This window comes from Crinia signifera, chromosome 19, assembly GCF_055691185.1.
Source record: "Crinia signifera chromosome 19, ASM5569118v1, whole genome shotgun sequence".
Taxonomy (NCBI): Eukaryota; Metazoa; Chordata; class Amphibia; order Anura; family Myobatrachidae; genus Crinia; species Crinia signifera.
The window spans coordinates 37,213,394-37,501,751 of record NC_139226.1 but is presented as its reverse complement, the minus strand read 5'-3'; the positions used below and the strand labels follow the sequence as shown (position 1 = coordinate 37,501,751).

At 46.3% G+C, this 288,358-nt stretch overlaps 2 protein-coding genes and 1 long non-coding RNA gene across 3 annotated transcripts; 2 read left to right on the top strand and 1 right to left on the bottom strand.

Moving 5' to 3' along the window:
* Positions 1–57,791: 57,791 nt before the first annotated feature.
* Positions 57,792–64,667, bottom strand: LOC146041521 (hyaluronan synthase 1-like). Its single transcript, XM_083161484.1, has 4 exons — positions 63,762–64,667; positions 60,907–61,132; positions 59,231–59,363; positions 57,792–58,464 (listed from the first exon to the last, which is right to left on the bottom strand). The coding sequence occupies exons 1-4, from the start codon at positions 64,665–64,667 to the stop codon at positions 57,792–57,794; spliced, it is 1,938 nt and encodes a 645-aa protein (XP_083017610.1).
* A 72,529-nt stretch (positions 64,668–137,196) lies between these two features.
* Positions 137,197–252,440, top strand: LOC146042388 (uncharacterized). The gene is made up of 7 exons (XR_014463855.1): positions 137,197–137,409; positions 158,369–158,437; positions 210,778–210,851; positions 220,109–220,172; positions 240,095–240,301; positions 246,316–246,378; positions 251,078–252,440. It is a non-coding gene; the product is annotated as an uncharacterized LOC146042388 (long non-coding RNA).
* A 9,617-nt stretch (positions 252,441–262,057) lies between these two features.
* LOC146042385 (maternal B9.10 protein-like) lies at positions 262,058–270,185 on the top strand. Its single transcript, XM_083162363.1, has 4 exons — positions 262,058–262,474; positions 267,451–267,639; positions 269,102–269,239; positions 269,423–270,185. Exons 2-4 carry the CDS (start codon positions 267,467–267,469, stop codon positions 269,715–269,717), a joined length of 606 nt encoding a protein of 201 aa, XP_083018489.1. The 5' UTR covers positions 262,058–262,474; positions 267,451–267,466; the 3' UTR covers positions 269,718–270,185.
* The last annotated feature ends 18,173 nt before the right edge of the window (positions 270,186–288,358 follow it).

The window sequence follows — 288,358 nt, the reverse complement described above, 5'->3', positions numbered from 1 at the left end:
TTGAGCAGCGGTGATCTCCGCCCCCCCCCCCCAACTGCTCCCTGTCCGCGGAACACTGCCACCCATGGAAGGGATAGCGGGACAGTCTCCAAATAGTGGGACTGTCCCACTGCGATCGGGACAGTTGGGAGGTATGTAGGTCGACCCTTTTTTATGTGTCGGCATATGGCCTGTTGAATAACAGTGGCCTATAGACTGTCGACCTAATTACTGTCGGTCTTATTTCCCATGCCCGGACTGGCTGACTGACTGAATTAATTCATCGATGAGTCACATGTATAATAATAATACTAATAATAGTGATAACAATAGCAATGACTTTAGCACAGATGACATGCGGAGTGTGACAGTTTTACCCGGCATCAGTGATAGTGTAGCTGGAAGGGGTTATGACTGGTGACTGGTGTTATCTTTAAATACTACCCCTACTAACTGCACCTAAATTATACACATTATTACAAGCATTAGGTCGACATGCATGAAGGTCAACAGAAGTGGAGGTCGACACGAGTTAGGGATCCATTGTTATTAGCTCCACACAAGCATTAGGTCGACATGGGGAAGGTTGACAGTCAAAAGGTCAAGATGGGATTTTTTTTTAGTCCCGAATGTCGACACAATTGACATGGACACCAAAAAGGTTCCCCCGCGTCTCCTCGCATGGCTCGCTACGCTCGGCACACTATTTTATTCTTCCACCACGCCCTAGGTGATGTAGGGCATGAAATACCGCCTGTCAGCACATGTCGGCTGCAAAAAAGTGAAAAAACCCATGTCGACCTTCCCCATGTCAACCTAATGCTTGTGTCGACCTAATGACCCTGTTGTCCTAACTCATGTCGACCTTTATGCATGTCCACCTTCAGTCATGTCCATAAAAGTACACTTACCACATTCAGGGGCAGATTTATTAAGCTTGGTGAAGTGATAAACTGTCTGGTTTTTATCACCAGCCAATCAGCTCCTACCTGTGAAGTTACAGGCTTGGTTTGAAAAATGACAGGTAGGAGTTGATTGGCCGGTGAGAAAAACCAGACAGTTTATCACTTCACCGAGCTTAATAAATCTACCCCACAGTGCACACGGGGGGGGGGACATGGATTGTTCCTCGCAGCCGTAGGAAGGATCCTATATCCAGGAAACCACAGGTTCAACCAACAACCAAAAATAGATCCCTGAGCTTTTTTGCTTATGTTTCCGCTGGCTTTGGCTCTCAGTTTTTGGTACGAGGAATCCAAGCCAGGCAAAACACTACAGGGGCGATGCATCAAGCTCTGGTGAGACATAAAGTGGAGGGGTCCTGCAACCCCCCAACTTTTATCATATCGAAAGACTGTGCTACATACTGTAAGTGGCAAAAGCTGATAGATTAAAATGGAGAAGTTGCCAAAAGTAACTTAACATTCACCCCCCCCCCCCCCCATTGTTGTTAGATTAATAAAACAAGAAAAACAACACACACGTCTATGTTTCAATTTTCAGTTATTGGGGGAAATTTACTAAGGCAAATACGCTTTAAAAAAATCATATTTGCATGAGTAAATACAAATTTTTTAGGTGTATTTGTATTTTTGCCATTTACTATGCCAAAAATGCACCAATTCGTCTTCGTATTCATGGCACCTTCGTATTTGTATTTACAAATACTGTACGAATTTATACGCCATTGGAAAATACGAATCAGTCAAATACAACTGATTAGTCAATTTTCCTCCAGAATACGAATTCGGAAATGCAAAACGACGGTGATGCCAGTTGTATGCATTCGTAATAAGAATACGTATACGATTTTTCGTATTCATATTATTAGTCAATTTCCCCCATTGTCTCAGAATTTTGAGGAGAGCAAGATATGATTCTAAAACTATTATGAGGGAAACGTGATAAAACGTAAAGGACTTGTGGGAAATAGGAAGCGCGTATGATAAGGTGTAAATACACCTCGATATTAATGTGTTGGTGGATTTCTTACCTGTTGTGTAAGAGGACTTGTCTCCTTCTCCCTGGATGTAATGCTCCTGCTCGGAGAGACAGCTGGAATATGCAGAGCCAGTGACTTTGTGAGTCAGAGCCGCACTGTCTTTTCCCTCTGTAACCCATTCTCTCCTGTTAGGAGGCAGGAAATCCACAAGTGCTGGAGTCCAGAGCGCTCTTTCATGTGGGAAATGGTGGAGGAAAGACATTGCAGAGAAGCTAAGGCTCAGATAAGGGGAAAGGGGAAGCGGTCATCTATTAGAATGAACTTAGGTCTACAGTCATTAGGTCGACCCCACTAGGTCGACTGGCAGGAAGGTCGACCTGACTTAAGGTCGACATGGGCCAAGGTCGACATGACTTAAGGTCGAATTTGCATAAAGGTCGACATGAGGAAGGTCCACTGGTCATAAGGTCGACATGGGTTTTTCACTGTTTTTTGAGCCGACATGTGCCGACAGGCGGTATTTCATGTCCTACCATCCACTAGGGCATGGTGGGAGAATAAAATAGTGTGCCGAGCGCAGCGAGGCACCGTGCCCGAAGCATCGCGAGCGAAGCGAGCGATGCGAGGGTCCGATTCTCATTGCCAACTGTGTCCATGTCGACTGTGTCGACATTCGGATAAAAAAAAACAGTGAAAAACCCATGTCGACCTTATGACCAGTCGACCTTCCTCATGTCGACCTTTATGCAAATTCGACCTTAAGTCATGTCGACCTTGGCCCATGTCGACCTTAAGTCAGGTCGACCTTCCTGCCAGTCAACCTAGTGGGGTCGACCTAATGACTGTAGACCTAAGTTCATTCTAATAGATGTACCGATTCCGGGAAAAGATACCAGAGTAAGAACCAGCTATGTTACACACATACTGCACGGCACCCCTTACAGAGGGGATACATCACTAACTCGACCACTGAAGGTCAACACCTGAAATAGGTCGACATGGCTAAAGTCGACAGGGTCATTTAGGTCGCTAATGGGAAGGTCGACAGCCAAGAGGTCAACATGAGTTTTTCACAGATTTTTTCAGCTGACATGTGCCGACAGGCGGTATTTTATACCCTATCATCCACTACCGTGTGATGGGAGAATAAAATGGTGTGGGGGGGACGCGGTATACTGTGACCGTGTCCATGTCGATTACGTCAATATTCGGGACAAAAAAAAAGTGAAAAAGACCTTTTGATTGTCGACCTTGCCATTGTCGACCTAATGCTTGTGTTGACCTTCCATCCCTGTCGACCTTAGCTATGTCAATGTACAGTATTTAAGATGTCAACCTAAGGTGGTCGGCCTAAATACGGTCGACACAACGACCCATACCCAGTTGGACGTAAATGCAGTCTGTTATGGTGTAAAGGGATGATAGTGTAAAGGACGACAGTCAATAGTTAACACCAGCAACAGATCAATATGGAAATGGTTGACACATGAAAAGGTCAACATGGTTTTTCTAGTTTTTTGGTGTTAATTTGTAGACTTCATAATTATTGTATTAGGCCCTTAATGTGTTAGACCCCCTTGAGTGGTCCTAATTCAGATGTGCGATCCATGTTGCGTCTTCAACTTCGACACCACCGGCCGACTGCATGACCCATGTGTCGACATAGATACTGGCTGAGCCCTCCTCCATTGGCACCTGGATCAGGCTTATTATGTGGCAGCAGAATATCACTAGTTTTATAGTGCTGCTGGACCCCCCAGAAGAATGAGCAAGTTTCAAGCATCATTCTGACCCCCCACCAGGGCCGGCCTTAGGCATAGGCACACTAGGCATTTGCCTAGGGCATTTGGAATTCCTAGGGGCATCAGCAGCTTCTGCTGATTAAAATGATATGCAGCATGCCTATATTCTGTGTGTGAGGCAGTGAGGCTGTATCTGCATATGAAATAGTGTATTCATGGAAATCACTGTAACATAGCATTCCGTATGCAGGTACAGCCACAGTCGCACACAAAATATAGGCATGCAACATATCATTTTAATCACTGGAAGCTCCTTGTGTGTGCTGGTCATAACAATGCAAATAAGACGAATTTTCAGCAAAAAAGGCACCCAACATTAGCAGAACTGGCCAGGAGCTGCATGGCCTATTGAGACAAGATGTATGAGGAAACATCTGAATCCAAGCAGAGGCAGAGGTCACAGTATTAGCGGCTGTGCGAGTGCTGTCTGCGGGTGGGTTGGTTATGCAACAGTGTTCGGCATATGTGTGTCATGTATAAATGCATTAATAATGTGCGACATGTGTAACAAGCATTATGTGTGTCATGTGTATAAGGGCATTAATAATGTGCAACATATGTGTAAGGGGCATTATGTGTGTCATGTGTATGAAGGGCATTAGTAAAGGTTGGCATAATGTGTAAGGGGCATTATGGTTATAAGGACATAAATAATGTGTGTCATGTGTAAGGGGCATTACTGTGTGGTATTATCAGGGGTGCCGAGAGAAAGGGGTAGGGGGTACAAATTACCCAGGCCAAAGTCTGATGGGAGGGCCCACTGGGGGCCCTGGGCCCCCTCCCCTTAAGTGACAGCAGCAGCTCTTCTCCTCTGCCCAGCACACACTGCTTTGTGCTGGGTTGCAGTCAGTGCTTAAAGTGGTCCAAGGGAGGTGGTGGAACTCAACCCTCTACACCCACCCTTTCGGGCCACACCCATAGCACCTCCCACCTGGAATAAGCCACGCCCCTAATGCCACCCTTACATGGTAGCAAGGGTATTCAGTGGTGGGTGGGGGGCAGGTATTCAGCAGGGGGCATCATAAAAACATAAAGGCCCACACAGTTACCTAGTACGCCTCACAAATCAAGCCCAAACAATGAAATACTGAAATCATTATATACTATCTATCTGTAATGCCAATTACAAATTATGCCGCACATTGTGATGCCAATAACACATTACACCCCACACCGTAATGCCCATTCCACATTACTACAAACACCATGATGCCCATTATGCCGCACAACATGATGCCCATTACACATATGACCCCACAGTGCCAGATACATATGTCCCCACAGTGGCAGGCAGGCCCCCACAGTGCCAGTCATACCCCCACAGTGCCAGATATGCCTCCACAGTGCCAGATATGCCCCCATAGTGCCAGAAACATACATGCCCCCAGAGTACCAGACACATTTATGCCCCCAGAGTGCCAGACACATTTATGCCCCCACAGTGCCAGAAACAGATCTGCACCCACAGTGCCAGATATGCCACCACAGTGTCAGATATGCCACCACAGTGCCAGATATGCCACCACAGTGTCAGATATGCCACCACAGTGTCAGATATGCCACCACAGTGTCAGATATGCCACCACAGTGTCAGATATGCCACCACAGTGCCAGATATGCCACCACAATGCCAGATACATACATGCCCCCAGAGTGCCAGGCACATTTATGCCCCCACAGTGCGGGTAGCGGGTACAGGGCTGCTGCCTCCACAGTAAAATCTGCCACCACAATGAGCCAGTCTGTGCACTGGCTTTAATGGCTGTGGATTCCTATTGGTAGCATTTTTGCTAATCACACACAGGAAAGGCAGCTCACAGGGAGGTAACATGGGGGGGGGATTCAGATTTGATGGTACGGGGCCCGAATTGGGTCCAATGGTGGAGGAGGTCTGAGCATGCACATGCACGTATTTCTACATGTGCAGACCCCAGGGAACTCGCTGAGGGGGCAGGTCAGAGCAGGGAGAAGCAGACTGAGTGCGCACTGCGCAGTAAAATGGAAAATGGCGCCGAGGCCAGAGAAAAGGCCCGCCAACGCCAGCCCCCCCTACCTAACTCAATCCCTCCGCGTCCCCCACCCAGCCACCTCCCCACAGAAGCACAGACTTACTTGTTGGGGGTAATATAGTTGAACTTGTCGTCCAACTTGTCTGATGTGAGAATGGGCTCCTGGCGGGGGCTACTGCAATTAGCTTCCGCCGTCCAGCGAAGGCAGCGTGTGGTAAGCGCAGCGCTGGACTCGAGGCTGCACAGCGTCCACTCCGCTCTAGCTTGCTGCCGTGACAGCCTGCGCATAAGCGCAGGTCCCTCCTCTGTCCCCCCTTGGTGGCCAATCCCAACAGCAGGAGGGGGAGGCAGTCAGGTCAGTCCCTGCCCGGCGCTGTGTACCGCTCGGCGCTCATAGTCACAGCCGCCTGTCACTCAATAGAGTCTCTATTGTGACAGGCGGCTGTGACTGTGAGCGCCAAGCGGGGCACATAGACACAGAGTCACGGCAGCCGCAGCAGTAGCACCCACATCGGCGTGTCCCCGACTACCCGCGCATTGAGAGATCCATATGGATTCTCGGCAGGGCGGCAGCAGCAGCAGGCTGGGTGGGCGAAGGAGGCGGAACTGAGTTCCGGCTTCAATTTGAACTGCCGGAACTCAGTTCCGGTGCGTTCCGGCCCACTTTAACCCCTGGTTGCAGTGTGGCCATGAAGGTGGTTAAAATACAATATTTTCTCAGGATTTTTTTCTAAGGGTATAATGTGATGAGTAATGTAGGTAAAGTGGTACTACAATGTGATGTAACATGAATAAGGGACACTATCACATGATATAATGTGAATAAAGTTGCACTACTGTGTGGCATAATTTGAATTTGGGGTAAAATTGTGTGGCCATGCCCCTTCCCAGCAAGAACGCACCCCTATTTGGGCTCCGCACCAAATGTGTGCACTGTTTCTATTTAAAATATTGCAGGTAGGAGCACCAAAATGATGACTGCTATGATGAGGGTTGATGGTGCTGGGAAAGGGGAGCAGTGTCAGAGGCAGAACTAGTGGCGGTGCTAGGGGGCACCAGCCAAAATCTTGCCTTGGGCATCATTTAGGCTAGGGCCGGCTCTGCCCCCCACCCAGACCCCCATTCACCCTCACTCAAGGAGGCAGAGCAATGGTGCTATTCAGGCTAAATCAAGTCATCAAATCCCCATCCAGCACAATGTAGGTAATGTAGGCATTTTAAAGAGGGGGAGGGGCCACAATGACACGTGATTGTGTCTCCACTCACCCAGGACACCCCTATTACAGGACCGCACCCCTTTAGTGTGATCTGGGTGCTCCCTCCCAGAGGTAAGTACTGCAGGTCAGTATGCTTCAAAATTCAGAAAGTAGTAGACTTACATCCTGATTCAGCAATGGATGCTGTTGCAGCACAGCTGCTGTGCTTCTGCTGTGCAGAAATATGATAATGCTGCAAGAGGCAAGAAAAAAGACACCTCTCGGCTCTGACGCCTGCATCTGAACATGCAAGATTTAGCCTGGCTTTATACACAAAGCAGGTCCGCCACTGTCCGCGGCTATTTTGAATGCTACTGCTGGCTTGCGGACCGGTAGCCAATAACGAGCGGCAGTGATGGCTCCTTATTGGCTGCCGGGTTGCGAGCTCCTACTGACTCGCAGTCCAGCTGGAGAATTCAAGATCGCTGCAGACCTGCTTTCAGTATACAACCGGACAGCACGCAGCTTCTGCCCGGCTGTCACAGCTGCTTACAGTACCTTGTGAGAGTCCGCGGCAGTTGTACTTATACAATGCGTTTCACTCCCCCTTGACAACGAGCAATTTACTCCCCCTTGGCATCCAGCATGAAGCCCCTGGCATCGAGCAAAACCCCCTAGCAATGAGCATGTAGGTAAGTGGCACTTATGTTTCAAATATGTAATGGGCATCATGGTGTGCGGCATAATGTGTAACTGGCATCATGGTGTGTAGCATAATGTGTAATGGGCATTACGGTGTGTGGCCGTTACATGCTCCAGGGGGTTGCTGCTCTGAGTGCACCACAGCGCTCCCAGAATCCATACTTTCGGGTTGCGCTGCGCACGCTGCCTTCCCCTGTCGGACGCTAGCAGTCTAGTAGAGGTCTAGAAGGTGGCGGCCATTTTTTGGGTGCCTGTTTTTTCCAGATTCCATCTGCAGAGACCCGGCTCCCTCCCGCCATGGCTTCCAGTAGCAGGTACAGCAGCAGCTTCTATTGTGTCAGTGCTGTTCTCCTTAGCCCCTCCCTCAGGACCAAGCACTCTAGGCTTCAGGACAATACCGCTTAAAGCATGTAACCTCTATTGAACACATGATTTCCATAAAGCTCTTCTTTCAAACAGAACGGTGTCCTCACGTTACTCCTTGCAAGGAATGTTAAGAACTTGGCTTAAATGTTCTATACATACACTATACATAATCTTCTGTATTTTATATAGTAATACTCGCTGCAAGTATTTGGATGGGATGCAGTTTAAAATCCCGGCGGTCGGGATCCCGGCGATCAGAATCCCGGCGCCGGAATCCCGACCGCCGAAATCCCGACTGCCGAAATCCCGAGAGTTTCTCTCTCCGTGGGTGTCCACGACACCCCTGGAGGGAGAATAAATTAGCGTGCCGAGTGTAGCGAGGCACCGGGCCCGCTGCGTGGCGAGTGCAGCGAACCACGTCCCCCCCTTGTCGGGATTTTGGCGGTCAGGATTCCGGCGTCGGGATTTTGAACGCCAGGATCCCGACCGCCGGGATTTCATACTGAATCCATTTGGATGGCTGCTACTATACGTTTTGGGGATTTCAGAGTTTATATTGGAACCAAACCTTTATTATATGTTGGAGGAGCAAGAACCTTATCTGTCCTGTGTGTGAAGAGGGCTGTAACCTTCTAGCTTCCGTTGTTAAAGTATGATGATGATATGTCAACAGTCATTGGATCAACCACATATGGTCGACATGCAATCGGTCAACATTGACAAAGAGTCAACATACACTAGGTCGATAATGACAAAAGGTAGACTCTGTGAACCCCAAATTGATCCCAGGGTCCGCGGACTCATTTATAGATCAGTATACAACGAAAGATAGAGTTTTTAATACAGTATTAGTTTGTGTATAAATAGGTTAATGATGTTAAGTATCAGTATTAAGATGTCAACATAGTCCAAAAAAAGTCAACACAAGCAAAAGATCTACATGAAAATGGTCAACGCATGAAATGTTCTACTTGAGATTTTCATGTTTCTTTGTGTAAATCTCATCATCTGGACCCCAAATTAGTGTACGTGTCCCCTCCCATGGCTCCCCTCCCTGGCTTTACCTCTCTGTATCGGAATCCGCATGGATTTCAAAAAGGAAATAATTCTAAATATCTCATGTCGACCTTTTAATTATGTGGCCCTATTGTCTATGACAGTCTTGTCAATGTCGACTATATGGTGTTGATCTATTGATTGTTGACCTTGAATTGTTGACCTATTGACCGGGTACACTTAATTCACTGATCCAATGGAGCCATGAGGCTCACATGTGAATTGAGTCTGCAACATACTTGCCTACTTTTGAAAACTAGTTTCAGGGAGATTAATAGTTGGTAATAGTTGGTAATAGAATCAAAAGCTGGTAAATGGAAAAGTTGGCAGTCATCATTATTATCCACATCATTAATTATATTAGGAAATCAAAATAGAAATTTACTGGATATGGGGCTTACTTAGTCTGAGAAATGTGGATTATGTTTGCTAGATGCAGGTAAGGGCGTGATTGCGGAGAATCTGCCCATGTTTATTGTTTATAAACAATGGATATTTAGTCTTTCATAGCTCAAGGTTCAACTTGACAAAAAGATTGTACTATTTCTTCTATTTGTTTCAAGTTTATCCCTCAGCCATACCTCCTAATATGATTGACTTACCAAATGCATTGATCTCAGCTTCCCCACTTAGTTACGCCTTAAACCAAAATGCCCTAATTTAGGTTTTTCAGTGTACGGTAGCTGCACACAGAACAACCAGGACAAACTTTGTCGGACAACCCAGGCTAATAAAGTAGTGAAATCCCTGCTCCCATCTATTTACTGTATATAAAGTTCTAATGACTCCTCACCTATCTGCCAGTGACCGCTTGAGGCCACTCGACAGACTAAATGGGTGCTAAAATTTGTCATAAAATAAACTGATCTGGATAAAGAGAGAGGGAGCTGTGTATACAGAGATTGGAAGTAGGAGCAGATAGGGACTGGAGGTTGGGTGGAGTGTTTGTGTGCTATAGAACTGTCACAGCTCAAAGTGAAAGGAAAAACTGTCACTGTCCAAAGTGAAAGTACATTGCAGAAGCCAGGGGTGTTTTAACCCTTTGCGTGCCAACGTTGCTGTGAGCAATCCTCAAAATATCCACTAAAAATGCCGGCGTTGCTCACAACGACTGTTCTTTTTGTATAAATAAATATAAATATGGGCAAATTCATTAATTGTTTAGTTAAATATTGCATCCAAAAAGAGAACTGTCGCTGGGAGCGGCGCTGGTATTTTTTGGATATTTTGAGGCTCTCCTACTTTGGAACTCAAAAAGTTAATAAAAAAGGTTTGCTTGCCAATTTTCACACCTGTTTTGACAAATACTCAGTCTCAGTCCCTACTGTGCATTCGCGAATATCTGGAAAAATGCTGCTTTTTGCTGCTGCTGCATTGTGGAGCCTGAGCACTAGATTGTTTAGACTCCACTGCACACACGCAGATTGCCAGAAAATTGCCACCACGCCACACATTTTGACATACCTCCCAACTTTTCATGTGAAGAAATAGGGACACTCGCGTGGCGAAGCCGCGCGAGCGGCCGAAAAGGGGGCGTGGCGTATGCAAATGAGGGCGCGGCTTATGCTAATTAGCCGCGACCTCATTTTCATACGAGAATAGACGCTGTGCGCATGCGCACAGCGTTTATTCTACTACATTGGGGGGTCTCCCAACTGCCACCCCCCCGCAGCGGGACAATGCCTGCCGCGGGTGGGACGTCGGGACAGGACCCGAAAATCGGGACTGTCCCGACGGAATCGTGACAGTTGGGAGGTATGTTTTGACGGGCTTTTAACTAGTAAACAAATAATTGTCCCACAAGGACTGCAGGAGCAGTAACGGGCCACGATGTCACAAAAAGGGTAGTTAAGCCAGAACCAGTGGCGTAGCTATAAATTTTGCTCCCCCCTGACAAAAAGTTTGTGGTGCCCCCCCATAGCATTTTATACATACATACACGTATACACACACACAGGCACCCCTCTCCCATCATACTCACACATACCCCCTGCACACATAATCATACAAACACACACACACAAAGGCACTCTTCTCCCATCATAAACACACAGGCTACCTCCTCCATCCACACACACACACACACACACACACACACACACACACACACACACACACACACACACACACATGCACATGTGAGATTGCTGCTATATCAGGGAATATCCTGCAGAATGCAGGAGGTTAGGCAACTATACAAGCATACTTGCCTACTTTCAATTTCACCTCTCCGGGAGAAGCCTGGAGAGGCAACACATCAGGGGGGCGGGAGCAAGGCAGACATCACTTGGCCCCGCCCCCATGGCGGAAAACTCAGTGATTTGCGTGCCGCGGAGAGGGGGCGGAGCTTAAATGTCGCAAAATGCGGCATTTTAGCCCCGCCCCCTCTCCACAGACCCGCTATTTTAGGTAATTAAACCAATGGGCAAGGGGGGAGCGGGGGCAATTACCAGAATGCGGGAGACTTGCCCACCTTCCGGGGGGCTGGGAGGTGGTCCCGATTTCCGGAAGGCGGACCCAATTTCCGGGAGGATCCCGGCCATTCCGGGAGGGTAGGCAAGCCTGTATACAAGGCTCTTATCGGGTCATCAGTGTATACCTAATTCCAGCAGCCAGAGGGTTAATGCTGAATGATTCACTTTTCCCGAATGTTGAATGAGCACAGCATAAAATTTGCTTTGCAACTGAGAGGGGCCCACTGGGCTTTGTGGTTAACCTCCGGGACAATGCGAGACCCAACAGCCACAGAGTACAAATGAAACCACAGGCACGGCACACAAACACAGCAATGATGTAGACACTTTGTCTAGTATTTTCACAGAGTAATGTGTTTAATTGATGTTTACAAAGTGGACACACTTCAGGAACTCCTTAGAATTACTTTATTATATTATTTATGTCCAGCTAAGAAAACAGACTGTTTATTTTTAGCACCAAATAAATCTATGCCGCTATCAATGCCAGGTATAATTTAGCAATGTGGTTCTTGCCCTGAAGGCCGTGTATGCATCATGGGGTCAACAGGTCAACAGTAATTAGGATGACAGTGTCTAGTGTCGACATACACAAGGTCAAAACAAGCAAAATGTCGACACATGAAATGGTTGACTTGCATTTTTTCACAAATATTTTGCTGTCAATTTGAGCATGTGGACTCCATGTGTGTACCGTGAATCCTCGCATGGTTTGCTGCATTCGCTATGCTTTGAAGGATTCCCTATCGGAGTTCAAACACATGATAAAGTTTGAAAAAGTTTAAAAAAATTGTTGTGAAAAACTAATGTTGACCTTTTCACATGTTGAGCATTACTGGGTTGAACTTTTACTTGTGTCAACCTATTGTCCAGATCTATGTAATGCATATTGGCCAACAGTGGTTACCTATTGATTGTAGATCTACTGTAATGCGTAATGCATGTCAATTCAAAGTGTGTATCCCTGGAGACCATACTGTACATATACAATAAACGATACTAACCTACTCCCAGAAGAGTGAGCCAGCCTCTCAGATCCGCCCACTTAATGAGCCAGATGTACTAAGCTTGAAAAGTGATAAAATGAAGAGTGATAAACCACCAGCCAATCATCTCCTACCTGCCATGTCACAGGCTGGATTTGAAAATTGACAGGGAGGAGCTGATTGGTTGACAGTTTCCTGAATTCAATATTTCCTGAAATAGCAGGATCTTATTGGTTAATACAGTACAAGCTTTAGCAAAATAGCATGGCCAATTGTCATTTGCAGTTATCCATTACCAGATTCTTATTCAGGCTTACCGACATTTAGGCTGCCCTCTCCTGGAGGGTCAAGGAAGTAGGGGATGGGGCCAGCAGCCATGCTGCTAAAGGGGTGGGACTGACAAATGAGACAAACAAGGTGAATTGGTGCATGTTAAAACAGCACATATGTCATATCCATGTGTACCATATATCCCTTTATTATTTGAATTCAGCATCTTTTAATAGTACTGCCTGTGTAATATTGTCCCAATGCCACTGTTGGTGTGGTTAAGTGATTTTACAGGTTCCTGTGTCACAATTAATACTTAATCTCTTTTCACACAGAATTGTATCCTTATCATACTAAAAGGCTATTTCCAGGACAATGTATCAATTGTAATCTGTTGATACAAATTACAACAAAGGGGGATGATGCATGTATTATTAATCCCTTTTAGGGAACACTCTGTATGCCACTTGGGAACTGATATAACACAGATGCTAATTGCAATATAAGGTTAGCAGGGACCCATTGAATAAGTCTGATGCAGGTGACTGCTGTATATAGTATATGGATGTTTGCAGGGATCCGCTAAATTAGATTAACATATGTGACTGGATAACTCTTTTGCAATTTATATAAATACTAGGTGATTCATGGCGCCCTACGGGCGCTCTTCACACCGTCGTAAGGGGCTGCGCCCCCTTAATTTGTGAACATTTGTATTGTGAGAAATATGGTTAGAATTGTATGAAAAATGCCCTGTATTGCAGCTCCTGCCAGAGGGTGAGGGTCCAGCGTGGCAGCACAGGAGTACAGGACGGTGGCCCTAAATCAGTGTCTCCTCCTACTGGGTGGGAGTTAGGGTGCATGAGAGCAGGAGGCTGGGCTATGAGGCATGTTAGGGGTATGTGGGCAACACAGCGTCAGCGACTCCCCAGTGGTGGAAGTTACGGTTCAGGACTGCAGGAAGCTGGCTAGTGATAGGGGTGTGTGGGCATATGGGGGACTAAAGAGGAGGGTGGGGGACACTGGGCAGCTTCTGCCAGTGGGTGAGGGTCCAGCGTGGCAGCACAGGAGTACAGGACGGTGCCCCTGAGTCAGTGTCTTGTCCTACTGGGTGGGAGTTAGGGTGCATGAGAGCAGGAGGCTGGGTGGTAAAGCATGATAGGGGAATGTGGGCAACACAGGGTGAGCGGGTCCCCACTGGTGGAAGTTATGGGGCAGGAGAAGAGGAGGCAGGGCAGTGATAGAGGTGTGTGGGCATTAGGGGTAGTAAAGGTTTTTGCCTGTTGCAGAGTAGGGATGAGCATTGGTGCAGACGCCATCAATGGTTGGCATTGATGGCAATTTTGCCTCCTGCCATCGATAATAGTAAAATATTACTTGGATAACCACCGATTGTTGTAGCTATCGATGTTCATCCATTATATCTGACTGAATAGGCTGTGGGACAATCAGAATTCAGTGGCGGGACTGTCGGGTGGGGGGGGGGGGGAGCTATGCTCTGTGTCCCGGCACTATACATTTTTTTTTAAACTTGATCGGTTCTCCTTTGCCATCGATGTAGGGAAAACAATTGGGCCTCCCACATCGATGGCAAAAGTATTCAACATTGGCCATAAACCATCGATGATTTGAAATCATCGATGGTCGATGGGCATCCCTAGAACTGGAGGAGGGTGGGGGACAGTATGCAGCTCCCAGCAGTGGGTGAGCGTCTCCTCCCACTGGGAGGGAGTAAGGGGGTGCATGAGAGCAGGAGGCTGTATAATAGTGGTATGTGGGCAAGACATTGATAAAAGTTGTGGCGCTGGTGCAGAGGACCGTGGGGACACTTCTGGCAGTGGGGGAACCTGCAGCGCGGCAGCCAGGGCCGGATTTCCCACCCAGGGGCGGCACCTGCTTGTGGCGGTACAGGATCCCCCATTCTCACAGGGGTACGTGAAATGCGGGAGTGGGGTCGCGGGGGTCCGCTGGGGGGTGGAATTGGCGGAAGGGGGTGAGGGGGGTCTGCAAATTGTGGGAGGGGGGGGGCGCAGAGGTCCGCGAATTGCGGGAGGGTGCAGGGGTCCGCAAATCGCGAGAGGGGGGGCATAAATTCCGGGAAGGGGGGTCCGCAAATTGTGGGAGGGGGGTTGTGGGGGTCAGTGAATTGCGGGAGGGGGGGTTGCGGGGGTCCGTGAATCGTGGGAAATCTCCAGTTTTTTTAAAGCGGCAATCATTTACACTGCAAAACCAGTTTGATTTTGCCGTGTAAACGATTGCCGCTTTAAAAAACTGGAGATTTCTTTCCAAATCTCTCACTTCATATGTGCACATTACTGTATGTGTACAAAACACATATGACCAAATTGTTTTGTCTTTCTATATGGGTGAGTTAGTTACCCTTTAAAAGTTTTCTCAATATAAAGATCAAGAATAAAACGCCCAATTCCTTTTTGTTAATATCAAAGCAACAAACTTATTCTCCTACATAAACTGCGGACAAATTATAATTACAGGAGTGGGTTTTGGTGGCGCCGTGTAACCACGTTTCTATAAATACAGTATTTTACAAAGAACAAGGCTAGACCAGAATCTGGGCCAGGCGGAGAAGAAATAACAGCTCCGGTATATTGTCCATTACATGCACATCTAGTGCCGGGAACCAGCAGATGAGGCCTGAGACCACTTTTATTAAGCAGAAGGCGACTTTAATAGCTGCCTTGGCTACTTGCTTGTGTTCGCCCCCAAAGCCACTCCTGGGCAATGATTGCCAGCCAGACCCCGCCAGTGGTCACTGTAGCCAGTTATTAGGAAGTACAAACATATAATCTTACAGGGTTATTCATTGGCTAAAACAAACAGCCAAAAGCCATAATTTGTAACAGCATTATACATTTGTTAACTAATATGCAGATGACAGGAGGATTTATTACATATTGCGGTGCTAGATGGATGTGAGGTTGCTGATTAAGGCTCCGTGTGTTCTGCAATTAGTGACTCAGACCAATAAAAATCCAACCCTTTTGCTTCTTCTGCTGGAGGACCAGAGGCCAGAAGAATAGGTTATTGTACGCTGTATGACGCATTGTACGTCGCACTAGACCCTGACATTGGAGGAGGACAACAACTGACCACATTATTGTGTGTAATAATGAATTTCCTTCACAAAGATCTCTGTGGTTAAGTCACCAAAGTGATTCAAAATTGAAGTGAAATTCCATTTATTGATATTTTGTGGTCACACTGAATCACTAGACCCCTTTACCAAAGGCGTAACTCTGGAAGACAATGGAATCATCTGCCGCTGGGCTCCTGCTCCCAAGGGGGCACCTTTTTTCCACTGCAAGTTTGAATCAGTTCATTGAAAGCTGCCAATATCGTTCCCCCTCCTAGAAGGACCATAGACATCACAATCTCTTTATTTTAAACATAATATACATAACATACATACACACACATGCATACATATATTTATATTGGAACAAACTTATGCCACTGCCCTTTACTGCTGCAGTATCTGCATTTAGAGCACTTTCTTTCTTATAATTATTAATATTTATTTTTGTAGAGCAATACTATTAAGTACAAAGCGTGAATGGAATGGTTGCTTATTTAATTCCATTTTTCCCTTTAAATCCAGCATCCAAAACTGCCAAAGACAAAGCAGCTATGAAAAATGCTCCGTACTAGGGGGGTGATTCAGGTTTCTCGCTTAATAGTGAGTTTGGTCCGGGGACCAATGTTTTAGTTCTGCGCACGTGTATCAGTGAATATATGTATGTACAGACCCGATGTGCGAACGCCTTCAGTGACTATCACAGTCGCTGAGGCGTTTGCACAAAGGGGGGCGGGTAGTGGGCTGGCACATGGAAATGCCCAGCATTTCCTTGTCATGCCCACAAAAACGGTGGGTGCGTCCAGAAAAACGGGAGTCCCCATACAAACACAGGAGTGGCGAGGCCTGCACGGGATATGGGATCAGCACCCACCCCCTTTTCGACCATCTCAGGCCCAGATAAAATTCAGATCAGAATTACTTTTGTCTGCAAGCGAACTAAAAATCACTTGATGGTCGTGCGAATGGATATGCCAGCGTACACATTCATTCGCATGCCGACACGGGCACTCAGTCAGGGAAGGGGGAGGGTGGCGTTTTCCCACTCGTTTTGCCTCGGCTGCAGCCCATAGAAGTTGGTTAGGGTATTGATCTGGTATGACCACAATTGAATACACCTCAGTGCATGTTAGTCCCAAACAAGGTGCTCTTTTTTGAGGTTATCCTTCCACCTTCATTAGTTGTAAACGCTGTCGTACCAAAACTCACATGGGTGAGAACAGATAGACCACATATAAAGGTATCTTTTTAAGAGGTGTCGTACCCTCACTCACAGCATGCTATGTAGATCTTCCTTAATAAAGGTATCTTTAATGGATCCCCGTACCCCAACTCACTGTGGATAATATGGTGCTGCTCCTATAAAGGTATCTTTGTGACACAAGGATTTATGTCATAACATCAATTTATTCGGATAAACTCCAAAGCACACATAAAAAATACATTAAAAAAAACAATCAAGGAGGATCCTATTCACAATCAGAAGAGAGAAACTGGATACATGAAAAAAGATGGAATAGCGACCTGAGTGTAGTTGGATCCGGTGTCCATACAGATGGAAAGGGTCTGTAAATGTTCCAGTCTCCTGAGGAATGTAGAATGGGTCCTCCTTGCCGCCCAACGTGTTTCGATCCTAGCCATCTTTTTCAATTAAATGTTACATTTCTCGCTGCACGGTATCATTCAGAATATATTGGCGGTTCAGGCAGAATGAGCATATCAATCTTTAAATATTGAAAGCAGAGGGGCACACACGGATCCCCCTCTTTAGAAGTGGTGGAGACGGTTTGCAATCTTGCACAATGCTGCCTGAACCGCCAATATATTTTAAATGATACCGTGCAGGGAGAAATGTAACATTTAATATCCCACAAACGCATCTTCACTATTATTAGTGACAGGGATCGATTTGCACCATTCTGTCTATAATAATTGGAGACTGACAGACACACCCCATATATGGGAAATGAAACAGACTGCCTACTTATAAAGGCTTGACCAATGATAGCATTCAGAAACTTCTGAAACAATTGTTTCCTGATTAGAGGAATTCACATATTATCTGACATATACAGAGACTGTTGTTACCTACAGTACAAATAACATTTTTGCACAACATCAGACAATGTATCACTGCACAGATATAACTGTTACCTATAACTCTGCTGAATTTCTATTGAAGGTTAATTATATATTACAATAGGGGAACCTATAAATCCTTCCGGATGATTGTGTATTTCTGAACAGAGAAATAGTTTTAAAGAACCAATTGTTATGTAAAAAATGCCATTGCATGCACTAAACATCACTTTCACACTATTTGTCTTATCGGGATGCTGTCAATATGCCGGCGGTCGGAATCCCAGCGGTCGAAATACCGACGCCGGAATCCCGACCACCGCAATTCCGGCACTTTGTCCCTCTATGGGTGCCCACGACACCCTTAGAGGGAAAATAAAATAGTGTGCCGAGCGTAGCGAGGCACCGGGCCTGCTGCGTGGTGAGTGCAGTGTGCCCGCAAGGGGGGGAGATCCACGCCCCCCCCCCCCCCCTTGCTGGCATTGGGGCAGTCGGGATTCCGGTGTCGGTATTTCGACCGCCGGGATTCCGACCTCCGGCATTTCATACCGGACCCGTCTTATCTATGTGTTTGTTTTTAATATTTCGCTTTTCTTTTTTGAATAAACTTATTAAAGGTTATATTTTACTTGAGATAAATCTCATCTCTTTGGTGCACTACAACCAGACAAATTCTTCCTGACCACCCAAATTGACTGCTGAATGATTTCTCCTATAGGGAATGTTAATCATGTTAAAAAATTGGGGCTTGGTCATGTGTAGGTGTGGCCATGTTATTTTGGGATATTCAGGTGCCATTATCAGCATACAAATGGCCATCGATGGCTACCAAAATAAATGGTTTCCCTGTGTGTTGATTGACTGGCCCATGGGCGGTTTTTGCAGGGGGGAGGGGTTCCCCTAGCACAGAGCAAGGCTACCCCATGTTACAATCATATCTCAGGGAGGGACCAGGGTCATATGTGTACATTTTGATGAACAGCGAAGTGCCCGTATAACTAGGTTAGCCCTCTGTCTGCACAGACTAGCTGAAACGGCAGGTGCTGGGCCGCCATGTTTTAAGTTGCAGCGGCGGTGTGTGAGTCCCGCTCCTAATGCCATGTCACTGCCCCCCACTGGCACTTAGACTGTAGTCACATTTTCCTGAATGTGACTGCTGTTTAAGTTCTTCCGCTTGTAGTGTGCACGCATGCGCAGAAGTGCTAACATCACAGAATAGCCATTTCAGCATTTTTGCAGGGGGAGGCTGAATTAGGCACGATGTCCGCTGCTGAGGAAAGTATATCGGCATCAGGAGACACAGAGACTGTACTAGCCTCGGTACTTCCACAAAATGCAGTCAACACGACTCCATTTAGGGAAACTGCCTTGGTTCATGGCCTGATTAAGGGTTACCAACGTTCGTTGCGTAGGAAGGAGACTTTGGCTTTAGGCTGCCCAGCTGGCACTGTAGCACAATGTACATAAAGTAATGGTTACATCAGTAAGTTACATTGGTACATTCACCGACAGTCACCTTAGGAACTTTACCCCCCCCCCCCCCCCCCCACACACAGTACATCAGGACGGGTGATAGTTAAGAAGCATGGGACAAATTAGCATTTCATTTTATTCCACGGCTTTATTCCTGCTAGTCGTCTCCTCAAGGCCTGGCGCCCTAGGCTGCAGCCTAACCAGCCTATTGAAAGGTTTGATACACCTCACCCACAAATTTCCAAATGTCATTTGAAAGGAGTAGAGGCTGCCAGCTCTTAGCACACAGCCTGTTGCAAGTCTTTCCGGGAAAAGAGTATAACAAATATACAGTATAACGGAGCATAATAAGTACAGGGCATGGGAATTGCAGATGTCCTCGTAACTACTAAAGTAGCTGGATTTGTTATTATATAGTTCCTCAGTGACCACAACAGATGACTTGGCTCATTGCTATTTCTTAGCTTAAACCACGATCAGTGTTGGATCCTCAGTGCCGCCTAACTCGGAGCAGGTGTGTTACAACAGCTGCCCACACACTACTCACGCTGGTTTTATTCTGCATTTCTATAGGTGTGGAATATAAACAGAAAAGTGTAATAAAGCCTCAAATGTTGTGATGTCTTCCCCGGAGACTTCATTCTACCGGGTGTCAGCAACAAGCTTTAGTTTAGAGCAGCAGAATCTGTGAGATTAATGTGTCAGGGGAAAATTAGTGGTGTTTTAAAACAAAACAGAAAGACAGATATAGCCCAGCTGCAGGGAAGGGTAGGCACTTATATTACCAGGCAATTTACCAGTGGCTAGAAAGTTCATGCAAGACAAGGAATACCAAAGACTCGGGCCCACCGCGTGCCCTGTGCTAGTCCCGCCCCCTGGACATGTGATGTTACACGAAGGAGCAAGGCCGTAGGGAGGGCCATCAATGCTATCGCCATCGATGGTTAGCGTCCAGAGCATAATTACAAATATTTCTGTAAAACTGCAATGGGGAGTGATAAGTACAGGGGAAGGGCATAATCACTCATCATAGCTAGTTGCACAAGGCAGTGAAGGGGAAGGGCAGGGTAACTAACTGTAGCTAGTGTAAATAGACTGTACTGGGGAAGGGCAGAGTAACTAACTGTACATAGTGTAAACAGACTGTACAGGGGAAGGGCAGGGTAACTAACTGTAGCTAGTGTAAATAGACTGTACTGGGGAAGGGCAGAGTAACTAACTGTAGCTATTGTAAATAGATTGTACAGGGAAAGGGCAGAGTAACTAACTTTATATAGTGTAAACAGACTGTACAGGGGAAGGGCAGGGTAACTAACTGTAGCTAGTGTAAATAGATTGTACGGGGGAAGCAGTGGCGTAACTATAGTCCCGCAGCCCCCGCGGTGGCGGGGAGGCGCTAGGCAGGTGTGGCGCCTGGGGGGTCTGCGGGACTATAGTTACCACCTGGTCCCGGCTCCCGACTCCTGCCCTCCCCCTCCTTACCCCATTGCCGCCGGCGCCGCTGCCTCTAACCCGACACGCAGATCTGTGTCGGGTGACGGGCGGTCCCCGGCTCCGGATGCAGTGCTAATATAATAAGAGACACTCGGAAAATGGCTGCCCCCATAATGCTGTATGGGGGCAGCCATTTTCCGAGTGTCTCTTATTATATTAGCACTGCAGCCGGAGCCGTGTGTGTCAGTGTCTGCAGTGTCACCCGACACAGATCTGCGTGTCGGGTTAGAGGCAGAAGCGCCGGCGGCAATGGGGATGGGTAAGGAGGGGGTTACTATTTCGGGGGGGGGGGGGGGGGGGCGCCCGAAATGTCCGGCGGGGGGGGCGCAATAAAAGTAGTTACGCCTTTGAGGGGAAGGGCAGAGTAACTAACTGTATATAGTGTAAGAAGACAGTACAGAAGAAGGGCAGGGTAACTCATCAAATCTAGTTGCACAAGGCAGTACAAGGGAAGGGCAGGGTAACTAACTGTAGCTAGTGTAAACAGACCGTACAGGGGAAGGGCCGAGTAACTAACTGTAGCTAGTGTAAACAGACTGTACAGGGGAAGGGCAGAGTAACTAACTGTATATAGTGTAAACAGACAGTACAGGGGAAGAGCAAGTTACAGTAACTCATCAGAGCTAGTTGCACAAGACAGTGCAGGAGAAGGACAGGTGTAAACAGACTATACTGGGGAAGGGCAGGGTAACTAAATGTTAGTGTCAGCAGACAATACAGGGGAAGGATAGGGCAATTAGCAGTACATAATAGGTCATTGGTACGGCCTCATCTGGAATACTGTGTCCAGTTTGGGAGACCATATCTTCAGAAGGATATAAATACATTAGAGACTGTACAAAGAAGGGCAACTAAAATGGTGCATGGCCTACATCTCAAAACTTACCTGGAAAGACTAAAATATCTTAACATGTATAGTTTGGAGCAGACATGATAGAAATCTTCAAATACATCAAGGGTTTTAACATAGTACAGGAGGGGAATTTTCTTCAAAGGAAAAGAAGTAGTAGAACACGAGGACATGCACTGAAACTGGAGGGAGGTAGGTTCAGGGGAAATGTTAGAAAGAATTACTTCACAGAAAGGGTAGTGGATAAGTGGAATAGCCTCCCATCAGAGGTGGTAGAGGCTAAGACAGTAGAACAATTTAAACATGCTTGGGATAGGCATATGAATATCCTTACAGAGAAATAAGGATCAAAAAGGGTTGAGATTACCTGAAGGATAAAAAAGGGGCAGATTAAATGGGCCAAATGGTTCTTATCTGCCGTCAAATTCCGTTTCTATGTTTCCACATAGTGTCAGCAGACAGTACAGGAGAAGGGCTGGGTAACTCGAGATAACTAGTGTCAAAACCAACGTTTCGAGGCTAGATGCCTCTTTCTCAACACATTGTTAATCAAAGTCCAATGTACTGGTCACACAATCAAACTTAAAAACTGACGTTTTGAGGCTAGACACTTTTTCAAGATGTAGCAGATTTAGACAACTGCACCCAACTCAGGCCTTATAAAGTGGGGCCCCGTCCCCCTTAATAAACCCTGCCCTCTCAAAAGACCCCACCTTTTTTTAAGGGCTGCATCCATACATTTCCCAGGCTGGTTTTCCATCCCAATTCGCCCCTGATCTAGGGTTCTAAAGAGAGCAACATTCACCCCATATGCTCTAAGGGGAAAGTTTACTAAGATGGCAGTTCTATATCACATGGGATGTTGCTATGGGCAACCAATAAAAATCTAATTAATTTAGCACATTCTAAAAGATAATAGATAGCATCTGATTGGTTACCCATAGCAACATCCCATCTGAAATAGTAGATTTAATAATATTAGTAGGAAATTTACTAAGATGAGATTCCCACTGCAGACTACTTGGGTCAAAGTTTCAGGACAGAATATCCAGGCAGAACCTATAACACCAATCCAGAACCCGGGTTGCCACGGCAATATCCCTGGTCAGAAGTTTAGTGTGAAAGGGGTATTAGAAGTGTCAAAATCTCAGATGTACAGACTGTGGCACATTGCATATCCGGAGACCGATCATAAATGTAACTTCTCTGTTCCCTGAACATTGCTGAGCTTGTACATAGTGTGTGATGTAATGTGATGTAGTTTATGTACAATAGGTAAAAAAGACAGATTTGGCAATACAAAGGAAATTAGTTGTTGCAGAGTAATATAACTAAGGCTACTGAATCATAGACAATAAAAAGGAAGTATCAAGACAGAGGAAGAACCACCTGGCTGTAGTGCCATGTAGTGCCTACATTATAGCCTATGTTGCTCCCTTTTGCACAACAAGACATGCGCTTCCAGACCATCTTTGGTGCAGGAGATCCAAGAGATATCAACAGGATCTCTGCATCATGCACTGACCAATAAACAGCCAAACTCTGTCTACGTCTCCATAAGGGGTGCAACTGCTATGGGGCCCAGAGCTGAAGGGGGCCCATCTTTACTGTCCAAGTAATATGCTTTACATACATTTATCACCATGCTAAATAGGGGGCCCTTAAAAACTTTTGCTATGACGCCTATAAATATCTAGTTACACTCCTGCAACGAATGGCCACCATGTTGCCACCCAGAATGCCCAATCAGCTGTACATGAGAAGCTACTGAGATGCCTACATTGCCTGCAACTAGGAATCGGGAACAAAGGGCCCAATTCAGATCTGATCGCGAATTTGCAGCGGCCAGCATTCAGTTGATAAACTCATGTCGATATTTTCCATGTTGACCTAATGACTTGCTTGTTTCGACCTAAAGACCATGTTGACCTATTTGATGTGTTGACGTATTGACCGTTGACCTAATGCGTGTAGGCCAGCAACCCATTCTGCTGATCTCCGCATACAGCAGGGTTGCCGACATTTAAAGTGTCCTCTCTGGGAGAAGCCTAGAGAGGAGACTGTCAGCAGCACTTCTGGGGGCGGGGCCTGTTGTAGACACCATCAAGGGTTAAATGACACGATTTGCACATTTAACCCTACCACTAAAAAACGCGAATCGCAGTCATTTACCACTACGGCCAGGGAGATTCGGGGGGTGCCGCCGGTATCTGGGAGGGTTTCCCACCTTTCTGGGGTTCCCGGGAGGGGGACCCAATTTTTGGGAGACTCCCGGCCATTCCGGGAGGGTAGGCAACCCTGGCATACAGACTCATGCAATATACAGTTGTCACATTGTCGCTGTGACTAAGACACATATCTGCCATAAAGTGCGTATCACGCTGCGTGGTGTATTGAGGCCTGATGCATTGGGACACATCTGTAGTCATGTAACAGGCTAGGAGCTGCTGTTGTCCTGTTTTATACCCTAATGCACACAAAGGAGGTCATTCTGGTTGGGAACGCCCATGAAACGAAGCCCCTCGTTACCTCCCCACGCCCCCAGCCAGCACTACTAGATGCGAATGGGATGGCAAACAAGCAGTTTGCCGTACTCGCTCGCACCGTGACTTTGTTACATAAATAATAAGAAATGGCGAACAGTATTCTCAGTGACACATATACATTGTGGAACACAGCTAATGAAGGACAGACACCATAAAACAAATGTTAGTGTAAATACAGTCTGTATGTCCTTTATGACAGGGTTTGTATTGTGTGCGGTACAGAGATTATTTTAGACACATTTAGTACAAGGGATATTTTAGTGGGATAGGATTTCTGTGGCAAAGCCGAGGGATACGCCTCAACCACGAGCATCCGCCCTCACATCGCTCTCCGTGAGCCATAAACATCCAGAGAAACACACCCAGCCTTCCCCTGCAGCCTGGTGCTGGCTCCTGACTGCTGAGAAATCAACGGCCATTAGCGAACCAAGGACCTGATTCAGGTTCATTCGCAAAAGCACATTTGGGGCATGATTCTGGTTCCATCTGCCCCCCCGTGTGTTCGCATGGGGGACTGATGGTAAGCCTCTATGCATGTGCATATTCTCATATGTGTATGTGCAGAGCTTCTATGCAGATGCCTTCGCTGACCTGCACAGTGTGTGTGCCACTTGCACAGGAGGGGCGGACAGGGGCATGAAGGGGCAAGATGGGGGCGGTGGTGGCAAAGAAGCATGTCATAGTCCTGCTCTGCTTTGTCACCGACCACAGAATGATTTCTCCTGCATGGTTAGGGGGGATAGGGCAGTGGGGGGGGCAGAATCAGTCTCTTGGTTTGCTAATGTAAAAAACCATGCGCTGCACTGCAGGTGGGGTGTGTTCAAACTAAAATCTATCATGCAGTGCTAGAATGAAGCAGCCAGTATTTAGCCTGCTCAGAAACAAAATAACTCACCCAAATCTGCACATGTTACATCTGCCCCACCCAGTGGCGGATTAAGGGGGGGGGCACCTGGGCACGTGCCCCCCTGTCATTTCATTTTGTAGCTGAGGACCAGGCCCGTGTCTCTAGCCCCCCGGGAACCAGAGATATCGCCTGGCAAAGCTGTAAGGTTTTTTCCCCATAGGATAATATGGGACCCGTCAATTCTGACCCCCACCCAGTTCCGAGGGCTGCCAGTTCCCCTTCTGGCATCACAGAAGCTTGTGGTTGATCTCGTTCAATTCCAAATCGCTGGGCCTTCAATATGATACCAGGATGGTCCATATCCGTCAATCAGTTCCAGAGATATTGCATATAAACCAATTTTTTTTTATTTTTGAAATGTAATTTCATGGCTGTTCATGTTATTTGAGGGCAGATTACTCTGGAACCAAACGTTCCAGTTTCACTGGACCAAAATCATTCAAAGCCCACTCAAAAGTTCTTCAATATGATACTTATCTCATGTAAATGGGTCAGTTGGTTCCGAAGATATAGCCGGTTAAATGAGATAACTGGTTAAAGGGGGGGGGAGGGGTGGTTTTCTCTCCCCCTCACACCAGAAAATGCAGGGACTAGGCTGGTGTAAAAGGGGCCAACCCGGGAATGCATTTTCTGGTGGGAAAGGGGTTTTATTTCAAATAGCAGGGACCTGCAGTGCTCTGAATACAGCCAGGCTCTGCCACTGTCAGTGGCTGTCACTTCTGCCTGGCGGCTGCTGTCCCCCATTTACCGCGAGCATGTATTACCCCTTGGCAATGAGCATGTAATCCCATATGGCAACGAGCATGGAACCTCTGGCAATAAGCATGGAACCCTTGGCAATGAGAATGTAGATAAGCAGCACTTATGTAGCATAATTTTTAATAGGCATTATGGTGTTTGGCATAATACATAATGGACATAATGGCGTGTAACTTAACGTGTATTGGATATTATGGTGTTGTTGGCGTGTAACTTAACGTGTATTGGATATTATGGTAAATGTTTAATGCGCACCTTTGGTGGACAATGTCCCTGTTTATGAAGCGTATTGTGAATTTTGGCTCAATCCATGTGGCATTATGTGAATTCTGGCTCAATCCATGTGGCTTGATGTGAATTTCGACACAATCCGTGTGGCATTATGTGAATTTTGGCTCATTCCATTTGGCATCATGTGTAAGGGGCAAATATAATGGGGTCTAGTATTTTGTTGCATAATGTGTAGAAGTTGTATATGGTGTTGTACACTACACTCAAGGACACGAGCCCCTGTTGAGTGGCCACACCCCCTTTCCCGGAGCGCACCTTCAGCGCGCGCACAACTGTGTCCTTCACTTTTGTCGCCATGGTGGGCCTGTGTATTTTAAATGCCAGGGCCTATTTTTAATCCCATTCCCACCCTCTCTCTGCCGCTCTCTTAGCATGTACACTGGCACCACTAACACCGCCCCTCCCCCACCTAAACCCTCTTTTATCATGGTGCCCCCCCCCTGTCATTTTATCCTGGATCCGCCCCTGGCCCCACCTGCAATGCAGCATGGTTTTGTCTACTAGCAAACCCAATGTGCTTTGCAAATGAACCTGAACCAGGCCCCAAATGTGCTTTGTTGGTGAACCTGAATCACCACCTAAATGCTAATGCACATGCTATAGAGGGTTATTCAGACCTGATCACTGGGCTGTTCATTTGTAGAGCCCGGTAATAAGGTCATCGTCACCCAGCTAGAGTGACATCCCGTCCTGTCCAGACCTGCTATCCCGGGATTCCACGTGCGCACATTCGCATATGTGTAAACTCCGACCATCGGGATGGGGACGGATTTGGCCTACTATGAGCGGATCTGAATTGGCACCTTAGTACCTTAGTGTGCATTACATTTTATCATGTACACTTTATAGTACTAAGGGGCCGATCCAACGTTGGTACATCAGGGTGACCAGCATCTGATCCAGATCATGTCACGATTTCCCCGGAAGCTTCCTAGACACAGGATAGATATTATGTGTGTCATTTCAAATAAGATCTACCCTAAGATCGGAAACTCCCAGCATACTTGTCATAGCGGCACATAACACACACTCTTTGGGGGTTATTCTAATGTATTCGCATATCCCGTGCATTTGCACGAGGTACTGATGGTGTGTGTCTGCACAGATGCATTTCTGCACATGTGCAGATGCAGGGTGCCTGCGGCCACGGCAAACAGGGTGTTCACTGGGCACAGGCACCCAAGATTGTGGGCCAGGGGTCGTGGGGTGGCGAATTCGCAGCCTTGCAAGTGAACCAGCATAAGGACCTTTATTCTAATCATTAATTTTGCAAGTGACACACCCTGTATTAGAACCCATGACGCATTCCACTAGAAGCAGACACCTTACTGATAGGAAGTAAGGGAATTCTACCTATATGAAGTTACTACACTACATACTAACGGGACCGGGACCGAAGGGACGGAGCCGGACCGGACCCCGGTGCCCCGGCGCGGCCTCCGACGCACGGAGGGGACAGCCGCGCCGCGGGCGACGGGACTCCGGGACGTCCGCCCCGAAGTAGGGCCCGCCCCGCGCCCCCGGACGCTCCCGACGTGCGGGGGCCTCGGCGCCCCTTCCCGCAACCAGGGGGCGGCCCGGGACGGATGGAGACGGGGAGGCGGCCGCGGGGCCCGACTTGCCGCTCTCCCCCGGCCCGGCCGCCCCGCCGCGGGCGCCACTCACGGTCCCCTCCAGGCCGATCCGGGTACCGCTCGCGTCCTCCCCGCCCCGGAGAGGGGGGAGGCGCGGTAGGTCGAGAAGACCCGAGACGCGGGGCTTCCCGCCGGGAGCGTCGCGGGGGCCCGAGGCGGGCGAGGCGCGGGTTCGCGACCCGACCCTCGCCCTGCCCTCGGGCCGCCCGTCCCCCGGCGGGGCCCCGCGTCCGGGCGTCCGGACACCAGGGCCCCGGCGGAGCCTTTTCCAGGGCTCCCCGGCCTTTTCCCGTTTCAACGCAGAGTCCCCCCTGCCGACCCCGAGCAGAAAAACTGAACAAAAGAGAGCCACGACTCTCAGAGGTGGATCACTCGGCTATCTGCCTGATAGTAATGGTTATGACAATTATACAGAGTCACAATCTGCACACTTATGGTGCAGGAGTAAATTGCTCTATCAGTAAGGCGTCTGTCTCCAGTGAGACAGGTCACAGGTTCTTATCCTGGGTGCGACTTCTAAGCAAGTTATTTGTTTAAAATAAATGATTGATAATGTGGATAAAGGTGATGCAATGTAACAAGATGTATAGAAATATGTACAGGCTAGAACACTGGAAATGTTTGACCAGCCTTGTACTACAGCTTTACTCCACAAGGTGGCAGTCACCTACTGGTTTTCAGACAGACCTCCGTGGACGAGATATAATAGTTGTGATTTTTTTAGACAGCTAAAAAAATTGCACCATATGATATCGCATATGTGAAATTTGCACAAGTAATTGGGTGCAAATTTTTAGACAATGTCAGACAATGTCAGAAATCGCATGCGATTTCCGGCGATTTTTAGTCACGGAAATGTGCTGTTTTTAGTAATGAGATTGTGCAATCTTCTTGAAACGTGCGATTTCGACTGTTTTTTCACGAAAAATCGCAAATTACCACATTCTCTTACATCTCGCCCAATATGTGCAATGCTGAGTAAAGGGAGGGCAGCATTTTTCCATTTATTACTGATGGAAAAAAGGGATAAATTAAGTTTTACAGACTATGGGGGTTATTCTGGTTTACTTCTTCTGGCAAATTCCTTCTTAGATGGACAAAACCATGTGCACTGCAGGTGGGGCAGATGTAACTTGTGCAGAGAGAATTAGATTTGTGTGAGTTATTTTGTTTCTGTGCAGGGAAAATACTGAATGCTTTATTTTTACACTGCAATATAGATCTCACTTTGAAGTAAAACCCCACCCAAATCTAATTCTCTCTGCACAAGTTACATCTGCCCCAACTGCAGGGCACATGGTTTTGTCCATCTAATGCTGCGTTCTAATTGCCGCCACTGCAAAATCCCGGGTTTTAGTTCCCGTGTTTTTGGCGGGGCACAGAGCATCTCAGCTCTACAGACCCCATTCATACTGCACCTTAGACCCGGGAAATTCCCGTGTCCGTTCACACTGCTTCCCCTGGTATGCCTGCCATCAAGTGTGTGGTATCTAAGAGCAGCTTTGATTGGATCTTTAAAAAGCAGCTTTGAGCAATGCAATGAACTTGCTTTTTTGCATTTTGTGAGAAAATCCCGGGTCCAGAATGTTCACACTGCCATACACCCCTGTATTACCCAGGAAAAACCCTGCAAAAAAACCAGTGTGTAATTCCTGGGGCATAACACCCGGAAATTTCACAAAGACCCTTTCACACTGAGACAGGACACAGGAAATGACTGCTTGCCCTGGCAAAAACCCAGGATTTTACAGCATTGAGAATGGGGTTTAAGAAGGAATTTGCCATTAAGGATTGAACCAAAATAACCCCATGTCTGCAGAGTATAGTATAGTCAAGGGATAGTTTGAGATGTTAAAGAATTTTACCTATGGGGCCCATTTATCATGACAACATCTGTAATGCGACCTGGGTGCAATATTAAGGCTCATGATCACATGAGCGGTCACATCAGCGGGAGATCCTGTTTTCTACTCGCAGGGAACGACCCTCTGATAGAGTGCAGCACTGCAATGGGCCAAGTGTGGTTCCAGGGCTGCTGCACATGCATGGTTCCACTGAGCTTACATGCACAGTGGCTATTCCGGTAAACGTATGTCCAAACTGTGGCCCTGCAGCTGTTGTGAAACTACACGTCCCATCATGCCTTACCACAGTCTTGTTATTGTAGAATTCTAAAACTATGGCAAGGCATGTGGGATGTGTAGTTTCACAGCAGCTGGAGGGCCACAGTTTGGAAATGTTAACACCATAGGCGAATCTAAGGGGTGGTCCGGGGGTGTACCGGACCACCCATTACACATACCACCTATCTAGAAAGCGCTGACAGCTGTGCAGAGAGCTGTGCGCAGCCCAGCTGTCAGACTCAGAGCAGGACACTCCGACAGGTCCGCGCTGCAGCTATTTTTAAATTTCACATTGCCTTGCTTGCCATTCAAAGCTTGCGGTCCGAACACCTTTGCCACTCCTGATTGGCTGGCAGATCGCAAGCTTTTACTGGCTCATGAGGTAGTGCAAAATATCCGCGGCACCTTTGGAAACAAGCATTTCAGTCCCCCTTGGCAATGAGCATTTCAGTCCCCATTGGCAACAAACATTTTACTCCCCCTTGGCAACAAGCATTTTACTCCCCTGTGGTCAGTGGCATAACTACCTATTTGTTGCGCCCCCCCCCCCCCCCCGCCGCATATTTTTCGGCGGCCTCCTCTCGACGTACCTGCCCGGCCGCATCTGCCTGTCACGGTCTCGTCTCTCCCGGCGCCGGCTCCTGCTGCTATAATGAAAACGTACTCTTAGAAAATGGCTGCCCCCCTACTGCAGACAGAAAACTGTCTTCAGTATGGGGGCAGCTATTTTCTAAGAGTCCGTTTTCATTATAGCAGCAGGAGCCGGCGCCGGGAGATACGGGACCGTGACGGCAGGACACCAGACAGCAGCAGGTAAGTGGTAGCTATAGCCCCGCAGACCCCCGGCGCCCACAGCTCTCTGCGCCTACCCGCCACCGCAGGGGCTGCGGAGCTATAGCTACGCCACTGCCTGTGGTAACAAACATGCAATCCCCCTTGGCAATGAGCATGAAACACCTTGGCAACGTGCATGAAACCCCTTGGCATCAATTATTAACCCTCTGGCATCGATCATCAAGCATGAAGCCCCTGGCATCGAGCATGTAACCCCTGGCATTGATCATGTAGGTAAGCAGCACTTATGTGACATAATATTTAATGGACATCACGGTGTGTAGCATCACAGTGTAAGGCACAATGTGTAATGGGCATCACGGTGTGTGGCCTTATGTGTAATGGCATTTCAATGTGTGGCTTTATGTGTAATGGGCTTTACAATGCGTGACATAATATGTAGTAGGCATTACAGCTTGCGGAATAATGTGTAACTAGCATTACGACATAATAATGTGTAACGGCCAGGGGTTAAAGTGAGGAGGAACGGGGTGGATCTGAGTTCCACCACCTCTAACAGTGAGGTGGAACATTTTAACCTCCACATTGGCCCTCCACAGTAATTCTCACATAAAAGCAGGGGGATGCCAAAAACCCTATTTCTGGTCCTGTCTGTACCTAATGGGAGGAGAGGAGTGGGGTGTAATTAAGTGACATAGAGAAATGAGTTCCCCCACCTCTGCATGACCACTTTATGCCCTGGTAACGGGCATTATGGAGAGCAATATTATGTGTATTACATATAATACATTTGCTATAGAGTGTAATGGGCATTACGGTGTGTGGTATAATGTGTAATGCCACACCCCTTTTGTGAGACCACACCCCTTTTTCTCTGCGCATATCCATGCAACATTGTTAGTTGGATCTGGGACCACCAAATGTAATATATATTACCAGGTAAAGGTATCGGGGGAACCTTCTGGGTTCGCATACCAGATATTGGTTAATCTTGCAACATCATATCCCCCATAAAAACCTATTGGGATTATGCCCACCAGTGGGAACAGAAGGATCACTGCGGGTGTCGGAGATATCTGCTGTGGTCTCTCCTACAAACAATCAGGGGATACTTAATGTATACAGTTACCCATACCTGCCAACATTTGAGGGATGAGAAGTGGGACCCTGCGCATCAGAAATTTTGGAGGGCGTATAATTGTATAACAGTATATAATTATATCATTCTGAGTCATCCTGTCTGCTTCTTCATCATCCTCATTTTTCCTGTCAGATTGAGCAACCACTGATTTCACCAACCACTGTTTACTGTTTATGTAGCGTGACTAAGGCCATATCATTACATCACACTGTACACAATGACACGGATAGTTCTGGGATCAGTTATTTTTGCTATTAAAAATAGTGATTTTGACACTCACTGACCTGACCATATTCAAAATTGACATATCTTCCTGTATCTCTCCCATGTTCAGGTTTACACATTTAACAGTACAGTCAGAGGCATTACATAGGGTGTGCAGGCCGCACCCTGTGTCACCCTTCCAAGGAGTGACACCAAAACACTGGCTCCTCCGCAGTGACAGAAGCTGGGTGCTGACGTGCAGCACTCTGCTCCTATCACTGAGCAGGAGCCGGCATTGAAGCCAGAATTTCAAGGGCATTACAGCATTTCTGAGGATGCTGGGCACACCCCTGGAGTGACGTAATTGGGAGTTTCCTGTGAGGCCATGCTCCCTGTAGTGATGTCAGCAGGGGCACATCTGAGATGTCACACCCCTTACCTGAGAGGCCCTGGCCGATTTCAGACTGGGTGTTTCTGCACTGCCACTCCAGATTATACTGTACCACACAGCTGCTATCCTATGCCATAGTCATACACATAGGGGTAGGTAAACCCCTTCAGTGGTGGTTTTTAGAGAGCGCTCCCTCCTGGGCAAGATTTTTTTCTGGAGCGCTCCCTAAAAAAACCCCACACCTTTAACTCCTGGGTCCAGCCAGCTCTGCTGAACACTCCATCAGTCGCTGCCCGGCCCTGCCCCTGGCAACACGGCTGTGTGCGATGTGATGGTACAAGGGCACGCCGCACACAGCCAAGGGAAGGAGGCAGGGCCTGGTAGCTGCTGAAGCCTAGCACATCGCTGACCTCAGCGCTCAGCTAAGCAGCTCTGCCCAGCAAGGGAGCGCAGACAGTGGCACTCCCGAGGATTTTCCGGGTTTGCCAGTCTGTGCACTGGAGCATAACCCTTAAAATTCTCAGGAGTGCCACTGAAGGGGTTAATAAAGTTGTTGTGTTGCCCATAGCAACCAATTTTTCTATCTTTTTTTAGGATGCTATAGGGACATGATAGCTAGAATCTTACTCACTTTTAGAAGCTTTAGTATATTTACACCTTTTACTTGGCGGCTTTGCAATTTGATGTGGCTGCATATAAAGGCGCAACATCGGTCGTAGACCAATCGATTATCGAAGCTCTCAGTAGCACTATGGCCGCAGTAAGGGCGGGATGTACTAAGGGGAAAATGCGGTAAAACCCCTGTTTTACCGCATTTTCCTATGTATTTAAACCCCACCGCCTCATTACCGCAGGGAAGGTAAAGGCGGCGATACCCTATAGAAGCCTATGGGCTTCTTTTCGCCGCCCGACGCCTCCGCCGCAAACCCGCCGACCCCCCTCTCCCTCTGGGTTACCTGGTCCAGGTCCTCCTGGACCCGGAAGGTAAGCCCTGCCTACCCCTAGTAATGCAGCCGGACGTCCTTCCGGCTGCAGGGGGGGAGGAGGAGGTGCCGGGGACAGCTAAGCAGGCTGAGGGGAGAGCCAGGCGGCAGGGAGGTGACGGAGACCACCAGAGTACAGGTACAGGTATCGCGGGGGGGGGGGGCTCCATCACTGCATCGCGATGCCAGCCGCATATGTTACTACATATGCGCTGGCATCGCGGCGGACAGCCGGCGAAGGGCGGCGATGTATATTAATACATCCCACCCTAAGTAAGACTCGAGAGACATTGCAGCTGCATATGGGTTCCCATTCGCAGGCTGCGACATGTCCATAAAAGAAAAAGGAATGTTTCATCCGACCTTTAGCTCGGCCTTGGATGGCTGAACAGTGGGTGGGCGCTGACGTCAGCCTCCCCCATAAGCAGCATTGGCCCGCCCACGTTTTCATGGGGACGCCCATAAAATGCTGAGCGTTCCCCTGGCCTGGCCAGCTCTCCACCCCCCTCCCTCTCCTGCCCGTACGAACTAGTGTAATACTTGCCAAAAAGGCTTTTGCAAATCAGGTCTGCACATGTGTATTTTCCCCCATATGCATGTGCAGACCTGCGACATCGGTCCCTGGTGTGAATACACTGGGGACCAAGTCAACGTGAATAAGTGAAAGTTACAGCAGACATAGGGCCAGGTTCTCGAAGCTTCAAAAGGGATAAAATAGAGAGTGATAAACAGCCAGCCAATCAGCTCCTGCCTGACATTTTTCAAACACAACCTGTGACATGGCAGGTAGGAGCTGATTGGCTGGCTGTTTATCACTCTGGATTTTATCACTTTTGAAGCTTAGAGATCTGGTCCTCTGAGAGGTTAATAGACTACAGCTTCTCAAAATGAAAAAAAAAAAAAAAAAGGTGATGTTGCCCATAGCAACCAATCAGATTCTGTCTATCATTTTGTAGGCTGCAATAATGAAAGGTTAGACAGAATCTGATTGGCAACATCACCTTTTTTATTTTTAGAAGCTTTAGTAAATGTATCCCTTATAGCAGTGGTTCCCAAACTGAGTGCCGTGGCTCCCAGGGGTGCCATGGAGCACTTGCAGGGGTGCCCTGGGTTGGTGGTCCAGGACAAATTCAAATTATATATGGTCAATGTAATAAGGAAAATCAATGCTTGTGACTTCCAGTTATAAAATATGTGGATAAACAGAAGTGAATCATGTTCCTCACCATGTAATTGGACCTAAGGATTTAATTTAATATTTTTTCCTGAAGTTCTTGGTATCTAACTCAGGGTTGCCGACTTTAAGATTCTCCTCTCCGGGAGAAGCCCGGAGAGGAGAGATTCAGCAGCCGCTCAGGGGGCGGGGCTTACGAGTGACATCACTAAGCCCCGCCCCCATGCTGGTAAAGCAGGGAATTCACTGATCTCCGTGGAGGGGGCGGGGCTAAAATGACGCGATTGTGCCGTTTTAGCTCCGCCCCCTTCCCCTGAGACCCGAGGATTGCGGCATTTTAATGCCGCGATCCGGGGGTCAGCGGGGGTCCCCCCTGAATCCTGAATCCCCTGAATCTACTCGATTTTCGGGAGACTCCCGGAAATTCCGGGAGGGTCGGCAACCCTGATCTAACTTTTGGCGTATGGATGCCGTGAAAAAAATTCTGATACTCTAGGGTGCCGTGATTCAAAAAAGTTTAGGAACCACTGCCTTATTGTGTAAGTTACGGTAGACCAGTTGCTAGAAATAGTTCAAAAAATGTGGTGAAGACTATTATGAAACACTTTCCTGATTTGCAACCATGACAACATCTTACTGTTACTGTCTAGAAGCCACAAAATTATGCAAGTACAACACCTCGATATACGGTAAACAGCAACTTTGTATGGTGAGATTTATGATACTAAACATATTTAAAAAGTAAATTTTGCTGATTCAGAGGTAGACACATGCCTCCGTGGCTGCAGGGCCAGATTAAGCCTTGGGAGGCCAGTGTCACTTTAGACAGGGGGCCCTCTCCCTCTTGTCATTACTGGCCGCAAACTGCATGGGATAATATTACACTGTCACAACACAGAGTAAAGGCAATATAAACTTACAGACCATAGGGTCGCTAAAATAGCAGATAAAAGCAAGTGGCTACATTAGCATAATATGTAGATCATACATATGTGTAATGTCACTGAGTCGTTCAAATAAACTAGGAGGCAAGTTCAAATCTAAGGACATGGAATAAAGCAAAGGTAGGAACATTGCGATAAGAGAGTACATGTAAACCCTAACGTTGCTGGGAGAGTACATGTAAAGTACATGTTTAACCATGCCAGTCAGGGCATCTGGATTATCAGAGAGTTGTACCCATAATCAGGGCTTGCGACAGGGGGGGGTCAAGGGGGACAAGTGTGACAGGCCCCGGCAATCTGAAGGGCCCCAGAGCTTCTGTGCCCAGCCCGGCCGCCGCCTGTACTAGCTTGCCTGTCAGTGAACCCTGCGGCATGGCCGTCTACTGTGTGTGCGCCCCACCATCTGCGGCCGCTCGGCACTCGGAGCCGTCTACTCTATGTGTGCGCACAGCCCGGGGCTGCGTCCGCTCGGTGCTCAGAGTCTTTATTGCGCACAGGTGCACGGCCATACCCACCGCTGGTGCTGTGGCCTCAGTCTCTGCTCCTGTACTTTTTAATGCGCAAGCGCGGGTCGTCTGTTCCGCGCTCTGAAAATGGCCTGCCCTGCCTGCTCACAGTGCTCTGCATTATTTTGTGTAAGTGACAAGTCAAGGCAGGCAGCAGGCCAGCAGCAGCCAGGAGCCAGCAGGAAGCAGCAGCCATAGCAACAAATCAGATACAAGCTAATTTCCTAGAAGGTGCTAGATAAATAATAAGAAGAACGTGATTGGTCTTTAGAAGTGAGGCAACATCTCTCACTTCTAAAAACTCACACTTTAGTAAATTACCTCAAAGGGTCTGATAATAAATCCCACGCAATAACGCGCACAACTGCTTCTACTGGCAGTCACCAGTCTGCAAAATGTACATTATACAGTAGGTTGTGTGGTGCGCTATCATACAGCAGCTGGCACAAGGGTTTGTCAGGCCCAATGAAAGATATAAAGAAAAAAGAGGATATGTGCCAGCGCTGGCTGTAATAATTGAATAGTACACGGTTCTCAAAAAAGTATAACAATTTGTTATAACATAAAAACAATAAATAAAATGATGAATCACTTTAAAAGCAATAGTCCAAAGCAGTGAGATAAGGATACCTCAATAGATAATTATCTTGATGATTGTAGCTGCTTGGATGATGTATAAAATAAAATATTGCTGTATATTACCATCCCATTTGTGCCTGGTCGTTTGTGGAAGCCAGGATCTGTGACGAAGTGTCCAAGGAGTATGTCCTATATTTTCAAGGACTCAGGATGTCCCAGTGTAGTGTCCTCTTAGGTAGTAGCTGGATGATTAGGAATAAGGCTGTATCCCATAAGAATTCTGAATCCAGAAGATTTGAAGAGGTACAACTGTGGGAGAGTGGACTTGTCACTTGATAATGGTGGATGGAGGTTTTCACAGCAGCATAAATAGCTTGTGCTCGTGCTCAACGCGTTTCCCCGGATATCCCGGCTTCATCAGGAGCAGATATGTGTGTTTGCAAGCTGTCAGGCATGGTTTTTATACCTGATGGTTAATTGCTTAGGTGATTCACCTGTGCTGCAAAATGTACATATGCGCAGTTGCAAAAAAAATCATATAGTATAAGTCCGTAAACATGGGCATTGTGTGCCGATAGGGTGCAATCTATAGATTGTAAGCATGCGAGCAGGGCCCTCCTACCTCTATGTCAGTTTGTTACTACCCAGTTTGTTTTATCACTGTTGTTTCCAATTGTAAAGCGCAACGGTGTATGCTGCGCTATATAAGAAACTGTAACGGAATCTGCTGCGCTATATAAGAAACTGTAACGGAATCTGCTGCGCTATATAAGAAACTGTAACGGAATCTGCTGCGCTATATAAGAAACTGTAACGGAATCTGCTGCGCTATATAACAAACTGTAACGGAATCTGCTGCGCTATATAAGAAACTGTAACGGAGTATGCGGCACTATATAAGAAACTGTAACGGAATCTGCTGCACTATATAAGAAACTGTAACGGAATATGCTGCGCCATATAAGAAACTGTAACGGAATCTGCTGCGCTATATAAGAAACTGTAACGGAGTATGCGGCACTATATAAGAAACTGTAAATAAATAAACTCTGAATCAGGCCCACAAAAGCAACAATTGAGTATTACAGCTAATTACTATAAATGTCTATGTGTTCAATGATTGCTTTGAGTTTAATGTATTTTTTTATGTACATAGAGTTGAACAAAAACACACAAAAAACCACTGTTTCCTGTTTTCCATTCATCCCACGTTTGCTCACGGAAATTTCTCACAGTCACTCAGTGGAACTTGTTCCTAAATGTTCCGTGAGTAAATCCCCTATCATTTTTTGTTCCTCCCTGACTTCTCCCCTGCTCACATCACAGGGCAGAAACAATTGACATTATCATCGTCCCAGTGCTATTTATAGATTACAAATTCCACACGAATTCAATTACTGTGAAATTATACATATATATATATATATTGTCCTGAAGACGAGCCACAGGCTCGAAACGCCGTTGGCAACACAGATAAAATCTTGTTTTTGCACCTTTTAAGAGCCGGGAGTGACGCTCTTTTATATCTTTGACATATATACATATACGCAAATCTGGTATGGCGGCACTCGTGGGTCCTGATAGAGCAATAATTCAACTCCAAACTGTGGGTTCGTTTCGACGTTTCAGTCGTGATGACTTGTATCAAGAACAAAATTGCATAAAAGTCATCATGACTGAAACGTCAAAACGAACCCACAGTTTGGAGTTGAATTATTGCTCTACAAGGACCCACGAGTGCCTCCATACCAGATTTGCGTTTGTATCCACGGTATTTCCATACTCAGGAAGGTACCGGGGGAAGTATTCTCATGCAAAACAAGTGGAGTGCCGGCCTCATTTGCCTGGATCCTATATAAATATCCCAATATATGGGCTGCACTCAACGGTCTTTAATTCACGGTGGTATTATATTAAGGCATAAATACAGGTATGTGCGACGACGTTTCAAGACCAGAAAGCGGTCTATTCATCAGGTCTCTGTAAACTATTACACAGTGCAAAAGTGACAACTTTGTGACTGGTTGTCACTTTTGCACTATGGGTTTTGTAACCCATTAACCGCTCACTACCACCAACGGGTATTGTTATGACTACTGTACTTTATTATTAAACTTGATAATTAATGGAATTACAACCATTAAACACGCTGGACGTGTCATCTGCTGTCCTATTTAAGGACACAAATCAATCATACACCAACAGTGTATGTGTGAATTAATAACACCACCAACTGCCACTGTTCAGATATAAATATTTTGATTATTCAGTGGCAACAATCTTTTGATCACAATTCCGGAAGAATATATTGTCTATTAACTTCTTATGACAAATTGTTTATTATGCAAAAACTTTTTTTGAGCCTTTATTTTAAATAATTGGAATTAAAAGCTAAGTTTTATTTCACTCATCATCTCAGACTATACAAAAGTGTGCCAACCACAAGGAATCCCTTCTGTGAACGGCTGCCCACTCTCTGTTGTCGGCCGTTTCTCCCTTTCTGAGTATATCACTGAAACACTGCCATCTAGTTAGTCAAACTAGATTAAGCGAGGGCTACCTAAGCCAGAGCGTACTTAAGAGGATTACATTTTTTGGGTTGGCAGGAAAGAGTTAATGACTGCTAGTTGGCTAAAGTTGGTGTCAGTTTAGTGGTTAGCCTATGGGTGAGCTTAGGGGCGTGAGCTTAGGAGAGGGGTATATAAGCAGGTCCTTACAGGAAATACTTCCTCTTTCAGAATTTTCTTCAGCCCCACCCACCCTCCCCTGCCTTTGGCATTTAAATTTATAGTCAATTCATTGGTACATTTACCATTATCAGAACTGGGGCGGTAGGGCGTCACGGTCCAGCGGTCACTTGTGGCATAAGAGGGCGCTGGGAGGCACTGCCCCCTGGAAAGACGGCAGGGTGTCCTGCCTTTGCGGGGAGTGCTGTGGGCTCTTTGTAAGCGGAGTGTTCACACCGGCCAGAAAAGGGGTGGTGAGACTTCCCAGCGTTAGGTTGTGCCTTAGTCGGATGGGGCCGTCTCAGTCGTCCCCAGGTTAATATCAGTCAGTTGGGGCGTTTAAGTCGCCACCATTTGTGATGTGACTAGAGCTGGGCAGCCGTGACGCCTTATTGCCAGCCCTTTACGAAGAAGGGTCATACCACTTAATAAATATCCTATGTCTTTGGTGTCCGTGTCTTTATTGTGTCAGCGTGATTTATTTTTAGTTAAGCTAGCTTAAAGAGAGTGTTAAGGTTCAAGCCAAATAAATGTATAGACGCCTTATATCTCTTTCTCTCACATAAGTTACCTTAGTAGCTTTTGAAGCATTTGCTTGAGTGGGCTTACTAGTTTCCAAATACATTGGCTCATGCGAGTTGATGCTTTTCTCCAGCAGATGGCAGTGGTTTCCCAGGAAATACCGGTAACATGAATTACATGTACAGCATAGTTACCTACCCTCCTGCATTCTGCAGGAGACTCCCTGAAATAGCAGCAATCTCCCTCTCTCCCTCATTAGTCTAGCAATCTCTCTCATTTCACCTAGCCCACATTACACTGCTATATTTTTGATGGGAAAAGGAATGAAAGATAGATAAATTTACATAGAATCATCTGCACCATTTCCCAGCACTTTACCAAGTATAGTATCTCTTACTAGCTGCTTTGGGGCTCATCTACATTTGGATATAAGTTAATTATATTTACACACCAACGCTTCTAGGTGCCACATTCACAATCTCTTTTCACAATCTCTCCATATATGGAACTAGCAATGTCCTTTGGGTGGAGCATGACACGCCCCCTCAATAGGGCACTGTGCAAAATTCTATTACCAACTATAATCTCCCTGAAACTAGTTTTCAAAAGTAGGCAACTATGATGTACAAGCACCCTAAATATATTCTAGTTATTATAATACAGGTATTTAAAATAACAGTTAAAAACAAACATAGACTTTACCCTTTGAGTGCCGGCGCTGCTGTGAAAGATCTTCAAAATATCCGCTTAAAATGCCGGCGTCGCTCACAGCGACTGTTCTTGTTTTGGGTGCAATATTTAACTCAATTTGAATGAATTGACTCAGCTGTATTTGGATTTATTTCCATTAAAATAACAGTCGCTGCGTGCATATTTAGAGGATCTCTCTGAAAGGGTTAAGCAATTATCGCATAAAGAACGATGGAGACCAGCGATATTATTCATCTATTTTTTCTTCTTACTTCAATAATTTTACATGGTGCCGCAATACTGATATTTTATTTATTTATTAACAGTTTCTTATATAGCGCACACATATTCCGCAGCGCTGTACAGAGAATATTTGAACATTCACATCAGTCCCTGCCCCAGTGGAGCTTACAATCTATATTTCCTACCACATGTACACGCACACAGACATTCTAGGGTTAATTTTTTTTGTTGGAAGCCAATTTTTTTGTTGGAAGCCAATTAACCTATATGTATATTTTTGGATTGTGGGAGGAAACCGGAGTACCTGGAGTAAACCCACGCAAGCACAGGGAGAATATACAAACTCCTCACAGTTAGAGCCATGGTGGGGATCGAACCCATGACCTCAGCGCTGTGAGGCAGTAGTGCTGCCCTGATATTATATACAGTACAAACAGTTCAAAATAAGGGGCCCATTTATTTTAAGGTGATTTCATTTTAGCCCTTTGAGTGAATATGTCAAAAATAGGTGTAAAAATGTGCCCAGCAAACATGTGTATTCACCATAATGACCTGCAATGTTACCTTATATAGGAAATATAATCTTTCTTTATACCACACTTTTTATTTGAATTTATATAACAAATGTGAGTGACGCAGGTATTTTTAGTGGATATTTTAAAAATCTCTCACAGAGATGTTAGCACTCAAAGGGTTAATGATATTTAGTGTAACTGCTTGCCAGGGTTTTTTTATCGGGTGAGCGGATTTTAAAAAAAGACGGTTTGATTTTGTCAGCAGTGCCGACCAACAAAGTCGGCTAGTAAGACCAGGAGTGGGCGAGTTGAAAATACTGCCGGTCATTTTATATGGTAATGTGGAAACAGAATAGTGCTGCTGTACAGAAGTAGGTGTCAGCAGCGGGTCGATGCACACACTCCAGGAGGTAGTACTCAGGTGTCAGCGTTTGGGCCTGAGGAGACCTAATGGTGGTCCCAGGCGCCACCCAGTAGGAGCCTGGTGGTGGCAGCGATATCCCTCCCCACTGCATAGTGAGCGGAGACAGGTGGTTACTGATGGTAACAGGGAATCCCCTATTGGCCAGGTCCCGTGAGATCAGGAACCGCCATCTGTGGACCCGAAGGGCATAGCCAGAGCGTAATGTCAGGCGTCCGGTCACAGCTTAATTTTAGCCCCGCCCCCGCAGTGAAATACCGGCATCGCACGATGGAGGCGTGGCTAAAATGATGCGATCACTCTAGGCGCCCCCCCCCAATAGGTCAGCCTGTCTGTGACTCCGCCACCAAACCAACCTTTTTGCTCCCAGCGAACGCCTGCCCCCCTTCCCTGAAGAGGGCAGCCAAAAAGTCGGCAAGCATGAGTTATCAGTAGAAATGTGCATTCATATACAGTAAAGCTGATTATAATTATAATTATTCCAAGACTAAAAGGCGCACATCTTCACCAAAGACTTCTCTTAAGATCCCGTGTGCGTTCCTATGAATCTTTTGTTAAATCTTCTGATCTTTCATTCAGCACGTAAAAGCAAAAGATCCGAGGGAGCCCGCATCCGAACGAGATTGGCCGATTAGCAGCTGATTTTGTGGTAAAAAACGGGGATCGATCGGAAATCGGCTGATCGGAAAAAAAATCGTTCTAGTGTGTGGGCACCTTTAGTGGTCAGTCTGCTAAATCTAAAGTCCTCGTAGACCATTTACTGGAGCTTGTCTCGAGTGAATTACCATAAATGCTGGCAACCTGCCAAGTCCCACCTACCACTACCTAAAGTGACTTGAAGATCGCATAATAACTAAAAAGGGGCGCTTTGTGAATAAATTGCGCAATTTAGGGGACTGAACTACTTATTCTGTTGAAGACTACTGAACTCATATAATTGCATTGTATTATGCCATTTATTGCATTACCTTCTTTATCGTGCTATTTATTGCTTAACCTATGTCATCGAGCCATTTATCGCACAATATTCCATGTTGAATCATTCCCTTTTTTTCTGTTATTCGGTGATGATGTCATACACTGCCTGTTACTGTATGTTGAGTATTGTTATACCTTTTTATGCCATATTATCTTGCTTAACCAAAGTTGCCTCTGGCGGTGAATTATGACTATCCAGTGTAACAACATCCAGAAATTGTAGCTTTTATAGTGTCTACACGTATTCAAATGCCTTGTGATTAGGAAACATTTCTTGGGTGTGTATTTTTCTACGTATGGGCCTGTAATGTGTATTATAATAATACAAAGTTGGCTGTAAGCCTAAATAATGTTGCTTATCATTTGCACATAAAATAGGGTACGTGCAAGTCCACATTTATAATGATGATGATGATGATGATAATAACGCAGGGTTGTCTACCCTACCGGAATGGCCGGGAGGGTCCCGGAAATTGGTTCAACCTCCCGGCCCCCAATAAAGGTAAGCAAGCCTCCCGAAATTGGGAAGCCTCCCACGACCCCCCCCCCCCCCCCCCCCGTGTGAGCAAATGACGGGAATCGCGTCTTTGTAGCCACGCATGGTGGGGGCGTGGCCATGAGGGCGCAATCGCATTGACCACGCCCCCACATTGACCATCCACCGGGCGCCCTGCCCCCCTCCCGCCCTGTCAATGCGGGACTAAACTGGCAGCCAGGTAGTAGTCAGCCCTGTAATAACAACCAAGCACACATAGGGACAGGTCCTTGCAGGTCCTCAAACTGTGGGAAGCTCTACAAACAGGAGTACAGGTGCAAAAAACCAACTCTGCAACTCAGCGAAGGATCACTTACTGTAACTAGTTCACTTACCCACACCAGCCTGTAAACAGAGATACAGTAAGGTCTGCCTATTGCAGCACAGCCCTGAGGAAGTCACTGACAGTCTGACGAAACACATTGTGACAGGCCGATATGTGAAAGAGGCTATGTAACATTATATGAAAGAGTGCTCCTTGCACCATGCAGATTCCTCATACATACCTTTCTCTTATTTTAATTGCATTCCATTTTTTATTTTATCTCTCTCTCTTTATATATAGCTTCGGCTTCCTATCGCTAATTATTAACACAGTATCTCACTGGTGTGCCGCACTGGGCCTCCTAGCTTATGATAGTTTTTGGGGTGCCACACCCTGCATCTAGATATAGCGCTAGGGACCCTCAATATACAGAGAAGCCTTGATGCGGCTTGGGGGCATAGCATACACCTGTGCAGGTATATGTAACCACTATCTCTGAATTCTATTATCATATAGTGTTCAAGATTGGTTACTAATACCATTCAGTGTGCTGGGGGAACCAATGTCTTGTTACTTACTCAGTATTAACCCCTCCCTTGCATGCACCTGAATAGTATTACTAAACTAATTTGAGCATCTACCACTATCTGTATGTAGATTCCTCATACAACAAGACAGCTAGTGAGCAGGCATGTACAGGGAGGCGGGGGAGGGGGGAGGGGGGTGGTCCTGGGGTGCACTGGCCCACCCATTAGACCACCTGACCCACACAATTTAAAGCAATGACAGCTGGGTAAAGAGAACCGTGCACTGTATAATCAAGGGTCTGCCGCTATTGTCAACTCTCCCACTGAACCTGGAACCAATAGGAGCCAATCAGGAGAGGAATTGGTGGCTCCCAGACCGCAAGCTCCTATTGGCTCACGTTCCAGCATAGAAGAGCCGCTGACAGGATGGGCTGACAACACACAGCAGCAGCTGGGAGGTGAGTGGTGCAGGGCGGCATTAAAGAGGCAGCACACCTGACCTGTACCGCTTTGCACGGTGATCCAGCAGAGCAGGAAAAAAGAGGAGGACCAGCCGCAGGAGAGCACCCGCACTTGGTGGTGCCTGGAACCGCTGTTGGTGGTGCCTGGCCCAGCATAAGGTGCGGCAGCACACAGGCAGCAAGGGGACACGGGAGCTGGCCACACCAACAGCTGAGACGACCATACCTGGCGAACATACCTCTCTGCCTGGCTGTGTCATTGCTTTAAATTGTGTGCAGCTTTCAGCCTCACTCCCTTTGGCAACAAGCAATTCACTCCGCCTTGGCAACAAGCATATCCTTTCCCTTTGGTAACAAGCAATTCACTCCCCCTGGGCAACGAGCATTTCCTTCCCCTTTGCCGACAAGCAAATCACTCCTCCTTGGCAACGAGGAGTAGTATATCTGGGTCTAATTCAGACCGGGTTGCATTGCTGTGAATTTGCAGGCTGAGCGATTATCGATAGACTGCGAATACATACAGTACGCAGCAAACCCAACTCTGCAACTGGCAGGGAAGTCCAGGAACAGAGCATTGTGTACCAAATGGAATGGGCCATGTTGGAGGGTATGCCATAGTACGCATGCACGAGGCCATCCTGCAATAAAATCCTGCTACTTTATCACTGGCCGCAAGTTGATTGACAGGAAGCCATTTGTGGGTCCTAACTGGCCATTTTATGGGAGTGTTCCTCTGGGAATGCAGGCATGGTGTTGCTTGCTTGGTGTGGGCAGCTGGTGTCAAGTGATGTCAGAATCCGCCCTGTAGTCAGCGACTACACGGTGGACTTTTATCACCGAAGGGGAGAAAAATCATTAGATGGTCAGTGACCATTGAATTATTTCTCTCCCCTTCGGCTGCAAGCGAAGGGAAGTGTTCTAGTACACATCCCGTCACATGCGCTAGTGAGGGGATTCGGGGATATGGGGGGAGGCGGGTGGACGTTTGCCAGTATATGCAGCCTAGCGAAAAGGTCTGAATTCGGCACTTTATCTCTCTCCAGTTATTACTATAGTAACTTACACCAATAAAACCTGTTACTGGAACGGTTTTCTGGTTTTATCAGTCACACGTCTTGCTGCGCCCAGCGCCTATACTGCACCTACAGTATAGCCACCATTTCCTCCATTATAGCCTCCATTATAGCCACCATTTCCTTGTAAGCCCCTCTGAAGATGACATTTTCCTGCATGCAATGTTGTCTTGTAGCACAATAAGCTGTTGCAGTTACCTTTTGACCTAGCTCATAAAGAATCATTATGATTCATAGGGGGAACCAGCAGGGCTGCCGAGAGGGGGAAGGAGCGGGTACTAATTACCGGGGCCCGGGCTTGCTGGAGGGGCCCGACTTTTCCCCCTCTGTCCCTCCTTTAGAGTGTTCTCACTCCCCTCTAAACATTTTGGGGGCATGGCATAAATGCGGGAGGTGACCACGCCTCCTGTGATTAGGCCACGCCCCCAACATTTTAACAGGGCCCTACATGCCTCCCGGCTGAACCAGTGCTATTTTTTAGCCGGAACGAGCAGGAACTCTGAACCTCTAATTAAATATGACATCATCAGGTTCCTGAACCTGTTCTGGACCAAAATGTACTTTCTATAATCTCTCTCTCTCTCTCTCTCTCTCTCTCTCTCTCTCTCTCTCTCTCTCTCTCATCAGCTCCTACCTGTCATTTCACAGACTGTGTTTGAAAAATGTCAGCTAGGAGCTGATTGGTTGGTTGTTTTTCACTTTTGAAGCTTAGTGCATCTGGCCCAGTATCTATTATCTTCTAGAACAGGGGCGGCCAAACCTGTCCTCAAGATCTACCAACAGTTCATGTTTTTCAGGCAGCCTGTGGACATACCTCCCAACTTTTCATTGGAAGAAATAGGGACACTTGCGCGGCGAAGCCGCGCGAGCGCCCGAAAAGGGGGCGTGGCGTATGCAAATGAGGGCGCGGCTTATGCTAATTAGCCGCGACCTCATTTTCATACGAGAATAGACGCTGTGCGCATGTGCACAGCGTCTATTCTACTACATTGGGGGGTCTCCCAACTGCCACCCCCCCGCAGCGGGACAATGCCTGCCGCGGGTGGGACGTCGGGACAGGACCCGAAAATCGGGACTGTCCCGACGGAATCGTGACAGTTGGGAGGTATGCTGTGGATCTATAGTGGGAATGAATGCAGCAGGTTTGAAAATGTGACAGTTAGTAATGACTACAGCTGTGCACCAGCTAGGTGATCTGGAAAACACGGACTGTTGGTAGATCTCGAGGACTGGTTTGGCCACCCCTGTTCTAGAAGGTGCTAAATAAATAACAAGTTGATTCGGATTGGTTCCCTAAGCCAGTGGTTTCCAAACTGTGTGCCTAGGCTCCCTGGGGTGCCTCGGACCACATGCAGGGGAGCCTCGGTTTGGTGGGCCAGAACAGATTCAAATTATTTATGGTTAATGTAATAGGCAAAATCAGTGCTTGTGGCTTCCAGTTTTTAAATATGTGGATAAACAGAAGTGAATTCTGACCCTCACCACATAACTGGACCCAAGGATGACATATAAGCACAACTTATTTAATTTAATATTGTTTTCTGAAATTCTCGGTAGCAAACTTTGCACCTAGGGGTGCCTTGACAAATATTCTGATAATCTAGTGTGCCGTGATGCAAAAAAGTTTGGGAACCACTGCCATAAGCAACAAACTATGACATCTCCCCGTTAGTCTAGAACTAACATCTCACTAGTCCTTTCCCGGTAACTGTATTATTCTGTGTTCTGCTCAGACATTCAAATCATCATTTTACGGGTTAACAGCGGAACCCACCCAATGTTTTAGGATATATTTGGCTACATGCAAAGTGATTTCATGTCTGTGGAGGAAGTGATTAGGCCGATGAATTGTGACCAGCCCAATGTTTTACTAGAAAACTCAGCCCATGACCCATGCACTGGCCTCTGTCCACCGCAGGCACGATACGGTTATTAGTTCTTTATTGCAGGAGTGTTCCCCCGTCTGGGTTGCATTGGCTGGAATACTGGGCACATTTACAGAACAGCGAAAGTGTGTGTTTTATTATTATTATAATCCAAGTTAGTTCGGAGTTACTAGTAAGGACATTTTGTAGCAGCTGGCTTGGGAGGCAGATGATTCATTGTATGACTGTGGGGCAGCCCAGACACTTATTCTGCTGAGCACTTCACTCGCTATCGGAGGAATGTTCTGTATTTTTACCATTCAGTTTTATTTAAAGAGAAAAATCAGTGTGTGGCCTAGGAGGGCATAACCACCCTGGGCTCATTGAGCCGATCCTGCTTCCCCAAATACAAGGTGGGGGGGGGGGGGTAAAATTGTGGGGTTCCCCCATATTTAGGAAACCAGCACCGGCCTCTCGGACCAGTCCTGGTTCCAAAAATACAGTAGACAAAAGACCTGGAGGTCCCCCATATTTTGGAACCAGCACCGGTCTCCAACATCCAGCGATGTAATGCCACAGCCGGGGAGACTTTTTACACAAGGTCCCCCAGCAAAAACATGATGACTGTTGCTGGTCAGCCCTGGATGGGTGAAGTCTGGGGGGACCTCTTTATTGGGGAGTACATTGGGTATATACACTGGTCTATGTAGCTTTTTGTGCTTTTCAGTACGATCATTCATCAGTCAGACTAAGAAATGTAAGAAGTATACAAAACATTAAATTTAGAGATTAATTCAGATACCAAAGCACATTTTTTTCTCTAATGGACAAAACCATGTGCACTGCAGGTGGGGCAGATGTAAAATGTGCAGAGAGAGTAATGCAGTGTTCTCACTGCGAGTGAGCAATACACGGCTTTTATCCGGCATTAAAATGCCGGAGACTGCCGCGCTGGACCCCCGTTTTCACTGCAAGGCAAATTCCCGGGTGAAGAAGTTCTACCCCGGAATTTGCCTTTAAACACAGGTTTTTCGGCAGCGTGAACGGGTCAACCCGCGTCTGCATACCCGGATCTCAGACACGGGTAAAAAGAAGGGTATTACCCGTGTATGAGATCCACGTATGCGACCCGTTCACACTGCCAAAAATCCTGTGTTAAAGAGCAAATTCCCGGGTCGACGTGCTAGACCCGGGAATTTGGCTGCAGTGAGAACGGGGTATTAGATTTGGATGAGGTGTGTTCCAGCTAAAATTTTAATTGCAGTTTAAATATAAAGCAGCCAGCATTTACCCTGGACAGAAACAAAATAACTCCCCCAAATGTAACTATCTCTGCACCTGTTACATCTGCCTCACCTGCAGTGCAGCATGGTTTCCTCCAATAGAGAAAGAATGTGCTTTGTGATCCATTCTGATATACCTTTAACGTGTAACACACATGCACACAATTACCAGAACCCCCCCCCCCCCCAATTACATTATGTAGTCACTATGTGTGATCAGGGCTGAATTAGATGGATGAGTAATCCCTTTCCTTACAGTTAATGAAAACTTTTTGCCATCTATCACATAAGGGCAGAAACTTTCCTAATTTTAGCCCATAAATTGGTCCAAAATCAACTTAATCACTCAGCAGTTTGTTGCTGGGGAGATGCAGCAAAGTAACAGAATGTCATTTAGGTCTCATCAAAATATTCTGTAAACAAATTAAAATCATAATTAGCTTCCTTCATTAAACATAATTATTGCAAAGCTTAACTTGTTGAAGTGTTTCTGTTGTTGTTTCGTTGGAAACTATGGGAATCCAAATCACCCAGTGTGGAAACAGTAGAGGGGTGTCAATGAGCTGTGAGATAAGTGTGTGGCTGTAATTGGCTTTAATAGATTAAGGGCCAGATGCACCAAGCTTCAAAAGTGATAAAATGGAGAGTGGCAGGTAGGAGCTGATTGGCTGGCTGTTTATCACATTTGAAGCTTAGTGCACACAAGCAACCTTACGGGCGGGGATGGAGAGGGGCGTGGGGCGGCAGGCTGACCCATTACCATATGGGAACGCCCAGCGTTTTATGGGCGTTCCCATGAGAACGCTGGGTGTTCTCATGCTAAGGAGGCATGACAGACAGACGGCGGGCAGCAGCTGATATCCCCCCTGAGCAGTCACGCATCTGTAAGGATGCTCTGAGGCATCCTTACAGATGCGTGAGCCTTTGCCATCATTCTATAGTCGGCGACCATCAAATGATGTGGGTGCATCCCACCAGGCTACGAATGGATGTTACTGTGTAGCATTCATTCGCATGCCCTGTGTGCGAATTTGCCTTGCAAATGAGTGGCGACCAGCTACCATTAGCAAGGCGGGGTTGGTGGACTCGCAAGGATGCAAAATCAACCAGAATAACCCCCAAAATGTATGTGTTATGCATTATGCCGCACACTCTATTGCCTATTACACATTCAACCACCATAATGTCCATTACACATTCACACTAATGCGTTACACACCGTAATGCAAAGTGCCCATTACAAATTATGTCACAAACCATAATTCCCATGACATATTATGCCACACACCATAATGCCCATTACGCCGTACACTGTAGTGCCCATTACATATTATGCCGCACACCATACGGCCCATGAGATTTTATGCCACACACCGTAATGCCCATTCCATATTATGCCACACTCTGTAATGCCCATTACACATTATGCAACATGTAATGCCCCACAGTACTCCTGCTTATACAGTTAATGCCCCCATTAGTACCCCTTACACAATGCCCCCAGTAGTGTCCATTAAACATAATGCCCCCAGAAGTGACCCATACAGTAATGCTCACTTTTTTTGCAGCCTGGTATCAGGCATCCGTCCTCTGCCACTGTTGGAGATGGGAGGGAAGAAGAGGGGTGTGGAGCTGCCACTGTTCTGCTGGCGCCAGGGAGCTTCCAGTTGCTGCTGTGCAGAGGGGGAGCAGAGAAGCTGCTTTCCTGCTCAGAGCTGCTGCTGGCTAGAGGGTTGTTCCATGGCTTGGTGGGGACGGGGGAGAGGAGCCGCAGCTTTATGAGGGGGCGAGGGGAGAGGAACCGCAGCTTCATTAGGGGGTGAGGGCGGGGGGGGGGAGCCGCATGAAGTGAGGGGCTGTAGCTTCATGAGAGGACGAGGACAGGGGAGGGGGAAAGGAGCCACAGCTAGGGATGGCCATCGACAATCGATGATTCAAAATCCTTGATGGATTATGGTCGATATTGAATACTTTTGCCATCAATGCTGGAAAACCAGATGGTTTACCGCCATCGATGGCACAGCAAAACTGATTTTTTGCCATTGCTTTTTTTCAAAGTACCAGGACATAGAGCATAGCTCTGCCCCGGCACCTGCGAAGCGCCGCCCCCATGTTTTGACCCGTCCATAGGCCAATCAGTCAAACAAAATGGATGGCCATACAGTAGATAGGTAAAAATATTGATGGTAATCCATTGCATATTTTAACACCATCAATGGCCAGTTGCACTATTGCCATTGATGGAAATGGCAACAATGGCCATCCCTAGCCGCAGCTTCATGGGTAGATGGGGCCTGGGAAGAGGTAGCTTCCAGGCTGAGGTGCGACGGAGGCACCGGGTGGAGTTTCCATGCCAGACAAAGGGAGGATGGTGCTGCTAAGCAGGGGGGACAGCGCTTCTGCTGCTGGGAACCAGTCAGAGGTAGGGATGGAGGTGCTGATAGAGAAGAGCGGCAAGACCAGTCGGGCCCCCCTCGTGCTGTTTGAGTGGTCGACCCAGTACTCCAGGCCTGGCAGTATTCCCCTTGATGCCGGCCCACAGCTGCCGCACTGCACCGGCTGCACCGCCAGTAGTTATGCCCCTGATATTTACAGTAGCTCTCTTGTCCCTGAGGGTTGGCTTTTCTACACACAGACCAGCCTTATATATCACTTGTAACCTCCAGGATTCCTTAATGTGTGTTAATAAATCACCTGGTTGAAAGATGCACACTTTTCTTATATTAAACACACAGTACCAAAACAATAGCCTGACACCCCTGGAATTTGAGGCTTGGGGATGTACGGCGCTGATTTTCACTATACATGAATGGATGCTTTACAACTATGAAAAGCCGCTTCACCAGTGGAATGGCTTTATTGTAGATACAGCCGTACAGCCGTACTCACTGTTATACACCCTGGTAGATGGGGCGGAGCTGGGTGTCATACAGCCGGTGAGTGTACATAGGCGCAGAATGGTGGAACAACATCTAAAACAGCAGCTAATCTCAGGTCTCACTGGATCTAAGCACTCTCATGGAGTTTCAAGATGCCTTGGCACATGCTCACTAGTAGCCTTGGCAGCCATCTTGGTACAGGGAATGAAGCTTCCCTGGAGAAGTGGCAACATGTAAATTTTCGACAGGATTGCAGGGTTTTTTTTTTTTTTTTGCTTTTTATTTATAAACTGTAGTGAGGCAACAAAAATAAAAACTGTATTTCGGGTATTAAGCACTGTGCATCACAATGTAGGTATTGTTGTTGATGTCATAAACTAAATATAGTCAAAGTTTTTTGCTTTTTCAGATAAATAAGAAATCCGAGTTCCCCCGGCATGCCGCACTGCCGCCGGACTTGGGAGTCATTACATCCGGCCCAGTATATTAATAACCAATCAGTTTGTGTTACTTATGTATGCATTATGCAAAGAAATTGCTATGTTTCCAATAGCTGTTATTTTTTTGTGTGGGCCGGGCAGGTGTCCCAGGTCCTAGGTGCAGAGCAGGGAGTCACAGTCACTCAGCCTTTGTCAGTCACAGTGTTATTCTATGATCTCAGACGGGGCAGATCTGCCATGGGGATATTTCTGCATTAGAATGGAATGGTGTGTAGGAGTAACCACATACTGTCCAGCATAGGCAGAATTATTCTCCCTCCCATCCTACTCGTCTTCATCCCATACTCATGGGACAAGAGGCTGCAACCAAGACAGGAGCAGCCTCACTATCAGCTCAGCTGCCAGCCTCGGGCCCTTATTCTGGTTGACTTGCAAGGCATGGCATGCTTCGGGCTACCGTTTCCTCAATCGGAGTCCATGTGAATGGAAAAGTATGATTTTTTTTTTAAAAAGCCCCCAAAACTCATGTCGACCTTTCCACAAGTCGACCATAGTCATATTGATCTTTTGATTGTGTTGACATTTTGACCATGTCAAACAACTGTATGTGGACTATAAGAAGGTCAACCCAGACATTGGAGGTGAATCACGTTGGCTGGTAAAGAGCTGAATTCGGTCCGGGGACCGATGTTGCGGGTCTGCGTATGCTTATTGGCAAAAATACTCATGCCTCTTGTCTGGATCATCACTTTTCCGGATCAGTCTATTAATCATAGCTCACAAGGAGAACAGCATTATGCCCCTTTCCCACTGCAGCTAAAAAACGGTAAATTGCCGATTTTCAGTGCAATTTACCGTTTAAGGCTGCAGTGGGAAAGTGCCAGAGTTGAAATACCGTTTAAAGCTAAAGTATTTCAACCCTTTTTTAAAGCAGAGTCCTACACGTTAAAATAACGTTTAAGAGGCAGTGGGAATGCCTCTTAAACGTTATTTAGCCTCCAGGCAGTCCCAGTGCCTGATGAGACCTAGTAGTTCTCACTTTGTGCATGTGTAATGAGTGCACGTGCATAATAAAGAGCCGCTCATTACATATGCGCATATGTAATGAGCGGCTCATTAGTATGCACGTGCACTCATTACATATGCGCAAAGTGAGAACTACTAGTTCTCATCAGGCACTGGGACTGCCTGTACCCCGCATGGACCCCCGCTGCCTCCCCACTGCCCTGCATCCCCGTGCAGGTAAGTACAAGGGGAGGGGAGGTGGGGGCACAGGGCAGGTACAGGGGGGGGGGGGGTTAGGCACTCTCTACACTTGGGGGGGGGGGGGGGTAGGCACTCTACATTTTACACGGTTCACTGCAATGGGAACGGTACTTAAATGGTATTTAAAACGGTAATCTGCTGCAGTGGGAATGCTAATACCGTTTTAAATACCATTTAAGATTACCAGTACTTTAAACTGGTCTGCAGTGGGAAAGCAGCATTACTCTACAGCAAAGTGAAAGGAACAAAAATAACACAATACATAATAAAGAGATCACAAAAGCCATCAATACTAAAAATAAACTTGTCATTTTTAATGATAACACTCAAATAAATAACGTTACATTTAAATTATCTATATAATAGTCATTATGTGCAAATATCTAAAGTGAACTAAGATCTTATGACACAGATGCTCACACCGATAGGTCATGATTTGGGGCATTATATATAGGTATACCAATAACTGCATGTGACCTGCCTCCACATATAATTCAAAGGCAGGATTTTTAGAGGGTGGGGGGTCTTAAATGTAATCCAAAATCTCCCACTCTGCAGCACATTGGAGTAAGGCCATTATTCTGGTTCACTCGCAAAGGCAAATTCTTTCTCAAATGGACAAAACCATATGCACTGCAGATGGGGCAGATGTAACTTGTGCATAGAGAATTAGATTTGGGTGAGTTATTTTGTTTCTGTGCTGGAAAAATACTGGCTGCTTTATTTTTCACTGCAAGATCTCACTTTGAAGTAAAACCCCACCCAAATCTAATTCTCTGCCTCACCGGCAGTGCACATGGTTTTGTCCATTTGAAAAGAAATTTGTCTTTCGAGTGAACCAGAATAAAGGCCTAAGTCCAGGAGTCTGGGGTAGTGGTAACAGCCCTGAAAATTGGTCTTTTTATACACTGGATACTGTATGGCAGGCATGTCCAAACTATGGTCCTCCAGCTGTTGTGAAATTACAAGTCCCATCATGCCTTGCCACAGTTTTGCTATTAGGGAATGCTAGAACTAAGGCAAGGCATGCTCTGATGTGTAGTTTCACAACAGCTGGAGGGCCACCGTTTGGACACGGCTGCTGTATGGAATACAGTATTAATATTTAGCAGTACAGATGGTCTATAGCAGGCATGTCCAACGTTGGCCCCCCAGATGTTGTGAAACACATCCCAGCATGCTTTGCCACAGTTTTGCTATTAGAGAATGCTAAGACTATTGCAAAGCATGCTGGGATGCGTAGTTTCACAGCATTTGGGGGGCCAACGTTGGACATGGCTGGTCTATAGTATAGGCTGTTTCAAACAAAAGTGGTGAGGAAATGATTAAACATTTCATTATAAATAAATACACAAACATAATAGAACCAGTACTGCAATGTATAAGCTAACAATCTCCCACTTCATGGTAAGGCTCCTGTCTCTTCCTCTTGGCAGCTACTCTCTGGTCCAGTGTGATGTTTGAGGGCTCAGATCCACATCTACAGTAAATGTGGTATAAGAAGCTGGTACACTGGGCATGTGGAGTAGCTCTGCTCTGTCCCTTACACTGCATGTGTTTGCCTATGTAATTAACACTGTTCAAAATTGACGTTAGCTAATTGAAAGCCTTATACTGGGAAGCACAACGTACGTGAAATAATTGCAGAATAAGATCACTGCCTGAAATATCCTGTTTAAGACCCTGCCGAAAATATAGAACTGCTACAGTTTTGACAGGCTTTAGGGTCTGATTCAGGACTGCTCGCTAAGCAGCGGTCATTCACTACTTAACGAGCAGCTTACTGCCACCCCCCCTGCCTGGCTGCACACCCCCCCCCCCCCTCCATCCCTCCTCTCGCCAAATCCCCTTGGCACCACACATCCTCTCGTATGCAGCTGAAGAGGACAAAATCATTCGATGGTCACCCACCATCAAATGGATTCTCCCCTTTGGAAATAAGATTCTAAACTGACTTTTAGGTGCTGAAGTCATGATGTCAGCCGCCTGTCCCTGGCATGCATCATCCCGCCTGCGCTCCCAGGGAAACATCCAGTGTTTTCATGGGGGCACCCATAAAACGCTAAGCGTTGCCCTGCTCCAGCCCCGGCCCGCCCCTCTCCCTCCCCTACCCAAACAGATAGGTTTAGGACCTGAAAGTCCATCTGCACATGTGCACTGTGAAGGGTTCTGGGAGGGATCTGTTTGGATTCCTCTAGGAGGAAAGATGAAAGGAAGCTCAAGGCTACTCTACAGATGGTCTTGCCCTACAGATCTATGGAAGGTCTTGCCCTACAGATCTACAGATGGTCTTGCCCTACAGATCTATGGAAGGTCTTGCCCTACAGATCTACAGATGGTCTTGCCCTATAGATTTACGGATGGTCTTGCCCTGTAGATCTATGGAAGGTCTTGCCCTAAAGATCTACAGATCTACAGATGGTCTTGCCCTATAGATCTACGGATGGTCTTGCCCTACAGATCTAAGGATGATCTTGCCCACCACATTCAAGCTCTGAAATATATTGCATTCTGGACCTTAGTGCATGAGCTGTAAATAGCCAAACCTCCGAAAACGGCATTTCCAGAGGTGTGGCTGCATCCCGCCCTGTGAGTGGAGTTCACCTGTGGCTCAACGCTAAGAAAACAAAAAAATGAATAAATGGAGAGAAACTGGGGCAAAATACTCCTTTCGAGGTGTCTCAAAAGTGTTGGGTGTTTCGTGCTTTATGGCGTATTGAGGCTACTCAGTAACTATGGAAACATGCTATGGGCTGTACTGATTGGTTCAATTGTTATTGGCGTAACTAAGAACAGAGTCAACTATGCACCATTAAGTCAAATGGCAATTACAGTGTGTTTCTGGGCTTTCAATGTAATGCTTAAGGTAAGAAAATGCAGATAATCAATTTATTTCTTATCTGTGCCAAAATATGTAACTAGTAAGGGCTGTGGGGCCAGATATACTAAGAAAAGTGATCCAATGGAGAGTGATGAACCATCAACCAATCAACTCCTATCTGTCATTTTTTTTAAACACAGCCTGTAACATGACATATAGGAGCTGATTGGCTGGTGGTTTATCACTCTCCATTTTATCATTTTTCAAAGCTTAGTACATCTGGCCCTTAGAGAGTGAAAATTGCGTGAAATGCATCCTGTAAACCAGTGTTTTTCAACCACTGTGCCGTGGCACACTAGTGTGCCTTGAGCTGTTCTCAAGTGTGCCCCCAGATCTAGAGATGCCCAAACTAGTTTACAGCCACCACCAGTTCAAGTATTATTTACTGGTCTCTTCTTTTCATTTAAAGGGCCAATGTATTTTATTTGGGTTACCTGTGGGGACCAGTGTGATTGTTTTTTATATGGTGGGGCAATAGGTTTGTTTTTTTCCTGTGGGGGCCAATGTGTTTTACCCTGTGGGGATCTCATGGTGTGCCTTGGCAATTTTAAAATCTTATTTAGTGTGCCGCAAGGTAAAAAGGTTGAAAATCACTGCTGTAAACCATATCAGCCAATAAAGGCATTTGCTTCCGTTTTTCTAAACTGTAATAGAAAAAATGTCATGCTTTCATTGGTTGCCATAGGTTACATCAGCGTTTTTCAACCACTGTGCCGTGGCACACCAGTACCAGATCGAGAGATGTCCACTCCACCCCAGTTTACAGCCACCACCAATTATCAACTGTTATCCACTGGTCTCTTGTTTTTATTTAATTTTTTTACCAGTGGGGACCAGTGTGTGTTTTTTCCTGTGGGGACAATAAGGGAAATTTACTAAGATGTGTATTCTACTTCACATGTCATGTTGCTATGGGCAACCAATCAGAATCTACTTATTTATTTAGCACCCTCTAGAAGATAGTAGACAGAATCTTATTGGTTGCCCACAGCAACATCACATGTGAAGTAGAATACACATCTTAGTAAATTTCCCCCAATGTGTTTTTTCCCTGTGGGGGTCTGTTCGTGTGCCTTGGCAATCTAAAAATCTTGTTTGGTGCGCTGCAAGTTGAACAAGGTTAAAGTTAACAGGGTTACATCATGGCTCTGTGCAGTTTCAAGGGCCCCAAGTTTCATAAAGTGGTTTCTTAATATTTCTTCATTGCATTGTGGCACCAACACACTACAGTAATGAATGCAGTAGCTCAGTGGTTCTCAACCTCAGTCCGCAAGTACCACCAACAGTTCATGTTTTCCAGCTCTCCACACAGAATCACAAGTGAAATAATTAGCTTCACCTGAGGATCTTTTCAAATGTGTCTGTGAATAATGAGTCAGGTGCAAGGTGATCGGTAAAACATGAACTGTTGGGGGTCCTTGAGGACCGAGGTTGAGAACCACTGTAGTAGCTGATTCATCTGGCATGCCTGTTCAATTCTCAATGTCATAGTAGTTACTCCTTTTCCTGCAGCAGCGTCTGATCCACAACCAGTAGAGGGCGATCATTAGTAACCAGTACCCAGCGTAGGAAGAAGAACCATAAATCAAATAATGCTTCTCCGCATCGATAAGTCTGCAGTCGGGGCTTAGTGACATCATGATGATAGTATAGAGAAGGCCGGCCAATAGAATCCCCCACCAGATGGACAGCGGCAGAAGGGGCATATAGTTGCCCACCATTTTCTTGCGCCCGGATGTGCCCCAGTTGCTCTTGTTCATTGTAAGAATGGCAAAGTATTTTGTAGGAAGGAGACCAGCCATGTAGAGCACGGCGTACAGCGACATGAATATCATGACCATATTGCGCCGAAGGAAACAAGCGTACAAGGCCTTGACGGTGGCAATGAGCTGGATGGTGAGCAATACCCACATAATGTCCCAGATATGGCAGCTGAAGAATAGTTTTATCACCGTCGCTGTAACGAAGAACGGGAAGATACCAGCGATGACCGACTCGTAGGTCATCCAGAGGTGGTGCTTGTGCCACCAGAGCGCGTTGTAGAGCCATTCACGGAAGTAAGACTTGGTCCAACGAGTCTGCTGGTTCAGCCAACGCAGGAACTGGGCAGGAGTCTCCGAATAGCACTTCGATCGGGCTGTGTATCTGAAAGGGTCAGGAATTTAGGCATGTTACATTTCTCAGGATCACCTCGGAATACACGCATGTAACAGTAATTGCACGGTAATATATTCAATCCTGGATGAGATGGGTACACGCTGAGCAATATGTTGGTCTGATCCACCCGATCAAATTACATATCACTCAATTAGGGAATAACGGGCAGGGTGTACACAAGATATGCTCGTTCCCATGGTTACTAATGACATTGTCCGGTTGGATGTGCTGCACATCATACCTGACAATTGCTCTGGCCCTGCTGTGAGTGATCAAACCGGATCCCAGCATCCCCTGCGGCGCACCTGTCACTCCATGCATGTGCAGATACTGTAGGACTCCAGGTCCTAAAGCTGGAAGTCCTATGATCGCAAAGGTCAGCTCTTACCGCAAGAGCCGTCCATTGCTAAAATCTTCGAGCATACGACATTACGATGCCGGTAGGCATGCGGAGAGGGGAGGGATGCAAGTTGCTTGCGATGCTTGCTCCATCTCGCCCTTGGTGTTTGCAAACACATACTGTAACTTTTATTATAGTTACATAGGGGCAGATTTATCATAGCTTGGAAAGAAATAAAGGACCTTATTCTAGTCCATGTGCTGCTCTGCGGATTTCGCAGCTCTGCGTGTGGTTTTACCGCCACTCGTGCAGCCGCCCCCACCCCTCCGTGCTCGGCAAGGTCCCGCACGGCTGCGTATGGATGTTTTCTGTGCAGGTCTGAATTAGGACCCTCAGTCTTTAACTTTAACTTACTTTGTGGCATAACCGATACTCAGCATTCGGTTAGTAAGGTGCCGATCATCCCCAAAGGTACAGTGACTTCCCAGGAACTTCTGATTGTACCAAGACTCAAGGAAAGTCTGAAGAAGGTCGTTTCGATAAAGACCTGAATTATCAGGAAACATATTGATTATTAATGCGATAAAAAACAGGGACTTTATTCAAGTATATACAGTATTTAACAACCAGGCATGTTTTGTTACAGAGCAAACAGAAATGCTGATCTTGTACAGCAAAGTGACTAAGGGGGCATTTATCATGCAATATTTTCGGGGATTTAGCCGCAAATATTGAATGATATTTAGCTGCAAATATTAAGTATCACTAGAATGTACCATAGGGGGACTGCAGCAGGAATCTCCCATCCCTGCTGCGATCCCCCCTGCACCACCGCCGGCCGCATCCCCATATATTTCTATGGGGATGCGAAGCTCCTGATGTATCAACATTGGGCAGCAGCGCTTGACATCCCATAGGCCAATCAGAACATGGGGTGGGGCTTCTGGTTTATCTGGGGACGATCTATGCTCTGTGTCCCGGCATCTTGAAAAAAAAGTAGAAAGAAACACTGTTACTGATGTGCCATCGATGTAGGGAAACCATCTGTTTCTCCCCCATCGATAGCAAAAGTATAAAACATCGGTCATAAACCATCGATGATTTTAAATCATCGATGGTCGATGGCCATCCCTAGTCTGGTGCCAGGAGTAAAGAAGGGGACATCAACTGTCCTCCACAGTGAGATACTGTAAGTAATGTTGAAGACAAATGGCATATTCATTAGAATCATTGCAACACTAAATGAAATATGGTGCAAGTATTAAGTCTGTTTATTAAATGGGGGCTTTTGTTTATCTTGCTGTTTCTTTAATAGAGGTTTTAATAGAGTCCGTCACTCTGTCGGCAGGTAGACAACATTTGGTGCTGTCCACAGTGCATACTTGCCTACCCTGCCGGAAGCACAGCTGGTCCCCAAGGACACCAAGGGGGATTGGGGAGAGGGGGCTGTGTGGATTTCTGGGGACTCAGACTTTCCCACTATTCTGGGGGGCCAGGAGGGGCATTTTTTTTTTTGCCTCTTGGCTCCCGAGGAAAGTGAGAAAACCCCAGCAATCCCTACAGCCCGCCACAATCCCCCTTTGGTGTGCTCAGGGACCAGATGACACAATTCATGCCTCATTGTGGCCAGCCCTCCCCCGCTGTGCAATGTCTGTAATACTGGATGTGTGAGGCAGGGGCATTGCCACGATGATGTGATCACATGTGCCTCGTCCCCTGTACAGCCTCCACATGTGAGTCCTGCTCCCTATTCACATAATGCCTACCAGACCCTCCCCCTTTTTTACAGAGCTGGCTTCCCTTTAGCAGAGAGGGCAGCCAGGAAGTTGGCAACCCTGCCACAGAGGAGTCACAAGGAGGGTACGGGCAGCACCTAGTTGTCACCCTTCCAAGGGGTGACACCAGATGCCGTCTCCTCCACAGTGACACGAAGTGGGTGCTGCAATAAGACATAAACCTGCAGCATCCGACTCCCGTCACTCAGAAGGAGCCTGCAGCGCTGCATCTCTTTCAAAGTTATGATACATCTCCCTTATGATATGTAAAACTTCTTTATAAATTAAGTTTGATAATTATTTATGTAACCTTACCCAGGGGGCCGCTGATGCAGGAGACACAGTCAAAGTAGGACTGACAGGCCCTCTCCACATTGAATGCGATCCAGTACCTCAGGCTGCTCATGAAGCTTATATAGGAGTCAGAGAGATTTAAAATCCGCACGTCTCCTCCCACTGCGCCATACTGATCATTGGACTCCAGAACTTTCACAAGTTCAACAGTGGCCACTGGCTCCAACTTTGTGTCTGAGTCACAAACCTGTGTGTGAATATAAAAAATAGTATTGAAGATACTTTTCCACTTGCAGTGATCACTCATCCAGGTTGGGTTATGCTGCCTAATATTAGAGCCTGCCCGGGCAAATGTGTCTAATTTTGCACCTATTTCAATGTGAATGAGGGGACAGGGACCAGGCATTTTTACTGAGCATGTTCCCAGTTTTTTTAACTGCAAAACAGGTGTAAATCAGGCCTCATCTTATCTTCTGATGGGGCGCATTTTACATCTTCATCTGACCTTTACATAAATGTTCTTTTCAGCCGGGGCTCTTACCTCTGCGGAGGAGGGGGTCTGCTGTGATGCGTCCCTCCGCCTCCGCCGCCACGCTTGTGGTCCCCCCACCTGCTACTGCGTAGACTAGGCCCCGGCTGCCGTTCCCCATCCATGTCGCGGGGCCGGCTCATGTGCAGTAGCTATTTCAGTACTGCGCATGTGCTAGCCCCCAGCCTTTATTGGCTGCTTTTGCAGCGTCCCCCAGAGGAATGTTCCGGGTCCGGTGTATGCGCAGTATTGTCCTCGTACAGCGCATGCGCGGAACCCAGTTTTTATGGGCTGCCACTCAGCAGCCCATATAGATGCGTTCCATGAGGGAGGCAACACCTCACAATGGGATTGCCTTGGGTGACTGGCAGGTCGAACTTCCAATTGGAAGTCCCTGCCAGTCACAGTGAAGCCAGAGCAGTCTCACAGACGGCATCTGGCTTCACTTAGGCAGAGAACAGTGGCGGATTTTACCTGGAGGGGCTGCAGCCCATAGGTATAAACCACCACTGGTGCTTTTCTTTGTGCACTTACTGCCTGATTCAGGTTTGCTCATAAAGAGCTAAATTCAGCCCTGTTCCGATGGTGGCGGGGCTGCATGTGCGTATTTGCACATGTGTAGACACCCTGTGCAAATGCTTTTGGCGAGTATCACAGTTGCCGAGACATTCGCATGGGTAGAGAAGGGAGGGGGTGTGCAGGGGTCGGCGTTTTATGGGCACCTGGGAACGCAGGTGGGCCGATGCCTGTTTGGGGCGTGCATCTGCATACGAGGGGATGTGTTAGCGGATACATCCCCTCGCATGCTAGCAAAGGGATTCGGGTGCCAGGAGGGGGGTGGCGAGGCGGCATGTGCTAAAATGCAAACTGCATCAGGCCACACAGCAAAATGATAAAATACAGTATTTACCTAAGCAGAGGTATAACTGATATACAGTATGGACTACAGCCGTGATTGTTTGGGAATGTTATTCGTTTTGTGCCATTCTATTTAATGTCGTTCAACTGTCGCTCTCGTTGGCTGATAACAGAGAAGAACAGCGTGCTTCCAGCTACTGTGGGAACGCCAAATCAGTAGCTGCAAATCCATTGCAAGCCTATCACCATCTAATGATATTTCCAGTGTGTGCAGTCTGTTTGGGGGCCGGAGCTGACATCACACGCCCTCTCTCCCAACACCTGGCCACGCCTGCATTTTCCCTGACACTCCCAGAAAGTGGCCAGTTACCACCCCCTAACGCCTGTTTCCTGTCAATCCCTTTGCAAATGGCAAGCCATAAAAAAAGTGGCAGGATTTTATTGCAGGATGGCCTCGCGCATGCGTCCTACGGGCTGAACGCATGCACAGCCCGTAGGCTATCGTTAATCCCCCGGCCTGCTAATTCGCAGCTGTGTGATCAGGTATGAATTAGGCCGTCCCGAGTGAATGGATACAATAGTGTCCATTCACAACTACTGTGCACGGCACGGCTTCGTGGCCGTGCGGGGTTTCGCCGGAGTGTGTGAAACCACCCTAGTGGTGCAGTAGTGATCCCATCTGCATCCTAGGATGCAACATCGGATCAAAACACCCATTATACTTGTGGTACCCAACCACAGGGAATCCCTCACCCAGAGGCTCCCTGGGGTGCCCCGGACACTTGTAGAGGTGCCACAGGTTGGTGGTCCGGGACCAATTCCAATTACTTATGGTTAATTATTTATGAACAAAACCAGTGCAAGTGGAAGCCAATCATAAAATGTGTGTACAAATAGAAGAAAATCCTGCCCTTTACCACATAACTGAACCAAATAATCACATATAAACACAATCTATTTAATTTTATACATTAAACACATTATTTATATTTTTTACCCATTTTGGCCTATGGGTGCCGCAAAAAAAATCTTACTCTAGGGCACCATGAATCCAAAAAGTTTGGGAACCCCTGCCCTAGACAGTGGTGACACACCTCCATTTTGGGAAACAGAGACTGACGCTACCCTCTCTCTGCTCCCCAGACAGCTGGAGACTCAATCTCTGACAGTCTTCTGCTGCCATCCTGCATCTTGTGTCGCAGTACCCATTTGCTCACGTTCAAAACAAGTCCTGCGCATGGGAATAGTATTGATAATTGGTACTTTGCGCACCAGGACCTAGCTCCGTCTAAATATGAATAACCCCCACGTTGCCACTGGCCTGATTCTTCTTGAAACTGTGATAACTTTGAGAAATAAATTGTGCGCAACACATTGTACAGTGTAGCATATCTCACAGTCAAGGAACACCAAAAACAGATCATGGGCCCATACTCCTTACTGATTTAGTTGCTTGTTTAGAAATGATTAGCCTAGGCATGCATCGTACCTGGACATAATCCACGCTGTCCCCAAGGGCTTTGAAGGCTGTGTACATGACTTCTCTCTTTCCCCCCCATTTTTGCATGATGCACACACATCTTTTCGTCCTGATCAAATTCTCGACCTCCATAGTGGTGGGATCTTCCATCTCAATCTCTGAGTATATGGGCAATGGTTCCTCCTGTAAGTGGTCACCGGATGGATGCCTTTTACGATTGTGCATCTCAGTTCCAGTGGCTGGGGGCCTATCATTTGCCCTGTTGTCATAGACAGGAGCCCCTTGGTACCTCAGGTCATCGATGCTATCATACGTCTCATTATTCCCTTGTACCTCAGTGTTTATACAGTAAATGGCAAGATGTTTATCATCAAGGTCTTCAGGCACATCGGCACTCTCATTACTATCATGGACCTTTCGTGTGTGCTGGTCCCCATGGTGGTAGTTGTTTTCCCAGATATACGTCCCAACATCTTCATTGGCAAAAACTTCTTGAAACATATCCATCATGTACTGATCTTCTGGGCTGTTGCCATCGATGACCATGATGATTTTTAATTTGCTGGGAGGGTAGTCTGTATTTTTTACAGACTCTAGGCACTCACGTAGGTAGACTGGATCTTCCTGGTAGGCTGATATAGTCAAGGCCACTGATTTGGTGTAAGTGCAGGGGAGTCCAACTCTTCTCATCTTTCTGTGCTCCAGGTAGGCAAAGAAGCTCTGGATGACCAAATGAGCAGAGAGAAAGGCCCCATAGATGCCAAAGGCCATGATTCGAAATTCATCGGTTGCTAAGGGAATGCTGTCGATAAACGCCCACATCACCCCCACCAGTAACAGGAGGGCAAAGGAGAAAGTGGCTATCCTGCGGAGAACACCGACACAACACCGCTGGTCACCCGCTATAATGGCCATTTCCGTTGAGCGAGCTCCCGAAGGCGAGAGAGCAAGGTGTCTGCAAGGAAAGAAAACACGCAATTAGTTTGCATTGAAAACATAACAAGTGTTATTCAGGAAATAAACATTACAGCTAATCAAAATGACTGCATACAGATGGAGTAGACTTTATTTTTGCAATGTACAGTTGGGCCAAAAACTACACCCATTCATTTCCATGGTTGAATTGGGATTAAGATCTGTAATTGCTGATAAGTGTAGGGTTAACAAATTGATGCAACAAATTCTGTTCCAGTCGTTATCCAGATGAAAGGTTGACAGTGTCTTGGAAAAGGTCAACATAAGTTTTTTTTTTATTTGACATTTTTTAATTTTTTTTAAGTTTATCATATTTTATCGTCCGCGTGGACACAGATTGGGGATGCTAAAAGGTCTGAAAGCATGGTGAGCCATTTGAGGGGAAGTGGTACACTAATTGGAGGTCCACGTGATGAAATCTACATATTGACACAAAAAAAACAAGAAAAACTCAAGTCGACCTGTTTCTGTGTTGACCAGTTCCATGTTGACATTTTGCTTGTGTCGACTTTTTGACTATGCTGTGTGCATGTTGACCATTTGGCATTGACCTAGACAATGTCAACCTATTTTAACGTAACCATTCCAGTCTGGGGTTTTTAACAAACACTTTCAGCCGGTTATGGTATAAATGGAAGACAATGTCTAAGTCATCAGTCTCCAGGTTGACCACTAATGGTTGACAGTGACTAGGTCGACACCCAAAAATGGTCGACATACCCTACATCGACAGAAGGTCGACACAAACTTTAGGTCGACATGTACATGGTCATTATAAATAAGGATGAAATTAGTTTTTCACGATTTTTGGTGTCTATGTTGGACTATGTTGACATGGACACCTCATAAGTGTACCGCGTCCCCTCACATGGCTTGCTGCGCTCGCCATGATTCGAGCACGGTGCCTCGCTGCCCTCAGCACACTAATATATTCCCACTTTATTCCAATCTTGGATAGTAAAAAAATTAAAAACCACCTTTTAAAAAAAAAAGTGAAAAACTCATGTCGACCTTATTCATGTTGACGAAGTCCATGTTGACCTCAAGCTTGTGTTGACCTTCTGTCAGTGTCGACCTAGGGTATATGGATCATTCTTAGGTGCCAACCTAGTCACAATTGACCATTAGTGGTCTCCTTAGACATAGTTGACTCAGGCACAGCATACCTTTCAGCTGTAATACTCTATTGATTAATTTATAAATATATATATATATATATATAATTGTATTGTCTAATGAGTAACTACAATTTATATATATTATTTCTATATACTATATATATATATATATATATATATATATATATAGAGCGAGAGAGAGAGAGAGAGAGAGAGAGAGTGAGAGAGAGGGGGGGGGGGGGGGCGGGGGAGGCATGAGAGAGATATCCAGTAAAATCTTCTGATCAAAATTATTCATGCAGAATTTTTCTTACAGTATCTAATTTAAATAAATGAATAATTATTTTTTTCAAATTAGTGTAAAGCAATTGAATGGGCATACCTGTCATTCTGTGGTAGCTGCAACACAATCTTGTAACAGATTTTAAAGAATAAAGTAAATTGAAATGTGATGTATCAATTCGTTAATCATTACATTTGAGCTGATCAGCGATTGGCACACTTTTGCTACTCCCAGGTAAGCTTTGTAATAATATTACTATTTGGATTTTTTTTTTTTTTTTTTTATTTTACACTAATGATGCTGAATTGTCTTTTGTAATTTTGAAAGTGTCAAAACCTTGGAGAGCACCTTATTTAAATGTACCTTTAAAAAAATGTATTACTGCAGATATAAGTTCAGTGGCCATAAAGGGGTCAGTAGGAAACCAGATTTCACACGGGAGGTTTTGAGAGCTCATTTTCTCATAATGAATTTTGAAAATAATAACCTGACAATCTGTATTATGCATACCCTAAAATAGAAACTCCAGAATCTGTGCTAAATACCCTGTCAAAAGACACCTTGATATGAATTGTTTATATGGAGGTGCTGGTTTTTATTGGGAATGGAATAGCGTTGAAAAAAAAAAAGGGTCCAAAAGTATTCAACAAGAAGTCAACAAGAAGACAACAAGAAAGGGCAACAAAAACAGTCAACAAAAAGGCAACAAGAACGGTTAACAGAAAAGAAACTAGAATACCACAAGAATGGCCAACAAGAAGACCACAAGAATGGCCAACAAGAAGACCACAAGAATAGTCAACAAGAAGACAACAAGAACAACCAACAAGAAGACAATGAGAACAACCAACAAGAAGACAATGAGAACAACCAACAAGAAGACAACAAGAACAGTCAACATGTTTTATTTAAGTTAGTATCAAATTATTGTAAACTGTGTTGCATTGTTGACTTAGGGGCCGATTTATCAATGACCATTAGCCACTATACGTAAATACTTTAGTAAATAAAAAAAAAAAGGGTCCAAAAGCATTCAACAAGAAGTCAACAAGAAGACAACAAGAATACAACAAGAAAGGGCAACAAAAACAGTCAACAAAAAGGCAACAAGAACGGTTAACAGAAAAGAAACTAGAATACCACAAGAATGGCCAACAAGAAGACCACAAGAATGGCCAACAAGAAGACAACAAGAATAGTCAACAAGAAGACAACAAGAACAACCAACAAGAAGACAATGAGAACAACCAACAAGAAGACAACAAGAACAGTCAACATGTTTTATTTAAGTTAGTATCAAATTATTGTAAACTGTGTTGCATTGCTGACTTAGGGGCAGATTTATCAATGACCATTAGCCACTGTACGTAAATACTTTAGTAAATTAAATCCTTTGTTATCAGTAAGGTGCATAAAATGGTCTACAATAAATACAAGTAAATATCTAAAACACGGTATACAATCATTTCATTAAACAGGAAAAAGGTCAACATGGAAAAGGGTTGACATGAGTTTTTCATGATTTTTTTTTTAAACCAACTTGTTCATTCTTTACCATCCAAGTGGGCATATGGTGTCCATGTTGACCTATGCCGACAGACACTAAAAAAAAACCACGAAAAACTCCTGTCAACCTTTTTTCCATGTTGACCTTTTTCACGTCAACCTTTTTGCTTATGTCAACATTTTGACCATATTGACCGAATGCATGTCAACCTTTTTGGGTCGACCTAGATGCTGTTGACCCTTTGATCCACCCCCCGATAACCATTATCATTACTACAATCTCTTTGCCTTTTCTCATTTGTTAACCCTTTGCAGTAAAAAATTTTTTACAATTCAAACAGTCTGGTTTAAATGTTTAAATTAATTTTATTCAAAAATGGTCTACATTGAATGTTGAACGATGTTAATGTTCTTATTTTAAAGTGGCGCACCACTGGATCTGCTACTAGCGCTAGGGCTGTTGAGCCTGATCAGACGTTGGACATGAAAGGGTTAAGGGAAATATTAGTGTACGTTTGTGCTATCTACTGGCATAAATATTACTTACTTAACTTTTAACTTTATAGTTTAATGTCAGTATTCCACTGATCGATGTCTTTCATTAAATATATTCTCTTTATAAGAGGACATGCTTGCAGTGATTAACCTTTGGTATGCCAGACAGTTAGCAGTGACTCTGCTAAATAATAACATGATTATCAGCTAAGTCTAGCGCTTATAATATTCAACAGACGATTTCACTTACCGAATGAGACAAGCAGTCCTTGCGGTGACTGTGATTGCAGATTGCTGTCAGCTTCCAGTAGGTCTGTTCTGTTATATAGTGGGACACACCTCGCCAGTGACATAATGATTATGTGGTACTGTAGTCAATGTCTGCTACACAAGTTTGGAAACTGTTTGGCCTCGCAAGATGAGGATACCCCTGACCTGAGGACTGTATATGAGGTATAAGGAAGGGACTAAATCAAGTGTAAGAAAATTCTTAACCCTTTGAGTGCCAAGTGAATTTGTCAAAATAGGTGTGAAAATTGCCAAGCAAACATTTCTATTCATCATAATGACCTTATATACCTTATATAGGAAATATCATCTTTTTTTACCCGATATTTTTTTATTTGAATTGATATGACAGATGTGAGAGCAGCTGGACTTTTAGCGGATATTTTCTCTCGCAGTGATGTTGGGTTAATGCTCACTGTGGAACTCCTGCTGTTGTGGGACTACAAGTCCCAGTAGGGTGAAATCTGTAGTTTTATAACAAAAAAAAAAGTTTGGTCGACAAGTCATATTTCAACTGTAAAAATGTAGATGGAAGAATGGCGTCTACCTACTGTGTCGGCATGCTTCTTATACTAGTTAAAACTTCTCACCATACAGTTTAACTTTAAGATAAAGCATCATTTTTAAAGTTACAATGCCGACACAATTAAATGAAAATGATTTAACTAATATCACAACCATGTCAGCACAATATTGAACTGAATTTAGGGTCAGATAAACCCGATGTCCAGGGCAGGCGATGGACGGACGGGGAGGGGTGTCAAAGCGGACACTAGTACCGGGCCCCAACCTTGTGAGGGGCCACCAAGGCTCTGAGGGGCTGTAAACATGGCTGTGGCAGTGCAGCCCTAGCAATGATTTATAAAGGTGCTGCCTTAACACCTAGGTTCCAGGAAGAAAATACACAGACCCCAATCCATTAACCCCCCTCAGTATGGTCACCTGTCCGGCTACTAGTTCTTATGCATTAAATTACATCAGGCAACACCAGAGGCAGAACTCTGGGAGGCAATGGAGTCATCTGCCACCAGGCTCCTGCTCCAAAGGGGGCACCTCTCCTCCACTGCAAGCTTAAATCAGTTAATTGAAAGCCAACAATATCACTTCTGTGGCTGAGTTCTGAGAAATATGTGTGTTCTCTCTCTATATAGATAGATAGATAGATAGATAGATAGATAGATAGATAGATAGATAGATAGATAGATAGATAGAAAGAAAGAAAGAAAGATACAGACATATATAGAGAGCAATATAGATACATATTGAACACATATATTTTAGAACAGACATATATTAGGCTGTGGGGGAGGGGGGGGCGGGCACAATATATATCTTGCCTCCAGGCAACTGGAGCGAACTTACGCCACTGCGCAACACAGCAAACCATACGATGCACAATGCTGCTCCCTCCCATCTGACGTGCCCTATGATATTGCATAGTGAATATTAATTCTTAATATTTATCTAATAATAAAATAAATAAAAACACATTCAATGTAATCAAAGTCTGGGTGTGCGGTTGGGGGGGCCCCCCCAGAGATATCAGTGTACCGGGCCCCAAGATTTCTGTTGACTACGATTTCCGATGACTAATGTACACCTCCAATGTTTGTGGGTCTGTACATGTTCCTGGTCACTCACAGTCGTCGCGCCCCCCCCCCCCCCCCCCTTACCTGCAGCATGTCATTGGGGAGCGGCGTACGGGACTTCACCCCCACAGAGGAGCTCCCACAGCCAATCTAAAAAAGGGATGCAGTTATAATCCCGGCGGTCGGAATCCCTGCAGTCAAAATCCAGACGCCGGAATCCCGACCGCCGAAATACCAACACTTTCTCCCTCTATGGGTGTCCACGACACCCATAGAGGGAGAATAAATTAGTGTGCCGAGCACAGCGAGCCCATAAGGGGGGGGGGGCGATCCACGACCCCCCCTTGTCGGGATTTTGTATCAAACCCCTAAAAGGCTGAGGCTTGCTACGATGGTTGAGGGCTGCTACCATAGAGACTGATGGGCAGGATGGTGATTTGATGGTGCATCTGCAAATGAAGGACTACGACTAGGGTTTCTTGCAGGTGTCGTTCTTTTCCTATAGACGCCTCCTGCTACATTACAATATATATAGATTGCAGCTGCATCCAAGACAACAAAGCAATGCTCACTGCGTCCATCTATGAATCCCTTAGTCTACAATGTGTAGTAAATCTTGTATTCATTTCATTATTATAATCAGAACGTGGAACTACCATTGGTGCAGCAGATGCACCTCACTGGGGGACCAGAGGGCTCTCCCTGTCACCCTCTTCCTGACACCCACTGTTAATCCCTGTCACACTCTGCCTGCTCCTGCCTCTCCCTGTTACCCTCCTTCTGTCACTCACTGTTTTTTTCCTGTAACACTCTGCCTCCCCCTGTCTCCCCCTGCCTCTCCCTGTCACCCTCTTCCTCTCCCTGTCACCCTCTGCCTCTCCCTCTCACACTCTGCCTCCCCCTGCCTCTCCCATTCACCCTCTGCCTCTCCCTGTCCCCCTCTGCCTCCCCCTGCCTCTCCCTGTCCCCGTCTGCCTCTCCCTGTCCCCCTCTGACTCTCCCTGTCACCCACTTCCATTTAGCATATTATTTTTGCACCTGGGTTTACCACCCACAAGTTCCGCCACTGATCATAACGTTCTCTACATTTATGTTTGTCAGCAGCAGGATTTCATTATGTGTAAAATTCAATATATCGTACACATCCTAGATCTGAGAGAACTGAAATTTGTAAATCCAAAACCTTCTTGAGATCTCCTGAGAAGTTCATTCCGAACCGAGTCCCAGATCTTCAAGAAGTTCGGAATCTTCAATCTGAATTTTAGGTTTTTTTAGGTAGTACTTTCTCAGACATATCGGTTTAACTCACAAACTGGTTGCCTCAATTTTGGACGTACTCACTGGCCCTGACACACCCACATCTGACTAGCCATCCCCTATTAATTCACAGGAATAGATAGAATCTGATTGGTTGCTATGGGCAACATCCCATCTTCAATAGAAATCACATCAGTAAATGTACGCCTCTGCATCCTCCGGTTGCTAAGCATCTGGGGGCATGCACAGTGTGATGCAATAACATTGGCAGCTCAGGCCTGACATCGACACTGCATACACCGCTAAATGAGGCCCAGTATGTGTGTGCGGAATTGTAATGCTCATAGTAAGGGTACTAAGGGAGGGATGTATTAATAAACATCGCCGCCCTTCGCCGCCCGCCCGCTGCGATGCCAGTGCATATGTACTAACATATGCGGCTGGCCTCATGGTGAGGTAACGGAGACCCCCCGCGATACCTGTACTGTGATGTGCGGGGGGTCTGCGTCTCCTCCCTGCCGCCTCCTGCTGCCGGAACGCCGGTGACAGCTAAGCAGGCTGTCCCCGGCGCCTCCTCCTCCCCCTGCAGCCGGAAGGACGTCTGGATGCGTTGCTAGGGGGAGGAAGGGCTTTCCTTCCGGGGTCCAGAAGGACCTGTAAGAAGGTAAGCCCAAGGGAGGGGGGGAGGGGGGGAGGGGGGAGGGGGTTCGGCGGGGTTGCGGCGGGCGGCAAAAAGAAGCCCATACGCTTTGGGTGGCGATAACCTGGTCGGCGAAATCGGTGCGGCCGATATGAAACATATGAAAATGCAGAAAAACGGGGGTTCCCCTTAGTACATCCGCCCTGAAGGTGAAAGTGTACTTATAAACATCTGGCGACGGAGACTAAAGGCCCATACACACTGGGTGACTTTGAGCTGAAAGCTGTCAAAACAACAAGTTTGAGCGGCTTTCAGCTCAAAGCCGCCCAGTGTGTATACACATTCCCACATTATCGCCAGGAAAGCTGCTAATCTGCTTGTATTACCACCAGATGAGCGGCTTTGTAGACGGCTTTGCATAGCGCTACGCTATGCAAAGCCGTCGTCCCCTGCGCTGATGGCACTGGGCAGGGGCAAAGCCGCTCAGTGTGTATGCACTGAGCGGCTTTCTCCTCAGCGATGAATGCGATCATCGCTGTCCATACACGCTGGGCTTAGTCGCCCAGTGTGTATGGACCTTTAATTTTTTATTTATTTTTCTAAAGATGAATGTTTCTTATCCAGTTTATATAAATATCGTCAATTCCCCAATGCTATGAAGGAGGCCATGAGTTCCGGAGCAGTGACACGTAGGTGACATCAGCGATTTCTCCATACTTCTCACTGCACTTAAATATGTAGAAATCGTATTTTCCACTTTTTATGCCGGAAAAATGAGATAATTACGTTTAATAAAATATCCCTCTATGGGTTTGGGTCACTGTGTCGACTCATAACAGGTTGACGTGCATTGGTCGACCACTAAAGGTCGTCATGGTTGGAAAGTCGACACAAGCATTAGGTCGAAAATGGCTAGGTCGACTTGACAGTCAAAAGGTCGACGTGAGTTTTTCAAATTTTTTGGTTCTGAATGTCATCAAATAGACACTCACAAAGTATACCGCGTCCCCTTGCATGGCTTGCCCTGCAGCCCCCCTGCCCTAACCATCCCTTCCCACGGACCTATCCTTCCCTGTTAGTGCATAACTCTAACCTTCCTACCCCTCCCCCTACCTCTCCCGCCATAGCCTAACCCTAACCATCCCTCCCCGCAGCTTAAACCTAACCTTCCCACCTCCCTACCCGCAGCATAACCCTAACACCCCCCGTATCCCTTGTAGCTAACTCCATATGTAGTGTGTGGCTGGGAAAAACAGTGGGTGACAGGAAGATGGTTACAGGGGCAGCACTGGGCCCCTCAGGCTTATGGGACCCAGTGCACTGCCCCTGCTGCACCAATGGTAGCTCTGCCTCTAGTCTCTCCCCAGTAGTTTGTGATTTGCACCTGTGGGGGGGACCCCACGCCGTTTTTTTTTTTAGTCAAAGCTGGAACGCCCACATGGGCGTTCCAGCTTTGGCAGTATAGTCGCAATGACGGCATCGGTCGAACGTGCGTACACACTGCACTTTTGTACCGATATGAGGCTGTCCTGTCGGATGAAAATTAAACAGCAAAGAACCGTCGACCGACCGAGTATGGACGGTCAAGACAGTTTTTTGCCGTTTATCGCTCGTACAGGACAGCGTACACACATATACAATTGAACTGCTGTCCGACCCAGAACGGAAGAACAGCCCGACAATTGTATATATGTGTACCCAGCTTTAGACCCAGGATTTCTCCTGCATTTTGAATGGTATGCAGCTGCAGAGAAACATCACCCCTCATGTTCTCTCTCGCTTTATGGCTCCGTCTGAGTTGTAAATTGCGAAATGGAAACTTTGATTAAAGAAAAAAAAATTGCCAAGAAAATGGTGCCTATTAAGAAATGATGCCAGTGACGTCTGTGGCAACACGTCTTCCACCTCACCCACAGTCCTAGCCTCAGCAGCTGGCATAGCAGGGTCCCTGTGAGACTTACAGCAGGGCTAACCCTTCCTCTCTGTGGGTGTACTGTGACATTTAAGTGATTGCTGATGAATGTTTACGTGGGCTGCTTATTTATCTTGACCTATGGAAGGGAGGAGACTTCTTTGATATTTGCCTTAAAGCGTACTTGGTATTGCCAGATTTTAATATATTTCCCAGAGACACTTGGCAGGAAATCCACACAGCTTACAGAGGGAATTGTACGGGCAGGCGGTGAAGCACTACAATCCCCAGCATCTTCATTATCAGTTACTCAGAATGACAATCGTGCATCCTTTTGTTTAGGTCAACAATCAATTGGTCAGCACATGGTCGACATAGAGAAAGGTCGACAGAATTTTTTTTCAACATAACAATGGTTTATATGTGAAAAAGTTAACTTGAGTTCTTCTCAATTTTACTTTTTATTTTGTGAACTTTTCCATAATCTATGATTACCACCCACGAGTCCTACAATTCGGAACGGTGTGTCGGAAGCTGCAGTAGTGAGACATTTGGCCAAAAGCATGGGGAGCCATGCAAAGGGACCTGGTACATTTATTGGGGATCCACGTCCTCAGGTGTCGACACCAAAAAGTATGGACCTTGTGCATGTCCAACTTTTGGGGCGAAATATAATGTGATTATAGTGCGATTTTCTATAAGAGTGCGATTTTTGGTAAAAAAATGTCAGAATTCACACGTTTCCCAAAAATCGCGCATGTAATAGGGTGCAAATTGCAGTAAAATCTAACTGTTTTGCCGTGAAAATCGCACATATTGACCTGCCAATTTTTGGTCACACATCAATTTGCATCCAGATGTTTTGACATTATAAAGTATACAACTCGCAAATGTAATAGGGTGCAATCTTTGGTAAACATTACCAAAATCGCCAAAAAAATAGAAAATAGACCAGGTTCTGACAGGCGAATTTGACAGAACCATGCACAGATCATTGAAATGTGTAAAAGTAAAGAAAAATATATATATAGCGTGGGGTCCCCCCTTTTGAGCATAACCAGCCTCGGGATCATTGAGCCGGACCTGGTTCCAAAAATACGGGGGCTGATACATATAAAATGGTTAAAAAAACCTGTTTTATACAGGTGAACTACAAGTCCGCATGCTGGGACTTGGAGGACCAGATGTCCCAGCATGCGGGGCATTAATGGGCCCCCTTGGACTAAAAAAAACACACGCAGAAAACAGTAAAACTTCATTATGTACACACTAATTTTACACCTATTTTTACAATCCAGGCTTCAGCATTGTCTCTGTCTTTCCCCTGCAACAGCTCACCCCGCACTGACTGCAAGGTGAGCTGGCTGGCTGGAGAATCGAGCTGTCAGAGTGGTACAGAAGCTCTCAGCCCTGATTGGCTGTAGGCATCTCCATGGTGATGCCTACAGCCAATCAGGGTGGAGAGCATCTATACCGCTGTGACAGCACAATTTTTTAAAATAAATACTGCACACATTCAGGTCTAAAAAATCGCACATTTTCATTACTAAAAACCACACTTTTTCCTTACTAAAAAATCGCACTAAATTGCATGCGAATTCTGACCTTGTCTAAAAAAAACACACCCTCTTACATTTGCTAATTTTTCACAAAATGTGAGATTTTTTTAGCATGCAATTTAGTGTGATTTTAAAACATCGCACCCTATTACGCCCTATTACATTTCGACCTTGGTGTCAACCTACAGTATTTGACTATTGATCTTGACACTGCTAACCCTGTTGTCTATAAAGCTTGTGGCTAGCACTGTAACTAGTGCTCCTAGCACCCTGAGCTAGCCCCACCTCCTTTACATGTGACATCACGCACAAGGGGGCAGGTCGTTGGCACCCAGTAACTACAGTGGTCTCCAGTGTAGGGGACACTACTGCTGTTCCATGCACCCTGCAATCCAGAAGCACAGGCAATGGGGCAGGCGGCAGTATACCCACAGCGCCTCTGCGCTTGATACGCCGTACCGCTCCCCCAACACTTAGTTATGGCCCTGCTTGTGACCCAACAAAATTAAGGCAGCCCATTTGTGAGTTAAACCAATATGTCTGAGAATGCAGCATTTCTACCAATACTGACATCACTGAGTGTCACGATCTGATCACGTGATGGATCGAGTAAATCATGCCTCCTGTTATTATTATGTGTGAAATGAAGGAATTTCTTACATTCTGTTTGTGAAATCATGTCTTCTACTATTATTATGTGTGAGATCAGGGCATGTCTTGTATTATGCGTGTAAACTTAATGTGACCAAAAGGGGGGCTGTCTGCCATTTCCCCCTGCAGAGTGTAAGCACTATGGACATTCCCTTAGAGAAACTATGGGGGTTATTTTGGTTCACTCTTTCTGACAAATTCCTTCTTAGATGGACCAAACCATGTGCACTGCAGGTGGGGCAGATGTTACTTGTGACGAGAGAATTAAATTTGGGTGGGGTTTTACGTTAAAGTGAGATCTATGTTGCAGTGTAAAAATAAAGCAGTCCGTATTTTCCCTGCACAGAAACAAAATAACTCACCCAAATCTAATTCTCGCTGCACCTTTTATATCTGCCCCCCTGCAGTGCACATGGTTTTGTCCATCTAAGAAGGAATTTGTCAGAAAGAGTGAACCAAAATAACCCCCTATCTGTGGAGTTCTCTGAAGAAGTTAGTTAATCAGATTGGGGGTTAGATCAACAAGGTGAAACCCCCCCCCCCCTCCAGTACAGATTTCTTATCAGTCTTGGTGCTTGTCTGTGATGTCCCACTGGATAAGGAATGTGTACAAATCACTTCAAAGCAGTGGACCAATTATTCATGTAGAGGATCAATTATCTAGGGAGCTTCATTAATGTCCAGCAGAGAAATGGTCAAGATCCCAAGGGTAGGAGGGATGAGGGAGTCTGCAGTCCCCCCCCCCCCTTTAACTCCCTTTTATTTTGTGGAGTTGTATTATTGTGTGTAATTTTAAAAATGTTGTAATCATCTTTGTAACCATTTTTATCACTAAAGCTCTGAAGTATTTTCTTGGAATAAATCATTAATTTCAGTTCTGAATTTGTGTTCTTAGGACTTAATCCGGAAGGATGGTTAGTGCTAAAACATTTTTATATAGATTGTATTGTGTGGTCAGGTGCAGCAGCCTCCTCTAGCAACCTTAAAAATGGTCTGCAGTATGGGGGCAGCCATTTTCCGAATGTCACTTTTCTTTATAAGCAGCAGGACCCGGGAGAGCCGGGACCCACAACACAGATGCGGGAGGAGGTACCGGCAGCACGGGGTGGTAACCCTATAAGGGGGGGGTGTTAACACTACTGGGGGGTTTGTTAACCCTATGGGGGGGTTGTTAAGCCTACCGGGGGGGCTGGCAAATTTTTTGGCAGGGGGGCGCATAATTAATAGTTACGCCACTGATCGCCACCATTGTTCCAATGTCCAGTTTCAGTTGTGCGGGGGTTTCCAATAATGTTTTTCTACACAGTGTATGTTAATATCAAAACAAAAGTAATACATATTGGGCCCCATTCAGTAGAAATTGTAGAAGTGCGAACAAACGCAAACAGACGATTTTCACACTTCTGCACGTACATGAAGTGTCAAATTGTGATTGAATCGAAGGACGGGATTGTAGTTTGATTGACAGTAGTGGGCAGCAATGCTGCATTTAGGGGGAGTGGTCCGGACAACACACGTATGTCCAGACCATTTTTGCGGAGGATGCATGATGTCACGTGCAGCCACTGCGTAAGAGAAATCAGTGGCGAACAATGTGCAGAACTATTGACATTCTAGCAATGTCGAAATGATGTCTATATCAATATTCTGAATGTTTATATTAAGACCTTTTCAACATTCTGGTGAGACATTCCAAATGTCAATATTACCAAATGTCTATATTGTTGTACCACACCCCATTATTAGTAATGTATCTGTGTACATAATGATTTTTTATTGTTTTTAAATCATTAAATATGCCATTTTGGAATTCAGTCAAATAGTGATATTTATCTGATGTTACTAGAGGCAGAATGAACATTGTGGTCTAAGGTACAATTAAATGTGCTAAACAGTTCTTATTTTCACATAAAATTAAATGACTTTTAGCATTACATGACAAGTGTCAAGTTAATAACTGTTGTTGTTTTTCTTTTACAGACCTGTGAAATGGACAGGATGACAGATTTAAAAAACAATGGACGTAACTGTTTATCATCATCCACTAAAGAGTTTAACGCCTACAGAGGTCCCTGAGGACATGGTTATGACACTAGGATAGACTGCTCCTTCTTACAGCATGGTATAGAAATGGGCAGCAGCATTCAAACAAGGAAGGGAGAACGTTGAAGATGATCCCATCCCAGGAGGCCCATCACCATTACTATACAGGAAGCCATTGACAACATCCATGACATGATATTGGAAGACCGAAGAATAAGAGGGCGTTACATTGCCAACATCTGTGTATCTCCCAGGAACGTCCTCATGTTCTTATTCACAACCAACTCCAAATGACAAAGGTCTTAGCTCAATGGGTCTTAAAACATCTTAAAGTTGTTCTCAAAGTAGAAACATCTCACCATGACCAATCGGGCTCTGCTTAATGCAGATCCAGATGGGTTTCTTCAGCAATTTGTAACCATGGATGAGACGTGGGTGATACAACCTGAGAGAAAAGAACAATCAAAACAGTGGAAGCACCAGTGATCTTCTGCTCCAATTAAGGTGAAGTCAGTGCTGTCTGCTGGAAAGGTGGTGGCCTCCATCTTGTGGGATGCAGAAGGGATACTGCTGTCGGATTACCTTGAAAAGGGAAAAATATCACCATGACATACTACGCTGATCTTCTGAAGCAACTATGATAAAAATCAAGATGAATCTACACGGGAAGTTGACAAGAGGGGTGCTCTTCCCCAAAGACAAGGCTGGTGGCCATGACTGCTGTCCAGAATTGTGGATTCCAGCTGCCTTATGCCTCTCTGACTACTACCTCCTTCCCAAACTGAAGACGGTGGTCGCCATTTTGCCATGGTCGATGATGTTATTGAAACCATTAATTTTTTTTGAGGGTACAAGATGCTGACTTCCACAATACAGAGATATGTTTCCTCCACGAATGTTGGTCTAAAGTGGATTATATTGAAAAATAATGCGGTTAAATGGCATACAAATAAATCCTTACATCTTAGGCCACAAATAAATGTTACTTACTGTATTTAAATAGCTACAGTGTTGTTAGTAATCGTCTTGCATATCTCAATACTATGCTAGGCAGTACAGGCCAGACAAAATAAGGTTTAAGGTCGCAGAGTGGGTGAGATTTTGCGGTTTCAGCAAAGAGAACATGTAATGACTACAGAGTGGATTTTTTGGGGGGCAGGGGGGGGGAGCAAAATTTCTGGTTAAGCCACTGTGCCAGAGTCTACTGTGCATTCCCAGGACTCCATTTTACTAGTGAATTCTACTACAGCGCTGTCAATACAGCATAGTTGCTGACTATGTGGCTGCCCTCTCCGGGATAGGGCAGAAAGCTCAGTGATCCAGAAGGGCGGGGCCATTGCCAGAAGGAAATGGCCTATTGGGCATGTCTAGAGTGATCGCGTCATTTAAGCCCTGCCCCTGCTGTACAATGCCGGTATTTCAGGCATTGCACGGCGGGGGCAATGCTAAAATGACGCATTCTTGGGAGATGGAGGGCAATGCGGGAGGGTTGCCGGGAGGGGACTTGATTTCCAGGACCCTCCCGGGCCATTCCGGGAGGGTAGGCAACATTGCAATACAGGAGCAGTGTGTATAATTATATGGGTGCAGGATGTCAGGTGTGGGCCGCCCTGGACATAGCACACCCTGCCCCCAAAATATATATAGTACAGTATTGCTGAGGTCCCACCATACAGATCCTATTGGCGCACCAGGTCTTGCGCGACTGGTACTTTCTGCATCTTAGTTGCAATGCGAGACTGCATGATTTAATATACCACACTTGTATATCTGTGAGCAACTGAGTCTGAATCTGCATACAAAGGGCTAGAATGCAGTAGCCGCAGATTTTTTTTTCTGCGCCATTTTCCATTGTGCTACGTATACAGACTCAGTCGTACACAAATATACAAGTGTCACCTATCAAATGAATCCACACAGTCTTCTGGTGCATCTAAGTCACATCGCATTGCCACTAAACACATCTCTATATACTGTATGTATGAGATTCTGCTGTATGCCTGTGTTCACAGTGAGCTGGATTTTTAATGTAAATGCGCCAGTGACATTTTGGCCATTTGTTCACAATTGCTTTGGTTTTGTGTATTCATTATTGAAATATTATAAACGTCATTTAAACTTGCTAGGAATAAGTGCAGAAGCATTTATGTGTCTTACAGATATAGGACCTGATTCACGATCAATCGGTCCCCAACCCATTGTGTGACTTGGCGCATGCGCGTATTTTGAGCATGTGCAGGGCTGCTGCATGAAAGCTTTTGGAAACTATCACAGTTGCCGAGTAGGGGGCGTCTGGAGGGGAACAATTTCTCTCCCCTGCAGCCGCATTTGAGGGGACGTGTTCACGTGGGATGCAGTTAAAATCCCGGCGGTCGGGATCCCGGCGTTCAGAATCCTGACACCGGAATCCCGACCGCCGAAATCCCGACAAATTCTCCCTCCGTGGGTGTCCACGACACCCCTGGAGGGAGAATAAATTAGTGTGCCGAGCGTAGCGAGGCACCAGGCCCGCAAGGGGGGGCGATCCACGTCCCCCCCTTGTCGGCATTTCGGCTGTCGGGATTCCGGCGTCGGGATTCTGAACGCCGGGATCCCGACCGCCGGGATTCAATACTGAATCCGTTCATGTACATCCCCTCGCATGTTACTGAAGAGATTTGGCATTGGGGAGTTGGGCTTTCAGCTGGGCCGTCAGTGGCATTTAGCGGCTTGCTCAGCAGTGAACGACCGCTGCTTAGCGAGCTGTGTTGAATCACCCCCATAGAACGGTACAGGGTCCAGCATTCAAAATGTAAGTAATGCTGGGTACACACCAGCACGATGCTGCATGTGAGCACATGTGTCACAGGAACGTACGACCCGCTCACGAGCTGATGGAGCCGCCGACCCGCACAGAAAAGGCACCTGATGTGATCGCGATCTGATTGTGACCCGCACCCACTGCAATGGTCATTTCTCAGATCCTACCTGCTGCAGGTAGGATCTCAGAAAAGACCTAATGACCCACGTGGCCGCGCATCGGATCGGAATCGCATCAAAACGTCAGCAAAATGGCCCAAAGCATGGCCGATTTACATACAATAGGTCGAGATTGTATCTAAATTGGCTCATCTTGGGCCAAATCGTCCTGGTGTGTACCCCACATAAGAATCACTTAGTCTGTCACTCGCTCACTGGGATATGACAGAGAAACGGTTTAGTACTGTACGCAAAGTGATGCGTACCAGATCACAGTGCCACCACACCCCTCGGTGTAACTGCTGCACCAGCTCTGTGCCAGGAAACTGTAGGACAAGCGTAGGAACGTTCTCATCAGATTGTGCTGTGTACAGCTAATGCAAAATCTCCAGTACAAAGAGCAGGAGCCCTGTCCCCTTATCTGACCATGTCTGCAACCAGGCCTCTTGCCGACTAATATTAGCATTAATATTTTTAGATTCCAGGGTAATGAATGTAGGATGTGGACATTTTCCAGGGAAGAGGGGGCATGTTTTTTTTTCTCAGGCTCCCCACCCCATAGCTATAAATGTTGAATGTGCTTCCACTGCCACAACTCACCGCGCACACGCAGGGGGTAGAACAATCTCTGCACTGGTGGTACCTGTCTCTGACTTGTGTGCTTCCTGTAGCAGAGAGTGCAGCCCGTCTGACCTCCAACTTACCCGGAGAGGATGTCAAGGACATGCGATTTGGCCGAATTTCATCCAATTTCTCAGCCCGATCCGTCAGATCTGGGTGAAATCGGTTGCACTAGTGCATGAGGCCTTAAAATTAAATTTTTCTATAGTAAACAATCTGAGTTTTTCTAATCTAACCCTTCCATTCTAGTGACTTATAGAATTTTAGTACCATATTTTTATCATGTGTATTTATTCCCCGGTTTAAACATTGCTGGTTTTAATTTGCCTTTTCAGTGGCTGCCTGGCACTGTCCTGCTCCCCTCAATGTGTGTGTTCTCCACCCTCCCTCGTTTCTCTGACCAGCCTCCAACTGTGTATTCTCCACCCTCCCTTGCTTCTCTGACCAGCCTCCATCTATGTATTCCTCACCCTCCCTCGCTTCTCTGACCAGCCTCCATCCATGTATTCTCCACCCTCCCTCGCTTCTCTGACCAGCGTCCATCTGTGTATTTTACACCTTCCCTCGCTTCTCTGACCAGCCTCCATCTGTGTATTCTCCATCCTCCCTCGCTTCTCTGTCCAGCCTCCATCTGTGTATTCTCCACCCTCCCTCGCTTCTCTGACCAGCCTCCATCCGTGTATTCTCCACCCTCCCTTGCTTCTCTGACCAGCCTCCATCTGTGTATTCTCCACCCTCCCTCGCTTCTCTGACCAGCCTCCATCTGTGTATTCTCCACCGTCCCTCGCTTCTCTGACCAGCCTCCAAATGTGTATTCCCCACCCTCCCTCGCTTCTCTGTCCAGCCTCCATCTGTGTATTCTCCACCCTCCCTCGCTTCTCTGTCCAGCCTCCATCTGTGTATTCTCCACCCTCCCTCGCTTCTCTGACCAGCCTCCATCTGTGTATTCTCCACCCTCCCTCGCTTCTCTGACCAGCCTCCAACTGTGTATTTCCCACCCTCCCTCGCTTCTCTGACCAGCCTCCATCCATGTATTCTCCACCCTCCCTCGCTTCTCTGACCAGCGTCCATCTGTGTATTTTCCACCTTCCCTCGCTTCTCTGACCAGCCTCCATCTGTGTATTCTCCATCCTCCCTCGCTTCTCTGTCCAGCCTCCATCTGTGTATTCTCCACCCTCCCTCGCTTCTCTGACCAGCCTCCATTCGTGTATTCTCCACCCTCCCTTGCTTCTCTGTCCAGCCTCCATCTGTGTATTCTCCACCCTCCCTCGCTTCTCTGACCAGCCTCCAACTGTGTATTCCCCACCCTCCCTCGCTTCTCTGTCCAGCCTCCATCTGTGTATTCTCCATCCTCCCTTGCTTCTCTGTCCAGCCTCCATCTGTGTATTCTCCACCCTCCCTTGCTTCTCTGACCAGCCTCCATCTGTGTATTCTCCACCCTCCCTCACTTCTCTGACCAGCCTCCAACTGTGTATTTCCCACCCTCCCTCGCTTCTCTGTCCAGCCTCCATCTGTGTATTCTCCACCCTCCCTTGCTTCTCTGTCCAGCCTCCATCTGTGTATTCTCCACCCTCCCTCACTTCTCTGACCAGCCTCCATCTGTGTATTCTCCACCCTCCCTCGCTTCTCTGATCAGCCTCCATCTGTGTATTCTCCACCCTCCCTCGCTTCTCTGACCAGCCTCCATCTGTGTATTCTCCACCCTCCCTCGCTTCTCTGATCAGCCTCCATCTGTGTATTCTCCATCCTCCCTCGCTTCCCTGACCAGCCTCCAACTGTGTATTCTCCACCCTCCCTTGCTTCTCTGTCCAGCCTCCATCTGTGTATTCTCCACCCTCCCTCGGTTCTCTGACCAGCCTCCATCTGTGAATTCTCCACCCTCCCTCGCTTCTCTGACCAGCCTCCATCCGTGTATTCTCCACCCTCCCTTGCTTCTCTGACCAGCCTCCATCTGTGTATTCCCTACCCTCCCTTGCTTCTCTGACCAGCCTCCATCTGTGTATTCTCCACCCTCCCTCGCTTCTATGACCAGCCTCCAACTGTGTATTCTCCACCCTCCCTTGCTTCTCTGTCCAGCCTCCATCTGTGTATTCTCCACCCTCCCTCGCTTTTCTGATCAGCGTCCATCTGTGTATTCTTCATCCTCCCTCGCTTCTCTGACCAAACTCCATCTGTGTATTCTCCACCCTACCTCGCTTCTTTGACCAGCCTCCATCTGTGTATTTCCCACCTTCCCTCGCTTCTCTGACCAGCCTCCATCTGTGTATTCTCTACCCTCCCTTGCTTCTCTGACCAGCCTCCATCTGTGTATTCTCCACCCTCCCTTGCTTCTCTGACCAGCCTCCATCTGTGTATTCTCCACCCTCCCTCGCTTCTATGACCAGCCTCCAACTGTGTATTCTCCACCCTCCCTTGCTTCTCTGTCCAGCCTCCATCTGTGTATTCTCACACCCTCCCTCGCTTTTCTGATCAGCGTCCATCTGTGTATTCTCCATCCTCCCTCGCTTCTCTGACCAAACTCCATCTGTGTATTCTCCACCCTCCCTCGCTTCTTTGACCAGCCTCCATCTGTGTATTTCCCACCTTCCCTCGCTTCTCTGACCAGCCTCCATCTGTGTATTCTCTACCCTCCCTTGCTTCTCTGACCAGCCTCCATCTGTGTATTCTCCACCCTCCCTCGCTTCTCTGACCAGCCTCCATCTGTGTATTCTCCACCCTCCCTCGCTTCTCTGATCAGCCTCCATCTGTGTATTCTCCATCCTCCCTCGCTTCCCTGACCAGCCTCCAACTGTGTATTCTCCACCCTCCCTTGCTTCTCTGTCCAGCCTCCATCTGTGTATTCTCCATCCTCCCTTGCTTCTCTGACCAAACTCCATCTGTGTATTCTCCACCCTCCCTCGCTTCTATGACCAGCCTCCAACTGTGTATTCTCCACCCTCCCTTGCTTCTCTGTCCAGCCTCCATCTGTGTATTCTCACACCCTCCCTCGCTTTTCTGATCAGCGTCCATCTGTGTATTCTCCATCCTCCCTCGCTTCTCTGACCAAACTCCATCTGTGTATTCTCCACCCTCCCTCGCTTCTTTGACCAGCCTCCATCTGTGTATTTCCCACCTTCCCTCGCTTCTCTGACCAGCCTCCATCTGTGTATTCTCTACCCTCCCTTGCTTCTCTGACCAGCCTCCATCTGTGTATTCTCCACCCTCCCTCGCTTCTCTGACCAGCCTCCATCTGTGTATTCTCCACCCTCCCTCGCTTCTCTGATCAGCCTCCATCTGTGTATTCTCCATCCTCCCTCGCTTCCCTGACCAGCCTCCAACTGTGTATTCTCCACCCTCCCTTGCTTCTCTGTCCAGCCTCCATCTGTGTATTCTCCATCCTCCCTTGCTTCTCTGACCAAACTCCATCTGTGTATTCTCCACCCTCCCTCGGTTCTCTGACCAGCCTCCATCTGTGAATTCTCCACCCTCCCTCGCTTCTCTGACGAGCCTCCATCCGTGTATTCTCCACCCTCCCTTGCTTCTCTGACCAGCCTCCATCTGTGTATTCTCCACCCTCCCTTGCTTCTCTGACCAGCCTCCATCTGTGTATTCTCCACCCTCCCTCGCTTCTATGACCAGCCTCCAACTGTGTATTCTCCACCCTCCCTTGCTTCTCTGTCCAGCCTCCATCTGTGTATTCTTCACCCTCCCTCGCTTTTCTGATCAGCGTCCATCTGTGTATTCTCCATCCTCCCTTGCTTCTCTGACCAAACTCCATCTGTGTATTCTCCACCCTCCCTCGCTTCTTTGACCAGCCTCCATCTGTGTATTTCCCACCTTCCCTCGCTTCTCTGACCAGCCTCCATCTGTGTATTCTCTACCCTCCCTTGCTTCTCTGACCAGCCTCCATCTGTGTATTCTCCACCCTCCCTTGCTTCTCTGACCAGCCTCCATCTGTGTATTCTCCACCCTCCCTCGCTTCTATGACCAGCCTCCAACTGTGTATTCTCCACCCTCCCTTGCTTCTCTGTCCAGCCTCCATCTGTGTATTCTCCACCCTCCCTCGCTTTTCTGATCAGCGTCCATCTGTGTATTCTCCATCCTCCCTCGCTTCTCTGACCAAACTCCATCTGTGTATTCTCCACCCTCCCTCGCTTCTTTGACCAGCCTCCATCTGTGTATTTCCCACCTTCCCTCGCTTCTCTGACCAGCCTCCATCTGTGTATTCTCTACCCTCCCTTGCTTCTCTGACCAGCCTCCATCTGTGTATTCTCCACCCTCCCTTGCTTCTCTGACCAGCCTCCATCTGTGTATTCTCCACCCTCCCTCGCTTCTATGACCAGCCTCCAACTGTGTATTCTCCACCCTCCCTTGCTTCTCTGTCCAGCCTCCATCTGTGTATTCTCCACCCTCCCTCGCTTTTCTGATCAGCATCCATCTGTGTATTCTCCATCCTCCCTCGCTTCTCTGACCAAACTCCATCTGTGTATTCTCCACCCTCCCTCGCTTCTTTGACCAGCCTCCATCTGTGTATTTCCCACCTTCCCTCGCTTCTCTGACCAGCCTCCATCTGTGTATTCTCTACCCTCCCTTGCTTCTCTGACCAGCCTCCATCTGTGTATTCTCCACCCTCCCTCGCTTCTTTGACCAGCCTCCATTCGTGTATACTCCATCCTTACTCCAGCCGGCCCAAATGGTGTCTTTCATGTGGTCTAAATCCACCTCTGGCATTTCCCCATTCTGAAGCCATCATACCGGTGTTCAATTCGGTCTCACCAATACGAAACCATTCTTCTTTTTTTTCTTAATATATTTTCCCCTTTGATTGAAATATACTTAAATGACAAAATGATTGACGTCATGGTTCCTCACATAAACAGAGAAGATATAATCCTGGGCTCGACCAACCCCACACTACAGGCACCAGCTGCATGGCAATATGCCCAATACAGATACCAAACAAATAGACAATTGTCCTGACTATTACATATCTGTGTGCGTCCAGCATAATGACAGAATGTGGCATTAGTTCATGATTTTCTGACCAAAATACTTAAGCTTTAAAGGGAACGCCAAGGGTCCTCCTTCCTGCAAGTCCTACACTGAGACCAATACTGGTACCATCATATGACATGGAACAGTGGCTGGTTTGTGTGGAACTCCTGGAGGACCTTATGTATCCTGGATGGACCAGAAGCTAGGACAACGGTAGTATTAGAAAAGCAAACAGAAAAGATGACACAATTCTGTTATCCAACTCTAACATCACTCAAATTATCTTCAAAACACTTATCCAGGGCTGAGGTCAGACTCACTGCTCCGTTCCCTGATTGCTACCATGGCTGCTTTCTGGCAATCTCGTGGCACTGACTGGTATGTGAGTCCATAAATATAGGAGGTGGTGGTCTATCAATTAAACAACTTTCCTTTTAAGACATACGGATTAATGAAATATGGAGCTTGGTGCTTTTCTTGTCTTAAGGGCAGATTAAGTGGAAAGATATAAAGGGCCTGATTCATGTTTGTAAGTAAAGCAAAAAACCAAGCAACTGGGCAAAACCATGCTGCACAACAGGTGGGGCAGATGTAACAGGTGCAGAGATATGTAGATTTAAGTGGGATGTTTTCAAACTGAAATCTAAACTGCAGTGTAAAAATAAATTTGTCTCACAAATCGTAGACTACATGCAAAAGCAGACAGTATTTACCCTGCATTGAAAACATATTAATATATTTGCTCCACTTGCATAGCAGCATGGTTTGTTCCAGACACTAAGGACCTTATTCTGGTCCACATGCTGCTTTTGGATTTAACGGCGCTTGTACAGGGCTCTGAGGAAGCAGAAATCTGCGAAGTGTGCGTCGTCACCTTCAGCCGTACAAGCGTCTTCCTTGTGTCCTCCTTACTATATACATCTGAAAGATCAGCACTCTCTGAACTATAGCCCTTATAAGGGCTTGTACTGATACTAAGCAATACTGCCTGCTTCTCCCACGAACACGGAACACCGAGCAGGTGGCTGCACGCCCACTCTGACACAGCGGTCTGGGCTAACAGTGAAGAAGAAGCCGCGTTATGGAGAGACTGAGGGGGATATTCAATCTCCTGCAGCCATCTCCCGATTGGGGAGATGGCTGCGGAGCCCTATTCAATGCTGTCTTCCTTGAGAGCATTGAACAGGGGATCTCGGCAGAACGTGCCGGCAGCAGCTCGCCAATTCCTGGCCACAGCTTGCGGCCATGCCCCCTTCTCGTCCTGTGGCAGGGGGGACATTGAATCCCGCCTGCAAATTCTCGGTCGAGCAGCCCGAGAATGGGACAGGGTCACGGTTGTTGGGCCAGCTCGACAGCCGTGACCCAACATTGAATACCCCCCTTATACTCTAAAACCCAATTGCACACTTTATACTGCAGCATTCTACTAAAGCTGTGATTCATAGTTATATAAATTGCAATAGAAATATCCAGCCACGTTTGTTAATCTGATTTAGCGGGTCTTTCCCCTATCCCTTTTACTATCACTTTAATTTCACACTAATGTGATGCCATGGGGTGGTTCTGCTGGGCTGGCCTGGGGGGCCCTGTGCCCTGGACCTGTCCCAGAGTAGTGTTAGGGACTTGTCCTATTGAGGTAACCTGGATGCGGTGGACAAGCCCATACTAATGGCCATTATTATGCTAATAACCTCAAATGCAATATAGCAAGATATTAAAAGGTCTAGCATATATATTTAGTGTGCACCTGCAAACTCCTCCTCCTGCTTGCTGCACTACAAGTCTCAGCAGGTAGCACCTCATATGTCCAGGGTGTGCAGTTTAGGGCCCCTCCCCCTATGATCCATATACTACATACAGCAGTCACCTGCATCAGACTAATACCCCTTTTACACCGCCGAAAAATCCGGGTCAGCGGCGGGTCAGACCCGGATCCGCGGCGGTGTAAATGGGGGGTATCCGTTTCCATTTACACGGGTCCTCTACCCAGGTCCTGACCTGGGTAGAACACGGATAGGACCCGTGTAAATGTCGGTGTAAATGGTCCCGCTGCGGGTGCAGGCACCCGCAGCGGGTCCACAGCGTGCAGCGCTGGGGAAGATGTTCCCAGCTGCTGCGGGAGGAGGGGGGTCCCTGCGGCTGCTGAGGAGAGGGGGGTACCTGTCAGCCTGCTGTGCTGGGGGTACGGGGGTGCTAGGGGTGCTGGGGGTACCTGTCCTGCCTGCGGTCGGATCTCAGCGGAGAAGATGATGTGCGCCGCTGCTGTATCACCCCCCTCCCCCCCATCCGGCAGCCGGTCCCTGCGGCGTATGGAGTGTCAGTATCGGCGGTCCCTCCAGCGCATAGGAACTAGTACTAGTTCCCATGCGCCAGAGGGACCCCCGCCACTGACACTCCATACGCCGCACGCCGCAGGGACCGTCTGCCGGGGAGGGGGGGGGGGGGGGGTGGTGGTACAGCAACGGCGCACATCATCTTCTCCGCTCGGCGCACATCATCTTCTCCGCTGAGATCCGACCGCAGACAGGACAGGTACCTTCAGCACCCCTTGCACCCCCCAGCACCCCGGTACCCCCAGGTACACCAAGCACAGCAGGCAGGACAGGTACCCTCCGGCACCCCCAGCACCTTAAAAAAAAAAAAAAAACACTTAACCTGGGTCAGCCCTATATTTCTATATATATATATATATTTTTCTATAAATATATATAAAATATTATTTAAGGCAGGGCTGACCCAGGTTCAGTGTAAATGGTGCAGACCCAGGTCCGACCCAGGTCAAAGTGCTGTGTAAATGGGGTATAAAGCAGGGTCAGACCCTGGATACTCCAGCATTCAAAGACCAGGGTCCGACCAGGGTTTTTGGTGTAAAAGGGGTATTATTCAATGGGTCCCTAACCTTATATTGCAATTAGCAGTTCTGTTATATCAGTTCCCAAGCAGCATACACAGTGTTCCCCAAAGGGTATTAATAATTCGCGCATCATCCCCCTTTGTTGTAATTTGTATCAACAGATTACAACACTTGATATATTGTCCTGGAAACAGCCATTTAGTATGATAAGGATACAATTCTGTGTGAAAAGAGATTAAGTAGAATTTATTGTGACACGGGAACCTGTAAAATCATTTAATAACCACACCAACAGTGGCATTGGGACAATATTACACAGGCAGTACTATTTAAAGATGCTGGACTCAAATAATAAAGGAATATACAGTATAGTACATGTGGATACGACATACGTGCTCTTTTAACATGCACTAATATATATATATATATATATATATATATATATATATATATATATATTACACATACTAGGTGATTCATCTCTCCCTACGGGCGCTCTTCACACCATCGTGAGGGGCTGCGCCCCCTTAATTTATGAACGTTTGTATATGAGAAATATTGTTAGAATTGTATGAAAGATGCCTGTATTGCAACTTGAGTTATAGGTGAAATGTGTTAAATAGAGAGCATATGATGTGGAAGGGGGTGTGTATTGTTTTGTTTAATTAAAAAGCGGTTACAGAGTAAGATGTACATTGATAGTGTGGAGGGTACAGTGACAGTTGTGTGTGTGTGTGTGTGTGTGTGTGCGTGTTGTTTAGGTGTGTGTGTGCAATAGTATAGTAGGGTGTTTTTGAGTTAGCGGCTCCCCACTGGCGGAGGTCACAACACAGGAGAGCAGGAGGATGGGTAGTGATAGGGGTGTGTGGGCATAAGGGGGACTAAAGAGGAGGGTGGGGGACACTGTGCAGCTTCTGCCAGCAGTGGGTGAGGGTCCAGCATGGCAGCACAGGAGTACAGGACGGTGCCCCTGAATCAGTGTCTCCTCCTACTGGGTGGGAGTTAGGGTGCATGAGAGCAGGAGGCTGGGTGGTAAAGCATGGTAAGGGAATGTGGGCAACACAGGGTGAGCAGGTCCCCACTGGTGGAAGTTACAGGGCAGGAGAACAGGAGGCAGGGCAGTGATAGAGGTGTGTGGGCATGAGGGGTAGTAAAGGTTTTTGGCTGTTGCAGAGTAGTGATGGGCTTTGGTGCAGACGCCATCGATGGTTGGCATTGATGGCGATTTTGCACCATGCCATCGATAGAAGTAACATATTACTTGGATAACCATCGATTGTTGTAGCTATCGATGGTCATCCAATATATCTGACTGAATAGGCCGTGGGTCAATTAGAACTCGGTGGCGGGACTTCCGGGTGTGGGGGGGCGGAGCTATGCTCCGTGTCCCGGCACCTTAAAAAAATTTGAAACTTGATTGGTTCTCCTTTGCCATTGATGTAGGGAAACCATCTGGTCCTCCCACATCGATGGCAAAAGTATTCAACATTGGCCATAAACCATCGATGATTTGAAATCATTGATGGTCGATGGGCATCCCTAGAACCGGAGGAGGGTGGGGGACAGTATGCAGCTCCCGGCAGTGGGTGAGCGTCTCCTCGCACTGGGAGGGAGTAAGGGGGTGTATGAGAGCAGGAGGCTGTATAATAGTGGTATGTGGGCAAGACATTGAAAAAAGTTGTGGCGCTGTTGCAGAGGGCAGTGGGGACACTTCTGGCAGTGGGGGGCCTTGAATCACTGGAAGGGGGGGTTCGCAAATTGCGGGAGGGGGGTTGTGGGGGTCAGTGAATTGCGGGAGGGGGGTTGTGGGGGTCCGTAAATCGCGGGAGGGGCGCGGGGGGTGCGCGGGGTGCCATGAATGAAGGGAGGGGGTGCGCGGGGGTCCGCCAATCGCGGGAGGGGGGCGTGGGGGTCATGAATCGTGGGGGGGCTGGTTCGGGGGTTGCGTGAATCACGGGAGGGGGTCCGCAAATCGCAGGAGGGGTTGCGAGGGGTGCCGTGAATCGTGGGAGGGGTCCGCAAACTCCGGGGCGGGGGGGGGCGCGAATTGCGGGAGGGGGGGGCGCGGTGGGGCTAGAATCGCGGGGGGGCTCAAATCGCAGGAGGGGGGGTGCCGTGAATCGCGGGAAGGGGCGGGGGTTTGCAAATCGCGGGAGGGGGGCGCAGCAAAGCACGGGAGGGGGGCGCAGCGAATCGCGGGAGGGGGCGCGGTGGTGCTGTGAATCACGGGGGTGCCACGAATCGCGGGAGGTAAGGTCGCAGGGGGTGCCGTGAATAGCGGGAGGGGGGGTCCGCAAATCGCAGGAGGGGGCTTGAGTCCGCAAATCACGGGAGGGGGGGCGTGGTGAATCGCTGGAGGGGGGGTCACGGGGGTGCCGTGAATTGCGGGGGGGGTCGCTGGGGTCCCGCGTATCGCGGGAGGGGGGGTCGCGGGGGTCCCATGAATCGCGGGAGGGGGGTGTCGCTGGTGGGGGGTTTGCTGGCAGAGGGGGGGGGGTGCGGGAGTAATGGTGGATGGTAGCTGTGGAGTAATGGTGGACGGTGGGCGTGTACTGTAGCCCTGGCTGGGCGGGGGGAGGTGATGTCAAGGGGCGTTGCGGAATATGTGTGCGCTATATAAGAAAATGTTAATAATAATAACTCCAATTTTGCGGCCGTACGCTCACATGCGAATGGATGTGTGTGCATATAGCGGCGCTCAGCGTCGGGGTGCAGATGCTCATTCACCCGTGAGCGGCATTAGCACGCTCGCTAAGCAGCGAAAGACCGCTGCTTAGTGAACCAAGTTGAATCAGACCCAGTATCTCAGAATGCCTTTGGTGTGCATCTCATATGCAGTATGTCTGCAAGCCACTAGAGGGAGGCAGATCTGCTGTTATTGGCAGCACAGTAACAAGGGAAGAGCTGTAGAGAAGGAAAGACTTGATATACATAGTGGCATATTTATTAAATAGTGTTTGTGAGATATCTTATGAAAAGTAAACCAAACTTTTTGGGGAACACCCACACATATTAAGGGTCCCGGCAGTCCTTCCATTTAAAATTGCAACGCAGTCCCCATAATTGTAACTTCCATTGTCCCATTGCACTCAAAATATGTTACATTGTAAATCAAGAACCACTGAGCGCCTGGCTTAAGCACGATCGCTCTGTACACACCATGGTACGCCCTCGATGCACCCGGCGATGCTGTGTGCTGAGCAATCGTGCTGAGCGGGGCTGTGCCTATTGTTTATAGGTAAGCCCCATGATCTAGCAGGAAGACAAAGCAAGCACTGGCTATCCCTGCGGGCGATAGTGAAGTGCTGGATCACGCATCGCCATCGCTGCTGGGTACACGCGGAGTGATCACTGCTCTATTTCTAGGAGATCTAGTCCAATTGCTTAGAAATGGGGCTGATATCACTCTGTGTGTATGCCCCTTTTGTCTCTGAAACATGGAGGAGTTTATATAAAATATTTAGCATTATGTGAATGGAAATAGCACCAGGGGAAAGAGTCTCAGATGATTTCATAACAACTATAAAAAGAATACAGATTTTCCTATGAGACATCACTGGAGAAATTTAATAGGATGAGAGATTTGGTAAGAAATCTCCAGTTTTTTTAAAGCGGCAATCATTTACACTGCAAAACCAAACTGGTTTTGCAGTGTAAATGATTGCCGCTTTAAAAAAACTAGAGATTTCTTACCAAATCTCTTACTGTCTGATTCTCTCATCCTATTACATTTCACTCCACATTACCAGGCTTATTAAATCTGCCCAATCGTTATGTGTATTCCTACAGTCTAGCGACTTACATTTGTCCCAGATATGGGCGTCTGATCAGGATGGATCTCTCCTGCAGCGGCGGCATGCGAGGGGATGTGTCTATGTTACACATCCCCTTGCATGGTATCTGCGGGACAGCATGGGGCAGGTTTTCTACGGGGCGGGCTCTCTGGCACTCGGTAAGCTGCGATCCTTGAGTCTACCAGAGTCTGGCAGAATCAGGCCCATTATTCTGACTGCATTTGTATAATTTAGAAAAAAAAAACGAATTTAAAGCCGCAGATACATGTGGTCAGCTCTGCAGATGGGATTACTGTGCCATCTTGTGGTCATTCATAAGCACTACAACTTGGCATTCATTGCCACTGTTCACTTTTGTGGTGGTTCACCTCCAGATAAATGGCGTACACTATTTTCATTAAGCCTCAGCATACATTACATATGCATACATTGTTACTAAAATAGAGAGAGAGAGTGAGGAGACTGAAAGACAAAAAAAACAGATGAGAGAGAGAGAGAGATATGGGGGTTTGAGGAGGGGGTAAGAGGGTTTCATGCAAGAGAAGGGAATGAGAGAGAGAGGAAAGTGTGCCAGGGAGAAAGAGAGAGAAGAGGAGCAAGATAGAAAGAAGATGGGACCCATCCCTGTGATCTGCTCTGCCAGGTGACAAGGGGTTTGCGCATGTGCAGTCAGTGCATCGGTGCTGACCCCCGGGTGACCGCATTGTCCGGCTGGTGTTGTGGAGAGAAGCTCACAGCACCATTCTGAGATTGCAGTAGCTTTGGGAGCCGATACCCAGAATGCTTCCAATAATATTAGAAAACCGGGCAGCATCACATCCCCAACCTGTTGGAGATGTGGCTGACCCCCGGCTGATTGAAGGCTGCGGTGACATCACAGACCATTGCCTAAATGCCTGGGCACGCCCACATTTTTTCAGACACTCAGAGAAAATGTCTCATGTCCACCACCAAACGCCAACTTCCTATCAGTCAAATTGCGGAGGGATTGTGATGATGATCTATACTCTATTTCTGATTTGGGCTTTCCCATGTGAGCTATGAGCCATACAAATGCACAGCAGTCAATTCATAATTGCTTTATCTGCGAATTCACACATCAGCGATCAACCCTGAATCATGCCAATAAACCAATGGAAACTCTAAATAAAAAAAATGTGTCAGATAAAAGGATGACACCATAAATTAAAGACGTTCCAATATTCCCATACTGCCGTGCGGTACCCGTCAAACAAATTCAACTGTAAAGAGCAACATTTGTACAAAAAGTACAACTAATGGTCCATTTGTGACATTTGTGATGGAAGATTAGCGGTGATTGTGATGGCCATTTTTAAAATGTCAGCCAGAGATTTGGACTTGACAGCACTAACAGTTTACTGACCTCATAACACCCCCCCCCCCACCCCCCTTGTGTTGATGCTTTTACTTTTGTGAAAAATTATTCATTTGCAGACCCTGTAAAAGCCATCAGCGCAGATTAATATAAAGAAGCATAATAGATGTGTTTAATTATATGTTCTGTGCCTACACAACCCACCAGAAACTAAACTGTATTATTCTAAATAATATTTGGAGCTTTATTCTGTCTTCATTCTGCTACCATGAGCCAAATATATCAACGTCTCTACAGGCCCATACACACTGGGTGATTTCAGCCCCATGCTAAATGATCTAGTTTAGGACAGATCGCTCAGCACACATACTGTAGCTGACACACGTGCGATGCAACAGCGATGTGTTCTAAGCGATGTGTTCTGAGCGATGTGTTCTGAGCGATGTGTGCTGAGCAGTATTCTCTGGTGAGAACACTGGTGATCTGACTTGATTTTGACCATGCATTGCCTTCGCTCGGGGGGCATACAAAATCGCTGGTCCGGACATCAGCTAAAGATGCCAAACACAAGAACAATCAGAATAGCTCCCTGGGCGCTGGATGTAAGTTCCTCTCTCCTTTTTCCAGGGGAATGTGGACCCAAAAAAAGAGAGACGAAGAAAACACAATAGTGTGATATTGTAACTTAATCATCAAATTCTATTTTCAATAAAATTTGTGCCTCGTACCAATCCAATATGTCTACTCAGATTAGCAGACATGTAAGCTCAAACGGAGGGACTTAGTGCGTCACCAAACGATCTTTCACTTCCCGTCTTCTTTAATTGGATCACTCAAAAAAAGGGGATAGGAAAAACACAATAGTGCAGATACCCTTTTTTATTTTTAAAAGCATAAAATTGTAACAACCAGATTCTGAATCAAAGGACTCTCTCCATGTGGTTTTGTCCACAAGAAATGTAGACAAAATGGCGTAAGTGTGTAAAACCAAACAGGCGTCCCCGGGTGCTGGTCCACAATGGGTGTCCTTCAGAAACGTCCTCTGCCTTCCCAAACCGACCGGTTTCGATACTGGATGTATCTTTCTCAAGGTGTCACCTTGAGAAAGATACATCCAGTATCGAAACCGGTCGGTTTGGGAAGGCAGAGGACATTTCTGAAGGACACCCATTGTGGACCAGCACCCGGGGACGCCTGTTTGGTTTTACACACTTACGCCATTTTGTCTACATTTCTTGTGGACAAAACCACATGGTGAGAGTCCTTTGATTCAGAATCTGGTTGTTACAATTTTATGCTTTTAAAAATAAAAAAGGGTATCTGCACTATTGTGTTTTTCCTATCCCCTTTTTTTGAGTGATCCAATTAAAGAAGACGGGAAGTGAAAGATCGTTTGGTGACGCACTAAGTCCCTCCGTTTGAGCTTACATGTCTGCTAATCTAAGTAGACATATTGGATTGGTACGAGGCACAAATTTTATTGAAAATAGAATTTGATGATTAAGTTACAATATCACACTATTGTGTTTTCTTCGTCTCTCTTTTTTTGGGTCCACATTCCCCTGGAAAAAGGAGAGAGGAACTTACATCCAGCGCCCAGGGAGCTATTCTGATTGTTCTTGTGTTTGGTATTGTATGTTCTTGAAGTGGTTCTTCATTTAACCAGTACGGCACCCAGAGCTGCTTATAAGCGCACAGTAGATTGGTTTTAACCCAAATTTTCACTGTATCAGCTAAAGATGGAACAAAGGAGCTCTGGCCATCTTGGTGCCCCTCAAATCTGACACCCAGGGCATGTGCCCCTTCTAGATGACCCCTAAACACACCCTATCACCCCTACCCAGAGGGTGTGGCCTGCATCCGGGTGCTACCCTAAAAAAAGGGGGTGACACCAAAATACCGCCACTGTAAACAGTGCGGGAAGCTAGCATCTCCAGGAAGCCACGCCCCTGGAGTGCTAAAAACAGCATCCTGCAAGGCCACGCCCCTCTAAAAAAGGCAACACCTCTGCCCCCACCCCCCAGTTGTGGCCCTGCATTGAGCTTAGAACTGGAGGAGTTCTTCAAAAGTTTCTCTGATTGGAGCCATTTTAGTAATAAAAAAATAACAATTATTTTACCCTCCTCATAACAAGAAAGTTGTATCTGCTAATGTTGGCAATTGGATTTTGTGTTGTTGTTGATGTCATTTTTGTCTGCATCAATTCTACGTGACTGTAGCATGTTTGTGTAAGTGCACAGTGACCGTCATGGGCACGATGCAAACATCGTACCCATGGGAACGCACAACGTTTCATGGGGGCGCCCGTAAAACACTGGGTGTTCCCATGGCCCAGTGCCATCACCGCCCCGTCCGCCACCGGCCATCCCTCCCTGCTGTGAACAGCCCGGCGAGTGTGTAACTATCTGCGGCCGTTCGCTGTTGGGGTTTGCACATGCGCAGAAATGGATAGCGAGTGATCCTGAATCTGAACCAATATATCAGTGTCGGTGGTCATTGCTGAATATTTTACAGGTCTTTTCCTGTTCACTTTAGTGGGATCGCACAGATGGTTGGGCATAATCTACCTCATGTCATCTGTCTGTCGTCCCTTCCCACTAGATTGTTAGCTCCTCAGAGCAGGGCCCTTTTCCCTCCTGTTGTCATAGCCCTCTTCTCACACTTCACTTACAGCTCTCTCCTACTCAGCGACAGTCTTTGCCCGCATATGCTCCGGCCAGAGCCGGATTAACAATGGGCCTGATGGAGCTACAGCTCCAGGCCCACTCTCTAAATAGGCCCATTTTGTAGCTGAGGGTCAGGGCTTTCCAACGAGCCCAGCCCCCCGGGAACCGGAGATACTGCCAGCCAAAGCTGGAATGTTTTCCCCATAGGATAACATGAGACCCACAAATTCCGAATCCCACCTGGTTCCAACGGCATCACAGAAGCTCAAGGTTGATCTCAGTCTAACCCAAATTGCTGGGCCTTCAATGTGATACCAGGCTGGTCCATATGGGTTCATTGGTTCTAGAGATATTTTGTGTAAACCGATTTTTTTTTTTTTTTTTTCATTTTTGAAATTTAATTTCATGGTTGTTCATGTTGTTTGAGGACAGATTTCTCTGGAAGCAAATGGCCCAGTTTCACAGGACCAAATTCATTTGAAAATAATTCGAATCCCTCGTGTTAATGGGTCAGTTGGTTCCGAAGATATAGCTGGTTGTTTAAAGGGGGAGGGTAGTTTTCTCTCCTCCTCACGCCAGAAAATGCAGGAACTAGGCTGGTGTAAAAGGGGCCAATCCGGGAATGTCCCTGCATGATCCTGGGTCAATATTCCTGGGTAAATCCCTGCATTTTCTGGTGTGAAAGGGGTATTATATCAAATAGCTGGGACCTACATTGCTCTGAATAAAGCCGGGCAGCCCCCTGCTCTCTGTCCGGCTGTCATTTCTGCCTGGCGGCGGCAGTCCCTCAGTTACCACAAGCATGTATTCCCCCTTGGCAATGAGCATGTAATCCCACATGGCAATAAGCATGGAAACTCTGGCAATGAGCATGGAACCCCTGGCAATGAGCATATAGGTAAGCAGCACTTATGTAGCATAATTTTTAATAGGCATTATGGTGTTTGGCTTAATACGTAATGGACATTATGGTGTGTGGCTTAACATGTAATGGATATTATGGTGTAATTTTGAATGCACACCTTTGGCGCGCAATGCCCGTTTATGAATCATATTGTGCATTATTGCTCAATCTGTTTGGTATAGTGTGTATTTTGGCTCAATCCATGTGGCAGAATGTGAATTTTTGCCTTAATCTGTGTGGCATATCGTGAATTTTGACTCAATCCGTGAACCATAGTGTGAATTTTGGCTCAGTCAGTGTGAATTTTTTTCTCATTCCATGTGGCATAATGTGTAAGAGTATAAAGGGGTGTGTACAGTATAAAGGGGTTACTATTGTGTTGCATGATTTGTCTAAGGGATATATGGGGTCCGGTATGATATGCTGGCGGTCGAAATACTGACGCCGGACTCCCGACCGCCGCAATGCCGACAAGGGGGGGGCTGTGGATCGCTCCCCCTTTCGGGTTCGCTGCACTCGCCAAGCAGAGGGCACGGTGCCTTGCTACGCTCGGCACACTATTTTATTCTTACTGGAGTGCCGCCTCGCCCCGCAAGTATCTTAGGACATCGGCATCCTGCGGGTGCACCTTTGGATATCTCCCTGCATTTTTCCTATGTCAGCCCCCTGCTTTTTCCAGGCATATATAATTAGTTGACAGTATTTACAAAAATAGAGACACACCCATAAGCAGACCACCCAACCAGCACACTGGTCACGCCCCCCACATTATTAGGTGCTGGCCACAACCCCTATTATTGCGCATAATAGGCCCTTGATCATTTTCAGCTCCAGGCCCATTTAGACCTTAATCTGGCTCTGGCTCCGGCTGGTAAAGGCTCATCTCTATCTAAGCAAAATATAACCTATAACCTTCATCTACCCCCTTGTAAAACCTTATGTAGCCAGCCAGCCAATCAGCTCCTTACTGACAGCTCCTTACTGACTTATTAGATACAAATAACTGACACGGACACAGTACGGCTTGGCTTAAAAAGGTCACAGCTCTTAATTCAAGTTGGTAATTGACCTAACGAGGAAAAATGTGGCCAGGAGGCACTGAATCCCCACTCTAGTTTTGCTGACTTTGGGGCAGATGTATTAAGCCTTACCAAGAGATAAATGCAAGGGTGATAAGGAGATATAAACGTCCAGCCAATCAGCTCCTTACTGACTTTTTTCAAACACAGGGCGGGATTCTCTAAAATCCGCAGCCCTCTTCGCCGGCCACCGCATTTCTAATGACCGCATATTCTCTAAAATATGCGGTCATTAACGCAAGGGACAGCTCTTGCGGTAAGAGCTGTCCCTTGCGATGCGGCGCCGTTGCTGGACTTCCGGGTCTATGACCCGGGAGTCCGTCTGCGCATGCGCAGACTGACGCGCCGGCCGCAGGGCATGCTGGGAGGGATCCGTGACGGATCCCTCACACACCGCTGCGGTAAGAAGCCCATAGGCTTCTGCAGGGGATCGCCAGCTTTTGCTGGCGATTCCCTCCGCAGCGGTGACACTGCGGAGGGAGGTTAGAGAATACAGAAATGCGGTAAAAACCCCGATAACTGGGTTTTTACCGCATTTCTGTAATAGAGAATCTCGCCCACAGCCTGTAACATGGCAGTTAGCAGGTGATTGGCTGGACGTTTATCTCTCTTTATCACCCTTGCATTTATCTCTTGTTAAGGCTTAATACATCTACCCCATTGGGCCATGCCTCGGAGGCCGATGAAAACGTCCCCCCATCTTGAAGCATCTTTCATTACGGTGGCTCACCTAACACCTCATTGACCAGACCGGTTTACCGCTCAAGAAACGCCCAGGTCGCCTCGCATTGAGAAGGTCAAGGTTCAAGGGTAGGTGCCTCGCAATGATCATATACAACCTAAAAGCCACAAAAATGCAGCGTTCTTCTGCCCCGCTGTGCCTCCAACACAAACACAACACAAATAGTAGTAACAAGTAAGAAAACAAAAAAATAGGTTTTGGGCAGGCGGGCGGGCGGGCAGGTGGGAAAAACTACCCAAAAGACATTGTCACTCCAAACACTCCTATTTAAAAATTTCCCAGGGGGAAATTCCCCTAACTTAGATTGGCTAACCTAGATGATTGACAGAACTACCCTAACTAGTTCTGCCCTGGGACGAGCTTGTCACCTAACCTGAGAAAAACCTAGGAGTATTAACTCCTCTCAATGCCTATTTGGCCCTCGCTTGTACTAATCAGGTCTGACCATGAGGCATGTGCGATGTGCAACTTTATGGTAAAGGCCATACATCTACAGATCGATTGTCAGATTGGGCTGGTTGGAACAAAAACCTGGTCATGGATGAGAGCAAATGACAGTTGACCATTTGCTTTGAAATGCTGGAAAACTGCCAAACTGTCATTCAGATATTACCAGGTTGTTGTTCCAACCAGCCAGATCTGACAATCGATCTGTAGATGTATGGCCACCTTAACTTAGACAAATGAGCAGATTACTGATTACCCGAACTGCATGTGACTCAGGAGGACCTTATTCTGGTCCACACGCAATGCTGCAAAAAATGCGAAACGTCGCCCGCCACTCACTTGTTTTGCATAAACATCCATTCGCAGCCTTGGGTGCGGGGGACAAAACATTTGAAGGTCGCCTACCATTGAATGATTTGGAAGGTGCACACAAAACGAAGACACTCTCTGGTGCAGCTGCCTCACTGTTTTCATATGAACACCCATGAAACATTGGGTGTTCCCATGAGCGCAGCCCGTCACCGGCACCCCACACCCCCGCCCGCACTGGTGGGTGTGAACAGGACAACAAACTAGCAGTCCGCCGTGCACGCTCACTCCCAGCTTATGCACATGCACAGAAATGCGTATAAGGAAAATATTGCTCCCCCCGTGTGAATGCGCGGGGGAGCATGTAAACCAGTATAAGGTCCTCAAAACAGCCCTAAATGTCATTATGGACATAGCTGCTATGCCTACTACTGCAGACCATTGGCTATTCTTAGACCAATAAGCAATGTTTGCATATGTTGCCCTTTAAATCCTTCCAGCTCTAACACTTCCAGTAATGTATTTCAGCTCCTGCGGCCTGGAGTCGGTGGCGGAGTGGGCCCAGCGTGTCACTCAGAGGAGCAGTATATGACATAGGGAGACTATGTAACAGTGTTTTGTCTACATGCGATTAGAATGGCTGTCTGTGGCTGTGCCATAATGACTGCTGCATATTGCTGTAGGCACAGCAGGCCTAACATTTTCCTTTACATTAGGTAATGACAGAGACATGTTAGAGTGGTGTGAGAAGACAGCATGGTGTACCGCGGCCCGGCTGATTGGCATGCTTCTAATCTAGGATTGCCACTTGACGCAATAACAATCTACATAAGTGGCATCAACCTCCCCAGTAGTAGTAATTCACGTTCAATTTAAACAATTTACACAGAAACATATTGTGTTTTTTTAAGCGTACAAAATAGTAACAAAATGATATGATAGAATGTAAATAAAATAATTTAAAAAATGACAAAAACCTTTCTGAAGCCGCAACCCCCCCACCTGTAAAAAACAACCTCTCACTACCCCCAAAAAACATTTGAACACATATATATAGAATAAATGGACAGCATGGACGCGACCTCGGCATACCCCCTGCGCATGGAAATGTTCATTCATTTTTCGTCTGAGTGGGTGTGGTCATGCCCACAGGATTTGGCCACGCCTCTCCCAACATCAGCTCTGTCCACATGACTTTAGCACAGCTGTGTGTTTTACACTTCCCTACTTGAATAACAAAGTGTTTGATTCCCAAAGGTGTAACTTGCACCCTCTATAGGTGTATTTGCCCCTATTGTAACTAAATCAGCGCCAGTGGTGGAACTTGTGAGTGGTTGGCCCAGGTGCAAAAATATAATTTAGGCCACCCACCTCCAGTCCAACCCAAGTTCACAATATGCCACACAGCAGTGGTTGGCAGCAGTGGGCCCCTTAGTCTTTATGGGCCCCGGTGCAATGCACCTGCTGCACCAATGGTAGTTCCGCCTCTGATCAGTGCTATGTGTTCATCTGTGAGCATCAATATGTTTTAGGTATATAGGAATACAGGTGATATGTGCCATCCTAATGGTAAAAACTCCATGCCATTTAATAGCCCAAGTCACACCTACTACTGTACGTTATACTAATAGGGCTGTCACCTGTCACTAATCACATGAAAAACATGGTAAAATAGAACATCTAGGCATACTTTCCCACCTTATTCATCTCATGAGAAGCCCAGAGAGGAGATTCTCTGCAGTCTTTCCAGGGGGAGGGGCTTGCTGTTGTTTAAACCCCGCCCCTATTCCCGTAAATGCCATGATTTGCGGCTCATCGGGGATGGGGGTACTAAATTATATAATTTGCGTCCCCTCCCAGAAGAGCCGCGAATGGTAGTATTTGACCGGCATAGGGAGAGGGTTTTGGGCTGATGTGGCAGCCCCGCTAAATGAGTCTTGTCCACCCTTCCGGGGGGCAGGAGGGGACCCGATTTTTTGGGATCCTACAAGCCATTCCGGGAGGGTAGGTAAGTATGCATCTAGGGCATTCATTTCCATAGTTGCAGGGGGTCAGGCTACTATGGGGCCAGGACCTGAGGGGGCCCACCTTCCTTGTATAAGTTACAGGTGCTATATACATTTATCACCATTGCTTGGTACATATAGAGCCTACAAATATCAAGTTACGCCTCTACCCCACATTCTTTTGTGTTTAAAACTCATTTTGTAGTTGGATACATTTAATGTAAATTTAATTTAAAATGTTTGTAACTTGATTTGGGATGCAGTGTGTTTTCTTTTTAGCCTTTTGGCAAGGCTGACGCGTTTCAGTATAGTGGAAAGTTTACATTCCTCTCCAAGAGAGTGCATAGTAAAAGCCAGGGTCAAATTTAAGGGTCAGGCTACTAGGCACTCTCCATATACAGGGAGATGTTTAAAACCTTCTAAATGTAGACAACCTTGCTACAGTCGGGGGCCACACTGACGGCCCATTTTACCTTTAACAGCCACATACTTCTGCTAGCAATTCTTGACATGGAAATGTATAAGTAGGTCTAGGGGTCATCCCAGTCCCCCAGAATCTTTGGTCACTATGATTTTTTTAACATTCCTGATACCAATTGAGCCTACAATATAGGGGGGTATTTAACCATTTGAGTGGCAAGTGAATTTGTCAAAATAGGTGTGAAAATTGCCAAGCATACATTGTTATTCATCATACTGACCTGTAATGTTACCATTTATAGGAATTATAATCTTATTTTACACAACATTTTTATTTGAATTTATATAACAAATGTGAGCCACTCTGGTATTTTAGCAGATATTTTGCACATCCCTCACAGAGATGTTGGCACTCAAAGGGTCAATGTTGTTGATCCACGGAAAATCTGCGAAATACTGTAGTGTCTGCTTTCGCACAGAATAGATCAAATTCGCAATCCATCTATGCAATGTTCTAATTTGCTAAATGCAGCGGCTGTTTTTGGGAAAGCAGATCCGGCTTTTCAAAGAGCCAGATCTGCAGGTGCGAATCCCAGCCGGTTCCCTCACAACTTGGCTGACAGGAAGCCGCCGGTTGAAGGTGGAATCTGGCTGTTTACTGGGAGTGTCAGAAAAAAACGCAGCTGTGCCCAGGTGGTTTCAGGGTGGGTCTGGGACATCAGCTCCGGCCTCGATCAGTCTGTCACTGTCTCAGAGTTGTGGAAGGGTCAGAGCTACACATACTAGAATAGATAGGGAAGACCATTTGGTGGTGAACGAGTTGTGTAGGGATTTGCAGCTGGACAACAATCAGTGATACAGATGGAACAGCTCTCATTTGAGCTGCTCCTGGTGGTTCTATCACCAATCGCCATCCCCTCACCAGCCGCCATCCTCCGACACCCACACGAGATGCTGGCACACCCCCGTTCTTTCGGAACCCTCCCCCGCTACCTGCCCATCCCCTTTTTGGCAGCAGAGCGATGTTACGATATCTATGGAAATAAACATCTACTCGGACCTGAGGTTGGGGAGGCAGCCACAGGCCAACAGACACTAGCGCTGCCTACCTCTATTGATGTGGGTGGTGGGGCGTGTTCTCTGTGGCACTCTCTATGGGGCTGTGGAGAAAAAAAAAGGTGTGTCATACCGCTGAATACCTCCTCACTTCCGGCACGGACTGTTAAGTACAGTAGCATGTGTTAAGTACAGTAGCATGTGAAATGAATACACTCAATTAATGAGACACCTTTCTGGAATAACATATCAGAAGCCCATTTAAACAAGCATTACCAGTTATAAGAAGCAAATCCACCAGCTAGAAAAGAAGGAACTGGGGGGCTACAAGGCTTGGAGAAGTGGAGGAGTTTCCCATGGCAACCAACCGGTTTACAGCTTGCACTGACCAAATACATTCTACAAAAAAAATTATATCTATAAGCTTATTGGTTGCTATGGGCAACTTCTTCAGTCTTTATATACATTTCTACTTATGTTGGCACTCTATTAAAGGCAAGTCATCTACCTGTTTCTCAAAAGTAGCATCACTCTCTACAGCATTGTTTTTCAACCCCTGTGCCTTGAGCTGTTATCAAGTGTGCCCCCAGATCTAGACATGCCCAAACCAGTTTACAGCCACCACCAGTTCAACTGTTATTTACTGATCTCTTCTATGCATGTGAAGGGCCAATGGGGCAGATGTATTAAGCCTTAACAAGAGATAAATGCAAGGGTGATAAAGAGAGATAAACATCCAGCCAATCAGCTCCTTACTGACTTTTTTCAAACACAGCCTGTAACATGGCAGATAGCAGGTGATTGGCTGGATGTTTATCTCTCCTTATCACACTTGCATTTATCTCTTTTTTTTTGTTACCTGTGTGTTGACCAGTGTGATTGTTTTTTATATGGAGGCTAATAGGTTTGCTTTTGTGTTTTGCTCTGTAGGGATCTCATGGTGTGCCTTGGCAATTTTAAAATCTTAGGTACTTGTGTATTATCACGGTGCCCATCGCATCGCATCGCATCGCATAACTCTAAATAGGGTATGCGATGCGATTTCCATGTGAAAAAGCCTGAATGTACAATTAAATATCGCATCGCATGCCAGCAAATGGCATGCGATGTGATGCCATGCAATTTTTAATTGTACAAGCACCCTGATGGGTGCATACAATGTTAAATCCCCCCCCCCCCCCCCCCCCAATACATTTCAAGTAATCCGCGTCCGCTCGCCATGCTTCGGGCTTGGTGGCTCGCTGCGCTCGCCACACTATCTAACATCAACTCCACGCCAATGTAGATAGTGGGGGTGCATTTTACATTGTAAGTACCCATCAGGGTGCTTGTACAATTAAAAATCGCATCTGATCGCATCGCATGCCGCTATATTGCATGCGATGCGATGCAATGTGATGACATGCAGTATGATCAACATCGCGGGCACCGTGATTATACACAGGTACCAATACTTATTTAGTGTGCCGCAAGGTAAAACGGTTGAAAATCACTGCCCTACAGGAAACAACAAACAACAAAAAGCAGCATATTAATTTTGGCCATAATGAGCAGCAGTACCACCACACATATGTTCTATGTGTCATAAATGTTCTATGTGTCATAAATCTGACTTCCAAAACTGATTTTTCAGTATGTACTAAAATATTTATCACATACAGAGACAGCTTTATAAAGTTAAAGAGGAACATTTTCTTGTTTTACTGTGGAACTTCACAGATGCCTCCTTCACACCTTGACACTTCCACTTGAGGGACTGAAAAGTGGGTATTGGTGGCAGTGTGGGGTTGGGAGGGGATGCAGTAATTTGAAGTTTTTCCTAGAGTGCCGAGAAGCCTTACACCGGCCCTGATCACATACCTGTTCCATAGGCCAGATTTTCAGCTATCTATTCCAGTTAGAGTGCTCCTTGCCCCTGCTGACTCTGGCAGCCAATCTGTGACCTGCAGCTCCTAGGTAAACCTTTCATTTTCACTAACTCACTGTCAGAGAAATAATCACTTTGCTAAATGTTTGGCTCCTGTTTAGCAGCAAGTCTAAAATTTCCAGTGTGATTTCAGTTTTCCAGCATTGATTAATTTTTTTCCCTGTAAGTTAAAAAAAAATTATTTGTAATCGAAATATTTATAAAAAAAATAGTGTTAGTGAGAGAAAAAATAGCACTCAGTGTTAATAGAATGTAAAGGTGTACATGAGAGCTTCATAATTAATACATGCAATGTGGAATGTTCTTTCTAAAAGACAATATCATGTTAGACCTTTGCTGCTACAACATACTTTCTCTGATTTCTCCAGCATTCTCCTGCAGCAAGTATATATTATTGTGTGCATTTCTATAAGTTCAAGTGTCCTAAGTCAACTACAGTACATTTCTAGTCCAAGCCCAGCTTTTACCTGCTTTATAGCACTACCCAGTTATTAGGGTAGTGCACCCACCCTATGGAATGCCCTTCCGCGCACAATGACTCTCCACTAGCCTCCAAACTTTCAAGCGTTCCCTGAAAACTCACCTCTTCAGGCAAGCCTATCATATTTAGGTACAACCCTCAGAGGCACTCATGTATTATATAGCTTCCCTTCTGGACTTGCAACTTGGTAGGACTGCTATGCTACTACTGGTGCCTGTCCTTGTGTTTCCCTTCTATTTCCCTATAGATTGTAAGCTTGTAGCAGGGCCCTCCAACATCTATGTCTGTCTGTTTTACCGAGTTTGTTCTTTCAGTGTTGTCAACATTTGTAAAGTGCAACAGAATCTGCTGTACAACAGTACTAGCCCTGTGTCCAGTAATTATGGGGGAAATTTAATTACACTTATTTTTGACATTTACTATCCCGAAAATACGGCAATTCGTATTCGTATTGATAGCACATCAATAAGACTACGAATTGCCGTATTTTCGGGATAGTAAATGTCAAAAATAAGTGTATTTCTGGATACATATACACCTATTTTTTTTACAAATTTCCTTTAGTAAATTTCCCCCTATATTGCTGGTCCCAGCACAGCACAGCCAGCCTCAACTCTTCCTGGTTCCAGCTTGGACTCAAGCATCAACAATTCCAGCCCGGTCTCAAGTATTACCAATTTCAGCCCAGTACCAAGAATCAGTGAGTCCAGACACAAACATTACTGGTTCCAGCCTGGTCTCAGGCATCACAGACTCTAGCCCAGACAAAAACATTATCAGTTCCAGTCCAGTTTCAAGCATCACCAGTTCTGGTCTGGTACCTGGCTTTCATCTGCTGGTGCTGGGCCAGTGTCCAGTTGCACCAGTTTCAGCCTGGTATCCAAGCCTTTTCCACTAGTCCCAGCCCGGTTCCACTGGTTCTGGCCCTATGTCCAGCTCTCATCTGTTGATTCTACTCCAGTGTCTAGTCCCAGTAGTGCCAGCAGTCCTGTCAGGTGTTTAGTTCCAGCGGAATCAGTCCCATGACCAGCAGTCCTAATTCTAGCCATAATCCGAGAGTCTAGTCCAGCAAGTATCATCATTGGTGTCTTAGCCACCCTCACTTCCATTTCATCTATAGCCCAGTGGTCTGAGTTCCTGTGTCCACACTCAAATACAGGTTTCTTTGGATCCAGCCAGGATGGATGCTGATACTATGGAAACAAAGCACAACAATGTTACGGCTGCAACAATTTTGGATAACCAGCTCAGCACTGTAGATACGAGAAATATGGAGGACATCTACAGTGAGCCAGGAGCGGCTGAGGAGGGAGATTCGGCCGGATGGGTTGAGACAGCAAGTGGGCCATAAAAGTGATGAGGAATGGTCAACACAAGTGGCCTGCAAAAGCTGGTCTTCTTCCTGGAATTTCCGGCAGAGAGGTAGGTGACATGGTCATGGTCAACATAACCAAGGTTGACTTCGACAAAAGGTCGATACAAGTCCCTGTCGACATATGTGGAAATAGACACCAAAAAACGTGAAAAACTCATGTCGACCGTATTCATGTTGACCATGCCTATGTCGACCATAAGCTCACGTCCAGCTTTTGTCAGTGTCGACCTTGGGTATGTCGACAATTTTAAGGTGTTGACCATCTCTACCATTTTTACTGTAACCCAATTAACCAGGATATGTGGGTAAGCAGAAAAACCCAGTGATAGAGCTAAATACAGGTGACAGCACATGGTCACCAGAGGGCAGCAGTGAGCTTACTGGATGATGTAACATGCGAGGAAGAGACAGAACACATAAAAGCTCAGAGGGTGCAATATCATGAGGAAACCGCTTCATATTTTAAAAGTAAAAAAAGGGCCAACAATAATGGGAATAGGAAGCAGGGAAGTTGGCAATAAAATAATATCAAATGAGATGAATGAGATGTTTGATTTATTTTCCCTACAACATGTAAAATGCCAGCTTGAAGCCGATTGGTCGATACTTTATCTCTCTCCGCTTTACCTCTCTCAGAGCCGTGATAAATGCTTCCTCACTTTTTATCTATTACCACTTATTTATGCACACATAGGGCCTGATTCTTGTTCACTCGCAAAAGCAAATTGTCTAATGGACAAAACAATGTGCACTGCAGGTGGGGCAGATGTAACATGTGCAGAGAGAGTTAGATTTGGGTGAGTTATTTTGTTTCTGTGCAGTGTTAATACTGACTGGTTTATATTTACACTGCAATATAGATATCAGTTTGAAGTACAAACCCCACCCAAATCTAACTCTCTTTGCACATGTTACATCTGCCCCACCTGCAGCACAGCATGGTTTTGTCCATTAGAAAGACAATTTGCTTTTGCGAGTGTACCAGAATTAGGGCCCTTATTCCACAACACTATACAGAGAATATCCGGCCATTACCCTCAGCCCCTGACCCAGTGGAGCTTACACACTCTTTGGGCCTTATTCTGGTTGCGGCAGCCAAACGTACGTACGTTCCGTATCAGCATACGTTTACCGTACGCGGACGTTGAGCGAAAGTCCACCCACAAAACATCCGCATACGGACGGCCACAAACACCGACAAAGGGGAGTGGCGTACACTTGAGCGTACGCCACCATACACGGACGGATCACCGCTTATACACCGACAACTGGCGTACAACAGAGCGTACGCCACCGTACACGGACGGGACTCTTCCGTTTTCACACCGACATCTTACTGCTATCTGAGCGTTCGCCCCCTTGTACGGACGGGTCTCGCCTGTTTTCAATGGAAAACTCAGTGTATGTCACCAATCGTGAGAGTGAGCATACGTCCGTGCACGGTGGCATATCCTTCACATATATGGCCCTCATAATCTAGCCTTTCAACTATGATTAAGCCAATTAAATGATTTATTCTAATTGTTATTCAATTATTGTTTTAAGTATTTTTATCAAAATGAAAAAAAAATTGTTTGTATTCGAGTGAAAACGTTGACACATGTCGACTTGTGTAGATTGAGTGTGCTGCTGTTTAAAGTATATGAAAACACTTACTGAATGTGTGTAAATGGTTACCAAATAACTACCTTATATATAAGCAGGTCTTAAAATGATTCTTACCTTAAATGAAACCAACCATTATATGTAGAGAAGTGTAGAAAGATATGCTTCCAATGTGTTTGAGTGCTGTGTGTGGCTTGCAGGTAGTGAAATAATGGTTTGGACTTAATAGGCTGCAGCATTGCTTATTACATTCAGGTGATTGTGTTTGACCAGTAATCAGCGTTAATTAGCAGACCCAGGCGTCCGCTCTCATGCGTTATCTGTAGGGGTGGTCTGGAGGTGGCGGTGGCGGCCGCCTGTTTTGTGTCCGAAATGCACGTTGCTTTCGCCGATCGAGCGGTAATAGCAGCGTACATTTTTTGTGCACACCCCTGTGTACGCCCATGTTTACGCCCAGTTTTCCTCATTATTTCGGCCGCTCCCCTCAACACGCCCCTATGCCGCCCACAATGACCGTACTCTTGCGGACAGGTTTTTTCGCACGGAAACAACCGTCCGTGAGCGTTGTGGAGTCGTCGTGCCTGCGCATTGCGGAAGGTACGCATGCGCAGATAAAAAAAAAACCCGGAACGTACGCGTACGGCCCAGCCGCCCGAACCAGAATAAACCCCTTTATTCCCAGTCACATGAACACGCACAGAAGCCCGTTAACCTACCAGTGTGTTGTTGGATTGTGGGAGGAGATAAGAGTACCTGAAGGAAACTCACGCAAACACAGCGAGAACGAATACACTCTACACAGATATGGTGTTACCCACCAGGTCCAAGCTACTTAATGTATCAAATTCTGGAGCTTGGAACAAAATGAAATGCGTCAAAATTCTAAAAAATTGCAGTTTTTGGATTTGTTAGGCAGATTTTTCCTTTAGTACATCCTGCCACATATCTTTCAGCACACAAGTAACCTGCAAACTACAAGTAGGTTTTTGTCCTGTGTGACTAGGGCAGTGTGTGCCGTGGTACCCTGAGGTACTTGCAGGGGTGCCTCGTGTTGGTGGTCCAGGACCAATAAAATGAATTTATGGTCAATGTGATAGGCAAACAAATTGTATTGTATTGCAACAGTAATGGGATATAATACATTATGCAGTGTAAGGGACAGAGCGGTGCTGCTGCGGGTATGGATTGTATGGTCAACCTAAAGATTGTCGACAGTCATTAGGTCGACACCACTAGGTCGACATACTGGAAGGTCGACAGGGGTCTATGTCGACATGGCACAAGGTCGACGCAAGCATTAGTTAGACATGGTCTAGGTCAACAGTCAAAACGTTGACATGGGGTTTTTCACAGTTTTTTTACCCGAATGTCAACACAGTCAACATGGACACTGTTTTAAGTGCACCACGTCCCCTCGCATGGCTTGCTGCACTCGCCATGCTGCACTCGGCACACTATTTTATTCTCCCACCATGCCCTAGTGCAGGGCTGGGCAACACCGGCCCTCCAGATGTTAATGAACTACACATCCCAGGATGCTTTGCATTAGTTTTGCTATATGGCCATGCGGAAACTGATGCAAGGCATGCTGGGATGTGTAGTTCATCAACATCTGGAGGGCCGGAGTTGCCCAGCCCTGCCCTAGTGGATGGTAGGGCATGAAATACCGCCTGTCAGCACATGTTGGCTCAAAAAAACTGTGAAAAACCCAATGTCGACCTTTCGACTGTCGACCTAGACCATGTCAACCTAATGCTTGTGTTGACCGTATCCCTGCTGCTGCACATACCCAGTGGTAGAAGCTTCTTCTACCAAGTTTGCTGTGTGAGTTCTCAATCAGTGCACTGGGCCAGAGAGAAGCTGCAGGGAGAAGAGACAGGAGCCTTACCATAAGGTGGGAGAATGTCAGCTTAGAAAATGCAGTACTGGTTTTATTATGTTTGCGTATTTATTTATTATGGTATATTTAACCTTTTCTTGACCACTTATTTATATTATTGAGATGTTTGATACAGCCTATACCAGGTGTAGGAAACCTGTGGCTCTCAAGCTGTTGTGAAACTACAAGTCACAGCATGCCTTGACACAGATTAAGCACTCCCTTATAGCAAAACTGTGGCAAGGCATGCTGGGACTTGTAGTTTCACAACAGCTGGAGAGCCACAAGTTGCCTTTGCCTCTCATAGACATCATAAGTGGTGGAGGTGCCGAAGGGGTGGGGAAGCTTGCAGAGCTACTCTCCTCCTCCTCTCAGTGGTGGTGGGTGCCGGAGGGGTGGGGGAAGCCTGCGGCGCTGCTCTACACGCCCCTCCTCCTATCAGTGGCGGTGGGCGCCGGTGGGCTGGTAGAAGAATATGGCAGTGCACAATAGGGGATGCGGGGTGGTACAGAATGCCGGCCATTAGTGTACTATTAACATATTTTGTTAATGGTACACTGTACCACGCCATACCCCTTACTGGCACCACTGGACACCACCTCAGTCTCGCAGAATAGTTGAGCACAACTCTAGTACTCTTCTTATTCCATTCACATTGGTTTCAAGGCAAAAGACCACCGAGATCAGCATCTTTCTACAGTTTCTATTTTTTCATGCCAATGTCTAGTACAATCTCCTTTTACATTTCATGATCGTTCCATATAAGAGTCTCCTATAAACCAATACAGAAAGCAAGTGAGGGCACACATGGGATTTAAAGGACTCGCTTTTGTATTTGTCACAATGAGTGGAAAAAGATAAGCGGTCCTGTCAAGTTATTGTTATGCACCCATTCCTCCGCTTCTCTGTCTTGATTCCAGCACAACAAGGGGTCACCGGGCTTGTCGGAGAAGGGATAACATGGGGGGGGATCACAAATATGTGCAGCCTGCAACATCGGCCATGAGCACGGGTGGGGGGATACAATGTGCGGGCACTGGGAGGTGGATATAGGATGAGCAGCAGCTACCTGTATTGTAGACACAGAGAAAATAGCAATCTTTCCGAAATATAGGAAACAATGAAAAGTAAATATCTATATATATATATATATATATATTGGACAAACACACACTGGAGATGTCTCTGAAGTCAACGGAATATTGATCGGAAACAAGAAGGTCACCGCAATCATTGTATAGGTGACCCCAGGTAGGGTGATCTGGTGGATGGGCCATGCTGCAACGGTGTCAGCATTTACCAGATGCTCTGTACCGGCAGCTAAGGTATGCTGGGAATTCCTATAGTCCTTCTGTAGAAGTAACGTGTTTCAGGACAAACAAATGGTTATTGTTCTTTTTCATATAGAAAATATAAAGAAAACAAAAATAGATCATAGTTGCCTACCCTCCTGCATTCTGCAGGAGATTCCCTGAAATAGCAGCAATCTCCCTCTCTCCCTCATTAGTCTACCAATCTCCCTCATTTCACCTAGCCCACATGACACTGTTACATCATAGTTACCTCCCCTCCTGCATTCTGCAGGAGACTCCCTGAAATAGCAGCAATCTCCCTCTCTCCCTCATTAGTCTACCAATCTCCCTCATTTCACCTAGCCCACATTACACTGTTACATCATAGTTACCTCCCCTCCTGCATTCTGCAGGAGACTCCCTGAAATAACAGCAATCTCCCTCTCTCCCTCATTAGTCTAGCAATCTCCCTCATGTCACCTAGCCCACATTACACTGTTAGATTTTTTTGGGAAAAAAGGAATGAGAGACAGATACATTTACATTGAATCATCAGCATCATTTACCAGGACTTTACCAAGTATAGTACAGTATCTCTTACTAACTGCTTTGGGGCTCATCTACATTTGGATATAAGTCATTTTACAAGATTCCTCTCAGATATAGCAGTACACACCCACGCTTCTAGGTGCCACGTTCACAATCTCTTTTTACAATCTCTCCATATATGGAACTAGACACGCCTTTTGGGAGGAGCATGACACGCCTCAATGGAGCGCTGTGCAAAATTATACCATCAACTATAATCTCCCTGAAACTAGTTTTTAAAAGTAGGTAAGTATGAAATAGATCTTCCCAGAATCAAAAAGATACAAACGCACAAAAATGAGATGACTAGACAGGCCATGTTTTCTTTACTTTTTAGAGTGTATGTTTTAGAGAGTCTGTTTATCAATCATTTCCTTTACTTTTACTATTGTGAAATTCAGATAGAAAAAGGAGGACATGCTTTTCCTTTCCAACCCCCCCCCCTCCCCCCCTGGAAAGGTAAGCAAGTATTCCGCCGACCCCACACCCACCCATTTAGAGTGAACAGTCCAAGGAGACTTGGTGACGTGATTCACGGTGGATCAGGCTATTGTGGCCTCACCCACCACTGTACAATGCCTGTAATATCGCCATTTTGTGGTGCTGCCTGCTCCGTTACAGCACTAACCCTCTTCCAGCCCTTTTGCCGCCTGCCGAGCGCATTGCGAGACCACATGCGATCGCTGATGCAATTTAATCAGTATTATGTGCAACAGATATCTATCAATGCAACATTCGACCGGCGTGCGTACAATCATGTGATTTATCTAACAGATGTGGTCAAAATCTAATGATTGTATACACTATCTTATAAGTGTATGGGCAGCAAAATATATGCTTATTTTATAATACAACCCATTATTTATTTTATCATAAGGAAACATTTTACAGACAGTTTTTCGTTTGCTAATAAATTAAAAATGTTTCAATCATTTTTATATACATGGGAGGGGGGGAGGGGTTAGGAACAAATTGCTATTTTAAGCAATTGCCCCTAGTACAAACGCTTTCATACAATTAGTGCAACCTCCATAAAAAAAATTTCATTGGTTAGTTCAGTGATAACAAATGTGAACTTTGATGAAGGGACTGACAGTAACAGGGCTCAGAAATGAAATGACTCATTTTAGTTGTAAAAGTTTTATATTTCTTTAAACCACAATGGTATGCCATTTAAGCAAACATGTGGTCTGATAGGGGGCATAGGGCTTGGGGTGGGCACAGTGGTGTAACTACGAATTGGGCGCCCCCCCGCCGTTAATGGGGGGCGCCCCCCGCCGCACCCCCCGCCCACAGCCTTACCTGTCTTGCTGGTCCCGTCCCGGCTCCCTTGCTGGCTTCATTCTTCTGCTAGTGAGACGGACCAACACAAAATGTCCGCCTCCATACAGCAGACAGTTTCAGAGAACTATCTGCTATATGGGGCACACATTTTATTGTGGTCCATCTCACTAGCAGAAGAATGAAGCAAGCAAGGGAGCCGGGACGGGACCAGCAAGACAGGTAAGGCTGCGGGCAGCGGATTGGCGGGCGGCAGACGGGGGGCGGACGGGAGGGGGCTAACTATAGCACCACAGCCCCCCGGCGCCCACACATGCACAGCGCCCCCCCCCCGCGGCCACGGGGGCTGTGGAGCTACATGCATTGTTTATGACATGACACAACAGGCTAGCACAATACTGAGATCCTGGGAAAGAAGAATACTTTTTGGGGGGGGGGGCTATACATTAACCATCAAAGATTAGAGAGCTATGTTGTGCTAGCTGCCGCAGGTTTTGCACTTGCTGCACATTATGGGCCTTATTTTGGTTCATTCTTTCTGACAAAATCCTTCTTAGATGGGCAAAACCATGTGCACTGCAGGTGGGGCAGATGTAACATGTGCAGAGAGAATTAGATTTGGGTGGGGTTTTACTTCAAAGTGAGATCTATATTGCAGTGTAAAAATAAAGCAGTCAGTATTTTCCCTGCACAGAAACAAAATTACTCACCCAAATCTAATTTTCTCTGCACATGTTACATCTGCCCCCCCTGAAGTGCACATGGTTTTGCCCATCTAAGAAGGATTTTGTCAGAAAGAATGAACCAAAATAAGGCCCTATATTACTGGAAATTTGCTATGTACTAGCTACAGTATCTGTTTTTACAACTAGCCACTAACATTGTTAAATTCCCACTAGGGGGGTTATTCTGAATTCGCAGCCTTGCGGGTCCACCAAACCACCTGCCCGCCTGCATCCGGTGATGTCAGCTGCCCGCCCCTGCCGCCCACAGGGATGAATGTCGCAGCCTCTGTTTTCAGCACTTTGGGGGTGTGCCCAGCACTTTCTTGGGTGTGTGTGTGGCTGACCACACCCCTTCATCTTGGGTGTGTGGCTGACCACACCCCCTCATCTTTGGTGTGTGGCTGACCACACCTCTTCATCTTTGGTGTGTGGCTGACCACACCTCTTCATCTTTGGTGTGTGGCTGACCACATCCCTTCAGCTTGGGCTCATACCGCTAAATTCCTTGGTGGACCCTTCATGACCCAGTCTTTCACTGTCACAGGAAAACTACTGTTCCACTGTGCCCCTTGGACTCTATATAAATACTTACATTATCTCAGAGAATTTGGGGCTGCCGGAAAAAAAATGTGGAGAAGAGGATTTCAATAGCAGGAGCAATCTGTAGCATCAGTGGGTTTCAGACTAATGTTAGGTATACAAGTCAAGAACATAGACTGGCGAAAAGTTAATTTCAGAAATGGATATCGGGAATCAGTGGGTAAATCAGTATTAGGGTCAGGTAACACGACAAGGTCAATTTCAGGGCTCAGGAATTAAAGAGTGAAGTGTGAAACAAAATCAGGTAACATACCATGGTTAATTCCAGAGATCAACGTTGGAATCAAAATACAGCGCCGGTTATGTAACTGGCAGGGGACTGGGGGAACAGGAACAAAAAAATGGACTATTGTTGAACTATGATAATATGGCAATGTTTGCTTTGGGGATAGAAGGTGATCATAGGAATCGGGAACAGCTGAGTGCAGGTGGAGCAGATTTGCAGAGAGTGTGATCAAAGCTTTTAATAAATCTTTTAATTGACAAATTTAAGATCAGATCTTGTATAAAGCTACCACCCACCAGACCGTTCTCCTCTCCCGTGTGTTCCATTACCTCTGTATTCTCTGCTTAGAATTCTTAACATTACCTTAAGCTCAGAATAATGCTGCCCAGACACTTGTGCAGTCGGAGTGCGATGTCCATCGAACCAGATCGCATCTTGTGGTGCTAAAGTGCCCCCTTTACATCACCCAATGTCGCATGGCATCTTGACATCAGGTACTGGAAGAGGGCGGGCAGAGGGCTCTATTGTATAGGTAGTGTAAGAAGTAGCGCTAGTGAGCTATCTCAGCCAATCAGAGGTCTGCCCGATGTTTTAAACACTTCTGCCACCACCACTGACTGAACCCAGTTTTTCCATACTTGAAAAGGATCTAGGAGTCCAAATAGACAGCAATCTAGGATGTAGTGCCCATTGTAATGTAGCTACAAAAAAGGCCAACAAAATTCTGGCATGTATTAAGAGGGGAATGGAAACTAGGGACTCAAGGGTAATTATGCCACTATATAAAGCATTGGTGAGACCTCACCTAGAGTATGGAGTACAGTTCAGGGCCCCACACTATAAAAAGGACATCATAGAATTAGAAAAAGTCCAAAGGCGAGCAACAAAGCTTATTAGGGGAATGGAGAATTTAAGCTACGGGGAGAGATTAAGCAATTTGGGACTATTTACATTAGAAAAGAGACGTTTAAGGGGGGACATGCTCAACATGTACAAGTATATCAAGGGCCAATATAAGGAACTGTCACACACCCTATTTTCTACTAGAAAGGAATCTAGGACGCGAGGACATGAGTATAGATTAGAAGAAAAAAGATTTCATTCAGCTAGTAGAAAGAATTTCTTTACGGTCAGAACAGTCAAACTCTGGAACTCTCTTCCCAGAGAGGTGGTAATGGCTGGCTCATTAAATGCGTTCAAGGCAAAGTTGGACAAACATTTACTGGAGAAAAACATCCATGGGTACAAATAGGAAATATAATTTGTCTGTAAAATACCAGAACCTACCAAATCAGCAATAGATATCAATACCAGGTTGAACTAGATGGACGCAAGTCTTTTTTCAGCCTTACCTACTATGTAACTATGTTACTATGTAACCCTGCCATCCGCTAGCACTACAGCTACAATGCCGCCCTCTGCCCGCCATCTCCCACACCACCAGCGGTCCCTCCGGCCCCCTCTCCCCATCCCCACGCCGCTGAAAAAGCGTTCCCTCCACCTCCCCACCAGCGGATTGCATTCGAGCATCGCATGTGGTTAAAAACAATTTGATAAATATTATGTGCAGCACATAACACCGCGCATCGCGTCGAATGGTACACATTTTGTGCATACAATCATTCAATTTATCGGCCAGATGTGGTTGAAATCGAATGATTGCATGCAATATCTCACAAGTGTATGGGCAGCATAACTCAGAATAGACAAAACTGAGCTTGGTATCATCGCTTTTCCCTCATGCTTACTGCCTGGGTTATGATGACCTAAAGGCCCCCACACACTAGAACGATTTTTTGGCCGGTTGTCCGATCTCCGACCGATCGGCCGATATATTGGCCGATTTTTACCGATAATCGGCAATAATCGACTTCACTACCTCGCCCAATCTTATTACTACTATGTTTGAATCATTATCAATGCACATCCTTTCCTCTGCCTTGATGTTATCCAGTGTTAATCCAACACCATATAATCGTCATACAAAAGGACGACACTGAGAGTCACAAAATCAACTTTAAAAGCGATCTTTGTGGAACACATCAGATTTACAGAAGGACCTTGATAAAACCACCTGGTTTTGTGGCTGAGTACATACCATACATCGTATGCAGTCCTTCTAATAGTCTGTGGGATACAGGCTGCTCATGAATTACTGAGAGTCTATCTGTGGGCCTCATTCAGGCCTGATCGCTGCTGTGCGAATTCGCACATCGGACAATTAACGAGGCATGTGTTTGGGCCGCAATGGCTGCTATCGAAGAAATCTGGCTACCTTTTTCCTTTGCTCGCCGTTTACAAGGTGATTGATAGAAAGTAATTTGGGGGTTGTAACTGGCCCGTTTAGTGGGAGTGCTTAGAAAAACGCAGGCGAGCCAGAAAAAACGCTAGGTGTCCATGGCGAGCTCCTCTAGCATCCTTGAAAACGGTGGTCGGAGACCATAGAAAGATGTGGGAGTTTCCCCCTGGCCTGAGAATGGATATTTACATCCATTCACAGGCCATGCAAACGTGTACTGTGTGTGAATTGGGGGCGGGCGGTGTGCCATTCGCAGGGTGGGTTCTGGTGGACTCGAAGTGAGTCAACCAGAATACTCCCCCTAGTTTGTGATGACCGGTGCCCAGTTGAGAAATCATTCAATGGGGAGAGTCTGATAAATGGTTTTGTACATATTCACTCGGCTGGGAAGTGTTCGCTAGCTGTACACATCTACTTGCACAGCGTACACAAGGAGGGATTTCACTATAGCAGGGAGGCGTTTACTCGAACGTTGGCCGCTGCACACTCGCCAAGCAGCAGTCGGGTCTGAATTATCCCCTTGTGTTTTATAAGTGGCAATTATTTACAAGACAAAATCAGGTCGGTTTTTCCTCATAAATGATTGTCAAAATACAGGCAGACTCGCCAAAATAAAACCTCACAGGCTATTACATATTACATTACACAGGCTATTACTGTATATTACTCTAATAATCCAGCGCAGGGTTGTCCTGGTTATATTATAAAGGATAACGAGCCAGATGCACTAAGCTTCAAAAGTGATAAAATGGAGAGTGATAAACAACCAACCAATCAGCTCCTACCTGACATTTTTCAAACACAGTCTGTGACATGACAGGTAGGAGCTGATTGGCTGGCTGTGTATCCCTCTCCATTTTATCACTTTTTGAAGCTTAAGGCCCCCATACACTAGCCGATTTTGGTCAGATTTCAGCCAGATCAGTCGGATCTGGCCGAAATCGGACCAAAATCGGCTAGTTTTGATGTCCCCTCAGATCCGATGCGCGGTCCCGTGCGCATCGGATCTGCGTCGGGTGGTCGGACCTGCTGCACGTCCGACCACCCGACTTGGGACCTAGTGGGGCGGCGCGGCGGTGGAGGGAGCAGGGGGGGCTGGGGACGCTGCGGGGGACACAGGCGGCATAGAGCCGGGCAGGGGGAGCCGGCCGGGAGCTGTCAGTAATGAATAAAAAAAAAAGCCCATACAATGAATGGGCGGCCTGTGATTGGCTGAGCGCTCTCTCAGCCAGTCAGCAATTGGCTGAGAGAGCGCTCAGCAGCCAATCACAGGCTGCCCATTCATTGTATGGGCTTTTTTTAATTATTCATTACTGACAGCTCCCGACCGGCTCCCCCTGCCCGGCTTTATGCCGCCTGTGTCCCCCGCAGCGTCCCCAGCCCCCCCTGCTCCCTCTACTGCCTCGCCGCACAGACGCTGTCCCCCGCAGCGGGGGACACAGACGTGTCCCCCGCAGCGTCCCCAGCCCCCCCTGCTCCCTCTACCGCCTCGCAGCACAGACGCTGTCCCCCGCAGCGTCCCCAGCAGCGGGGGACACAGACGTGTCCCCCGCAGCGTCCCCAGCCCCCCTGCTCCCACCTCTGTAGCCCCCCCCTGCTCCCCGGGTTTTTTACATGTGATAAATCGAGACGATTTATCACATGTAAAAAATGGCACATCAAGTGCCAATCTAATCAAGCTCCCCCGGGGAGCAGCCGGGGAAGCTCAGGGGGAAGTCGGGGGCGACTTGTCCTAAGGACAAGTCGCCCTAGTGTATGGGGGCCTTTAGTGCATCTGGCCCAATGTCATCTGATCTGGTTGATAGATCTACAGGGGGGAATTTACTAATATGAAAAACCGAGTTTTTCGTATTAGTATTTCCCCTACGACTGCATACGACTGTTTGAGTCGTATGCAAAGTCGTGTTCCGGAGGGGGATTTACAAAGCAGTCATATACGACTGCTTTGTAACCCTCCGATGTCGTAGGAATTCGTATTAGCAGCCGTATATACGGCTGCTTATACGAATTATTTGTAGGCAGTCTGCACGGATCAGTCAGATCTGTGCAGGCTGCAAGGTGTAAAAAAAAATTAAATAAATAATAAAAAAAAACGGCGTGGGGTCCCCCCCACAGCCGAAACCAGCACCAGGCTGACAGAGCCTGGAGCCGGTAATTAAAAATCAGGGAACCCGACAAATAGGGGTTCCCTGATTTTTAACAGCCAGCCCCAGGCTCCTGCTCTGGGGCTGGTTCCCAAAATACGGGGGACAAAATGACTAGGAGTCCCCCGTATTTTAAGAACCAGCCCCAGGCAAAACCAGCCAGCAGGGTAATGCCACAGCCGGGGGGAGACTTTTTATGCAAGTCCCCCCGGCCAAAGCATTAACCCTACCGACCAGTCAGCCTGGCCAGGGGCCCTGGGGGAGTGGGGACCCCCCCAATAAAGGGGTCCCCCCCCTCCAGGACTTACCTGACCAGGCTGAAGCCTGGTGCTGTCCTCGATGCCCCTGGGCGGTGGGCATCGAGCTGATAGTGGTGTAAAAAATAGAACAAACTATTGTTTTTTACTGTGGCACTACAAGTGCCAGCAAGCCTCCCCAGCAAGCTGGGACTTGGAGAACCACAAGTCCCAGCCTGCTGGGCATTATAGGGCCCGCTGGGTCTTGTAGTGCCACATCCAGGTCTTCTGGCAGCTGCTGACGACTTCCAGCAGCTGCCGGCATCTCCCGCGACGCTCCCCGGCTTTCAGAGCCGGAGAGATCCTTCCTCTTCGGCATATGGGATCAGAATGAATTCTGTCCAATCAGGAGCCACCTAGCCGCCTAGCGGCCAATCAGGAAAGGTCTTTCCTGATTGGCCGCTAGGCGGCTCCTGATTGGCCAGAATTCATTCTGAGCCCAGACGCCGAAGAGGAAGGATCTCTCCGGCTCTGAAAGCCGGGGAGCGTCGCGGGAGATGCCGGCAGCTGCTGGAAGTCGTCAGCAGCTGCCAGAAGACCTGGATGTCGACAGATGAAGAAAGAAGACCATCCATGGAGGACCTGGGTGAGTAGGATTTCCTTCCACAGGTCCAACATGGATTATCCTCGGACAGGACGCCGACCCCGGAGCCGCCGACACGGAGCCGCCGACACCGGAGCCGCCGACACGGAGCCGCCAACACCGGAGCCAGCGACCTACCAACGGGATCAAGATAGGTAAGTATCAGTATGTGTGTAATGTGTGTATTAAACTTTTATTTAAAATGGGTGTCAGTGTGTTTTATTTAACTATTTTTTTTACTGTGGCACTACAAGACCCAGCGGGCCCTTTAATGCCCAGCAGGCTGGGACTTGTGGTTCTCCAAGTCCCAGCTTGCTGGGGAGGCTTGCTGGCACTTGTAGTGCCACAGTAAAAAACAATAGTTTGTTCTATTTTTTACACCACTATCAGCTCGATGCCCACCGCCCAGGGGCATCGAGGTAAGTCCTGGAGGGGGGGGGACCCCTCTATTGGGGGGGTCCCCACTCCCCCAGGGCCCCTGGCCAGGCTGACTGGTCGGTAGGGTTAATGCTTTGGCCGGGGGGACTTGCATAAAAAGTCTCCCCCGGCTGTGGCATTACCCTGCTGGCTGGTTTTGCCTGGGGCTGGTTCTTAAAATACGGGGGAACCCTAGTCATTTTGTCCCCCGTATTTTGGGAACCAGCCCCAGAGTAGGAGCCTGGGGCTGGTTGTTAAAAATCAGGGAACCCCTATTTGTCGGGTTCCCTGATTTTTAATTACCGGCTCCAGGCTCAGTCAGCCTGGTGCTGGTTTCGGCTGTGGGGGGGACCCCACGCCGTTTTTTTTTTTTATTTATTTAATTTTTCTATTTTTTTACACTGAAGCCTGCACGGATCTGACTGATCCGTGCAGGCTTAAAGCAAATACGACAGGGAAAGCAGGGTGTATTTTCCTGTCGTATTTGCGTGGGTGTTTTACACCACTTAGCAGCCGTATTATCAGTACGGCTGCTTAGTACATCAGGAACCACCATTCTTTTGAATGGTGATTTCTGTCGTATCCTATCGATGGTGTAGACATTCGTATTTGTAAATACAAATACGAATGTTCCATCTTTAGGACTACAAATTGTTATATTTTTGGGATTGTAAATCCTGAAAATACAAATTCGTAAAAAAAAGGTGTATTTCTCCCTACGAATACACCTTTTTTCTACGAATCCATTTTGGTAAATGTCCCCCAATAGGTCTACTCCAAAAGGTCAAAATGTCAACAAGAAAAACAGTGCATGACCAGGTCGACATGAGTTTTTCATGATTTTTTTAACCGACTTGCTCTTACTTCACCATCCACGTCGGCATAGAGGGAGAATATGGTGATTGTACGCGTTACACTAATTGGGGTTCATGTCAACAGTTGTCGACATTGACACTAAAAAAAAAAAAAATCATGGCAACTTTTCATGTGTCTACCTTTTGCATGTTGACATTTTTACCCTGTCATTTATACCCCTTTCACATCGCACTTTTAAAACGGTAAATTGCCGTTTTTTTCCCTTTTTAAAACGTTTAAGCCTGCACTGTGAATGCACCACAGCCGATTTACCGTTTAAAGTTAACTGGCATTTCGAACCGTGTAAAAAGCAGAGTCCTACACGGTTCCTTGCCGTTTTTTGTGCAATGTGAATGTGTACATCACAGTGCAGGCTTAAACGTTTTAAAAAGGGAAAAAAAGACGGACGCTGGAGCCTCACAGGGATGCAGAGATTGTGAGAACACGGGATCCTCAGCTTTTAGCCTCAGCTTTTTTTTAGGTAGCTACACGGACGAGTGTGTCTGTGAGCCGGCGAAAGAACTCTTAGCCGGGTATTACACTAAAAAAAAATCCCCAGAAACGAGCTCCAGAGCGGAGCAACAGTAACCCAGCAGAAATTGCACAAGCGACCCCTTACCTCGGAGCCGGGCGTCCGTGACAAGCGGAGGCTGCAGGTTGAGGTGGGACGCAGTGCAGACGCTGCCACGGGAGCGGCGAAGGAAGGAGGAGGCATCTGGCACAGACGCGCGCGGCTGGACTGGAGAGGCGCCGGAGCAGCTGTACGCCGGCAGAAGTAAGGCGAACTGTCCCTACCTCGGAGCCGGGCTTCTTGCGGTAAGCTGAAGCTGCAGGTTGAGGAGGGACACGGAGCCCACGCCTATCAGAGAAAGCAACAGATACCAGGTGTCGGACAGTGGAGAAGTGGTTGTCCTGGCTCAGGGTGGATGTCCTTGGAAGGAGCATCTCTTTCAGGTGGAGAAAGAACGAAGTCTGGAGACACAAATTAAGTATGTGATCTACCCAGACCAGAGCGCGAAGTGGAGGGTACAGTGTGTCCCCACGGGTCCCAACACTTTCCAGAACCGGCTGTCGCTGCCTGAGGACTGGCGTGGACTTCGAGCAGACGACCTCTCCTCTGTCAGTGGAATTCAGTAAATATTGTTGTATTCAAAAAAAGGGGAAAAAAACGGCAATTTACCGTTTTAAAAGTGCCATGTGAAAGGGGTATAAACCGGTATTTAAAACGGTAATCTGAGGCAATGTTAAGGCTCTGACCCGTTTTAATTACCGTTTTAAATACCGGTTTTTAAAACGTGTCGGCGATGTGAAAGGGGTATTAGACACTCGACTTTTGCCATGCCGACCTTTCCTACGTCAATCCTTTGACCCCGTTGACCTATTGCATGTTGACCTTTTGGTCGACATGCAATGACCAACCAGTAGACAGGACAGAAGACTCTGCTATCTGATCTCATGTAGAATGGATGCCTGATTATACACTGTTTTTAAGTATATATCCTATTTTTAATTATATTTATATAGTACCTTCTGTCACTGTCGACCTAGAGTATGTCAACCATATTTAGGTGTCAACCTATTCACTTTCGACCATTAGTGGTCGACCTAGTGATTGTTGACCTGGACATTTATCCCAGAACCCATCTGGGTAGAGCGACGAGCATTCTTTCCGACATTATGTTCCGTCTGATATTAGCATACTACTGGATGATAGCGATATTCGGGAAAGCCAGTAATAACATTTATGCCAGGGGGTCATGGCTGAACAGTGGTATCAGTAAATGCTAACTATACATTACACATATAATGTAAAACAATATAAGATGTCCGGACAGTGGGCCTGATTCAGTACCGCTCCCTCTTTTATGGTGGCACCCATAAAATGCTGGGTGTTCCCCTGCTCCAACCAGATGTCTGTCCCCCGCCCCCTCTGGAGCGACCGGCCCGGCGATTGTGAAATTTGGCCCTTACGAATCAATGTTGAATTAGGCCTGGTGTTATAAATACATACTAATAATAACTTAAAAGAGATAAATCAGAGAAAAATGAATAGACAGATGAACTAAGCTTCAAAAGTGATAAAATGGAGAGTGATAAACCCCCAACCAATCAGCTCATGTAAGACATTTTTCAAGCTCAGTCTGTGACATGGCAGGTAGGAGCTGATTGGTTGGCTGTTTATCACTGTCCACTTTATCACTTTTGAAGCTTAGTGCATCTGGCCCTAATTGTCTTTCCCTTTACAATATTAAATGGGAATATGCTTTATTGCTTTTTTCGACTAGCCTATCCCTCCTCCTAACCTCTTTTGATCCTCCTATCCTGCCTCCGTTCCCTTCTGTTCCTACTTATCCTGTTGTTTTTCGTTCGTCCACCCACCTATTTTTAGTATGTTAACTCTTATGAGCAGGGCCCTCCTTCCTCACGTACTCACCCTACCTCTTTACCTCACCTGTCCTCCTGTCCTGTTCTTCCCTTCCTCTACTTCATCTTCAGTCTCCTCGACAATTTTGACACCTACTTCTGAACTGATGCTGATTTTATTTCTACCAGATATACCCCTATTTATACTGTATTTTTCAACACACCCTGTACGTTACCTTGTCATTTGTTTTTTGTTTGCTATGTACGGCGCTGCAGACACTTTGCGGCGCCTTATAAAAAAACGTACTACTACTACTATTGGTATTTTTATATTTTTTTATATTATTTATATATAATTTGTTTGATCGTTTTCCTGTCCTGCGATTGACCTAATCACAAAAGTTGTCCTAAAGAAACAGCAGATTGGGTTGCATGTAGGGAAGTGGTACTTTCATATCTGAAAAGTTCTATTTTAGGGTTTAAGCAGTGCAGATGATGGTGTGGGCTAGTGTGTGGGCAGCACATGCAAGTCCCGGAATAAATCTGAAATATACTGTAGGAGCTACCGTAGTTGGGAGCTGTACCATGCAGAGCGCCATTTGCAGTTTTATTCCTCATTCCTGCTGCTCGTTGCCTAGCAACTGGAACGTTGCTGCCAGGGTACATAACTGCAATCCTATTACTCTACTTGGAGTGCTGATTGGTCCTTATGGATTTAAATGTCAGGGACTGCAGAGCCTCCTGCCAGTGAGAGCATTCATGCTGCACTGTTACTGCACAGTGTGATCATTTGTGTACGGCTTACTGCTCGTTCCTGCCCTGAGTTAGGCTATGTTACTAGAATATACCGAATGCTACCTTTGGACTATGTTGCTGTAATCACTGTCTGCTACATGACTTGTTCTTTGACTATGTTATTGTAATCATTGTCTGCTACCTGTCCTGACCCTTGTGTACATTACTGGAAAAACTGCTTGCTTCCTGCACTGACCTCTGACATCTTCTTCCTTGTTTACCATCTGCCCTGGTTCTGCGCCACTCATTCTGTTGTCTGTCTGGTGCCTAGCCATTCTAAAAATTCCTACACTAGCTAAAAGTCAGGCAATGTTCTACTATGATGAACCGGAAGTCACAGACTAGCTAAAAGTTGGGTAAGGTCCTAATATTATGAACTCAAAGTTGTGGACTAAATAAAAGTCAGGCAATGTCCTACTATGATGAACCAGAAGTTGTGGACTAGCTAAAAGTCAGGTTAGGTCTTACTAGTATGAACTTGAAGTCATAGACTAGCTAAAAGTTGGGTAAAGTCTAATACTATGAACTTGAAGTCGTGGACAAGATAAATGTCGGGTAATGTCCTACTATGATGAACCGGAAGTTGTGGACTAGCTAAAAGATGGGTAAGTCCCTACTACTATGAACTTGAAGTGGTGCACTACCTAAAAGTCAGGTAAGTCCCTACTACTATGAACTTGAAGATGTGGACTAGTTAAAAGTCAGGTAAGTCCCTATTACTATGAATTTGAAGCACCAAAGTACTTGCAATAATGCAGCATTCAACGGGAAAGGTGGCATGCTCTAGGAGAAAAACTTTATACATCTGGTTCTAGGGATTCATAGAATGTCCAGCTTTAGCACTAACAACAGCCAGACACTGATCAGCCTACATCTGCACAAGTTTTAATGGTACTTGTTTCCTAGCACGGCGCCCCTGATTTTGATCGAAGTGCATCTTATCGCATCGCATGCAAAATTGCGGCATGCGATGCATGCGATGCGATTTTTAATTGTACAAGCACCCTGATGGGTGCTTACATTGTTAAATGCACCCCCATTGTCAACGCTACCCCCACTATCAACGCCAACCCTAAGCGTGGCGAGCGCAGCGAGCCCGCGAGGGGCGGTGGTACACGTCCTCCGCCCTTTTCATACCCCCACTATCCACGTCGGCATGGAGTTGACTTTAGATAATGTGGCGAGCGCAGCGAGCCCCGCGAGGGGTAACGAATTACTTTACATGTATTCGCACCGTGCTAGGAAACAAGTACCGTTTTAACTAACTAACTGCATACATTACAGGATGTATCCAGGGCAGTAGAGAGCCTGTCCCATGCCAGGTACATTTCTGGGGGCGTGATCTAATAATGGGAGGGGTGCCTATGCTCCATTTGCATAAAATAAAGAAATAAATGCAGTTTAAGCACCTCCTTTGTCACACTGCACGTGCTGGGTTTAACCTGGCGGCTGCCAGGTAAAAGGGCCCCACTGGGCCTCTCCATCAGACTGGTATCCATGTAATCAGTATCCCTCCCCTCTCTCTTGGTGCCACTGGATGTATCAGGCTGTAGGAGTATGTGCTTAAACCCCCCCCCCCAGAGCATAGGAATTTACATACTCACAGGTTAATGCATACACTTTATCGGTTGCCAGTATAACTTGCACCCAAATCTCCAAGTAGCTTAATGTTGATTTGCCAGCTTATTCTGGGTCGTCCTTGGATGGTTACTAAATTTCTATTCCATTAACGAGATATTTCAGAACTAAGTCTATCGCTTCCCTTTGTGTTCTACATGTTTTTGGGATTCACTAAAACTATTTTTGGTGGACAAATTGGTAAATTTTGGAAGTCCTCCTATTCTCTGATGAGTATTAAATTGTGTTATCGAATCCTTGGCCTATTATTCTTAGTCTAAAGTAGTGGTTCTCAAAATCGGTCCTCAGGACCCCACACAGTTCACATTTTCAAGGTCACCTGACACTCATTACTGACTGACACGTTTAAAAGAATCCACCGGTGTAGCTAATTAACTTGATTCTGTGAGACCTGCAAAACATGCACTGTGTGGGGTCCTGAGGACCAACTTTGAGAACCTGTGGTCTAAAGGTCAAACTGAGATGATAAATCAGTCCCTGAATTTTTTTTTTAGTTGGATAGGAGAATTAAATTTGTTGAGAATTAAGTTTTGTAAAAGTTTAAACACACTTGGATGTGTAACAATTTTTCAAGATCAAACATTCAATTTTGGTAAGAAATTGAATTTGACACGATGCAAGCCAACCAGCAACAGCTACTTTAAAAACAAACTGGTTGGCTGAGAGTGATCTGTCTCTTAGTTAATCACTGACCAGCCTGTTGACTGGTTAAGAGACAGACCATGCTCATCCAATCAACTGCTTGTTCCAAAGTAGTAGTCACTGAATGGATTACAGGGACAGAAGCGGTTCCGCCACTTTCAGAAGAGTTTTTTTTTTTTTTAAATGGGTGGTGCAATTGCATATTTATCAGAGATTACTTCATGTTTATTAACACGATTCTTTGTATTATTTTCTATAGAAAGTGCTTACAAGTTGGTTCGATGATGAATTTACGTTGATTTGAAAATTTGGTTGTGTTTTGCAATACAAATCATGATTTTACTTCCCTGGTTGGCTTTGGTAAATCTAGAGCTTGCCGTTTTAAAGTTTAATTTAGGATTCTAGCTATTATCTTCTAGAAGGTGCTAGATAAGTAGGTGCAGTAGGATTGACATAAGTAAATTTACCCTAAGACCCCGAAATAAGTTTAATTACGCTGGTCAACAACAACAAAATTTTTTTTATATATTTTTAAGTCTTTATTTTAATGGCTATTTTCACTATATCAAAAAGTAACCAAAAACTTTGTTTATTTTTTAAATACTTTGCTTTTGTCCCATTTACAATGATCATTACAATCATTCATACTGTATGTTACATGATCACTTGGACCAATTGAAAGATAGTAAGGGTGCCTATTCGGAAGGGCAGGGTGAACGTTTTCATCAAGATGTGATGGACATTGTATGATATAATACAATAATACTGCTTTCACATTGCAGAAATGGGTAATGACACAGTATTCTTAAATGGGACTTTAAAACGGGTCTGAGCCTTGAGACCTTTCACATTGCAGGTGAAAACCGTTTTAAAAATCATTTAATACCATTCAAAATTCAACCCGTTTAACCCCCAAGGGACACGTTTCAAGCCATTGAAATAGAGCCATTCACACTGCCTAAAAAACGGCTTTAAAACGTGTAGGACTCTGCTTTTTAACCGTGTTCAAATACCGGTTATCTTTAACCGGTAAATCAACTTTGGCACTTTCACATTGCAGCCTTAAACGTTTTAAAATGGGAAAAAAACGGCAATATACCGTTTTAAAAGTGCAATGTGAAAGGGGTATGAGAGTACGATGGGGGAATATATTTCGGGGCTAATACGAGAAAGTTCATACAATCACGGAAGTAATATGAAAAATATTCATTTTTAAACTTTTTTTTAATATATATTAGGTTACATCAGTTTGTTTTAAATTTGTTTTTGTAAATAAAAGTAATTAAAATGAATAACAAAAGTTTGTTTTATTTTTACATACAATAAAGGTATGAAAATAGGGAAACATATTAAAATCCAGAAATTTCATTATGACAGCTACAAAAGCAAACTTTTCCGGGTAAAACTATTTTATCTTTAATAAGTAATGTGGAAGAAATAAAAATCAGATATGGAGAACCCAAATTCGCGTTGACCGGTGCTATTAAAGTTTCTAAAAAACGTGAAACATGACACTCATCAGTTATACCTTGATGACCAATCATCGATGGTCATCAAGAATTTATTGTGAAAATGTTTTATTCCATAAAGTCCAGGACTCATTAATAGTCTGTCCAAAAAGGGAATGACTGGAGTATACTTTATATGCCGATATATTGTTTATACAGCCAACGAGTGATGTATCAGCTGGACCATCGGTTTGTGTACAGCCAATATGCTTGTGAATAACGTCATTCATAGACAAACAAGTGATACCTGCAGCTTGGCTGATGCCGATTTATCATGTAGATATTTCGGGACATCTGCCTGAGTTTACCGGTAAGTGGGTGGGCAAGTGCGAATTAGTCTGGTGACCAGACAAATCAGTGGATGTTTGTTAGGAGAATTCTGATTGGCTCCTAGGATTTGATTGAGCCTCCCTGCTGGTGAAAGTGTTGCTCCTACACCCTGTGCTACTGAACTTGTCTTATTTAAGGAATACCCTGTATGCTACCTGCCCAGACCTTTGGTGTGCTCTTGCTTGGTCTCCCATTCATCGTCTGCCCTGATTCCTGTGTATTGCAGCAGGTGCCATGTATCTAGCCCAGCATGGAATAAAGATCGTCCCGCCTCTCCAGCCATAAGTGTAGATCAATACAAACGGATATGAGTCTGCTTTACTGGCAGTAGCATGTTCCCATTTTCAGCGCATGTACAGCGCGCAAAGGGGTGTGGTATAACTTTGAACTGTCGACATGCCATCTGTCGGCATGATCAGCATGTTCAGAGTGACTATATTGACTTGGATATGTCATCATGATGAACTATCAACCAACCGGCCTAAACAGTGGCTTCTTAGCTTCTTCTGGTGGCTGCAGTCCTCCAGCGTCTTCCAGGTCCCAGTGCTGTAGTGATAACCTAGACCTAACTTTCCCTGTGGCACCTAAATGTAACTGTCAGCATGCTGGAACTGTTGGTATTTAACATGCAGACATTGTGAACTTGTTCACAGTTTGAAGATATCGACCTAGTTTCTGTTGACAATTTCAACCATGTGAATGTTATGAAGTCAAGATTGTGATGTTGACCTTATGAACGTTGTCATGGTTACTGTCAACCATTTGACCAGATCCCACATAAGTGAATGTCGATTCTACGCTGTATAATTCCCTTTATGGTTTGGTCTACTACACTGAAACATACTTACCTACTTTTAAGTTCTCCTCTCCGGGAGAAGCATGAAGAGGAGAAGCAGCATGTCCCTTTGAGGGGCGGGACAAGAAAGACATGTGAACAGACCCAAGATGGGGAAATGCACACAATGCGCTGGATGGTTAGGGGCAGGACTAAAGGTCATCATTCCTGTCTGTAAGCCTCATTCCCTTCACAATGGAACCATGCGGAATGCGGAGGGATGTGGGAAAGTGACCTACCCTTCTGGGGATGCGGTGGGGCACTGGCGTAACTATAGCTCCGCAGACCTCGAGGTGGCTTGGAGGCACTGGGCCAGTTTGAGCGCCGCTGGGTCTGCAGAAGCTATTGCTATCGTCGCTGCCGCATCTGGTGCTGCCGTTCCGGGACCAGCAGATCCTCCTGTCTGCTTCAGTCCCGGCACTCCTCCTGATAGAAAGTCACTTGCAAAATTGACGCCCCCCTCACAGCAGGTGGTTATTAAGGATGCTAGAGGAGGCGGTGACCTCCTCTTGCATCCTAAATAATGGTCTGCTGTAAGGCGGCGGCCATTTTGCATGTGGCATTCTATCAGGAGGAGTGCTGGGACTGGAGACAGGAGGATCTGCTGGTCCCAGCTGGCCGGGAATGGGCCGGGCGTCCGAAGAAAGTAAGCGGTGAGCAGCCAGAGCAGGTCTCCAACTATCCACCTTCTCTAGCCAACCACAGTATGGCAGAAGCTGCTGCAGCAGCCAGAGCAGGTCTCCAACTATAAACATTCCCTTCCCAACCACAGCAGGGCAGAAGCTGCTGCAGCAGCCAGAGTAGGTCTCCAACTAGCCACCTTCCCTTCCCAACCACAGTAGGGCAGAAGCTGCTGCAGCAGCCAGAGCAAGTCTCCAACTATCCACCTTCTTCAGCCAACCACAGCAGGGCAGAAGCTGCTGCAGCAGCCAGAAGCAAGTCTCCGACTATCCACCTTCCCTTCCAAACCACAGCAGGGCAGGAGCTGCTGTAGCAGCCAGAGAAGGCCTCCAACTATCCACCTTCCCTTCCCAACCACAGCAGGGCAGGAGCTGCTGTAGCAGCCAGAGAAAGCCTCCAACTATCCACCTTCCCTTCCCAACCATGGCAGGGCAGAAGCTGCTGCAGCAGCCAGAGCAGGTCTCCATCTATCCACCTTCCCTTCCCAACAACGACAGGGCAGGAGCTGCTGCAGCAGCCAGAGCAGGTCTCCAACTATCCACCTACCCTTGCCAACCACAGCAGGGCAGGAGCTGCTGCAGCAGGTACAGAAGATCCCAGAAACCCTCAATAAAAAAAGAAAACAATGAAGAGAAAAAAATAATGGCTAGGGATTGATCTCACGTGTATTTCACAATGATATTTACAGTGTTCAATTCACAGACCTCTCTGCCGATTAGTCGCTTATTAATTTCAGTTTGTCAAAAGTTTTGTAAAGTGATTTTTTTTTTCAGTTAATGTACCCTTATGGGCTTTTAAGGGTCCACTTAAGGGAGTCTGTTTATTGTGTTGTATTCAGAAATTCATAAGCAATCGAACGACATATCACAATGCATGAAAACAACAGAGATAGCATGGACCCTTATGACAGCACCTTTAAGGGCTCGTCCAATTAAACCCATCTTCGAACTTTAAAATGATAAGTTAGTGTGCAAAATCAATCAATTATAATTATGTACTGTAGATTGGAATAAAATCTGAACCCGAATCACAATCAAGAGCAGTAGGACAGGCAGTCAGAACTTCACAGACCACAATGCACTGCAGTTTATGGGCATTCTGGGAAGAAAGGACAACAGTGGAAATCGTAATGACTATTCTGCAAAATATCGTACAAAACAGCGGTACATGGAAATAACAAAGGATATGGTACTTGTTTAATTTCACGGCACCCGATATATTGAATGCAATATCGGCCGATATATCGGATGCGATATCGGCTGATATATCAATGTGATCTGATGCGATTTTTGACCTGTTCATAACCCCACTATCCACTACCCATGAAGTTGATTTTATATAGTGTGGCGAGTGCAGAGAGCCACCAAGCCCGAAGCGTGGCGAGCGTAGCGATAAAATCACACTATATAAAATCAACTCCATTCGTAGTGGATAGTGGGGTTATGAACAGCTAAAAAATTGCATTGGACCACATCGATATATCGGCTGATATCGCATCCGATATATCGGGCGCCGTGAAACTAAACAAGTACCATACAGCAGTATTATACAGCAGTTTCTGATATATAATCATTGCATTTCGACAAACAGCTAAATATACAAAATCTCTACTATGGAGTCTATGGCCCTGATTTAGACCACCCCACGGCAGTAAAGGCCGCACCACTCTGAGGGAAATCCCACCCATGTGCACGGCTGCGGTTGTGTTTGCGGCCGTGCAGACAGGGTGGAAATCCATTCGGAATCACTCACTATCGAATGGATTTCCCCCTGATCGCAAGCGAGTCTAGACTTACTCAGCACTGTAAAGGCCATGGGGAAAAGGGGGCCACTGATGACGTCAATGGCTGTCCCTCCCAACTGTGGGGGAATGGCTGTTTTCTGGGGAACTCCAAGAAAACGCTATGCTAGCGCCCCCAAAGGGTCACAGGGTGTTGATTACCCTGCGAGCAGCCAGCAAAGGCTAGCCTTTGCTGGCTGTCTTCGTACGTACGGCTCGTACATGCGCACAGCATACCAAGCTCGTGCTGCGAATTCGCAGTAGAGCGAGTAGGTCTGAATTGGGCCATATATGGGCTTGGAGAGCTATATCAATTATTAAGGATGCCAAGTGTTGATACATTACACACTAGGAGACTGTACATGTTCTGAATACAGACAGCATACGTGTGAGCTTGATGAGAGGCACAAAGAATGGTAGCCCTCGTCAATCTGTTGTCGCCCTAACGACATATTATGTCTGGTGACAGAGAACGCTGTAATACAGTATATACGCAGGAGCCCTACCAAGGGAGACAGACCCAAACGGACAGGGGGGAGGCTGGACAAATAGCACAATACTCAGATGCATATCTAGAATCAGTTTAATGCGATGAATGCAGACGCTGCATTGCTTAATGTTAAATGAAGCATATTTTACAGTTTACAGGTTTTTTGTCCTCAATGCTAGAATAAACGAGATCTCTAAAATTCTATTTCTTGCATCCGACAACGGAGACAGGTGAAACCTAGCGTCCAGTGGCAGCGAGACGGCTCCAGCAGCACGTGGGTTAACTGCCTGAGTTAATCTGCCTGGCAGAAACAAGATTTTGCAGCAGGGCGGGGATATGAAACAGATATTCAGCGTCCCAGAGTGACCTCCCGCGAGACGGAAGTTTAACCTCTGCAGTTCCAGATCCCCTCCTTCTGCAGTCTTTTCCTGGCCTTTGGAGGGGGTGGGGGGTGGACCATGTGCACACATATGTGTGCTGGTGTATGTGACTGCACATGATTGAAATGTGCTCAACAATTACTGTAGTGGTGAGAAAAGGGTCCTGCGGAAAGAAAGGAATACACAACATTTACAGCACAAAATACGGGCAAGCGGGCAGGCCATGCTGCTGGCATCACGGAACATGACCAAGATGGTAGCTGGTCAGGCAGCAGCGAACATTGCTTTGTTTGGTCTAAATGATGCCGGTGTCGACCTAACCGTAACCCCTTATGTGCCAGGCAGTGCACATCACATATTAAATAGACTGGGGGGAGTCTATGGATTGCAGTATCTGGGTATACCTAGAGAACACAGTAGAGAAGGGGGATGCCCTGCAGGACAGAGTGAGGGGTGCTGCCCGGATGCGGATTATCAGTCTGAAATTAGCATAGGCCTTGTTTCTGCAGAGCTGAACTCCAGCGACAGCCTCCCAACTCCCGGTGCATGGAGTCTCGGCCAAAGCCGAAAGCTGCCCGGTTCCAGACGAGCAATACAAGGTTCAGCCAAACCCCGCTTTGCAACATGTACAAGTGGATGTACGTAAAGGAGTAATTCTGGTTGATTCGCAGCCTTGCAAGTCCACCAAACCCGCCATGCGAATGGGTGGCTGGCACCACCCATTCGCAAGGGCGACTCGCTCAAAGGGGTTTGCGAATGGATGTTACACAGTTACCGTGGCTGCACGCACCCTGCGCATGCACATGCGCAGAAAAGCATATGCACAGAACAAAAACATTGGCCCCCGCGAACGCAGCCGTGCTGCGAATGGACTAGAATAAGGTCCAAAGTTCCAACCAATCAGCTTTTGTCAAACCAAACAGTCATTTGTCAAACACAACATGTAACATGGCAGTTGGGAGCTGTTCGGCTGGTACTTTATCTCGGTTCTTTGTATCTCTGGCCAAGTCTTGTACAGTATATCTCTACAAGCTTTTATAAATCTGCCCATAACGCTCACCAGCTCTGCAGCGTATCACCCCAGTAAAGAAGAATTCTGTCCAGTTGGTAAGTAATACAAAGGCAGGATCTGCCGCCTTGTGCATTACTGAAGCCCACACTGGCTGACTACTGTCTAGTTTCAGTTAGTATTACAATCTACCGCTTAGGACACCATTATAGCCCCTTGTGGTCTGGTTCTGGAATTGTACAAGAACATTTGCCTACAACCAGTTTTGCAGCATAGAACCCTAATATAGGTCATTGCTATCTGGAGCTAATATTAGACGGTCTTGCCATCTTTTAAGGGACAACCAATCCCTGCATGAAGCCATATTTCTGCACTTCGCTCTGTACCCACAGGTCTGGGCACGGAAGGACTTAAAAACTTTAATTCGATAAGGATATCTTAAAGGTGCATGCACACTGACAGATACATCGGCCGATATATCAATGCCCCATTGGCCAGTGTGTACGAGCGATATACCTGTGTACAGCGTCATTGACAAATATATTGTGTCGTCTGTGCAATACAGCAGTCGATGCCTGATATATCTAAAGATATGTCGGTGCATCATGCTATGTGGACAGGCGATCCGTACAGCTGCGCCGGGAGCCGCCAGTGATTGACAGCTCAGTGGGCGGTCACATGCAAATGCGTCTGCCCATTTGTGATGGCAGTCCTGACGGATCGGGCAGAGTGTATGGAGAATACACTACCTGGTCCGTCTGTAGATATATCTACTAGTGTGTACCCAGCTTAAGGCTATGAGGGGGGAATTTTCCAAAGCGTCTAAAAATGAAAAAAAAAAAAAAGTGATGTTGCCCATAGCAACCAATGAGTTTCTACTTATTTATTTAGCACCTTCTAGAACAGAGATGGGGAACCTTCGCCCTCCAGATGTTAAACTACACATCCCAGAATGCCCTGCAACAGTTTTAGCATGGTCAAATAGCAAAACTGTACCACGGCATGCTGGGATGTGTAGTTCAACAATAGCTGGAGGGCCGAAGGTTCCCCATCCTTGTTCTAGAAGATAAATAGATAGAATCTGATTGGTTGCTATCTTCAATAGAACTCCCCTCTTAGTAAATGTACTGTACCCCTATAAGTCGCAGGGTCGACCACCAGGTCAGCAGGGTATACGGTCATTCGACAGTGTCTAGGTTGACAGTCTTTTTAGGTCGACATGGTCAAAACTCGACACAAAAAAGGTCGACATGATTATTTTTTAAACCAACTTATTCATATGTCAGCATCCCCGCGAGCCATGTGAGAGGACGCAGTACACTTATGCGGTTTCCATGTCGAACCTAAGTCAGTATACTCAAACAAAATTGAAAAAACCCATGCCAACCGGTTTCCATGTCTACCTTTTGACCATGTCGTCATTTTCCATGTGTCGACCTTTTGTCTGCCGGCTAATAGAGGTTGACCTACTCACTTAATGATCCACACCGGTCAGCAGACATGAAGATATACATTAGGCACCACAGAGCATCCACACACATATACTAAGATTATAAGGGGTTAAGAGGATATAGACCCTCAGTGTAATGCTATACCCAACCCCAGAGATTGGAAGGACAGAGGCGGCTGGGTCACAGTGAGGCACCTAGGGGAGACAGGTGGGAGAGAGAGGCAGAGTCTGAGGGCAGAAGAGGGGACCCTTGGTGATAGGTGGCACAGTGAGGCACTTCCTGAGGACAGGAGGTGAGAGGCACCGTGACAGCCAGGACTGAAACAAGGAGGGAGGGCTGGAAGAAGGAAGACTGAGCAAAAGAGTGAAAGAGAGAGAAAGGGAGGGAGGACTAGGGAGGGGAATACTGGGAGGGATGTGGGAGGAGAGGAAAGAGAAGGCAGACAAGCCAGAAAATAAAAAAGAGAAAAAGAGATGGAGAAGGAACAGAGGGCAGGAGGGCGGAGGGAGACAGGGTGGGAGAGCGCAGGGATTTAGGACAACTGGAGGGAATAGGGGAAGAAGTGAGAGGACAGAGCAGGAAGACTTGCAGTGACAGAGGCACTATATACTGTAAGTAGTGCTAGGAAGAGGACGTCTGAGCAGGAGGAGGAGAGAGAAGCATCTCATTACACACAGCACAGCACTGAGCAGCCGGGAGGTAAGCATTGCATTCCTTGTGTATGTCATGCAGGAGAGAGAGGCCTGCAGAGGGGAGACCCCTGCACAGCTCCGAGTCCCAGCCCCTTCCTTCCCTTGCAGAACAACTGAGCGACCCTGCCTGCAGCATTAACCCCTTCCCTGCTTGGGTGGTCCTGCAATGCTTTCCATGGTGCCCCAGCTTTAATCCCTTCCCTACTTGGGGAGGGGGTCCCGCTGCACATTCCATGGCCCTGCCGCCTGCCTTATCTCCTTCCCCGCTGTAGAGGCGCTGCAGAGCACCAAATGATTTGCTGTCATTAACCCTTCCCATGCCTTGCTAAGGTACTACTGCATTAACCCCCTTCTCTGCTGCCATGCCTTTGCCCCCCTGCTGCGTGTCATTGCAGCGGTGCTGCCGCGTTAACCCTTTGGATGCCGGTTTTATGCACTATGTGATGTGACTGCAGCTTTAACCCCCTCCTCCCTGCTCAGAGAATCTAGTAGGAGAATTGCAGATACGTCCCCATTTCTACCCTCATTGCATTGCTAGAAATGCCCCATAGCAGAGTATAAGCGCCTGCTGCGTATTTCTGTCTCAGAGAGACACCAAAAAAGCACCCTTCCTTCATTGGCAACATTGTCTCCCAGTGAGCGGGAGTGTGTCGTTAACCCCTGAAAGTCAGATCCGGAGAGCATCTTCTCTGTCTTCTCTGCTGCTTTTTTGCACCAGGCTGCAGAATTAACCTCTTCAGTGTTGCAGCATACAAGAGATGACAAGCAATAAACCCTCCTAGTGATGCTACTATATATATATATATATATATATATATATATATATATATATATATATATATATATATATATATATATATAGTGGGGTAAATTTACTAAGATGGGAGTTTTCACATGGGATGTTGCTATGGGTAACCAATCAGAATTTACTTATTTATTTAGCACCCTCTAGAAGATAATAGTCTCTGATTGGTTGCCCATAGCAACATCCCATGTGAAATAGAGCTCTCATCTTAGTAAATTCCCCCAGTGTGTGATACCTAGGGCGGTCCTACATTCCCTTATGGAGAATCCGATACACCTGCAGTCTTAACCCTGTGGCAGAAACTTCTATTTTTTTCTTTTAACGGTGAACAAAAGAGCAGGATACCGCACCAGCCCCGTCACTGCGTAAGAGCATGCTCAGCCCAATCCATGCTATCCGCTACCAGAGCCTGCCTGCTGCTATCATTGCTGGGCAGACAGACAGACTGTCACATGATCATTCAGGGCAATCCATAATCATTTATAAGAAGTCCCTCTGATTGTGCGTCTCACCCAGCACCTGCTAAGGTAGCCCGGATCAGTGGGGGGTACAGCAATACCATCTAGGCACTTTTTACTGCATCCTTTCATTTCAATCTACAAAATCCCAGCTACAGTCCCTCCCTATTTGTATCTGCAAATCACCCAGCAATCATCTAACTCTACAACCCATTCCCTGTGCACATTATTACACGCCACCATGTTCCATCCCCTAACTGGCCCTTTACAGGAATCTCTTGGTTGTCTCCGGCAATTCCCTCCAAGGCCCCCAAAATACTCCCCATAAGCGATTCCCTTGCAGGCCCCAAATACTCCTCCCCATACACTGTTCTCTTCCAGGCTCCCAAATACTCCTCCTCATCTGCTATTCCCTTACAGGCCCCCGAACACATCCCCCCCACCACCAATCTCTCCACACTCCCTGCTGACAGCATCCAGAGATCAGGTGCTGAACATGCATTTCATTCCTTCAAGCAAGAAGGTGCCTCACTCCAAATCCTCATGTCCCAAACGTCTTCCCGATATGATTGGGCAGCAATGAGCGTTCAATGTTCAGATCAATTAATGGGGCCGTATTATTATGGGAAGGCAGCACTGGTGGTCTAACAGGGAAGATAAGGCCCCCCCCCCCCCCCCCCCCCCAGAAATCTCCTTGCGCGGTCCTCATCTTTAATGGCTGAGCAAACATTAATGGTCAGGAGGATCCTGCCTGTCTCTCCATGTACATTACCATGACTTGTCTGTCTCTGGAGGTCAATGTGTCTGCCAAAATCATTGAGAATGATGACTTAGAACCATTATTATTATCATCGTTAGATTATTAGACCTACCGATTATTATTATCGTTAGATTATTAGACCTTCCGATAGATCGCCACTAGCTGTGCTCAGTAGAACAATATTTTATTTATTTTTAGAGAATCAAAATGAGAAAATCCCCTTCACTACATGACTGGAGCCGTTTTGGGTTAAAGCTTCCAGAAACTTCGACCTCTACTTTCATTATCATGTCCACATTCTTAGGTGATAGGCTACAAGTGGGTTCATAAATCTAAGGCTTAAGTCCTGTCTAAAGCCTTATATTAGCTAAGTATATCCAGACATTATCCTGGGGTTTCTGTGATGACTCCCCCTCCCCCATCCAGTTATTTTGGTTTAATACCTTTGAATTTTGGGCAGTTGCGTAAAGTTGGGACTGTTGCACTGAAATGAAGCCGACGTGTCAGAAGATGAGAGCTGTACCGTGGAAGATTGGTGTACACGGCACAAAGCTGCGTTAACTGTGCCCTTGAAGGTTAAAACCTGGCAGCCTGTGGACTGTATTTAAACAGTAGAGTTTGGACGCCGGGGACTTGCAGCGCTAATGAGGCGTATAGACTGGGACAAGCACCTCTAGGACTAGACTGGCGGTCTCATACTATAGTATTCCATCGCCATTGTCAATGATTAATTAAGCACACCTGTGGGCACTGCTCATTGTTGTTAGTGAACTATAGATTAAAAATAAACAAACCGAACACTAACTAGGCATTAACACCAATCTCAGAACAGAACTAATTGTCTCTGGCTAATAGATCAGGAATTTATTTTACACACACACACTTCGCTTTACGGACACACCCAAAAATGATGGTGTCGCACAGGCACCATTGACGCCACTTGGCTCACTGGTGACAGACTGATTAAAGAATATCTAGTAAAACACCTATAGGGCCTGGTCTGTCACATGTCTTTGTATGGGATATAGGGGGTAGAGGGCCTGCAGGAACAGCTCAGGAAGAACTGCAGGGAAGGTACAGGCTGTATAAGAGCGCATGAAGTTTATATCCTGCTCTAGAGCCGGTTAACCTGCTGACTGCCTGCTAGGCAATGAACAAAGGACAAGCTGCATCTGGCTCTAGCTGTTCTCAGATGCTGTCAGCATGATATTCATTGGGGAAATTAGTGAGAGATACAGAGACACAGAGTATTTCAGGATTTCTGTCTTCAGAGTGCATCAAATATGAGCTGCTGTCAATGTACAATGTATGATGAGTCATGCAATTTATGGGGGGAAATGTACAGCCATAGACGCTGCAGCCAGCTAGGACTTAAAGAACCTTTATCATGTTGGGATATTCGGCTTGCTGGAAGACAGGGAAGAGAGTACCTCGAGATGTGCTAGGTTGGATGAACCTGCTGCTTAAATAATATATGAGCCGCAGTTGCAGAAACTAAAAGTACAGTTACCGGATTTAACACTTTACACTCCTTTTTAAGATTATTGTAATGGGTTAAGGAATGTAAAGCAGACCCAGGTCAGACATTATAAAGCAAGGATATTATTTACATTAATTAATTTGGGAATGATCAGTTTTTGTGGCCCCTAGTGCTGGTGTCAGTTCTGACTACAATCCTGGGCCCACAATGCTGGGTCCCGGTACAGGTTCGAGTACTCGGTCCCACTGTGGACTCCACTCCTGACCCCCCTTTGTGGACTCCACTCCTAGTCCCCCAGTGCAGTCTCCAATTCTGGTCTCACAGAGCAGACTCTAATGGTGGGCCTTCTGCAGGTTCCAGTCCTGGGTCCCAGTATAGGTTCTAGACGTGTCTCTCAGTACAGGCTTCAAACCTGGCTACATTGCAGGCCCCAATCCTGGCCCATAGGGAAGTCCCCAATTCTTGCCCGCGGGGCAGGCCCCAATCCTCCTGACCCATGGGCAGGCCCCAATCCTCCTGGCCCACGGGGCAGGCCTCAATCCTCCTGGCCTGCGGGGCAGGTTCCATTCATCCTGGCTCACAGGGCAGGCCCCAGTCCTGGCTCACGGGGCAGGCCTCAATCCTCCTGGCCCACGGGTCAGGCCAAAAAACCTCTTAGCTCACGGGGCAGGCCCCCGTCCTAATGGCCCACGGGGCATGCCTCAATCCTCCTGGCCCAGGGGTCAGGCCTCAAACCTCTTAGCTCACGGGGCAGGCCCCCGTCCTCCTGGCCCACGGGGCAGACCCCAATCCTCCTGGCCCACGGGGCAGACCCCAATCCTCCTGGCCCACGGGGCAGGCTCCAATCCTCCTGGCCCACGGGCAGGCTCCAATCCTCTTGGCCCATGGGGCAGGCTCCAATCCTCCTGGCCCACAGGGCAGGCCCCAATCCACCTGGCCCACGGTGCAGGCTCCAATCCTCCTGGCCCACTGGGCAGGCCCCAATCCTCCTGACCCACGGGGCAGGCTCCAATCCTCCTGGCCCACGGTGCATGTTTCAATGCTGGGCCCAGTAAAGTTCTGTTAAATGACTAAAAAACGAGGCAGGGCTGATCGCTTGAGTGCATGTGAAACGCGGAAAGATAATTTCTGCGCATGTGCCACCCAGCAGTCATTCTACAACAGGCAGAGTGGCCACAGATACAACGCCTTGGAATAAAATAGTACAGACACCCTTATCTTAAAGCACCCACACATTCGCAATGAAAGCGGGAAACAGATGAAGCCATAAAATCCACCACATACTTCCTCCTAGGTCGTGTACAGGTAAAACGGTTTCCCAACTCCTGTAAATTTGGGCGCAACTGACATTCTGAAATGTACATTCAAATCTTGGGTGGCAGAAAGGGGGCTGTACAGTCAGGAGCAGGATATAATGGCGCCTTTAATGATGTGCTCTATGTGGTATAGAGAAAAACCCTGCTAAATACTGGGGAAGTGGCGATGATATCTTTCATATATGATGAGACTAAAAGCATCTTAATGATTGTAGAATAGTAATGGCAGCCCTGAATTCTGCACTTATAAGTAAGTAGCTGGAGAGAGCTGTAAGTGAAATGTGAGAAGAGGGTTTTAGCAGCAAGAGGGAAGAGGGCCCTGCTCTGAGGAGCAGACAATCTAGTGGGAAGTAGCGACAGACAGATGACATGAGGTGCAAGCAAGCGGGAGGTGGCTGATGGCAGGATGTAAGCAAAGCGGAGGTGGTCAGGGCATGAGGCAGGGGCTGGAGGAGCAGCCTCAGGACTTTTAAAGGATATTACTAATATCTTGGATGGGAAAAAGGGGACTGTGCAGTCATGCCCCCCTATATGTCTTAGTCCTTATATACCAGTCCAGAATCCCCATGTCCATCTATATCAGCTCAGCCCCCATGTCATTATATACCAACTCATAGCCTGCCCCATGTCTTTATATACCAGCTCAGAGCCTGCCCCAAGTCTTTATATACCAGCTCAGAGCCTGCCCCATGTCCTTATATACGAGCTCAGAGCCTGCCCCATGTCCTTATATGCCAGTCCCCAAATGTCCATATATGCCAGCCTAGTGCCCCCACTTATGTCCTTATATACCAGCTCAGAGCACCCCCTCATGTCTTTATATGCTGACTCAAAGCTCTCATCCCCTAGTGCCCCCACTTATGTCCTTATGTGCCACCCATTGCTCCTTATATGCCAGCCCAGTGCCCCCTCTTTTGTCCTTATATGCCAGCTCAGTCCTCCTTCCAACCATCTGTCTCCACCTGGCTCCTATAGTCCCTGTCTTTGCCTTCTCCACACCACTCCAGTGACTGTCTCTTCTATCCTGGAGTGCAGGGAAGACTAAGGACAGAACCTTAAACAGCAAAACTCTTCTGCAGCGATGTCGCATTGTTACATCAAGTAGTTACCACCTCTGCCCGGAGCTCCGGAGTTTTCCCGGATGGAATCCCAGAGTTTAGCATGTGGCAGGCGCAATTCGCCATCGAGCTGTAGTTTGGCCGTGCCTGTATTTGCTGAGAAACGCAGGGATGGGGATTCAATAGAAGCCCACCCCTGCAATGTGTAAAAAGTATCGCTCTACTTCTGGGTTTGTACTAGGGATGACCATCGATGATTCAAAATCATCAATGTTTTATGTTCGATGTAGAATAGTTTTGCCATCGATTGGGGAAAAACCAGATGGTTCTCCTCCATCAAAGTCCAGCATAAAGGAATAGTTATCCCCCCCCCCCCAGCGGCAGGGACACGGAGCATAGCTCCGCCCTGGCACCCATGAAGCTCCACTCCATGGTTTGATTGGCCCACAGGCCAATCAGTCAAAAAAAATGGATGACCATCTATAGCTAAAAACATTGAAGGCCATCTATTGCATAGTATGACACTGCGGCTGTCAGTCTGAGCATGTGCAAGCAAATCCTTACAGTGGATCTACAATGGCTAGCGCCACCTGCAGAGGGTATCAGCCATCTGGGCCAAGTTTGGTACATTTTTAGCAGCTTCCATGGAAACCTAGGGACACTGCATTTGCAAACCCTGTCTGCTGTAGCCACCCCCTTCATTTTAATGGGTATCTCCCAAAAACCTCTTTTACTGCGGAATTCAGTGTTAGGGGGGTATTCAATCTTTGTCGTGCACCTATTCAATGCTGTCTTCCCCGACAGCATTGAACAGGGGTTTTGCGCAGAACAAGCCCGACAGCACAATCTGTCGGGCTCGTTCTGCCGAGAAAAGCTGGAAATAGGCGAGCTCCTGGCCGGAGCTCGTCTATTTTCGTCATCAACTCGCGGCCACGCCCCCTTCTCGCCGCTCGGCGGCCGGCATATTGAATCCCGACTGCCGAGCTCCAGGCGAGCAAAACGAGAACGGGACAGGGGCACGGCTGTCCAGCTTGCTCGACAGCCGTTCCCCTGACATTGAATACCCCCCTTAGTACGGCCACCTCAGGATTGCAAACCCATAACATGTTATTTTTGTTTACTGACGGAATAGGCTTCTAGCAAATAAAAGTATTTACTGACGCTTTGTGCCGGGTAAAATACCTCCGGCAGCGAAAATCTTAACAGTCAGGCTCAGGTATTAGATATAATAAGGGGTACACTTACTAAAGCTTCTAAGGGGCCCAATGATCGATTTATATAATTCCCTGAAAATACCCGTTTTGTTGGTTAGCTGCAAACATTTAAGTACCTCGGGAATGTATGTAGGAGGGACCGGAACAGGAATCTGCGATCCCTCCCCCCCTGCTTGCAGACTCATCCCCCATATGTTTCTATGGGAGATGCAAAGCTACCCGATGTATCAACATCGGGCAACATCAAATCGTGTCCCTGGGCTACCTCCATTCTGAGATGGCAGCAGCCCACTGTAGACGCTAATGGCATATGCGCATATGCACACCCCCCCCCCCCCCCCCGAGCGGATCACAGGAACGGTAAGATACATTGCACCGATAGGATCTCAGATTGCAATGCGATCCTCAGTAGATGGGTCTCTAAATGTGAAAGGAGGTTATGTTGCCCATAGCAACCAATTAGATTCTAGGGGTGAAACTTAATAGGATGAGAGATTTGGAAGCAAATCTCCAGTTTTTTTTTTTTTTAAAGCGGCAATCATTTACACTGCAAAGCCCGTTTGATTTTGCAGTGTCAATGATTGCCGCTTTAAAAAAACCTGGAGATTTCTCACCAAGGCCCTTATTCTGATCGGTGCGGATATTCCCGCTTGCGTACGGCCCGCCGATGTTTATCGTCTGCGCATGTGCAGAGGTCACTCTGCGCATGTGCAGGCGATTTCGCCGCATGGATTCTTTATACGCCGCACAGGGGGCGTAGAGGGGCGTGAGGGGCTACTTAGCCTCATTACCCTATGCATACGCCCCCCGTTTCATGGGCGTTCCCATGCAAACGCGGGGCGTATGCATGGTAATGAGGCCGTGACGCGTGGGTACGGGGCGGGCATCTGACATCGCCGGATGTCAGCTGCCCGCCCCCATACATGATTTCACACGGACAAGTGTCCGTGTGGTCTTGTGTTGCGGGACCTGGTGGAGCGTGCGGCCCTGCATTCGATGTTCGGCGACCATCGAATGCAGGGGCAGCTCCCAAGACGGAGGAGACGTATCCCCGTCCAATTTCATGCGGATCGCCACATATCCGCGTACGGACGGCAGGTGGCGATCCGTATGGAAGGCGGGGATTCGCCTGCACGGTTGCGGCCGCATATTCTGATCGGGCCGCACCGATCAGAATAAGGCCCCAAATCTCTCACTTTCTGAATCTCTCATCCTATTAAATTTCACCCTAGGTATCATTTTTCTGTTGAATTCTAGAACATCTGATTGGTTTTTATGGACAACATCCCCCACTTTTTTTTTTTTTTTACTGATTACAGTATTTTTTTATTTTCATTTTTTACTGACTGTTTATCATTCCTCACATTGCCCCCAAAAATAATATCTGTCTGCCCACCAATGGATCCGTGGAAAGAGCCAGTTACTGAGTACTGGTAGCTAAGGAGTTAACGGGAATGCTCTTGAGGCTGAAGAGAAAGCGAGTGACAGTGGAGGCAGTGCTTGTGTGACAGAAGTTATACAAGGACAGGCCCGCAGCACAGCCCCCACTCCTCTGTCTCACTGCAGCTCCACTTTCACCTCCTCCTCCTCCGCCTGCTCTAACTACTGCAGCTTTGTTCCCTTATGCTTGTCTTCTCCTGTACCTGCCTGCACCCCTCCTGCCTTTTTGACCCCCAGTGGGCTACTCCATTTGTAGCCCACTGCTCCCATTTCTAGTAGTCATGTGCTACCCGGTCTCTCTCCCCCACTCCTGCTATATTTAGCCACTCTCTCTCTGTCCTAGAAAGATCCCGTCTGGCTATTCCCAGATCCTCGCTAAGCTTTGTTGCACCCCGGGAATTCCATTTGCAGAACCCCTATTCTTGCAGCAAAATACGGTGTACGGCAGATCGTTGCGCCCCGGCTCATGCTCTGCAGAGCACTGCGCCTTTAACGCCTACCTCTGTGCTGCGAACCACCCTGGGTTTCCTGCAAAGCTGCCTGTTGAGAATCCTCCCTGCTGTATATTATTCTTGAGGAAAGCATAGCAAATAATGCAATACCTATCTCTGCAGCATATTGCGCCCACGGCCCAAGCGGCGCTGTCATAGCGACCTCCCACAGATCCCGAAGCTATTGCACGAGAATGTCTTTCTGTGGAGCGTCCGCTAAATAGCAATGGCGCCCTGCCCAACCTTGTTCTTCTCTCCGTCATTGTCCAAGTCACTGGTCATACTGTACATCCCTGCAGAGCATCATCCCCTTTTTGTGCTGCAAAATATCAGCTGTACTGTATAGTATCACTCGCAGAGCGTTTCGGAAGAGAGAATCCTTTCCCAAACTAAATGCTTCCTGCTAAAACTTAACAGCGGTTTGCAAAACACAAATTATTGGTTCATATCTTAACAAATGTGTGTGTGTGTGTGTGTATGTGTATATATATATATATATATATATATATATATATATATATATATATATATATATATATATATACAATTTATTATGTGTGTGTGTGTTTATTCCTTCTATCCTTCTATTCCCCTTTGTATTCCCTGGTTTTTCTAGGTAATTAGACTACGTGCCAAGTAGCCTAGAGGCGTGAAGAGATGTGCCAGCCAACACTGGTTAAAAGGTGCCAGGCTAGATGCTGGGCAGATAGATAGCCTGCAGGCCCTTGTTCTGCATTTCTGTAAAACAATTATCTAGGATACCCAGTCTATCCGTCTCGACAAAATATATCTATATTAGGGACCTGGGGCCAGGTGTACTAAGCTTAAAAAGTGATAAAATGGAAAGTGATAAACCACTAGCCAATCAGCTCCTACCTCCCATGTCACAGGCTGTGTTTGAAAAATGTCAGGTAGGTGCTGATTGGTTGGTGGTTTATCACTCTCCATTTTATCACTGTTTAAGGCTTAGTGCTATTGGCGAAAAGATCTATATAAGTAAAGAGTTAAGGTGGTAAAGACCTGGCACTCACACTTTATCTTAGCCTGTTATGTTAGTGGGCATCATAGCCTGGGGCATTGAAGGTCCCCTATTTTAAATTAGCCAGCTCCCTGTGACGGTATTAAGTGTAATCCTGATTTTGTGCCATGCTGCATTTGGGCACTCTCCCCTGGCACGCCTCACACGGTGCCCTGACACAGTCCCTATATCTAGAAGCTCTGCCAGCCGCTTCCGCCTTTTCCTGCTGCTCATACATATTCTACTTTGTATGTTTCTCTGTATCTGCCAGTCGTTCCCTTCTTTGTGTCCCCCTTTTCTCCCTCTCACCTCTCCCCTCCCCCACGTCTCTCTCGCTCTCTCTTTCTCCCTCCCCCCATCCTCTCTCCCTCCCTGCGGCTCTGCATTGGATGAGGAGATGGAATTTTTCGCCTTGGCTCCTAGCCAAAGCTGCCTCTCCAAGCAAAGAAGAGAACCGGGGAGAGATAGAGGAGAGGTGGAGAGAGAAGACGGAGGGGGGAACCCAGGCGAGAGACTGGGGAGAGCTTGTCAATGTCAAATAATGAATTGGGGGGGGGGGGGTGACATGGTAGGAATTGAGGATTGAGAAAGGGTGAGGACAGATGGTAATGTATGGGTAGGGTAAGGTGCGTTGAGAATGGTATAACGTAAGCGATGAGGGGAGAGAGACAATCTGGGGGATGCACAGAGGGAAAGTAAGGAGTGGGGAGGGATGCAGATACGGACAGGTAATTCAGATTCAGACAAGTACAATCATTTTCCACCTGATCCCTAAGTGCCGCCAAATTCTCTCCAAATCACTGTACGGGTGGACGGCTGTAAGCTGTAACACTTACAGGCTTTCTCCTATGCGGTAATCGCTGTCATTATCTTTTGTACTTAAACCTTTTCACAACTAAAGGGCCCCACAAAATATTCCCTGTACAAGCATGCATGCCCACAGCAAGGAAATAGTGCATTCCGCAGCGGCCCGTGATGCCGCGACAGACATGATGCTAGGTACAGACTTGGTTCCACAAGGCAAAATGCATGGAAAAAGACCATATTTCTGCATCTAGCCATTACCGTTTACAACATAAGATTTTTATGCCCCCCCCTCATTTTATGATGTTTTTATTATTATTAAGAACCAATAGATTTACATTCAGCGAATGAAGTTGTGCCCACCGGTTGGGGGAAGAGAAGCCAATCAGTCATACCACTGTGCAGCATCGGGCTCACTCTAAAGACCCTTCCCTCGCTTAACTACCCGGGATCTAGGCCACAGGGTAGTGATCCCAGCACAGAGTCACCTGCGTATACCTTGCTGCAACTTTTGCTTCCTCAGGTTAATCAGGTTCTTGTTAGTCCACCAGGGCTCTGTCTGAGCCCGACATGATTGATCCCAGGGTCTCACTAAACAAAAGAGATAGTAGTGTAAGGTAAATTCACCACGCTACCCCCGCTAAACACATTCTGTATGTCCTAAAGTTAAATTCCAGGAAAGCTTAGTGTCCCAATGCTTGGAACGACCTAGAACGTGTCTTAGAAAAAGCTGGCAGTGTAGCCAATTTGATGCAGTAAACGTTAGCTGTGCAAAGAAAATTTCTCAGCCCGCGAACAGTTAATCTTGGGCGTTGTCATGGTAGCCATCTTGAATTAACCCATGTGTAAAGCACTTCCTCTATAATCCTTACTTTAAAGACCTCAAAGGACAAACTGCTCCTTGCCCACGGAGATCGTTGAAAATGGCTCCTTTTGCAGACCAGGATTGTATGGGGCGTGGAAATTTGGTTGTTGGAACACTGGTTATTCTTCCATGATAGAATCATGTATGAAACGCGTACATTATATCGCTTTGCAAAAAAGCAACAACAGGGAAACTTGCATTATTAAATGTCTGGCGTTTACAGGGTGGGCGTGGGGGGGACCTCTCTGGTGACAGGAAGAGGGTGGAAAAGACGGGCTGATTTTCCATCCCTTATCAGCCGATAACACTGACACGTTAAATCTTCCTGGACAGGATGACAGTGTACAGAGGTGAAATAGTTTAAGCCCCCACAAATGACTCTTAGAAGTCGACAAAAGTGATTGGTCGGCCCAATGGAGGATGAAAGTACCCAGGACACAGTTGGCAGCAGCAGATGACAGGGGAAACAATGGGTGGCGCGTGAAGGGGGAGATGTAACAAACCGCAGAGAAAGATAAAGCTGAGAGAGATAAGGGGCCAGATGCACTAAGCTTAAAAAATGATAAAATGGAGAGTGATAAACCCACCAGCCAATCAGCTCCTACCTGTCATTTTTCAAACCCACTCTGTAACATGACAGGTTGGAGCTAATTGGCTGGCTGTTTATCACTCTCCATGTTATCACTTTTTTGAAACTTTATACATCTGTCCCAATATACCAACAAAAAGTTCTAAAGACCTATGGAGTGAACTAACGCCACCGTAATCTCTTATCATTGTCTGAATATTTTATTGCCATTTATTTTTTGTTTTAATATATTGGGCAACATGTACTAAGTCATGAAATGTGATAAAATGGAGACCACCAACCAATCGGCTCCTACCTGTCATTTTTCAAACACAGCCTGTGACATGGCAGTTAGGAGCTGATTTTCTGGTGGTTTATCACTTTCCATTTTAATACTCTTCAAGCTTAGTACCTCTTGCCCATTGTGCTTACCAGCTAGGTCATAGTGGTGGGTTGGGAGTGGTGCAGGACTCCGTGAAGTATAGGCACACTGACGTAAGCGGAGACACTGCTGCATTCCCGCCACCGTTATATTTACTGTAAGCTCCGTGAGGCAATGTCCTAAGACTCCTACCTCATCCGCGATTCATATGGCACCATGTTACCATAATAATGATTTAGCCTAGATAAGTAAAATGCATTTATCATATTCCTTAATGCACTTAGCTTTAATTCCTCCGCAGCCAGAGGGCTGGAAGCTCGTCCTGATGGATGTAACAAGGTCAGAGACTCTCTTTAAATGAAAGTTCACTTGAAAATATTAAATACCATTAGTTACGAGTACTGTTGCTACACTGGGAGATACACGGTAATGAATGACCAAGATGCTGTACGTTGTCATGCCGCATAGTGGTTACTGAAGGTTTATGAGACTTCCCAGGCTGCAGCTTCATGTTCAAGGGCCTGATTCAGAGATGTGCGCTAATCAACTCGCACACGAAGCATCCACTGGCGGCTTTGCAGCTGCATACACAGTGCCAGCCGTATATACTTAGTTAAGGCCCATACACACTGGGAAACTTTGAGCTAAAAGTCGCTCAAAACAGCATGTTTGAGTGGCTTTCAGCTCAAAGCCGCCCCAGCGATACGCGGTGAGCCCTGTTTCCTGCTCCCACATCATCGCCAGGAAAGCCTTTCGGTACTTGTGTATTATCACGGCACCCCGATATGTGATCGCGCGATATTTAATCGCATCGCATGCCAAACACCCGATGCACTGCGATGCAATGCGATTTTATTCCCCTATGCGATGAAAAATTGTATAAGCACCTTAATGGGTGCTTACAATGTTAAATGCACCCCCACGCCACCCCCAGTATAAACGTGAACCCGAAGCGTGGCGAGCGCAGCGAGCCCGCGAGTGGCGGCGGTACGCATCCTACGACCTTTTTATACCCCCACTATCCAAGTCGGCGTGGAGTTGATTTTATAAAGTGTGGCGAGCACAGCGAGCCACCGAGCCCGAAGCGTGGCGAGCGGACGCGTATACCTATGAAGTTATGCACGTCCCCTCGCCGCGCTCGCCACGCTTCGGGCTCTTGGCTCGCTGCGCTCGCCACACTATATAAAATCAACTCCACGCCGACGTGGATAGTGGGGGTATGAAAAGGTCGGAGGACGCGTACCGCCGCCCCTCGCGGGATCACTGCGCTCGCCACGCTTTGGGTTCACGTTTATACTGGGGGGTGGCGTGTGGGTGCATTTAACATTGTAAGCACTTGTATACAACTTATAATCACATCTCATCGCATTGTATGGCATTGTATGCCATACAATTTTAAAATTGTATGACATTGTACAACATCGCGCGATATCGCATCGCATCCCATCGCATGCTTTATGGTATGCGATGCGATGGGCGCCGTGATAATACACAAGTACCAGCCTTTCATCTGCTGGTTATGCCAGCAGATGAGCGGCTCTGAGGACGGCGCTATGCAAAGCCGTCCGCCCCCCGCTTTCAGCGCCTGGCAGGGGGAAAGCCGCTCAGTGCGTATGCAATATCCTGCTTCCCACACATTTTAAACCCTTTTTCCACTAACAAAAATAACCCGGGATTTTGCACGGGGACGCGCATCGACCCAGGTTTTTTTGCTAGTGGAAACGCTCCCTGGTAAAAATGTGCTGGGTTGAACCCGTATCCCGTACACTGTAATGCAAAAGCTGGTGCTAGGAGATGTTCTCAACTCCCAGCGCCGGCTCAGGCCCCACTTCCCGATGACATCACCTGCCCAGCATTATGCCGGGTCGGACGCTAGTGGGAACAGGTCAGGAGGACGCGTAATGCGTGCGCTCGCCATGCTTCGGGGAGATGTGGATAGTGGGGGTGTTTCAGGAACACAGTCACACCTGTCAATGGTTCCCACACAATGTAATAAGCATTGACTGACTACGCTAACTGTGTAAGCTCCGGCTAGCCACGAACCAACGGGAACACTACATTGGTACTGACAGGGACGCTGACTACGCTGGCCGCGGGAACACTACGCTGATTCTGACAGGGACGCCATGCTAACTACGTAACTGCCGCCGTGAAACTACAGGAGTACCAATATTAGTTAAAAAATAATGAAAACAAAATGTAAATGTGGATAACCACAGTATAAAATGCAATATATCTAGATGTAATTGAAGTTTCCTTTCAGTTTGACCTAGGCTAAATTTGTGATGCTCGTACTCCCACACAAAACCAAAATGTACAGAAAAAGACCTGCGTTGAGTAGCTGTGGGTAGGGCCTTGCCAAGGAAAGGTTTAATGTGGTAATTCTATTTCCCTACACTACATTCCTGAATATCTATATGGCATTGCTCTGGCTGTTGCTGTACTTTTCACCTTTTCCCATGGTGACTCAGGGCACCTTTTTGGTTGCCCACATATTTGCTTTTTTCCTCCATGTTCCCATTTGTGGGATAGAACATGCCATAGCAAACCACATAATCATAATGGAAACTGTGAGAAGGTTGTGACCGTAACATGATGTGAGGAGATAAATGGAGGCAACAAGGAGCCACATACTGGGAGTTATATAATGGAAGGAGCAGGGTCCCCCAGCAGTACAAAGTGCAGGGCATGAATTTGGCCGCCATAAAGATCTGTATCCGCCCCCTGCCCTGCGAATTCCCACCTTGCGAATAGGTTTGCAAGGCTTGCGAATGGATGTGTATGGTTAAGGGTAGCCTAACCCTACCACCACCTAGCCTAACCCTCTGGTCCCTGCAGAATGTTGATATTCTGCAGATGTGGACATAATGCATTTCAACAATGTGGCCATCATGCTGTGACGGAAGTCATTGTGACTGTATCCATTTTATGTAAGGGAAAAGCATGGGTGAGATTTAATAGGATGAGAGATTCAGAAAGTGAGAGATTTTGTGAGAAATCTCCAGTTTTTTTTAAAGCGGCAATCATTTACACTGCAAAATCAAACTGGTTTTGCAGTGTACATGATTGCCGCTTTAAAAAACTGGAGATTTCTTACCAAATCTCTCACTTTCTGCATCTCTCATCCTATTAAATCTCACCTCTGGTGTCTCTACAAAATGCCATTACTCAATACAATCACATTGTATTTGTACATTCACATTAACACAGGCTTAGCATGAGCTCCTGGCATCCATTGTGCTGGGTACCACACTGCACCAAGGCCAGCCCAACCATTATACAGGATACCACACTGCACCATGGCCTTCCCTACCATTATGCCGGATACCAAACTGCACCATGGCCTTCCCTACCATTATGCCGGGTACCACACTGCACCATGGCCTTCCCTACCATTATTCCGGGTACCACACTGCACCATGGCCTTCCCTACCATTATGCCGGATACCACACTGCACCAAGGCCAGCCCAACCATTATGCCAGATACCACACTGCACCATGGCCTTCCCTACCATTATGCCAGGTACCAGACTGCACCATGGCGGCATTCTGATGTTTGCCGCCATTGAATGGTAAACATTTGATGGCGATTCAATGGTCCCGGTCATCCATGCTGCAGTGCTTCTGTTCAAAAAGGTCTTCATATACATTTTTTTTCTATTGAATTCTTTTGATGCGATGGTCAGTTACCATTGCATCGTAATTCAATGGCAGAAATCCAGCCAGCATTTGATGGTGGGCTTCTGATGTCCATTCTAGCGCTGGCTTTCTGTAAAAGGCTGAGACTCCAAGAGCAAGAGAGGAGTGGGTGGCCACTACATTGCCTGTACTGTATGTTCTATGTCACTGACTGCAGTGCAGAGACTGTAGTGTGGTGTTGGGGGGCTCTTAGGAGAAGAACCTTCCTGGCTGTCATCTACACAGTCAGTGACATGTCATGGAACATGCAGGCAGTGTGGTGGCCACCCCTTCCCTCTCCTCAAGTCCTATCCTACCCTTGGAGGCGGAGCCCCAGACTGTCTGTAACCACGTGTTACAATCTCATAGAAGCTCCGCTGTTCCTCCCCAGTGCAGACTGCAGGAACCAAGGAGGAGCTGCTGCTGCTGCTGCTGAATGTCCTCTATGGTGAGGAGAAAGTGTGTGTGTGTGTGTGTGTTTATACAGGATATGTGTGTGTGTGTATATTTAGTGTTTGTATGTACTGTATGTAATATATGTGTGTGTGTCTATACAGTTTGTACATATACAGTTATATACAAAATGAAAATATGTATGTGTGTATATACAGTATATGTGTGTGTGTGTATATGTAGTGTGTGTGTGTGTGTATGTGTGTGTATATATATATATATATATATATATATATATATATATATATACAGTTTTCAAGAATCAGGGCACTCACCAAGCAGCATATAAGGCAATACTTTTCCTTTATTTCATCTCCAGCAACAGATTAGCCAACGTTTCGGACCAAACAAGGCCCTTAATCATGGCGTCCTGAGTCTCACATAAAAGAGCAACTGAGTTGCTCTTTTATGTGAGACTCAGGACGCCATGATTAAGGGCCTTGTTTGGTCCGAAACGTTGGCTAATCTGTTGCTGGAGATGAAATAAAGGAAAAGTATTGCCTTATATGCTGCTTGGTGAGTGCCCTGATTCTTGAAAACTGTGGATGGGGATCATAAGTTTACTTATGGGACTGGCAGGAGCACCACTGGAATAACTGAACCAAACCGTGAGTGCATTGGAAACTGTCTTATATATATATATACAGTGGTCGAAGTGGAAATTTTGAAGTGGGGGTATGGAAATTTTGAAGTGGGGGTATGGAAAAGTAAAGAGTGAATATAGTGCGCACCTTCGGACACCCCCCTGTCCATCAACGTCCCCTGCCAGACTGCCCCGTTGTACAGGAGTATTACAAAAGCACAATATGTGCTGCTGAGTGATCAGAGAGCATCCTGAGGGGGAAAAAAAACTTTTTTTTTTTATCTTCAGATTAAAGTGGGGGTATGCCATACCCCCGTATACCGCCCCACTTCGACCACTGTATATATATATATATATATATATATAATTTGTGTGTATGTACAGTAAGTCTTTGTGTGTATGTGTGTGTGTGTGTATACACACACACACCCCCAAACACCGACCCACCAATGGTTGTCCAATATATGATGATCAGACAGCTGCATCTGCTTCCAGCACAGAATCACAGCCATTGTCAGAATGGAAATAGTACAGATATGTATGTATGGGATTAAACAAATGTAAAATGCTTTCTGTGGGACACCCAAGTGTGTCATTTATACGATTTTTTTGCAAACTACATGTTCCAGATGGGTCTTGTGCCCAGGCAAGCTTGTACTTGTAGTTCATCCACTTACATTTTTAAACATTTTTTTTTTTTTAACAGGAAAAATAAACATTAAATATTACAATTCACCACATTAATCTAAAAACAAATAAAACAGAAATATACACAAACACGATGTGTGTTCTATAAACATCACCGTTAAACAGCTGTAATAGATTGTGAATCATGGGCCTGATTCATGTTTGCTCGGTACGCTGCAAACATCGCAACTTACCAAGCACCTGAGATGCCGTCCCCCTGCTGATTCCCCTTGGTACCATGTGAGCGGACGTGTAAAGAATCGCATGCCTTCTATGGTCGCCGATGTCCTGTGATATCAGCCCCTGGCAGGCATCGGCCCACCCGCATACCCATGGACGATCCCCGCCACCATCCGCCCCGTCCTTCCCCACAAAAAATGGCCCAGTGAGTGTGTAACTTGCCAAGGCCGTTTGTTGCTGGGGCCCCAATGGACAATTATTCAGTGGAGCGATTATCGTCTGTGCGTCGTGGTCCCGCTGCGTTCTTGCTTGAAATCAGGACTTCATGGAAAACTGATTAACAGGAAGTGACCATTGGAGATGTTAATTAGGTGATTTCAGGGAGTGGCTGGAAAAACGCAGGCGTGTCATGATCATTTTCGGGGTGTGTATCTAGTGTTCCCGCTAGGCTGTTTTAGCGGGGCGCTGCGCCCTGCCCGATTTTTAAAGGGCAAAATGCGCCCTACCCCTCTAGCAGCGCCCCGCTAAAACAGCCTGGTGCCTGCCCGACTGCTTGCACGGGGAAGCCCAGCGCCGCCTTAGACGGTGATGCTTGGCGCTTCCCCGGCGATGCGCGGCGCTTCACCGGCATCACGACACCTTCGCCCCTGTAGTGACGGCATCTTAGGCGGGGCTGGGCCTGCCCCCTGTAGTGACGTCGGCGGACCAGCCCGCCCACTTTAGTAACGTCGGCGGCCTGGCCCGCCCACTTTAGTGATGTCGGCGGCCCGGGCATGCCCCTTTTGTGATGTCGGCGGCCCGGGACCGCCCACAAGTGTGATGTCAGAGGGCCCGGACCGCCCCCCCGGCGCCCTGTCCGACCAAAACTCTAGAGTGAACACTAGTATCTGCCTTCAACTTCGATCACGCATGCAGAGAAACATGGCGCTAGCATCGCTAGTGCTATGGATAGTCTCTGTAGCTGTATGGCTACCCCTAACCTCAATGTTTCCTGTATTTGCCTATAGGCTGCGAATGTGTACGTAGCTGCGATTGTGTTGGCTGTGGTGGTGAAGCCCGTTCTTGGGCTACATCTACACTTGCTCCGCAGCCCAGAAAACCGCAACTGTATTTGCATATAAACAGGAATTAGACCAACTGCCCGCCTACATCACAAGTTGAAGAGAAGTTGGCCAATGATGAAAGACTTGGTGAGGGTTGTGGAGTCACAGTTTTTGTTGCATGGTTGGATAGAACTTAATCTAGTGCAGGGCTGGCCAAACCGTTCCTCGAGATTTACCAACTGTCCATGTTTTCCCAAATCACCTAGCTCTGTGGTTCTCAACCTTGGTCCTCAGGACCCCAACACAGTTTATGTTTTCCAGGTCACCTGTGCATTTTTTAAATGTGACAGTTGGTGATACAGAGGGCAGCTGCTGGTGACCCGGAAAACGTGCACTGTGTTGGGATCCTGAGGACCGGGGGTTGAGAACCACTGATCATTACTAACTGTCACATTTCCCAGACTCCCTAACTGGTGCATAGCTGCAGTCATTACTAACTGTCACATTTCCCAGACTCCCTAACTGGTGCACAGCTGCAGTCATTACTAACTGTCACATTTTCAAACCTGCATTCATTCCTACTATAGATCCACAGGTTGCCTAAGCCACATGAACTGTTGGTATATCTTGAGGACGGGTTTGGCCACCCCTGATCTAGCTTATAGCCAGCTTCATTCATATAGTCAGGCTAGAAAATGTGGTTGATGCATCTGCAATTCTATTTTTTTTTTTTGTATAAGAAGGGGTTTTAATTGAGATGCACTCATTTGATTGCTAACTTTTCGGTTGGGCATGGTGGCGATACCATTGGTAGTAATTGAAAAGAGTCTGTATATGGGTTGCTTAAACTTTCTTCATTGTTTAATCTATTTATCTCAATGTACCAGAATTAAACAATGGTCATGTTACAAATTGTTTATCCCGTGGAACTATGCCATACACACAATACAGTACATATTCACTTGCTTCTTTAATAATGTGTTCAAGTTTTTATATGTTCTGCTACAAAACTGAAAGTGCAAAAGGTGTGTATCATAATTGACTACCCTCCAGTATCCTTCGGGAAACTGCCATTTAAAGCTCTGATCTCTTTCTGCCCTGCATTATAAATGTCCTGTGATTCTTTGCATTCTTCACTGCAGCAAGGAGCTTCTGGACTTTAACAGTGGTTTGCTGCACTAACTGTTAGGACCTCTGTACCTGCTTGTCCGCCTTTGATGTAGACTCTTCTACCCCTTTCACACCAGCCTAAATTCCCGGTTGGATCCCTGCATTTTCTGGTGTGAAAGGGGTATTAGCAAATCCTTGAGGGTCTCTCATCAATACAGCCCCTGTTATCTGTGTCTTCTTATCTAGGCTACTAGTGTATGTATGATGTGGAAGGTGTTATTAGTAATCTTTAGTTAAACACACACAAAGAACAATACAACAGAAAGTTTTAAAATGTGGTGATCACTAAAATAAGAATTCACGCAAGGTAAAGGTGCATTCGGGATTTTATAGGTATTACATACTACTAACTAATATTTTTTTTAACTAGTTTTCAAAAGTAGGCCAGTCTAGTGCAGAAGCACTGGTCTGAATAGGGCCATGTGGGGGACTTTAGAAGTGGTCAGGAATGAAACATACAACATTTTTGAACAAGCTGCTGGTTTGAGTTTTCCCCTCTCATCTGTTTCTAGACAGAAGCCAACGTGCTGGTAATACTTGGGATTCCAGAGAGAAAGGAGACCCCCACTTCAAGTAACAAGGTAGGTCACACTATGTAATGCATTGTGTGTGGAAAATGCAATGTGCGTGTGAGTTTCTTGTTACTGCAGAGACTGGTGGCTTATTCTGATTTCATATGATGGATTTTCCTTCAGCAGCTGGGGACCCGTTTTTATGAGCATGGCGTGGGGGGAAAAATTGTGACTCTATTATTTTAGCAAAAGACAGTACCAATTGCGTAGATGGGTAACTCAGTCTAAAATGTATACAACCATGCTCATGATTACCAGCAGTATGCCAGGAACCCCATGATTTGGGGGAACTACAACAAATCTCATCTCTATGCTGGCAAAACACCATTGTTTCCGTATGAAGAAGGGATCTGTTGTTCTGTCCTGTGCTCAGCTGGGCACAGGACAGAATTACAATCCACATTGCCGATCTCTTGTCCAGAATAGCCAATCAATGACAGATATGTCCCATCGCATCCAATTGGATCTTATGGGGCCTAAAGTGCCCTCTTTCAGCACCCAATGTCGCATGCCACATCGAGTGCTGGAAGAGGGCCGCCCAGTGTTTTTTAAATAGTTTTTTTCAGATTCTGCTGCCGCACTCCTTCACAGCAATGCACTCCACCGCAGCCCGTGCTCCCCTAACCCGCCACCCACGCTCCGGACCCATCGCCGATCGCATTGCGAGCAACCGCACGTGGTTAAAAACCACAGGCAATCGACCAGCAATCGACTATCAATGCGACCAGCAAGCCCATCGATGTGCATACACAGCTTCGATTTAAGGCACAGACGCGGTCCTAATCGAAGGATTGTATGCAATATCGCTCTAGTGAGAGGGCAGCACTACATACAGATGTGACCTCATACAGATGTTGTATCAGTCATGCCAAGCAGCCACTCCTGGCGCACCAGGGTGACTCAGGCTGCACCAAGAGTCTTATTCACACAAATAAAAGAACTGGAAATAAAAAAAAATATATACTTTATTAGATTGCACTGATCATTGTGATGTGCAACACTTGTATTTCTGTGTGCAAATGAATCTGTAGTGGAAGTTCTATGATTCGGCGGCTTTTCACATGCTAAGTTGCTGTACCGAGGACGCAGCTCAGTGACTGTAGTGCGCTGCAAGTGGTGTTTGGCGCCTTGTCTGCGATGCAAATAAGATGCTAAATTTAAAAAGAAACCGACGGCACCAGAATACAGAAGCCTTGCCATGGCTGGTGGCCTTCTTTTTCAACTGTATATAACAGAGATCTCTGCATTACTCTGCATTACTGGAACATTCTTTTGTACAGTGCAATGGCATGCATTTTCTCATATAGGATTCCTTCAGGGAAGGAGAGCAGGTATCCAGGTATGTGTAGGCCAGTGATGGCTAACCTTGACACTCCAGCTGTTGTTGAACTACACATCCCAGCATGCCCTGCTTCAGTTTTACTATTTGGCCATGCTAAAACTGATGCAGGGCATGCTGGGATGTGTAGTTCAACAACAGCTGGAGTGTCAAAGTTAGCCATCACTGGTGTAGGCAGTAACTGTACACAGCACTGACTAAAAGTACATACCAACAGAACAATGGGTCTGATTCAGTCCTGTATCTCAGTAGGTCTGTCCTTCCATCATCCTATGCTGGTATGGACAAGAGATATGTCCTGTACATTTGGCTTCCTGCTCTCCTGTTGGAAAAGATGCAGGGAGGGCAGGCTACAATCCCTCAATCGCTGTCCCTCCGTCACTACGGCTGCTGGGGCCATTGTTGGACAATTTGTTTTCGTTCTTTTCATTGTGTGGCACTAAGCCGGATAGGCTGCAATTCTCAGGGGTCTCTGTATCATGGAGTAGCCCTGCAAATAGGTAGGAGACTCAGTAGGTCAGGGGTCATTTCCTATCTGATGTGACATGTGAGAGGCCCAGCTGCTGTCTGTCTCGGGCCCGTGTAACCTCTGCTTGGCTTCTGACCTTGTCTGCTGTCCCAGACTGTCTGCAGCTGGGATACTGTCACCTCTGACCCCAGTGTTTTAGTCTGTCTCAGTAACAACCCGTGTTTGTGACCCTTCCCCCACAAGCTCTGGCTCTAAATGGGATGCCTTTATCTTACAGTATCCTAATGACGACCCCCCTCCCCTGTACACCTCACACACACAGAGATTCCTCTGCACTCCCTGCACTACACCATACATGCCTGCAAATCCCAAAATCCTGTGCAGCCATTTAGTGATTGCAATATACAATGCCCATCGCATAGCTATATATATATACACACACACACACAGAGATGGAGACGTCGCCTCCCCTGGTGCCTCTTGCCGCCCCACCGTCCCCCCTATCCCTGCCCGTCTCCCTGAAGAGGAGATGGGCAGGATGCCACCGCATCGCCGTCCTGAAACTGGGGCGCGCGTGCTTCCCAGTCAGATGGAGCGGCTCTGCGCCGGCGATCGCCAGCGCAGGCATGCTGGCGATCTCCGGGCAAGGATCAGAGGCTGTGTCCCCTAGGGGGGGGGGGGGGGGGGGGGGTGGCTGGGAGTCCCACCTGTCACTCTATTCAGGGGCTGGGGGCATGGCTAGAAGCTCACAGAGCCTTTTGCCATGCCCCCACAGTGGCAAAACGGGGGCCTCATGGAATGACACGATTCTTAGGCCACGATTCTTAGGCGTGGCCCTCTTGCTGCTAGGCCACACCTCCAAATTTCGGACGCACTCATTCGGCACATGCAGGCATCCCACTTCAGCACATCATAAAGTTAGGAGGTATGTGTATATATATATATATATATATATATATATATATATATGTGCACTTTTCTAAAATCTCCTAACACACAGAAGAGCCATCTGGTTTCTTAACATTTGCTATGGAACTACAAGTCCCATATTAACTTTCTAGTAACAACATACCTTAAGTAGCTGTATCACTCCACCTTCCGAGCCGGGGAGGGACACACAGTTTATGGCCTGTGTGTATGGCTTTCTATTATCCTGTGACATCCTGTTGTAAGAGATACAGGGACAGCAAACTACAATGCCTTGATCGATGTCCCTACGTCGCTATGGCTGCTGGTGTTTGTCATTGTTCCGTAAACTGCCTAACGAGGGATGCACAGCCCTCCCCATTTACAAACCAATAAACACAGCTCATGACCTTCAACCCACCTAATGTCAGAGGAGGGATGTAGTAGGATGCACATTTACATTTGATATTTTTGCTTGGATGGGTTTTGCCGGCTTTTGGAGGTGGTAACGTCTATTACCGTATATCTGGTAAGGTCAGGGAAAACTGTAATGGGAAAACATATATACAGTGCATACGCACTGAACGATATCTTTAATGATATCAGTCAGTGACATCATTGGGTCTCTGGACGTCGTATCGGGCCCGGAGCTGACATCACACGACTTTCCCTCCAAGCGCCTGGGCACGGAGCTGACATCACACAACTTCCCCAGGCGCTTGGAGGGGAAGTCGTGTGATGTCAGCTCCAGCCCCGATACAACTTCATTCAGAGACCCAATGATGTCACTGACTGATATCGTTAACGATATCGTTCAGTGTGTATGCACTGTATATATGTATTCCCATGAACAGTGTTGGATATCTCTGCCATGTAAGACCAGACTGTAAGTCAGTCCTGTTTCCCATAAGCTTCTTGGTGGCCTCCCTAATAAGTGCCCCTTTCACATCAATGCTCAGTATTGGATTCATGCCATATTCTAGCCATGTGCCTTACTTTCTTTGTTTATTTATCATGGATGTGAGAGAGCTGCAGGGTCATTAAAAAAAATGTGATGCCTTCTTATAGGCTTCCCCAGATATGTCTTTTGATCTTCATGATGAAGCTCTTGTTAGGAATTGTACTCTAAAGTCAGGTGTGTTTATTCTTAAATCAATGTAAACACATGATATGTTTACAAGTGAACTCCACTTAACCATGTGGCCTTTCAAGACAACTGATTGCACCAGGGTCTATGGAGGTGTATTGTGGCAAGAGGGGTAGAAGGGTGACAATTTATACCGTATAATCCACATTTGTCTATTTTTGATTTGTAATTGAATATAGAAATATTTACAATTGTTGTTTATTTGTTTTTCTTCTGTACTTTATGCTAGTTTATGTTATTAGTGGTTAACAATTCTGAATAAATACATTTATTTAATTATTGATAACATAAAATTTGGAAAATATGACATTTAGGAATATTTTTTTACACACTTTAAATAGGATTTTTTTTCTTCTTCTATTTTTTTTATTACTAAAAATCAACTTAAGCATGTCAGCATTGCATGGCCCAGAAAATTCTCCCATCCCTAACAAGGCAACGTACATGCTAGTATAATTAACCAGAGTTGCCTACTTTTAATGTCTCCTCTCCAGGAAAAGCCCAGAGAGGAGACTGTCAGCAGGGCTTCAGGGGGCGGGGCCTGATGTAGACTGCATCAAGCCCCACCCCCAGTACGCCAAATCCCGTAATTTACGGGTCTTCCAGGAGGGGGTGGGTCTAAATTACGCTTTTTGCATCTCCTGCCCCTCCCCCTGAAAAGCTGCGGATCGCGGGAAATTAACGCTGCCACAGGGGAGATGCGGGGGGCGGTGGTGGATACCAGTATCCGGGAGGGTTGCCCACCTTTCCGGGGGGCCTGGAGGGGGACCCGATTTTCGGGAGCCTCCCGGCCACCCTGGGAGGGTAGGCAACCCTGTAATAAACATAATACAGTGACATGAAACAAGAAAAAAAAAAGGCCCTGCATTATATGGGAATATGGGAAGCTAGGTGGGGTGGGGGTGAGGGCTAGGCTTTTGGTTTATGCAGGGGGGAACTTAGAGTTACAGACCATACACACGTAGCGACCCTGCTGATCGCCGCTAGAACGCTCAGCAAGTTCGCTCAGCATACAGGAATGTGTCAGTGCTGTGCGATCTGTCAGGGCCAGTGTTCTCTGCTGAGGCCTTGAACCCAGCAATTAACTTGATTTATCTGGCACACTAGATATTAATCGCCCGGGCAATAGTGATACGCGGGGACGCACATTGCTATTACTATGCCCCTACACACGGATCGAGGTAGGGGGATCTTCGTAGCGATGTAGTAACATCACTCAGAAAATGGCCTGACATCGCTCCGTGTGTGTGCCACATTGGGCTGCGGGGAGGGTAGGCTGTGGGACGTGAAGGTAAGGATTAGGCGATGAGGTATGGGGGCTAGGGTAGGCACTAGCAGGGAAAGTTAGGCGGTAGGGAGGGAGGGTTAGGCTTAGCGGGGTATGAAGGTCAAGGATTGGCACTAGTGGGGATGATTAGGGTTTGGCTGCAGGAGGTAGGGTTAGGCTGCAGGGAGGGGAGATTAGGCTTAGAGGTGTGGCAGGGGGAAGGTAGGCATACTTACCTGACCCCTGTCTCTCCATCAGGATGCTGGCATCAGTATTCTGACCTTCGGTATCTCCGGTATCAGATTCTGTCTATCATTTTCTAGAATAGAATAATGACATTATAACATGTGATTGGTTGAAGTGGACAACAACGCCACTGTTCTAGGAGATACCCCAATATGTATAAACAAGCAGCTTGGTAGCAGCTGATTTGTACCCCAACTCATGACATACGGAGGCTAGGTGAGGAAGGACAAATCCAATTAGCTCTACACCAGGCCTAGCCAACCTGTGGCTCTCCAGCTGTTGCGAAACTGCACATTCCAGCATACATTGCCAAAGTTTTAGCATTCCCTAATAGCAAAACTGTGGCAAGGTATGATGGGATTTGTAGTTTCAGAACAGATGGAGAGCCACAGGCTGGCCAGGCCTGCTCTCCACAGACAGGGCCCTGTCAAGCAATAGTGCTTACCACTATGCCACTATTCTGAGCCCCAGGGATCACCAAATGCTCTCAGACGTCATCACTCGTCCCCACCCCCAGACATGGGGTGGGATGCACTAAGCTTCAAAAGTGATACATTGGACAGTGATTAACAGCCAGCCAATCAGCTCCTAACTTCCTGTCAAGGCTTGGGTATCTGGTGTCCCCAACTGTGGCAGCAGCGAGCCATTGGAAGGATCAGAGAACTGGAACACAGGAGGCTTGAGATAAGGACAGTTCATAGAGCACTGAGGACACAGCTAGGTGGGGGAGTTGACGAGACTGAACAGAGTCTAACCCCAAGACGGTTTTCACCAGGGACCCCCCGCAAGGAGGTTTGGGGCCGAGAGGGATGTTGACAGCCTGGGAGCTGAGATGGGTGTTTACTTGAGAGTTGACACCTGTGTCAACTAGGGAGTCGATGATGGTAAATGGCTTTGGGAGCCAATAGTGATCTCTGCTGGTAAAAGCTGGGAAGCTCAGACCTCTTAGAGATGTTATTAGCTGAGAGGTAACCTGGCAGGTGAAGAGTAAGCAGCAATAGCGGCAGCAGGTCGCAGGTGCACAACACAGGTAACTGGAACAGGCAACCTGGAGTCTAGAACGCTGAGTTCTGGGGAGTACTCAGGGATCAGACAAGTTGTTCAAGGCAAGGAGGAAGCGGCAGAGGCCTCACCTATATCCCCCCTGCCTGTCTGTGATTGGCTGCAAGTCGCAGCATCAATTAACCCCAGGAAGTACCTGGTCAGAGTAACAAGGTCACAGGTGAGGAAGTGTCAGTGGGATCAGTGTGTGACGCTGAATAGGCCCCAGAGAATTGCCATGCACATCGTGCCACAGAGAATGGCCAGGGGTAGTGCTGAACAGGGACTTGCCTCGCAGGACACACCAGTGCACGGATACAAACGTGGTCATGCTGATTGGTTGGTTGTTTATCACTCTCCATTTTATCACTTTTGAAACTTAGTGCATCTGGCCCATGACCACATGGCCTTCAGACATGTCCCTCTGACGTCCCTCACACATTTCCCCTTTACAATGCCCACAGTGGACAGAAGAAAAACATGCAGCACTCCCTCCTCTTCTGGTAATGCTGCGTGACCTTCCTACAGTGCCACATGCAAGATGGCTGCTTCAGTGCCTTACACAGAGGAGCATAAGGCAGGGACCATATGGGAGCTGCAGATGAATGCCCGTTGGGCTGCTGATGGCCCCCAGGTCACCTGCTGCCCACCACTGGTTTTCTTAGACTATGCCAACATGTCTCTGCAGTGCTAGGAATGATTTACATCAACAACTGCAATTCCTATAGAGAGAATTTGTACATATAGTGATGTGACAAGATCCCACTTAGTGCGCACAGTACAGTATACCCTGATAATGCGTCCTTTACTTTATTAATGCTCTCTATGTGACAGGAGAGATGGTTTTGTGAGGCCTAGCTGGGAGCATTGTGCAGAATGGGCACGCAGACGGCTCCCTACAGCTGCTCCCATGCTGCAGTTGGAGGCGTGCCACCATTTTGTAAGGCTCGGGATTCAGGGAGCTCTGAAATGGCGTCCACCTGGCACGGCCCGCAGAAGGCTGGACTAGTGAGGAGTGTCAAAGGCCCACCGCCCCTGCTGGACCTGTCTACAGAGAAACGCAAGCAGGTTTCTGTGGTTACAAGTAGAGACGGGGACAGGCCAGGAGTAACAGACAAGAAAAGGAAACGAAGAGAGGCAGGGAGCAGACTGGCACAGCCTGGGAAGGAGTGGCACAGCGGGCAAGGCTGAAAGGGTAAAACATGATTAAGCCATGGGAGAGAAGGGAAAGCAGATTCAGAAGCACGGCAAACGAACCTGTGAACAGAGAATAGATGCAGGGAGAGGACTACAATAGACGGGCAAGGTGCATAGACCACTCTGAGTTTAACCCCTTCTAAACAGCGCAGCTATAAAACACCCAGCAAAAAAAACAATTACGGTGCAGGTTTTAAAATAACAATGGTAGAGAAAAAAAGGCCAAACAAACAGAGAAATGTGCCGAAATTATACAGCAACGTTTGTCTCTTATGTATTTTGGTATATATATATATATTTTTTTTTTAACCTTAACCCTTTGAGTGCCAAGTGAATTTGTCAAAATAGGTGTGCAGATTGCCAAGCAAACATTTTTATTCATCATAATGACCTGTAATGTTTTCCTTGTATAGGAAATATAATGTTTTTTTAACACAACACTTTTTTTTATTTGAATTTATATAGCAAATGTGAACGACGCTGGAATTTTTAGCGGATATTTCGAGCATCTTTCACAGAGATGTTGAAGGGTTAATGCTTCGCCGCTGTATTTATGTGTTGTCTTGCGTTTATAAAATCGGGACTCGATTTCAGTGTTTCTGTAAGGGCAGGGTCAGAACCAAACACCCAAACAGGGCTTTATTAGCAGAAATCGGGATCGTCTCTTGCCGCCATGGCACGCCCGTTCCCAAATCTGGGTTAGCTTTGAACCTTGTGTACAGCCCCGATACGCAGCCTTCTTCTTTCTGTCTGATTTGCGTCTAGGTCTATTTATAAACCCTATAAATACAACTGCCAGCTATTACTTTTAACTACAGTGTAATCTGTGAGTCTGTCTTTCATATGCTCAGCCACATCGCCATCTGCCTGTATATTAGGTTTATTTATACAAATAATTGGGATAGGCAATACAACGAAGTAAAAGAGAAAAGTTGTCTGAGCTCTGCGGTGATGCCAGGCGGCAAAACAAAAAAAAGATTAGCAGATTGCCAGCTTACAAATAAAAAAAAACATTGAGAGGGCAACTGCGACTGTCTAGAACCAATGGAGGGGGAGGAAGACCACCGTTGACAGATCTGCAGGGGTGTGGCTGTTATAAGGCGGTCTAATGCGCCATAGAACAGAGGGTGGTCAGCGCGGGGCGCTAATGAAACAATATTCATTTTCTAGCTGTAAAATTGTTCATCTTATTTTGATGAAAGCTGCTCTCTGTTGGAGGTAAAGATTTGGGTTAAGCACCTAGTTTGAGGCACTAGCAGGGAGGATTAGGGTCAGACTACGGGGAGGGAGGGTTAAGATTAGGCTGCGGGGAGGGAGGGTTAAGGTTAGGCCGCGGGGAGGGAAGATCAGGGGTGGTTAAGTATTCTTATCTAATCGTTGACGGGATTCCCTCCTTCGGGGTGCTGGCGTTGGTATACTGACAGCCGGCTACATGAATGCCACTCATCTGTATGTATCCTGTGCCAGGTGATTCTGACGCGCTTTAGGGTTATGTCCAGTGCATAGATATCACTCGATTTTCCATAATGAACACAGTCCTACTCATCAGGACAAAAGTCCTAACGATGTGGACAGTTCCCGAGCATCAGAACTGTCCCTAATACACTGAAGATGCTTTTGTTCTGCTCTAATATACAAACTATGCAGTGGTGATACTTACCAGTGCTACAGTTCCTCCAACCTACTAGTCAATGCTGCTAAGATAGCTATAAGCAAATAAATATATACAGTATTGGGTCCTTTACCGAATGGGTCTGAAAAAATGATATAGTATTTAAATAGGGGAGCACTCACCAATATTTGCTTGCAGAGTTTTATTCAATAATCCTCATACACACAGGTTGAGTGTCCCTTATCTGAAATGTTAGGGACCAGGATCATTTTGGTTAAGGGATTTTTGTTTTTGGTTACTCACCTGGTCCCCTGGCAGTCCCCCCAGCGTCCATGTTAAGAGGCATCCATGATCCCAATGATGCATCCTGCTAATGTATCCTGAAGACGGGTTGATCCCAAAATGGCATAGATACCAATAAAGACGTTCTTTTCACATGAAAAAAGCTGTGGAGTGACGCCTAGGGCTTTAAATGGCGGCGCAGTCCCCTGGGAGGGCGAGCACCCGGGCAAGTATCCTCAGCTAAGCCCAGAGGGGGAGTGCCGAACTTCTGCTATAGATATTACAGTATATTATGTTTCTAATTTTGCAATCCAATTAGGGGCTCGCATTGAATGTGCAGGATAAACTCACAATTTCTGTTCGCACCTCTATGAGGGTGAGAGATGATAGGAGGAAAAATCCATATTTTACGGTTCAAATGCCACACATGCAGAACCCCTTGGACTTCCCCCTCAATGAATAATTAGGCAATTGGAAGTTTCCAATTAGCTTAATTAGTGCAATAATTCCATGTCATTTTTGGCAGTTTAAGTACTGGCCTCAAATGACCCACAAATCCATTTTTTGTTGCTTTATGCACCTTAAATTCAATCATTTATTGTTTGAAATAATTTATTTTTATACTTTTTAATTAAAAGTACCCAATAAAGCATTTTTTTTAAGTGTCTAAAGCAGTGGTTCCAAACGTGGTCTTCCACTGCAGCCGTTCAGGTTTTAGGGATATCCATGCTTAGACACAAGTGACTTAGGACCTTATTCTAGTTCACTCTTTCTGACAAAATCCTTCTTAGATGGACAAAACCATGTGCATTGGAGGTGGGGCAGATGTAACTTGTGCAGAGAGAATTAGATTTGGGTGGGGTTTTACTTCAAAGTGAGATCTATATTGCAGTGTAAAAATAAAGCAGTCAGTATTTACCCTGCACAGAAACAAAATAACTCAACCAAATCTAATTCTCTCTGCACATTTTACATCTGCCCCCCTGCAGTGCACATGGTTTTGTCCATCTAAGAAGAAAGAGTGAACTAGAATAAGGCCCATAGACACAAGGGTCTGATTCACATTGGTTCACTAAGAAGTATACATTTTGCTGCTTAGCAAGTCGGTAAATGCCACCCGCCGGCAAGTGAATACCCACCCCCGCCGCGGGAATGTCCCTGCTGGCAGGCGGATGGATGTGTCCTCTTACTGCTGTCAGTACCACAAATTTCATTGACAGATTATTAGATACATTATTTTTCCATTTTATATAAGATACTCATCAATACTACCTCCGTGTAGGTTTCTAACTAGAAGCATAGGGCCTTATTCTAATTCACTCTTTCTGACAAAATCCTTCTTAGATGGACAAAACCATGTGCACTGCAGGGGGGGCAGATGTAACATGTGCAGAGAGAATTAGATTTGGGTGAGTTATTTTGTTTCTGTGCAGGGTAATTACTGGCTGCTTTATTTTTACACTGCAATATAGATCTCACTTTGAAGAGAAACTCCACCCAAATCTATTTCTCCCTGCACAAGTAACATCTGCCCCACCTGCAGTGCACATGGTTTTGTCCATTTTGTCAGAAAGAGTGAACTAGAATAACCCCCATAGGGTACACATTAGACATTGTGTACCCTGTGTGACATTGCCATTGACAGGGTTCGGCATTGTCAGGGGCATACCCACTGCACGATGCCGGCAGTGACAATGGGGGCGATGATGTATTCTGCAACATGGGCCTCGCCACCCTGCATGCCGCAACATAGTGGGTACACACTGGGTGATTTGAACATTTTATCTTTCTGACCCATCCAAAACAACAAAATCGTTCAAAATATCATCTACTATGGACCCAGCTGTAGACTATGACTGCCTCAGGTGTGGATCATGGTTCAGGTTGGCTTTTGGATAATATGCATTTGATGTATTGTCCTTTCCAAACGTGTATTACTGTATTGGCAAGAAATGTATGTATTGCTTCAGCAAGTGGTGCTAATGTAACATATATCTTTAAAATTCAGTAAATAAAAATATTTTCGACATGTTTAAAAAAAGAAAAGGAAAATAAAAAAAGCCATTTTAAGCTCACCTGAGCAACTGTTATCTTTTTGTGCCTCATATCTCAAAATGGCTGCCTTCTTCATCCTGTGTATGTCACATGTTAAACTGCGACAATCTGGGGATTTTAAAGGAAAAAAAGGGAAAGCGAAGTCTCCAAAAACAGAATGATTCCCCCCCTCCCTTCCTACAAGCTCAGAATGGCACCCTACGGACACTCCCAGATGAGTCTGGCTAAGGGATTACTACAGGCCTCTGCTTGTACTTATAAGACTCTTTTTCTTAGGGGACCAGACAATCGTTCAATGGAAGACGGCTGAGATGAACTAATCATTTAGTTTTGAACAGTACTGATGGTGTAATGGTTAGCATTACTGCCCTACAGCACTGAGGTCATGAGTTCCATTCCCACCATGGCCCTAACTGTGGAGTTTGTATATTCTCCCCGTACTAGTGTGGGTTTCCTTGGAGTACTCTGCTTTCCTCCCACAATCCAAAAATACCCTATAATGTCTGTGTGTGTGTGTGTACATGTGGTAGGGAATATAGATTGTAAGCTCCACTGGGGCAGGGACTGATGTGAATGTTCAAATATGCTCTGTAAAGCGCTGCGGAATATGTGTGCGCTACATAAGAAACTATTAATAAATTAAATAATAAAATAAAATAAACCAACTTTTTTTTCCTAAGAAATAAGATGATTCTTCCTGTTTCTCCTTGATGGTGTACTACTAGATCAATGTATCTTCTCAATGTACTAAGTTGGACTTCTTGTGACTGCAGGATGTAGCCAGCCTCAGTCAACCGTAATCAACCCCTGTTTCATAAGCTTTGCTCAGTACTTTGATGATGCGCCTTTGGCAACAATTACAGCCTCAAGTATTTTTGTATATGGTGCACCACAAGCTTGGCAGACCTATCTTTGGGCAGTTTTGTCCATTCCTCTTTGCAGCACCTCTCAAGCTCCATCGGGTTGGATGGGAAGCGTCTGTGGACAGCCATTTTCAAATGTTTTCAGAGATTTCAATCCGATACAAGTCTGGGCTCTGGCTGGGCCACTCAAGGACATTCACAGTAGTCGCTGACTAGGGCTATTCTCTGCGATCGCTCAGTTTAAATGTCCAGCCAGCTCTAGGAAGAGTCCTGGTGAGGCCACTGTTCTCATTGGGACCTTCAAAGCAGTAAATATTTTTCTCTACCCTACCCCAGATTTGTGCCTCGAGACAATTCTGTCTCAGGAGTCTACAGACAATTTCCTTGTGGCATCATGCTTGGTTTGTGCTCGGACATGCACTGTCACCTGTGGGACCTTATACAGACAGGTATGTGCCTTTCCAAACCATGTCCAATCAACTGAATACACCACAGGTGGACTCCAATTAAGCTGTAGGAACATCTCAAGATGATCAATGGAAACAAGGCCTGTGAATACTTACAGTTTGTACATGTAATTTCTTTGGTTTTTATTTTTCATAGATTTGCATACTTTTTTCACATTGTCATTATGGGGAATTGTGTTTAGAATTTTGAGGGGAAAATGAATTTATGAAGCGCTGTTTCATACAAAATACTGTTAATTTCTGAGTTTAACAATAGTGAGAGACTGGAACTTATAGTATTTTGCTGATAAGACGTGATCACAGAGATTTGTAGCCCAACTGTCTAGAACCCCTAAATCAGGCATGTCCAAACTGTGGCCCTCCAGCTGTTGTGAAACTACACGTCCCAGCATGCTTTGCCATAGTTTTAGCATTCCCTAATAGCAAAACTGTGGCAATGCATGATGGGACTTCTAGTTTCACAACAGCTGGAAGGTCATAGTTTGGACATGCCTGCCCTAAATAGATCGAATGATTTACTTCCAGATTTCTGCAAGGTAACATTGCATTGATTAAGGAATCACTGACAATTCTTGTACCCCCCACCACTGCCCTGTAGGATTGGCCCTCAATCTTTGCAAAAGCCAATAATTAATTTTCCCCACCCATAATCCAGTTCAGAACCATCACTCTTACAGCCACCACTACTCCCTTGTGATAATGGAGAACACGGGCTGGATTCAATTAGCCGCGGTAATTAACTGCGGGCTAATTGGTCGCCCAGGACTGTTCCGTTACAGCCCATGGAAAGCCTACAGGCTGCTCTGGGGGGGCAATAGGTGCCCTTATCACAGGTTCTGCCGATGCCTTAAGCCAAATCTTCTGGCATTAGAACCTATATGAGTTAGCTGCGTTTTTAACCGAACAAGGGGTTGTAATTGAACAGCCATTCATAAAAGTCCAAAGCTATCACCCTTTTCCCATGCATGGTCAAAACAAGCCCTAACACAACTGTTAGGGGTCACTTAAGCACACACGGGGCGATTTCAGCCGAAATCGCGGGGGATACGGTCGCCGAGGTCGTCATTGGGTCTGTGCAAAATTGAGCTGTATGTGCAGACAATGCGGCAGTGCACAGCGCCAATGATCAGTTTTGTGGCACACACCCGTCTCTAATGGAAATATCGTAATGGGTGATTTTATTGAATTTCCTGACTTAAAAAAAAAAAAAGTATGGTCATAATAGGCCATTTGCATGTTTATCTCATGGGACCATTTTGAATGTATGGGCCGAGCCAATACATAATTATACGTCAGTGTAGGTAGTCACTCCTGACAACCCTTTGTAATATTCTTCAGGAACCACTACATCAGCGTAGATCTCTTCGTCCTTTGAAACCTCCTCAGGATGTAGAGATTGTGTAATTGCCCAAGGTCTTTACCTACAGAATACTCTGCCCAGGCTGCCGTTGCGTTGTGCAGCTAAAACGGACAGTAGGATCTGAAAGCATAGGAGATACCGCACAACAAAGAAGCACATCAATAGGCCTCATTACCTTGGAAGGCCAGAGTTTCAGGAGAACATTTCAATGGCTGATGATAGGTACACTCTAAAGAGCTATGTAAACCCCCTACTGACTGGCACATCAAAGTCTGAATATTACCGAGCTAGATAAAATACCAGGCATAACTGAACTGTGAAACACGCAGTCTACCCCCCCCCCCCCCCACACACACACACCTCGCCGAACAAACCATCATTTTAAAAAGCTGTAGAGGGAGCTGCAGTTTCTGGGTCGTGAAAGAGCGAAATTAGTAAGAAGGGCTTGCAGTCTTCTAGGTAACACATTCTTTTTAGAGTCACACGGAAGGGCACAAATTGGCATGCCACGATGCACTTACTGAAATAAACAACACGTTCTGCTTTTATAGGAGCAATTTTCAGTTTTATCATCAGCCTTTGATGTGGGGAATTTGCTATTTGGCTATTTATTATAGAAGGGAAGATGTATTTTATTAAGTTATGTTCTGACAAAGTTGCGTTTCGCTACCCATACTCCATCCCGATCTATGTTATGCACTGTTTATGCTCGCTGGGCACTGCTTCCTGTCTTATTTAAACAACCTGCATTAATGTATATCCGACCCATTCGCAATACTGTACTATTATATTCAACTCAATTCCGGTCTTGTTTCATTTCATATAAAGTGCATTGTATAATTCTATGTACACATCACGCTCTTATTTGTTATATAACAAATACCCAATCTGCAAAACGTAATATTTGTACACATTGTGCACCCCACTGGGTTTATACAGTGCACCCCATCCGTTATATACACTCAGCACACCTAATGCCTTTTATCCCTGGCATGACTATATTAAGTCCACCTGTCCATGGGGGCTCACAGCACACACCTTATTTACTACTTACATCTCCGGAGTATAACGTTACCAGCAGTACTGCACAAGTCACTTGTAAATGCTGCTGGGGGCATGTCTATCTTATTCTACATACATACCGCACCCGTCCTACTTTATTCTATGTGCACCATACAGCCGTCCTGCCTTATTCTACATACATCCCGCACCCGTCCTACTTTATTCTATGTGCACCATACAGCCGTCCTGCCTTATTCTACATACATCCTGCACCATCCTACTTTATTCTATGTGCACCATACAGCCGTCCTGCCTTATTCTACATACATCCCGCACCTGTCCTACTTTATTCTATGTACACCATGCGGCCGTCCTGCCTTATTCTACATACATCCTCCTACTTTATTCTATGTACACCATGCAGCTGTCCTGCCTTATTGTACATACATCCCGCACCCGTCCTACTCTATTATATGTACACCATACAGCCGTCCTGCCTTATTCTACATAAATCCCGCACCCGTCCTACTTTATTATATGTAGACCATGCAGCCGTCCTGCCTTATTCTACATACATCCCGCACCCGTCCTACTTTATTATATGTAGACCATGCAGCCGTCCTGCCTTATTCTACATACATCCCGCACCTGTCCTACTTTATTCTATGTACACCATGCGGCCGTCCTGCCTTATTCTACATACATCCCGCACCATCCTACTTTATTCTATGTACACCATACAGCCGTCCTGCCTTATTCTACATACATCCCGCACCCGTCCTACTTTATTCTATGTACACCATGCAGCCGTCCTGCCTTATTCTACATACATCCCGCACCCGTCCTACTTTATTCTATGTGCAACATGCAGCAGTCCTTTCTTAATTCTACATACATCCCGCACCCGTCCTACTTTATTATATGTAGACCATGCAGCCGTCCTGCCTTATTCTAAATACATCCCGCACCTGTCCTACTTTATTCTATGTACACCATGCGGCCGTCCTGCCTTATTCTACATACATCCTCCTACTTTATTCTATGTACACCATGCAGCTGTCCTGCCTTATTGTACATACATCCCGCACCCGTCCTACTCTATTATATGTACACCATACAGCCGTCCTGCCTTATTCTACATAAATCCCGCACCCATCCTACTTTATTCTAAGTACACCATACAGCCGTCCTGCCTTATTCTACATACATCCCGCACCCGTCCTAATTTATTCTATGTACACCATGCAGCCGTCCTGCCTTATTCTACATACATCCCGCACCCGTCCTACTTTATTCTATGTGCACCATGCAGCCGTCCTTTCTTAATTCTACATACATCCCGCACCCGTCCTACTTTATTATATGTAGACCATGCAGCCGTCCTGCCTTATTCTACATACATCCCGCACCTGTCCTACTTTATTCTATGTACACCATGCGGCCGTCCTGCCTTATTCTACATACATCCTCCTACTTTATTCTATGTACACCATGCAGCTGTCCTGCCTTATTGTACATACATCCCGCACCCGTCCTACTCTATTATATGTACACCATACAGCCGTCCTGCCTTATTCTACATAAATTCCGCACCCATCCTACTTTATTCTATGTACACCATACAGCCGTCCTGCCTTATTCTACATACATCCCGCACCCGTCCTACTTTATTATATGTAGACCATGCAGCCGTCCTGCCTTATTCTACATACATCCCGCACCTGTCCTACTTTATTCTATGTACACCATACGGCCGTCCTGCCTTATTCTACATACATCCCGCACCCGTCCTACTTTATTCTATGTGCACCATGCAGCCGTCCTTTCTTAATTCTATGCGCACAGGAACACACATAAGATTGAATGTCAAACACATGTGATTTGGACACTTTCCACTTGATTTCCCGGTTGATCCGTCGGACACGGGTGAAATCGGACCAAACCGCATACGTGCATTGCCATCTTAATTAGCTCACTAGCACATCGCTTGGTTGTTACTGTACTGGACACTAGGGTTTAGTATTCAGCTACTGGGAAAGTGCCATTAGGCAGCGCTGCCATGATCAACTAGGAAAGTATTACCCAGTGGTGCCAATGCTCGCTTCACAAGTTCTGCCGCGCACCTCTGTGCGATGGACTTTCCAGGTGTGGGGAGGGGTTGACAAATGATATATATGGCGCCAATCTGAATTCTCCCCCTTGGAGTTCTGAACAGATCAGCTTGATTGAAACTAAAGTGATAGAATTAGAAATGCCAGCAGATAACATTCCCATCAATGCCCTGATGTCGGAGTAGTCTGTCACGTTCTCCAGAATTATTTTTCCCTACTGATTACATTCCCTGCACTCCCTGATTTACTCTCCCCTTCTGTCACCTTCACCTCATTTCTTATTTCCTTTTTTTTTTCTTGTCCCCCTGCCTTTATCAGCCTCTCTCCCTCTATTTCCCCTCTCCCGCCCTCTCTCTCTCCCCCCGCATCCCACCCCTTCCAGTCTCTACACATTGTCAAAGCCAATACCGTTTTAGTTCTCTCTCTCTCTCTCTTCAGACCCCCCCTTCTCCACATCCCTCCCTCCTCTTCCTCCCACACCCCCCTCTTCCACTAAAATACAGCAAGCGACCATCCAGAAAGTCAGATCATGCGAAAGGCAAAAGAGCTGCCTGGGTCTTATTCTTTCCTCCTTTCATCCAGGAAAGCAGGGAGTTGGAATGGACTCAAAAAGAAGGGAAACACGTGCTTTTACATTCCTTTCCCCTATAAAGTGCCGGAGAGGAGTGGAGGATCTTACCGTGCGGGGTTAATCAGCCAGCCTGCTACAAGGCCTAACAATGTTTCAAGGGGGAAGAGAAAATTGTTCATCTTTCATGTATGCAGCATCTGGCACTGAGACTTTGCAGCAACCTCTTATGTGGATTTCACTTTACCGTTCAGTCCGGACAGCGAAACGTAAGTTGCGTTTTATTTTTTTTGTTACTCTCTTGAAAGCCGAAAAGGAGACGAGACCAAGATAATTAGTGGGGTCTGGAATTTGGTTTAATGGGAGGGGTATGGGGGAGGTGTGTCTGCGAAAATAAAATCGAAGTGCATTCCTTTTATTTCCAATATAAATATCGTGCATTTTTCTTTAACGGCGGGAGGCGTGAGTGTGTCTATATGGGTGGGCGATGGCGATTAAGGGGTTCCCATAGTGATACTTGGATCCGATCCCTTTCCGGGCGTAAGAGCACGCTGGTACGGTGCTGTATGGGGTACCGTATCCGTGAAGGGCACGTGTGAGCAACGGGAGAAGTTACATGATATCTGTAGGCAATCCAGCAGAATATTTAATATCCGAATGGGTCATGTGTGGGCGCACTGTACTATCAATGGCTGAAATGCAATGTGAATGATCATGCAACATCATCGGCCATTTTCGTTACTGGAAGAGGCACGTGGGTCCGGCGTACTAAATGAGGCTTCTATGTTAAAATATGCCGAGCTTCGTGAGATCCGAGCACGTACAGAGGGCTCCCTATTATAACCGTTTCTGGAGCAGGTACATGGATGCGTGTATAAATATAGGCTTTCTAACAATTTAACATATTAAGGGCTGTGCAGTGATGCCTCTACTAAGGGTGTGCGTGGGGCGAGGGGGGGGGGGGGGGTCGTCTTAATATAAAAAGACATTCCGACCTTTGTATAAAGCACGTGGTGAATGTATGGGAAGACATGAGTTACACGAGAAATGCCCTCTCTTACTGTACCCATCACGTATTATCTGCAGCCACTTTTGCAAAAAATTATTATTTCAAGGTGTATTTAACCCATGCTAGGTGACCATGTCGCACTGCAGTGCAGTGCACACTGGGGCTCCCAGGCACTGAATAAGTTAATAAGCCGTGGTTGGAGTAAAAAAAAAACGGTTTCACTTTTAATATGAATTTTCTTCCAACCCATTGTATCACCCAGTCACGTGTGCCCGCCTCTGCCCACTTTCATATAGAGAAGCTGCTATTATACGGAAAGTATTGCCGGCAGGGAAGGGTACAAATATCTGCGGTTCATAGTGGAAAAGGTTTTAAAATTCCTTTACATTTGGAATATGCCCCTATAATTTTTCCTTTATATTGAAATCTATATCTACCAGGATTGTAAACCATTCATTAAAAAAAAAAAAAAAATCGAATGCCGCTGAAGTGGGCGAATCACCGTAAAGCAACTGTACGTGTCATATTTGTCCCCTTTATAAAATGGTCAATGGGAGATCACTAATGAGATCCGGACTCAGGCTGTGACCTGGCCATACTGAAGTCATTTTTGGTACCTTCCGTCCATTGTAGTTTGGGCACGAATTCCAATGAGGAGGCGGTGGCTTTGGCCTATGGTTTCTATGCTTCACGCTTAGTATTTTACCGATTGCGAATAGGCCGAACTCCTTAACAAATTTTGCGTTATTTAGTCCTCAAAAGCGGTTTGTCTTTTTTTTCACATGGTTATTTTAATGCTTTGAATGTTACTATAATTAAGTTCATTGTCGTTAGATTTTTTTTTTTTTTTTACTGGAATTACCTCAAATTTCCACAAATTATGTTGTCTAGAATATGAGGTACTGTATTCAGATATAAAATCACCTCAGAATAAGAACACCCCTGGCAGACACCATTTCAGTTGTTGGAGTATTCTTAGAACAAGATAGAATCCTCAGAGAGGCATTAAAGTTGACCGATAACAGGAATTCGCTGTACTAATATAGTAAAGGAATTTAAGAACCGTTTGAGATGAACGCACAAGTATCTGAAATATGAAAAGAGTCAAGAATCAAGTGGGGTTTGAGGTAATGCAGCTGGTGGGACACAGAGCAGACGTCTTCTGCCAAGAGGTCCTTATCTGCTGGCTGTGTCAGAGTTCTATGACTTATAGAGGATAAGGTTCATGGGCTGGTTCTGGGACCTAACAGGGGGGAAATTTACTAAGATGTGAAATCTACTTCACATGGGATGTTACTAAGGGTAACCAATCAGATCCTGTCTACTATCTTCTAGAGGGTGCTAAATACATAAGAAGTATATTCTGATTGGTTGCCCAGAGCAACATCCCATGTGAAGTAGAATTCCCATCTTGGTAAATTACCCCCAATGCCTTTCATACTGCAGCTTTTCAGCCCGTTCACAGGACCCCATGGAGCAAACTTGGGGGGGTGTAATGTTTACATTCAAACTGTTTTTTTAATTTTTAAAACTTGTAAGGTTCCTGGTGCGATGTAAATATGAATGAATGCAATTAATACCGCACACTGACCCACGCACCCATAAGGTGCATGCACACGGAACGGTCAGAAATCATTTCCGAGTGTATCAAATCATTCATTGTGCGTACACACGGAACGATTTGATACAATTCACAAAAGATTGGTCTGTGATCTTCTGATTCTCCTGCATGCATGGAAGATCGTAGACCATGGGTCCTCAAACTGCGGCTCTCCAGATGTTGTGAAACTACAAATCACAGCATGCCTTGCCACAGTTTTGCTATAAGGGAGTGTTAAAACTGTGGCAAGGCATGCTGGGATTTGTAGTTTCACAACATCTGGAGGGCCGCAGTTTGAGGACCCATGTCGTAGACCAATCTTAAGGTGCCCATACATGGTACAATTGCTGGGTGCGATGAGATGGGCGCTCCCGTCGCACATCTCATCGCACAGCTCAAAAACTATGTGCTGCACATACTTTTTGTACTAGATCTCATCTCATTGCATCTCATTGTATTGCAAAACCTATGCGATGCGATGTATACAACAATTGTACCATGTATGGGCACCTTTAACGATTGGCGGGTAGGCGCTTCATTAACGATACACGGAAATATTTGAATAATTGGTCGTTCCGATCGAGCGGGAACGCCCACATTGTGCCTCAAATCGTTACGTGTGTTTGTTTGGTCCATAGGCCACCTAGATTTATAATATAGATGTGTTTGTAAGATAATGTGATAGATGAGATTGGAGATAGATCCTATAAGTAAGTGGGTGTAACGAGTGTATGCACCATAAGATAAATTATGATTGGCCGATCTTACATGGTGATGGCGGGAGGCCTTGCAGAAGATTATTGGATTCCGTCTTTGTACACCTCCCTACCCTGGGACCCAAGTAGAAGAATGCATGTATTACAGTTCACATTGGATGGCTGTACAGTCTCATGCCTTGTAATGGGGGAGCCTGTGACCCATTGTTGTTCTGTACAACTGATCTAAGATCCTCTGATCTAAAGCTCTCTTCAGTTAATCTTGCTTCTTTGGGTGCAGTTGTCCTTGGAAAGACCAGTCCTTCATAACTTTCTGGGGTTCTTTCAGCATCATTTGTCTTAAAAAAGCAAATTATACTGAACTTGTTACGCGACCTGACCGAGAGGTGTAACCAGCTGCGATTTCGTAGGCAGCAGACATGCCAATGACGCGCCTGCTGTCTCATGTACAGGAACGGCCCCTGCCAGCCGTTTTAAAGATCATGGCCTATGTACAAAAGATGCAACATCGGTTGCACACTGGACACACTTCAAACTTCAGCGCAACCCTATGGTGTTTCAGAATGTCCGTCAAAGCTAAGATGGTAGAACAGGTCCAACTGTGAACAAATTAACAGTGGCGCACTAGGACACACCTAGAAAAGGGTGGGACATGCCACTGTGTTTTGTAGCCACCCCCCCCCCATTTCCTCCCCCAAGTGGTCACTGCTAGTCCCATTGCAAATAAATCCATATGATAGGCCTAATTCAGCATGAATCTCTAATTAGCGGAAACACATGCACCGCATTCGCATTGCGTATGGTCGTCACAGTTTTCACTGACATTAAGCCAGCATTTACAGACGGAAACCTGGTGTTTTCCGGGTGAGTTTAAATAATTTGCTGACAACAGCACTGAGCCAATGAAAAGTACTCTTTGATGTACTGGGATTTGCGAATGGATCTGCTAGTGGATAGCAATTTGTGATGTCACAATTTTGCAAAGGGTGGTTATTGTTTCTGTCGGGGCGGCGGCTCTTTGCTGGCAGGCGCGTGCTTTTTCTCCAACTAGCGATCCGTACGGTATTAGGTTCTATTTCCGCTGTGTGAGTGTGCCACCGCGTCTGACATCACCATTGTGGCCACCTTTGAATCAGGCCCATAGTGTGTGTGCCTCCTGATTTAGCTTGGAGTTTTTAGGGGAGAGGTAGGAGGATGGTAGCCCACTTGGCACCCCCCGACGTGACATGGTCACAGAGTGAGTAATAGTTATACGTGTGCAAACCCATTAACGTTATTCAGAAATACAATAATACAAAGTATTGAGGGCCCTGCTGCCATTGCAGGTGTGCAAATAAAATGCAAATGCAGTAGGAGGCGCCTGCAGGAGAGAGACACCTCTTGCATGCAGCATCTGCAATCTTAGTGCTGTGCCTGAAAACACAAAATCAGTAAATCATCGCTACCATTGGTCAAAGCTTGCTCAGACTAGAACTGGCTAACCGGGTCCAGGAAGTCTGCATCGGACAATGCAAACCCTCCAGTTGCTGTCCTCCTAATACCGCAACACTGGCAATGCGTACAAATCTGAATCAGGCCCAAGGTTCTGCCATCCCTCAGAGATGTCGGCAGGGTGAGCTAGAGGCTTCTGATGTGCAGTACTAAATCCTATTGTACCCCACCAGCACTAAGGGCCCCTTTATCCATGCTATGAGCCTGCATCTCTCAGCAATACCCTCATGTGCGTTCACTTTCACATCATCCACATGCAGCCAGTAGATAGAATATTCATCACAACGGCATTATTCCCTCCATTATGAACTGACACCTGTGTACTGCAGTACTTATTATGGCGCGATTCTGACAGATGAGCAGGGTATTGCATACCTGGCGCGTCTAGTGCATCGCTGATTTAATACATAATACAATGTTCTGCAATAGAACAGGGAAATGTCGTCTGCTAAGTTGCACTCTATAGCAATTCAGTCTGGGAACTCTATTATTAATAGTGCCGGCTTTATGTCCAGCAAAATTGTAAAAAAGATTATCCTACCAGTATGGTTACCTTGGACACAACACTCCTTTAGAAAGGAGCCATAAATTGGGGTCTGGTGCTCCCACTGAGTTGCCAGACGACCATCCCCCAAGGGTTTCAGTAATGGCATTTTCTCCTGCCGTGGGATCAGTTCTGGCACCTGCTGTGGGCGGAATTGTCAGGGTCTCCGGTGAATAACACAATGGACCTGATTCTATTGCAAAGTGGCTGTAATTGCGGAACGCTGCAAAGCCTGACTTACTGCCTTATGCTAATGCCAGTTTGCGTCGGGCTATCGGCAGGATACCTGCGACATGCCACTCGCTGGCAGCAACCGTAACCATTGGTATGGTTGCGCTGCTTTGGGTGCAAGAGAGATGCCATAAACAGACCTCCATGTTCTGCGCGGGCATCACAGAATGGCACGGAAGTAGAGCGGCATGCCCACCACAATCCCACGACACTCACACCATGCGGATCTTTTGGGTGCAACTACAACGTTGGCAAAGGGGCAAAGATGGTCGGGTTCCCTCGATTCTTCCATCACCAGCACTAGGCTTGACCAGCCAGGGCTAGTGGAACCATTGAGGGGAAGGCCAGCGGCATGGAGGTACACCAGCCCTAGGCCATTGGGCACCAGGGATGGTTCCCTTGCTGTGTGGTCTTCATATAGAGACACCCATTTCTCAAACATAAAATGATCAATAAAAACATTGATTTGGACAGTTTTGGGGGAACGTAGCGTGTACACGCCTGCATACACATTACATACACAGTGTGCAAATGTCATTCCAAGGGTTATGGGTGGGACAGGCAGGGTGGGCTGTGATCCGGCACGGACGTCCGTTTCTTTATCAGCAAACCTCTAAAAAGGTACCAGAACTCTTGAGCCAAGGCGTTCATAATATGTTTAAGATATTATATTCTATTATAAATATTTGTTTTGCAATCACTCAGAGCACACAAAAATAATGGTTAGTGTTAGCATTAGATTTAACATCTAAACATAGGAAGCTCTGTAAACATTTACACGCTGGTCGTAAATCATAAACCAGGTAATTTTAGAACACACCGGAGCTGGTCCCGCTCAGACAGTTGGCATTGCATAAAGGGCGCATCACAAAGGAGACTATGCGCTGGTTGTAGCGCAACGACCAGAACGTCGGCACATTTGCATCCACCAATTTTACTCTTTTATGTTGTTCCTCCTGTATCAGTCTGGTATAGTAATGGATGAATGAAGTAAAACATAATGGCTACCACAGAGTAGGGCATTATCCAGGTCCTGGGATGGTGAGAGTGAGTCTATTTGGTAAAGGTCATTATTAGTCCTGTTCCATTATTAGTGGATGTTTCTCCTCCCAGAGTCCTTCTGTCAACCTTACTGACGAGTGATGAAAGCCTCACAGTACAATAGCTTGGGGATGTAGACTTGTGTCAAGGGTTGTGTGTGACAATAAGGGGCAGCATATGATGTCACTGGGTGTGTACCAGTGTCCGGAAAGGTCAGGAAATAGATAAAAGGGTGTCAGGAAGCCTAGATCGCACATAGGGCCGAATTCAGTAAGTAAAGCAAAAAAAACCCCAAGTAACTTTTACCACTTTCACATCACATTGTCCGGTCGGACCCGGGATCTCAGTCCATGCTCGGACCTGGGTCCGGAACTTTCACATTAAAACCAGGTCACCTATTATACCCAGGGCGACCCTTCTAATACCCTGAGTCGAACTGGCAGGTTGGTTGATCTGGGATATACATTTTGGTGCTTTCACACCGCACCTCAACCCGACAACAACCCGGGTTATCAAAGGGGTATCAGTGCCTGGAATAAATCAAGGGGAGCAAATGCATTAATGTTTTTCTGTGCAGGGTAAATACTGTCTTCTTTTGCATGTAGCCTACAAATGTTACACAGCTTTATTATTAATTTGCAATTTAGATTTCAGCTGGAACACACTAGAGACTAGTATATTGTATTTACCAGACCATGACCACCTACCCCGCTGCAATGTTAACAAACACCATCATTAGAAGGGTGGGGAAGAGGAGAGAGAAGGGACTATGGTCTCTAGGTCAACTCCATTAAAGGTTGACATCCATTAGGTCGACTGTTGAAGGACGACAGGGTTCAGGTTGAAAGGGTCGGAAAGGTCAACACAAGCTTTAAGTCGACAGCCAAAAGGTTGACATGAGTTTTTCACTTTTTTGAGCCGACTTGTGCCGACAGGCGGTATTTCACAGTCTGGTGGGAGAATATAATAGAGTGTCGGGCACCGTGCCCGAATTATGGCGAGCGCAGCATGCCAAGCAAAGGGGATGCGGTACACTTAGACAGTGCCCATGTCGAGTATGTCGGCATTTGGGACAAAAAAGTGAAAAACTCCTGTCGACTTCGCCCTTAGCCACGTCGACCTATTTAAGGTGTTGACATAAGCCCTGTTGACCTTAGACTTTAGTGGTCGAACTTATGTATGTCATGTGTATCATTGAGTCGATTCTATGACCCATAACCCAGTTGGGAGAGAAGCGTTAAAATAAATATTTGTCCAAATCACAGGTTCCTACGCCTGTTCCTCCTCTCCCGCAGACTCAGTTCCTGAGCCTGTTCCTCCTCACCCGCAGACTCAGTTCCTGCGTCTGTTCCTCCTCACCCGCAGACTCAGTTCCTGCGCCTGTTCCTCCTCACCCGCAGACTCAGAACTCATGTGGTTTAATCTTAGGTGACTCCACTTTGATGCAGTTATCCATGCACGAGGCCTGACAACAGGACATGGGAAAGGCCTGAAGCAGTAGACAAAAGGCACCTCCACCTACAGGATGCGGACAATGCCAGTGACTAGCGGAAGATGGGCACAGTAGCTGTGAGGCTCTCTGTTTTGTTACATTGGATATGCAGCCATTTTGCGGGACGTGTGGGTATGGGTCATTAGGTCAACAGTCAAAAGATAGACCACTATTTCAGAAGGTCGACGCCTGAAAAGGTCGACATGCATCGACGTGAAAAAGATCGTAATGGAAAAAGACTTTGCTGTTCAGAATTAATCCATTTTCAATAATGCTGTTTTCTGTAGCAGCGACTCCCCGTTAGTACTTTGCTGGGGGACCCCTTCATGAGACCATTGCTGAGTGAGGAAGTGCAGCAAGATCCCATACTCTATGGCGGCCTCTGCTGGTCAGGTTCTGTAACAACATGCATGCTTTACATTTACATGCCCCTTAAAGGACATATTTCAAAAAAATAATTTTGAGCAACAGGAAAAAAAAAAAGAATCTCCTTGATGCACATCTGTTGCTGTTGTTTATTTTCATCTGCAGTAGCACCCCACAGCTTTCATAGGGCCCTACTAAAATGTGAAAGTCTACCAGGAGCTGAGCCTGATAGCTACAATAACACCATCTTTAGATGGCGTTAGCCTTGGCAGCCTGCGTGGCTATGTTACTGCAACATGATCCAGATACGGTCTGATGACCAGACTCGTGCAGTAGCACTGTTGGTTCTGAACCCAGAAGCAAGAAGTGTTCGCACACCAACTGGTATTAACACTGCTGCACCTGTGGCTTTGTCCATCTGAGAGTGAATTTGCCTTTGCGAGTGAACCAGAATAAGGGCCAATATACCCAACATAGGGACTAATTTAGAGACGTACCTAAATGCTTCCACCCACAAACTCTCCCTGACTTTCACCTAATTTGGTAATTAATCCTACCCGTGGGGTCCACGCCTGCTCAGGTGGATCACATGACATCAGCGCCCGCCCCATAATCGACGTTCTGCGTTAGTTTAGACTGACTTTTATTTCTCTCCACATGCGAGGATGTGTTCTTGTACACATTTCCTCCCATGCTAGCGAACAGATGCGGAGCGGGGGGTGGGGGCAGGCGTTTGGTGGGGCAGCGGGTGCCGCGGACTTGTTTGCTAGACTGTTTGTATAAAGGTTTGAATCAGGCCCTGTGCCCGCTGTTGCAAGACTGTTGCGGCATATGTGCAGTGCGACATACAGTTGCGCAGCGGCGATAACATCTGGTTTAGCGTTATAGATTTTCTCTGGTTTTAGGTGCCCACACCCTAGAAAGATCTGCGCATAAATTTGCCTTGAAATCTATTGTCCATCCTGGACAAAAGATTTCAGGCAAGGGCACGTTTTTCATCACATATCTATCTTACGATCCGATGTGCGTTCCTACTGTATGTATCTTTTGCTAATTCTTGTGATCCTTCATGCAGAATATTTAGCATAAGATCCGCGGAGCGCACATCTGAAAATCATCGGCCGATCTGCAAAAATATCGTTCTACTGTGAGGGCACATTTTACAGGGTGAAACACGTGTCATCCAAAGTGTCATCCAAAGATGGCTTTGTACCACCATCCTATGTAGCCTATGGGCTACAAAATACTCACAAACCACCGGACGCATTTGAGATCAGCCCAACCTCAAAATGGACGTGTCTAGGACAGGCACTGTTTGGAGTCCCTGTTCTGGGTGTGTTCATTGGTGCATTCCAATACACCCAGAATGCACTGCAAATGCAATTATTGATAAATGGGCGCCTTTGTCTCAGTACAAATCATGTAATGACCGATATGACCACAAACATGTTGGCTAAAATTACAGCCCTGTTCGGCGTGCCACAGAATTTGCGACTCAGCCGAGCCAGAAACAGCAATTCATGTACTTCTGGGTGTGACTCAGTCGCTAATCTTAGTAAAAAGGGAGGAGACAGAGGTCCGATATGAGCGGCCAGCATCTAGGCCTCATTGTTGTCCTAATTATACTTAATCAGTGAATCGTTAACAATATGGACGACATCAATAGCGTTAACAATATCATGTGCATAAACTCCAGTGTGTACGTTCAATATCGTTAACGATGCGCATGACCGTGGGTCGTTAAAGACCCCCCTTGTTTGTCCATGCAGTGCAATCTGACCATATCGTCAGCAACTGCATGTACACAGTGGGGGGCGGGTGATATCACTGACTGGCAGAGGTACCGAAACTCAATCTGCAGAGCACCCTAACGGTCATGGTTACTACCATGACTTAATTAGTACCTCGTCAGCTTGATTGAACCATCTGTGCTTAACCATAGATATGCTTAAAACCTGGACTGTTAGGATGCTCTAAGCAACTTTGAATGCGACTAATTTGCGAACAATAATAATGTTCTGTCCCACCCGGGACGGAAAGGCACCAAGTGTTTTGTGGCATGCGGCACGACACCACTAGGGGAATGAGGACACATGTGTAAAGCAATGCAAGTAACACAAGTATAGATAGATATGACACAATGGCAGCTGTCCGATCAATTCTTCTTACAACCTACAGGTACTCCCGATTTCCAACAGCTGGCAAGCGATGTAGCCTCCAAACAGCGGGAGTCCCAGGCATTAGACTCCGATGATACTACTAGTTGTGGTTCACACTGACATTGTGGGGGTTTTTTTTGTAGCTTACTCATTTCCGTGTTGTATGTGTGTCACTATCATCCTCCTCCTCCGTGCACTAAATCCTCCTCCATCTCTGAGGTGAATGAGGATTGTGCAGAATGGTTTGTGATAACCGACTTTTAAATATGGCACTGTGAGCACACCAGCGGCCTGATTCAGGGTGGTGCGCTACTCGCATACTTCTGCGCCTAGCTTGATAATAGATTGATGATAGATCAGACTACTGCACAGCTGCCCGCTCATGTACAGCCACCCAGATGGTCTAGTACAGGGGTTCTCAACCTATTTTGTTCTGGGACCCCATCAAACAATAAAAGTAATTACAGGACCCTGGCAAGTTACTGCAGATGATCATCACATCACATGTGCAGTCAGCAGACAGCACATACATGGCAGCATTGTGGGGGCACAGAGTGATGGGAGGAGTCTAATATACCATAACCCATCACATCACATGTGCAGTCAGCAGACAGCACATACATGGCAGCATTGTGGAGGCACAGAGTGATGGGAGGAGTCTAATATACCATAACCCATCACATCACACGTGTAGTCAGCAGACAGCACATACATGGCAGCATTGTGGAGGCACAGAGTGATGGGAGGAGTCTGATATACCATAACCCATCACATCACATGTGTAGTCAGCAGGCAGCACATACATGGCAGCATTGTGGGGGCACAGAGTGATGGGAGGAGTCTGATATACCATAACCACATGTGTAGTCAGCAGACAGCACATACATGGCAGCATTGTGGAGGCAAAGAGTGATGGGAGGAGTCTGATATACCATAACCCATCACATGTGTAGTCAGCAGGCAGCACATACATGGCAGCATTGTGGAGGCACAGAGTGATGGGAGGAGTCTAATATACCATAACCCATCACATCACATTGGCAGTCAGCAGACAGCACATACATGGCAGCAGTGTGGAGGCACAGAGTGATGGGAGGAGTCTGATATACCATAACCACATGTGTAGTCAGCAGATAGCACATACATGGCAGCATTGTGGAGGCACAGAGTGATGGGAGGAGTCTAATATACCATAACCCATCACATCACATGTGTAGTCAGCAGGCAGCATATACATGGCAGCATTGTGGAGGCACAGAGTGATGGGAGGAGTCTAATATACCATAACCCATCACATCACACGTGTAGTCAGCAGACAGCACATACATGGCAGGGTTGTGGAGGCACAAAGTAATGGTAGGAGTCTGATATACCATAACCCATCACATCACATGTGTAGTCAGCAGGCAGCACATACATGGCAACATTGTGGAGGCACAGAGTGATGGGAGGAGTCTGTTATACCATAACCCATCACATCACATGTGTAGTCAGCAGACAGCACATACATGGCAGCATTGTGGAGGCACAGAGTGATGGGAGAAGCCTAATATAACAGACAATGCAACAGATTTTTCAGACTGACAGATTAGAAAAGTCATCAGCGTGATTTCAGCAACATGGAGTCTAGTATATGGAGCAGGCAGTGCTGCGCTTCCTAGTGGTGGCAGTCCAGCCCCCTGGTGATGTCATCTGTTCAGGGGGCGGGGAAAAAACAAGGACACTAAATTGCCCAACTCTGGCCTTTAGGTAGCCCCATGCTGATTATTGGTGGAGTACTGACACCTTCACGGTTACGGTATAGGGGGTCGACATGTCTAGGTCGACAGTCACTAGGTTGACCACTAATGTTCGACATATCATTGACATGGACATTGACATAAAGTCGACACAGACATGGTCCACACTCAAAAAGTTGACAGAAGTTTTTCACTGTTTTTGGTGTCTGTCGACATGAACACCGTATAAGTGTACCGCGTCCCCTCGCATGGCTCGCTGTGCTTGGCAAACTTATATTCCCTCTATGCCCACATGGATAGTAAAGTATGAACCAAGTTGGTTAAAAAAAAAACATGAAAAACCCATGTTGACCCTTTTCATGTGTCGACCATTTCCTTGTTGACCTTTTGCCTTTGTCGACCTTCTGTCTATGCCAACCTTGTGCATGTTGATCATCTGGCGTTCTCATAGATACTGACGACCTTTTCACTGTCAACTCTTTATACCGTTACCATAAAAAAGGACCTCAACATATAATTCCATGACATATCACCCTCTGTAAGGCTTCCCTCGCTATACCACTGAGCTTGTCCTATTTGTTAAACAGGCATTCTAAAGAGAGAGGGCCAGATGCACTAAGCTTCAAAAGTGATAAAAAGGAGAGTGATCAACCAACCAACCAATCAGCTCCTGCCTGACATTTTTCAAACACAGTCTGTGACATGGCAGGTAGGAGCTGATTGGCTGGCTGTTTATCCCTCTTCAATTTATCACTTTTGGAGCTTAGTGCATCTGGCCCAGAGAAAGCACCACAAAAGTTGATATTCCATGTGAAAGTCGGTGACATTTACAAGATGGTGGTTTAACCTTTGGGCAAAGATACAACTTCTGAATGCAAAGAATGACTTGGGGGGGGGGATTATTTAACAAGCATTTGAGGAAGCGACGGCGCGTTTGGCAATGACGGCTCGATGAGTGCTATTGAACTAGGAGAAATGTGTGATATTAGGGGGGATTTACTTAAAATGATTTGCAGGTGAATCATCAGCATTAAGAGGTTTCAATGTTATTCCCTCCCAAATTAGTCACAAGTCATCCCGCCAAAATACACAGCCACTGAGTGGGAGGGATTACTGTAACCTTCACAGAGAATGGTTTAACTCCAGAAGTTCTGGGGAAGCAGTAAGAGAGGGGGGTCCAGCTTTCTGGCTACACAAACCTAATCCTACCAAAATTCATTGTTAACGAAATGATTCTGAGGGCAATGTAGATCAGGCAATGAGCACCCAGCGGGATTTGGCCGAATATCAGTGAATCGGCCCCATAGTGTGTGTATGGACCTTTACACTGTGCTATAGATGACATCTACACTCTAGTAATTGCTATGAGAGACTTTTCTACTCTATCTCAAAGGCGCAATGCCTCTTCCCCATTAGTTGGACACATGTGTGAGACGGGGAGCCGGTACATATTACGCTAGAGATCGATATATGTGAGTTCAGAATGTGATGGGCGAGGGGGATGGGCTGAGGGGGTTCATGATCAAACAACCATCAATCCCGCATTGTTCTTACTTTATTGATTGTCTCAGGAAAATTGTTCCTAAATGATTCCTTTGAATTTTACTCAAGCTTTCATGGGCTCACCCCATTCGTTAACCCTGTCCCTTGTGCTCATGTCATCATTCTTAACCTAACACAACCTGGACCTGCATTCTAAAGGATCAAAGAATGTTGTTTTTTTTTTTTTTTTACGGAGCTGCGCAATGTATTCCTTAGTTTTATGTTGTTTATTTCATTATTTTGGCCTAATTCAGCTTGGGTTGTAGTTGCACAATACCTCACAAAACTGCCCAGCACAGGGAAAGGCCACCCGCAAACCAAGTCCCGCTCAGCAATGTGCCCGCAAAGTTTTGCGGGCACATCACTATTGTGCGAGCATTTTCCTGTACAGGGGGCGCTCACAAAACACCGGGTCATCCACCAAGCGGTAAGGACAATGCAGGCGTATCCGGACTACTCCCACATAATGCTCGGTCCACCCTGCAAATGCTCAGTCACCGCCCCTATTGCACCATATGTGGGGCTAGTTGAATGAGCCCCTATATTATTTAAACAACCTAGGATTAGAGATTTCAATGGTGACCTTCTGTAAGATCATATTATATTTATTTTACGATCTCTGTACAATTAACCCTTTGAGTGCCAACATCCCTGTGAGCGATGTGCAAAATATCTCGCTCACATTTGTTATACAGATTCAAATAAAAAATGTTGTGTAAAAAAGATTGTTTCCCACATTATGTAAACATCACAGGTCATTATGATGAATAACAATGTTTACTTGGCAATTTTCACACCTATTTTGACAAATTCACTTGGCACTTAAAGAGTTAAATGTTCACTGTATATATCCCGTATTGGTAATGCCGATTTCACTCGTTATTCCCAAGCCTGGTGTGCAAGCTCTGATTGGATTATAAAACTGCCTGGTAATTGCTACAAATGGCCCACAACTCACCCAAAGTCGGTATATCTCACCGACATCACTCGACAGTTGTGTATGTTATATTTAATGCAAATGGAGATCTGTTTTCAAATTGATGCCGCCCCGCCCCCCTCCTTTCCATAATTTGTATACCGCCAAGAAGGGTTCCGGATGATGTTCCGACAGTGGGGATCCCGAGAGTCAGTATCCCGAGGTCGGGATCCCGAATGCCGGTGCTCCGACAAGTGGGATCATGACACACAGGGTCTGTTCTCCTTTGTGGGGGTCCATGACCCCCATAGAGGGAGAATATAACCTGTGTTGAGCACAGCGAGCCCCCGGGCCTGCAGCGTGGCAAGCACTCGCCCCCGTGTCAGAGCCCTATACCACATCCCGTCAAGACTACTCCCTCTTAGCATCAGCCGGACCATGTACAGCAGGCATGTCCAAACTGTGGCCCTCCAGCTGTTATCAAACTATACATCCCAGCATGCCTTGCCATAGTTTTAGCATTCCCTATTAGCAAAATGGTGGCAAGGCATGATGGGACTTGTAGTTTCACAACAGCTGGAGGGCCATAGATTGGACATGCCTGGTATACAGAATCTGGGGTGTAACCAGTTATCAGATTGCGCAAAATGCGGTCTCTCATTGGAAAGCTGCACTGATCCCTATTACTGGTTACAGACTTTCATACAAGAGGGAGGACATGTTCCTGCAATGGGGCTACTTGAAATGGGTATGGGGTCATAGGGTGGACACAATGAAGGTCGACAGGGCTTAGGTCGACAATGGGAAGGTCAACAGTCAAAAGGTCAAAATGAGTTTTTCACAATTTTTGTCCCAAATTTTGGCGTAAGTAGACATGGACACCGTATCAGTGTACCGCTGCACTCACCATGCTTCGGGCACACAATAACATGTTCCACCTATGCCCTAGTGGATGTTAGGGTGTGAAATACAACCTGTCGGCACATGTCGGCTCAAAAAAAAAGGGTGGGGGAAAACTCATGTCGAGCTTTTGACTGTAGACCTTCCCATTGTCGACCTAATGCTTGTGTCATCCTGTCGACCTATTTTATGTGTCGACCTATTTCATGTGTCCACCTAAGCCCTGTCCACCTAATGTATGTTGATCTTCGCTTCCTAGTGTCGACTTAACGACCGTATCCCCTTGAGATGCACCAGGTGGATTAAATGACAAGAGTAACCTGGAGCTGATAAGGGGGGTCCCAGGATCTCCCAAAATTATGAGATCTTAAGCTTTGATGTAAAAAAAAAAACAAAAAAAAACATTATAATTATATTGTCACTTTTAGACCTGTTGATACAAATAAGTTCAAAACCTCTTTGATTACATGAAATGTGTGTTCCCAGGGAGGTGCCATAGGCAAAGCAAGGTCTTTTACACCTGGCGGAGTAGAGGAGCGGTAATCAGTGCAGACAGGGTCAGTACACCAGAGGGTGTGAGGGTTACTGCAAGCTCCGGCTCCATGTCTGCTGCCATGGCAACCAGGCCTAATTGCAGACATGCCTCCTGGTTGTATTGATTTAGGAAGGGGAAAGTCACTTTTTACACAACATACTGTACCTTGTTTACCTTGTATGTAAACATGACCCCTGCACAGAATGTAAGGCAACAAGCCAGACCCCCCTATGTACCGCAGCAATTAAAAGTTTTCACCTCCTTCGTCATGTTTCACACTTTTTACAGTCAATGGATGTATATAGGCATTAGGGATGGCCATTGTTGACTTTGCCATCGATAGTTGCCATCGATGGCAAAATTGCAACAGGCCATTGATGATGTATAAGTATGCAATGGATGACCATCAATGTTTTTACATACCGATGGTCATCCATTTGGTCTGAAAGATTGGCCTGTGGGCCAATCAAAATAGGGGGGGGGCTTCACGGGTGTTGGGGGTGGAGCTATGCTCCGTGTCCTGGCCCCTTAAAAAATAAAATGAAACTATTCAGTTAAGCCTGACATCGATGGTGGGAAACCATCTGGTTCTCCCCCATCAATGTCAAAACTATTTGACATCGGCCATAAACCATCGATGATTTCTAATCATCAATGGTCGATGGCCATCCCTAATAGGCATTCTTACTACTGATCAATGGAGGATGTTATGAGATGTGAGAGTAGCCCTCATAGCAAATAACGTGACTGATTTAGACCTGCTCGCTAGGCTGCATATATTTTCTGCCTAGCGAGTAGGTAAACGCCGCCCTAGCGATCACCTTACTGCCCGAATCGCTCACATGCGGCCGCGCGGTGCATTCGATGGTCGCTCTGCAAGGGAACCGGGCGGTTTGATCTGAGGCTGCGTCTTTGAGCGCAGCATTCAATTCTGTAGTTCCGGCACCGGGCATCTGATGCCGTATAATACTGCAGCATTAGCACATTTTCTAGTCCTTGCTGCGTCCAAGACCTTTTCATTCCAAGCTCTAGCCTTTCTGTATTTACAGATATTCACATAATGAGGTACAGCTGTCACGATCCTTGTGAGTGCGTTCCGTAATGAGCGTGATGGAAGCCATGGTGATGTTGGTCACTGCCTTGACAACGACTGGTCTGTTTCCTATGGAGAGGTGACATGCATCGCAAACAGCATTCCCCATAATGCACTGCGACGATGGCTCATGGTGTGCACCCCCCACGCACGCTTGATTAAACAAAAACTTGCAAAATGTGTTGATTTTGAACCAACGTTCACATGGCTGTAACCCTAATATGTAATAAAAACAAGTAAGTTGGCTTATACGCAGGCTAAGCAATCTTCCTTGCAATAATAAAGGTGTCCATTTGTCAGTAAGAGGTACTCTTTAAATCCTTATTCTGCCCATACACGGTGTAACCTATGGGTCTAGTTCCTAACTGTGTATGGGCGGCATTATAACTTGATAACATGACAGCATTGGGCCTAGCGACCGACCGGTTGCACTTGGTAACTGGCGACACTTCGTCATCTATGACAAGACAAAGGTTTCTCACAGTAGACATTCGGATAATAAGGGGGGTATTTAATCTCCGCCGCTATTTCCGACAGGGAATATAGCGTCGGGTGCCTATTCAATACTGTCTTGCCTGACAGCATTGAAGAGGCCGATCGACAGAATGGTCCCGACTTTAAAATCTGTCGGGCCCGTTTTGCCGGGAACGGCCGTGAATTGTCGAGATCATGGACAGATCTCGACATTCCACGTCCGTTTACGCGGACACGTCCCCTTTTCGTAGACGGGACACCCAATCCTGCCCGGCGATTTGCGGTCGAGCAAAATGAAAACTCGGCTGTCAGGACGGCTGTCAACTTTTTTTATTTTTAGCTAGCTGTTTGCAAGGTGATTGGCAGGAACTCGGCGTCTGGGGGTGGTAACCAGCCGTTGAATGGGGAGGGTGTGATGTCCGCTCTTGCCTTCATCAGGCTATTTTCATCGCAGCCACCAAGTAAGTCCCTGGATGCTCAGAGCCTGCAATCAGCAGAGACAGGTGGGGAAATCATTAGTTGGTGATCAGCTTACCAATGGATTTGGACATATTCGCTCAGCTCTCAATAAATTCGCAGCAGTGCCCATCTATTCGGAAAGCGAGCGCATTCATTCACAAGGCGGGATTTCCTATAGTGGGTGGTTCTTATCGCAGCCTCTCAAAATCTCTATATCATTCCTCTATTGTATTCTGGGAAATGAGAGTAGGATCTGATTGGTTGCTTTAGTAAATTTACCCTTAGCTTGGGGAAGGAGAGACATTGATGGCTATTGGTGTACATGTGGGCAATAAGCGGCCCTCCATTTGCTATAGAACTACACGTCCCAGCATGCTTTGCCACTGTTTTACTATTGTGGCCTAGCTCAACTGTATACAAGCTATGCTTGGATGTTTCTTTGACATAGGGGCGGGGGATGGGCTGACAGCTCTGTCACAGAACGGCATCAATAGGGTTGTCCATTAGGACACTGATAGGCAGTGCCTAAAGGCATGTTTACACCTATTCTCTGCTAATGTACTTTTCCTGAATACTACACTATAATAGGACAAATGGTTTCTCATGGGCTTGTTCCCACCACTGTGTTCTACAGCACAATCTATTTCTGTACATGCCGTAAGCGCTACAGATTGCACCGACAAAGATAACACAGTAAAACTGCATTACTGAAATGTGTCCCAAGTCATATATGCCTCTGCCCATTCTCCCACCACATATGTGTAGACCGGGATCCGGACCTTGGTTCGACAGTCGACACTATTGGTAGACATGGACAATAGGTCGACACAAGCAACTTGTCAACAAGGTTTTGTCAACCGTCAAACCCTATGATCCATACCCATGTAGACCAGCTCTAAAAAAGGTAGGGAGCTTGGACTTCCAAAATGGGGAGGGGAAACGCCCACAAAGATATACATTTTACACCATATTTGTTGTCTATTTTCTAGACCTTTTACTCCAGGTCCAGGAGGGGAAGATGAAGTAGTAAGTGTGACAGGTGTGGTAGTCTGATTTGCATATTGTGGCCCCTCCCCCTCTGCTTCATTCCCCTACTCTGCCCACTTCATTCATTCGGCAGCCTTTCTCCCCAAAATGCAGGAGACTCCCGGAAAGTACAGGAGACTATCACGTATGTTTGGCACATATGAGTTATGATGGTGTTGCTTATTGTTAGACCCTCCTCTTCAGCAGAATCTCTAACTGCAACAGGACTTGGTGACAAGGTTCACAAATTGCTTCATCAATGTGCCCAGTGCTACAAATTGTGTCGCCACTCAGCTAGGGCATGACCGTGATATGGCAATTGGAAGCCAGGGACCTAGGGAAGTGGGAGGGTAAAAGAATAGTTAGGAATCGGATGTGTGTTAGGTATGGCCATTAGTGGGTTTTCCATCGATGGTCACTATCGATGGTACCATTGGTGGTTAAACTCAGTTCTATGAAACAATGGACAAGGAGGACAAGGAGCCATCAGTGGTTTCAATTCCCGGCCACAGGAAAAAATAATAAAAATACATTGCAGGTCTCTGTGCTATCAATGGGGAAAACCATTGCATCTCCAGCAATGTCAAGACCATCAGTGATTAAACATCGATGGTCGTTAACCATCAACGACCTTCTCTACTGTTTGTGCTACTCTTCCAGGAGTCTCCCAGACATTCAGAGAAAGTGACCAATATGTGCAAATGTCAGATTAAAATGTCACCCCATGAAGCATAAGTTTTTACGATACTACCCCCCCCCCCCCGCCCAATAATATATAATTAGTAGAGACAGGATTATATGCAACATAAAAAGCTTGAAATATGCATGCAAATATGCATGAAAAATACTTAAAATATGCATGAAAAGTGTTACAATATGCTACATTAAATAATTTTTTTTAAAAAGTAATTTTTAATTTATTTAAAAATCAGCATACAATTAGTTGCAAATAAACCTCAAAAATAGGCCCACAGCATCTGCAGATGTCTAGTTCTGTACACAGGACTTTTTTTCTTCCTGGCCGCTACAGCAGCGTCCAAAGCTCTTCTTGCATCAAGAAGACCCTCATCTCCAGCGCTGATGGATCAAATGTCAGCATACTAGCATGTGAGGGCGGTGCAGTGGAAGGCTTCCTCAATGCGCCGCTTACTCACTGTGACACAGTATTTCCTCCGCGCCACGTGATGTCTCAAACCTTCCGTCCGCCTCCTCTGCTGCAGAAGTCTGTCTCTTGGTGTAAAGTCCCAGGCCAGGGACAGGCAAAGGTTCAGTAGCTTCGTAATGGCATTCCCCCCGACTGACTTTTATAAACATGGATTGGCAGCCTAGAGCAGTGTCAGACATAGCGTACATCCAAGGTTCCCCACACTGTGCACATATTGCCCCAGCCTGCATACTCTACCACTACCTGGCCAGCAGCTGCAGGGCAAAGCAGTGCTGTGACTCGCGGGTGGGAAGAGGGTGGGCCTAAAATATGCACCATCACTAGATTTTAGGTAAAATATGCAATAACCAGTGAGAATGGGCAAAATATGCAAATGCATATGCAAATATGCAAATGCATATAATCCTGTCTCTAATAATTAGTAAGGAAGACACTTTGTAATGGGAGTTCCCCTTGAACACACATAGTCTCAGGGACATTCTTTTTTTCTTTTTCTGCAGAACCTCAGTGATTCACAAAAGTGAGAGTTTTCTGAGAGACGATAAATTAGATTTTCCATCGCACTCCTTCCCGGTGTCATTGCAGAGAGAGTGGGTGTGAGCTGAAGTAAAACGAGACAACATGTCTCAATTCTGTGACATATATGGTCCATATTATGAAATGTAAAAGTTGCTGTGGGTGGCTTGAAAAATACCCTTTTGCCTAATTCAGGGCTGAACACTGATTACAAGAAGTGAAGATGAATCATCAGCATCATCTTTCTTTTCATTATTAGTTTGTCCCCTCATTTATATGTAGCTGGCAAGAACTTGGGGCCTGAGATAGACATACGCTACTTCGTGTCGCCCATAATCAGAGTATTCAGGCTTGCTGGCATCTGGCACTGGAAGGGACGGTCTAACATAGGCCCAGTACAGTGAGGGGGTTTCCACATAATTGTGAAAAGATGATCTGGCCAAAAACATGTCGGTATAATTCAGAATGTCAACATTTTTTTTTTATATGGATTTTAGGGTTTATGTTAGGCTGCTGTTAGGGTTGGTGTAAGCTGCTGTTAGGGTTAGTGTAAGCTGCTGTTGCGGTTAGGGTTAGGCTGCTGTTAGGGTCAGGGTAAAGCTGTTGCGGTTAGGGTTAGGCTTCTTTTAGGGTAAATGAAGGCTGCTGTTGCGGTTAGGGTTAGGCTGCTGTTAGGGTTAGTGTAGGCTGCTGTTGCGGTTAGGGTTAGGCTGCTGTTAGGGTTAGTGTAGGCTGCGGTTAGAGTTAATGTAGGCTGCTGTTGCGGTTAGGGTTAGGCTGCTGTTAGAGTTAGTGTAGGCTGCTGTTGCGGTTAGGGTTAGGCTGCTGTTAGGGTTAGTGTAGGCTTCTGTTGCCGTTAGGCTGCTGTTAGGGTTAGTGTAGGCTGCTGTTAGGGTTACGCTGCTGTTGCGGTTAGGGTTAGGCTGCTGTTAGGGTTAATGTAGGCTGCTGTTGCGGTTAGGGTTAGGCTGCTGTTAGGGTTAGTATAGGCTGCGGTTAGAGTTAGGTTGCTGTTAGAGTTAGTGTAGGCTGCTGTTGCGGTTAGGGTTAGGCTGCTGTTAGGGTTAGTGTAGGCTGCAGTTAGAGTTAGGCTGCTGTTGCGATTACAGTTGGACTGCTATTGCCGTTATTTAGACTGTACAGTGAGGGGGTTTCCACATAATTGTGAAAAGATGATCTGGCCAAAAACATGTCGGTATAATTCAGAATGTCAACATTTTTTTTTTATATGGATTTTAGGGTTTATGTTAGGCTGCTGTTAGGGTTGGTGTAAGCTGCTGTTAGGGTTAGTGTAAGCTGCTGTTGCGGTTAGGGTTAGGCTGCTGTTAGGGTCAGGGTAAAGCTGTTGCGGTTAGGGTTAGGCTTCTTTTAGGGTAAATGAAGGCTGCTGTTGCGGTTAGGGTTAGGCTGCTGTTAGGGTTAGTGTAGGCTGCTGTTGCGGTTAGGGTTAGGCTGCTGTTAGGGTTAGTGTAGGCTGCGGTTAGAGTTAATGTAGGCTGCTGTTGCGGTTAGGGTTAGGCTGCTGTTAGAGTTAGTGTAGGCTGCTGTTGCGGTTAGGGTTAGGCTGCTGTTAGGGTTAGTGTAGGCTTCTGTTGCCGTTAGGCTGCTGTTAGGGTTAGTGTAGGCTGCTGTTAGGGTTACGCTGCTGTTGCGGTTAGGGTTAGGCTGCTGTTAGGGTTAATGTAGGCTGCTGTTGCGGTTAGGGTTAGGCTGCTGTTAGGGTTAGTATAGGCTGCGGTTAGAGTTAGGTTGCTGTTAGAGTTAGTGTAGGCTGCTGTTGCGGTTAGGGTTAGGCTGCTGTTAGGGTTAGTGTAGGCTGCAGTTAGAGTTAGGCTGCTGTTGCGATTACAGTTGGACTGCTATTGCCGTTATTTAGACTGTTGTGAGTATTAGGCTGCTGTCATGCATAAAGTGAGGCCACTATTAGGATTAGATTTAGGGCTATTTCACATGCTACGGCTCCTGCCAGGTGGCGAAACCTCGCACGGCCAGGAAGCCGCGCCGCACTCAGGAGTTTAGAATGGTGGGGATGGCCACAGCCCGGCAGCCGTCCCTTCCAGTGGTGTGATCCGTCTGGAACCAGGCAGCCGGACGGTGGCCGTCCCGTGTGAATGGACACAATTGTGTCCATTATTAACTACGGTGTGTTTTCGCCGTGCGGGGTTTCGCCGCCCGGCAGGAGCCGGAGTGTGTGAAATAGCCCATAGACTGCTGTTAGGATGATGCTGCTTTTACGGTAAGCATTAGACTGCTGTTAGGATGAGGTTGCTGTTACGGTTAGCATTAGACTGCTGTTAGGTTGAGACTGCTGTTACAGTTAGCATTAGACCGTTATGGTTAGTATGCTGTTACGGTTAAAGTGAGGCTACTGTTAGGGTTAGACTGCTGTTAGGGTTAGTCTCCTGTTACTGTTAGGCCGGTTTCACACACTCCGGCTCCTGCACACTCCGGCCAGGGAGCCGTGCCGCACACAGTAGATTATCATGGAGGGGATGGCCACAGCCCGGCAGCCGTCCCTTCCAGTGGCGGGATCCGGCTGCAACCGTGCGGCCGGACCGTGGCCGTCCCGTGTCAATGGACACAATAATGTCCATTCACAACTACTGCGTGCGGCATGGCTCCCTGGAGGATTATTGTTAGGTTGCTTTGAGAGGAAGAGGTCCCAACAATTACGGGGCATTCTTCATTTGTCGACCTAGAACCGTGTTAACATGGGTGGTCAGAAGGTCTAGGTGGGAGATTGGGAGTGTTGTTTGTCTAGTCACAGCTTCATACAACAATGTGTTGGGAGTTGTGCATGAAAGACGAGGCAAGTGTATGTTCCTGACAAGGGGAGACACATGATAGCTTTCATAAACACACCCAAGATTCCGGCCATTAATATGCAATCACTTGACCTACAACAGCTGCTTTTCATTTTCAGATGTTGCAACTCCTTTAATCTTGAGGCCAAATTATCCGCCATAGGAGGACATGATGGCCAAGACCATGACCGGTAAACTGGAAGGGTCTCTGTTTTTATATTTCATACATGATTCCTTACAGAACGCCCACCCACCACTATCCTGCCCCCTCGCCCACATTCTGAGTGATGCAGCCTACAGACCGCAATGCTTTGGCTATCTCTTATTAAAACAGATTCCCCACGCTCATCGGGATGAGTGCCCAGCCACTAATGGCTAAGCTGATTCTACTAGGTGGTGGAAGGAGGGGGCACGTAATTTATAAAAAATATCAACATATAAAAATAGTTCCCGTCTAGTGTTAGTTGTCTTGTTTCAGGAAGACTTCTGCTTCTAAAAGTCTGTGAATTAAACTTGGCAAAGGAACCGTTGACAATAGCCATTTGTAAATTTGGGATATCTGGGGTCTTTTTGGTCCATGGGCGGGCAAATATTTAATCCTAGAATGGACTGACCTATGGATGGACTCCCCGGAAGAAAACTTGGAGCACAGTAGGGAATGCTGGAGACCACAGGTCCTTCCCTGCCACACAAGGTTGACGTGCAATTGACCAATAATGGCTCAGCTGCGTCAAAATCGAGTTTGCGTCCATCTCTGAATCAGGCAATATTTGATATCTCACTAGATTGCTTACAAAATGCCCCTACATTTTTCCGTGTGTAGGGGCCACAGCGATAGCAATTTGCGGCCAAGCCTCTCTATCCCCTGGTGATTAATATCCAGCATGCTGGATATTAATAGTTCAGGGCCAGTGTTCTCACCGGAGAACACTTGTCCTAGCAGATCGCTTCAGCACCTCCCCGTGTGTAGGCCCCTTAAGATGATCAGTTTTGCTTGGCTATTCACAATTGCTACAAATAAACTGGTTCTTCTTTCATCTTATAACAAACCACCAACCTCACTATAAATTCGTTGTATTTTATTTGCATGCAAAAGTACATATAATAAGCAATTTCACAAGCATGGAACTGGGCGCTGTACCTTTCTATAATGTACTTTATATGGACAGCTAATTAATTATCATGGCGCCCATTGCATACCACTAATTAAGGTATGCGATGGGACCTGATTTTCGGGTCCAAAAACCCGCACTGTACTATAAAATATCACATCTCATGCCATTAAAATGAAAATTTTTAATTGTACAAGCACCCTGATGGGTGATTACTATGTTAAATGCATCCCCATTGTTAACGCCACCCCCACTATCAACGCCAACCCAAAGCGTGGCGAGCGGCGGCGGTACACGTCCTCTGACATTTTCATACCCCCACTATCCACGTCGGCGTAGAGTTGATTTTAGATAGTGTGGCGAGCGCACTATCCGCGTCCCCTCGCGGGGCTCGCTGCGCTTGCCACGGTTCGGGCTTGGTGGTTCGCTGCGCTCGCCACACTATCTAAAATCAATTCCACTCCGACGTGGATAGTGGGGGTATGAAAAGGTCGGAGGACGTGTACCGCCGCCCCTCGCGGTCTCATTGCGCTCGCCACGCTTCGGGTTGGCGTTGATAGTGGGGGTGGCGGTAACAATGGGGCTGCATTTAAGATAGTAATCACCCATCAGGGTGACTGTACAATTAAAAATCGGGTCGCATCGCATGCGATCAATACGATGCCCTACGATGGAAATCTTGGGCGCCGTGATAATATACAAGTACCGATTTGACGTAATGATAATTTTCAGATATATTTTTTTTACTTGGTTTGTAAAATGTTAATGTTACAATGTGTACAGTATATGTGAAATCTGCATATGTATGAGTTCTCCCATCAGGGTTGATTCAATTAGGTACGAGTTGCGTTCTAGAATGCAATTCAATATCAAAGATTTTTGTTTTGGTGTTCTAAAATTTATAAAAAAATGATGCCCCCCGCTCTCCCCAACTACATCTCTGACATCACCCCACCCCTGAATCAACCGCATTGTATCTCTAGTTCCCCTTTCAGACAGAAAAAACGACCCAGTCATATTCCGGCACAAGCCAGGTCTCCGGAACTCCGGTCTACTCTGTTATAACTGGTCAGCCGTGGTTAATGCAATGCAGCGAGCAGTCGCCGTCCCACTGTTCATGACCTCATCTGTGTGGGCCATAAAAAACTGTCTCTTTATTATGACACTCAGTATATTGCAGGGCTGACGAGGGTTCTGTGCGAAAGGGGTCGACCCGGGAATAACCCGGTTTAAATATTCTGTGTGAACGAGGGGGGTTAGCGCTTTGACCCGGGTGCGACCCGGCGTTTTGGTGTAAAAGCAGTATTAGACTCCGCTCTATAAAATACTTATTAATAGCAATAGAGCTGGCTACTGTTCTGCTGCACAGTGGAATGTGTTTGAGGTCACTGAGAGGGAGATGCTACAGAAATAACAAATCACCCTGAGGTTAAATGTGCTTAACATGACACAGGGAAGCTTTATAGAGACAACTGTTTGGATCCTAGTGTCATCTTCTTGTGACCCTGTCATCAAGTGGCTGTATATTCTTATGTACCTGGCTTCAAATTATGAACCCGATTCAGGTCTTGATGGTGTGGTGATGGTAACGTGCTTTTAGATTATCTGCACATGTGCATTATGGGTCAGGTGATTCTCCTCTGAGAAAACTGGCCCTGGCCCCAGCGATTACGTAGATTTATCCAGCATGGTGGATATTAATCGTTGGGGTGATAGCGCCGCGCATTGCAATGGCCCTGACACACGGAGCAATGGTGCATTTTTTAATCGATCTAGTGAGATCGCGTGGAAAATGCACGGGGATCGCTACAAGTGTAGGCCCTATTATTCTTCCAATGGAGCTTTCCTGGCCTGAGCGACAGCTGCGACACCCGGTCGGCATATCCTGAGGGTGGCCATTGTTGTTGCAGAACGATCTGATGCTGCACCTTCTGACACTGCAGCTGATCACACATGGGGGGGGGGGGGGTGACTGAAGAGTTAAATGTACAATTTTTATGCCTGTATAATTAGGTGTAGGTCCTATGTCTGTATACATTTTTTGTAGCACGCTAGGGAAATATGTGGAGTTGTGTTTTGCAGCCAATTACGTTTCTGTTGTCATTTTTGAAGTGCACTTTGGAAATTGGAGATGTCTGATTGGCTGCTGCAGCTTTCTGTATAGAATTACTAGTTAACTCTCCAGGAAAGAGTTCCCTCAAGTATAATGTGCCAGTAATTATACATGGAAATGACACCTTTTTACTAGGTTGCATGGCGTCTATAAAGGAAGGTAGGCAGAAAGGAAGATGTGCCACCAAGTACTTTAGCTCTCTCCAGCCCAGTTCCAGCCTGCAGTGTGAACAGGGTTTCAATCCTATGTAACAGGGCTTGAAACCATGTTCCATAACATGGACTGGGTTTGTTTTGGTGTAAAAGTGGTATAAAATCGTTGGGCTACATGCAACCCCCCCCCCCCAGTATTTACCCTGCACAGGAAATATATGTGGCTTTTTTTTTTGTTACTTCCAAATCAAAATCAGGTCATGTCCACAGGTTTTTTGTTAGAGACCTCTCTACTAAGAGAGAACATACAAACTTCACACATACGGGACCATGTGGGAATCTAATCCTATGAGGCAGCAAGATAACTGTTGTACCGCCATTATTCCCTTTGCAGTAGGGATTTTCTTGTTGTCTTGTGCAATGAGGGTACCAATGACCCTTTACACAAGGCCCCAATGTGCAGGGTTAGGGTATAGCGGACACTGTCTAGATTGACCGCATTATGGTAGACCACCCCTAGCGAACCTGTCTAGTTAGACACCTAAACCTAGTCGACCGTGTCTAGATCTACAGTAATAAAAGTTAGACACAAGCTTTATCGATCTAAAGGAGTGGTTGACGGTCACATGTTCGACATTAGTTTTTCATGGTTTTTTGCGGCTATGTCGACATATACAGTGTCCACGTTTACCTAAATGCACAGTGTCCCTACAATGCGCTCGACCTGCACCAACTGGAAAACTGACCAGCGACCTAACGCTTGCGTCTAACTTCTTCTACTGTCGAGCTAGATGCGGTCGACTTTCTTCAGGCGTCTAACTGTATGCGTTCAACTAAGCGTGGTCGATCTAGACGACATAGATATATCAACCGGATACGACGTGCAGAGGGAGAACAGTGTTGCATATTTCCGGTCCCTTTCCACCACGCCACCAATCCAGATAAGGGGTGTATTCAGGGTGGCCGGCAAAGGGGGTCAAACAGCGGGGATTGCCGAAAAGAAGTGATCCTTGCTATTTAACCCCCGCACCGGCCGCTCACCGTATTCTACATTCCGGGGGAATCCTCGCTGTCAGATGATGGCGAGGATTCCCCCAAACTGCAAGGCCCAAAAACCTAGCGAGGCGGGAAACAGCGTGTGCAGGGGGTCAGTTGAATACTGACCCTGCGAGCTGTGACAGCGAGCTGGTAGCCCTGCTTGTTGTCACAGCTTGCAGAAAGCATTGAATACACCCCCTAGTCTTACTAGCCCCAGAGCTGGCCATATTGTGGTTAGCATTATCTGTTGCTATTGCATCCTATTTGGAGACCCCATTTTAGGGTGGCCGATCGGCGGGATCCCGGGATTTGGCCCCCAAAACGCAGAGATTTCAATCCTGGGATTGGAGTTTCCAATCCCGGGATGCTGGGCAGCGTCTGAGCACACGCTCAAACGCTGCCCGGCTTCTCCCGTTAGCCGGCAGAGCAGTGCTGCGCAGGCAGAGGTTACACCCAGCAGTATGAAACCGCGCCACCCGCCCAACTAGCCAGCACACCAGCAAGCAAGCAGCATGGACCACCCGTCCCCCCACCCAGCAACCCTGCAACCCATCCTCCCGCCCACCCCCGCAACCCATCCACCCGGCAACCCTGCTGCATCTGCAAATGTAAGTAAATGCGGGGCAGCCAGGGCGTTCTTTTATTAGGAAAGCCAATCCCGGCATTGAGCATTTTTTCAATCCCGGGATTGAAAAAATGCCCCGGGATTGGCTTCCCAACCCCATTTATTATTACCCAAATCCATCTTACTACACTTGTGTGTCGTGCTTAGCGCTCGTCCTTACATTAAATAAAAACAAATTACAGTAATCTAAATGTGAAAACATTGTTGCATAATATAACTACATTATTTCTGCAGCTGACAGTTCTCCTAGGCCTGGATTTCATGGCTGCAGCTCCTGGTGCACCTGGGTTCAAAGGATTCGTATCTGTGGGTTCCCACAATTGTGTTACTTGACTTCACAGCCAAAAGGAAGCATCGGGTGGCTTTCATGACCCGTGCAAACGTCACGTCACATGGGCGGTTAGAATGGGGGGCCCAGCATAACCCACAGGAGAGAGTGCGCTCTGTGCTTGGCAGTACTGGAGGGGTATACTGTGTTAAACAAGCGTATGCACATAATAACAACTCACTCTCCTTGTTTTCATAGCTCCCACCCTACTTGCACTTCCTCAACCATTTTATCCATCCCATTTTGTTTCCGTGAGTAATAGGGGCCTGCCCAACACAAGGAAGCTGCAGTCTATGCTCCTGAGCACAGAAACCAGCACATTACTGCCAGCATTGTACAGTATGTGGCAGCGAATGAGAAAGTTACTCGAAAAAGCCATATATATTGTCTGTAGTTTCCCATGGCCAGTACCGGCATGCCTAAAATCAATGAGTCGGATTGGGATGGCCATTGTTGCCGTTGCCAACGACGGCAATAGTGCAACTGGCCATAGATAGTGGAATACTATGCAATGGATGACCATCAATGTTTTTACCTATTAATGTTCGTCCATTTTCTTTGACTGATGGGCCTGTGGGCCAATCAAAAAATGGGGGCGGGGCTTCGTGGCTATCGAGGGCGGAGCTATGCTCCGTATCCCAGTCCCTTGGGTATAAATAAATATTTGCTTATGCTTGACATCGATGGAGGGGAAACCATCTGGTTCTCCCCCATCGATGGCAAAACTATATTGTACATCAACCATAAAGCATTGATGACTTGGAATCATCAATGGTTGTCCCTAAAACAGAGATGATTGCAATGGCCGTCACACGCTGCAATCCCAAACACGTGTCACAGCCGGACGATCGTTAACCCTCTGCATGTACAAAGGCTGGACAAATGGAAGGTCGCAGTGCTACAAAAGGTTGACCCACAAGGGTCTGTTCTGATGGTCATTACATAATATGAAATATATATAAATATATGTATGTATAAAATGCTAACTTCTCTTCACCTCTATGAGGTGAAGAACCGCCACAGGCCACTAGAGGTCACTCAACAGGCCAAATTACTCCTTTGTGTGCTAAAAAATTTAAAACTTGCTGGATATGGAAAGAGGAAGCTGGGAAGACTGGAGGTACACACGGTGCGATTTTAGCCATTATCGCTGGGGATTGGTCGCTGAGCGACCATATCCCCCTGTGTATGGGGCGACTGTCGCTGGGAGCACTTCCGCGACCAGCGGCTTACCCCGGCAATCAGCTCTTTCCCTGTGCGGCAGTGTCTCCTTTCATCAGCGACCGTCTCTGGTCACTGATTCAAATGTGACACTGAGCAATATATTGCTCCGTGTGTACGGAACTATATGGATTGGGGGGCTGTGATGGAGAGTTAGTGGGATAAAAACGGTCACAGCACAAATTGGAAGTAAAAACGGTCACAGCTCAAAGTGAAAGTACATTGCAGAAGCCGTCATTTTGACGGGCTTTTAACTAGTATACAATATTTACCCACAAAATCTTAAAAAAAGCTTGTGTCCACTGTTTGTACCTGTGTACCTTAAACACTGTTGGCCTTTCAGGTGTACGTGAATTGTCTTTGATAGGGCAATGTATCAATAATCACAGTTTATTAGCTATTGGTTCCGCTGCTCTTCGTGGCCTCACTGTTATGTATTCCGCTGGCAAGAGTTAATATGCTGTTGCCAGGACAACCACTACTATTATGATTAGCAGTGGCCAACGGTTTGGGGCTCAGATAGATTAAGGTGCTAGTGTTTCCAGGGCTTATTCCCACCTGTCTGCTGTAAGTACACTTTTCCCACCACTGACACCTAAGTACGCACTAAAATTAGGATGCTTGGTTTCTCGTGCTGTTTAGTACGCTTCATCTGTTTTTATGAACACGAGCTAATCGCACAATAAATTGTGCCGGTAAAAGCACCACACATGGAAAGTACATGGAGAATGGCATCAAAAATAAATGACTAGAAAGCGCGTTAGTTATATCATGCGCGTTTATCGGTTTCCCCAGCGAATCTATCTGGATGAGCCCTAACCATTTTTGAATTAGCTAAATAATGTAGAAGTAAAACCTTCTATTGAATTAGAACAAGGTTACTCTTATCTTGTAGGTAATGGACAATGCCAGACATCACTTTGTTCCTGTATATGAGCGGCTATTTGCCACTGCGCTTGCAAAACAAGAACGTTGCTGAAAACCCCTATGACTTATGCGTTACAAAGAGTGTGCACAAGGTGGCGCTGTTGCGATTGGGACGGGGGTATCTGAAATGTGGGGGGAAAAGAGAGCAATGGGTGTTTCTGGGTGGTGACTTTGACGTGCCTAATAGTGCAATGGTTGTGTTATGGGCGTGTCACAGTTAATGTGTGTCATGTTGCGGTCTCTGAGGGACAGCCGCAGGCATAGAAGGCCTTGGTCAGAGACAGACACTGCACCTGCTATAGGGCTGGTGCATGTTCCCAGGCTGCAATACATGGCGGCATTTAAGGATGCACCAATCGGTATTACATTTTTTTTTTGGGGGGGGGGGGGGGGGGGGTCATATCTAATTCCTTAAATTTTGGTGTAATTTTCTGTTCTGTCTCTGTGGGGTGCGAGGGTGCACAATGCTGTTATCACATTTCATTTAAATGATTCCCCAAATATAATTCTGGGGTAGATTTACTGAGACATCTCTAAAAGTAGACTGAACACACCAGCCAATGAGAGTCTAGCTTCCACTTCCTAGAATGTACTAAATAAATAATTCAATCCGAACTGTTGCTATTGGCAACACTGCCTTTTTGTTAAAGTACACCCATAGTTACACACTGTGGAGGCAGCTATTTTGTGAGGAGATTCAATATTACTGAGAATTCACCAGGAACTAGTGTCACCGCTGAGGCATGGTAACTTTGGATGCGCACCAGGGTTTCTAGCACGTCTGTCATTGCCGTCAGCCACTAACGCACTCCCGCTTCCTGACTGAGAAGCTACACAATGGTTCCACTGGTTATCAAGGACATTGCAGTAAGTCCTCAGGACTTCTCTCATCGCTATTTTCCTGAGGGCCAGAAACATGTCCCACAAGGTCTGTAGCCACCATTACTGAGTACAATCCAGTCAGGAAAACAATAATAAAATAATGTCATCCCAACAAATGAGTCTTGGAGATGCCGTCCTGAGCTACGCTTCGGAGTAGGCCCAAAAACTCATCATGGTGTCACTATAGTGCACCAACCTGCTTCCTGGGTAATGACAGTCACAACCATAAAGATCAGATTGGGGGGTGTACTTGTTCCCATTTTCCACTGACATGAAGATCCCTTTTTTTTTCTCCCACACCTAACCGTGATTTTTGTCAGTGGCAACGGCTACAAGTAAAAAGTCCCGGGTAAAGCGACCTCTGGGATTTTTACCCTGGTCACAAGCAACGTTTTTAGCGAGTCTTTCCCGGTTGAGCTGCAGTGGAAACCCGGGATTTTTGACCCAGGAATTTCCCCCCAAAAAACTGCTGATTGGTCCTTCGTTGGCTTTGGCAGCTTAGGAGATGCCGGCAGAGGCTGCTCTCAGCCTGGAATACCCGGGAATACAGTGAAGTGGAAACGGCGACATTGGAGAGTGAGGGCCGATAAAATCCTGGGTAAAAAAAATCCCTGGTCTGACCCAGTTGGTAGGTCGACATGCACAAGGTCGACATAGCCAAAAGGTCACGACAAAAAATGTGGATATGTCATGGTCGACACACGAACAGGTTGAAATTACTTTTTTTATTTATTTTAACCTTCTTCATAGTGTCACGAGCACTTACAAATTAAAACAAAAGAACTCATGGAAACCTCATGTCAACATTTTCATGTGTCAACTGTTTAATGTGTTGACCTTTTTCATGTCAACCTTTTGTCTAGGTGCATGTCCATCTTTTGGTGTCAATCTAATGACTGTCAAACCTGTTAAACCTTAACCATTTACTAATACGGGTATGCGCTTTGGGGGTTATTCTAATTTAATCGGTCCCCCACTGCACATGTGCAGATGCAGGGTGCAAGCAGGCATGGCATACTACATATTTGGAGACCCACTCGCAACTAGCAGTGCGGGAGGGGGATGTGGGACAGCAGTGGGGGGAACAGCCCATGGGAATGCCCAGCGTTTTGTGCGAGGGGGGGGGGGCAGAGCGAGCGGAGTCCGGGGGGCTTACAAGGCTGCGATTTTCGCCTCCTTGCGAGTCAACCAGAATAAGGACCTTTGTACGTGTCGGATTTGATATGTCGGCAGTGAACCTCTCTATGCACAAGGCAGGGTCTGAGTCATTAGCATATTTTCGCGAGTCTGATGCCTGCACACGCAGCTATGCATGCCACTGCAGGCACCTCTGACTCTTCTGGCCTAGGGTGACTGCAAAGTCTCCAATATCTGTGTAGCTAGCCCCGCCGGTGCTGCCAAACGTCCCGAGGGCCAAGTCTCTGGTTTCACGCCAAAGCCATGGAAAATGTTACGGTGCCCATACAAGAAAGTGCAACATTCAGAAGCGTGATTACTAAACAGAGTAGTCACCGGATAGGGCCGGCGAGCACCTAATAAATGATTAAACTCAGCTATTTTTGACAGTGGTGGCAGTGGTAGGATCTGTTTCTACTCTGAATAACACGAGTATCCAAACAGGATAAATATCTCTGCCGCTGCTCCGGCCAAATGACCAGGCGGCGCAGGGAGTATATCAGCAGGACCGCCATCCAAGAAAGGCATCTTATTTGTTTCTAGACAATGTGGCAGTGTACTGTTATTGTCCTCTAATACCAAGTATTGCTATTAATACCCCCAGGAACGCAACCCTTATACTACAAACGAATACCCTTTTCGGACCGCAAATGTCGGTTCGCACTTCGGATTGGCACACGGGTCCATCCTGGGAGTGACCTGGCATTTGTGGTCTGAAAGCTCCCACAGCATTGCCAGGGGACAGATTCATCTATGGATGCCTTTAAATTAGTGCCGCCTTGCTAAAGTGGTAGTGGATGCTAGAGACCTGCTTCCAGCAGAGGTGGCCATCTTTAAAAGTGTAAAGCAATGCAGTGCTGGACTATCCACACGCCAATTCTGAAAAAACAAAGTAATGTTTGTATTTGTAACACAAGTCAGAAGAGATGGACCCGCTATATCTGTGCCATCCTATTGCCATCTTTCTCCATGTACAGTGGCGCACAATAAACATCTCATATCCTCCTCTTTATCTCTGTTTGCAGAACTGAAGATGTCTCTGATGTGGTACATCAATTTCCTGTCAGCCGTGTAACCCCAGCTAATTCCTTCATGTCACGTAAGTAAATAGATGTAATTCTTGTACTGTTAAAATGTGGTGAGTCTCTCCACTAGGGGGCGAGAGGGCTTCTGAAAGATTTCATTGTAAAGGCCCATACACACTGGGCGACTTTGAGCTGAAAGTCGCTCAAAACAGCATGTTTGAGCGGCTTTCAGCTAAAAGCCGCCCAGTGTGTATGCCCCAGCGATGAGCGCTGCTGCGCGCTCCCGCAACATCGCCGGGAAAGCCGTTCAGCTGCTGGTAATACCAGCAGCTGAACAGCTTTGAGGACGGCTTTGCAGAGCCATGCAAAGCCGTCCTCCCCCCTCCGTTGGCCCCGGGCAGGGAGAAAGCTGCTCAGTGTGTATGCACTGAGCGGCTTTCCCCGCAGCGATGATTGTCATCATCGTGGTCCATACATGCTGGGCATAGTCGCCCAGTGTGTATGGACCTTAAATCATTGTCTACAGTGGAGACACCAACCGTACTAAAATCTCAACATGGTCGGTGAAACACAGCTCAGAGGCGTGTAGAAGTAGCAGCGCCAATACTTAGGACAGGAGAGACATGGGATTTAAATAAAGAACCATAAGCTGGGAGATGTATTGGACATTCAAGAGAGATAGCGTAGCAGCCAATCCGGTCCTGCCATGCCACAGGCTGTGCTTGAAAAATGATGTTTAGGGGCTGATTGCTTTATCTCTCTCTGGGGTAGATTTATTAAGCTCGGTGAAGTGATAAAGTGTCAGGTCCTTATCACCGGCCAATCAGCCCCTACCTGTCATTTTTCAAACCAAGCCTGTAACTTCACAGTTAGGAGCTGATTGGCCGGTGATAAAGTACCAGCCACATTATCACATCACTGAGCTTAATAAATCTTCCCCTCCGTGACGTGACATATCTCCCCCTTAAGGCTCTCAGTCATGATTGTTTGCACCTTTAGCAAATATTGTTTCAGAAACATGTTTGGTCCATGTAAACAACAGCATTGTTACACATCCAAACATCACCAGCTTTCTGCCTGCTTCATCACTACATGTGCATTATGCACTTATACCAAGCTATACATAAGATAACATGTCACATTGACATATGTTGTCAGTTGCTATGCCAGTCACGCGGAATTATATTGCAAGCTGAGTATCCCTGACCCTTACACATAGGGGGATATTCTGGGGTACTTGTGTACTATCACGGCGGCCATCGCATCGCAGACCATATCGCATGCGATGTGACGCGATATCGGCCGATGTTGTACAATGGCATACAATTTTAAAATTAGTCGCCCGAATGCACCCCCACGCCACCCCCCAATTATAAATGTGAACCCGAAGCGTGGCGAGCGCAGCGAGCTCTCGAGGGGCGGCGGTACGCGTCCTACGACCTTTTCATACCCCACTATCCACGTCGGCGTGGAGTTGATTTCATAAAGTGTGGCGAGCCATCGAGCCCGAAGCGTGGCGAGCGCAGTGAGCCCCGCGAGGGGACGCGGATACCTTCACAGGTATCCGCGTCCCCTCGCGGGCTTCACAGGTATCCGCGTCCCCTCGCGGGGCTCGCTGCGCTCGCCACGCTTCGGGCTCGCCACACTTTATAAAGTCAACTCCACGCCGACGTGGATAGTGGGGGTATGAAAAGGTCGTAGGATGCGTACCGCCGCCCCTCGCCACGCTTCGGGTTCACGTTTATACTTGGGGGGGTGGCGTGGGGGTGCATTTAAGCATTGTAAGCACCCTCTAGGGTGCTTATACAATTTAATATCGGATATGCGTTAAAATCGCATCGCATGCCATCGGGTGTATAGCATGCGATGCGATTAAAAAATCGGGCGACTAATTATCGGGGCGCAGTGCTAGTACACAAGTACCTATTCTGGTTCACTCGCAAAGGCAAATTATCTCTCTAATGGACAAAACCATATGCATTGCAGGTGGGGCAGATGTAACATGTGCAGAGAGAGTTAGATTTGGGTGGAGGGGGGGTGTACTTCAAACTGATATCTATACTGCAGTATAAAAATAGAACAGCTAGTATTTGCCCTGCACAGAAACAAAATAACACCCAAATGTAACTCTCTCTGCACATGTTACATCTGCCCCTCCTGCAGTGCACATGGTTTTGTCCACTAGAGAGTGAATTTGCCTTTGCTTGTGAACCAGAATAACCCTCATGACCTGAACCCTAATCATTGGTTACCCTACACCTAACTGTAGTCCTTAACCAAATTGTAGCATTAACCTAATCCCAACCCCATAACTGTATCTTCTGTCAATATTCTGTTGTTGCCATTGGTTGACAATGTAGCTTATGGTGTAATGCCCCCCCCACACACACACATATACATACATACACACACACACACACACACACACACACACACACACACACACACATTCCTTCAGTCATTCCGCAACGTCCTTGCTTGCTTATATCATATCATCCTATATCATATACCACCTGTGTATGATCAACTCGGCACCAAGGCCATGGTGTTTTGTGTCCACTTTATGCATTCTTACACCCTCCATTCCCCATCACATAACATGTCCTGTGCACTTTTGGCAGCCATGTTTGTTTACCCTTCAGAGAGGTATTGAAAATGTGATAATGATTTGTTTGGAAAAGGGTTAGATAATGAGATGCGTGGTTTCAAGTTACTTAACTAACTAATGAATCAAGGTTATTGGATTGTCACATTAATATGCAGTGCACATTTCAATTTAAAGTTAATGAAATAATACAACAAAAAAGACTCAGTCAACATTCTACAATATATACTGGTTTGTGGATACATTATAGCACTAATTTAGAATTAGGTGCAAATTTCGACAAGGTGCAGATCAGACAGAAGAGCAATCTGAGCACATGCAAATCTGACTGCAAATACTGCATAATGCAGCCGGTTCTGTACCCAGCATGAGAATATGCTCCTAACTGATATCACCCCCTATGGGTGTAATGAGTCTGTAAATCAGGAACTTTGTCATTATGATAAATAGATGATATAAGGATAGGATATCGTTATATGGGAAGGTCGAAAGTCAAAAGGTTGACACGAGTTTAAAAAAAAAAATTGTCACGAATTTCGATGTAAGTTGACACCATAAGAGTGTACAGCGTCCCTTCGCATGGATGCCTGCGCTCTGTACACTATTATATTCTCCCTCTGCGACCTAGTCATGAACTCATGTCGACCTTTTTGACTGTCGACCTTCGCATTGTCTACCCAATGCTTGTGTTGACCTTCCGACCCTGTCCAACTTAGCCATGTCGACCTATTCTATGCTTTTACCTAAGCTGACCTTTAGTGGTCAACCGTAATGTATGTTGATCTTCATCGTGTCGACCATATGACCCATACCCCTGCAGAGAACAGAGGGCTGAGATAGAGGCCCAGAATAAAGCGAATACCGAGAATTAGTGATTTACTACGTAATAAAACTGTTTATTCTAAAACCACCGGTATATTCTATAGCATATACCGGTGGTTCCCAAACTTTTCTCAAATCACGGCTCCTTTGCGTATCAGAAAGTTTTTCGTGGCGCCCCTAGGCCAAAAGTTTTTTGTTGTTGAGTACATTAGAAAAAAATATAAAATGAAATAAATTGTGTTTATGGGCCAGATGTACTAAGCTTGAAAAGTGATAAAATGGAGAGTGATAAACAGCCAGCCAATCAGCTGCTACCTGTGATCTCGAAGGCTGTGTTTGAAAAATGTCAGGTAGTAGCTGATTGGCTGGTGGTTTATCACTGTCCATTTTATCACATTTCAAGCTTAGTACATCTCGCCCTATATGTCATCCTTATAATAATCAGTTATGTGGCGAGGGACTGGACTTGCTTCTGCTTTATGATTGGAAGCTACAAACCCTGGTTTTGCCTATTACATTGACCATTAATCATTTGAATTGATCCTGGACCACCACCCCAGGGCACCGCTGAAATTCTGCTCGGCACCCCAGGAAAACCACGGCACACAGTTTGGGAACCACTGACATACCTTTCTTTTGGCATTCCTACTCATGGAATTTGTTGTAGTTCCTGTCGGATACAGGTTACAATCTTATTTTGCTGCCTTAAACTTAAAAATATGAACAATGGCCCTGAACTGAAGTTTCCAATAATTGGCTCATGCTATTGTCCTGCAGACAATACATTTGCCCTTTGAACACCATTATTTAAAGAGCGGCGGAGGGGCAGCAAAGTAGGCAAGTGTGGAGAACACTATTTACAGGGAACGTTGGTCCGAACAATTAAAACGGTGAAAGAAGAATACGTAAAGGGTTTACAAAGATGACAGTCATTACCAACTTGTATATCTGGCCCTTTCAGTTCCAAAATAATTGCCGGATGTTTTCTTCTTTCAGCCCAATGATATGTGCTTACAGTCCAACACTGCTCCTCACCTGAATGGTCTGCAGCAGGCCACTAGATGGCACAGGTAGAGCTCAGTTTGGGAAGGCGCCAACACACACAAACACACATAAAAATAAACACATGCACCTCAGCATGACAGAGCCCCTTCTCCCAGCAGCTTTGTCATCTTGACAGGCTGGTAACTAGTATTTATATAATGCAGCAAACTCCTTTGTCTCCCTGAGCTGTGACGCAGTGATACTGTTCTCTCAGCTGTTCATAGAGTCACATATCTGGATAACAGTGTGGTGTAGCCAGGGCAAGCAGCTTATACAGTCCTGTCTGGTACATATAAAGACATGGCTGAAAGACACTGATGACAACAAACTAGAGGGAATGCATGTTTAATCTATATCAGTGATGGGGAACCTTAGGCACCCCAGTTGTTGTTGAACTACACATCTCAGCATGCCCTGCTACAGTTTTGATATTTGGCCATTCAAAAACTGTTGCCGGGCATGCTGGGATGTGTAGTTCAACAACAGCTGGAGGGCCAAAGGTTCCCCATCCCTGATCTATATATATAGATCAGGGATGGGGAACACAGAGATTTGTGCTAAGCGATTTCGCTAAGCAATTTTGTTTAAGCAAAAAAAGTCAGGGTAATGGTTCAGAATGATAGATTGTGATCAGTATCTGATTCTGTACACACAGAGAGATTTGCATTCACTTGCAGCAATTTGACTAGATTTTGACTGCATGCACTGACTTAAGGGGTGTACACACGGAGCAAATTTGTGCTATTTTCTAAGCAATCTGACCGGATTGCTTAGAAAGTAAGCACAGATCTCTCCGTGTGTATGCTCCGAGAGATTAAATATCTCTTGCTAACCAAATCAGTGCATGCAGTCCCAATCTAGTTAGATTTCTTAGCAAATGACTGCAAATCCCTCTGTGTGTACAGAATGAGAGATACTGTTCGCATCTCTCATTCTGAACAACTACCCGGCCTTTTTTTGCTTAAGCAAAATTGCTAAGAAAAATTGCTTAGCAAAATTGTTTAGCACAAATCTCTGCGTGTGTATGTGCTCTGCATGGGAGATCTTGACACCAGCAAAATTGCTTAGCACAGATCTCTATGTGTGTATGCCAGAGATAATTAATCTCTCAGAGCATCCACATGGAGAGATCTGTGCTAGTCAGATTGCTTAGAAAATAGCACAAATAAGAGAGAGGACAAGTTGCCGCTGCCTCTCTCTCTCTCTCCCCAGTTTAGCACACAGCACTGAGCTGAGCAAAGTTTTCTCTTTCTGTCTGGCCAGCGGCTTACTCCTCGCAGACCACTGCGAATTCTCACATTAGCGATCCTTGCTAAATTAGCCCCTGAGTGCTCTGCAGCCGCGCACATGCATGACCTCAGTCCACGCATACGCAGTCAGTCATATTGCGGCTTTTAATTATTACTGCCACTTTTCATAGCAGCTGTCCCTTCACGTGCAAGTTAGATACTTAATTATCGGGGGCCCAATGAAAAGACTCCTTACGGAGTCTATATACCGGACATGTTCAAACTACGGCCCTCCAGCTGTTGTGAAACTACAAGTCCCACCATGCCTTGCCACGGTTTTGCTATTAGGGAATGCTAAAACTATGACAAGGCATGCTGGGATGAGTAGTTTAACAACAGCTGGATGGCCCCAGTTTGGACATGCATGCTATATACTAAATCTTGGAGAGAGATAAAGAGGTCGCAGATAATGTATCAAAGAACCTGCTCCTAACTGCCATGTTACAGGCTATGTTTGGGAAAAAAAATATTATCACAAAGGCTTTCTCGTCACTTCAAATCTATGTATTTGAGTGGTTTAGTAAATACGCCCCATGACTGCGAGTAGAAACTGGCTACAATACCACTGATGCCTCGTAAGGAGAGACCCTGTAGTCTCCCCCCAGGCAGTCCTCTCCCTTTCCTGCTGGCTGCACATGTTCCCCAGGGTGCACCAGCCACCCGCTCAGCCAGGCCGTGAGAACAAGCTCAGGCTTGAAGGTGTTAAACACAGCTTGAGTCAGAGAGAGAGAGCGTTGGGAGATGTGCCAGGGCTCAGCGTTGCCAGGGAGCTGGCTCCCCTGGCAGTCTCACACGCCAGCCGGTGGCATGCGGTGGGGGGGGGGGGAGGTGAGAAAAATAGAAACGAGACGAAGAGTCAGGGTAACCAAGAGGCAGAGCCCAAGTCGTTTCGGCGCAGGGCGTGAGCCCCGTTATGCATCGTTTTTGTTATTTTATTTTTTTATTTTGTGCTCAGAGGCTTCTCTTAGAAACCTGTGCTCAGACTTCTGGAAGAAGTTTAGTCCTCAGGTGAGACAGGAAGTCAGGCGGCTCGGTGGGAGGGACGTCCTCAAAAGACGGCAAATACTCAGTGGACAATGAAAGACGGAATGGACGGCTCTATCACCAGTTGCCATGAGGGCGTAAGGGGGGCACCGCTGGAAAGGTACTATTTTTTTTATTTTCCTAAATTAGTAGCGTCTTATGATGAAGACAGCAGCCGTTCAAATGCTAAACCCCGTTTTATAAAGAATGTAGATGAGTTACAAGCTTTCATGTCATGTTAAACATTGGTTACATAGAGTGCCACTGCAGTGTGTCTCACGCCCCGTTCCGTACGAGGAACTCAAACATGGGGACGTGCAGCAGTATAAGGTGGTTTACTGCTATAAGGACAAGGCCACTTTGAGTTTGCTGCTGGCTGCCATCCAGAATAATAGGAATAAATGCAGGAAAGGCAGACGTAGGCTATATCTCTAGGTAGGGAGACGGTTGCTCAGCTAGACGGAAGAGACAAAGCGGCATGGAAAAAAAAAAGAACAATTCCAATTTGGCGCATACGAGAGAAAAAATCACAATTGATGCCAATAATTTTTTTCTGCCCTTACTTTTATGTAATATGGTAATTGGCAGCACGGCCTTATGAAAGGCCAGCACAATATCGCAATAGGTTATTAACATATTTTTTACCCTGACGAGTCTGGATCCTGTTCAAGCGGTGACCTCATATTATCCGTATAAGGACAGACATTAGCGAACGGTCAGCCCAATGCTGGAACGCGGTCGGCAGAAATCGCTGTCATCTCCAGGGGCACTACAAGGAAACTGTTATAGACATCCTGCGTCTCCCCAGCTGTTGTAGAACTACAAAGCTCAGCATGCTGGAACTTGTACCTCCGCACCCGCATAGATGACCAAGTTTTACCCTACAGAGCGCGATGATCATCTGACATTTTGCAGGATATAGCGGCTATACATCATAGCTGGATGAGGCCACGGTCAGGACAACTGTTGGCCTGCTGCTGAATACGCTCAGGGCCATGCAATGCATCCGGTTACGTGGCCTTGTTCTATGTATCCTGTTGTATTAAATACAAACTGACTAATAAATCTTCTCTTTGCTAAACAATGACCATAAGCTCAGCAGGCCAACTCTTAAGGCCCGGTAACACTCCAGATACTGTCTGTCTATTGTATTACAATTGCATCATTGCGTCGCATTCAAGTGAATTGCAGTGAGCGATAAGCGGTCATTACGGCCCCCGTTTTACAGTGCGTGGTTGCCCCTTTTGAGCTTCTATGGTTATTACTGAGAACACCAAATATAAAGCTTCAGGAGCTGTCCTGCTCTGCCGAGATACTGTATGTGTTATAATTGCACAGGGACTGCTGTGTGTCGATGGGAAAAAAAAGATAAAACAGGTCAGGGAGCGATAGTCATTCCCGTCACTGTCACAGATAGCTATGCATGTCTGAGTAGGGAGGCAGCGGCAAAAGCAGCAGACTCAATAACTTAGGAAGGGCTAACGATGTGTGACAGAGAGCCATATAATCCCAGATTGACAAGCCAGTCATATCAGGTTAACCCTAGCAGTGCTAGCAGACAAGCGTCGGACAATTTGGGGGGCTTGAAGTGCAATTTGCTGGTTCACCTGTCGGCAATAAAAAAAAAACGGTTGCGCAGATTAATGGCATTTAAACAAAGTGGATTCCACGGGGGGGGGGGGGGGGGGGGACGGGACGGACTGCGTCTCTGTGGCAGACTCGCGAGCCGAGCATCATGGCGGGTGCCAGCCTGGTATCCTGGCATCAGACGCAGTGCTGCGTGTTATGAATTAATGAGGGCGGGAGGAGGGAGAAGAAGCAGAGGAGAGGCAAGCAATGGGGGTTGGCGACAGACAAAAAAAAAAGAAAGGATAAAGAAATAGATGAAACCACGCCGAAAGGTATAATACTGAGCGAAATAAAAGAACAAGGCATAATATACAGTACAAAAATATATTTTTTTAAATTAAAACGACAAAAGAACAAACGAGGGAGCGTGCTTGCAATTTTAATTAAAAAAAGAAGAAGGAAGAAGAATTTGAGGGATGAATTCCAGGAAGACAAATTTAAGAAAGAGCAAGAGATGTGCCAGACACAAAGGTGATACATTCTAAAGAAAGAGAGGTGTGATAAACAAGAGACAGACAGACCCCTGGCGGGGAGGAGGGAGTGTTGGAGACAGAGACGGAGGGAGACACAAAGGAGGAGAGATATCTGGGCATGTGCCCAATATATTGTTGAGCAGCCGACTATGATTGCGCTGCCATGGCAACAAGGGCCTAAACCAACGTTCAGGGTGTTCCGTCACTACTCCATGCCACCTTCTACCCTCTCTGCCTACAGGAAATTTCCTGCTGCTTCGCAGCTTTCCTTTCCACCTCCTCTGCTTCCAGAAAGGGCACAGTCCCTAAACTCAAGAGTCCATGTCCAATAAAAGTTCAGACGTGTAATGTAATGAGAAATATATAGTGTTCTATCTCACTGTGTTAGCTCTCTCGTTGTCACCCAGACCATTCTAATGCCCCTTAATGTATTGTTTTATTCACAGAAACCTCAAACAACAAATCACGTCTAGAGAACGTTACCGTCCGGTCCGGTCCTGCGCTGCCCAGGTAAGGTATTCTGTTCTGTGATGCTTTACAGCAGGATCCTCATGCGGCTTGCCACATTAATGAGTCAGGTTAATGAGCCACCAATGGTGGTCTTGTGGGGTGCATAGAAACGGGCTGCTGAACATTTTTTTAAACATAGAGCTCTTCCATTCATTTATAATGCTCCCACACTCATATGAATAGCTGGCACTGCCACCCCACAAGAGTACCATCTGCTGGTCAGGATAGTTGCCCTTCCTTTCTTGCATGCCATAGGGAGACAGGGCACAGTATGCACAATATTGCTATTGCTGCTGCCACCACCAGAGACCTGGGGCATTTTGTATATAAGTATCTGTAATGCACTATACATTGTATATGCTTGATAACTCTCTCAGTACTGTATATGGGTCACTAGAGTGCCCTCTGTATTGTATGTCAGACATTTAGTTACCCTCTGCACTGTACATTGGTCACTGGAATTCTCAATGTAATGCATAATAGTCCCTAAAATGCTCTCTGCAATGTACATTGTATGTCCGAGTGTTCTCTGTATTGTATAGAGGTCATTAAAGCGTTCTCTTTATTATATTTGGGTCACTAGAACGCATACTTGCCTACTTGCTGGCTGCCTTTTCTGGGAGAAGGCAGCAAGCTCAGTGAGGCAGGGGCGCTGCTGTGAGTGGAAAAGGGGCGTGGCAGGGGATAGAGACAGACTGTCTTGTGGGCGTGTCCAAAGCGGCTGCATCATTTAGCCCCGCCCCCCACCGTGTAATGCTTTCAGGCATTACACTGCGGTGGGCGACGCTAAAATGATGCGATTTGCATCATCTGACCCACGGACCCCCGTCGAGGGGGCGGGTTCCTGGGAGTCAGACAGCTTTCGGGGAGGGTTTGCCCCCCTTTCTGGGAGGCCGGGAGGGGGACTCTATTTCCGGGACCCGCCCGGCCATTCCGGGAGGGTTGGCACCCCTGCTAGAACACTAACTATAATATACACTGCAGAACTATCTATTTTGGTATATAAGTACTTTCTGTACTGTGTGTGGGTCACTGGAATGCCTTATGCACTGTATATTGTACTTTACTATGATCTCATTGGTCAGTAGAATGCTCTTTGTAATTTATTATCAGCAGCTATAATGCTCTCTGTGTTATATAGAGGTTACTCAGATGTTGGGTGTGGTATAGGGGTCCGACAGTCATTATCCTGACATTGGGATCCCGACTGGCCGGACCCAGACAGCATGGTGAGTGCAACTAAGCCCCTTGCGGGCTCGCCATGCTGCGGGCACGGTGGCTCGCTACGCAATCCACCTAATCTATTCTCCCTCTATGGGGGTTGTGGACCCCCACAAGGGAAAATAGCGGGTGGCTGTCGGGAACCCGGCTGTCGGTGTTTTGACTGTCGGGACCCCGTCCTGTACCCCAGATGTTTACCCCTTTTCCATCTGCAAGCCGGGTCGCACCCAGGATTTTGTACCTGACTACAACCTGGGTGCGACCCAGCTTGCGAACCCATTCACACTAGAGTCCCCACCCGGCATAATGACGGGCGGGTGACGTCATCGGGAGACGGGGTCGGGGAGGCGCTGGGAGATGAGAGCATCTCCCTGCCCCGGCTTTTGCACTGCAGGGAACGGGACCCGGGTCGCATCGACCCCGGTTACCTGTTTACACTACACAGTGACCCAGGTTGAACCCGTGTTCAACTCTGGTCTCTACTTGGGTTGAAATGCTGGGTCTCACGATGTGGGTTATTTCAACAGGGAGTGTTTCCACCTGCCTAAAAACCCGGGTTTTGCGCGCTCCCCTGCAAAAACCCGGTATATTTACACTAGTGGAAAAGGGGTAATAATATTACCTGGATTGATAATGGATCATTACATACAGACTGAGGACTGAATATGTGCCCTATGGGTCAGATTATGGCAATGGCCACTGCCCAGTGTGATTTTAATCATTTCAGATTGATGTTATTGACTTGAACCTTGGGTGAAGGAAAGATTCAGACAGTAGGGAGGGATCCCGTAGGCAAGGCAGATGTCGGATGCAGTTGAGCGATCTTTCTTCTTTGCACACATCTAAAGGTGCGTACACACTATACAAGATTTTTTGACGATATGCACAATAACTATATCATTAACTATATTATCCTGCATATCGTCTAGTATGCACGCATGATATCGTTAATGCCGTTAACGACTCCCCCGTCATCTGTACAAGCAGTCAAATTTTGGCTATCTCGTTACCGTATGCTCCTGGATGTGGCCACCGAATGATATCGTTCAGTGCGTATGGCACTATATCTATTGCCCAGCAGCGTAGGCAGTACAAGGGCAAAATTGTTGAACATGCAGTGCATTTATTACTATCTCGTCGCCATGCTCCTGGATGTGGCCACCGAGCTATGGGCCTGATTCAATATGGATCATTACATTGAGAAAAAAGCAGTTGCTTCGATCAAAAAGTCACTGCCCAGAAAGAGGCTCATTGCAAAAAGTGCGAATGCATCGCAAATAGCCATACATTCGCAGATCCATTCGCAAAACCCGGAACATCGGAGTGTACTTTCCATCTGAGTAAGGCTAATGCTTCTAGGGATCTGCTAATAAAACAGGCTGGAAGTGGTCATCACTGATGTCAGAGACCTACCTCAAAAACTTCTTGGCACTGATGGGACTTGTAGTTTCACAACAGCTGGAGGGCCATAGTTTGGACATGCCTGGTGTGTCCAGGATATCTATTGTCCAGGGGAAGTGCAAGGGCAAAATCATTAACTATATTAGATATAGCATAGTGTACACACATTCCAGGGCCGTGCGCGTAGTCGCAGTTGTGATGGAGATGCACAGCCTCAGAAATGTCTTGAGAATGTATTGGGAGTTCCCAAGCAGTGACTCGGAGGACTATAGCACTATAAACATAATTCTTCTTTTAAGATGTTAATCTTGTAGGATTGCTGCAGTTTTTGCCCACTCAGACGCGCGCAGGACAACCTGCCCCAAACTCTACTTTATCTAAGGAGAAAGTCCATAAAACAAATAAAATTACCTTTTTTTTTTGAAGGTCAAAATGGTTGTATCTGCGGAGTGCAAGGGTGCTCATCTCCCGATGGGAGAGTTGGGGGCTTGATCTCAAATTGTATGGAATTACACAGCCGCATGGAAGCATTTGTGTACATATAAAATACAAATGGAGTAAGAGGCATCTGGTGGAGATTGTCATCTTCTGCATATGTCTGCGAGATCCCGGTTCTGCATCTAATGACTCCCGGATCATTATTCGCAACTCGAAATGTTAGCAGACCATGGCCAGGCTGCCTAAAGTGAAGCTTACACAGGCTGGCTGTAGAACCAGGACAGTCGTGTCCATGTAGCCTGTGTCCAGCGCTAATGATGATAAAGGCATCACTGCACACTGGGAGACAGAGCCGTGATATGTGAATCACATGACCATGGCCCCTGCCTTTTCCACTTGCACCTCTCATTTGGGATGTCCCCTTGGGCTGTTGTAAAGTACGGATAGGACTGTTATTTGTGTAATCATCCCCCAATGTAAAACCGGATACGTTTTGTAGCCGCAGAAAAAAATGCAAATGACTCGAAAGAGCCAATACTTGTAACATGTGTTTGTAATAATCATTCCAGCTTATGCACCTTGAGCTTTATATCCTATAAAATCCAGCTTCTCCCATAGCCCGCCAAGCATTTCATACAGGGAACGATTCCTGCTGTATTACTGCAAATCGGCCATTCCTACATGAAGCACTGTTTTCAGTTAGTTATTACCTTTTCTAATACATGATATAGATTCTTATTAAAACATTTGTAATGTTTGTGTGGTTTGCTGCAAGTGCTGTAAGCTGGGAAATGGGCAATTCATGCACAGTTGTAACCAGGGCAGGATTAAACCTTTGGGGGTCACTGTAGACAGGAAGGGAGGGGGGGGGGGCTCCCACTTGTCATTACTGGCTGCAAAACTGGACGGGAGAATATTACACTGTCAAAACACAGAGTAATGGCAGTATTAACTTGGTCAATGGTTAAATATATATATATATATATATATATATATATATATATATTTAAAAATTCATGCTGACCACAGGGGGGGCCTTAGATAGATAGGGACTTATCCGGCCCTGGTTGTAACTGCTCTTCACAAATGGCAATGAGGCTGGGTAACCACTGAGGTGTTCTGGAAAAGAGGGAGCATGATAAACAATAAAGTATTGTCATTTTACATGCATCTTTCAGGTCCCCCTTGTTACAGCAAGTCCCTAGAATAGTGTTCTCATGGCCTATGGGAATTATATTACTTATATACTGTGCTCACAGGACTTATACTGTATACTGTATACTGTGCTCACAGGACTTATATACTGTGCTCATGGGATTTATATTACTTATATACTGTGCTTACAGGACTTATATTACTTATATACTGTGCTTATGGGACTTATATTACTTATATACTGTGCTCAGGGGACTTATATTACTTATATACTGTGCTCATGGGTCTTATATTACTTATATACTGTGCTCACAGGACTTATATTAGTTATATACTGTTCTCACAGGACTTATATTACTTATATACTGTGCTCACAGGACTTATATTACTTATATACTGTGCTCATGGGACTTATATTACTTATATACTGTGCTCAAGGGACTTATATTACTTATATACTGTGCTCAGGGAACTTATATTACTTATATACTGTGCTCACGGGACTTATATTACTTATATACTGTGCTCACGGGACTTATATTACTTATATACTGTGCTCATGTGACTTATATTACTTATATACTGTGCTCACAGGACTTATATTACGTATATACTGTGCTCATGGGACTTATATTACTTATATACTGTGCTCACGGGACTTATATTACTTATATACTGTTCTCACAGGACTTATAATACGTATATACTGTTCTCACAGGACTTCTATTACTTATATACTGTGCTCACAGGACTTATATTACTTATATACTGTGCTCAGGGGACTTATATTACTTATATACTGTTCTCACAGGACTTATATTACTTATATACTGTGCTCACGGGACTTATATTACTTATATACTGTGCTCATGTGACTTATATTACTTATATACTGTGCTCACGGGACTTATATTACTTATATACTGTGCTCATGTGACTTATATTACTTATATACTGTGCTCACGGGACTTATATTACTTATATACTGTGCTCACGGGACTTATATTACTTATATACTGTGCTCATGGGACTTATATTACTTATATACTGTGCTCATGGGACTTATATTACTTATATACTGTGCTCATGGGTCTTATATTACTTGGTACTTATGTAATATCTGGACTACCATTTTTCTTATGAGACCGCGTCCCCTCGCGGGGCTCGCTGCGCTCACCGCGCTTCGGGCACGGTGGCTCGCTGCGCTTGCCACACTATATAAAATCAACTCCATGCGTAGTTGGATAGTAGGGGTATGAAAAAATGGGGTGCATTTAACATGGGAGTCCAGATAATACATAAGTACCTATTACTTATATACTGTGCTCACGGGACTTATATTAGTTATATACTGTTCTCACAGGACTTATATTACTTATATACTGTGCTCATGGACTTATATTACATATATACTGTTCTCACAGGACTTATATTACGTATATAGTGTGCTCATGGGTCTTATATTACTTATATACTGCGCTCATGGGTCTTATATTACTTATAAACTGTGCTCATGGCACTTATATTACTTATATACTGTGCTCACGGGACTTATATTACTTATATACTGTTCTCACAGGACTTAAAATACGTATATGCTGTTCTCACAGGACTTATATTACTTATATACTGTGCTCATGGGTCTTACATTACTTATAAACTGTGCTCACGGGACTTATATTACTTATAGACTGTGCTCACGGGACTTATATTACTTATATACTGTGCTCACTGGACTTATATTACTTATATACTTTGCTCATGGGACTTATTTTACTTATATACTGTTCGCACAGGACTTATATTACTTATATACTGTGCTCAGGGGACTTATATAACTTATATACTGTGCTCACGGGACTTATATTACTTGTAGACTGTGCTCACATTACTTATATTACTTATATACTGTGCTCAGGGGACTTATATTACTTATATACTTTGCTCATGGGTCTTATATTACTTATATACTGTGCTCACGGGACTTATTTGACTTATATATTGTGCTCATGGGACTTATATTACTTATATACTGTGCTCTTGGGTCTTATATTACTTATATACTGTGCTCATGGGACTTATATTACTTATATACCGTGCTCACGGGACTTATATTACTTATATACTGTGCTCATGGGACTTATATTACTTATATACTGTTCTCACAGGACTTAAATTACTTATATACTGTGTTTAGGGAACTTATATTACTTATATACTGTGCTCACGGGACTTATATTACTTATAGACTGTGCTCACAGGACTTATATTACTTATATACTGTGCTCACGGGACTTATATTACTTATATACTGTGCTCAGGGGACTTATATTACTTATATACTTTGCTCATGGGTCTTATATTACTTATATACTGTGCTCACGGGACTTATATTACTTATATATTGTGCTCATAGGACTTATATTACTTATATACTGTGCTCATGGGTCTTATATTACTTATATACCGTGCTCATGGGACTTATATTACTTATATACTGTGTTCACGGGACTTATATTACTTATATACTGTGCTCACGGGACTTATATTACTTATATACTGTGCTCACAGGACTTATATTACTTATATACTGTGCTCAGGGGACTTATATTACTTATATACTGTGCTCAGGGGACTTATATTACTTATATACTGTGCTCACAGGACTTATATTACTTATATACTGTTCTCACAGGACTTAATTTTACTTATATACTTTGCTCATGGGTCTTATATTACTTATATACTGTGCTCACAGGACTTATATTACTTATATACTGTGCTCAGGGGACTTATATTACTTATATACTGTTCTCACAGGACTTATATTACTTATATACTGTTCTCACAGGTCTTATATTACTTATATACTGTGCTCAGGGGACTTATATTACTTATATACTGTTCTCACAGGACTTATATTACTTATAGACTGTGCTCACGGGACTTATATTACTTATAGACTGTGCTCACAGGACTTATATTACTTATATATTGGGCTCCTTGGACTTATATTACTTATATACTGTGCTCATGGGACTTACATTACTTATATACTGTTCTCACAGGACTTATATTACTTATATACTGTGCTCAGGGGACTTATATTACTTATATACTGTGCTCATGGGACTTATATTACTTATATACTGTTCTCACAGGACTTATATTACTTATATACTGTTCTCACAGGACTTATTTTACTTATATACTTTTCTCATGGGTCTTATATTACTTATATACTGTGCTCACAGGACTTATATTACTTACATACTGTGCTCAGGGGACTTATATTACTTATATACTGTGCTCACAGGACTTATATTACTTATATACTGTGATCATGGGACTTATATTACTTATAGACTGTGGTCACTGGACTTATATTACAGGTTGAGTATCCCGTATCCAAAATGCTCGGGACCAGGAGAATTTTGGATAACGGATTATTCCGTATTTCGGAATATTTTAATATTTCAATTATGTATTTTAAAGTATCTTGCATGTATGCTGTATAAACACATAAAATACACACAAATAAATGTTATTTGTTCAAAAAACAAGGTTTCAAAACATGAAACAAAATTTGTGTACTATCTCAGATATTGAATTTGAATGCCAAGCAATCATTTTCTTGCACATATATAGTGCCAGTTACATATCATGTCACCAGTAGTGCTGTTACAAATGTCTCCAGTGAGTTTTTAGCAAAAAAAATATTTTTTTTTCACTTTCTGGAATGTATGGTTTTCGGAATAATTCGGATAACGGATACTCGGATACGGGATACTCAACCTGTACTTATATACTGTTCTCACAGGACTTATATTACTTATATACTGTTCTCACAGGACTTATTTTACTTATATACTTTGCTCATGGGTCTTATATTACTTATATACTGTGCTCACAGGACTTATATTACTTATATACTGTGCTCAGGGGACTTATATTACTTATATACTGTTCTCACAGGACTTATATTTGTCACGGCCGCGGTTAGGACGCGCCGCTCACCTGTTCATCTCCGGCGGCGGGGCCTGCGGGCCATCCGTCCGGGTGCAGGGCGGGGAGCGCGGCGTCTAGGTCTTCCGGCTGCGACCATCCTTCTGGGGCCTGCGGCACACGCGTCCAGCATGAGAGCTAACCAAAGTTGTTTGTCTCCAGTCCGGTCGCCGCCATGTTGTCGTAGCCAGCCAATGGTTCAGAACCCCAGTTCAGCTCCTCCCATCCAGATCTGCCCTGGGGTATAAAGCAGAGCCCTCTGGGGCATACAAGCGCCAGTGCTTTGTTGTCAATCCCTGTGGAAGAAGCTTTAGCCTGTGCTCCTGCCCTTGTCCTGTGATATCTTTCATCCCTGTCTTCGTTACCTGCAGTTCAACACCTGATACCTGGATACCTGCATTTGCATTCTGCTCCCAGCCCTTACAGAGTCACACCTGTTTCCTGGACTTTGCAATTGCATCCTGCCTCCAGCCCTTTCAGGTTTGCTACAGTGTCTCAAAGCCTCTGCACATGCTTCAGCCCTGCGTGTCTGTTGACACATCTACACTCCTGCTGTCGACCAGCTGCACCTGTTGCCAGCCCTGCGTGTCTGTTGACACATCTACACTCCTGCTGTCGACCAGCTACACCTGTTGCCAGTCCTGCGTGTCTGTTGACACATCTACACTCCTGCTGTCGACCAGCTGCACCTGTTGCCAGCCCTGCGTGTCTGTTGACACATCTACACTCCTGCTGTCGACCAGCTATACCTGTTGCCAGCCCTGCGTGTCTGTTGACACATCTACACGCCTGCTGTCGACCAGCTACACCTGTTGCCAGCCCTGCGTGTCTGTTGACACATCTACACTCCTGCTGTCGACCAGCTACACCTGTTGCCAGCCCTGCGTGTTTGTTGACACATCTACACTCCTGCTGTCGACCAGCTACACCTGTTGCCAGCCCTGCGTGTCTGTTGACACATCTACACTCCAGCTGTCGATCCGCTGCCCTTGTCGTCAGTTCTGCGTGTCGGTTGACACATCATCACGTCTACCTGTGGTCCAAGTTGCATCGACTGCCAGTCTTCCGTGCCTGCTGACGCCTCATCATCCTGCTGTCTGCCTCCGCACCTACTGCCAGTCTTCCGTGCCTGCTGACGCCTCATCATCCTGCTGTCTGCCTCCGCACCTACTGCCAGTCTTCCGTGCCTGCTGACGCCTCGCTATCCTGCTATCAGCACTTCCAGCTACTGCCAGCCCTCCGTGCCCGCTGACGTTTCTCCATCCTGCCGTCTGCATCAGCACCTGCTGTCAAGTCCTCGGATGTCGCTGACTTCCGGCTTCCACTGCCCACTGCCGTCAGCTCCCACAGCTAGCCATTGTGTTTCCCTGTGAACTAACAGAGACTCTGGGATCACTCCCATCATTCTGGACTTTCAGTTGTTGCCCAGGTACTTCACTGGGTTCCCCGATCTACAGTTTCATATATGGTCTTGCCTTCTCTTGTTGGTGCTACAATAAAGAGTTATATTAAACCTGCTATTCTCCAGTCTCCTTCAAGCCACAAACACCCAGCCTCCAGGCCTCAGACAGATCCACGAGGTACCCCTAGCGTGACAGTAAGCACTGGCCCAATGGATCCGTCCGCCAGCCAGGAGTTCTGCCAAAATGTGGTTGCCCGGCTGCGAGCACTGGAAGAATCCCAGCAGCAAGTGACTCAAGCACTCCAAGGCATATCTCAAAGGCTAGCCTCAACTCCTCCGTCACAGCCTGTGTCCCCGTCCTTACGATTGTCTACCCCTTCTAAGTATAATGGTACCCCTCGTACCTGCCGGGGGTTTATCAACCAATGTGAAGTACATTTTTCCCTGCAACCAATGAACTTTCCTTCTGATCATGTTAAAGTGGCTTATATTGTCTCTTTATTATCGGATTCTGCATTGGATTGGGTCTCCCCACTCTGGGAAAGAAATGATCCTCTGCTCTCCAAGTACTCTGACTTTATTTCTCAATTCAGAAAAATTTTTGACGAACCGGGACGAGTATCCTCTGCCGCTTCAGAAATCCTGCGGATTCGTCAAGGCTCCCGCTCCGTTTCTCAATATGTTATCCACTTTCAAACTGTGGCATCTGAACTGAAATGGAATGAGGAGGCGCTAATTTCCACTTTCTTGGCAGGGTTATCTGAACGCATGAAGGACGAATTAGCCACCCGAGATCTTCCCACTTCGCTGGCTGAGGTCATATCGCTCTGCAATAGGTTGGACCTTCGTTTTCGGGAGCGTCAGTTAGAGAGACCCCGGCAAGAGCAAGGCATCTCCATTTCTCCTCGCCTAGAGTCTACTCTCCCTCCAAATTCTTCTGATGAGCCTATGCAGATCAACTATACTCGCCTAACTTCCGAAGAGCGCCAGAGAAGACGGCGACAGAATTTATGCTTGTATTGTGGGGAATCAGGTCATCTGTTAGCCAAATGTGCCCGTCGTCCGTTAAAACTTCCGGTCCTAGTTGGTTGCGGAGAGACCAACTTAGGACGAGTAGAAACTTCTCCAATCAAGTCCGACTCTTTGTTATCCATACAGGTGGTGTTACCCAACGGGTCACTCGCAGTATCTGCTTTACTGGACTCTGGGGCAGCCGCCAACTTCATTTCAGCCCAGTTTGTGTCCTACCATGGCCTGGACTCTCAGGAACTTTCGCAGCCACTCCAGTTATCTGCCGTAGATGGGAGTCGTATTCCTCAAGCCTCCATCACTCATCGGACTCTGCCCATCAAGATTCAAGTTGGGGCGTGGCATCAGGAAGAAATATCTTTTTTCATTATTCCTAAAGCGAACCACCCTGTAGTGTTGGGGTTTCCTTGGCTCCAGCAACATTCTCCGAAAATTAATTGGGGTACTATGGAGGTTCTGTCCTGGGGTACGAACTGCCGTCATACCTGTCTTCCCGAATTACTGCGTATCCAGTCCACCTCGCCTACGTCTCCTGATCTTCTTCCTCAAGCCTATCAAGCCTTCTCCGACGTCTTCTGTAAAGGTTCAGCCGACAAATTACCTCTGCATCGGCGCTGGGACTGTCCCATCGACCTTATTCCAGGTAAAATGCCTCCAAAGGGCCGAACCTATCCATTCTCTCTGCCAGAGACGGAAACCATAAGCCCAGTTCTAAGCCCTACAGTGTTTGCCAAGACTGCTGTAGTATCCATTCCTAGAGGAAAGACTTTTGCTGATACTGGACTCAGGTCATCTTTGCTACAGTGGGCACACTCCTCTCGTTTTTCTGGTCACTGTGGTATAAAGAAAACTTTAGAATTCATTAAAAGAGTGTACTGGTGGCCGTCCATGAAGAAAGATGTCACTGACTTCATAGCATCCTGTACCCAGTGTTCTCGTCACAAGTCTTCTCGTCAAGCCCCAGCTGGCCTTCTTCAACCATTATCCATACCCAAGTCTCCTCAGCCTCAGGCTCATCATGATGTTGCTTTTGAAAAAAAAATTGTGGACTCTAAAGTTCGTTCAGGGCAAGTCCAACATCTGGTAGACTGGAAAGGCTTCGGTCCAGAGGAACGATCCTGGGTGGATGCTGCTCGCGTCAATGCTCCCACTTTGGTCCGTAAGTTTCATCAACAATATCCAAGAAAACCATGGAAGTGTCCAGAGTCCACTTCAAAAGGGGGGGGTACTGTCACGGCCGCGGTTAGGACGCGCCGCTCACCTGTTCATCTCCGGCGGCGGGGCCTGCGGGCCATCCGTCCGGGTGCAGGGCGGGGAGCGCGGCGTCTAGGTCTTCCGGCTGCGACCATCCTTCTGGGGCCTGCGGCACACGCGTCCAGCATGAGAGCTAACCAAAGTTGTTTGTCTCCAGTCCGGTCGCCGCCATGTTGTCGTAGCCAGCCAATGGTTCAGAACCCCAGTTCAGCTCCTCCCATCCAGATCTGCCCTGGGGTATAAAGCAGAGCCCTCTGGGGCATACAAGCGCCAGTGCTTTGTTGTCAATCCCTGTGGAAGAAGCTTTAGCCTGTGCTCCTGCCCTTGTCCTGTGATATCTTTCATCCCTGTCTTCGTTACCTGCAGTTCAACACCTGATACCTGGATACCTGCATTTGCATTCTGCTCCCAGCCCTTACAGAGTCACACCTGTTTCCTGGACTTTGCAATTGCATCCTGCCTCCAGCCCTTTCAGGTTTGCTACAGTGTCTCAAAGCCTCTGCACATGCTTCAGCCCTGCGTGTCTGTTGACACATCTACACTCCTGCTGTCGACCAGCTGCACCTGTTGCCAGCCCTGCGTGTCTGTTGACACATCTACACTCCTGCTGTCGACCAGCTACACCTGTTGCCAGTCCTGCGTGTCTGTTGACACATCTACACTCCTGCTGTCGACCAGCTGCACCTGTTGCCAGCCCTGCGTGTCTGTTGACACATCTACACTCCTGCTGTCGACCAGCTATACCTGTTGCCAGCCCTGCGTGTCTGTTGACACATCTACACGCCTGCTGTCGACCAGCTACACCTGTTGCCAGCCCTGCGTGTCTGTTGACACATCTACACTCCTGCTGTCGACCAGCTACACCTGTTGCCAGCCCTGCGTGTCTGTTGACACATCTACACTCCTGCTGTCGACCAGCTACACCTGTTGCCAGCCCTGCGTGTCTGTTGACACATCTACACTCCAGCTGTCGATCCGCTGCCCTTGTCGTCAGTTCTGCGTGTCGGTTGACACATCATCACGTCTACCTGTGGTCCAAGTTGCATCGACTGCCAGTCTTCCGTGCCTGCTGACGCCTCATCATCCTGCTGTCTGCCTCCGCACCTACTGCCAGTCTTCCGTGCCTGCTGACGCCTCATCATCCTGCTGTCTGCCTCCGCACCTACTGCCAGTCTTCCGTGCCTGCTGACGCCTCGCTATCCTGCTATCAGCACTTCCAGCTACTGCCAGCCCTCCGTGCCCGCTGACGTTTCTCCATCCTGCCGTCTGCATCAGCACCTGCTGTCAAGTCCTCGGATGTCGCTGACTTCCGGCTTCCACTGCCCACTGCCGTCAGCTCCCACAGCTAGCCATTGTGTTTCCCTGTGAACTAACAGAGACTCTGGGATCACTCCCATCATTCTGGACTTTCAGTTGTTGCCCAGGTACTTCACTGGGTTCCCCGATCTACAGTTTCATATATGGTCTTGCCTTCTCTTGTTGGTGCTACAATAAAGAGTTATATTAAACCTGCTATTCTCCAGTCTCCTTCAAGCCACAAACACCCAGCCTCCAGGCCTCAGACAGATCCACGAGGTACCCCTAGCGTGACAATATTACTTATATACTGTTCTCACAGGACTTATATTACTTATATACTGTTCTCACAGGACTTATATTACTTATAGACTGTGCTCACGGGACTTATATTACTTATATATTGTGCTCATGGGACTTATATTACTTATAGACTGTGCTCACGGGACTTATATTACTTATATACTGTGCTCATGGGACTTACATTACTTATATACAGTGCTCAGGGGACTTATATTACTTATATACTGTTCTCACAGGACTTATATTACTTATATACTGTGCTCAGGGGACTTATATTACTTATATACTGTGCTCATGGGACTTATATTACTTATATACTGTTCTCACGGGACTTATATTACTTATATACTGTTCTCACAGGACTTATTTTACTTATATACTTTTCTCATGGGTCTTATATTACTTATATACTGTGCTCACAGGACTTATATTACTTATATACTGTGCTCAGTGGACTTATATTACTTATATACTGTGCTCACAGGACTTATATTACTTATATACTGTGCTCATGGGACTTATATTACTTATATACTGTGGTCACTGGACTTATATTACTTATATACTGTGCTCACAGGACTTATATTACTTATATACTGTGCTCATGGGACTTTTATTACTTATATACTGTTCTCACATGACTTATATTACTTATATACTGTGCTCACAGGACTTATATTACTTATATACTGTTCTCAGGGAACTTATATTACTTATATACTGTGCTCAGGGACTTATATTACTTATATACTGTTCTCATGGGACTTATATTACTTATATACTGTGGTCACTGGACTTATATTACTTATATACTGCGCTCACAGGACTTATATTACTTATATACTGTGCTCATGGGACTTTTATTACTTATATACTGTTCTCACATGACTTATATTACTTATATACTGTGCTCACAGGACTTATATTACTTATATACTGTTCTCAGGGAACTTATATTACTTATATACTGTGCTCACTGGACTTATATTACTTATATACTGTGCTCATGGGACTTATATTACATATAGACTGTGGTCACTATACTTATATTACTTATATACTGTGGTCACTGGACTTATATTACTTATATACTGTGCTTATGGGACTTATATTACGTATATACTGTTCTCACAGGACTTATATTACTTATATACTGTGGTCACTGGACTTATATTACTTATATACTGTGCTCACTGGACTTATATTACTTATATACTGTGCTTATGGGACTTATATTACGTATATACTGTTCTCACAGGACTTATATTACTTATATACTGTGCTCACGGGACTTATATTACTTATATAGCATGCTCATGGCTCACAGGAATTATGTTACTGTCCACACTTTATAAAAGCATGTGAAGATCATTAAAGATATTGTGCATGTCTGGCAAATCCCAAATCTTGTCTTCGTTTGTATAGATTGTATTAGTGGCCTAATTGTCATCATGGGTATCATGACCAATGTTGTCAAAACTTTCCCTGGGCAAAATTCCCTTTTATCCAAATGTTTCTTGCAGTACCCCCATGATGCTAGAGACAATAACCATTGTTCCTATCGACTAAGACAAAATTGTTGGCCTTGCCACAGCCGACCAGTTTGTACGCCCGCAGGACTCCCTCAACAATTCTATTGGGTAGAACCGATCACTGCGTTCGCAAGGCGACTGACGAGAACCCACCCGTTATGTTAATAGGCCTTGAGTTTACAAGTTTTTCTTTTTTAAATACCGCTGAGAAGGGCTCATCTAGGGTGTACTGGACTTTGGACTTTAGGCTCTTATGTCTGAGGAAGCAGAATTAGAAAGAAGCAATGGCAAGTTGAGTACTTGAGATACCTGTACCTAACGAGACTTGGGCCAATCTCCTGATTCGCTTCTTAAGATGCATATTGTTTGCAGCATACGAGACTGAGGTGTAAAGTGCTTTGTTCTTTAGTGTTGTAGCCCATGGACATAGCTAAATATTTTGTGGCGCCATAGCAACTGTATGCAAGGTCCATGATGTTCCACCTAGTGGGGAACCATGTATATATCACATGGAACTTTGGCAGGGAAGATGAGCCCCCCACACCTGTCGCCCTGGTAGTTACTGCACTCCGCAGATGTGGTAGTTATGCCCTTGGTTGCAGCTTTAAAGTTGACCCAATCTACTTCTATCTCTTATTTGTCATTCCCATTTGGTTTTACTGAAGAAGATTTATAAAGCGGTTAAGTACAGATGTGGAGTGTTGGTATTTCTTTACGTTTAATATTAAAACAGCAGCAATTTCATTCATTATCAAGATCATTCCATCCATGCAACTTTATCACATATTATCTGTGCTAACTCGCACTGGCCATCGGAACTGGTCAGCCGTGTCCAGGGATGGACTGGGGAAGTGAATCAGCCCTGGCACTTGACATGATGGGAGCATGACTTGTTCATGCACGAGTCAGGGAGGGGCCTGGCCTCATGACACGCCCACATCTATCTATAGACCAATCACAGGTGGGATGGATGGGGGGAGGGCAAAGCTCAGAATTGGAAGGCTGTTCTGCTCAGCTGGACCAGCCCATCCCGCTATCAGCCCTTCTGGCATCCGCCAAATGACTACATCGGTCCTGGCTGGTTTTATAGAGTTTGTACCTGACAAAGCAGACCCTGGACATCTACAAAGCAGGGACGAATACCCATAGTTTTGTAGAATAGTCGCCAGCCCCACTCTGTCCCAATAGGCTGCATCTTGGCAGTCATTCTGTAGCTAATCAGGGGGGAGTAAGCGAACACGCAGGACTCATTCTGCACATGTGCATTGGATTTCTATATAAACCATTGGGGTTGCGTGCACATGAGAATTAGGGCCATAGTTATTTGATAATACCGAGATATATCATAATTACATGCAACCAATAAACCTATTACAACACCGTTTCTAGATAGAATTATATGTAACTTTTGTGTTGGAGCATCTCTGTCATATACAGAGGACGGAACTGCTCTTGTTTTACAACCAGTCGCTATTAACTGACACAGATACTACGGAGCATTCAGCGCCAAACATTATGATATGGACGTATAATTTGCCGCCCCTGCATTTTGTTTAGCATTGTGCCAATTATATGTTTTGTTTGATATTAACACTCGGTGAATGTTTCAGTAGTACCATGTCCTTCTGAGTCCGTTCCAGTGGTTTCCTAATTGCGCAGCTGCATTTGGATTAAGCCTCCTTTTTTTTTTTTTGCATTTTGCCACTCCCCCAAACACACACCCACTTTTGTTTCTGGTGTAAATGTGCTATGCAGTTTGAAGCCGATTGGATGAGCCGGTCAAGAGATACTGTACCCAAGAGAACTGTGCATGTTTTCCAGATATCCTAGATGCAACTTGTTCTGAAAGGTCCCTATGTCCTTATCCCACTTTACAGACCCAAAGGTGACCAGTTTGATTTTAGGTGTGTTTAAGAAGTGCGGCTTCATCTGCTTATTGCAGTCATTCCCAAACTTTTTTAAATCAGGACACCCTAGACTAGAGCATCAGAATTTCTTTCACGGCCCCCTTATGGCCAAAACTTTCTTTTTCAGATATTTTGGAAAAAATTAAGTCAATTGTTTTATTTGTCTTACATAGGTTTAATTATAGGCGAGGGACAGGATTAGATTCTGTTTGTCTACATATTTTATTATTGGCAGCCCACCAGCAATGTCTTTGCCATTTACATTGACCCCAAATAATTTGAATTGATCCTGGACCACCAATACAAGGCACCCCTGCAATTGTCCCAGGGCACCCGAGGGAGCCACGGCACACAGTTTGGGAACCACTGGCTTACTGGCATGTTGGGGCTGAGTATTACTATAAATAGTGAATACTATAGTACCTTTGTTTCACTCCAGTTCAGAGTTATAGTCATCCTCTGAGTCATCACTACACCCCTGGCCAGTACTGAGACAGGTTTCCCGCAACAGACTGTTTCACCCTTGCTAGAACCCATCAGGGTAGCTTTCCTTACTCAAGACCCACTGTAGATTTTCACAGCAAGGGGTCGATTCAGGGTCCCTCCTAGGGGGTGGAAACTGGTCTGGAGCAAGGGAAAGCTCAGAGTCGTATGGGCGGCCACTGGGAACGCAGGTGGGCCAATGCCTGCCGGGGGGGGGGGCTGACGTCAGCGCACCCTGCCACCCCCTCTTCGGTGGACTCCCTATGGATTGTATGTTTCATACATCCCCTCATTACCAAGGGGCAGTGGCGTAGCACCAAATTTTGCTCCAGGCTCCAAGTCCTTATAACAAAATGTCCCTCGAAAAATGTCCGCCCCCTTACAGCAGACCGTTTTGAAGGATGCTAGAGGAGGCTGCTGCTGCCCCACCTAGCATCCTAAATACTGTCTGCTGTAAGGAGGCGGCCATTTTTTGAGGGACATTTTGTCATAAGGAGCTAGGAGGAGGCTAGGAGTGCCGGGACGCAGACAAAGTAGGTCTCGGCTCCCGGCCACGAACGCGGCATAGCTCCTGCAGACCCCGGCGCCCACATTACTCAGCGCCTCCCCACATCCGTGGGGCTTGCCGCGCGGTGGCTACGCCACTGCCAAGGGGATTTGGCGTGGGGCGGGGGTGTTCGGGCAGGCTGCATTTCATTGTTTGCTAAGCAGCGAGCCATCTTTGCTTAGCAAACCTTGCTGAATCAGGCCCTAAGTTAAATAAATGCCTATTTATTTGGGATGCACTTGTAGGGGTAAATTTACTAAAATGTGAAGTGAGATATGTTGCCCTAAGCAACCAATCAGATTTTAGCTATTAGAAGGTGCTGAATGTCGACCTAGTATAGGACATTTTATTCTGCTTTTTATCATCAAGTGTTGTAGTTGTTTAATAAGAGATTGTAAAAAGAAAGTATAGCATCCAATCGGCATCCGCCTATCATTTTATGCAATGTACATGATAAATTCTTACTCAAGACTAACTTGTTGCTATGGGCAACATCCCTACTGGTCCTCTTCTCCAGTCTTTTCACTGCTTGATTCATAAACCCAGACATATTTTAAACTCAGTGTCAACTAGGCAAATCCCCCTTTGATGTCACATGACTGATGCACTTTCATACTAAAGTTTTGAACCAATCGTATGCAGGGGAATTTCTATTGTTTACTAAATATTTAGGACCCTGGGTTTGGATTAACTTTAGCTTTGGTTGTTTGTTTATGACACAAACAATTGTCAGTTATCTCTCTTTATTAGTCAATGTCTTGAAAATGTTTTCGGGCCCTGCTATGACTTTGTACATGTTGAGTGGTTTGACATGTTCCTTCGTTTTCTGGGAATATCTCTGGTTTCTTTAACATGTAGAGTACCAGAACACTTTTTTTCATTGGCTGATAAAAAAAAATCTAGCCAGATTAAAAGCATAGACTATGGTGGCATGTAATGTCACCCATGTTTAGTGGCAGTGTAGCATGCCGGCCAAACTCTGACTTTTTTTAAAGGGACAATACCTTACAAAGCAAAGCCATACCTTGTAAGTTATTGCCCCTTTAAAAAAATGTCCGAGTTCGTCTGGCATCCCGCCCTGCCGCCGATCTCGCACTGCATTACATTCCGTCCTATAATTCTATCCTAGAATTGATTCAGAGGTCATTATGCAGTAGTATATTAATAGGGGAAAAAATTATAAGTCCTCGACCAATGTAAAGTCCCTCATTGTGCTGTGTAACTTATTACAATAATAATAAAAAATATGGTCTGTCGGGCAACAATATACTTTTTGTTGAAATTAGAACGATAAAGCTTTGTGATGTTTCAGGGGAGCAAGAAACCGGAACGGGCAGATACTGTAGATGGGTGGAGTTAAGTGAGGGGAGGTAGAGCGAGTGGGCGGAGAAATGAGAGTGAATACTGCAAAGAATGCAATGGAGAAAAGTCGGGGGGAACATAGTTGGGAAAAAAGGAAGCTTTAGAGGGAGAAAAAAGTCAACAATGACAATCGGGTGGGGGAGAGGGGGGAGTCAGGAATGACTAATCAATCTTTAAATGGAGGCAAAATGGGAAGATTGTAAGAAAGAAGGAAAATTCAACGACTAGGAAACAAAATCTTAGCACTGCGTTGTTTTGGAGATTAGATAAAAGCCGGTTAGCATTGGCTGGAATGGCAGAAGGGACAGAGCGAAAATAGGCGTTGGAAACAGGGAAAACGGGGACGCAGAAGAACAAGTAAGAGAAAAATCTTAAAAGGGGGGATAGTGGAGAGACCGGGTATAAACTGAGAGTCGTCATCTGTTTGGAACAAGCAGTCTGAGAGTACAGACAGGGGCACGGCGAGGAGACGGGCGGTGAGGGGTAGAGATTCCACTCTAACAAGTCTGTTACTGCCAAGCTAAATGGCCAGCCTGTGCCAATGTGCGACCTGAATATATCTGCTCATTTCTCTTTGTTCCTTTCAGTTGCGACGGAGACTGTCCAGGGGGAGGGTAGAGGAAGGAAAGAGAGGCCGCAAACACGAAACACCGCCTTCAGTGTCATGGCACAGGGCCCAGTGACTCCGCCCCCACCAGGCAGCCTGTAACATGGCCGTTACAGCTCAGCTGTGCCAGGGGCCGGGACGGATCGGGGGAACACAGGAGGGGTGATAGGAAGCAGCAGTGAATAAGGTAATTGGGGATGTGGGAAGAGGTCAGGTAATGCACTGTTCTTTGTCTGTGTTCCTTATCAGTATCATATCCATACACAAGTTGAAGTCGGAAAACTGTTTTGTCGTAAAATCCAGAAGTTCTGCAGATCACTGTGAGATGAATTGCTACTGAATACAGCATTACCATAAGTAGGTCACATTGGGGAGGGTGCAATAACAGAAATGTACCCCATTGCAGGTGCACAGGTTTCTCATCTACTCTCTAGTCCTAAGTTACTATAGGTTGTGGTTCCCCTCGCTATGTACCCCTCCAAACACAAACTAGGTTCTGTACAGTGTAGATGTTTTGCTGGTTGCCATAAACCCGTAGATCCGAACTTGTGCTGTGCCTCTCTCACAAGCTCGAGTGTGCGGGTCTGTGTCGGCTTAGCTACGGCTGCGTGAGTAAACTAACAAAGGCCAGTCTGCTCCTCAGGCAAACGCCACCTCGCCTACTGCATGCGCAGGTTTGGGAACCTTGCTCAGTGACTACTAAGACTTAGTTGCTTGCTGGGACCGTCCGAATACTCTGCCTCAATGACTTATTCCTCTCGGACTGAAGACCTGGATTTGGCTTTGAAACAGGGGAAACCTCTGTAACGGCAGCTTTCTGTGGTTTCGTCTTCTGCTACTGCTCCCCTGAAGGACCCTGCAAGGCCGTGGACCCATCACGCAACTCAGGGGATTTTCTGCTCGGTAAGCTCCGGGATGAGGTAGTAGGTTGTATAGTTGAGGATAACACCATAGGAGATAACTGTACAGCCTCCTATCTTTCCCCGGGGCTTTGCCATGACATCGAAGTTGAAGTCTTTCCCCAGGACATGGGACCCTCAGGTGCAACCACCAGCAGATCATTCGTCTTATTTCGAGAAGGGAACAATTGTCGAATGCTAAACAGAAGGTGTCGGGAGATGTGATACAAATGCGCGGTCCAAGAGTAAGGACTAATAGATAAAGACTTTGATCACAACTACAGAATTTTTAAGGTGGACTATAGGAGGCCAAATGAAATTTCACACAGAAGACATCTTCAGGGGCAAACCAGTTCCGAGCCTTGTACGGGTGTAATGTGCGGCTGTGCACAACACTCTGAGTTACAGTAGTGGGAAGTTGCAGATTTTCCTATGCACCTTTGCGAATATACCTGACCACTCCTGGCTACTGCTCGGGACTGAATCGCCCTCTTAGTTGTTTATTTACTAAGGGCCAGATGTTTCAATCTACAAAAAGTGATAAAATAAAGAGTGATAAACAGCCAGCCAATCAGCTCCTACCTGCCATGTTACAGGCTGGCTTTGAAAAATGACAGGTAGCAGCTGATTGGCTGCTTGTTTATCACTGTACTTTATCACTTTTTGAACCTTGATACAACTGGCCCTAAAGCTTCTACAAAATGAAAAGCAGTGATGTTGCCCATAGCAACCAATCCGAATCTGTCTTGCCTTTTCTAGCACGTGACAGAGAAATGATAGACATAATCTCATTGGTTGCTACGGGCAACATCACTTTTTTATTTTTAGAAGCTGTAGCAAATATACCACTTAGTATGTGTTTCATGGAGTTACTGTACTGTTCCTTCGTCCTGCTTCCTAGAGGGACACTGTCAAATGCGGTATTACCCTTTTTAAATTTTGTTCAATCCAATTTTGTCTGTTCCTTATGGCTTACATAGAGAGCTTTCTAGTCATGCATTCTGTTTAGTTCCAGACTTTTACTGTATAAAACTGTGTATTGAGGACAGGATCCGTCTTTCTCAGCCTGTACAGCGGCTGAATAGCAAAGTCACAGACTGCGGGATCATTTTTAATCTTTTGTGTCTGCACTGCTCTCTCGCTGCATGATTTTTCAGTCTACAGTGCATGTGGGTCTAAAAGGCGGACACTCAGTGCTGTGGCGCCACCTGCTGTTTCCCCGGCGCAGCTGCACACAGTACTAAACCCAGACTTCAGTCCTTTAGCGACCTCTGCTGCACTTTGGTTAAACTTCGCCATTAGACATTAGCCCTGCAGTTCCCCCTGGGGCGACCTGCATTGCAAATCTACTTTCAACAGGGGGGGCGAACGGGATGATAACTAAAGACACGTATCCCGTTTTTTACTTTGCACTGGAAAAACTTCAAATAATATCACATTTATATGGCCAGTACATGGTATGCATGATATTATTCTTGCCATAATTATAATTAATGCATACGCACCCTCTAGCAATTACAGAACTGCAATTCCCAGCATGCCCTGGATTTGCGCAGTAAAAATTGTCCTGGAAAAAAAGGATTGGCCTGCTTTTATTTGGGGCTGTGCCAGTCTGCGCACCAGTAAAAGATCTCACCCACTGAAACATAGTGTTTGCTGCCAGGGGATCTCCAAGATGAGGCGGTAGATTGTATACTTGTGGGTAACCCCCTGCGGGAACCTCCTTCATTTTTGTAGTGCAGCGTGTGGGCTATCTCATAGGTGATGTGCACGCTCACAACTGGTACCCTGAGGTGTAGCTATTCAGATGGCCTGACACACATAGCTGCGGACCTTGACAGAGAAGCGTGTAACCAGAAGTTTCTGGGCCCCATAGCAACTGCTTGTAAGCTGCAATATGTAACGACCAATGGTGAACAATCTAGAACACATAGAATTTGAACAGAGAAGATGCACCCCTAACCCCCCCACCACCACCACCAGATGCGCGTGGCTGGGCTCCCTGCACAGGTGGTAGTTACGCCCTGGATGAAAGCTACAAAACAATACTGTATATATGTTTGTATGTAGAGACTGTGACCCCCTTAAAAGAGCCGAGCAGGCATATGTATATTCCAGTCTGCAGCAATATGACCGTAATTTACCTGTAACAGGTGGCGATTGGTTTCACTAGCTTAAGGATTAGAATTCAAAACCAGCACATCATTAAAAGGGTTTAACATAGAGTTCCGCTGCCTTGCAGCGCATTACCGGTGGGACAGATAATGCTCTGCAATGCGCCACCATCACCTGACAGTAAAGAGTTAACCTTTTTTTTTTTTTGGACCGACATCCAAAACGCTTCGGAATATCTCTCCACCTTTACTTCTTCTGCTACCTTGCTCACTTCCCTCCCTTTCTAAATGTGTCTCCTCCATCCCATCACTCCCCCCCCCTCCATACACACACACACACACACTATCACACACACACACTATCACACACACACACCATCTAACACACACACACAATCTAACACACACACACAGACAGGCCCTCCCTCTGTCTTGAGCCAGACAAGTTTAATAAATCCCCCATCCTAAGTAGAACCGCATTGCGCTTTCTGCCTGTCTGGAAATGAAAGGCAGCCCAGGGGGCGGAGAGCGAGCAGGGAAAGAGGGGAGGGATGGAACGAGGGAGAATGGAGAGAGACAGGGGGGGGGGGGTTGATGGGGGGAGGATGGTGAAAGATCTCTGTGAGGATGAAGGAAGAGAGGATGGTCAGAGAAGGAAATGAAGAAGGCTAACAGGTATTGGGGAGACACAATGAGCTGATACACTGCAGGAGCATAAAGGAGGAATGGGGAGAATGTGAGGGAGTAAAGGAGAAGGGGAAATGCAGCGGAGGGGGGATAATCTGTAATAGGTATTCAGGGGGCAGACAGGTGCTGCATAGGAGAATTAATGAAATATATACGATAAGACAGATAAGATGGTGCAGGGGAGAACACACTACATGCCGGAGGGAGCGAGGTAGCAGCGGAACACGTAGCACATGAAAGAGGAAAGGAGACAAAGAGGTAGCGGATGAGAGCGGCAGGTGGATAATGGACAAAGGTACAGAGGAATGCCGTGCCACAATGGCGAGCTCAGTCCCTCCAGAGGGAGTTGTATGAACAGGGAGAACATGAAAGACAAACAGAGACAACTGCACAGGGGGGGTACAAGGCGAAAGGAACGCAGCATAACAAGGAGCACGGGCAGATATTGATTAGGAAGAGGCATTGGGTTCATTAGCTCAGGACTTGGACAGAGGAGACATTGTGCATCGATGCGCAGACATGGCGCGCGTGCACAGGTGATACACCGGCCTGCAGAGGACCGGGCGACAATAGACAGAGGCTACCTGTGACAGAAGCACAGAGCGGTCCGGCTGAGCGCAGCGCACAGCAGGCAGTGTGTCTGTGATTGTCAGCTTATGCATGTAGAGGGGTGAGAGTGTATGTGAGGGCAGAGGAGGAGGGGGGGGGAGGAGGTGGGATAGGCTGGCTCATGACGCTTTTCTCGCTGCACAGACTGAGGATGGCGAGAGGCAGACAGCAGTGGAGAGTGTGGCACAGGCAGCTGGAGGTCAGGTACAGAGTGGCGATCGGTTCTGATGGATGCCAACAACGAGTGTCTGTGTAACGCTTTCACCGTCGGTGTGTCCACGTTATGTGTCTATTTAATTTGCTGGCTGTGGTTTCTATTGTGCCTGTCTGGGCTGCATGCTGTATTAGTTTAGCTGTGTATTATATATAGATCTATCTATATGTGTGTGTGTGTGTGTGTGTGTGTGTGTGTGTGTGTGTGTGTGTATATATATATCCTCTTTTGTTCTCCCTTTCACTATTGTTTTTTTTAAGCCCGTGCATGTCTGTTTTAGCACATTGGGGTATATCTGTGTATATGGTTCTTGCACGCATTGTCTGTGCGATATATCTGTTAGCTTACGTCCGTGTGCAGCGATACTCCGCGCTACGGCTTTCGGCTTTCATGATAAATGCGCAGTCTCTGTCTGTCTCGATGGGTTAATGCTTTGCTACGTTGCTTAATCTATTCCCGTATCACATATGCAGCCCGGTCCAGTCTGGTATCAGGGCAGAGTCTGTGCGAACACAGACATGTTTTCCCTGCATCCCTGTCTGTACACTGTACGTGTCATTTCTGTGTCAGCGCAGACACCCTTGGTCCTGCGCGTCTCCAGCAGACGGATGAATGTGTTGCAACCACAGATGTGTTTTCTATATTCTCAGTTTCTGCCATTGGGGCTTATTAATATTCTGGTTGCGGTCAGGGTGCCATTTTGCGCATTGTCTGTGCCCCTGTCTGGTTGTGCCTGTCTTGATACACCTTTGATAAGTCGTGTCTGCCTCTCTTTGTTACCTCGATCGCTGCATGCAGGTGTATGTCTGGCGGCTGGCGGAGAAGTCACTGTGCCTCTCCCTTGCCAGTGTCTCATTCAACACTTTTTATTCCTGCCGCTTGTGCGTTTGTTTCAGTATTTCTGTAAGGCAGAGTATAAGTCATTATGTATGTACAGCAGACGATGTGTCTGCGTCTGTCTGTGACTTGACGTTCTGTCTGCCAGACAGTGCGCAGGAAAAGATAGACTTGAACAGTCTTGCCATAAGTTCAGTTTTATTTCCTTCAGGATTATGTACGCAGTACAGTATAGACCTCCTTCAGGAACCTATATACCATAAGGACCCCTGACAGTGGCAGGCAGCGTCAGCTAGATTCTGCAGCAAAGGGACGCCCTTTTGGCACATTTTGTATTTGTCCACCTTTAATACATTTCCCTTTTGGAAATATTTTCAGACCGACAGAAGGCTCCGCTGCCTGTGCGCGAGAGGCGTGGGTCGGCAATTCTCGCCGCTGCATCGCCCACACAGGCTGAGGTCTCCTCCGACCCGGAGGGGATTAACATGGAACCAGGCCACCCAATTATAGCCGGCACTTCCTGCCACCACCCCTGAATTGCAGCCTAATTCAGACAGGGCAAAGTAAGGACATGCTTTACGGGGTGCTCAATCTCTCAGCCCTCGGGGTGCCACTCTCTGACGCTCGTTATACCTCGCATCTTCCATCGCAGCGGTGCTGGAGATCACAGTGGTTTAAATTGCACAACTGGAACTCAATCACAGCCGATATCGGGGGTTTATCTGTAACTGTTTTAGGGATTTTAGCCACAATCAGAAAATGTTAGTCATTAACTTTAACTCTCTCTTTACAATGATATTCACCCCAGCTCATCCTTATCTCCTCTCACCCTGTGCCTTAGCATGATGTCCCTGAGTTTCCATCTGATGATCGTTCGAATGGCGGCGACGGCGAGATCCAATAGGTAAGACAATGGGGTTTGTTAAGGTGTGGATGTCTGTCTGTGTGTGGTGTCCCCTGAGCTGAAACGCAGCAATCATGACGCAGACAGTGGTGTAGGAAGGCGTCTACTCCATTGTGTCTGACAAACAGTACTCTCCAGTAATGGCGTCTATCTAGAGGCTGGCCGAAGAGTTCAGCAATGCCAGCCATTATATTATCGCAAACCATCCTCTGTCTCACCACCCTCACACCTGCCTTTATATTTTTATAATATTATATCTATGCCCGGTGCCCCCTTAACAGCTCCGTAAGCCAGGGACCACACTTTATAAAGCATGCAGTATCCCAGATGACAGTCCGTTCTGCGCTGAAATGTTGGAGAATATCTGCGTTTTTGGAGCATTATTTCAACCTGGGTACACCGCATGTATTGCAGACATCACAGGTAAATGACTGGACGGATCCCCCTGTAATCATTACACACTAAATATGGCTGCCGGTAGCGCTCCTTAACCCTTGCCTTGCCGGAGATGCCAGCAGTCATTAGGCCTTTCAACACAAAAACTCTTTATTTTGGGTGCTAAGCCGAGCAAATCTGCAATCGGAACCATGAAGAATGTGTCACGTGTAGTAACTGAGGTTTATCTAGAACCATGTAACGTGGGTTCTTTAAATAGTATTTGGAGGAATTACAAATATCTTTAGGTAAGATCTAGATAACTATTCAGTTGAGAGCTCTTCATGATCGATCCAACGTATGGCATGTCTATACACTTAGTTTGTACCCGGTCATGACAAATTTGGGTTTATTGGAACTTACAGTGTGTTACCTGTATCTACATTACAAACTAGTTACACATTAGTAGCGCTCACTCTTAAAGTATATGCAGCTTTGTCTTTATATCGGCATTGATATTATATGCCACAATGATATTTTACGCCATGTGGCGGTTCCAGACAAATTCTGAGCTTGTTCTAGTTTGAAAAGAAAGATTAGGCAGCAGAGGTTTTCATATAACGAATGAAGAATCGTATTTGGACTTTGCAATACGAATCCGTGTATAATTCACCCAAAGATGATGATAAAATCCGCACAAGGATTTTTTTTGTACTAATTTGTTCTATTTTCATTTCAACAATTTTTCCAACAAGATCGTCGATCTATGACAACATACATTTTCCATAGAGACGGCCTTATATTATTTAGTGGGCGCCTCTTAATTATTGGATGTCGAGTTTTGTGTGACTTTTCCCCTGGACTTCAGTATTTAAGGATTACTACCCGGTGACTCTTTAACATGACCACCAGGAAGTAACTTCTTTGGGGACACCTAGTGTGAAAAAGGGGACTCCCCTGCTTCAAACAAAGGTACCCCATCTTGCTTACTGTTGGGGGATGGGGAAACAATCTGTAAAGTCCCTCTCACATTCAAACACACGCACTTAATGACATCGCCCCTCGATCCCTCCCGGAGGACGTCTGCAGTCCTTATTTGTGGTCAGAGCCAGTAGGGAAGAGGCCATTTTGTTTATAGTTCTTTAAATGCCATCGTTGGAAAGGATGAGTGGGGCTCATTGTAGTTTTCAGGTATAACTTTGCTGTGAGAGATCCTCAAAATATCTGCTAAAAATGCTGTTTAGGATAAATAAATACAAATATAGCCAAGTTAATTAATTGAAGTTTAGTTAAATATGGCACCCCAAAAAAAAGAACAGTCGCTTTAAGCGGCAGTGGCATTTCTAACGGATATTTTGAGCAGCGTTGGCACGCAAAGGGTTAATGCTCTTACATCCAAACAGCAAAATAATATTAAAGTACCGCCCGTATCTGGCATATATTCTCCGTGCCGCTGTCCAGCTGGTTTATGGAGAAAAGTGGCACCTGCAGGTGAGACTGAAGCGTGTATTCTCCAGGCAGTAGTGCCAGACCTATGTGAGGGCAGGACCGTGTTAGCCAGCGCAGTCTATCACGCCTGTGAGTTCTAGAGAACAGTGTTCTCAGGCCGCTACTCCGTACCAATGGGTCCGCCAGGAGTTCCGTGGCAGCAGGACCATGTTTAGCAAGGAGGCTCGTAGATGGTGAAATATCTCTTTCCAGTCACAAAAGTTCTGCTTGCACTGTGCACGAGCAATGCTAAATGAAAGAAATGACACGCTTCACCAGTGGTTGGACTGTAGATACATCCCACATGTATTGTGAGCAGCTCAGTGGGTCAGGTTTGTGAGGTGAAATAAAAAGTCTGTCTCCACCTGAATGCCATTTTACTGTAGTCTCTGTGAAATCAATGCTGATCTTTTAGACTGAAAGGTAAATCAATTAGCAGTTACTGGAGGAGTACAGGCTGGGTGGCCATGGGTTAAAAACCTCCGGACTGCCCTTTGCAAGGATGTTGTATAGATTAGAGCGATTTATCCTGTGTAGACCTAAAAAAAGAGTTCTTTCATTTTATTTCATTGCTATATTAACCTTTGCAAGTTCTGCCGGGAGGCTTCGCTCTTACGGGTTATCGACGCAGTGTAAAGAGAACTATGGCAAGTCGCACAAGAAATAAATAAATGTACTAGAATGTAAGGTACTGTGACAAAACCTATTATAGAGCACTGTTAGGATATCTGCAGGTTTCAGGTCGGGACAATGGGGCAGATTTATTAAGCTTGGTTAAGTGATAAAGTGGTTGGTACTTTATCAAATCAGCTCCTAACTGTCATTTTCAAATTGTGTAACTTGACAGTTGGGAGCTGATTGGCTGGTGATCGAGGAGTAGATGTATGAGGCAGTGATAAGGGAGGAGAAGTGAGCCAGAGAAGAAGTGGCAACCAATCATCTGCTATGTATAATTGTATATTATGCAAATTATAGATGTTACTTCTGTGGTGATTGGTTGCCATGGGCCACTTCTCCTCTGGCTCACTTCTCCACCCTTATCACTGCTTCATACATCTACCCTTAAGTACCAGACGCTTTATTACTTCACCAAACTTAATGTCACATAGGTCTGGATAGGACTTAGAGGAATACGCCCTTTTGACAACTTGTTATCCTAGATCCTGACTGGCCCTGAGAAGGGCGGGGCTTCTGTTAATCCCCGCACCACCTACGCAGCTACGTAGCCGCTTGGTAGATCGTTCAGATGAAGGCTCTGACTCGAGAAACAGACATAATGGTGATTAATCTGTAGTCAGATATGGCTGAGGCCTTATGATATGCCACATCAGCATTCTATCACCTCACCTGCTTTTTGGCCGCACTGCAATGTGGATTGAGCTAAATCAAGCGAGACTTTATTGACGGAACAGCGCGACACATTGCCTATTGCACTTGAATGTGCGAAAGGCTGCCGGATCATGGATCGGTAACCCGCTTCTGCCACCTCCACCCGCCAAATGTTACCTGCCCTTCCCTAATACATCTGCTTGCAAGGCAGATTTCTATTCTGCAATGGCTATATTTTAAGAAGAACAGGGATTATTAATTAAATACAAAGTCATAAATAACCTTGCACAGATACAGTCTGAATTGGAAGGAAAACCAGGAGTACCCAGGATACAAAGAGTGGTGGTATAGAACGTGAACAATATTCATTTGGTATGTTATTTTATTGCGGTCCAACAGATCCTTGGCTACCCCCCGTAGTCTGACGAATCTCTGCTCCCAGTAGCCTGCAGAATCTTGCGGATCTATAACGCAACACCGTTTACGGTAAAGCCCGTCTCAGCGGATGTGTAGGAGCATAGCTGGACTGTGTAGTAGGTCCTGAGCAACCTCACATCAAATACAATACCACAGGATACTGCATATTTTGGATTTAGATAAGCCTCATAGAATCCGCTGGGCGTTAAGTTTGAAGACGACAAATTTATAGCAATGAAATTATCTGCAAAAATAGTATAACGTTGAATTATGTCTTGGTTATATTTATGGCTGTAAATCCCACACCGGCTCAAGGACACATGCCTGCTCTGACATGACTCATTTCTAAGCTTTCTTCAGCCTTGTTTCTCCAACCCCCAAAACTTAGGCCTCTCCAAGTGACATTTGTTCGAACCGTTCCCACGATCGAAGATTTAATCCAGGACCGTCACAGAATCCCGGACTGCGGCAACTTGTAAAGTCCAAGGGGTGTATATATACTAAAGTACGGGTTTACCAATGTGGACCAACCTGTCATATTTTATGTATCACTTATCTAGAACCTTCTAGAAAATGCTTTCTATAATCTGGTTGCTATCTGTAACACTTCCACTATTGTAAACCCTTACTTTGCTAAATATATCCAGAATCCTTGAAGAAATACAAAAGCCTAGTAGGACCTTGCCTCATTGTATTTCAGGAAACTCATATGAGTACTGCAAAAAATATTTTGTAAATCCCTAGAGAAAGTCCAGAAACCACAGTTTTATCTTAAAGTTGCAAATCGTTTTATTTCTACCAGAAGGCAACATAAAAATGTACAAATCGTAAATAATTTAATCAATTCAGGAATTTAAATTAAAGTTACATTTGCGGAGACCTCTTAGAACTAATATCCCATACCGGTAGCCACTGATGTCCGTAGGCTGAAGGCGTGTGAAAACTATGGAATATTGGCATCGTAGTGGTTTGGGGCTAAATATATGACACTAATATAATTTTATTCCTTAAATGTTGCATCCTATATCTACTTGATTTTGTGTCAGAGAGCATGTACACACCTGTAACATGTTGTCCTTTCTCCTACCAGGCTCCTCACTGATGTCCAGGTAAGGATGTCATGACCTTGTCACCAACTTCTTTATCCAGCACTTCTCTCTGTCCCTGAGACCCTTAACCTGTGAGGATAGGAAATCTCACAGGTGAGGTTCTGAGGAGCCGGGCGTTTGTGCATTCCTACCACCGGGAGCACCATGACACCACTAGATGGCATCATTCAACCTTCTGACCCTAATGAAGAAAACCGTGCAATTAGTGAATTATCAAAGTCACTGTCATCTTTATTTTTAAGTGTCTTCTAGATTGTAAGCTCTCACAAGCAGGGCCTTCCCTACCATCTCATCATCTGTGTCTTCAGCTTATGTGCATGTTCTGTTATATGTATGTGATACCCCGCTTAAGGTGATGGTGTGGAGTTGGGTGCAAGTTGAGTTACCTCGCTGATAGTTCGACCTACTGGCTTGTTTGTTTAGTGACAACTTCCAAATCATACCACATCACAGCAGAGGCAAGGGTTCTTCCCAATACACTGTAAATACACAACCAGGCTAGCATACTCAAGAATAGAATTTTTAACTGGTCACATATGAGACTGGGGCAGCAAGATGGTTGTAATGAATAAAACAAGATTTACATCTAAATTAACTTCACAATAAATCAAAATACAGTCAAATACATATAACTAATGAATTATCACTTTAAAACAACATAATATTAGAATAATTCTATATAGACAAAAACTGCATATGCACATAAACCTTACATAATCTACAAACTGCTAGCACTTTTCAAATGTCCCTTTAAGGAATGGAGGACCCTTTACCTAAATACCAATGTCCACAACACTATGAAATTTGATGAATACTCTGTAAATTATGTCAATGCTGGTAGTTTGGGTTACATCGTAGCCTTTTTGCACACATTGGGATCCTGAAGGTGTATACACAATTAGCAGTCACATATCAATGTCCCAGCGCTCATATGTATGTGTAAAGGTATTGCACACTGTGTCTGTACCATAACAATGGATGCTTGTGGATATAAATGTTTTCATTTTACCAATGTGCCGTACTGCATCAGAATGCTACTTTCACCTCCAAAAGGTAAGTACAGCTGTCAAATCAGGAGGACTGTCAGCGTGGAACCAGACGTCTCAGCCAGTCTGCTTGCTGCATTGTCTTGAGATGGCTGTCATCAGAATCACCTGTAAAGTGAAACTTTGTGATTGCAGCATACCTTTGTATGGTCTTTAAATAATGCTCCACAACTGCAGGGTATCACATATATTAACCCGACTGTCCAGCGTAGCACTTTACTGATGAACGATGATATATTATGTAGCGGCTGCATAATCCAAACACGCACATTAATAAAGTAAGACTCGTTCTTAACAACCCAATGTAAGAGAGTCCTGCTGTCAAGCTTACACCCTACACTATGGGGAACCCAACTATTAATACATGGGAAATGTATGTTGGCCAAGGTCATATCAGTGGAACTAGAGGAAGAGTTTATCATTTATTTTAGTGGTTAGATATGTTACTTCTATCTGTAACATCCGTTAAGCTGGCTTTGTACTTTAACGCTTTGAGTTGCTGTGAGAGATCCTCAAAATAACCACTATAAATGCCAGCGCCGCTCACAGCAACTGTTCTTTTAGTATTGATAAATACTAATACAGCCAAGTCAATTCCCTGAAGCTTAGTTAAATATTGCACCTAAAAATAAGAAAAGTCGCTGTGAGCGGCACTGGCATTTTTTAGCGGATATTTTGAGGCTCTCTCACAGCAACACCGGCACTCAAAGGGTTACGATCATCTGTCCATCCAAACAAATTTAACCATTTGTGCCTGTTTTCCAGTGTTTGGGAGCAAACAGTCGCTTGTCATTTGCTCCAAAACATTACCAGACTTTTGCGCGGTTGGACAGATAATCCCAAACTGTGTGGCTATATGTGTATGGACGTACAGGAGTGTGGGGTGAAGCAAGGAAAAGATTAGGGGGTTATTCAGACCTGATTGCATGGCGGTAAATTCACAGGCCAGGTTATTATCAGTCGTCTCGTGTATGACTCGCAGTACACGTGTGCGTGGCCATCCTGTCATAAAATCCAGCATCCAGCGATTTTTTCATAGGCAAGTTGATTGACAGGAAGCTGGCCTTTGTGAGTGTCACCCGGAGTGTCAGGAAAACCGTAGGCATGCCCAAGGGCATATCTGCTCCAACCCCGATCAGCCTGATTCTATTGCACGGGCCGAGTTGTTCCTGGGCTGCGCACAGACTGCACACACTGGAAGAATCATTCGCCGTTGAGCAGTTGCGAATGGATTTGCAGTGAATCGCAGGGATGCAATATTTTCACAAGCTTTTCGCAGCCTTGCACAGGTTGGGATTTCACTCTGGCTGGGTGGTGATTGCAAAATTAGGAGCCCAGTGATCAGATCTGAATAACCCCTTAGGTTCTGTTCACCTATACATCAACTTTGCACCTATCTATATTATAAAACTAAGTTCTGGGTTTACATCCCACATAACCAGATTAAGTTACCAATCAGTACTTTACAGGTTGGCATATATGTATTATTTAGTAAAAAATACTGATTTGCTAGATAGATAGATAGATATGATGTGTAGCCTGCAAAAGAGACAGAACACATTGCAAGGAGAATCCTTCTCTATTGCCCTTACGCTCTGGCTACGCCCTTCAGGTCAACAGATGGCGGTTTCCTGTCTTATGGGACCTGACCAATAGTGGTTTCCCTGTTACCATCAGTAACCGCCTGTTACTGACTCCACCCACTACGCAGTGGGTGGGGATATCACTGCCACCACCAGACTCCTACTGCGTGGCATCTGGAACCACGGTTACTTCCTTAGGCCTGTCCGCCCATCGACACGTTGCTGACACACCCCCTACTGGAATCGGTTGATTCCCCACTGGTCACGGACCAGACCTCTGCTTCGGTAGCTGGCAGAGCGGAACTTGGAGACGCTGGATCCTTTACCCAGTACAGTGGAGATCAAGATGACGTTTGGCGTATTCCTGTTGGTCGCAAGATGAAAACGGTTTTTGAGGCAAAAGATGTTTTATCTGCTCAAATATAACTCCTGAAAAGGGCCCTCTCCTAGATCTCTCTAGGAGGCACAGCATACAGAAAGATGTTACAGCATTCAGATACAGGTAGAAGTACAAATACCAGAGCTCACAGGCCCTCTTTATAGGCAGAACACACTGGCATGGTCAGATCCTACCCCTTTACCTTTAGGATTCGCATAATAATCAGACCATCGTACTTGAAATGCACAACTAAATCAAGATTACATGCCAAGAATAAATCCAATCTCCTTAGAATATTTAATTTCCAGGAAAGACTGAGATCATTTGATTATCTCCTGGACATGTTTACATAAAGAAACACAAAAGTCTGGGCATTACCAACATTTTGCACACAGGATGGCAAACACCCAGCCCACTACCTGCTGTGCTGTGGTCATTCACACATGTGTTAGGAAACGACAATTAACATCTAATTTCCTCATCACAGAGCCTGCTGGACTCCCTCCAGAAATGTACAAAGTGAATGCATTTTACAATTAAAATATATCTGTGGTACACTTCTTATATCATATAATAATACATTTGATATATTTTATACATGCTCTGTGCCTGGTGCCCCTCACCAGGCTTCAACTCACAGTAGCGGTGTAGCAGGGGACCTGTCCCAGCTCAGTGCTGTTCATACAGTTTAAAACACATTTTAAACATGTCAAGTGCCCTTGTCCAAAATGGCACCGCAACACGAAAGGTTAGCCCCTTCAGTGCCGTGGCAGCCATTACCCACGTGTGCGGGGTCTCCGGCCACAAGCAGAATGGGTCATGTCCCATGGAAGATGGCTACTTCTGTACAGCGATAACGCTTTCAGACATGTGACCCGAAGAAGTTGCCACATCTAGCAAGCCAGAGAATTCCCGATTCTCAGCCCTGTGTCCATGCTTTGTGCTTGGCTGCAGTGGAGCCAGGGAGGGGTTTGAAAACCCCTCCCCCTTCCTGGATGTGCTCTTTTTTCCTGTATTTTTTTTCAGGGGGTGTAGTCATGCCTCCCATGATTAGGCAACACCCCCAAAAAGTACTCTGGCCCAGCGCAGCTCTGTGCTTGACCATACAATGGGACTGAGCTACACTCTTCGATCACACATACAATACCAGGAAATGATTATATCCAAACCATCAGCCCAATAACACAGAGGCAACTTTACCAGAACTAACTCCCAAAATACTAGTGCCAGTCCAGCTCAAACAACCAGAAGAAGGGGACTCCAAGCACCCATAACTGCAGTTAATATGGCCTCTAAGAACTGCAACAAGCCACAAGTTGGGATTGGCATATTTATTGATGGCATTCTGCACACTTGTAAATTAACTGATCTCATAGAAGAAAAGCTATGTGTCAAATGACCTAAGAAAGCCCTCACCATTCTCTATCACTGTACCAAAACAAAGTGACATTCAGTTATAGTGATATGCCTAGACAGCAAGCTTAGAGGAGAACCCACTTTTAGTATGGACATACAGGGTGAGATCTAATGAGAAGCGATTTTTAGGAAGTTTCCAATATCGCACCTTATTGCATTTTTTTTAAATGCATTTCTTTTAAATGCATTTTTTTTGCCTGAATTCGACTATTGAGGTGCGAATTTGCTGCAAAAAGTGTGATATGGTTCGATTTGTAGTCATGAAAATGTGCGCATATTCGGACATGTGCGATTTTGTGTAAAAAAGAGTGAAAAAAAATGGCATGGGGTGCCCCCTCCTGAGTATAGCCAGCCCCAGGCTCAAAGAGCTGGTCCTGGTTTCATAAATTCACGGGTCAAACCGAGTAGGGGTCCCCTGGATTTTATAAAACCAGCACCAGGCTCAAGGGCCGGTCCTGGTTCCCTAAATATGGGGGACAAAATGAGTAGGGGTCCCCCATATTTCAAGCACCAGCACTGGGTCCAACCAGCCAGCAGGGTAATGCCAGACTTTTTATTCACGTTCTCCCAGCAAAAGCACCCAAAGAAGGGGTCCCCATGCTGAAGCCCGGGGCATGTAGGTCCACAGCAGTACAAATAGTTCAAGAAATACACACATACCAGAGAAATAAAACTTTATTACATACGTAGCCCATTCATACAGATACTTACCTATGTTGATAGTAGTTCAGACGGTACTTATGAGTTATCTGGGCGCCCGATTTTTTGATTGTATGCCTTAAGTTAAGGCATACAATCAGATGCGATGCGATATCGCATCACATGCGACCATCGGATGCGATGACCCGATTTTTCCATAGGAATCAATGTTAAAATTGACGGAGTCCATTTTAACATGGAATTCAATGGGAAAAAGGGGTCCTTTTCATACCCCTACTATCCAAGTGGGCATGGAGTTGGATATAAACCTGTAGCGAGCCACCGAGCCCGAAGCGTGGCGAGCGAAGCGAGCCCCGCGAGGGGACGGTATTCTATGTCCCCTCGCGGGGCTTGCTACGCTCGCCACGCTTCGGGCTCGGTGGCTCGCTACGCTCGCCACAGGTTTATATCCGACTCCATGCCCACTTGGATAGTAGGGGTATGAAAAGGACCCCTTTTTCCCATTGAATTCCATGTTAAAATGGACTCAGTCCATTTTAACATTGATTCCTATGGAAAAATCGGGGCATCGCATCCGATGGTCGCATGCGATGCGATGTGCCCGATCCGACCCGATTTAGAAATCGGGCGCCCAGATAACTCACAAGTACCGTTCAGACCCCTTGTCCAGTAGAATCCATGTGGGGTTCCTGTTGAAAGAAAACATACTCACCAGCCGGCTTCCGTGCTTCTCCGGTACCCATGAAATGCTGTAGACACAAGCCCGTCCTGTGTTCACATCTGTGGCCCTGCCCACAGACCGCGAGTTAGGCCTGCCCACCAGCTAATCACGTTTGGAGAACACCTGAAGGTCAAACATGATTGGCTGGAGGGGGGGCAAGCTGAAATGATGACACTGGCAGTAATACGCATCTGAACGGAGCCATGTTTCAATAGCACCATTGTTCGCCCTCTAGTGGCTACCAACGCAAAAAGATTTGTAGCTTGCCCCTAGACATATAACCAGAAAGAATAAAGAAAAAAGGATACATTCAACACCAGCACTAGTAGGTGCATCAATCCAGAAGCTGTGACTGACAAGCAGAAAGGAACGACAAAAAAAACAGCCCCTCCCCCCCAAGATGTGTAAAGAACAGGTAATGGTCATCTTACATATTTGTCGTTTGTTATTTGTTTGTCCGGTATACATTCAGACACTGTTGGACCGTTATGGATGAAACCAATGGGAGGTGGCTTGATTGGGTCCAAATAAGGTTTTCATCCACTAAGAGCACCAAACCCGACCCTGTGGGGTTCTCAGGAGCCCAAAAAGTGGTCTCGTCGCTGTACAAAGTTGGTCAGGGAAGCAAGATATGGCAAAGTTTCTTAACATAGAGGGGGTAGAGGACATGGGGAGTGAGAAATAAAACAGATCCAAGAGCCAACCACAGAGTTGTATGTCGGGCACACCATGGGCAAGGGTAACATAGTCAGGGCCTTCCGCTGGATGAGAGAGGGATGACAAATGTGGTGAGATTTAATAGGATGAGAGATTCAGAAAGTAAGAGATTTGGTGAGAAATCTCCAGTTTTTTTAAAGCGGCAATCATGTACAATTCAAAATCAAACTGGATTAGCAGTGTCAATGATTGCCGCTTTAAAAAAGCTGGAGATTTCTTACCAAATCTCTCACTTTCTGAATCTCTCATCCTATTAAATCTCACCCGTGGTCTGGGATGCCTGAGTGCTTAGGTTCCTGGTGTGACTTCTACCAAATAAATGTACAAAATGCAAAAAATCCCACCAAAAATAATTTAAAAAATTACAACGTTCCAAAAATACCACATAAATGTACAAAATGCTACAGATACAAAAACGAGGCAAAGGCATTGTCCTTCAAAAAACATTGAAAAAAAAAAGATTGCTGCTCAGAAAAAGTCTGGGGATTATGACTACATAGAGTGGTGTGTGCCAGGCACACCATAGGCATGGAGAGTATGTTCATGGCCTTCTGGACGACAAATTTGGATGAGAACATCAGAGAGGAATGGCAAATGGTCTGGGTTGCCTATTGGAGTGGTCAGGACCTCTCCAATGTGAAGTTGGTGTACGCCGGACAGACCTTTGACCCGGGGAGCTTGTTCTGGGCCTTGAAATAGGTAGATTAAGATGGAAATGTCAGATGACAAATGGTCTGGGATGCGTAACTAAGGGCCTTATTCTAGTTCACTCTTTCTGACAAAATCCTTCTTAGATGGACAAAACCATCTGCACTGGAAGGTGGGGGGGGGGGGAGATGTAACATGTGCAGAGAGAATTAGATTTGGGTGAGTTATTTTGTTTCTGTGCAGGGTAAATACTGGTTGCTTTATTTTTACACTGCAATATAGATCTCACTTTGAAGTAAAACCCCACCCAAATCTAATTCTCTCTGCACAAGTTACATCTGCCCCACCTGCAGTGCACATGGTTTTGTCCATCTAAGAAGGATTTTGTCAGAACGAGTGAACTAGAATAAGGCCCTAAGTGCTTGAGTTCCTGGTGTGACTTCTACCAATAAAGTGCAAAAAATACAAAATTACAAAAATAGTAAATTACAAACTTCCGAACATAATTTACAAAATACAGAAAAATTGTATTGTCCCCTGTGCGCAGGGACAGGGCTCTGAAAGTCTGTCCCTGCAATGTGCTGAGCCAGTCGCTGGGGGGGTCTGCGCAGGTGCGGTTAGCTCTGACCACACTGCCGCTCCATACGCTACTGCCACCTTAGAATGACGGTAGTCTATAGATGCAAAGCACTGCTGCCCAACGTTAATGCATCAGGCAGCATCGCATTCTCCCATAAAAACCTATGCATCACTGGGGAGGCACACAGGAAGCAGGCATCACTGGGGAGGCACACAGGAAGCAGGCATCACTGGGGAGGCACACAGAAAGCAGGCATCACTGGAGAGGTGCACAAGGAGCAGGCATCACGGGAGGCATACAGAAAGGAGGCATATGGGGATCAAACATTTTCTGGGGAGGCACACATGAAGCAGGTGTTACAGGGGAGGCACACAGGAGGCATACAGGGTGCAGGCATCACTGGGTAGGCATACAAGTAGCGGGCATCACTGACGCACACAGGAAGCAGGCATTGCTGGGGCGGCACACAGGAAGCGGGCATCACTGGGAGGCACACAGGAAGCAGGCATCACTGGGGAGGCACACAGGAAGCAGGCATCACTGGGGAGGCACACAGGAAGCAGGCATCACTGGGGAGGCACACATGAAGCAGGCATCACTGGGGAGGCATACAGGGTGCAGGCATCACTGGGAGGCACACAGGAAGCAGGCATCACTGGGGAGGCATACAGGAAGCAGGCATCACTGGGGAGGCATACAGGAAGCAGGCATCACTGGGGAGGCACAGAGGAAGCAGGCATCACTGGGGAGGCACACAGGGTGCAGGCATCACTGGGGAGGCACACAGGAAGCAGGCATCACTGGGGCAGCACACAGGGTGCAGGCATCACTGGGGAGGCACACAGGAAGCAGGCATCACTGGGGAGGCACACAGGGTGCAGGCATCACTGGGGAGGCATACAGGGAGCAGGCATCACTGGGGAGGCATACAGGAAGCAGGCATCACTGGGGAGGCATACAGGGTGCAGGCATCACTGGGGAGGCATACAGGAAGTAGGCATCACTGGGGAAGCACACAGGAAGCAGGCATCACTGGTGAGGCATACAGGGAGCAGGCATCACTGGGGAGGCATACAGGGTGCAGGCATCACTGGGGAGGCACACAGGAAGCAGGCATCACTGGGGCGGCACACAGGAAGCAGGCATCACTGGGGCGGCACACAGGAAGCAGGCATCACTGGGAAAGCATACAGGAAGCAGGCATCACTGGTGAGGCATACAGGGAGCAGGCATCACTGGGGAGGCATACAGGGAGCGGGCATCACTGGGGAGGCATACAGGGAGCAGGCATCACTGGGGAGGCATACAGGGTGCAGGCATCACTGGGGAGGCATACAGGGTACAGGCATCACTGGGGAGGCATACAGGGAGCGGGCATCACTGGGGAGGCACACAGGAAGCAGGCATCACTGGTGAGGCATACAGGGAGCAGGCATCACTGGGGAGGCATACAGGGTGCAGGCATCACTGGGGAGGCATACAGGGTACAGGCATCACTGGGGAGGCATACAGGGAGCGGGCATCACTGGGGAGGCATACAAGTAGCGGGCATCACTGACGCACATAGGTAGCAGGCATCACTGCTGCACACACACAGTAATCAGGCATCCTAGTGGTCAACATTCAAAAGGTCAAAGGTCAATATGCATTAGGTCGACATGGTCAAACGGTAAACATAAAAAAGGTTGACGTGAATTTTTCATGATTTTCATTTTTAAACCGACTTGTTCATTCTTTACCATCCCAGTGGGCATAAAGGGAGAATATAATCGTGTGCCGAGAACAGCGTGCCAGGCGATGGGACGCGGTACACTTATACGGTGTACATGTCGAAATAGACACCAAAAACCTGAAAATGTATGTAGACCTTTTCCCATGTCGACCCTTTTCAGGTTGTAACTTAAACCATGTCAACATTTTCATGTGTCGGCCTTTTGACTGTTGACCAATAGTGGTTGACCTTTTGACTGTCGATCTAATGAACTATACCCTTCTTCAGGTTAGTATGGGTCATTGGGTCGACCACTGAAGGTCAACAGGCCTTAGGTTGACACATGAAAAAAGTGACATGGCTAAGGTCAACAGGGTCAAACGGTCAACACAATCATTAGGTGAACAATGGAGAGGTCCACATGGGTTTTTCACATTTTTCCCAAATGTCGACACAGTCGACTAGGAAAAAGTGCATCACATCCGCTCGCCATAGTTCGGGCTCTATTATGCTATTATATTCTCCATCCACGGCGTAGTGGGTGGTAGGGCATGAGAGTGTCGGCAAATGTTGGCTCAAAAAAAAACAATGAAAGGCCGATGTTGACCGTTTCACTGTCAAACTTCCCATTGTCGACCTAATGCTTGTGTCGACTTTTGACCCTGTCACCCGTAGCATGTCAACCTTTTTAATGTTTTGACCTAAAGCCTGTCGACCTCAGCGGTCGACCCGATGTATGTCGACCTTCATAGTGTCAACCTAACAATCGTATACCCTCCAGCTATGCTCACAGAATCACAATTAAAATGAACTCTATTTGTGGATCTTTATAAAGGTGTCAGTGAGTAATGATGACACCTGTGCACCTGCTCGGGGAGCTCGCAAACGTAAAACTGTTGGGGGTCCATGATAGGGTGACCAACTCATCCCTTTAATCCGGGACACATATTAATTACACAGGTTCTGTGGCTGGCTTTCACCTGATTTTAAACTGCCACACCTCAAGACTCCATTTCACCTGGTTTTAAACTGCCACAGAACCTGTGTAATTAATATGTGTCCCGGATTAAAGGGATGAGTTGGTCACCCTAGTCCATGAGGACTGAACTTGTGAACCACTGAGTTATATTATCTGGAAAACATGCACTGTTATGCTGGCCACACATCAGCATACTTGCCTCTTCATGCGGGAGAAAATGCTATGTTCCTGGACTTCCCTGGTAATGTATGATTGCCATCACCTGTGCTGAAACACCTTTACCTAGCTCCCCACCGGTGAAGGCAATCATACATTACCAGGGAAGTCCAGAAACAGAGCATTTTCTCCCGCATGGAGAGGGTCAGGTAGGCAAGTATGCACATCAGACCAACTTCCCTCCAACCACCCAACTAGCTGCTTGGATGGACTAAAAATATGGAACTGGATGGGAGCATATGTAATATTTACTCCAGAAATTTACTCCAAAAATCTGGAAAAGGACAAAACCTGTCGCCCAGACACGGTGCTGTAGTTGAACTACATGTTTTTGTCCATTTTCCTGGGTTTGTGAGCACATTTCCGATTGTCATTTGCGCCCATCCAGTACCAGATTTTTATTCACATCCAGTACCAGATCTTTATTCCATCCAAGCAACTAGTTGGATGTTTGGAGGAAAGTTGGTCTGATGTGTGGCCAGCACTACAGTCCCATGAGGACTGGGATTGGGAACCCTAGGTAGAGCTACTCCCAGCTGTTGTGCAGGTGTAATTTCCTAATTAGCTAATTGGTGACCAGCCCCTCTATCATCCCTCTATATAACCCCCTACTAGGAGGAAGCAGGTAGGAAATAATTTTTATTTTAAATTAGGTTTCTATTTGGTTAGGGGGTTTGCAGGAGTAGCTGAGGCAGGTGTTAGTTTGGAGCTTTGTTCCTGAGGTAAGATTTCATTTGCCTAAAGCTTGTTTATTTTGTGAAGTGTAGCTGTTTGCTGTGTAACTTCTTATTGTGTAGTTTGGGAATCACAGTATACAGTGCTGTTTGTAAAAGGCCCCTAAACTATTAAGCAATGTTATGTGTGTAATATTTATTGTCATCCTTCTATTATCCCACTTTCTGACCTGATGCTGTAATAGGGTGCCAGTAACTTGCTGCTTCTTAATTTGCTTAAAAATATCCCTTAATCTCTTGGCCTTCTAGTGCAGACTAATTTTAAACCAACTTTCTTCCAACCATCCAACTAGTTGCGGTACTTGTGCATTATCACGGCGCCCAGTACGGTATTTTCTTAGCGGGCTATTCTGCGTAGTGACATTACATCGCATGTCACTTTTTCATTGCATGCGATTTCACTAGTTAATTTATTCACTGTACCCTGTACAATTTTTGCGTCGCACCGCATACCATAACCCTAAAATTGCATGCGATTTTTAACCCTGTGTATATGCATATTTGAGAACACACCCGGTGTATGTGATGCTAAATACCTTTTCATACCCCCACTATCCACGTGCTCCCGAAGCGTGGCGCGCACACGCCTTATGCGTCCTCACAACCTTTTCATACCCCAACTATCCACGTTGGTGTGGAGTTGATTTTATATAGATCAACTATACGCCGACATGGATAATGGGGGTATAAACAGGTCAGAAGGACACTTCCCCTCACAGGGCTCGCTGCACTAGCCACGCTTCGTGATCACGTGGATAGTGGGGGTGTTTTCGGGACACCTGCAATATCATTCATCTGACTCCGTAATAGGGTTACCACCTTTTCCCTTTAATTCCGGACACATATTAATTACACAGGTTCTGTGGAAGTTTAAAACCAGGTGAAATGGAGTCTTTAAGTCAGCCAGCCACAGAACCTGTGTAATTAATATGTGTCCGGAATTAAAGGGGAAAGGTGGTAACCCTACACCGTAATGACGTGTGTTAACGTATAACTGTTATAATTTAGTAAATAATTAATGATGAAAGAGCATATTAAAAGGAATAATCACAAAAAATAATTACAATGATAGGAATCAATCAATAATACCAACATTAAAGATTAAAAACTGTTATTTACAAGCATAACCACATTAATGATGAAAAGACTATCTCTGACTACGTTACCTATGCTAATTCTGAAACCAGTTACACATACACCCCTATAGAATTACCGTATTAACTACTGAAATCGCATGGCAGTATAACGGGACATGCGATACGGTAGCATACGTATAATTGGGCGCCGTGATAATACACAAGTACCCTAGCTGCTTGGCTGGAATAACAATATGGTACTGGATGGGAGCAAATGTAATCCTGCAGAAACTTGCTCCCAAAAACTGTCGCTCAGACAAAGTACTGTTGCGACCCATTTGATTTAAACAACTTGACTGAATGTTTTTGTCCATTTTCCTGTGTTTGTGAGAATTTCTAATTGTCCTTTGCTCCCATCCAGTACCATAGTTTTATTCCATCCAAGCATCTAGTTTGAGGAAAGATGGTCTGATGTGTGGCCAGTATGTACCAGCAATATCTAAATCTGAACTGAGTTGTTCAGATACATTGTCGGCTGTGCAACACAGCTGATGGTATATAGAATTGCATTGTGTACTGGCAATCTGCGGGGGATGCAGTTAAAATCCCGGCGGTCGGGATCCCGGCGTTCAGAATCCCGACCGCCGTAATCCCGACACATTCTCCCTCCGTGGGTGTCCACGACACCCCTGGAGGGAGAATAAATTAGTGTGCCGAGCGTAGCGATCCACGCCCCCCTCCCCCCCCCCCCCCCTTGTCGACATTTCGGCTGTCGGGATTCTGAACGCCGGGATTCAGTACTGAATCCATCTGTGGGACTAAGTAAAAAAAACAGACCTGGACAAGACCCCGGATTGCAGCGTTTGATGTCTGGTTGGGCATTCCAGGTTATTGTCTGGTGTTTACCCATACCTGCAATCCGCTGTACACCTGATTGTAAGCTCAACGGCAGATCTCTGGCAGCATGTACCCAGCTTTGAGACTACTTGTAGATTCATGTTTGTGCCAGAATGTCTGTCTGTATTTACTGATGCTGACTTGTTCCAGTGCTGTAAATGGTGGGTGTGTGTGTGTGTGTGTGTGTGTGTGTGTGTGTATATAGTAATAACTGAAAGTACTCTGTGCTTGTGCAATGTGTACCTGTCTTGTGAGTCAGTGTGTCTGGCAATATACTGCTGTTTCTCACTATGAACACAAGATGGCGCTTGTGTGACAATAATTAATCTAACATTGTGTTTTGAAATTCATCTAAACTGTAGAAGAGAACTACAAATCCAGGAGTCTCTGGTACCCTATTTGCTAAATCCTACACACGTAGCGATTTCAGGCCATCTTCTGAGCAACTTACTTCCATTTCTCCTAAAATGTCCCTACATCGCTGTGTGTAGGGGTCCTAACGATCTGTCGCTATCTCCCGGCGATTAATATCCAGCATGCTGGATACTTTATCTAGTTAATCGCTGGGGTCAGGGCCAGTGTTCTCACAGTTCTGAGCGATCTAGCGATGCTCATCTTCCCACATCACTATGTGTGTTGGCCCCATTAGATCCAGTTGAAATGTTACTTGCTTAAACTTCAAGACTTTGCAGTCCTGCGGCTCATGCAACTTTTTACCATATTGAGGTGTGGCCTAGTAATGTTACACCTCGGCCAGTCTCCTCGCCAAACTTTTGCCAGGGAGTATGACTGGGAGTTACTGCATGTGTTGGGGGCAGTCTACTGTGCTGTCCGTGAGGTGACCCACTTAGAGCTTGTATGCAGGCCCTCTATTAAATCACCCTTGTGGTCCCTGTATTATATCACACAAGCTGTGCTTTAGCGTAGACTTCTGTGTATTGGGCCTGTTTGACATAAGAGCACATATGCAATGTGATCTGGGCAGGATCTACCACCCAGGATTGCATTGCAATATGCAAACCTGTTGGTGGGATGTATGTCACTGCAGACTTAGTCAGTGGCTCTGACTGTGCCCGCCCCTGTGATTTTTCTTTGCTGTGCGGTTATCGCTGACTGCGCTGCTCCGCCTGCAGGGGGGTCTGCAGCCTGTAGGCTTGCTCCATCTCAGAATGGCAGTAACCCCAGGACCAGATGCAATGCTGCCCGATATTGATTCATTATCCCCATAGATTGGCAGGGATTGGAGATTCCTGTTGTGATGTGGAGGTGTGTTTGGGGAATTTGCCACCAATATTCAATAGTAAATGGGCCACTATGGCAGTTGTTGCATATTGTAATATTTATATACTGGTCACCTTAAATCAGGACATCCTGAGCTTCACCATTGCAGTCCAGGTTTTAAAGAGCTCAATGCTAGAGCACATGTGACTTAATTAGTGCCTCAGTCAATCTGATGCGGGGTGCGCCAACCTTTACATATTTTATGTAATACATTCTACCACTCGTAGCCATCGTAATGTGGTTTGATAACTGTATGCTTGTAGACCATTCACAAAGGACCGTTCTCTGATAAAAAGCTGTCTTTCATTAGTCTTCCGCAGTGGTGGCTCTTGCCCTTTACAAGGAGGGGGACTGCCACAAAGTGCAAATCCCCCCCCCCCCCCCCCCCCTGCTGCTGCCTCCTCGCCGTGCTCAGTCCCCTGCACGGGCCAGTGCATGCGCAGTAAATTCATAAATACTGTACTGCGCTGGCCCAAGCCTCCATGGGCTGCCTTTGCCGGAGGCTTAATCAGACTCCCGGGTCCCGTGCATGCGCAGTATGGTTTGCGGTACTGCGCATGCGCATAACCTGTTTTGGGGACATTCGCGCACAGGCATCCCTGAGGGAGGAAGCACCAGGCTGAACTAGATGGACGCAAGTCTTTTTTTTTTCAGCCTTATCGACTATGTAACCTCCCAATGGGCCTGCCTTCAGTAACTGGCAGGTCAGACTTCCAATAGGAAGTCACTGCCAGCCACATTGAAGCCAGTGCAGTCTCAGACTGGCTTCACTTTAGGCAGAGACAGTGGTGGATTTTACCTGGGGGGGCTGCAGCCCATAGGTAAAAACCACCACTGGGACTCTTCCAGATGATGGATGCATCTGATTGGATCAGTCTTGGTGCCCATTTCGACAAGAAGTCCATTCTAGAGAATGAGGCATATGAGTAATGCAGCCATTGTCGGAGGTTTGACTGATTATAACTTTACTGCATTCTGCTCCTGAAGAATGGCTATCCTCAACCTGTACTGCAATAGTGGTGTTCATGAGACTGTCATACAGCATTGCTCCCAACATTTCTGTTCCACAGATAAAGACCAAAGGTTTAGCGGTGTCACTAGTAGTGGCTGTGGAAGGTTACTCTATGGTTGCCTTGCCACTAGAAACACTCATTGGCATGCACCTACTCCTCTCTGTAGAGCCATATCAAATGTGAGGGAGAGAAGGGCAGTTGGATGCCTCATCTGTAGAGATTGGCTGGTTTATCATTTTACACTGTCTCACTACTTGAAGTTTGAGTTCTTACACTGATCCTCTATTTATTTTTTTGTGGTTCTCATGGTCCTTCATTAAGATGCTTTGTTATGCTATTGAAATCCAATGATCATTGCATGTCACTTATTTAAATGTAAGTATATGCAGAACCCTAGGTAATTGCTTGGTGTTCTCTTCTGGCTTGTACCTCTCAGATGGTGGTACACTCAGGCATGTCCAAACAATGGCCCTCCAGCTGTTGTGAACTACAAGTCCCATCATGCCTTGCCACAGTTCTGCTATTAGGAAATGCTTAATCGATTGCAAGGCATTCTGGGATGTGTAGTTTCACAACAGCTGGAGGGCCACAGTTTGGACATGTCTGCTCTAGTTATTAGTCTTATACCCATCTGAAGATAGATCTTGAGTTTCAGCTCTTAACAGTAACTAACTTACAATCTTTGTGTGGTGGTCAGACTCTGACTTCTGAAGATGCATCTAGAAATCGAGGCTGCTGTCAACTTTCTACTGAGACTTCTAAGCCTGAAGAAGACCCTGCATTCTGATCAACTGGATTCTCTGGGCAGGAACCTTGTGGTCTTACTGAGGCATAGATACAAAGGACACTGGTACCCAGACAGTCCTGACAGAGGCCAAGCCTACAGGTGACATAGAAATATAAAGTGATCCTAATAGGTTACGCAGGATCACTGAAGGGGGAGATTTTTAAAAGTCTTAGTGCACTTGTTGCTGGCCCATGAAGGATACATCATTTGCATGTAACAAGCTATAGACTCTCCCAAATAAAGTGATGTTTATGTAGGCCCAATGATCATGGTTAGACACCTTCTAGATCAGGGCTGGGCAACTGCGGCCCTCCAGATGTTGAGGAACTACACACCCCAAGATGCTTTGCATTAGTTTTGCTATGTGGCCATGCTGAAACTGATGCAAGGCATGCTGGGATGTGTAGTTCCTCAACATCTGGAGGGCCGCAGTTGCCCAGCCCTGTTCTAGATTATTTGTACCATGGTGAATCCCTTTCGGCTAGGACTGTATGTGATCTATCTTATGTATGTAATGCCATTCACTTACCCATGGTACAATGTAGCCTTGTTGCAGCCATGACAATATCTGGATCCGATGCACATGGGACCACGGGTCGGAAGTAAATGACATGCAATATGACCGTTTCAGCCAGATGGGCTGAAATCCTGTGACAAATGGCCATGTTGTACTAATGTATGACATTGTCTGTACATTGTATCACCTGTCCATGTACAGGAATCTGGATGGCTCAATAAGTGGCCCTACACATCCCAGCATGCCTTTGCCTTAGTATTGCTATTTGGCCATGCTGCAACTCATGCAAGGCCTGCTAGTAGGTGTAGTTCATCAACAGCTGGAGGGCTGCTTATTGCGCACCCCTGGTCTAGGTCAACATGCACTAGGTAGACACTTACAAATGGTTGACGGAAGCAGGAGGTCAACATGAGGACAGTGGTAGTGGAGCGAAGAACCTGGCCTGACACATGGTGAGGGTCTACTACATATGGGGGTGGGAGGGTGACTACAGTTTCACCAAAACAGTAAAACTTGTCTCCTGTTTCTCACTGTCCATCATAGTGCGTTGATGGCTAACATTGACACTCCAGCTGTTGAACTACACATCCCAGCATGCTCTGCATCACTTTTGCTACTTCACCATGCTAAATCTGATGCAGAGCATGCTGGGATGTGTAGTTCAACAGCTGGAGTGTCAATGTTAGCCATCAAGGATCTAGTGCATGTAGACCTTTTGGTGTTTGTCGATCACTGACTGTCTACTTAGACATTGATTGAGATACTGTAGAATATATGAATGCATGGCTACACAAGTCTTTTCACATATGCATGTGTGGTACTCCCTTAACTCTAAGCAAATGGTTATTTATGTGGGAGACTGTCCCCTGTGTTAAGGTGTCAGGTGAACACTAAATAGTAGATATAACTTGTGGTTGGATGAGCTGCTTGTGTCAACAAATAGTTTATTGATGCTCCACGAAGCTTGGCTTTTTTTTTTTTTAATGAGAACTTTATTAGTCCAGGAACTTGTCAAGGAGTCCAACCTCTAATGTTCCTATACAGGTGTATCCGCATTAATCCCTGGCAATATGTGGATGAGTCCCTGCTCCAAGCCTGTGCACATTGTGGGATTGACTACTCAAAAATTGGGCTCCCTAAAGAAGTCACTCTCTGGATTGATCCATTCGAAGTTTGTGGAAGGTGAGAACTGAGCCAGTCGACCGACATAAATAAAATAGCTTTAACAAAGGCCATAATGTCTTATAAATCCTCTCAATGAGCAGTGAATGGGTCAGATCCTCAACGGTCAGGTAGTATTCCAAAATCCAACTCATTTACCTTTTTTTTTTTTTTTTTTTTTTTTTTTTTTTTTTTTTTTCTTAGGTTTGCCGAACACACAGATTATTTCACAATAGCGATCTTCAAACATGATGTAGTGAGAGAGTTGCGTCAATGTTATCCACAGCCAGAGACATCTGACTATTCCTCAGAGGACCCATCCTCCGAGTCGGTTTCAGAGACATCTGACGATGAGTTCCCTGAAGAGAAGACCACAGTTGCTAAAGAAATATGCGAACTTCTGCCCATTTGCAAGAGCCCAGATGAAGCCATTGAGTGCCGTTCCACATCTAATGCTGGCACACCAGTCAACGAAGTTATGGAAATGTATGAGCTCTAACATGGGTGGAAGGGTTACAAAAAAGCTTTGACCAGCTGCAAGCTCTTACATTGAAGGAGCCAAACCCAACACAATCATGCCTAACCAATAGCAGCACTACAGCTGACTTTGGCCTTAATAGTCCCTTTTTAGGAAGCCTTGGGACATGGAGCACTTGATGATAAGGAGCCATACTATATTTTTCCATGCCCCAACCATGAAGTTATTTTTAGAGACGTTGCTCCTACAATCTTTCCAATGTCTGATCTAGCTTCCTAGTCAGAAATGATTGTACTGTAGAACATGCGATTCATACAGGAACTCTTCCAAACCATGCATAGAGACTCTTCTGCCTCACTGAGGATTGGAGGCCTACAATAGCTTAACTGTGTCCTTCTGTTAATCGGTGTTTGAAAGTTACCAGGGATATTTTGTTTACCCTCATTGTAAATCTTGCGTGAATTGGTGACTGAGGGGCAGATTTATTAAGCTTGGAGAAGAGATAAACTGGAGATAATGTGGAGAAAAGGTAAAAGGAGATAAAGCACCAGCCAATCAGCTGTGTTTGAAAAAGACAGTTGGGAGTCGATTGGCTGGTGCTTTATCTCCTTTTACCTTTTCTCCGCTTTATCTCCAGTTTATCTCTTCTCCAAGCTTAATAAATCTACCCCTTAGTCTTCAGGATATAAACTTGTAAGCAATTGTGCCAGTTGGTTGCTCAATATAAACTTTATCCTGGAAACTAACTGACCCTTAAGGATTGTTAGGATACAAGTTTGCTTGTGCACTTAATTTTAGTTTTTTTTATTTTCTTAGATTTTTATTCCTGTTTTATTCTTTAGCAGCAGGTCATGACCAAAACCCATCTAGTAGATGGGATAGGCTTGAGCGGTGGGTCATGACAAAGCAATTTCTTTTAAGTCTTGGTCTCTTAGCTTGATATTAGTACATGTCCACTCTTCATGCCATAATGTAAAACTTTTGGCCAAGTTATCAAGCTACAATACTTTTTTTTTTTTTTTACAGTTATAGGTTGCTAAGCGCATCTTTAGTGGCCTGTTACCAGATTTGCCAGGTCATGCAGGGAGGAGTCTAGTAGTCCAACACTATCCATGGAAGTGCAAACTCAAGGCTTAACCCTGGCATCTACCAATCTACATTCAATGTGCTGATGCTAATTTTAGTGTTTTAACAATCTACATTGGCAGTGTTGATTAAATGCAAACGTGATCCTCCTTGTAAGCCACTTTTTGCCCACTAAAGTCTTCATTACTAGGGATAGAATTGAAAGGTTCTAGAGACAGCCACACATAGAATGCTGCATCTTGGGACCTCCTGTGGCTGTAACAAATGTATTGCATTCCATTAATGCGTTTTGTGAGGACTCAGAGCTGATTTTTTACTTCTTGTAAAGTGGGTCTGTTCGGGCAGATTATCAGTCTCTACATTAGAAATGTCTGTTGGTCCATTTCTTAGCAAGAGACTTGTGTAGCCTTGAATTACATGGACGGATCTGTTAACTGGGCAGAATGTCATCTTGCACTGCTAAATAAATCTTTTAAACCGACTTATGTGGGTGTGCTATTTATTTATTTTTTTAACTTCCATAGTAAATATGCACACACTGTTGCGGAGCCTGGCTGAACACAAATTTTAATGGCCACTCATCTCCATTTTCCTGCCCTCTTCTATGGGGCGCAACAAACTTGTGAAGGCTCCTGGTTTGGGTCTATGCTGCAGCATGGCCCTCGCTAAAAAGGTCCTCCCTAGTCTGAACAGATGAGGGAGGGTGTTGGGGGAATAGCGGCAGGTGCCTAGTCAATGATTTTTCCAGACAGCATTGAACAGGAATCTCGGCAGAACGGACCTGACTTTAAAAGCAGTCACACCCATTCTGCCGAGAATTGGCAATTGAGTGCTGCAAGAATATAGTTATGTCTCAGTTGGCATGTTGTTGTGCTTAAATGGGTTAAGATAATGTGATCCAAATACATTAAATGAGCTGCTGGTTAAGCACAAAAATAAGCATATACAGTATGTGCTGCTTGATCCTGGCCACAGCCCATTTAAAATTGGGGCTTGTCCTTGTGGGAGCTAGGTCCATTCTTCCTTTATTTTTTGGCATAGTATCGGCTCAACATAACCTTGTTTGGCTCGCTTGCCTCTGTTTGGCCACCCATGTTCTATAGCAATGCAGCAGGGCCATGCATTGCTGTCACCCAAAGTGTACACACGGTGCGTTCTTGGCTAACCTTTTAGGTGATTTTTAACTAAAGGCCCATACCCACGGGGCTTTTTTTTTTTTTTTTTAAACCAGCAGATGGACGGCATTGCATAGCATTGAGCAATGCAAAGCCGTCCGCCCCTATCGCTGACTGCGCCAGGCAGGGGAAAAGTTGCTCAGCCACTGGGTCCTAGCATTTACATACAGTACTAATGATGTATAGTGCAAGAGGTGGATGGCTGGCACAGGCAGATGCATGAAGTGGAACGCCAGACAGCATGGCGAGCGCAACAAAGCCCCTTGCTGGCTTGGTGTAGGCTACATAGTCTATTCTCCCTCTATGGGGGTCGTGGACCCCCATGAGGGAAAATAGCCGACGGCCGTTGGGAACCCGGCTGTCAGCGTTTTGACAGTCAGGATCCCGACGTCAGGTAAATGCCTGTCGGGATCCCAACTGTCGGGACCTCGTCCGCCACCCGATTTCAGCCCCATTACTAAGCAAGATTGCTTACAAATTGTGAACTGATCGCTTCATGTTCATGCCTTGCAGAAATGGCAATGCACAGTCCGCTGCATCGCCGTAGGCAAAGGCCCCTGTTAGATCGTCGGGCTTTGCCTATAAATAAAAAAAATAGGCACAGCCCCGCTCAGTGCACCACATTTCTGGTGTACAGCAATGAGTGATTGTGCTTAAGCTTGTCGCTAAGCAGGAGAACCTGGTCGCCACATCTGTATGCCACTTTACTAGCACAGAGGTTCCCTATTATTATTATTATTATTATTATTATTTTTTTGTAACTTGTGATTATTCATTTACTTACAAAATAAATGTAATCATATATTATGCTAGGGAACCGAACTTACCTTATCCGAATCAGCTTGATCCTTTGCTCCATTGTCCGTATCCAAATCGAGGCTGCTTTGGGATTTTTGTGAGATTCAGACTTTATATACTATAAGTCCATTTGATCATCGCATCTTCATTCCAGCTGTGGATGTAAGTAAGAACATCTGCACCTTCTGTGTGTGACCATTCAAAAGGTCCATACACACCGGGCAATTTTGCTCTGCGTGTATGCAGACCAATGATGGTGAAAATTTCTTTACGCAATATTTGCCCATTTTACTGATTTCCTGGGGGTGGATGATTTGCACAGCCGGACGCTATGAAAAGCTGTTCACCCTGCCGCCCGTCTGCTGATAATACCAGTAGATGAGCGGCTGGACCAGCGATAATGTGGGAGTGTGCCTCAGCACTTACCGCTCATCGCTGCCCCATACACACTGGGCGGCTTTTGAGCTGATAGCAGCATCTTGATACATTTGATATTTATAATGGAAACTGCGGAACGAGAAATATGCGAAAAATGATACCACTGCTATCAATGCAGTAGCAGATTAATACATTTTAAAGGGTACAAAAATATCCTGATAATGGACGATTCTTGCATTCTCGCTGCCAGTGAGAAATATATGGCTTTTCCCCAGCATTAAAATGCCGTGGACTACAGGGACGGACCTCCGTTCTCACTGCAAGGCAAATTGTCGGATGAAGTTCTACCCGGTAATTTGCCTTTTAACACAGGTTTTTCTGCAGTGTGAACGGGTCAACCCGTGTCTGCATACCCGGATCTCAAACACTGGTAAAAGGGTTTTACCAGTGTATGAGATCCGGGTATCCGTTCACACTGTAGAAAAACCAGTGTTAAAAGGCAAATTCCCGGGTCCACATTCTAGACCCGGGAATATGCCTGCAGTGAGAGAGGGGTATAACTGGGAATAAGAACGCAACAACTACTGTACCTATTTTGTGACACCTTGAAAACTAGTAAAACACTAAAGCGTATGGAAAATAAATTACAGTCCCCTCAGCTACAAAGATTCTAAAATAAAACCAGAAATGATACAAATGTGTATGTACACTGTCTGTATAAATAGCTACAGTAGCCTGGTTTTGCCTAAATAAAGCGTTTTCAGTTTTGCTGATGGCTCTTCATGTTTGCATTGCTTGTGTATATTTGGTTTGGAGTCAGCTGTATGCAATTATCCCAGTCTGATAGATCCCCATGGTCACGTAGATAAATATAACGGATATGTGATTGTGTGGCTCCATGCTGTGTACACGTGGGTCGGGCGTTGCATCCTCAGGCAGTGGATTATTAACCTACAGTATGCTTCAATGTACAGTATGTGTTGGAGCAGTTTCACTTTATCTTTCCAGCATAGGCGAATCTAGAATTATGGTAATGGGTGGTCCCAGATCTAGATATAACAGTAGGGGGACCTTTGCGCGGCGTAGCCGCGCGCCAAAAATGGGCGTGGCCTCATGGGAAGGAGGCGTGGCATCACAAAAAGGGGTGTGGTATTACACTTTAAACCATACACAGTAATGCCCATTACACATTTTAGCAAACTCCAGAATACCCATTACACATAAAGCCACACGCCGTAATGCCAATTACACATAAGGCCACACAACATAATGCCCATTACACATTGTGCCACACATCATGATGCCCATTACATACTATATAACAAACCGTAATGCCCATTACATATTTGCCACATAAGTGCTGCTTACCTACGTGCTCATTGCTAGGGGGTTCTTGCTTGATGGCACTATAGTACCCATTACACATGATGCCGCACACCATAGTACCCATTACACATGATGCCGCACACCATAGTACCCATTATACATGATGACGCACACCATAGTACCCATTACACATGATGCCGCGCACAATAGTACCCATTACGCATGATGCTGCACACATAATGTCCCTTACACATGATGCTGCACACATAATGCCGCTTACACATGATGCTGCACACCGTAATGCCCCTTACACATTAAGCCACACATTATGCGTAATGCCCCCACATAATGCCACTTGTAGCGTCCCTTAAGCAATGCCCAAAAAGTGCCACTTACTGTAAATTTTTATATGAGCCTTCACTGCTGCTGCAGGGAGAGATGGAGAGCGGTGCAGCTGCTTCTATGGGTAGAGGAGCAGAGCGCAGCGCAGAGCACGCTCCCACTCCCCTCCTGGTGTACCCTCTAGCCGATTGGACATTTTAAATATTGTGCGCGCTGTTGTTGTGCGTGAAGCTGCAGGGGTGACAGTCATTGACAGTTGGGCAGAGAGCAGGGGGCTGCCCGGCTGTATTCAGAGCACTGCAGGTCACGGCTGTTTGAAATAATACCCCTTTCACAACAGAAAATGCAGGGATTTACCCGGGAATATGGTCCCAGGATTATGCAGGGACATTCCCACGCTGACCCCTTATACACCAGCCTAGTCCCTGCATTTTCTGGTGCGAGGGGGAGAGACAACCACTCCCCTCTCCCTACTCCCCTTTAACCAACCAGCTATATCTTCGGAACCAACTGACCCATTTACATGAGACTAGTGTCATATTGAAGAACTTTTGAGATGGCTTCGAATGATTTTGGTCCCGTGAAACTGGGCTGTTTGGTTCCAGAGAAATCTGCCCTCAAAGAACATAAACAGCCATGAAATTACATTTAAGAAATGAAAAAAACGGTTTAACCTCAATATCCCTGGAACCAATTAACCCATATGAATCCAGCCTGGTATCAGATTGAAGGCCCAGCTATTTGGGTTCGACTGAGATCAACCTCGAGCTTCAGTGATGCCGAAGGGGGAACAGGTAGCCGTTGAACTGGGTGGGGGTCGGAATTAGCGTGTCCCATGTTATTCTATAGGGAAAACGTTCCAGATTTGCCTGGCCATATCTCCGGTTCCCAGGGGGCTAGAGACACGGGGCTGGGCTCGTTGGAAAGCCCTGGTCCTCAGCTACAACATGGGCTAATGGGTGGTCCTGTGCACCCCCGGACCACCCCCTAGATTCGCCTATGCTTTCCAGGTAAACCCTTGTGAAGCACAACAATACCTTTAGGGACATGAGGCTACATTTCTTGCATCCTGCCCACACCGTAGAGATGTGGGCCGGGGTTTAACTAGTACCTTCTGGGCCCCATAGCAAATCTTGAAAGGGCCCCAGCCTCATGATTGCCACTACAATGCCCATTAGAGGGGGGGGGGGGGAGAGACGAGGAAGTAAGGAAAATGAGACACTATGAATAGCACCAGGAGGGTGCTCCAGGGGCTATTCAACGCAGGGTGCTGTTATGTCATAGAATGCCCTGCTGGTAGCCGCAAGTTCCTGCATTCTCTGACTAAAGCGCCCCGCCACAATGCTTTTTATCATGATAGCTGCGGTGGTACAGAACCAGAGGGGTAGAGTATGAGAGGGGTGATAGAGAAGCAGCGCCCCCCTCTGGTATGGGAGAATCAGAGGGGGAGTAAAGGATGACAGAGAGGGGGGGGGGGGGGGGGGGGGTGGTGATAGAGGACCAGAGTGCATGGGGGAGAGAAGGAGGAGGAGGGGGGGATGGAGGAGTTGGATCAAGCAGGGGTTTAGAAAGCAGTGTGACAGCTATCTCTTTGAATGTGTACCTTGTTCTGCTTCCGTCCCTCTCAGTGCAGGGCTCTTCTTACTGGTGGCAGCAGTGCAGGGTGTTTCTCTCCCTTGCGCCAGGTCACCATCTCCCCACAGTGCAAGGCTTCCTGTTTCTGGCGCCGGGTCTTCCTCTCCCCTGCCAGCAGAGCTGGGTTCGTCTCCATTGCACTCGGTCTCCTCCTTCCTTGCAGTGCAGGGCTTCCCATATCCCATGTGCTCCCACTCACCTTTGCTGCAGCCAATTTAATTGCACCACTGAGAGGGAGGGGGGGAAGCACAGTAATTTAAAAAAAGAAAATAATGAAAGGGGGGCGGGGCATTACCTTGGGACCCCCTAAGCCACCAGGCCTCATAGCAGTTGCATCCCCTGCACCCTCCATAGTTATACCACTGGATTTGTGCAGAATCGAGAGATAATCACAGCCATTTGTGTGCCAGCAGAGAGGGGCTGGGCTAAAATAATGCACTTTGTGTCTATCTGGGTTAAAGCTCACCTGCCAACTGACTTATAGCAGGTAAGACAGTCATCAAGTATAGAAAGTGTCAGTTTATTATGGTAATTGAGCAGGAACTTGCAGAGAAATGGGGTCCATTGATGAGGGCTGTAAGCCATACTCTCCTACCCTGCTGGAATGGCCAAGGGTTGCCGAAAATTGGGTGGCACACTCAAAGGTGGGCAAGTCTACCACATCCCCCCTGCTTACCCCACGGCTTCCAACTTACAGACCTCAATTGGGACCCAATGATGTGATTCACACTGAATTGCATCATCATAGCCCCATCCCACACTATAAAAATATTCTGGTGCTGTATAGCAGGGGGTCATTCAGTCTTACCTTCAACCACACCACATTCCCATTGGCCTCGTCCTCTACACATGATCAGGGTCCCCCTCCTGCAAGAGGGGAAATAATACACCAGCTTATATATCTTTACTTTTCTCAAAATATCTCCCATCTCAACCACTCCGCTCTGCACAAGATCTGCCTTCTGCACGGATCACTAGCTCCCATTCACTATTACAGGACTTTCATCTGGCTGCTCCCATCCTATGGAATGCCCTTGCACGCACAATAAAACTCTCCACTAGCCTCCAAACTTTCAAGTGTTCCCTGAAAACTCACCTCTTCAGGCAAGCCTATCATAGTTAAGTTCTACATGCATAACCCTCCGAGGCACTTATGTATTATATACTGTAGCTTCCCTTCTGGACTTGTAACTTGGTGGGATGCTATGCTATTACTGGTGCCTGTCCTTGTGTTTCCCTCCTATGTCCCTATAGATTGTAAGCTTGCAGCAGGGCCCTCCTACCTCCAAGTCTGTCTGTTGTTACCCAGTTTGTTCTATCACTGTCTACTATTGTAAAGCGCAACGGAATCTGTAAATAAATAAAAGTAGCTAAGTGTACTGCAAGATTAAGTACAGTGATTAATATATGAACCAAAACCTCATTGTTTCTTATGGTGAGTACTGAGCTCTGTGTTTTATATATATTAAATGAAATCTAGCTGTTGGCTAGTGAGTCCTATATTAAATAATACTAAATCCCCTTCCCTTAGGAGTGGGAGATCTATGCCAGACTGGTGACTTTATTTGTGATGGTAGGGACAGCACAGCTGCAAGGAAGCTGCTGTGCTATTCCGTGTAATTAAAATTCTAATGCAGCCGCTGCAACCAACGCGGGTGGCATACCGCTCACTTCCACTCCACTCTAGTACTGTGGATATTTCACATTGAGAGGAGGGGTACTCATAAATTAAGTGTCTAATTAAGGGGTACCGGAGAAAAAAAAAGTCTGGGAACCACTGTCCTAATACATCCACACTCCCAGTCTGTCAGTAGTGCAGGCATGTCAGCCCACCCGGAATCTTCCCTGTGCCCTTCTGTTGCCAATGTGTCCCTGCTTCCCAATGATGTCACTTATCTCTGGTCTCAAAATATCACCATGTTCTTATTATCACTGTTTCTGAGCAACAGGAATTACTGGTTTCTTTGTGCTGTTCTATCATAAACCTTTATTTAATTCCAACATGTTATGTGGCCTATTCAGGTTGACTCGGTAAGCTGCAAAGCTCTTACCGAGTGCCGTCTGCCACCCGTCTCATTGCCCCCCCCCCCCCAAGCCACCGATTCCCCTTGTTAACATACGACGGGATGTGTAACAAAAATAAAACAAATATCCCCTTATTGGTTCATGCAGGAATCCGATGCATTTAATTTGTATTTAATACATTCCTTTTTATAATAACATTTTATTTATAAGGCGCCACAAGTGGTTGGCAGCGGCGCACAACAGAACAATACATGGCACACGGAACTAAATAGAACAGTAACTGAAAAAAGTAAAACAGAGTGCAGGGAACAATTAGCAGCACAATTTATTTAGGTACTTGTTTCCTAGCACGGCGCCCATCGCATCGCAGACCATAAGGCATACGATGTGATGCGATATTACGCGATGGCAGCCGATGTTATACAATTTAAAATTGTATACCATCGCATTGTATGGCATATACAATGGTATGCAATTTAAAATTGTATAAGCGCCCTAATGGGTGCTTTCAATGTTAAATGCACCCCCTATAAGATAATGAACTGTAATGGGTGCTTAGTATGTTAAAAGCACCTCCAACGGCACCCCCACTATCAACGCCAACCCGAAGCGTGGCGAGCGCAGCGGTACGCGTCCTCCAACCTTATTTTTACCCCCACTATCCACGTCGGCGTGGAGTTGATTTTATATAGTGTGGCGAGCCCGAAGCGTGGCGAGCGCACATGAAATACATGTAAAGTAATACGCGTGCGCTCGCCACACTTCGGGCTCACCACACTATATGAAATCAACTCCATGCCGACGTGGATAGTGGGGGTATGAAAAGGTTGGAGGACGCGTACCGCCGCCCCTGGGCCCCATAGGGTGCTTATACAATTTTAAATCGCATCGGGTGTATGGCATGCGATGCGATTATATGTCGTACGACTTAATATCGTGGGCGCCGTGCTAGGAAACAAGTTCCTTTATTTATTTTATTTATTTATTAACAGTTTCTTATATAGCGCACACATATTCCGCAGCGCTTTACAGAGTCCCTGCCCCAGTGGAGCTTACAATCTATTTTTCCCTACCGCATGTGCACACAAACACAGAAATTCTAGGGTTAATTTTTTTTGTTGGAAGCCAATTAACCTATCAGTATATTTTTGGATTGTGGGAGGAAACCGGAGTACCTGGAGTAAACCCATGCAAGTACGGGGAGAATATACAAACTCCGCACAGTTAGGGCCATGTTGGGGATCGAACCCATGACCTCAGCGCTGTGAGGTAGTAATGCTATCCATTACACCATCAGTGCTGCCCAATACATGGGAGGGGGGTGATGGTGAGTGTGTTTGTCGTTGGTAGAGATGAACGATGACAAGTGAGAAGAGATGCAGTTACAGATGGGGTCTGAGTAGGAGACGGCTATAATTGAAGTGCTTGAGAGGGCCATGAGAACAAGTGGGAAGAGGGCCCTGCTCCAAGGATCTTACATCTTATGCTGCTTTCCCACTGCCTACCCGGGTAAAGACCCGTTTTTTTTAAACGGGTCTTTACCTGTGTAAGAGCCACAAAGACCCTTTCCCACTGCAGCTTTTAAACGGTAAATTACCGTTTAAAAGCAGTTTTTGTCCCATTCACACTTACCCGTGTAAACCACAAAGCAACACGTTTAAACACATAGTAAACCTTGCCTGTCATTAAAAACATCACATGCACCAATCATGTTCTTAACCTTTATTATTATTTCTAAATACCGTTTAAAACCCTTTCCCATTGCCAAAAAAACGGCTCTTACACGGGTAAAACACTGCTTTTTACCCGGTTAACAAATATCGGTATTTGTTACCCGGGTAAAGCAACCTGGAGCTTTCCCACTGCAGCTCTAGCCGTTTAAAAAGGCTAAAAAAATGGCATTTTACCGTGTAAGAGCTGCAGTGGGAAAGGGGCATTAGTGTCCTTCCTCATTAATAAATCCCCTTCCACAAATCATGCTTCACACACTTATTACACTTATTCAGGTCCATTCGCTCCCCTGCTTATTCGCTGCCCCAGGGGACGGCGACAGGCTGCACCCATAGGAACACTCATGGTTTCATGGGTGTTCCCATGGTATTTTACCCAAGGTGCGGGGGGTGGGCAGGTGAGGTCAGCTGCCCATCTGCTTCTTGCACAGGGCTCTCGTAGATTAAGACACCAGAGAGGTGCGAACGCTGTAGAAATCATTAGATGGTCACATAAACATCCATTCACAGCTTGCGTGTGTAGAGATTTGGCGTGGGGCGGCGCAAAGCTGTGCCAACCAGAATAACCTCCCAAGGCCAAATAACTTCACTATACAACATTATTGCATAACCATATAATGGGAATACTCACTACACCCCACAATGTTATTAACCAACCTAAAATACACCCATCCCCCACAGATACTTTGCTTTGATTGCAGATTGTAGTCTCTTCCATTTTCAAGATACACACCACCTGCTGAGATCAGATCAATAAGAACTGAAATGGTGGGAGGAGCTTTTGCAGGAAGGGGTGGAGCATCATTAAGGGGAGAGAGAAGATAAAGGACAGCAGTACATTGGTAGCTGATCCGTGGGGGAAGAAGCAGCCATCATGCAGATTGGATGAGAGAAAAGGGAGATACAGGGTATAGGGATTTAAAGGAATAGGCGGAGCCCGACAAGAGAACTGGGAGGGAAGATCCAAAAGGAATGGAGGGGCAGGTGTACAGTATTAAGCCTGATGAAGAGAAAAAGTTAAAAAAAAAGGAAGGCGGTAACGCACCAGCGAATCAGTGCCCAACTGTCATTTTTCAAACGCAGTTGATTGGCTGATGTGCTATCTCCTTTTATTTTATCTCCGCCTTTTCTCCACTTTATCTTTTCACCAGGCTTAATTCATCTTCCAGAGGGCGGGATGTACCAAGCAGTTGCGGTACATCCCACCACACATCACAATGATACTAATCACAATGTACTAACATATGCGATTAGTATCACAAAGGGCAGCTCTTGCAATAAGATCTGCCCTTTGCGAAGCAGCCAGCCATCTCCGTGGCTTTCCCCCCTCTTGCTATGCCCGGCAGCCTCCTGCTCAGATGTCTACAGGGGCATCCAGGTTCCGCCTCCTCCCTGCATCTGGAAGAGATTCAGGGAGTAGCAGTCACTGGTCTGGGCAGCACAGCAGGATGCTTCCCGGAAAGAGGTGAGGCGATGGGGGGGCAGATCATGGGCGTAGCGTGGGGTGACGGGGACGCAAAAGGAAGCCCATGGGCTTCTATGGGGTTATGCCAGCTGGAGATGGTGAAGCCCCGGTGGTGGGGACTTACTGCATATGAAAATGCAGTTAAAAAAACAGAAAACTGGAATGGGATAAAGAAGTGAAGACAGGACAGGAGCAGAAGGAATAGAGGAGATGGGGAGAGGAATGGGATAAAGAGGTGGAGACAGGACAGGAGCAGGAGGAATAGAGGAGATGGGGAGAGGAACGGGATAAAGAGGTTTAGACGGGACAGGAGCATGAGGAATAGAGGAGATGGGGAGAGGAACGGGATAAAGAGGTGGAGATGGGACAGGAGCAGGAGGAATAGAGGAGATGGGGAGAGGAACGGGATAAAGAGGCGAAGACAGGACAGGAGCAGAAGGAATAGAGGAGATGGGGAGAGGAACGGGATAAAGAGGTTTAGACGGGACAGGAGCATGAGGAATAGAGGAGATGGGGAGAGGAACGGGATAAAGAGGTGGAGATGGGACAGGAGCAGGAGGAATAGAGGAGATGGGGAGAGGAACGGGATAAAGAGGCGAAGACAGGACAGGAGCAGAAGGAATAGAGGAGATGGGGAGAGGAACGGGATAAAGAGGTTTAGACGGGACAGGAGCATGAGGAATAGAGGAGATGGGGAGAGGAACGGGATAAAGAGGTGGAGACAGAACAGGACAGGAGCAGAAGGAATAGAGGAGATGGGGAGAGGAACGGGATAAAGAGGTGGAGACAGGACAGGATAGGAGCAGAAGGAATAGAGGAGATGGGGAGAGGAATGGGATAAAGAGGTGGAGACCGGACAGGAGCAGGAGGAATAGAGGAGATGGGGAGAGGAACGGGATAAAGAGGTTTAGACGGGACAGGAGCATGAGGAATAGAGGAGATGGGGAGAGGAACGGGATAAAGAGGTGGAGATGGGACAGGAGCAGAAGGAATAGAGGAGATGGGGAGAGGAATGGGATAAAGAGGTGGAGACAGGACAGGAGCAGGAGGAATAGAGGAGATGGGGAGAGGAACGGGATAAAGAGGTTTAGACGGGACAGGACCATGAGGAATAGAGGAGATGGGGAGAGGAACGGGATAAAGAGGTGGAGATGGGACAGGAGCAGGAGGAATAGAGGAGATGGGGAGAGGAACGGGATAAAGAGGCGAAGACAGGACAGGAGCAGAAGGAATAGAGGAGATGGGGAGAGGAACGGGATAAAGAGGTTTAGACGGGACAGGAGCATGAGGAATAGAGGAGATGGGGAGAGGAACGGGATAAAGAGGTGGAGACAGAACAGGACAGGAGCAGAAGGAATAGAGGAGATGGGGAGAGGAATGGGATAAAGAGGTGGAGACAGGACAGGACAGGAGCAGAAGGAATAGAGGAGATGGGGAGAGGAATGGGATAAAGAGGTGGAGACCGGACAGGAGCAGGAGGAATAGAGGAGATGGGGAGAGGAACGGGATAAAGAGGTTTAGACGGGACAGGAGCATGAGGAATAGAGGAGATGGGGAGAGGAACGGGATAAAGAGGTGGAGATGGGACAGGAGCAGAAGGAATAGAGGAGATGGGGAGAGGAATGGGATAAAGAGGTGGAGACAGGACAGGAGCAGGAGGAATAGAGGAGATGGGGAGAGGAACGGGATAAAGAGGTTTAGACGGGACAGGAGCATGAGGAATAGAGGAGATGGGGAGAGGAACGGGATAAAGAGGTGGAGATGGGACAGGAGCAGGAGGAATAGAGGAGATGGGGAGAGGAACGGGATAAAGAGGCGAAGACAGGACAGGAGCAGAAGGAATAGAGGAGATGGGGAGAGGAACGGGATAAAGAGGTTTAGACGGGACAGGAGCATGAGGAATAGAGGAGATGGGGAGAGGAACGGGATAAAGAGGTGGAGACAGAACAGGACAGGAGCAGAAGGAATAGAGGAGATGGGGAGAGGAACGGGATAAAGAGGTGGAGACAGGACAGGACAGGAGCAGAAGGAATAGAGGAGATGGGGAGAGGAATGGGATAAAGAGGTGGAGACCGGACAGGAGCAGGAGGAATAGAGGAGATGGGGAGAGGAACGGGATATTTAAGAGGTGGAGACAGGACAGGAGCAGGAGGAATAGAGGAGATGGGGAGAGGAACGGGATAAAGAGGTGGAGACCGGACAGGAGCAGGAGGAATAGAGGAGATGGGGAGAGAAACGGGATAAAGAGGTGGAGACAGGACAGGAGCAGAAGGAATAGCGGAGATGGGGAGAGGAACGGGATAAAGAGGTGGAGACCGGACAGGAGCAGGAGGAATAGAGGAGATGGGGAGAGGAACGGGATAAAGAGGTGGAGACCGGACAGGAGCAGGAGGAATAGAGGAGATGGGGAGAGAAACGGGATAAAGAGGTGGAGACAGGACAGGAGCAGGAGGAATAGAGGAGATGGGGAGAGGAATGGGATAAAGAGCTGGAGACAGGACATGAGCAGAGGAATAGGGAGAAGGAACAGAAGAAATAGGGGGGGGGGGAGAGAAATTGGAGGAATAGAGGGAAAGGAGCAGTAGGAATAGGTTGGAGACGGGAGAGGGACAGAATAAATAGGGGAGGCAGGGAGAGGAGCAAAAGAAATAGAGGGGAAGGGACAGTAGGAATAGGGAGAGACCATGGGTTGGACAGGAGAAATAGTGGGGCGATGGAATGAGAGAAGATCATCGGTAGCGTGGAACATAATAGAGGGGAAACATTTGGCGTGCCTCCTGGCTATTAGGTGTTAGTGGAGAGGCTCCTAGTCATTACAGGGGCATAACTAGCAAAACCTTGAGAGCCTCCCCCCAGTGTTTGTCACTAAATGCCCCTTAGGGTGTCAGGAGCGAGTGGCGAGTGAGAGTGAAGGAGGGTGTAAGTGGTAGAGAGAAAGAAGTGTGGGGGGGGTCATGGAAAAAGAGGAAAAGAGTGAGAAAGATAGGGAGAGAGAGAGAGAGAAGTGTGTCAGGGGGAGAGAGACCATGTCAGGGGCATAAAGAGTGATGGTAAGAGAGGGTGGGTAACATCAGCAGAGAATGTTTGGAAGAGAGAGGGTTATAAACATTGGGTGACAGGGAGAGGTAGAAAGTGTCGAAGAAAGAGTGACAGGAAGAGAGCGAGGGTGAAGAGCAGGGGATGATAGGGAGATGGTAAGAGGGAGAGGCAGAAAGTGATGGAGAGAGTGACAAGCAGGGGGTAATGGTGAGAGTCAGTGATGGGGGAGAGAGGGTGACAAGCAGAGGATGACAGGGATATCTGATGTAGACCAGTATCCATACAGGTAAAGCAGCCCTGGAACTAGGAGAGCGCTGGGGGGTGGAATGAGCAGCATGACAGTCATCTACCATATTTCCTCCTTCTGTGAATATAAGGGAGGCCCAGCGGCAGATGCAGGTAGCAGCCAATTGTGGTGCTATTATCTCTCAGGGGTGATTAGGCAACAAGTTTATGTATGGGACCCAGTCCCAGTGCTCCCTGTTTCCCCACTCACCATGTACAGCAGCAAGTCCAGTGCCGGTGCAAGGCGCCGGAGCGCCCCAGGCGGCGGGGGATCCCCGGCGCTCACCCACTCTACGGGTGGGGAGGAATACGGCCGCCGTGCTGCTCCTGGGGGAGGGTGATGCGTGATGCTGCCAGCGGCGCGCTGATCTGGGGGGGGGGGAGGGATACGGCCGCAGTGTTACTCACCCTTCAGGAGGAGCTCGGGTGACGGTCTAGCTCAGCGGGCGGGAGGGAGAGCTGGAGGTCTGGCTTAGCGGGCAGGAGGGAGGGCTCGCTGCGTTGTGTGCAGTTCAGTCCCGGTGCATGTTAACTGACACTTTCCTCCACAGGCAGAGTCTGAGCACTTGGCTCACCCTCAGACGCTGCCCGGCTGAGCGGCTGTACACGGTGCGGGTGGAGGAAAATGTCAGTTAACATGCACCGGGACTGAACTGCACACAGCGCAGCGAGCCCTCCCTCCTGCCCGCTAATCCAGACCTCCAGCTCTCCCTCCTGCCCTGCTCCCAACTACCGCCCCCCAGTGGCTGGCGCCCTAGGCAAATGCCTAACACTGCCTAGTGATGGCGCCGGCCCTGAGCAAGTCCACAGGTTACCTGGGTCGTTTTCCTGTATCCCCTGGTGCGAGGAGGCAGTACAGGTGATGTGGGTGGGAGGAGGTGGCAGATACATGGAGGCAGCAGGGACCGCAGCGCTGTATACAGAACTCTTCAACCACTGCCTACCAGGACCGGATAAAAAGTGTCTGCCAGGCCCGGAACCCATCAGCAAGCTAAAAAAAATTTTTTTTTTTAAATGGGAATAAGTAATAGAGTGAGTGCAGTGGAATTGCCTTTGGGGCCCCCCAAGACGCCGGGCCCCATAGCAGCTGTATCCCCTACACCTTCTATAATTCCACCACTGGTGCTAGACATTGTGGTGTTCTTATATAATGTAGAAAATAACTGCACTCTCTTTTGTTAAAGGATAACTTTGGCCCTTATTCTAATCGGAACGGTACGGCCCGCGTGCGGCCGTACCGCCGATGTTTTAACACTGCACATGCGCAGAGGTGAATCTGCGCATGTGCAGCCCCCTTCGCCGCAGACGGATTTCGTCCGCCGCAAAGGGGGCGGATAGGGGCGTGAGAGGCATCATGCCCTCATTTCCCTATGTGTACGCCCCGCGTTTCATGGGCGTTCCCATGCAAACGCGGGGCGTATGCATGGTAATGAGGGCATGACGCCCTCATTACCATGACATGGGGGCGGAAAGCTGACGTCGCCGGATGTCAGCTTTCAGCCCCCATACAAGCTACCACACGGACGATTGTCCGTGTGGTCTTAGCTTGCGGGAGCTGCCGCGGCGTGCGGGCCTGCCTTCGATGGTCGACGACCATCGAATGCAGGGGGCAGCTCCCACCATGGTGGAGGCGTAGCCTCCACCATTTTAATGCGGATCGCCAGCCGTCCGTGTACGGACGGCCGTGGCGATCCGTCTGGTGGGCGGCCCTTGGTTTGTGCGGTCGGAGCCCCGTGTGCGGCTCTGACCGCACCAACCAGAATAAGGGCCTTTATCTTTTTAAGTTAAAACAATAATAAAAAAAAATGATTTGACCTCGAACTACTGTAGGATGTGAAGACTGAAAGTTATGCAATGCTTACTTCAAGTCTATAACGTATCAGTGTAGTGCCCTTTACCGGGAAGTTCAGGATAACCGTGTATTGGAAATTTAAAACATCACTTATTAAGCAGAGATAGAAACTGATACACTCACATGACTGATCCAAGGCTAAGGGAAACTTGTTAGCATATCTACAGGTGCTGTTACCAATTACCGGTCACTAGACCAGTGAAAAAAACTATATTCTATGCAAAGTAAATACAGTATGATAGTAAACCATCCTTTCCTACCCTCCTGAAATGGCTAGGAGGCTCCTTAAAATCAGCTGGTGCTCCCGGCCCCCCAGAAGGGTGGGCATCGCCTGACAGCTAATTGGACCCACCTTTGGCACACCAACAACAGAGTGGGCGGTCCCGGAGACACATGATGATGTGATACATGCAGGGGGTGGAGCTACAATGACTCAAGCCACCACATCCCTCAAACAGCCCACCTTCCAACTTGCTATGTCTCCTATGGACCAACTGGGCTCCGGATTGGGCAGCAAAGTATGTAAAAAATCCATGAGCAGTTTGGGTTGGGTACATTCTACTTCCCATTGGCATTGTATTGCAATGCAGTGCAAATGAGGGGCCAAAGGCACAAAAAAAAAAAAAAAAAAGGATTCTTGCTCAACCAAACCTTGGATGCCAATTTGTTGAAACATCACTGGTCTCCTGATATACTCTGTACTGCTGGGGGCCCTGCTTCTCCCTCTGTAATACATACTTGCCTACTCTCCTGGAGCATCCAGGATGCTACTGAAAATTGGGTGCACTCCCAGCCCCCCTGAAAGTGGACAAGTCTCCCGGGTTCACCCTCTCCATGACAATTTACCAATTACAGTGGGCGGGCCATGCAAAGTGGGGGAGTGGCTATGATGACACTATCATGAACCCAAACTGACACGTAAGACCTGTTCTATTACATAATGTCCCCTTCATGCCTATTGTACCAGGCTACACTGACCTGGCTAGGGATGGCCATTGCTATGGGGCACAATTGATGGCTTCATCCAGCAATGGTCATCACTATTCTTTCACTGATTGGCCTGCAGGCCAATCACAGCCTGGTGGAGGGGTTTTGTGAATGTCAGGGGGTGGAGCTCTGCTCCATGTACTCTTACAGAAAAAAAAACCATCCAGTTATTTACACCATTAATGGCGGCAAACAATCTGGGTCTCCCCCATCGATAGTAAAAGCATTTTACATCGGGCATAAACCATCGATAATTTGGAAACTGGTCGATGGTCATCCTTAGATATGGCTAAACCCTCCTTTGGGGGCAGCCAGAAAGTTGGCAACTATGCTATCATTTCTCTTTCAGTCTGTGGCTTCCTTCCATTATGTCACTACCCCTGTCACATGCAGCCCAGTGCTCAGTAATATCATCACAGGAGTGGACAGGTGACTGTCTACCAAAAGCTTGGATCACTCACCTCCTGCTGCTGTGGATTATGGACTGTGATGACTGGATCAGCCATTCTCACCACATATGTAACATCATGCTGTGTGTT

Excerpts from the sequence above, each read along its gene's own strand:
- LOC146041521 (XM_083161484.1), bottom strand. The coding sequence starts at position 64,667 with ATGGCCATTATAGCGGGTGACCAGCGGTGTTGTGTCGGTGTTCTCCGC. Across the intron at positions 61,133-63,761 it reads ACAGCGTGGATTATGTCCAG|GTTTGTGACTCAGACACAAA; the intron begins GTACGATGCATG and ends ATTCACACACAG. Across the intron at positions 58,465-59,230 it reads AGTATCGGTTATGCCACAAA|ATACACAGCCCGATCGAAGT; the intron begins GTAAGTTAAAGT and ends TGACCCTTTCAG.
- LOC146042385 (XM_083162363.1), top strand. The coding sequence starts at position 267,467 with ATGCATCTAGAAATCGAGGCTGCTGTCAACTTTCTACTGAGACTTCTA. Across the intron at positions 267,640-269,101 it reads GACAGAGGCCAAGCCTACAG|GTGTATCCGCATTAATCCCT; the intron begins GTGACATAGAAA and ends GTTCCTATACAG. Across the intron at positions 269,240-269,422 it reads CCATTCGAAGTTTGTGGAAG|GTTTGCCGAACACACAGATT; the intron begins GTGAGAACTGAG and ends TTTTTTTCTTAG.